At 36.4% G+C, this 288,358-nt stretch overlaps 1 long non-coding RNA gene and 1 pseudogene across 1 annotated transcript, besides 1 other annotated feature; one reads left to right on the forward strand and one right to left on the reverse strand.

Annotated features, from left to right (window-relative positions):
* The first annotated feature begins 27,115 nt into the window (after window positions 1-27,115).
* On the forward strand, window positions 27,116-127,877 carry LOC101928832 (uncharacterized). Its single transcript, XR_001755969.2, has 4 exons — window positions 27,116-27,234; window positions 88,956-89,044; window positions 126,244-126,762; window positions 127,635-127,877. It is a non-coding gene; the product is annotated as an uncharacterized LOC101928832 (long non-coding RNA).
* On the reverse strand, window positions 136,504-137,060 carry LOC100419907 (kinesin family member 23 pseudogene; annotated as a pseudogene).
* Window positions 192,565-193,362: an enhancer, noted in NCBI's record as "OCT4-NANOG hESC enhancer chrX:146101517-146102314 (GRCh37/hg19 assembly coordinates)". NCBI's record gives its function as "activates a minimal SCP1, AML or CMV promoter by ChIP-STARR-seq in naive and primed H9 embryonic stem cells {active_cell/tissue: H9 hESC(naive and primed)}" and the evidence as "EXISTENCE:reporter gene assay evidence [ECO:0000049][PMID:30033119]".

Genomic DNA, 288,358 nt, shown 5'->3' on the forward strand with positions numbered 1-288,358 from the left:
TTGTATAGCTCAATATATTGTTACTACTTTTACTTTAGAAAGTCAGTTGTTTTTAGTAAAATTAAACATAAGAAATAATGTTTTGTATAATGATATTTATTTTTATCTTCTCTGGAGGTTTTCAATTATTTCTTTCCTTTTTTTTTTTTTTTTTTTTTTGAGATGGAGTCTCAGTCTGCCACTTAGGCTGGAATACGGTGGCATGATCTCGGCTCATTGCAACCTCTGCCTCCTGGGTTCATGCAATTCTCCTGCCTCAGACTCCTGAATAGCTGGGACTACAGATGTGTTCCACCATGTCCAGCTAATTTTTGTATTTTCAGTAGAGATGGGATTTCACTATGTTGGCCAGGCTGGTCTCGAACTCCTGACCTCAAGTGATCCACGTGCCTTGGCCTCCCAAAGTCCTGGGATTACAGGTGTGAGCCACAGCGCCTGGCCTGGAGCTTTTTATTTCTTTGTGTAGATTCAAATTCCTGCTTGATATCATGCTTCTTCTGCTTTAAGAACTTCCTTTATCATTGCTTGTAGTGCATCTCTCCTAGAAGAACATCTCTCAGCTATTTTTGTCTAAAAGTATATTTGATTTCATGTTCCATATTTAAAAATGTTCAATAAGCATAGAATTCTGGATTGACAGCTTTATTGTATTAATACATCAAAAATGACAATTTACTTTTTTCTTATTTTCATTGTTTCTGGGGAGACGTCTGTAATAATGCTCATTTGTTACTCTTAATGTAATTTGATTTTTCTCTCTGTTTTGTAGCAGAGAGAGAGAAAGATATGGGGAAATAAGAGAAAAAGAAACAGAGAGATGTAGTTATGTATCTTGCTTGCATTTGTGGATTGAATGTCTTCCTTTATTTCTGGAAAATTCTTGACCGTTGTCTCTTCAAATATTTTATTTGCATTTTTCCTTTTTTCTTTTCCTGGAATTACAACTACACTGATAACGTATATGTTAGATTTTTTGATATTGCCTCAGAGCTCTTGAATATTCTGTTCTCCTCCGTTTTTACATACTCCTTTTATTTTATTTTATTTTATTTATTTATTTTGAGATGGAGTTTCACTCTCGTCGCCCAGGCTGGAGTACAATGGTGTGATCTCGGCTCACTGCAATCTCTGTCTCTTGGGTTCAAGTGATTCTCCTGTCTCAGCATCCCGAGGGGCTGGGATTACAGGCGCCCACCACCACGCCCAGCTAATTTTTGTATATTTAATAGAGACGGGCTTTCACCATGTTGGTCAGGATAGTCTCGAACTCCTGACCTCAGGTGATCTTCGTGCCTTGGCCTCCCAAAGTGCTAGGATTACAGGCATGAGCCACCACGCCTGGCCAAAATTCAGTATGGATCTTAAATGTTTGCATGCTCATGGTAAAAAGTAAAATCACCATCACGTGATTAAAATTAACTTTTGAAGTGAAAGATCTGTAGAGAAGATTATTAAATATTTCTTTATAAATTAATAGTTTTACTGAGAATTTACTACATTTGATATGAAAATTAAATAGAACACTTTAAGTAACTTGCTATGAGATGTTAGGCAAATCATTTAGGGTAGGAAGATTTCTACCATTTTCACAGATAATTAAAGGATTTACTGATTGAGTAACGCAGGTAGTATTAAGAGCAATATTAGTCGTAATAGTCTTAATGGGGATTAGGATAATAAAATTATAAAAAGAATAAACACTAAATGGCTCCTTTGCTTGCGTGTAATATGCTAAGAAACTTTAGGCAAAATAGCTCATTTCAACATCACAACAAACATGTGGCATAAAACTACTATAAATTAATGCTACAGATTCGTGATGCAAATCAAATGAGGTGACATATTAAAATACCTTTGGGGCCGGGTGCAGTGGCTCATGTCTGTAATCCCAGCAGTTTGGGAGGCCAAGGCAGGTAGATCACCTGAGGTCATGAGTTCGAGTACAGCCTGGCTGGCCAACATGGTGAAATGCTGTCTCTAGTAAAAATACAAAAAAAAAAATTGGCTGGATGTTCACCTGTAGTCACAGCTACTCGAGAGGCTGAGGCAGGAGAATCGCTTGAACCCAGGAGGTGGAGGTTGCAGTGAGCCGAGATTGCTCCACTGCACTCCAGCCTGGTTGACAGAGCAAGACTCTGTCTCAATGAAAAAAAAAAAAATAACTTTGGAACCTGAAAAGAAAAAGAGCAGCAGGAGCCATTATATTATTACTACATAGGAAAACAAAACAGATATAGTATGGCATGTTGATTTTCTGCTTACAACCTACTATCTAAAAGTAAGTAGGTTCTATGAGTAATTCTTATTAGATAAAATTAACTACCACTATGAAATTACCTTTTTCTAACCACAGTCACACACACACAAATGCAAGCACATACTAACTTATTTACACACAAAAATATTTAGCCTCTTCTATTGAGATTTGATATGTGTTTGTTGAACTATGTGGAAGGTTTTAATATTAGGGTACAATGCAGTTAATTTTGTCACTAGGGAGCTATGGAAAATAGGTTGGTTTCCATATATTTACACAGAATAACACATATATATTTCCTATAATTTTTCTGTATAGTTCTGTTTTCTAGAAACAACTATAGAATTTTCACTAGCAATTGATAGTAAAACAATATTTAAAAATATAGAAACAAATTTATTATATTCGCATTGTGCATAATGTAAAAGTTGAAGACAATTATTCTACATTTGCCAAAATTTCCCTTCAGTTAAATAATGATTAGAAATATACGATATCATAATAATATTAGTCATTATTGATATTTATTTAATGCTTATTAACCTGTCAGTTTTATAGTTTAGTAGCCAATGGTGGATTATTTTATCTAATCTCCACAAATCTCTAACAATATTGATTTTATATTATGTTGTTTGAATACTGAATTAGGTATAATATTTAAAATACTCTTATAAACTTAGAAGTGAGAGATATACTCATGCTGCTAAATTACAATGTTTGCACACCTACTAAATCAAAATAGTGGAAATCAAATTGTGATTTCCTTTTCAAAGACTCTTAACCAATGCCCCAAATATTAGATTTTCAATACTCTTTCCTATTAATTAAGGTAAATTTCCACTATTCAGTTGTCTCAGGTTGATGCCCAGTGGTTGACTGGAATTCAAGTGGCTGCCAAGATCCAGCTCTATCAACTAGAGGCAGTTGCTCCAGTCCATGGGTAATTTTTAGTTAGCCTCCACATAAAGTCTGAATGAAAACCTCATAGATTTACCATTAAAATATACTGGTAAGAGGTTTGGCAACAGACAGAAGTAAAGTATATGATGGATCTGTAATATACACATTTTAAAATATGTCATTAGATAAAATTGTGATAAAGAGTTATAACAAAACAGAATGAGCAGATAAAATGCTATTGAATAAATATGAATTTCACATTGAAAAATCAAGATTCCATTTAGCAACAATTAACTCTTCCCATAAGAAATTGCTTATGGTTTCCAGAGGTTAATTTTAAAATCTACTTTGAATAAAATTCATGAGGTAGATACTTGGAATCAAAATGGGATGTGAAGAGAAAACTATGTATGTAATGAGAGATTATTAAGTATTGCTTTATAAACCACTATTGCATTTCAATGCTTTGACTATGAAATATTAATTTTTATATAAAAATATAAATAAAAATGTATTTTTTCTGAATCACTTTCTGTGAGATATTAGCAACTCTTTCAGGCTCTAGAAATCCTAAAATTCTCCACCCATGAATATTCCATAAGTGGAACCTAGTCTTTTATCTTTGGTTATATTAATGTCAGTGATAGCAGCAGGAGGCAGACAAATCCTGGGAAGACAGGGCCAGGTCCCAGGTGAAACCTGACCTTCAAGCTGAAGGCAGTTTAAAGCTTAGCTACAAGTCCCAGATAAATCCATGGACTGGATTTAGAATCTCTCTTCCCATTTGGCATGCTTTCCTCTGATTGATCCCCACCCTTTACCTATTTTACATATACGTATCCTTCCCTAATTGATTTTTTACAGTCATGGCCATCTTTAAGTGGTGCCTTTGTTTCAGACGCTTTTGCATACTCACAAACCAATCAGCACACACTCCCCCATTCTGAGCCCATAAAAGCCCTGGACCCAGCCACACTGGGAGAGAGACTTCCCGACTTTCGGTGGGGTACCACAATCACATTCCCCCTCTGCTGAGAGCTGTTTCATCACTCAATAAAACTCTTCTCCACCCTTCTCATTCTCCAGTTGTCACCATAATCTCATTCTTCTTGGACAAGGGACAGGAACTCAGGACCCTGCCAAACTTGGGCACAAAGAAGGCAGTAACACCATAGACCACCCCCCTGTTTGCACACAACAGCCGCCCCATGTGACAGGAAGCAGCAGCAAGGCAGAGCCAACCCCAGAGCTGTGGGCTGGAATGGGGCAACAGGATTGACAGAGCTGTTAACATGCCCCTGTTCAATGGGCTGCAGACAGCAAGACTAAAAGAGCTGTTAGCACACTGTAACACCCCCGCTGGGGCTTTAGGGTCACAGACATTCCTGTTTGGGTGCCACCATGTTCCCTTTGTTGAGACACTGGAGTCCACCATGAGAATCACTTGCAACATGCCTGGTTCAGCCACAAGCCCCACACAGAGCCCACTCCTGTGCCACTCTTGGAGCAGCCATCTGGACCCTGCACTCACTCACTTACATACCCCCTCCTGCTGCAGGCTGAGCGCACAGTTGTGGTGACCATGGAATCCACACAGAAGTGCAAGCCAGGTGCGGCCCAGTGGGTCAGGTGGGCAGGGTGCCTCCTGTGCTGAGACCATGCCTGACAGTGGCCCAGGCAGGGGTGTTGCCAGCCACGAACATCTCTGGCTGGCAAAGTGGCACTGAAGAAAAATCCGGCATCATTAGCATATTTCAAAATGTTCTTTCCCTTCTTTAGTCTCTGTTTCTTCTAATAATTTTCAAAAATTTAACTTAGTTTAATTAGGCCCCATTTGTCAATTTTTGTTCTTGTGATTGCTTTTGAGGACTTAGTCATAAATTCTTTGCCAAAGCTGAAGTCAAGAAGGGTAATTCCTAGGTTTTCTTCTGGGATTTATATGGTTTGAGGTCTTACATTTAATTCTTTAATTCATCTTGAATTAATTTTTATATATGATAAGAGATAGGGGTCCAGGTTCATTCTTGTGCATATGGCTAGCCAGTTATCCCAGCACCAATTATTGGATAGGGAGACCTTTCCCCACTGCTTATTTTTGTTCAATTGTTGAAGATCAGATGCTTGAAATTGTAAAAATAAAGAAGTCAATAAGTAAAATAAAATTATTCCATTTTAAATTGACAGATAATAGCTTTGTATATTTATAGGGAGCACAATGTGATGTTTTGATCTATGTACTGTATACATTGTAGAAAAATACAATCAAGCTAATTAACATATCCATCACTTCACCAAGTTATCATTTCTTTGTGATGAGAACATTAAAAATCTATTCTTTTGGCAAGTCAATACATTATTACTAACTGTGATCACCATGCTGTGCAATAGATTACTAGAACTTATTCCTCTAGTCTAACTGAAATTTTGTACCCTTTGACCAACGTTTTCCTTCCTCCATTTCTCCTTTGACAAGCAATTTCTACTCGCTGTTTCTATGAGGTGGACTTTTTAGAGTCAACATATATGTGAGATCATACAGTGTGTATATATATGTATAAATATATAATGTATTCTATATGTATAAATGTATATATGCATATAAATATTATACATGTATATATGTAAGTGAATATATACATGTATATGAGTATTATAAATATATAATGTATTCCATATGTATATATGTATATATGTATATAAATATACATGTATATATGTATATAAATATACATGTATATATGTAAGTATATATACGTATATATATACACACTCATATGTATATAAATATATTATCATGTATATATATTATTTCTTGTGTCCTCTGGTCTCCATTTTCCTTGGTGGAAGTTCTTCCCAGATGTCTAGTGATCCTTGATTGTCTGCTCATGATTAAAATTTAAGGATTGGGGAATAAAATAATGTTTGAAAGTTCTGAGTTTGCAGCCTGATTGGTCAAACTTTAATTTTACTGTAAAATTATCGGGATTTTTTTTATTGAAAAATGCTATATTTTAATATCTTCACATCATTATTTTCCATCTGAGCGCATTGCACTAAGAAGAGTTTTCTAATCTTCTGTTTGAATGATAAAGATCTAGCTGGCTGCTAGAGATATGGAAGCAGGACTGGGTGAGGACTGAAAAATAAGAGAGCCAGAGATTCTTAGCATTCAGCATTCAGTGTGCACATGGCCCATAGTCATTTAACATTCTCTCAACTATGCCTGGCAGTTCCCACTTCCGAGACTTTCTAATTTACTTTACCCAAAGAAAAAAACCTCTAGGTTATCTTCTCTGGTTGGGGGAGACGGACTCCTAGGGATATATACTGGATAAGGGGATCTGGAGGTCTGAAGGTTTTTCAACAGTTTTTTTTCTTTTCCCTACTCCTTATTTCAGCCTCTTTCTTTTATACCTGATTCTACAGGTACCTGGGGCTAACATTTCCTCACTCCTTGGGGATTCTGTAATATAAATCTGGTTGTTTCTCAGCTTTTCCCAAGGCCTGCCTGAGAGTCAGTTTTTAGTCCTGCTAAGTTAATTATCACTGGTTCATTTGCTTTCCAGCTTCTGAAATGTTGTTGCTGTTTTATTCTCTCCTGTTCTCTCTGTCCTTGTGGATCCTAGTGGAGTTTTCAGATGAAGTGAAGTTAGATGTGTATATTCAATCTACTATCTTATTATTTTCTGCCTCTGGAGTAAAGTACTAGGAATTTATAGATTTAGGGAACCTGGAGTAGTTGTCTTCATGGCACAAATTCAAAATACATAGACCACAGTTAATTTGGAAATGATATACATCTGCATTCTTCAAACTGAATCAAAATTGAATCAAAATATAGACACAATGAAAGAAAATAAATCATTTTTTATTTCTCTCAGTTTCTCATTTATTCTTTAATAAAAATTGTGAAGGCCTGAAACTTTTATTTTCTATATAGTCTATACTTCTGATGTTCAAAAAATAACTAAAAAACCTTTAGTTCCTGTTATGGTTAATACTGAGTGTCAACTTGATTGGATTGAAGGATGCAAAGTATTCATCCTTGGCGTGTCTGCGAGGGTGTTGCCAAAGGAGATAAACATTTGAGTCTGTGGGCTGGGAAAGGCAAACCCACCCTTAACCTGGGTGGGCACCATCTAATCAACTGCCAGCGAACATAAAGCAGGCAGAAAAACGTGAAAAGGCTAGACTGACTTAGCCTCCCATCCTACATCTTTCTTCAGTGCTGGATGCTTCCTGCCATTGAACATAGGACTCCAAGTTCTTCAGCGTTGGGAATAGGACTGGCTTCCTTGCTCCTCAGCTTGCAGATGGCCTATTGTGGGACCTTGTTATCATGTGAGATGCTACTACTTAATAAACTCCCTTTTCTATATGTATATCCTATTAGTTCTGTCCCCCTAGAGAACCCTGACTAATACAGTCCCCCTTCTGGCAATAGGCTTGTCACTCCAAATAATTCCAAGTAAGGCAGCTTTGAAGATTGCTAGGTATCAATGGCACATTTTGGCATAAATTGTGGCATAAATTGAGATTATTGGCTTTATTTGAAACCAAGAGAACAGAGCTAAAGGAGCCTGACTCTCAAGTGTGACTGAACAGGCCAAGAAGCCCAAAGTATGGTATCCAAAGGAATGAAGTAAGATAGAAGTACATTATGAATTCTAAAAGAGTAATGAGAAAGTTTTTGCCACCCATGTGCTTGTTTTCTCTAGTACCCTATTGCTTTTTGAATGTTGCTAGTATGTAGGGTATGAAAATAGTGTTTCAACCTTATATGCTCTAAATGAATTACACTTAACACAACATTAAACATAAGTAAAAGTACTTGCCAGCATGGATAGCTCACTTCTTTCCTTTTTTTTTTTTTTTTTTTTTTTTGAGATGAAGTCTTGCTCTGTTGCTCAGGCTGGAGTGCAGTGGCGTGATCTCGGCTCACTGCAACTTCTGCCTCCCAGGTTCACGCCATTCTCCTGCCTCAGCCTCCTGAGTAGCTGGGACTACAGGTGCCCACCACCACACCCAGCTAATTGGATAGCTCATTTCTAAAGTCCAGAAAATATGTTTTGTGCACATTGTGTAAACAAGTCCTTTAGAATAAATAGAGATAAAAATGGGAGCTAAAATTACAATTTCAGATCTGGAAAAGCTTAAAATATAGGTTAGGTCTGGGGGCATAGCCAGAGGAGATATATATATATATATATATATATATATATATATATATGTATATGTATATGTATATATATATGTGTGTTTGTGTGTGTATATATATGTGTATATATATGTATATATCTTGAATATAAGAGGAGGTTCTGAGGAAGAGTATAGGAAAATTAAAGTAACTAGAATGATAGTGGGTCAATTTAAGAATGACTGAGGTCAAAATTGACCTTATTTTCTGCAGTTTCACTCATTTATTTAATCAATATTTAGAGAGTGCTTGTTCATGCTACACTCTGTGCTTGGTGTCTGGCATTCAGAGGTGAAAATAATCAGTACTATTTTCTACTGAATGTATCTTATGTAATAGGAGTTGTGGTAGACATGTTATTAATGTGCCCCTTCTCATTTATTCCTCATAAGAACTTTTGAGTGGGAGTCCTTATTATCCCCAATGACTTCTCCAATGTTGATCAGCTGGAGTCCCCATAAAAAAACAGAACCCATTACAATTAGGATAATTCATGGAGGAGAGTGAGTGTTTAAAATGGAACCATTTATAAAATTATATAATTAATTATATAACTAATTCTAAATTATAAAAGAAGCCACACGGAACACTGCAGGAATACTGGTGTTATTAGTGGCAAAACTGTCACCATCTCAAGTATATGAAGACCTTGGAGAGGAATTGTATAAAGTTAAACTCATTGAAAGGAGCACTATTAGACTGTTGAGTGACACAGCAAGCCTGGTGTTTCCTACCTTACAGAAAGATAGCCAAGGGAATACATATTTTGATCTCACTTTCCTCCCTCCTCCAAATCTCATGCTTGGGATTTGGCATTAACCGACCTCAACCAAAAACCAGATGTGCCTGTTGATGTAATTCATACCAGTCAGTCAATCTGAACAGAGAGAGTGATGGGGAGAGGTGTAGAATAGAGATTGAGAGACCTACGAAAGATATCCAGCACACGAGGTTATGCAGTAAGGGGCAGAAGAGAACTTCAGTGCAGATATAAATGGTTCCAATGCTTATGTGTTTTTCATTGAGCATTTCAATCTTATACATTTCTTCCTTGATAATTTGGTGGGATAGACAACAGTTTTAACAACTACAATATTACACAAAATGAGCAAGATTAAGAAAATTAATTGATAATTTTGCGACCTGCCTATCGATAGCTTATAAACTTCCAGTTTTCGTTCTTGCTGTGGCTTTACATCTTACCAGGATCCTGGAGTCCCCTTTAGTCTGAAGCTTCTATGTCACAATGGCCCAAAGATGAATCAAACAACTCAAGGAGCTCACAACTGAGTGTGAGAGGTATAGATGAAAACAACTAACTACAATACAAGTGCCTTGTGATATCATAGAAGAGCAAACAATTCAAGTGACTGAAGGTTGGTGGAATAAGGAAAGGTTTCATAGAAGTGACATTAAAATAAGCCTAGGCTAATCAACAAGTGCTCAAGGCTTAATGGACCTGAAATTCTAGAAACTTTGTTAGGAAGATGTCAACTCTCAGTTCATTCCTAATACCAATCAAATCTACCTTGTACATTTCAAATCTCAGGCTAAAATCTGATCTCCAAGCAGCTGGTCTATGGGGGACATAGATGAAAGAATTCTGAGAATTTCCAGTGCATTCGGCTTCATCTAAATTAAAACGAAATTATAGTAGCAGCTTTTATTGCTTTTGGCAACACATTTTCATCTTTTATTAAAAACATTAATATGTTTTTCTCCTGACAAAGACCACGTGTCACCAAGATAAAATTTTTGTTTCACAAAACGCATTTTAGTGTTTTGGAACTTTGTGGAACTAAAATGAAAGCAGGAGTGGAAATGTAATCCTCATTCAAGAAAGAGTACAATCTGTATCATCAAATTTCATTATTTACATGGAACCACACATTAATTGTTCCTCAATAAGTTCTTGGAATTTGTCCAAAAAGCAAGACTTTAATACAGATATTAGCAGAAACCCTACTTATGAAACAAGTGGAAAAGGAATTCTTTTTTTTTTTTTGAGATGGAGTCTTGCTCTTGTTGCCCAGGCTGGAGTGCAATGGCTTGATCTCGGCTCACTGCAACCTCCACCCCCAGGTTCAAGTGATTCTCCTGCCTCAGCCTCCCGAGTAGCTGGGATTACAGGTGCACACCACTGTGCCAGGCTAATTTTTCTATGTTTAGTAGAGACGGGGTTTCACCATGTTGGCCAATCTGGTCTCAAACTCCTGACCTCAGGTGATCCCCCCGCCTCAGCCTCCCAAAGTGCTGGGATTACAGGAGTGAGTCACCACGTCCGGCCAGGAATTCTATTTTTGACTCCCTTCTAAGACTTTGGCATACTAGTTAGCATATCTTAATTATGGCAGAGTAAGTCTAAAAGCATATAAGCATCACTCATGCTAAAACCTGGAAGATCTATCACTTAGTGAATATTTCATTAAATTGTTCTTTGAGAATAGGTTTTTCAACAATGAGAACATTTTTCTCTCATTCCTTTCCAATGACTACTATAGTTTACATTAGCGGAAACCAATCCACAGTTTTGGTAAAAGCATTTAAAGAAATATGAAAATTCCTGTTTAATGAAAATATTTTTTAAATAAAGTCAAATTATTTTCCATATACCTTTAGAGTTGAGCAGGTTCTTTCGTATGACTGGTTCAATACTTAACCAGTTATTGCTGAGTAAATTGAATTCCTATGAAGGGAAATGACTTTAATAAGATCATCTTTCTTAGTTTGTTGCTTTTACTTCCTAACTTTAATATAGAGTTCTATCTGGCCATCCCTGTTTATAATTATGCAGCCAGCTTCTAGTTCTCCTTCTCTATAATATCTACTCTGTCACCTCCATATCAAAATATGTTGACTCCACATCAGAAATACACTTTAAATTTGGCACCTTATTGCCTTTCCCTCTGTTCCTACTATAGTTCAAGCTGCTATCATGTATTAAACAGTTTTGATGGATCCCTTTCAGCCACAAGGAAGAGTCAAAATTTTAAAAAGAACATACAAAACCTTCTTAACCCAGCTTGAACTATCCAAGCTTCTTTTTAGCCATTCACTTACCAACCACCCATTCCAAGTAAATGTCCAACTTTTTAGCAACATGGGATCCTTTCTTTTCCCCAAAAGTGTTAGTCTTACACACTTTCAGGACATAGCATTCTTCCTGCCTAGAAGGAAATGTAATCCTCATTCAAGAAAGAGTATATTCTGTATTACATTTCATTATTCAAACAAAACCTCACATTAAATGTTCCTTAATACATTATTGGAATTTCTCCAGAAAGGAAGGCTTTAATACAGATATTAGTAGAATCACTACTTATGAATCAAGTGGAAACAGAATTCTATTTTTGACACATTTCAGAGACTTTGGCAAACTGATTAGCATATCTTATGACAGAGCAAATCTTGTTTGCCTACTGAATATCTTTTCCATCTTTTGAGATCCTAGTCAAATGTCAGTTCTTTTTTTTTTTTTTTTTTGAGACAGAGTCTTGCTCTGTTGCCCAGGCTGGAGTGCAGTGGCGTAATCTTGGCTCACGGCAAGCTCCACCTCCCGGGTTCACGCCATTCTCCTGCCTCAGCCTCCCGAGTAGCTGGGACTACAGGCGCCCACCACCATACCCGGCTAATTTTTGTATTTTTAGTAGAGATGGGGTTTCACCTTGTTAGCCAAGATGGTCTCGATCTCCTGACCTCGTGATCTGCGGCCTCAGCCTCCCAGAGTGCTGGGATTACAGGCGTGAGCCACTGCGTCCGGCCCAAATGTCATTTCTTGTGTAAAATCTTCTCTACCCTCCAGGACAATGAAGCCCTGACTACTCTGTGCTCTCACAGCATTATGCGCAAAGTTGTGCCACAAACTTTTTCTTTTGTTGCAATATCCTTGAAGTCAGGGGACAAGTGTTATTCAACGTTGTGCGTTTCTCATATTTACTACCATGGCTGGAACATAATAGAAGGTTTTATGTTTGCAAAATAAGTTGTTTAATGCATTAGTTGCCATCAGAGTCTGGTTTTAAAGGTCGACGTACATGGATATATTAATAAATGGTAAGTACTTCCACAGAGAGATGGCTCTCTGTTCTCATTCCCCTTGGTATTGTAGGGTATAACACAAATGAATTAACTGGGACTAGTAGGATGGGAGTTGGTATTTAGGTTATAGCTTTGGAGGGCATCCCTACATTCGACACTGTTTTTCATAGAGAGTTGCCAATTGACATTTGCCAACGGAGTAATGGAACAAATGTTTCTCTATTAAGATGAGTTTTGGTGTGGAAAGCACACAAATAGCTAACTACATTATTCCAAACTTCACCTTTGAGCAATGTAAGAAATAACAAAGAGTTCAGGAATTTCTTCTGGACCCATTTGAGCCTTCATATTTCAGTCTTTTAATCCCAGGACCATTAAGAGATATTAAGGTTAAAAAGTACTTAAAGTTGAACTGTAAATGGACTTGAAAAAGTTGAAATAAATCACCTGTAAATTAGTGAGGTTCTGACAATAAGCAATCCAATTAGGGTACACATCTGTCAACTTACTCAGTTTTCTTTTGAAAGGTATTAATGAGAATGGTGTATTCGAAATTTGCAGCAGTTCTGATTTATAGCACAGGCCCATTTGCATAGCTTGTACCATATTGTCACTCTAGAGACAATAGCTAGATCCTCTTTATGTGAAGAGTTCACCTCTGTCAATAAATTTGTCCAGGTGATAGTGCCAAGAATCTACAAAGGGAAATCACTGGGGTCTATGTGTTTAACTAGAACTGCTGTGTTTATCTATTTGCTGCAGTTCTCCTATGCTAGGAAACAACATTTACCTCTTTCTGCTCTCCAAAGCCTTTGGTTCTAATTAGCTTTTGACCCAGAGATGTTCTAGAAAGCCAGGTTTCTCTTTTTGGTCTGTGGTGGCCTGGGCCCTACTATGTGCCTGTCTCTCTTACAGTCCTCTGGCCCTTAACTATTTGTCTATGTAACCTTGAACATGACAGATTCATTGGAATAAAAAAAGAGGATCTTGATAGCTTCCAAATCATTTTGTGGTTGACTTTATGATATATCAGTTTCCACTAAATGGAAAATTGTGATGTTGTCAGTCTGACAAAGAAAACTAAATTTTGCTTCAGTCTGGATAATGTCGGTGAATAACAAATTTCTTTCTTTTGCCTTTCAACTGTCTTATACAAAGAGAAAAAGCAATTTGTTTTTGTAACATTTAGAGCCTAAGTAGAATGGCAATGCCTCCTTTAGTGTGTAAATACGACATTATTAAATTGAAGTGCTTAATGAACGTCTTTTCGTTAATTCATTTATCAAAAAGGTTTTATATGTATGTTCACTTCTATTTTAATAATTAATTTGGGGTTAGAGATTGGAAAACAAGATTTTGTCACAGATTTTGTTAACTTCCTGAGCACACATCAAAAATGGTATTAGTCAAAATTCATAGATACATAGCCTATGAAACGTTTGCAAAGAAAAGAAAGATTTTCTTAAGTAAAATAGAGCACTCAAATTTTGAGGGATATACATTGATTTTGATAACAGAAAAATACTGATGTTCAATTGAAAATATTAGCACATTTTTATCTTCAGCTTTGTTGCAAAACATTTTCATCTGGCAATTAAGGCTGAAGGCAACAAAGAAAGTCTTTAAAAGGTTAAGTTAAATAATACACAGTTATAACCATACTGGAGACTATGAAATTTCTCCAATAAATGACCATAAGTACAATTCTGCAAATATTGAGTCCCTCATTGCACCAGTTGTTTCTTTTTACTTAGTTTGTTTTATTAATTAAACAATGAATTTATTCATAAATATATAGCTATCCAAAAATAATTATTACCAATTATGTGTAAAAGAGCAACACAAACTGTTTCTCATCTTATAACATTTAGTAATATAAGAAACACTTCTTATATTAGAGATAAATGAAATCATGTCTAGATCCTGTAAGGTGAACAGGAATGAACTGAGGCATGCTAATATCATCACTAATATTATACTTGTACAAAGATTGCATGCAACTTGAAAGGTAAAAAAAATGAGCAATTTGGTTTCAAATATGACCAAGAAAAAGCAAAGAGACTAAGAACTAGAGAGTTTTCTAAAAAGTTAAAAATGCAGCATATATCTTTCAAAACAGAAAGCTGAATAACCCTGAAAATGTCATATTTTGCCACTTTATTTTTATTCCTGGAATTGTACTTGAGAAATGACGAGTGTATTCCCACAGTTAATTAGCAGACATGGAATAGGGTTACAAGGAGCACTCAGACCACAGTCATGACATCCTGAAGATTCTTTCACATTCTAGAATGAGCAAATGCCAAGCCTTATCACACAGAGGAACCAACTAATGATGTGTACATACATGTGACAGAATTTAGAAATGTCTAAATAATGTGAAAGTCATCTGGTCTACCTCACTTTGAACATGAGGAAACTGCTCAAGGAATCGAAGATGATTTGCCCATGGTTACCCAGTAAGTTAGTGTCAAATCGGGGGCTCATTTAAACTTAGTGGCTCCCAATAGTGAGGTCTTTCAAAGAGCATTTGTGCTTCTTCAGGTGACTTTTTATAGTCAGTATTCCCCATCCGTTTGCAGCGATGCTGTCTCTTTTCTATTCAGCTTTTAGTCATTCATCTCGATAAGGTGCCTAACATTTTTCACCATGCAATTAGCAAACAGTGGTCCAGAGAGGCTTTAAATATTGACATCAAGATACAATATTTCTATAATCATGCATACAGCTCTTTTCCTAGTCCTATTTCCCACGGCCTTCACTTATCCACACTCCAGAGATACCAGTCAAACTTGACAGTTCTTGGGTTTGCCATGCACTTTCATACCACTTTGGCTGTGTTTCAGCAGTTCTTAGCCTGGAATTCCTTCTACTTGATTATTTTTCTGTCTTCTAAAGTCCTTCTCACTGAAAATAAAAACAATACAAATGAACCAGCAACAAAATGCACAGAGAATATAGGCAGTCGACATATAGAAATAGAGATACATGTAGTCAATAATTATATAAAAAGTGCTCAGCCTCACTAATACAAAAGTGGAAATTCAAATGAAGTGACGTTTTTTATCTTGGAGGTTACCAAAAAAGTTTGCTAATAAGCACTATTAGTGGAAATATATGGAAATAAGAAAACCTCATAAGCTTTATGGCTAAATGTGTGGTAGGTTTTTCCATTTGTTTGTGTCGTCTCTGATTTCTTTAGCAGTGCTTTGTAATTCTCATTGTAGAGCTCTTTCATCTCCATGGTTAGCTTGGTTCTTAGGCATTTGATTATTTTTGTGGCTATTGTGAATGGGATTGCCTTTGTTATTCCACTCTCACCTCGAACGTTATTTGTGTACAGAAATGTTACTGAGTTTTGAATATTGATTTTGTATCCTGAAACTTTGCTGAAGTTGTTTATCAGACCTAGGAGCCTTTGGACAGAGACTAAGGGGTTTTTTTTTCAAGGTATTGAATCATATTCACTGTGAAGAGACAAAGTTTGACTTTCTCTCTTTCTATTGGGGTGCCTTTTATTTCTTTTTCTTGCCTGATTGCTCTGGCTAAGAGTTCCAGTACAATTTTGAATAGGAGTAATGAGAGTGGGCATTCTTGTCTTGTTCTGGTTCTCAAAGGGAATGCTTCCAGCTTTTGCCCATTCAGTATAATTTTGGGTGTGGGTCTGTCATAGATGGTTGGTATTATTTTGAGGTATGTACCTTTGATTCTTGGTTTGTTGAGGGTTTTTAACATAAAGGGATATTGAATTTTATCAAAAACATTTTCTGCGTCTATTGAGATGACTATTTGGTTTTTGGCTTTAGTCCTGTTTATGTGATGAATCACATATATTATTTTGTGTATGTTGAGCCAACTTTATAGCCCAGGAATAAAGCATACTTGCTCATGATGGATTATGTTTTTTATGTACTAATGGATTCAATTTGCTGTATTTTGTTGAGGATTTTTGCATCTATGTTAATCAGAAAATTGGTCTGAAGTTTTCTTCTTTCATTGTGTCTCTGCCAAGATTTGGTATCAGAATGATGCTGAACTCATAGAATGAATTAGGGTGAAGTCCCTCCTCTGTTATGTTTTGAAACAGTATCAGTAGGATTGGTACCAGCTCTTCTTTATACATCTCATAGAATTTGGCTGTGACTCCATCTGATGCAGGGCATTTTCTGAGTGGTAAGATTTTTATTTCTGATTCAATTTCAGAACTCATTATTGATATGTTCAGGCTTTCTATTTCTTCTTGGTTCAATCTTAGGAAGTTGTATGTTTCCAGGAATTTATCCATTTATTCTAGGTTGTCTATCTTGTGTGCATAGAGGGGTTCATAATAGTCTCTGAGAGTTTTTATATTTCTGTGGGGTCGGTGGTAAGGTCTATGTTATCATTCCTGATTGGGTTTATTTGGATCCTCTTCCTTTTTTTCTTTATTAGTCTAGCTAGTGGTCTATCTTATGTCTTCTGTCAAAGAACCAACTTTTGGTTTCATTGATTTTTTGTGTGATTTTTCTCATCTCCATTTTGTTCAGTTCAGCTCTGATTTTGATTATTTCTTGTCTTCTGCTACATTTGGGGTTGGTTTACTTTTGCTTTTCAAGTTTTTCTAGGTTTGATTGTTAATGTGAGGTCTTTTTAACTTTTTGATGTGGATGTTTAGTACTATAAACACCTCTCTTAACACTGTGTTAGTTGTGTCCCAGAGATCTAGTACATAGTATCTTTGTTTTTATTAGTTTCACAGAATTTCTTGATTTCTGTCTTAATTTCATTGTTTACCAAAAAGTCATTCAGGAGCATGTTGTTTGATTTCCATATAATTGTATGGTTTTGAGAGATGTTCTTGGTATTGATTTCCACTTTTATTTTGCTGTGGTCCAAGAGCGTGGTTGGTATGATTTCAGTATTATTTTATTGTTTACTCCAAATCATTTAGGAGCATTTTAATTTCCATGTAATTCTATGTTTTGAGAGATATTCTTGGTACTGATTTTTATTTTTATTGCACTGTGATCCAAGAGTGTGGTTGGTAATTCAGTTTTTCAAAAACATTTGCTGAGAATTCCTTTATGGCGTAGTGTGTGGATAGGAAGAATCAATATTGTTAATATGGCCATAATGTCCAAAGCTGTTTACAAATTAAATTTTATTCCTATCAAAATACCAATGACATTTTTCACAGAATTAGAAAAAAAAATCTAAAATTTATTTGGAACCCCTCCAAAAAACCCATACAGCCAAAGCAATTCTAAACAAAAAAAACAAAGCTGGAGTCATCTCACCACCTGACTTCAAACTATAGTACAAGGCAACAGTATCTAAAACAGCATGGCAATGGCACAAAAACAGACACATAGATCCATGGGAATGATCAGAGAACTCAGGAATAAAGCCATATACCTATAACCATCTGATATTTGACAAAGCTCATAAAAGCAAGCAATGGGGAAAATACTCACCACTCAGTAAATGCTGCTGGGCTAACTGACTATCCATATGCCAAATATTAAAACTGGACCCCTACCTTTCACCATATACAAAAATCAACTCAAGATGGAATAAAGATTTTAATGTAAAACCTAAAACTATAAAAATTCTAGAAGAAAATCCAGAAAATATCATTCTGAACATCATCCCAGGTAAAGACTTCATGATGAAGACTCCAGAAGCATTTGCAACAAAACCAAAACACTGACAAGTGAGACCTAATTAAACTAAAGAACTTCCATACAGTATAAGAAATTATCAACAGAGTAAACAGACAACCTAGAGTATGGGAGAAAATGTTTGCAAATTATGCGTCTGACAAAGGCCTAATATCCAGAATCTATAAGGAACTCAAACAAATAATAAAAAAATGCAATTTAAAAATTGGCAAAGGACATAAACAGACACTTTTCAAAAGAAGACATTCACTCAGTCAACAAGCATATGAAAAAATGTTCAATGTTACTAATCATTAGGGAAATCCAAATCAAGACTAAAATGAGATACCATCTCACACCAGTCAGAATGGCTATTATTAAAAATCCAATAAATAATATATACTGATGAGGTTGTGGAGAAAGGGAATTACTTATCTACTGCTGGTTGGAATGTAAATTTGTTCAGCCACTGCGGAAAGCATGCCCAGGTAACAAATCTGAATGTGTACTTCTTGAACCTAAAATAGAAGTTGGAATAAACAAAAGAAATCTCATAAACCTTTGCTAAGTATGTGTAACTATATATTCATGTGTACATTAAAAGGCTGGGCAAGAACCTGTATATTATACATATATACATTTATGCAAATATGTATATATGTATATGGATGTGGCTTAGGTCTGTATGTGTTAACTACACACTGGACAAGTTCAACTTCTGTATGGCAATAACAATTACTTACATTTATGTGGCGCTTTATAGTATCCCAAACACATTTATATTTGTTTTTTCATTGGAAACTTAGGAATTGGTACTAAGAATTTTTTAAACAAAGTAAGTTTATATTCCACAACATTCATATGAAGTTATTTGTTTAAGGAAATAGAACTGGTTAGGAGAACTCAAAGAAATTTTACATTTACTACCCTGTTTGTAACTCTTCACACAAGTGGGGTGAGGGAGGATGGTGGAGGATGCAAGACAGAGATGGGCTGGAGAAAAAAGCTATGAATAAACAAGACAGAAAATGGCCAAAAATAGTAAGCACCTTGGAATCACCACCTTCTTTGCCAGGCATTTTCTTTTATTCCAAAAGAAATCTTTCATCTGACTAATTAGTGTTTAAAAATTATTGCCTCCCTTGTACCCCTCCTAAAACCCAAGGAGCTAAATATCTACAGTGAACCTTAGAATCAGTACCCATTCCAAAGACAGGATGACCTGTATATATTCTGAATAATTCTGCACATTAAATGTGGAATTGTGTCATTTTGTTTCATTTCAATTCACTTCTTTTTATTTCGTTTTTTAATCTGTCTCTACCTGATCAAAATAAATCAATATCCAGGCAATGGGTTAAATTTAGAAGTTTATGCTTGAAAAAATATTCAATATGTCAGTAGGTGAGTTTTCTTGCCTGAGCTTGAAACAATGCTGTGAACTCATCCTTCCATCTTTTCTAAATATCTTATTGCAAAGGAACTCTTGCCAAAACACACAACCACCAACTTTCCTCTAATTAGCCCTTAAGGAATTGTTTTTAAAGTCTTAATTTTCAGGAAACAGATGTAAACCTAACTTCTAATTATGAAAGACATAGGCTTCTTTTTCCATTTTTTTTTCTTTTTATTTCATTTGCTGACAAGTGAGACAACCCACTGTGTTTTCTTCAAGGATAATTTTCCAAAGGCAAAGGAGGGGTTGGAAAGCAATTGAGCTCTTTCATGAATGGAGATTGTAAAAAACGCAAATACAGAGCATTTAGTCTTGCCTCAGGAAATAATTCCATACTTATACCTCAAATTATGCATGTGCTCAGAGCAGTCAGAAACATATGCATGCGTGTACATGTGTGTGTGGACACATGAGCACACATTAACATTAGTGGTAAATAGAAGAGAGGATTAATGAAAACCAACCGTGATAAAGAGAGTAAAATAGCTCATTAATATAATGCTGTTATATCAAACACATGGGATGAACTGTAGAATTGGATTATGATACAGCACTTGCATTTTTAGAGGCAGAAAGAGAAAGACTCTAGAGATCTGGGTACCTGCTTGAGGACAGATCTCAGATACAGAAGTGATTCTTAATAGTATTTACAATATACATTCTCTCCTTATATTTCTCCTAACTATTCCACATTATATATTCTTTCCTTTTCCTTACTATAGCAATATTTTATTTCAGATAGCAACATGCCCAAATGAAAATATCTATTTCCCATTCTCTTTTGCAAGTAGGCTGTCATGTGGCAGGCAGTTCTGGCCAATGAGTTGTAAGCAAAAGTCACCTGGTGAGATTTCTGAACAAAATTTTCAGAGGGGTCTGAGTCTACTGATACACGGGTTTTGGCCCTTCCCTGTTGTCGTTCCTTCTTCTTTTTAGTGGGAAAAAAACAAGATGGTCAGCACCATAGTAACCATCCTGAGATAACTGATGATGACCTTGAGGATAGAAGGCACAGACTACGGGAAGCAGAACAGAGAGAAAGAAGCTTGGAGAACTGATGGCTTCACAAAGCTTCTGTACATGCTTCAGACTTCCTACTTTGCAGGTTGTGGTAAAAGAAATATAACATCACACTGGTTTAATCCATTGTTTTCCAGTTTTCTATTAGTAGCAACTGACTATAAGAGGGAATATTTTAACCAAATAAACTTTGTACATTGAAGGCTCTTCTAAACCAGATAATGAAGGGCTCTGAAATGATCCTTCTACTTTTACAAAAACTGTTAAGTGATACCTATCAGAATTGAGGGAGGCAGGCAAGTTTTCTACATGTACCAGGAGAGAGTCAACAGCAGCCATATCTAACAGCAAAACTTCCCAGAAAGAAATGGCGATGTGGACATGCCAGCAGCCGTCATCTCTCAAAATTGCCCAGGACAACATCATTTATTTCCATCTATATTTACAAGACTAGTTTCCAAATGAAGTGATGTGGAGTGAAGTGTTCCAGGATTGCTCTGAACAGTAGCACAAAGAAAATGATGGCAAAGCAAAAAACAAAATTAACTCAGAGTTGTTTAGTCCTCAAATGAACTTTCCCCCCAGCCTCAGTTGGTTCTTGGTCCTGCACATCTCTGCAGCATAAATTTCATCTTACCCTCCTTCTCCTCCCCTAACACCACACATTTGTCTCTAGCCACATGTAACTCCATGTAATTGATAAACACATCATGCTATTTCTCACCTCTAGCTTTTGACTCATGCTAGTTTCTCTGCTTGCATGCCCTTTTTGTCCTTGCCCCTTCTTCTAAATAACTGATATTTGTTCTGCAGAACTCAGCTTTTAATTCTGCCCTTCCGGAAAGGCTTCTGTTCCTATTCTTTCCATCTTACCGTCACATATAATGTGGACTAAGTACCTCCCAACATTTGCTACCTGGGCTTACCACCCAGAGCTTATGCAGAGTATGCTGTCACCACACTGATTTTTTATTTCTTCTAGAGTTCTGGGTTGGGAGCAGGAACTACGTATGACCCATTTCTGATTTCCAAGCCCTAGCACAATACCTAGTACTTAGTATTCATTAAATATTTGTTGAATGAATGGATGTCATAAATTATTTAAAAATGCTTTTGGTATTTTTCCACATTTGCAATGCCTCTGTAAAATTGATGTTAAGTAAAATATGTCCTTAGACCGATTTGCTGACATAAAACCCAAAACGAACCAAGCTTCACTATAATGCTGAATAAACTCTAAGATGATTTTAGGTAGAACACACAGAGAAAAATAACTTAATATAGAACTTTCTTCTACATTTTAATATCCATGGCAAATTAGTCTAGTGGTTTATCAAATCTTCCTGTTTATTTTTCATGTGTTTTGGCTGTAAATATTACAGGCCAAGTGGGCACTATGCATGAAGGAATTTGTGACTGGGGTTCGAGGAAGACGCCAAAGTTAACGTGAAGGGGTGATCATACATATTTTTATCTATGTGAAGTACATTGAGAAGGCTGGGCTTGTCTCCCTGCAGGAAATTGGCCAATCTGGTGTAACACCCTGGAGGGATGAGGAAGGAGTGTCCGACATGGTGGACCTGATGAATCACAGTATCATTTCACACAACCCCTCAATGTTTCTCCAGAATCTTTTCTCACATCCGTCTCCAACCAGGCATTAACAATTAACCAGAGGCTAGATATATGGTAGACAGGCTTATCTATGTCAGCTGAAGACATCTATTTTCAGAGTTGAATGTGTATCAGAATCACTGGGAGAGCTTGTTAAACCACAGATTGCTGTTAAATTCCCAGAGTTTTTAACTTTGCAGGTCTGGGGTGGAGCCAAAAATTAGCATTTCTGATAAGTTCCCAGGAGATGTTGATTCTGCTCCTACAAACAACAGGCTTTTACAATTACTACCATAGTTAGTCAAGGTGATTACATTCCATAATTAGAAAAATATAAAAAATAAAAGGCATTCCCTTTTCCCTCAAAGGATGAAGAGTGTCCTTGGTCATCTAAGAGACTGGAATTCTGAAGCTAGGACTAAAAGTAGAAAAGAAAGAAAAAAGACAAAAACACTAATTAATTTGCTTGTCAGGAGCATAGGAGCAACTGGTATTGCCATCTGGATAGGAAACTGTAAACTTCTAGACCAAACCATCTCCTCCTCCTCTTTAGCTGCCATTCCTGAAAATTCTGTCAAGGTAGGGTAAGGTATGTTTTGTTTCCTTTAGAGCTAGAACCACAGCAAGTATGCCCCTGGACAAATGAATTCACTCTTAAATATAATTACTTAATGTGAACCACCTTGCTTTAGAATTTCTTGCTCCACTCTCCCAGTACTGCTTCTTTTTTGTGCAAAGTATCTGCTCTCTCTCTCTGCCTCTCTTTCTCTGGATTATGTCAATAGGATATTGATGAGCCTTTTGTGGTAAATTCTGAGTATCAGCTTTGGATACCTCTTCACAGTTGTGCCTTCTAATTGACATCTACCTGTTTGAGTTATTTCTGCAAACCCATGATTTTCTTTTCTATTAAGCCCTGAATTGTACTGAGTATAGTCTTCTCTGGTAATGGTACCAGTCACCTAACCAGGAAACTTTACTCCTCCTTCTCTTTAGCCCTTTCATCTAATCAGATCACAAGATTGAGTAATATTTATGACCCCTCTTCTTTCCTCTAGTTCTACTATAATTATTGTAACTCTGACTTTCTTAGTCTTTCTTGGCTGCAGTCTCTTTCTCCAAATCAAAAATTGTGCTGATCAAACCCTCCAGCTTGTTTAAAACTCTTCAGTAACTCTTCATTACCCACAGCACTGTTCTTCAAATTCTCTTTTTGAAGGGCCTATAGTTACACGGAGGAGATGACATTTATTCTGGTTCATAATGCGTGAGTTCCTTAAGGCATGGAAGATAAAACATTTTATTCCAAGGCAAGCAAAATTGATGGGGTTGGGTGGGGGAAAATAGTCAAACTTCTAATAAAGTGCTGCTACGGTGCCCATGTCTTCACTTCAGCCAGACTTGCTTCTTTGATATATTTTATATATTCAGCCCTGTATAAGTTTTCCCTTGGAAAATAGGTTTTTAAGAAAAAATCTGAACACCTTTGGGATGTAGGATAAAATCTCTAAATATGTTGGATAGTCAAAGCTCTCAATGATCTAGTCTGCACCTATCTTTCCAGCCTCTTATCTTACTACATTATCTCATGTCCCCTTGAAAATAAATACAGATTCTCCCCCAAACACTCTTTCCCGTGTCTTTGCCTCTGCACATGGTTTCCTCTGTACTTGGGAAACCATTTTTCATCTCTCTGTACCAGTGAACTCACTCATTATGGCCCACTATGACTCAAAGCAAATCTCAGTTTCTTTCCAGAGTCACAATTACTACCACAATTATCTGTGCTCCCACAGTACTCTGAAAGTACTTTGCAAACACCTCCTTAATTCAGTCACTTTAATTTCCTGGGTGAGGTATCATCTTTGATTGTCCCAAGTCCCACTGCCTTGCCAGACCCAAAGTAGCTATCGCTAAGTACTTGTGTTAAAATGAACGACATAAAGGTAAAATTTTCCCAAACATGTAATAAATAACAGTAATTTACATTTATATAATTTGATGTTTGATGCATTAAATTTCTGTGCCATGCAGTGGTACACTACAGAGATAGTACCATACTAACTGAATTTAAATCCTGGTTGTACACTTTACTGGCTTTGTGGCTTTAGGCATATTACCTAACCTATTTACGTTGCAGTTTCTTCATGAGTAGCAGATAGATGTAACTACATCAAAGGACTGAATTAGTTGACATATGTAAATCACTTAGCATAGCACTCAGCTCATCATTACATTTATTCTGGCTCATAATGCGTGAGTTCCTTAAGGCATGGAAGATAAAATATTTTATTCCAAGGCAAGCAAAATCGATAGGGTTGGGTGAGGGATATATTCAAACTTTTAATGAAGTGGTGCTACAGGTGCCCATGTTTTCACTTCAACCAGACTTGCTTCTTTGATATCTTTTGTATATTTAGCCCTGTTTAAGTTTTCCCTTAGAAAATAGGTTTTTAAGAAAACCTATTTTCTTAAAGAAAAATACCTATTTTCTCATCATAAGCACTCAGTGTATGTTAACAACTACTATTCTGTTGTTTCATACATTGACTTACTACTCATTAAGTGTATTTTAGTCCACATTTCAATAACTGAGAATCTTCAGGATTTATCCAACATTCTCAGCTTTAAAGTTACATAATTCTATGTTGATCAAGAAAATAGACAATGAAATTAATTAATGTGTAGGCAATATGTAGAACTTTTTAAGCAATGAAGATATTTGCCAAAATAAACCAAGTTTTTAAGGCTTCTTTCGTAGTATATTCTATACTTCAACTCGTAGGACAATTTTAAAAAATCTAGTATGAACAAAAAGGCATTATACCTAATTATTAATTTTATTTTTTGAATAGCCTCAACTAATACAATGCATAAATCTTAAGTGTTCAGTACAATGACTTTTGATAATTTTTTGATCCCCTGTAACTACCATCAAAAGGAAGATATAGAGCATTTCCATTACCGCAAGAAGTTTCCTCCTGCCTCCACCAAGCTGATCTTAACAGCCACTTTTTAGAGCTAATCATTGACTGGCTTATTTCAACAAAGATTACTTTTGACTGTTTTGCATTTGATATAAATTGAATCATGCAGTCACAATTGTTTCTAGCTTCTTCCATACAAGATTGGGCTTTTGAGATGCATCTATATTGTTGCATTCATCTCTCTTTCATTTCTTTTGATGGCTGAGGAGTATTTCATTGGAATACTCAATATTATTACTCATGCTTCTGTTGATGAGCCTGTAGGTGGCTTTCAGTCTGGGGCTATCATAGACAGGACTGTTACGAATAAATAGTCTTTTAGTTGTCATTTGTAGACATTAGTTTTTATGTATTTTCAAATAAATACCTAGAAATGCAATTGGAAGATAACATGGTTTGGATGTATGACCCCTCTAAACCTCATGTTGAAATTTGATCCCTAATGTTGGAGAAGGTGCCTAGTGGGAGGTCTCTGGGTCATGAGGACAGATCCCTCATGAATGGCTTGGTGCCATTCTCATGGTAGTGAGTGAGTTCTTGCTTCATTAGGTCCTATGAGAGATGGTCGTAAAAAAGAGCCTGGCACCTCTTCTCTCTCTCTCTTGCTTCCTCTTTTGCTATGTGATCTCTGCACACACCAGCTCCTCTTCCCCTTCCCCCACGAGTGGAAGCAACCTGATGTGCTCACCAGATGCAGATGCCCAATCTTGAACTTTTCAGCCATCAGAATTCTGAGACAAATAAACATTTTGTCTTTGTCAATTACCCAGCCTCAGCTATTTCTTTATAGCAATACAAAATGGACTAAGACAGTTGGTTATAGATAAATTATGGTTAACTTCATAAGCAACTGCCAAATTGTTTTCCAAAGCAGGTGTATCATTTTTACACTCCTACTGGCAATGCATATCCTTTTCAAAATTTGGTACAGTCAAATGGTTTTTATTATAGCCAACATATTGAATGTGAAATTTTATCACATTAGGGTTTTGTTTTGCATTTCTCTGATGACTAGTGATATTGAGCACCTTGTCAAGTGCTTTTTAGCCATATATTTATATATACATAGACGTATACATATACAGACATGAAATACATATATATATATTATTGTTTGCAAATGTTTCATGTACCAGGATATCAAACATTTTTTCAGATATATGTACTAAAAATATTTCATCCCAGTCTATGACTTGTGTCAAAGATAAACAAAGCATGGCATTAGAGTGGTCAGTAACTATGACAGTCGGGAAAAAAGCAGAGCTCCACTGTGATTCGTACAAGGGTGACTGGGCATTTTAAAGGGAGAATGAAAAAGCAGAGAGAAAGAAAATGGGAGATGGGGGTGGATGCTTCTTTATATGTCTCATAATTTTGGCTTAATGCTGTACATTTTTTTAGGACAGTGGTAACTAAGGCATGCTTTTAGTTGGCCTGGTCTTCAATGTGGGTGCCTGAGACGTTGGGCTGAGTAGGGTTTTATTGTTGAAATTATTACCTTCAGTGTACTATGGTCTTTAAATTCCTCTAGTGTTACTGTGTATTTAGGCTGAAAACTCATTTTCCAGAAGATTATTTTCTTAATGTCTGGTCCACCTTCAGCTGGAGGTCTTCTCTTTTGCCCGTGTCTCAAAGTAGGCTGCAGCCTTCTCTTTTGACCCTCTCCCAGCGGGAGGTTGCTGTTACTTGTTACATGAAGCTGGCTAGGCTGGTGATAGAGGGTGGAGAGTATTCTCTGGTGTTCTGGTTCAGTCTGAGTTTTAGGCAGGCTCGGTGTCTCCCTTGATCTTACAGTAGGGCATTATTGATCCTGTTCCTTCCACAGCAGTAGACTCTATTTTTCTTGGCCATGAATGTGTTTCTGCCCTTTCCCTAGGTATAGAGGGATTTCTCTGTTCCCTTTACCCAGCTGCAATTTGTCTTCATCTGTGCCTGAGGGTGACAGTGCTTGTTGTCATTCCTCTAGTGAATTAAGGCTTTTGTTCCCTAGGGGGAAGAGGGGAAGATAATTCATATGGAGCATCACACCAGCTATCTCCTGCTCCCTGTCCTGCACTGCAAAGGAGGCCTTTTCATCCTCTCTACTGCCTCCAATTTTTCTCACGAGGAATGTGAGAGGAAAACCTGTAAGTAGATGTGAACTTCCCTTGTTTGTAAGGCTCCAGAGGTTTCTATACTCTCATGCTAGGTCTCCTACGGTAGAATTACAAGTCATAAATATTATATTTTTTTCAAATATACTCATTTAAAGTGATTTAAATTTCTCTCTAAACCCAGCTTTAGCTGTATCCCAAAATTTGATATACTTTATTTCCATTCACTTCAGACTAATTTCTTTTGTATATTTTTTTTGACCCAGGTTTGTTTAGAAGTATACTTGTAATTTCCAAATATGCTGGATTTTCTAGATATCTTATTATAATTTTTACTTTAACTCTGTTGTTGTCATACAGTACACTGTATATGATATCAAACCTTCTAACTTATTAATTCAATATCATGTTGGTCATAGATTATATTCTACATAATGTTGATGCTTTGAAATTTATTAAAATTTGTTTTGGGTCTCAGAATATGCTCCATCTTGACGAATGTTGCATGTCTCCACAAGAAGAATATGTATTCTGCTTTTCTGTGGTATACTGTCCTATAATGTAAAGTAGGTAAATTTATGGTTTCACTCTATCCCCACCCCAATCTCATCTTGATTTATAGTTCCCATAAATCCCATGTGTTGTGAATCATGGGGGTCGTTTCCCTCATAATGTTCTCATGGTAGTGAATAAGTCTCACGAGATAGGATGTTCTTATAAGGGGTTTCCCCTTTCACTTAGCTCTCATTATCTCTTTGCCTGCCACCACGTAAGATGTGCCTTTCACCTTCCACCATGATTATGAGCCCTCCCCAGCCATGTGGAACTGTGAGTCCATTAAACCTCTTTTCCTTTATAAATTACCCAGTCTTGGGTATGTCTTTATCAGCAGTGTAAAAATGGACTGATACTGTTGATAATGTTGTTATAGTCTTATATGATTTCATGGCTCTTATACTTGATGATTTTGTTCTCTATTTGTAATAAATTACTGAGAGGTAGGTGGTTAAATTTCCAACCATGATTGTAAACTTGTCTATGTCTTTCTTTGTTCCTCATTTTTTTTTTGTTTCATGTATTTTGAAACTCTGTTTTTAGTTTAATAATGATTTAATATTGTTATATGTTCTTGATGAATTGATCCTTTTTATATCACTTCTACTTGTTCTTCTCTATATTTAGTAACAATTTTTATCTTTAATTTTACTTTTTAATTAATATAGCCATAGAATCTTTATTATGCTTAGGATTTCATAGCATAATCTTTACACCCACTTACTTGCAACTTATAGTATATTTATATTTAAAGAGCATTTTTGTAATACAGTGATCTGTTTCTTTTCTATCAAGTCTGATAATCTGTGCATTTTTATTAGCTTGCTCAGCCAATTTATATTTAATCACATTATTAAAGTCCCTTAATTTAAATTATGTCATTTATTGCTATTTGTTTTTTATTTATATAATTTCTTTTGATTTTTCTGTTCCTTTTTTCCTATCTACTTTTGGACAAATCAATAATTTTTTAGTATTTCATTTTAGTTGCTCTGAGAATGTTTTAGGTGTCGCTCTTTGTGTTCTTTTATTGGTCATTCCATAAGTTTCAATGCATATTTTAATATTATGATAATTTATTTTTAAAAATTACTTTAAGAACAATACAGCAAACTTAAAATAGTACAATTCCATTTATCTCTCCTCCTCTCCTTTGTGATTTTGCTGCTTTATATTTTTCTACAGTGCTATGAAATTCACAGGACATTGTTTTTGTTCTTGTTTAAATAATTAACAATTAAAATATATGTCATATTTTTAAAAGGTATTTTATATTTACTGACATATATACGGTTTATATTGCTGCTGCTTCTTATCCCAGAACTAGAATTCCATGTAAAATTATTTTCTTTAACTTGGGAATTATAATTTAGCATTTATTAAGGTGCTGGTCTGCTGAAGACAAATTATCTGAGAATTTGAAATTCTGAAAATATCTTCCCTTTACCTTCAGTTATTAAGCATGTTTTTACTGGAGATAGATTCTAGGTTCATTTCCCCCCATACTTCAAATATAGCTTCCCGTATTGGAGGCCTCTGCCCTCCATTATTTACATTGAAAAGGCAACTGTTATTTGTAGCCCTGCTTCCATGTTTATATTGTACCTGTATTCTCTTGCTGTTTTTAACAGTTGCTGTTTGCTGCTCATTTTCAGTCCTCTCTCCTTTGAAGAAAGTTTTGCCCATATCAATAAGGATAAGAAAGGAAAGATAAGATTGAATTAACTATCATTCTCTAAGTGATAATTAACTACCACAGCAGTAAACGATCATACTCTAAACTCTCCCAATTATAGTGGGGACTTTGCACCTATGTAATGACAGGGTCTTTTGGGAGTGATTATTCTTTCCCCTTATACAAGGTCCCTTCTTTATGACACTAAGATGCAGTAACTGAGAGTAATTGTTTTGTCCCCACCCTACCTGGTAGATTTTGCTCCCCCTAACCCTTATACACATGCCTGTTTTCATTCTGGCTACAGAAGAGGTTCCTTTTTGCCTTCTTTAATCAGAGTCCTGCATTAAGAAGGCAAATGTTTAAGCACCAATCTGTAGCATATGCCATCATAGGATTATTCCTATTAGAACACCAAGTAGAGATCACACTCAGAAACCACTACAGGAAAAGTTGATGCAGTAAAATTTTTAAATGATTTTTGCAAATACCAACTTGATGTATTGGTATTGCACTCTTTCCAACTTAACATTTATTTTGAAACAGCGTAGACAATAACTTCACTCCTACAGTAAACTCATGCTTATCTTAGCACTAAGTCCATGACCTGGTACCCCTCTGGAACAGCTCCAATTAACATCAAGCTCATGGCTACTTTTCAACACTGTTTCAACCACCTTCCGGTTGGTCTCAGGGGGAGCACCCACTCCAGGGTATGTAGAGACCCATGATTGAAATTTCAGAACTAAACTTTTGTTTTGCTTTTCATCTTCCTTTGTGAAAGTTGCAGAGTACCACATGTTGACCTCTGATAAAAAGCAAGTTAAAAATAGAATTTTCTCAGTGAAAGGCATCTGAGGACAAAAAATAACTCCCTAATAACTAGGAATAAAAAATATACAAGAGCAGATTAATATCTTGATTCCCAGGGCCAGAGGGCTTACCAAATTCTAATGGACCTATTCTCAAATTAGATGTCTTTGCTGGATTATGTAACTGCATTAATTCGCCACTTCATCTTAAAATGAGTTCATTTTTGGTGAAAGATTCGTGAAGGGATTAAATGGAAGTGACAATAATAAACTGAATAAAGCTCACAGTGCCAATTGCAAAGCTCAAAACTTGGCCAAAGGGAGAAATATGACGTGGTTAATACCACCTAAAGGCTACCTTAATTGACAAGTTTTTTGAAAAAAAAAAGTAACTTTCTGCACTTGGCTAGATGTTTTTATTTCTCTGTGTCCTCCTAGGAGATTTAGGAGGAAGTAGACAAGAATTAGGGTCCTTAGCACATTTTAAATATGTCAGCAGCCATCCCCTACCTATGGTTCAGCCTGGGAAAGAAAGAAACCAAGACATTTAAAAAGAGTTTATGAGAAATCTTTTCATCATCCCTCTTGGAGATTGTCTTCAAATGGGTCTTCTTTAAATCTGTGATAAGACAAGATGCTTTTTTGTACTTAATGTAGGCATGACTGAAATTAAGAGCAGGAGAAGTACGTCCAGTTTCAAGTATACAGGAAGGCAACAGGATCAGGCTTTTAGTACATGCTTAAAAGCGTTGTCTTTCTATGAGAGTTTTCATGTAAGTAGAACTTGAGATTGAGTGATAACTTTCTGATCTTCCTTTGTTGCGGAGCTAGTAGAGGCTGTTAAATGGTGTTCTCATATAGCTCTGAAAACAAAACAAAACAAAACAAAAAAGCTCTGAAGGACCGGCAACAGTATCATTTGCTGCCATAAACTTCAGTGTGCATTCCAATGAACAGCAACAAGGCAGTAAATAGTCAAGATATTTTGATTCTTGTCACTCTTATTTGAGATACATGTGACTTAAGGTACCTGCAGTTTTCATCAACGTTTGCAGCCTTTATATCACTGACTGCTAACAGAGTACTATCAGAAACCTATTACAGAGATGAGAATGGTTTTATGTTCAGTTGCAGCATTCTAAAAGATGTAACACCACTTGTACATTTCATCATCTCAATTCAAAATACTCTAGTGACAAAGTGTCAGTAGTACACACTTCCCATTGAAAAAAATGGCTTGAAACTAGATTTTTGGTAAAAACAGCAGAAATGGAAAAGTGTACTGTACATGTGTAAATTTAAAATTGTCCAGGTGCTGGTGATTATCAATTAATTTTTGCTTAGATATGCAATTATAGTCCTTCCAATTAGAGTTAACATTAAAATATTATAATCCTGCCTTCTATGTATATTATAGAAGCTGGTTTTATAAACCTATATAAATGGGAAATTATTACTAAAACAAAAGTAAATAAAACGAAGATAAAATAATTTTGGGAAATTCTTTTGAGTTTAGAATTTCAAGTATATAGAAAACGGACAGCAAAAGCTGGAAAAATATTTCAGAAAAAGATAAAGGTACTTTTAGCTGACCTTTATCTTAATTAAATATGATTCATTGCTATAAAGAGAGAATTGAACATTTTTAAGTCTCCTTCAAAGTAGAAATTTGTAAATCAATATTTAGTAAGGTTATTTTAAAAGTTTAAAAATTCTGATCTGTATTATGAACCTCAAATACCTGAGACAGGTCCCAGTCAATTTAGAAAGTTTATTTTGCTGAGGTTAAAGTTGCACACCCATGATACAGCCTCAGGAGGTCCTGACAACATGTGCCCAAGGTGGTCGGGCACACCTTGGTTTTATACATTTAGGGAGACATGAAACGTCAATCAATACATGTAAGATGTACATTGGTTCACTCCAGAAAAGTGAGACAATGCGAAACAGGGAGGGGGCTTCCTAGTAAGACAAAGAGTTGCATTCTTTTGATTTTCTTTCCAAAGGAAACAATCAGATATGCATTTATCTCAGTGAGCAGAAGGATGCCTTTGAATAGAATGGGAGGCAGGTTTGCCCTAAGCAGTTCCCAGCTGGACATTTCCCTTTAGCTTAATGATTTGGGGGTCCCAAAATTTATTTTCCTTTCGTATTTCCCTGTTTTTCCTTTTAAAATCATTCAAAGAAAGCATTTTAGAAGAAAATAAGTCTCTGTTCTCAGGCTTCATCTGATCTCTCATGGCTAGGATAGTTTATTCCTAGACAGGTAGGTCCCACATATTTAGAAAAGCTCATTTTTAGCAGGTTGTGAAGTCTCACATCCTACAAAGATAAAATAGGGGGAGGAAGAAAGAAAAACAACAACAAACAAAAAAAGAACAATCCTGGAAAATCATTATAGGCCATGTTACCCTGAAGTCCATACATCAGTAGACAGAGATGAAAGTGTCTTATGTATGTAAATAGGTTGCTGTTATTTTCTTCTATGGTTTAAGTTGTCTAGCTTCAGTTCATAGAGCTTTAAGAAAGCACAGCTTAATTTTCAGTGATTTCAAATTAGGAAAAATGAGGGGTGCGGAAAAGGAAAAGAAAGAAGGAAAAAAAATAAGAACGTTATTTTGGAGACTTGTAGCCAGGAAAAATTTTAGAATTCATTCCAACTGTAGAAAATAATACAAATTGAATACATTAGACAAGACTAGACTCTGACAACAGTTGTACTATAGTTTTTGAAACATAATTTTTCTCTCTCCAGTTTCCTGTTTTTACTAAAGACAAACCTGGGTAAGACCAATTTCCTTTATTATACTTGCCCTGATTATTTGTCTAAAGTGCAGCAAGAATAATTATTTTTTAAGATGGCTTTGATGGAACTTTGTTCCACAGAAGGACTCTCAGATAAGACTTTTGTAAAGCTGAGCACAGCCATGGCTTTGTACCACCGCATACCTATGAGTTAGGCAAATTCCTCTTCTCTTGAGGTCTCAAGATAACTTGGGGTTCTTGGGCTTGTCAGAAAATGACATTCTTTACTTACCAGAGGCCAGTAATCCTGGACAGGGACTGTGTAGACAACACAGAAGGCCAGTTTTCCCAAGGGGCTTTTATTGGCTCTGTAAGTCAATTTTGATTCCTTAAAGGAAAGCACACCATTCCAGTCAAAGCCTTGGTAAAATAACCAGTTTCTCCAATGCTGTCCTGTTGCAAAAAGAAATCATTCTTATTGAACTTATGCAAATAACTATATTGCCATAAGTTAAGAATACTCACAAACAGTTTCCAAATTCTGGAGAAATCATGTAGAGAGAAACAAATATGCTCCAAATTTTGTTCACAAAAGTACACTTTACTCAATTGTTAAAAGCTGCCAATAGCTCAAAAAAAAGTGTCCTTGACTCTGAAAAACTAAACAAAGGATCAGCAATGTTTTAAGCAAAAAAGTCAAAAAGATTACTTCAGTCCTTTATTAGTTCAGTCCATGCAGTTAACTCCTGTTCTGTTTGATATTCATAAACATTCCGGCTCTCCATGAGTACTGAAAGCTTTTCCTCTATTCTAATATCACAATCTCCAAAGTTATCACAACCCTACATTCAAGAACACCTCCTAGAGTTTCATAGCTGATTATAAAACCACCTTGTAAAGAGGACCAAATTAAGACAATTGTCCATGGATGGCAAAAAGTTTTAGGGCAGCCATAGTCAAAGATACAATTGACAAGGAAATTTGTTACTTCTGTTGCACACAATAATTTAACATAACAATTATAATTATTAATAACATATACTAACTCATATCAGAATTATAGGAGTTTCCCATAATTTTGGAACACATACCAATAACATTTATGTAAATACAGCCTAAAGAAAGCCAAACACCATTTCATATTTGACAATACTTCCAGTATGATTTTTACACAAAATAAGCTGAATATGTCTCTTTTGGACTTCAGGGGACTAATATCAAAACACATGAAAAAATGCTCATCATCACTGGCCATCAGAGAAATGCAAATCAAAACCACTATGAGATATCATCTCACACCAGTTAGAATGGCAATCATTAAAAAGTCAGGAAACAACAGGTGCTGGAGAGGATGTGGAGAAATAGGAACACTTTTACACTGTTGGTGGGACTGTCAACTAGTTCAACCATTGTGGAAGTCAGTGTGGCGATTCCTCAGGGATCTAGAACTAGAAATACCATTTGACCCAGCCATCCCATTACTGGGTATATACCCAAAGGACTATAAATCATGCTGCTATAAAGACACATGCACACGTATGTTTATTGCGGCATTATTCACAATAGCAAAGACTTGGAACCAACCCAAATGTCCAACAATGATAGACTGGATTAAGAAAATGTGGCACATAGACACCATGGAATACTATGCAGCCATAAAAAATGATGAGTTCATGTCCTTTGTAGGGACATGGATGAAATTGGAAACCATCATTCTCAGTAAACTATCGCAAGAACAAAAAACCAAACACCGCATATTCTCACGCATAGGTGGGAATTGAACAATGAGATCACATGGACACAGGAAGGGGAATATCACACTCTGGGGACTGTGGTGGGGTCGGGGGAGGGGGGAGGGATAGCGCTGGGAGATATACCTAATGCTAGATGACACGTTAGTGGGTGCAGCGCACCAGCATGGCACATGTATACATATGTAACTAACCTGCACAATGTGCACATGTACCCTAAAACTTAAAGTATAATAAAAAAAAAAAAAAATTAAAAAAAAAAAATTAATGAGAACCCAATTTAGAATTTGACTTTGGAAAGTTTGTCAAATATGAAAAGTTTAAAAGGCTTGATATCATAAAATAGGATCACAGATCATTGTGAAATAAAGTATTCATTTAACCAAAATGATCATTCAAATTTTTTTTTAAATAAAAAAACCTTTATTCTTTGAGAGAGGAGACTTAATTTCCAAAACAATAAGCCTTAATAAAAACAGCATGAGACCAATTAAATTTGTTTTCAAAATTTTATAAGCAATCTATACAATTTTAGTCATTTTGACCTAAGATATACTTTTCATAAGCCTTTTTATAACCTTTATAACCTTTATTAAGGAATGGGTTAATGCTCCAAGAAAACCTTGTTAATCTGACACAGGGGCCTATATACTGGACTTTCATCAGTGTGCCTTTGACATTAATGGTTAATTTATAGAGAAACAGAGCTTATTTTATCTCTCAAAATTGGCTCTCACACTCTCACATGCCCACTTCTTCCATGATAGTCCTAGGTCTTGAGGAGTTTTAATTTCTGGCCCTGTGTCTCATAAACACAGTTTATTGTGATTGGTATCTTCTACCAGGTCTGAAAATGAGGCTGTAACTGTGGTCAGTGTTTAAGATTTAGCAGGATTTAGTGTCCTTTTGAGACCCAGGGGTCAAAGCCCTGTAACTTAATGACACAAAAACTTTAAAAGCACATATAGGAAGTTATCCAGAGATAATAACCTTAATTTATTATTTTTTTAATCTACAGTTTTTTTAAGCAAACCAAACTTACTAATAATAACACAGGAATTTTTTCAATAAATAATAAGATTTGTTTATTAGGTCAATTACTCAAAGGAAAACAAAAGACCTACTGCAGTGCAACCGCTCTTCCCTATGGGGAATATTATGTTGGAAAGAAATATGTCCTTTGGACCTCTAAGATAAATGTTTTTCTTTTTGTTTTTTAATCAGTTAGAACCCAAAGGAAGAAAAAAAAGAAAAGAAAAAAATTTTTACAGGAGCTGAAAATGATCTGAAGGATACAGTTATTTTTTCAGGCCTTTGAAAAAGGGAGAGAAAGCTGAAAACAGCAAGATGCGATAAAAGTTAAACTTTGATTAAAAAAATTATAATGTCTTGTAATTTATTAAGAGTAAAGCAATGCCTTAAGAAAATTTTATAGTTCAAACCAATTTTTTAGTGTATAAGTGTTTTTTAAATTAAAACCCAATCTCTAGAAAGACCATTATAACATCCCTTTAATTGTAGACTACTTGACAATATAAAAGTTTTGGATTTTCAAAATAAATTCTCTTATTATGACTTACACAGACCGTTCATGACATGCTTGGACTTCCTGGTTTGTCCTAAACATTGCTTTCTTAAACAACCAGTCATTGTATTCTAGGAAAAAATTTACCAAACAAGATTCTTTCTCATATAAAATTATTTCTCTTTAAGCTTTCTTACCAAACAATAACTCTTTATTTCTATAACTTTCTTTACATCTCTCTTATTTTCTGTTTCCTCTTACCTTGTTTTTTACATAATCTTTAAATAAGCTGTGAATTAGACAAAAAAATTCACCTGTTTTAAAAGGACACACATTTTTTAGAAATAATGTTTTCCTGTGATATTTATTATTTGGAAATACCCAAATAATGAAATATATGTTATTTAATTTACTATAACTTTAGATTCTAAATTATGACAAGTTTGTCTACAAGTATTTATCCCATCACATTTACCTAATTATTTTATTTTATAGTTTATCTATATTCTTTATGAAAACTGTGATAGTTATCATTTAAAGTTATGAAACCACCATTGCAAAATTGTAACTGAGAAAGTGAAAAAGATATGACCAATTGACGCCATCTTGCTTCTAACCTCCAAGCTGACCTTGTTCATTCCTGGGCATAGGTCTAACTAACTTTGTGAGGAAGTTAGTTTAAAGTTTAGCTTTGAAACTAAGATGACAACAGTCTTTCCCTGAAACAAATCCCATTTTGGCTGGGAGACTAGACATTTTAAAGCCACAAAATTAGAAGTTATGGTTATTTTACTAAATAGTTTAAGGTTTAGCTATTTTCATTAAACCTTTATTCATGTCTTATTTGTCAAAAATTACACAAGCAAAGATCATTCTGTTTTGGGCTGGGTTTATAGTTTTGTAACACTTACGCAAAATTTTGACACCTAATAGTATTTGGCAGGGATAAGTGTGAAATCACTTGATCAATAAATTCAAACAAAAATGTATGCTGGCAATTCTTAAGACATTTCTAATACTACTTTACCAATAATTTTAAAGCTAGCTTATTTATTAAAGATTTTACTTAAGTCACATAAACTTGAAAAAGCATATGACTGGTCTTTCTTTGATTTAAGCTCTTGTATTTTTCTTAAGCCAATTAATTAGAGCTCTTTTGTATATATTTAGCAGTGAAACATTGTGTACAGAACACATAGATACATAGATGTATTAGACATGCCTATAGAAGTACATCTTATAGATTTATAAGACCTCTTTTTTTATTTTCAAATTTTAAATTCTTGATAACCTGTTTCATTACCCTTGGCAATTGTTACCCTACATCACTTTAAATTTGCATATTGAAGGAAATAACTCGTAGGTGAAAAATCAGATAGTAAAATTTACATCACAAAGTAGAGAGAGAAAAAGTCTAGTGTACTAGAGGGTAATTAAAACTGATTTAATTGAAATTTAAACATAAAAGTATAGAAATCTATCATAAAGGCCTTTTAAATATATATATACCCACACGTACACACCCTCACACACAAAGGTCCCATAACTTATGCTTCAGAACCCTAGCCATAAGATAATACAAATTTGGAAAACAAAACAAAAACAAAAACAAAAAACATTTGGATCCAAACAGTGTTTTTATCTCAGTGGAAAAGTAACATTAGCTTTAAAGCAGGCAGAAAATAAAATAAAGGAAAAAGGTAACTTAGGAACTCTATAGTTTGCAGGTTGACCTTAGGGCTCTTTTTGCTTGATGTAAATGTACACAAAGACCATAATATTTCCATTTTACACAAACTCTAGGAAGTAGAGGCACCATAAAACTAGCAGAGTGCCCCAAAGGGGGACATTCTCCTTGTTTTCTCCTCATTCTTAGATTGTTTCCCACTTTTGTTTCTTTCTTAAAAGAATAAACTGAACTGTGGTCTAGGGTTTTCGTGGAGTGGGTCCAAGTGTGTGCTGGTTGCAAGCAGGACTTCACAGTGTCACCAGTGAGTTATTACCACCCTCTTGCATGTCCCAGTTTCTCTCTCCAGAGGTCTAAGCACCTCCAGGAGGGCTCAAAGCGCTGAGTGAACAGCTCCTATATGTGCTTCCTGGACAAGCCTTTTTTAAACTAAATGTATTGGGAATTTCCTGTAGGGCCACTGCGTGTCATGGTGTGTCCGGAATTGGTGGGTTCTTGGTCTCACTGACTTCACGAATGAAGCCGCGGACCCTGGCAGTGACTGTTACAGCTCTTAAGATGGCACATCTGGAGTTTGTTCCTTCTGATGTTCGGATGTGTTTGGAGTTTCTTCCTTCTGGTTAGTTCGTGGTCTCGCTGGCTCAGGAGTGAAGCTGCAGACCTTCGTGGTGAGTGTTACAGCTCTTAAGGCGGAGCATCTGGAGTTGTTCGTTCCTCCCAGTGGGCTCGTGGGCTCGCTGGCTTCAGGAATGAAGCTGCAGACTTTTGCAGTGAGTGTTACAGCTCATAAAAGCAGTGCGGACCCAAAGAGTGAGCAGTAGCAAGATTTATTGCAAAGAGCTAAAAAACAAAGCTTCCACAGTGTGGAAGGGGACCGGAGCGGGTTGCCACTGCTGGCTCCCGCAGCCTGCTTTTATTCTCTTATCTGGCCCCACCCACATCCTGCTGATTGGTAGAGCCCAGTGGTCTGTTTTGACAGGGGCTGATTGGTGCCTTTACAATCCCTGAGCTAGACACAAAGGTTCTCCACCTCCCCACCAGATTAGCTAGATACAGAGTTTCAACACACAGGTTCTCCAAGGCCCCACCAGAGTAGCTAGATACAGAGTGTCGATTGGTGCATTCACAAACGCAGAGCTAGACACAGGGTGCTGATTGGTGTGTTTACAAACCTTGAGCTAGATACAGAGTGCCGATTGTTGTGTTTACAATCCCTGAGCTAGACATAAAGGTTCTCCAAGGCCCCACCAGAGTAGCTAGATACAGAGTGTCCATTGGTGCATTCACAAACCCTGAGCTAGACACAGGGTGCTGATTGGTGTGGTTACAAATCTTGAGCTAGATACAGAGTGCCCATTGGTATAATTACAATCCCTGAGCTAGTCATAAAGGTTCTCCACATCCCCACCAGACTCAGGAGCCCAGCTGGCTTCACCCAGTGGATCCCGCACAGGGGCTGCAGGTGGAGCTGCCTGCCAGTCCCGCGCCGTGCACCCACACTCCTCAGCCCTTGGGTGGTCGATGGGACTGGGCGCTGTGGAGCAGGGGGCGGCGCTCATCGGGGAGGCTGGGGCCGCACAGGAACCCACAGAGCGGGTGGGAGGCTCAGGCATGGCAGGCTGCAGGTCCCGAGCCCTGCCCCGCGGGAAGGCAGCTAAGGCCCAGTGACAAATCGAGCGCAGCCCCGGTGGGCTGGCACTGCTGGGGGACCCAGTACACCCTCTGCAGCCGCTGGCCCGGGTGCTAAGCCCCTCACTGCCCGGGGCCGGCAGGGCCAGCCGGCTGCTCCGAGTGTGGGCCTGCCAAGCCCACGCCCACCTGGAACTCCAGCTGGCCCGCAAGCGCGCGCAGCCCTGGTTACCACTCACGCCTCTCCCTCCACACCTCCCTGCAAGCTGAGGGAGCCGGCTCTGGCCTTGGCCAGCCCAGAAAGGTGCTCCCACAGTGCAGCAGTGGGCTTAAGGGCTCCTCAAGTGCCGCCAAAGTGGGAGCCCAGACAGAGGAGGCGCTGAGAGCGAGCCAGGGCTGTGAGGACTGCCAGCATGCTGTCACCTCTCAGTGGGAAGGTCAAACCCCTGACACTCTCATGAGGCCCCTGTTCACCAAGAAGCACCTTTCGGCTGGGAGGAGCAAAATGCCCTTTCTCTTTGGAGCTGAGGAAACTCAGTCTCTTATTTACGTGTGAAAACAACAGTTCAATTCTTCACACAAATGTTCACAGACAAGCCAAATCGAGATTAATTTGGGGAGAAAAAGCAATGGAGAAGTCCCTTTGGAAAGCATCTCTGAACCAGAAGGAGGATTCTTAAACAACAACTTCCTAAGAAAAAAAAGAAAAAAAAAAAAACAGCCAAGACCACTTCCTGTATTTTGTAGCCCTTGTCTGCCATTACATACACCAAGGTCAAATCCTCTCACAGTACAAGGTAATCTCTAGTACCCCCAAAGCCAAATAGGTCAGGTAATGCAATACAGGAAAGCAGAGCTTTAGACCTAAGAAGAATCTGCTCATGACTCTTGAAACTCCACAAAGAAAACAGAACACCCCAAAAGGGGTGAGTGGTACTTTGTTCTGAGTTCTTTAAGGGATTTGAGTCACTAGAAGCCTTCTCTATATTTTTCTTGGTACTGAAGACAGCAAAGGAGATATAGGGTGGAAGAAAAGTAAACAAAGTAACAATTTTTTTAAGACAAGAAGGAAACACAGAAACCAAGCACATGGTTTTATCTCCCTCTTTTTGCAGCTGAGAGGAATTTTAGCTAATTCAGAGAGGCCTTGTTACCCATAATTTGGAATTCTCATTTGGATTTTGTCAAGTCAGGTAGAGTTAGTCAAATCTGACTGCAGAAAGACCAGAAGAAACAACAAAAAATCCCCTACAATATGATCACTGAGCACTTTAATGGTTAGGAGAAATTAAAATCAGCTGGTTGTTAATCTTAACTTTAGCCAAGACATAAATAAACCCCAATTCAGTTACTTACCTAGGGATGGGTCTCAGGCTGAAGACTGCTCTCTACCACACTAGAAGCGGGAGAAAACTTAAACCTGCCTTCCCCATTGGAAGTGAGCTCAAACTCCAGAAAGGAGTTACCTGCCTTCCATTATCATGAAAGCAGGAAAACTTGCCTTTCTGTTGGAGGCAAGTAAAACTCCAAAAAAAAAAAGGTGTTGTATAGTAAAATAAACTTTAGATCTCAACTAAATTTGAGGAGATCAGGGATTTTCTGGAGGTGGGGGCTTCCAGGCCTCAGCAAATTGTCCTATTGGTTTGAGCCATAAAGATAGCTAAAACTGGTACCAAACACCAATAAAAGGTTTGTCAAAGTTCAGGGGCACCTCCACTCAGAATCCCTCCATGGTTAACAAATGTGAACCCCAAATATCTGAGACAGGTCTCAGTCAATTTAGAAAATTAATTTTGCCAAGGTTAAGGACACAGGCCCATGGCACAGCCTCAGGAGGTCCTGATGATGTGTTCCCAAGGTCGTCAGGGCATAGCTCGGTTTCATACATTTTAGGGAGACATGATATTAACAGTGGAAGGTATCTGAGTTACCAGCAGCAAGTCTATATGGGTCTGCAACAACCTCAATTCTTGCCTCCTCAGAAGAAGGAATTTGCCTGAGGGGCATAAAGCAGAAAAAGAGACCAAGCCGAGATTCAGAGCAAGATTGGAAGTTTATTTTAAAAAGGCTTTAGAACAGAAAAGAAAGAAAGAAAAGTATGCTTGGAAGAGATCCAAGTAAGCACTGAGGTCAAGTGCAGTGTTTAACCTTGATTCTAGGACTTTATAGGCTGGCCCCTTTCCCATGATTGTTCCCTTAGGGTGGGCTCCCTTCATGCCCAGTGCCCTCTTTACCCTTGGAAGGTGAGCACGTGCAATGTGTTTAGGTAGTTGTATGCATGCCCTTCTGAGCCTTTCTTCCCTTCTCCAGTGGTGTGCCCCTGGAAGGTCATACTCTGCTATTTTGTCACTTAATGCACATGCCGGGGAAGTTGTGTCTTGCTGGTGCCTGCATTCAGTTAACTCTTTAGTGCAAGACCATCAGGAAATGACCTCTCCCTGACACCGGCTGCCAATTATTCACTTTTAGAGAGGCAGTGTGATCATTGTCAAACCATCACCTGGCATTCCTAGTGGCTGGGAGAAGAGACCTCTCCTGCCCCGCCCGTGCATGCCTGTCTAACTACCTGTAACAACTAGATAACAATCAATATATGTAAGATGTACATTGGTTTGGTCTGGAAAGATGGGACAACTCGAAGCAGGGAGGGGGCTTCCAAGTAAGCGACAAAGGGTTGCATTCTTTTGAGTTTCTGATTAGCCCTTCCAAAGGAAACAATCAGATATGCGTTTATCTCAGTGAGCAGAGGGATGACTTTGAATGGAATGGGAGGCAGGTTTTCCCTAAGCAGTTCCCAGCTTGACTTTTCCCTTTAGTTTACTGATTTGGGGAGTCCCAAGATTTATTTTCCTTTCATAGTATTATCCCTCCATGTATGTTGCAAATGCATTAAAAATTCCCTAAAAGGGTTTATACCTGAATGGGGAAAAATAGCTTTAACTCCAATTTAAATAAAAAAGCAGGATTAAATACAGAATATTCAATAGGAGCATTTTCTAAATTGAAAACTGTAAGTCTTTCTGAAATATAAACCCTAAATTGTAATATTTCTTGGTCTAATCCTTATTCTGTACTATAAATCAAAGCTTTATCCAGGGAACACAAATGCAAATAGAAATGAGTTTATGATTCTGAGATGGTTTAAAGATGAGTAAAATCCAGGATGAGGTTAAAAAATCTGAGTATATATTTAGATTCTAAAATGCTGAAGTCAAGTAGCAGTTTTCTGCGTTAAATTCAAATTTCATTCAGGGGCCCTATCAAGTTGCATCCCTTTCTCCTGTTTCTCACATTCCAGTTACAGTCAACTCCTTGCTTTCTGTCCTGTGAAGCAATGCCTCCAGGTACCTTTCCAGGACAGAACATTCTTTCAGTGTAGGAAGATTTTGTCAGGAAGCATTCTTAGTTAACCCCATTCTGCCCATTCATGTTCTTATTGTGAGTTGACTTAATTTGCTGCTATAGGGGAAGAAAAATATTTTTTCAACCCTCATAAATTCTTATTTGGAATTAACCCCTGTAACAAAAGACACATTAACAAGAGAAAAAAAATAGTTTACTAATATGAACATTTCATATATGCATGGGAGATATCAGAGGAATGAGTAGTTCTCAAAGAGTGGCTTTGAGTTCCAGCTTATGTAGAATCTTCAACAAAGAACAGTAAATTTTCAGACAAGTGACAAGACACAGGGAAAGGACTTTGCCTCTCCATGGGTGTCAACCTGTGGAAAGGCAAATAACTGGCAGATAAAGGCTAGTTAGTAAAGCTGCTTCTTCTTTTTTTTTTTTTTTGAGATGGAGTCTTGCTCTGTCGCCCAGGCTGGAGTACAGTGGCGCAATCTCGGCTCACTGCAAGCTCCGCCTCCCGGGTTCATGTCATTCTCCTGCCTCAGTCTCCTGGGTAGCTGGGACTACAGGTGCCCGCTACCACACCCAGCTAATTTTTTGTATTTTTAGTAGAGATGGGGTTTCACCATGTTAGCCAGGATGGTCTCGATCTCCTGACCTTGTGATCCGCCCGCCTCGGCCTCCCAAAGTGCTGGGATTACAGGCTTGAGCCACCGCGCCCTGGGCAGTAAAGCTTCTTAATATAAATTCCTCTGGCACCATCTCCAGGCAAATAAAGGTCTTATGTTTCCTTCAGTGGTTTACCATTGTTCTCTCTAGGGTGTGTGGAGTTGGGAGGGTGAACCTTTTGTCTTTGTAATTCTATGTCTTGCTTTTAGGCAAATGGAGGGTAGAAAGCTCTTCTGCATGGGCTTCTTGTTAATTGCTGTCAGCTCAAAAATCCTTCATATTTGGGGGTGACATATTCTGGTCTCCCACACTCCAAAATGGCTTCCTGTAACACCAATTTATTTGGTGCTGATTATGTGCAATTTTTAAAAATAAGTAGCCTACTGGAACATAAGAAATAATCATCTTTATCCACAATATCCAAATGCCACATTCTCCATAGAGCTTTCTCTGTTCACCTACTTGGAATTACATTCCACATTTTTTCATCTTTATAATTACTTTGCAACTTTTGCTAATTTATATTTATTATGCTATGTGTTGTGGTTACTTGTTTGTGTGTGTGAGACATATTTCTGGGTTTATATTTAAATAGAATTAAAATAATAAGAGTAATCTATATTTTGCTTGCTTGCTCTTTTCTTCTACCTGGTAATTCAAATCCCAGACTTCTACAAAGATCTCATTCTCACTTATATCTGAGAAAACCAATGGAGTAGGTCATGGATGCTTATGAATGAAATCTGTGTTACTATATGATAGTGACCATGTGACTTCTTATTCTCTGAATTTTCTCCCATTAATCACCACTGATGCTGACAAATTAGAGGTTGGTCTAAGATTTCTAAGAGTCCTTAATATTCTTGTATTCTTGTGTTAATAGCTTTTTCAGTTTCTTCTTGCAGCCTTCTCTAACCTAGAGCTCAGAAATCAGTTTACTGAAAAAGGACAGAGAATAAAAATTGAGACAAGCACTCTACTGTTCTCCACGTTCATTCAAGCACTCACAGGCTTAACATAATTGTGTATATATATTTCTGCCTTTCTGCTCCAACCAGGCCAAAATTTAAACCCAGCCATTTCTAAATTTAGGGAGTGAATGTGGCTGATATGGAAGCCACGGCCTCTGGTATACAACTGTACCCTAAAGAGCCTTTGAACTCTGTAGACTCTGAGGATACTGTCTTCTGCATCTGCATGTCCAACAGCAACCAGCACAGTGCTTGGCATATACAATGTGCTCAATATATCTAGGTTGAATAAATGCGTTATCTCCAATGACTTGTAATGTAAATTCTATGAGTAATAGAGTCTTACTACAGTTCTTTAATTTACCCACATATATAGTGCCATAATCTATAAAAAGCTGCCTTTGAGTTAAGAGATTTCAATTTTAAAACAGAAAATTGTAATTGTGTAATAAATGCTAGAGATATAGTCTTCATACTGATTTTAAAACCCACATTACTCTCATGTGATTATATTTACTCTACTTTTCTTCCTAGTTCAAACTCTTGAAATGTGGCCTATGTTTTTCTTCTTTACATCCTCAAATCCTATCCTCTGCAAAACCTACTGCAATTTGGCTTTTGCTTTAACCGCACACTAAAATTGTGCTTACCAAGGTCACCAAAATCATCCTAATTGCTTAATCCAATAAACAGCCTTCATTCCATGCCTTAGTTGAGCACTTTACACAAGTTGATTAAGTGAACAATAATTCTATCTTTAAAATATTTATTTCTTGGTTTACATGAGACTGTATTACATGATATACTTACACGATACAGAAAGGTGGCTCAAATAATGGCAGAGATTAAATTTCCTGATAGCCAAGATAGGTGTTTGAAGCACCTTTAATATGATTTAGAGAAATTTTAAAATGTAATTTATCATTTCTCCAAAAGGTTAGTATAATTTATACTAAATATATTATACTTTATATATATTACAAGGCCCATAAGCAAGAGAGAGTATGGCATATGTTATATACTTAAAGTAATTCAGAACCTTAGCAGTGTAGTGTAGTCTAATCTAAGAGCTGGCAAATAATTAGGTAGCAAATTATGGAAGAAAGGAGGTGGAAGGTTTTCTGAGTGCATCTCAGTCCTAAGAGACATCGTGTGAAAGAGTAGTTGGAGAAAAAATATGACATGTCTGAGTAACTTCAAGAAATGTGTTGTTCATGAACTATTTCCAGTAGCATTTTGATAACAAAATTTGAAACATAAAAGAGAGAACTGGGTTGGAGATGTGAAAGGAAAATAAATCTTTGGACCCCGAAATCACTAAGTTAAAGGGAAAAGTCAAGCTGGGAACTGCTTAGGGCAAACCTACCTCCTTCACAATTTGCCTAAAGGAAATTACTTGTGGACAAAGGACAGATAGAACTCAAAGTCATCCCTCTGAGGCTCACCTGAGACAAATATATATCTGATTGCTTCCTCTGCCATATTGTTTATGTAAAAATGCAGATTCATGGAGATAGACTAAATTGTATATTCAGTAGAAAGCTGATCAAGGATTCAAAAGAATGCATCCTTTTGTCTCTTACCTACTTCTAACCTGGAAGCTCCCACTTCCAGTTGTCCCACCTTACTGGACTGAACTAATGAACACATTACACATATTGAATGATGTCTTATGTCACTCTAAAATGTATAAAAGCAAGTTGTACCCCGACCACCATGAGCACATGTCATCAGGACTTCCAGAGGCTGTGTCACAGCTGTGTCCTTACTTTGGCAAAATAATATTCCCAAATTAACTGAGACTTGTGTCCGATATTTGGGGTTCACAGAGAGTTGGTATTTATCAGCTTATATTAATAGAAAATATGAGAATATTTACAGAGAAGAGAAAAGGTCTTAGGACAAATTTATCAATACTTAAAGATGGAGAAAGAGCTGAAGGCTGCAAAATGATAAAGAAAGAGACACTAGAGGAATGAGAAAGAATCAGGAGAATATCCTATCAAGTAAGCCAAGAAATGAATATTTTAAAGACAGAGTTGTTGTTAACTTAATCAACATCTGTAAAGGGCTCAACCAAGGCATGTAATGAAGACTGTTTATTACATTTAGCAATTAGGATGACTTTGGTGACCCTAGCAAGCACAATTATAATGTGTAGTTAAAGCAAAAGCCAAATTGCAGTAGGTTTTGGAGAGGATAAGATTTAAGGATATAGAGAAGAAAAACATAGGACACATTTCAAGAGTTCGAACTAGAAAGGAAAGTAAATACAATCACATGAGAGTGATGTGGGTTTCAAGATTACTGTATGGAGACCATATCTCCATATTCCCTCTGCTTACATGGGTTTAAAATAATTTCAGGTTTACATTTTGCTACCAAAAAAGGGGGAGGGGACCCTGTTCTTAGTTATAATTGTTGTCCTAGAAATACTTATTATCCAAGTTCATGTAGTCCATTTAACATGGAAATTACCAATGTTTTTGTGCCAAGCATGTGAACAGGGATCTTCTCTTTAGCTCCCAAGGATATGGGACTTGGTATTAATTCTTGACCACCTGCTACTTGATATAGTTTGGCTGTGTCCCCACCCAAATCTCATCTTGAATTGTAGCTTCCATAATCCCCACATGTCCTAGGAGGGACCTGATGGGAGGTAATTGAAATATGGGGTCAGGTCTTTCCCATGCTGTTCTCCTGATAGTGAATAAGTCTCACGAGATCTGATGCTTTTATAAAGGGCAGTTCCCTTGCTCACACTCTCTTGCCTGCCACCATGTAAGAAGTGCCTTTGCTTCTCTTTTGCCTTCCGCCATGATTGTGAGGCCTCCTCAGCGATGTGAAACTGTGATTCCATTAAACTTCTTCCCTTTATAAATAACCCAGTCTTGGGTATGTGATTATTAGCAGCATGAGAACAGATTAATACAGTAAATTGGTACCAGGTAGTGGGGCACTGCTGTAAAGATATCCAAAAATGTGGAAGCAACTTTGGAACTGGGTAACAGACAGAAGTTGGAACAGTCTGGGGGGATCAGAACAATACAGGAATATGTGGGAAAGTTTGAAACTTCTTAGAGACTTGAAGGGCTCAGAAGACAGAAAGATGTGGGAAAGTTGGGAACTTCCTAGAGACTTGTTGAATGGCTTTGAGCAAAATGCTGATAGTGATATGGACAATAAAATCCAGGCTGAGGTGGTCTCAGATGGAGATGAGGAACTTCTTGGGAACTGGGACAAAGGTGATTCTTGTTATGCCTTAGCAAAGAGACTGGTGGTATTTTACCCCTCCCTGCCCTAGAGATCTGTGGGACTTTGAACTTGAGAGAGATGATTTAGGGCATCTGGTGGAAGAAATTTCTAAGGAGCAAAGTGTTCAAGAGGAAGCAGAGCATAAAAGTTTGAAAGATTTGCAATCTGAGGATGTGATACAAAAGAAAAACCCATTTTCTAGGGAGAAATTCATGCTGGCAGCAGAAATTTGCATAAGTAACCAGGCACCAGATGCTAATCACCAAGACAATGAGAAAAATATCTCCAGGGCATGTCAGATACCTTTGCATCAACCCTTCCCCTCAGAGGCCTGGAGGCCTAGGAGAGAAAAATTGTTTCCTGGGCTGGGTCCAGGGACCCCCTGCTGTGTGCAGACTCTGGACTTGATGCCCTGCATCACCACCACTCCAGGCTCAAGCCATGGCTAAAAGGGGCCAAGGTACAGCTTGGGCTGTGCCTTCTGAGGATGCAAGCCCAAGGTATTGGCAGCTTTCATGTAGTGTTGAGCCTGTGGGTGCACAGAAATCAAGTATTGATGTTTGGGAACCTCTGCCTAGATTTCATAGAATATATGGAAATGCCTGGATGTCCAGGCAGAGGTGTGATGCAGGGGCAGAGCCCTCATGGAGAACCTCTGCTAGGGTAGTGCAGAGTGGAAATGTGGGGTGGGAGCCCTCACACAGAGTTCCCACTAGGGCACTGCCTAGTGGAGCTGTGAGAAAAGGGCCACCATCCTTCAGACCATAGAATGGTAGATCCACCTGCAGCTTGCACCATGTGCCTGGAAAAGCTGCAGACACTCAATGCAAGCCCATGAAAGCAGCTGGGAGTGGGGCTGTACCCTGCAAAGCCGCAGGGGTGGAGCTGCCCAAGACCATGGGAACCCAGCTCTTGCATCAGCGTGACCTGGATGTAAGACATGAAGTCAAAGGAGATTATTTTGGAGCTTTAAGATTTGACTGCCCTGCTGGATTTTGGGCTGGCATGAAGCCAGTAGCCCCTTCATTTTGGCCATTTTTTTCCATTTGGAATGGGTGTATTTACCCATTGCCTGTACCCCCATTGTATCTAGGCAGTAACTAACTTGCTTTTGATTTTACAGGCTCATATGCCTGTAAAAGGAACTTGCCTTTTCTCAGATGAGACTTTGGACTGTGGAGTTTTGAGTTAAGACTTTGGTGGACTGTTGGGAAGGCATAATTGGTTTTGAAATGTGAGGCCATGAGATTTGGGAGGAGGCCAGGGCTGGAATGATATGGTTTGGCTCTGTGTTTCCACCCAAATTGTATCTGTAATTGTAGCTCCCAAATCCCCACATGTCATGGGAAGGACCTGGTAGCAGGTAATTGAATCTTGGGGGCAGGTTTTTCCTGTGCTTTTCTCCTGACAGTGAATACATCCTATGAGATCTAATGGTTTTATAAGGGGGAGTTCCCCGTACATGCTGTCTTGCCTGCCACCATGTAAGACATGCCTTTGCTTCTGCTTTGCCTTCCACCATGATTGTGAGGCCTCTTGAGCCAGTGGAACTATGTGTCCATTAAACCTCTTTTTTTTATAAATTACCCAGGCTCAGGTATGTATTTATTAGCAGTGTGAGAACAGACTAATACACTATCCCTCCCACTCCATATGCATATATGGTTATACCACTTATTCAGAGGTTCCCTCACCACTTAGGATGCTGTGCTGGAGTTAAACCTAAGTTCCCTAGCATTCTTATAAACCCCAATCTCTAGTTCCACCCAATCTTTCTAGGAAAATCACCATCTCCTCACAATATTCAGACCATTTACCTTTGCTTTATTCAGAGAATTAGCATCCATACGTTTTTATCTTGAAAATATTCACCACAATCTTCTTTAAAGGATTTGACACATAAAGAATCGTAACTTTCCTGCAAACGTGTTACTGGAGATATGAGTATAGATGTAGTGAACTCACTCCTGTATAAACGAACATGGGCCCTTCTCTTCCATGGTTGGGGGAAAGAAGTGCCTTAGTTTTTATTTATTAAGAAACCAAATGCTTACATACTATGGGTAGAAATGTAGATTACCTCAGCCACTGTGGAAAGCAGTTTGTAGATTTCTCAAAGAACTTAGAACTATCATTCCAGCCAGCAATCCTGTTACTGGGTATATATCCAAAGGAATATAAATTGTTCTACCATAAAGACTCATGCACACATATGTTGATTGCAGCACTATTCACAATAGCAAAGACATGGAATTAACTTAGAAGCCCATCAAGGGTGGACTGGACGAAGACAATGTGGTACATATAGCCATGGAATACTACGCAGCTATACAAAATGAGATGATGGCCTTTGCTGCTACATGGATGCAGTCAGAGTCCATTACCCTAAGCAAATTAATGTAGGAACAGAAAGCCAAATATTGGGAGTTTTCACTTATCCATGGGAGCTAAACATTGAGTACTCATGAACATAAAGATGGGAATAATAGACTCTAGGGACTACTGAAGTGGGGAGACAGAGAGAAGAGCAAGGGCTGAAAAACTACCTAACAGGTACTATGCTCACAACCTGTTCAGTTGCCATGCAGAGGTGTTTTTCACTTGGCATTTTTCTAGGTCCCAGACTCCATAATCTACCAATTACATGACCTTATCTAACTTGTTTCTTCGAGAGATGAACCCTTCAATGTCTTTCACAGTCTTTCAAAGAATCTGAAGAACTGATATGAATCAAATCAAACCACTAAAAGCCTGGTGCTTAACCATTGCCCTGAGATCTAATCTGGGAGTGGACAAATATTTGTTATATTTCTGATAAGGTACACACTAGCTGTGACTTTTAGCAAAGTCAACTTCAATATTTGATACTCATTTTTCTCCTTCATAAGATAAATATAATAGTATACATTTCAAAGCATTGTTATGATGATTAAATGAGATTATAAATAAAATTGAGCATTTACCATAAACCTGGTACATAGTAAAGGGCCAATAAAATGTAGCTATATAATTATTTACTAAAACTTTATTTTGATGATATAGTCCATAATTTCCTCTGCAAAATTCTCATAGTTAGAACTCCATGACTAGAACTTTTAAAACAATTCTGTACTATATCCTCAGAGGAGTGACAGCGAATTCTTCAAAATGTTTTTCCAAAACCTAGGCTCTCAGAAGGAGGAAGCTCATGTTATTTTTTCCGGCCCAATCGCGAGTTGGTTGCATAAATTATCTTCAAGGCAATAATGTCTTTTTACTCTGCGTATTTTTACGTTAAATTAATGCAAATGAACAATAACATGAAGATATAATTAAGCACAGTATCTAAGAAATAAGGAGATGTAGCCAGGCACAGTGGCACATGCCTGTAATCCTAAAGCTTTGGGAGGTCTAGGGAGGAGGATTGCTTTAGGCCAGGAGTTTGAGACTAGCCTGGGCAACATAGACAGCCCCTTTCTCTACAGGAAGAAAAAAAAAATAGCTGGGCATTGTAACTAGTCCCAACTTCTTGGGAGGCTGAGACAGGAGGATTGCTTCAGCCCGGGAGTGCAAGGCTGCAGTAATTTAGGATTTGTCACTGAACTCCAGCCTGGGTAACAAAGCGACATGTTGTCTCTAAAAAAATAATTAATTAAAAGAAAACAATAAACAAATCCAGTGAGTAATTCCAATTGGACTGGTTTTACAACCTCATGATAGTGAGATTTAGGAGAAAATAATAAATTCCTTTATGAAGAACAAATATTTAGGCCCTACAGTCAATTCTCTCAATTCTATGTTCCAATGTTTGCAAATATACCCTCACTGTAGCTTATTAGAGTGTGACCATCTGTGATACTTTTGCAGATTCTTAAACAATTGCCACATTTCAAAGGTCATACATGGAAAGTGATTAAGAATTCTTAGACAAAAATCAGCATTGATTTTAATAATATTATTTACAAAGGCTATTTTCGTAGGGTGACTTTTATGAGACAAGTATATTACAGTTGGCCCTCCATAGTTGTATGTTCCACATCTGCAGATTCAAACTGTCACACATGGAAAATATTTTGAAATAAACAATAAAAAGTAGCAATACAACAATAAAGATAGAAAATGTAAAATACATTATACCAACTGTTTATATAGACTTTACATTGTATTAGGTATCAGTAATCTAGGCAGCATGTGCATAGGTGATATACAAATACTATGCCATTTTATATCAGGGACTTGAGCATCCACAGATCTTGGTATCCGAGGGGGTCCTGGAACCAATCCCCTGGGGATATCAAGGGACGACTACAAGTGGTCTTTTATAGACATTACTTTTAATTCTTGTGATAACTCCATGGTGTATACATAATCACCACCATCTTCAGATGAGGAAGTAGAAGCTCAAAAAGGTTCATAAAGTTACCAAAGTCACATAAGACAGAAGTTACTAAGCTATAACTCAGGTCTGTCACACTGCCATGTTTTTTCTAACAAGCCACACTGCTTCTTCCAGAAATCTCCCTGTTTTGGGACCATGTAGGCCTTATATGATGATGGCTGAAACTGATTCTTCCAATGCAATTAAACCCTTGACGTTTAAAAAATAAGTAAAAATCTAAAAATCAGTAGAAACAAAAGGATTCAAAAATTACATATGTTTATACCAGAATTTTCTTTTTGGTTTTCTTGAGCTATGTATTATTCAACAATGCCACTTCTTTCAGGGTTTCTTATGCATTCTCCTCAGTAATGTTTAAGAGATTTTTAAACAAGAGCCCCATTCAAGTTGTCATCATTGAATTTTAATCCCCTCAAGCAAATGGTCACACTAAAAGGGTGCAGCAGATGATGAAGGGTGCCCTGCAGCAAATTGCTTCAGGGGCCTGACCAAAAGGATTCAGTCAAGCTTCTAATCTTTCTACACATCAACAGCAGAAATCGTCAGGCAATCTTGATAATCAAGTGTTATCTCAATACTTGTTTCAAACATTTAAAGGAGACCTTGATGGGAACTTAAAACATAACCATGGCTTGTGCTTTGATTGTATCTACTCTTTCATTTTAACAAGAACACTTAATAGTTGGGGGAACTAGAGTCCTTACCCCAGGTATTCTCAGCTTCAATGTCAGTGGCTCAGAGGATGTCTCTGAAGTGCAAACCTCTACTTCATTAAAATAGTCTTCTAATCTGAAATCTATTTTTGGTTTCCCTGAGTTTATTTTAATTTTACTTTGCTTTTATGTTGCCTGTCCATTCCCTAGAAAAACACGAACTCCATCAGAACAGTATGTTATTAGTATAATTATTCACTGTATTCCTAGTTCCTAAGGAGTTTTCTGGAACATCATAGGAGCTCAGTAAACAAGCCATGAAGGAGCTGATGGCTGTAGAATTTACAGAGTATGTGCTATACATGGAGAGTAGAAACAAGGCAGGATAATAGGGTCTGGAGGCAGGGAACGTAAGGCCGATTCACACTGACTTCTTAGAACTAAATCTAAAGGAAAACCCCAACTCTCCACACCCAAGTAACAAAAGGGCCAGAGGCTACTCCCTTTGCAACCCCTGCCCCCTATTTTCTGCGTGGTGGATGAAAAACTGAAAGTACTTATGGTTGGTCCCCTCCCATAACTCAATCAGGCTGGCCATGGGCCAAGTCTTTATTTGCATAGGAGTATAACTTTGTAACTTCACTTCAGCCTCTGGTTGGTCACTTTCTGCAACCAATGAGACTGATCGTGGGCCGCTACCTCATTTACACAGGGTGTACATCAGGTAACCAACGGGAAACTTCTAGAGCGTATTTAAACCCCAAAAAATTCTGTAACCAGGCTCTTGAGCCCCTATGCTCAGGCCCATTCCCACCCAGTGGAGTGTACTTTCGTTTTCAGTAAATCTCTGCTTCTGTTGCTTCATGCTTTCCATGATTTGTTTGTGTGTTTTCTCCGATTCTTTGTTCAAGATGCCAAGAACCTGGACACCCTCCACCAGTAACAGAAGAGCTGAGTATAGCATTTCCAGGTTGATCAGTTTTCAAGGTCTTCATTTTGAAAGGGCTTGTTGAAGTAAAACCATCCAAAGTGTTTCCTCTGGAGCCACCTGGAATTGATTTTTCACACATCTAAAGTCTGCTTATGGCCACTGTATTAGCCCATTTTCACACTGCTGATATAGACATACCTGAGACTGGGTAATTTATAAAGAAGAAGAGGTTTAATGGACTCTCAGTTCCATGTGGATGGGGAGGCCTCACAATCATGGTGGAAGGTGAAAGTCATGTCTTACATGGGAGCAGACAGGAGAGAGAATAAGGGCCAAGGGGTAAACCCCTTATAAAACCATTAGATCTCGTGGGATTTATTCACTACCATGAGAACAGTATGGGGGAAGACCTGCCTCCATGATTCAGTTACCTCCTACTTGGTCCCTCCCATGACACGTGGGAATTGTAGGAGCTACAATTTAAGATGAGAGTTGGATGGGAACACAGCCAAGCCACATCAGCCACCAAGTGAAGAAAGTTCTCTGTGGCCACCACAGCTGTTGAGGAAGAAGCCATGGAATTTGTACTTTCACTTTTAGAATACAAAAGAAGGCTTGTAGAAGGTGTAAAAGAAACTGTTAGCTAAAAAGGATAAAATTCTGCATTTCTCAAGAGGCATAATACATTAATTAAATTAATATTTATTCAAAAATACTGTTTATCATATGTCAGGCATCATGTTATGAGCATAAGTTTCTAGGTTTGTGTCCGTGGTGAGCAAAACCAGACAATTTTCAAAGTTCTGTTGACCAAAACAATCAAACTCTGTAAAACATTTGAAGAGATTTATTCTGAGCCAAATATGAGTGACCTTGACCCATGACACAGCCCTCAGGAGGTCCAGAGAACATGTGTCCAAGGTGGTCAGGGTGCAGCTTGGTTTTATACATTTTAGGGAGGCATAAGACATCAATCAAACACAGTTAAGAAATACATTGGTTTCTTTGGGAGGCCAAGGCAGGTGGATCAAAAGGTCAAGAGATGGAGACCATCCTGGCCAACATGGTGAAACCCCATCTCTACTAAAACTACAAAAAATAAGCTGGGTGTGGTGGCGTGCCCCTATAGTCTCAGCTACTTGGGAGATCAAGGCAGGAAGATCACTTGAACCCAGGAGGCAGAGGTTGCAGTGAGCTGAGATGGCACCACTGCACTCCAGCCTGGCGACAGAGCAAGACTCAGTCTCAAAAGAAAAAAGAAAAAGAAAAAAGAAAAAAAAATACATTGGTTTGGTCCAGAAAGGCAGAACAACTTAAAGCCACAGGTGAATCAGGAGATGGGCTTCAATTGGTTGAGTTTGTCTGAAGACCTAGGATCAACAGAAAGGAATGTCTGGGTTAAGATAAGAAGTTGTGGAGATCAAAAGTGTTATCATGCAGATGAAGCTTTTAGCTAGCAGGCTTCAGAGAGAATAGATTATAAAATATTTCCTACCAGACTTAAAGTCTGTGTTGATGTTAGTGTCTGCCAGAGAGGTATAATGAGGCATGTTTGACCCCCACTCCCTATCATGGCCTGAAACGTTCTCTCAGGTTAAATTTTAAAACAGCCCTGGCTAAGGAGGAAGTCCATCCAGATGGTTGGAGGCCCTTAGAATTTTATTTTATTTTATTTTATTTTTTTTTTTTTTTTGAGACGGAGTCTCGCTCTGTCGCCCAGGCTGGAGTGCAGTGGCGGGATCTCGGCTCACTGCAAGCTCCGCCTCCCGGGTTCACGCCATTCTCCTGCCTCAGCCTCCCAAGTAGCTGGGACTACAGGCGCCCGCCACCACGCCCGGCTAATTTTTTGTATTTTTAGTAGAGACGGGGTTTCACCGTTTTAGCCGGGATGGTCTCGATCTCCTGACCTCGTGATCCGCCCGCCTCGGCCTCCCAAAGTGCTGGGATTACAGGCGTGAGCCACCGCGCCCGGCCTGGAGGCCCTTAGAATTTTATTTTTGGTTTACAACGGAAAGCTCTCCAATGACTCTCCACATATACCTCTTATCCTGCCCTTCAAAGCCCTACTATGATCTGTCTTATTTTCTCTCTGACCCGATCTCCTAGGATACATTCTCACTTACACTATTCCGTACACACTGATTTCCTTGTTAATCATTGAGAACACCAGGGTCTATTCTAATCTAAGAAAGTTGTATTTTTCCCTATGCCTGGAATGTACTTCCCTCACCTTCACTCTCCTCTATGCACATCATTCCATAGCTGACTTCTCAATAATTGAGATCTGGAAAGTGGCATAGTTTAATAACTCAATGTTAAATAGCCAGATGACTATACTCTATCATATTACCTGTTCTATTTATCTGAAAAACACATTGCTATTTAAATTTTTATAGTTTTTTTTAATATATTTGCCTGTTTATTTTCATCCCTCCCTACTAGAATATGAGCTTTGTGAGACATGGGAACTTTTCTTTCTGCCAGGGATTCCTTTTGGTTTGGTTCCTGCTTCATATACTCTATCTAGAATAGGGTTTGATACATAATAGATTCTCTCTATGTATTTGTTAAATGAAAAATGAATAGACATTTATCAAATAAAACCAATAAATGTATAATTGCAAGAGTGCTGAGTACTGTAAAGAAGTTCATCAAAATCCCTTTACAGGGATTTTGATGAAGAAAAGTACTGGTAGGATGTAGGGAAGCTACTTTAGGTAAACACATTTACCAAGTGCTTTCTATGGGGGTGGTAATTTGAGACCTGATAGAAGAGAAGGAGCTGGCAATGGAAAATGTGATAGAAAGAGTTCTCACTATTTTTTCTTCCACTTATTTTTTACACATTTATTTTAACTTTTTATTTTAAAATAGTTATGGATTCACAGAAAGTTCCTAAGATAGTACAGAGATGTTCTGTGGACCAGTCATCCAACTTTCCTCATGAAAACTATAGTATAATAGCAATTCCAGGAAGTTGACAGTGGTACAATGTTTGTGTATAGTCCTATGCCATTTTATCACGTGTAGGTTTGTGTAAACACTATTACACTCATACTGCAGAACTACTTCATCATCACAAAACATCACCCTCAGGCTGCTGCTTTATATTTTTCTCAGTCCCTTTGATTTTCTGCAGTTATGGGCTGTGGTGATTTAGGGTGAGGTCAGTACAAAATTGTTTCTATTCCATAAAGAAATGTATGCATCCATTCCTTGTTTAACTACTTCCGATAAGGCAGGATTTGTCGGGAGATTTTGAAAGCAAGTTATACATTTGCGTCAAATAGTGCCCTGAGTCATTTACAAGATGTTCAAAATAGCATGTGTTAGAGTAATAATTTTATGGTTCACATTCAATTATTGCTGTCCTAAAATCAGCAGGGTCTTTCTCTACTACAAGGTCAGATGCAAACTGTTTCCCCACTGTGGGAAAAAAAAAAAAAAAGAGATTTTCATAAAACCTAACCTGAAGTGTGCAAAGGGAATTAATTCCATTAGAGTACTAGCTTGTGCCTTCAAACTACCTGGGTATTCTGAAGATCTGTTTTGTAGTATTTTCTCTTTTCTACTCTACTCTCATTTGGAGATTAAAATTTTAAAAATACTTTGGTCAAATCTTACTCTTCTTTCTTGATCTTTTCTCATTACCTCATTATACAGTCATGTCTCACTAACAATGCTTGAAATTCTCCTAAGCATTGGGACTGAGACTAGCAAAGAAACATTGTTTTCATGAGATGGTTATTAACCTGACAGTGCTCATAGATTGTCACCCCACACAGCCTTCTTGTCCCTAAAGAAAATTTGAGCAAAGTTCCCCATGCACAATGCTTCTGAAGCTCTGGGCAGCTGCTCTCTTTCAGAGACTCTAAAAACATGATGAAATTATGTCACCAGAAGCAGTTCATTTGCCAGTGGACCAGCTGCCGTTTTGTGTAGACAGATTTATCAGAGGGTTGAATGCTGAGAATAACCTCAAGTATGGGGACATTGTAATTATGAATTCCAAATGGAAGAATTCACAACCAAAGATATCATCACAACATAATGCATCTGAATCTGTGTCCTCTGCTCCCCTAGGATTAAATATCACTATAGCACAAATAGGCAATTTATCTGCAGTGTCAGCCTTTAAAAAATTGTATTGAGCATCCTTGATTTTTCCTAAGTTTAAGTTAAGGGGAACACACACACACACACACACACACATACACACTCACTTTTAGGACTTGAGGACAGATGCAAAATGCATATAGGCAAAAAATTTCTCACCATAAATATTCCAAAATCACTGTATTGATCATTTTATTTAATCTATTACACATTATTAGGAAGTGTCCTAAAATTCTATGTGTTAGTGAGATTACTAGTTGTCATTTGAAAGGCTATATTAAATGGGGATTAGAACACAAATCAGATGAGAGGGAGAAGCAAGGTGGCAAAATAAAAAGCTCCACAAATTATTTTCCCCACAAGGACACCAAGGTACCAACCGTCTACAAGGAAAAAAAAAAACATCTTCATAAGAATCAAAAATTACATGAGCACTCATAGTACCTGGTTTTAACTTCATATTGCTGAAAGAGGCACGTAAGTGACAGAAAAAACAGTCCTGAACCAATGAGGCCACCCCTCCCCGACCCCCAGCAGCAGCAGTGTGGTGCTGAGACCATCCCTGGACATTGGGGGAGGGAGAACACAGCAATTGTCAAGCATTTAACTCAGTGCTGTCCTGTTAAAGCACAAAGAAAAACTGGACCAAATTCAGCTGACACTCACCAGCGGAGGGAACATTTAAGCCAGCCCCAGCCAGAGGGGAATCACCAATCCCACTGGTTGGAAACGCCAGTCGGAAATTGAGCGCCTGCAAACCTCACCACCAAGGGCTACAACACTCTGTGTCTCCAAGTAAACTTGAAAGGCAGTCTAGGCCATAAGGACTGCAACTCTTAGGTGAGGTCTAGTGTTGAACTAGGCCAAGAGACAGTGGACTGGATGGGCACACGACATACTGAGACACCAGCTGGGGCAGCAAAAGGAGTGCCGGCATCAACCCTCCCCAAATCCCACACGGCACAGCTCACACTTCTGAAAGCGACCCCATCCTTCTACTTGAGGACAGGAGAGGAAAGAGTGGGGAGGATTTGGTCTTGTATCTTAGATACCAGCTCAGTCACAGCAAGATAGGGCACCGGTCAGAGTCATGAGGCCTGAAAGACAAAAAAAAAAAAAAAAAAAAGTTCCAGCCCTTGGTGTCCAGAAGACATTTCTAGACACATTCTGGGCAAGAAAAGAAACTTCTCTCTTGAAGGAAAGGACCCAGTCCTTCCAGCATAAATCACCTGCTAACTAAAGAGCCCTTGGGCGCTGAATAACCAGCAACAATACCCAGGTACTGCGTCGAGGGGTTTGGGAGAGCCTCTGAGACTTGCTGGCTTCAAGTGAGACTCAACACATTACCAGCTGGGGTGACTATGGGGTGAAACTCTTTGTGCTTGAGAAAAGCAGAGAGAAAAGTAAAGGGGACTTTATCTTGCACCTTAGGTACCAGCAAGGCCACAAATGGGCTGTTGAGGTCCCTGTATTTACAAGTTGACACTTAAACAGTATTTCTGGACCTACCCTGGGCCAGCAGGGAGCCCACTGCGCTGAAGGGTGAGTCTCAGGCCAGGCAGCATTCACCACAAGCTGACTTAAGAGACCTTGGGCTTTAAGGAAACATTGGTGGTTCTCTGGCAATACAGCTCCTGGGCTGCAGTGGTGGTGGCTACGGTGTGAGGCTCCTCTACCTTGGGAGAAGGGAGAGAAGAGTGGGAAGGACTGCATCTTGTGGTTTGAGTGCCAGCTCAGCTGCAACACAATAGAACACTACATAGACTTCTAAGGTTTTTGATTGCAGTCCCTGACTCTTAGACAACACTTTTGGACCAACTAGAGGACTGGGAAACCTTGCCACCCTGAGGCAAAGGACACAGGAATAGCTGGCACTGCCACCTGCTGATTGCAGAGCCCAAGGGCATTGAACAAACATAAACAGTAGCCAGGGAGTGGTTACAGCAGGCCTTGGGCAAGAGCCAGCACTGTGATGGATTCAGGTATGACCCAGAGCAGTCATAGTGGTGGTGGCCACAGGGGTGTTTCTGTCACTGCATACCCAGTTTTAAGAGGCTTAGAGGAGTGAGAGAAACTCTGTAAGTTTTGGACAAAATAAGAAAAGAGAACAAGAGTCTATGCCTGGTAATCCAGAGGATTCTCGCGGATCTTGTCTAAGACCATCAAAGTGGTACTTCTATGAGACTGCAAGATCCACAGCATTACTGGGCTTGGGGTGCCCCAAAAGCAGATACAGCTTAGATCACAAGACCCAAGTCCTTTTAAATATCTGGAAAGGCTTCCCAAGTAGAATGGCTGCAAATAAGCCCAGAAAGTAAAGACTACAATAAGTACCTAACTCTTCAATACCTGGACACCAAAGAACATCTACTAGCATTAACACCATCCAGGAAAACTTGACCTCATCAAATGAACTAAATAAGGCATCAGGGACCAATCTTGGAGAAAGAGAGATATGTGACCTTTCAGAAAGACAATTCAAAATAGCTATGTTGAGGAAACTCAAAGAAGTTCAAGATAACACAGAGAAAGGAAATTAGAATTCTATCAGATAAATTTAACAAAGAGATTGAAATAATTAAAATAAGTCAAGCAGAAATTCTGAAGCTGAAAAATACAATTGGCATATTGAAGAAGGCATGAGAGTCTCTTAATAGAATGAACCCAGCAGAAGAAAGAATTAGTGAGCATGAAGACAGTCTATTTGAAAATACACAGTCAGAGGAGACAAAAGAAAGAAAAATAAAAAACAAGCAAGCACTCCTATAGGATCTAGAAAATAGCCTCAGAGAGACAAAGTAAAGAGTTATTGGCCTTAAAGAGGAGGTAGAGATATAGTGGTAGAAAGCTTATTCAAATGGATAATAACAGAGAACTTCCCAAACTTAGAAAAAGATATCAATATCCAAATACAAGATAGTTATAGAACACCAAGCAGAATTAAACCAAAGAAGACTACCTTTAGGTATTTAATAATCAAACTTCAAAAGATGAAAGATAAAGAAAGGATTTTAACAGTAACAAGATAAAAGAATCAAATAACATACAATGGAGTTCCAATATGTTTGGCAACAGACTTTCAGCAGAAACCTCACAGGCCAGGAAAGTATATATAAGGTGCTAAAGGAAAGATACTTGTACCTTAGACTAGTATATCCCTCAAAAATATCCTTCAAATATGACGGAGAAATAAAGACTTTCCCAGAAAAACAAAAGCTGAGGACTTCATCAGTACCAGACCTGTTGCACAGGTATTTATATATATAGATGTGTGTGTGTATACATATATATATACACACATATATATACACACATATGTATATACATATATGTACACACATATGTATATACATATATACACATATATACACATATATATACGTATATACACATATATACTCATATACACACATATATACATATATACACACATATATATTTATGATCCAAGTGGGTCTAATAAATATTTACAGAACATTTTATCCAAGAGCTGCAGAATACACATTCTTCTCCTCAGCACACGGATTATTCTCAAGGACAGACGAAATGTTAGGTCACAAAACAAGTCTTAACGCATTCCACAAAATTTTAATAATATCAAGCATCTCCTCTGACCACAATGGAAGAAAACTGAAAATTAATAACAAGAAAATTTTGGAAACTATACAAATACATGGTAATTCAACAATATGATTTGGAATGAACAGTGGGTCATTAAGAATCTAAGAAGAAAATAGAAAAATTTCTTGAAACAAATGATAATGGAAACACCACGTGCCAAAACCTATGAGATACAGTAAAAGCAGTACTAAGGGTGAAGTTTATAGCTATAAGTGCCTATATCAAAAAAGAGGAAAACCTCAAATGAGCACTCTGATGATGTATCTTAAAGAACTAAAAAAGCAAAAGCAAAGCAAACTCACAATTAGTAGAAGGAAAGAAACAATAATAATCACAAAAGAAATAAATGAAACCAAAATAAAAAAATACAAAAGATCAATGAAACAAAATGTTGTTTTTTGAAAAGTTAAAGAAAATTGACCAAACTTTAGTAATATTAACTAAGAAAAAAAGAGACAAGATACAAATAAATAAAATCAGATATGAAAAAGGAGACATTACAACTGATGCTGCAGAAATTCAAAGGATCATTAGTAGCAATTATGAACAACTATATGACAATAAATTGGAACATCTAGAAGAAGTGTACCAATTCCTAAATATATGCAACCTACCAAGATTGAACCAGGAAGAAATCCAAAACCTGAACAGACCAACAACAAGTAATGAGTTTGAAGCCATCACAAAAAATCTTCCAGTAATGAAAAACCCAGGACTCGATGGCTTTGGTGATAAATTCTACCAAACATTTAAAGAAGATCTAATTACCAATTCTAGTCAAACTATTCTGAAAAATAGAGGAGGAAGGAATACTTCCAAACTTATTCTGTGAGTCCCGTATCACCCTGATACCAGCATCAGGCAAAGACACATTAAAAAAAAACCTACAGGCCGATAACTTTGATGAATATTGATGCAAAACCCTCCACAAAAGACTAGCAAATGGAATTCAACAATTAGGAAGATCATTCATCATGATGAAGTGGAATTTGTCCCTGGGATGCCGGGATGGTTCAACATAAGCAAATCAATCAATATAATACATCATATCAACAGAATGAAGGATAAAAACCATAAGATTATTTCAATTGATGCCGAAGAAGCATTTGATGAAATTCAACATCCCTTCATGATTAAAAAAGAACCCTACAAAAACTGGAGATAGAAGGAACATCCCTAAACATAATAAAAGCCATATATGACAAACTCACAGCTAGTATCATAGTGAATGGGGAAAAACTGAAAGCCTTTCCTCTAAGACCTGAAACACAACTAGGATGCTCACTGTCATCATTGTTATTCAACATACTACTGGATGTCCTACTTAGAGCAATCAGACAAGAGAAAGACTTCAAGGGCATCCAAATTGGAAAGGAAGAAGTCAAATTATCCTTCTTTGCAAATGATAGAGTTTAATATTTGGAAAAACCTAAAGACTCCCAGGAAAACTGTTAGAACTAATAAAATTCAGTAAAGTTGCAGGATACAATATCAGCACACAAAAACAGTATCATTTCTATATGCCAACAGTGAAAAATGTGAGAAAGATATTTAAAAACAATCCCATTTACAATAGCCACACATAAAATTAAATACCTAGAAATTAAACAAAGAAGTGAAATATGTCTACAATGAAAACTATAAAACATTGATGAAAGAAATTAAAGAGGACACCAAAAAAAATTCCGCATTCAATAATTGGAAAAATAAATATTGTTAAATCTCCATACTACCCAAAGCAATCTATAGATTCAATGCAATCCTTATCAAAATACCAATGACATTCTTCACAGAAATAAAAAAAAATTCTAAAATTTATACAAAACCACCAAAGACCCAGAATAATCAAAGCTGTCCTAAGCAAAAGGAACAAAAATGAAGGAATTACATTACCTGACTTCACATTATACAACAGAGCTATAGTAACCATAAAAAAATAGACATATAGACCAAGGAAACAGAATACGGCACCCAGGAACACATCTACACAAGTACAGTAAACTCATTTTTGATGAAGATGCCAAGAACATACACTGGGAAATAGACAGTCTCTTTGATAAATGTTGCTGGGAAAACTGGATATTCATATGCAGATAAATGAAACACCACTATCTCTAGCTGTTTGCAAAAACCAAATCAAAATGGATTAAATACTTAAATCTAAGAGCTCAAACTATAAAACTACTGCAAGAAAACATTGGGTAAAATATCCAAGACATTGATCTGAGCAAAGATTTCTCGAGCAATTTCCCGCAAGCACAGACAACTAAAACAAAAATGGATAAATGGGATCACATCAAGCTAAAAAGCTTCTCAACAGCAAAGGATACAGTCAACAAAGGGAAGAGAAAATCCATAGAATGGGAGAAAATATTTGCCATCTACCCATCTGACAAGGGATTAAAAACCAGAATATAGAAGGAGTGCAAACAACTGTAGGAAAAAAATCTAATAATCTGATCAAAATTGGGCAAAATATTTGAATAGACGTCTCTCAAAAGAAGACATACAAATGGCAAACAGGCATATGAAAAGGTGATCACATCATTGATCATCAGAGAAGTGCAAATCAAAACTACAATGAGATATCATATCGCCCCAGTTAAAATGGCTTATATCCAAAAGACAGGCAATAACAAATAGTGAGGATGTGGAGAAAAGGAATCTTTGTACACTGTTGGTAGGAATGTACATTAGTACAACCACTGTGGTGAACAGTTTGGAAGTTCCTTAAAAACTAATAATGGAGCTGCTCTATGATCCAGCAATCCCACTGCTAGTTATATACCCAAAAGAAACAAAATGCGTATATTGAAGAGATACCTGCTTTCCCATGTTTGTTGCAGTACTGTCACAATAGCTAAGATTTGGAAGCAACATTAAGTTTCCATCAACGGATGGATAAAGAAAATGTAGTACATATATATGATGAAGTACGATTCAGCCATAAAAAAGAATGAAATCCAACCATTTGCAACGACATGGTTGGAACTAGAGATCATTATGTTAAGTGAAATAAGCCAGGCACAGAAAAACAAACGTCGCATGTTCTCACTTATTGGTGGAATCTAAACATCAAGGCAATTGAACTCCAGGATGATTACCAGAGGCTGAGAAGGGTAGTGGAGAGACTTGAGGAGAAGTGGGGATGGTTAATGGGTACAAAAAAGCAGAAGAATGAATAAGACCTACTATTCGATAGCATAATAGGGTGAGTATAGTCAATAATAATTGTACATTTTAAAATAACTTAAAGTGTGTAATTGGATTGTTTGTAACTCAATATAAATGCTTGAGGGAATGGATACGCCATTCTTCATGATGTGCTTATTTCACATTGCATGCTTGTATCAAAGCCTCTCTCATGTACCCTATAAGTATATACACCTACTATGTACCCACAAAAATTATAAAAATAAAAAGGCTAGGCATGGTGGCTCACACCTGTAATCCCAGCACTTTGGAAGGCCGAGGCAGGTGGATCATCTGAGGCCAGGAGTTCGAGACCAACCTGGCCAACGTGGCAAAACCCCGTCTCTACTAAAAATACAAAAATAGGCTGGGCGTGGTGGCGCATGCCTGTAATTCCAATTACTCGAGAGGTTGAGGCATGAGAATTGCTTGAACCCAGGAGGTGGAGGATGCAGTGAGCCGAGATCATGCCACTGCACTCCAGGCTGGGTGACAAAGTGAGACTCTGTCCCCTCTTACCCCCCAAAAATATAATAATGATAAAAAGAAAAAAAATGTAAAAACAATAAAAAAAATCAACAGTGATATGTTATTGAAAGTCCCCTGGAAATGTTCAGTATTCTATGGTATTTTGGGCAGAATTAACAAACTTTATATCTAACATTAAAAATTCAAAATTTTTCACATTTCAATAGGGATAATTTCATCACTTAAGGCTGTCTGCACCATATGACACTGCCTTTTATAGTCATCTTTCTAAGAATAGTAAGAGTTTTTTTATTGAAACACATGATATATATTTCAGCTAAATTTTGCTTTTTTCTCTTTCATAGTTGATAGATTATCTCAAAGAGCTCTTTCTTTTCTAGTTTATTTAACACAGATTTCCACCAACATTCCATTAGTAGCTATATTCTCTCTTAGCATCACTGGGCAATTCCATCCGTTGCCATGTTTTAAGTACCATATATATACTGATGATTCTCAAATATTAATCTCTAGCCCAGCCTATTCCTCTTAATTCTAGACTGAAACACTCAACTACCAGCTGTACCTTTTACTCATTTATCCAGTGATCATAAAATCTATTCTTCAAACCTGAATACACTTCTCCAACACCCGAATTTCTTTTTTTTTTTTTTTTTTGCCTACTCAGTTTCATAGTACCATGAATAATGTCACTATCGAAGCAGAATGTAAACTTTTCATCCTCCCCTCAACATGTACATGCAGTTAGCAAACAAATCTTTCTGGTTTCTTTTGATCTCCCCCTCTTGTCTTTCTTTAAGGCCACTTCTCAAACTCAGACTCTATTCCCCTTGTGACATATTGCTATAGTCTCCTAACTGGCTTTTCTACTTCCGGTCTCTTTTTTATGCTGTCATTTTCACACTGCTCTTTGATTTACCTTCCAAAACCATAGATCTGATGATGCTGCTGATCTGTTCCTTTTAAAAAATGCTTTCTAGTGCACATATTCTGATGTAAAACCTCATATAATATAATCTCAATGTATCTTTTCAGCTTTATTTTTCTGCTAGCCATACTGACCTATTTGCCATGCATGATGGAAGAAGACTCAATTCTTCCAGTTTTGGCTTTAGCTTGAGCTTTTCCCACAGCGGAAAATTCTACACTTGCATATCCATGTTCTGAATTTGTTGTCCTATTTATCTTAGAAGATAAAATTCAAATATTTCCTCCTCCATAAAATATTTCTGTGTCTCCTAGTAGCACGTAATCTCTCATTCTCTTTCATGGAATGTTTTTATAACTGGGTTAAATAACCTTTTATTATTTTTACAAAATTCACTTATTGAGTTTCTTGAGTTATTATTTGTGAGGTACAAAGGTTGTACTGGTGACCAATGTAGACCAGCTCCCTATTATTAGGAGGCTTATATTCTACTGGTGAGATAAATAAACAGTAAACCCAGTTCAGAAGGCACAATAGTGTTGCAATGTGCTATGACTTTGGTAAGAGTAGGGAGCATCTTTAGATCAGATCATCATGAAGGGCCTTGTTGAGGAAATGACATTTGAAATGTGGCCTGAATGACGAGCAGAAGCTGCCCATGTGAATTTAGAAATAAAAAACATTCCATATAGAATCAACGATAAGTAAAAATTTCCGAAGGGGAGAAAAGGTATTCGAGGACCAGAAAAGAACTGCATACCTGAAATGCAATGAGCTGATATTTGGATATTTACTAAGCATTTACTATGTGCAAGATGGTGAACAAAACAGAGACATTCCTTGATCTCAAGTGGTGTCAGTATAATGAACAAGATGAATATTGACCCGCAATAACACAAACATATACTGATATTGTGATTAGGGCAATTAAGGAAATGTAAGGGCAGGCACTCTTATATGCTTTCCAGGTAGCAAAATGGAGATTTTCAGAAAATTGTCACATCTGCGGAGGTCAGAGAAGAGGTTCGGACTGAAGATGTTAATTAGTTAGTCCTCAACATATAGATGAGTAATTGAAGTCTTGGTTTTAAAACAAGGCTCCAGGCTACAACATTAAGAAACTATTTGAGGATAAGCCTATGAAAGTGCCTAGAAGGAGAAGCCAGAGAACTAAGAGGAAAACCAGAATACCAGAAGCTAAGAGAAATAATAGCCTCAAAAGAGAGGGAGTTAAAACTTTGGCCAATACTGTTGAGAAATTAATGGGCATGAAATCTGAAAAGCATGTTCTGGATTGTCCAACAAGAAAATCATTGGTAAAGCTGAGAGAAATTAATATTGGTGAAGTGGTGGGGACAGAGAAGGAACTAGAATGAGTTGGGGAGAAATGGGAAGTAATGCAATGGAGACATGATTTATAGACACTTCTTTCCAGGGACTTGGCTATAAGCAGTAGTAGAGAATTGGCAATTAGAATAACCTCAATTAAAGTGATCCCAACATCATTTGGGTACTACCAAATGATTTAAATCTCTTCATTGATTTAAACTTCTTTTTCCTTCTCTTAATTATGTGTTGTTAGATCACCACCATTATTTTCATTTTCTATTACTGAAGAACAAGTGGGTTAGACTCAATGAATTTTTAAAGGCCATAAGTATCTATTCAAAGGTTACACAGCTTAGAAGTAGCAGAGCTGAAGCCAAAAGCTATGTCTTCTAATTTCAACTTGATCATGCTACGTGCTACCTCCAGTCAAAACCTATATTCTAAGTCATTCTGTCTTTAAACATAAAGAGGTTGAGTTATTCTGAAGGAAATTGTTCACCAACCTCTTAAGGTTAATTTTGGCTTTAGGGGAAATTTCCTTATTCTGTAATGATTTAGAATGTGATCTTCTAAGCAGATATCTAAAGGCAATCACCTGAAGATGACTGCTCCTAAGCATAGATCCTCACTGATAACCCTACACCTTGGGCTTTTATTATCATTAATTATATAAAAAAACATAATTTGTTGGGGATGGGATGTAAATAATTATATTTTTCTCAGGAATTGATGTTGGGACACACATATTTACCTAACAAATATTCACTTTTTAAAAATTATAACAATGATAAGTTGTCCATAATCACATTTGTAATTGTTTCTGGTGCTCCAAATCCATTACAGAGAAACATCTGTGTATCATTTTCAACTCAAAGAATAGAAGAGCTGGAATGGGCAACAGAGGTCTTGCTACCCAATACTGTCCTGGTTCCATGATTGAAGGCATATTACTGTAAAATACTTTTAAACATCCTATTTGTTGGAAGAGAAGACTACTGTGCCTCTTTGCTTTTTATAAATAATATCCAGAAGTTTTCTCTCCATTTCTCAGTTCTTGGACATTATATCACAGAATGCATACCATTGTATGTACCCTTACTATATTTGCTATTTATGGGAATTCACCCAAGTTATTAATTTTATAATATTTTTCTGGAAACATTTCCCTTTCTAAGTATTTTTAGGGAATTGTAGGAAAAAAACTCTTTAATCACAAAGTTATACTAAAAACCTAAACAGAAACTATGACATAATACAGGTTAACCTTTAAACTTTAGATAGCTTGTATATAGACACCAAGAAATAAAATGGTAATCTTAGTCCAAGGTACCCATTTAATTTGTCACTATCTTTACCATTTTATTCCTTATTTAAGTGTGGGGATGAAGCCACTTCCTGAGACTTTCAAGCCATATTGATCACCTCTTTGTTATGCTCACATTCTGAATATTGCCTGGACTCTCATACATGTGCCAAGCCTCGGCCAAACATGTTCTCTCTCAGCTCAACTTCAGTGAATCCATCATCCAGCATATTTATCACCACCCGTAAAACTAGCACAGTACTTTTTGTGGCTAGTCAACCAGAAGGGTATACATCAGCTCTCCTGAGTTCTGAAAAAGTAGATTCTGACAAATAAACAGACAATTCACTGTAAAACAAAATAAAACAAAACAGCAGTGCTAATCGTGAGCATTTTCATTGTGTTGGAAAAGGCATAAGGCAAAGAGCACAGCAGCTCCTTCCCCACTGTCATGTATAGATTTATAGTTTAAGATATACAGTACAAGTATATATACTTGGGAGAATATACTGGAGAGTAACAGAGTAAAACCTGATACCAGTCAAGGGAAAAAGCAAAAGGGCCATATAGTTTCAAATTGAAACAAACAGTGAGCAGAGAGTTATTTTATAAACGAGAAAGAATGCTGCTTTATAAATATAATGCACATTTTACTCCTCTTTTAATCAATAGAGTTTATGTTTTTAAAACAGTTTTAGATTTACAGAAATCTACAATTCCCCCTATTGTTAACATGATGCATTGGTATGGTACATTTGTTGCAATTAATTAATCATAACAATTGATACATTATTACTAACAAAAGTTCACACTTTAGATTAGGGTTCATTCTTTGTGTTATATAGTTTTATGGGTTTTGATAAAAACATAATGTCATGTATCCACCATCACAATGGGAGGCAATTGTTTCGTCATCATAGAAATTTCTTATACTTCACCTATTTATCTCTATTTTACTCTTTTTTAAATGTATCATGAGTATATTTATTATGGTATCAAGTTCAAATGAGATCAAATGTTTAAATCTATTGAATTTGTCAATACAAAGCAAAATTGTAACATATACGCATTTTCTTCTATATTTTTAAAATTTTATTTAAAAGACTATCAAAATAAGTTGTTTTTTTTTTTTTAGATGGAGTTTTGCTCTTGTTGCCCAGGCTGGAGTGCAATGGTGTGATCTCGGCTCACTGCAACCTCCGTCTCCTGGGTTCTAGTGATTCTCCTGCGTCCGCCTCCCAAGTAGCTGGGATTTCAGGCCCCTGCCACCACACCTGGATAATTTTTGCATTTTTGGTAGAGATGGGGTTTTACCATGTTGGCCAGGCTGGTCTCGAACTCCTGACCTCAGGTGATCAGCCTGCGTCGGCCTCCTAAAGTGCTGGGATTACAGGCATCAGCCACCATGCCCGGCCCCAAAATGAGTTTTGTTTTGTTTTTGTTTTTGTTTTGGTTTTTTTTTGAGACAGAGTATCACTCTGTTGCCCGTCCTGGAGTGCAGTGGTGTGGTCTTGGTTCACTGCAACCTCCGCCTCCCAGGTTCAAGTGATTCTCCTGCCTCAGCCTCCCGAGTAGCTGGGATTACAGGCATGCACTACCACACCCTGCTAAATTTTTGTATTTTTAGTAGAGACAGGGTTTCACCATGTTGGCCAGGCTGGTTTTGAACTTCTGACCTCAAGTGATCCACCTGCTTCGGCCTCCCAAAGTGCTAGGATTACAGGCATGAGCCACTGTGCCTGGCCTCCAGATAAGTTTATAATATCAAAATAATCTCTTACAAATATGTGAGGTCATGGATATGTTAATTAGCTTGATTGTGGTAATGATTTCACAAAGTAAATCAAAACATTACAATGTACACTTTAAATATATACAAGCCTACCCCGAGGTGTAATGTGTTTCACTTTATTGCTCTTTTCAGGTATTGTGTTTTTTACAAATTGAAGGTTTGTGGCAACCCTGCGCACAGCAAGTCTATTGCCACCATTTTTCCAGTATCATGTGCTCACTTTGCGTCTCTGTCGAATTTTGGTAATTCTCACAGTATTCTAAATATTATTATTATTATTTTTATATCTGTTATGGTAATCTGTGATCAGCTATCTTGGATGTTTTACTATTGTCATTACTTGGGGCCCCCACAAACCACGCCTATGTAAGATGGCAAAGTTAATCTATAAACACTGTGTTCTGACTACTCCACTGACCAGCCATTCCCCTGTCTCTCTCCCTCTTGTTGGGCCTTCCTATTTTCTCGGACACAACAATCTTAAAATTAGGACAATTGATAACCCTACAATGGCCTCTAAGTATTCAAGTGAAATAAAGATCTGCGTATCTATCACTTTAAATCAAAAGCTAGAAATGATAAAGCTTAGTGAAGGAGGCATGTTGAAAACTGAGATAGATAGCAAGCTAGACCTCTTGTGCCAAACAGCCAGGCTGTGAATGCAAAGGAAAAGTTTTTGGAGAAATTCAAAAAGTACTACTCCAGTGAACACATGAATGATAAGAAAGCAAAACAGCCATATTGCTGATATGGAGAAAGTTTTAGTGCTCTTTATAGAAGATAAAACTATCCACAACATTCCCTTAAGCCAAAGCTTAATCCAGAGCAAAGTTCTAACTTTTTTCAATTCTGTGAAGGTCAAGAGAGGTGAGGAAGCTGTAGAAGAAGAGTTGGAAGCTCATAGAGGTTGGTTCGTGAGGTTAAAGGAAGGAAGCCGTCTCTTTGGTGAAGAAACAAGTGCTGATGTGGAAGCTGCAGCAAGTTCTCCAGAAGATCTAGCTAAGATAATTGATGAAGGTGGCTATTCTCAAAAATAGATTTTTAATGTAGACAAAACAGCTTTATATTGGAAGAATATGCCATCTAGGACTTTCATAGCTAGAAAGAAGTTAATTCCTGGCTTCAAAGCTTCAAAGCACAGGCTGACTCTCTTGTTAGGGGCTAACGCAGCTGGTGACTTTACACTGAAGCCAATGCTTATTGACTATTCCAAAAATCCTAGTGTTATTAAAAATTATGCTAAATTACTCTTTTTCTTTTCCCTATAAATGGAACAACAAAACTTGGAAGTCAGCACATCTGTTTGCTGCATGGTTTACTGAATATTTTAAGCCCACTGATGGCACCTACTGCTCAGAAAAAACAGATTCCTTTCAAAATAGTACATGTTTACTGAAAATGCACCTGGTCACCTAAGAGCTCAGATGAAGACGTGTAAGGAGATTAATGTTGTTTTCACACCTGTTAACACAATATCCATTCTGCAGCCCATGGATCAAGAAGTAACTTTGAATTTCAAGCTTTATTATTTAAGAAAGACATTCTGGAAGGTGATAGCTGCCATAGATAGTGATTCCTCTGACAGATCTGGGCAAAATTGATTGAAAGCCTCCTTGAAAGTATTTGCCATTCTAGATGCCATTAAGAACATTCAAGATTCATGGGAAGAGGTCAAAATATCAACATTAAGAGAGTTTGGAAGAAGTTGATTCCAACCCACATGGATGACTCTGAGGGGTTTAAGACTTCAGTAGAGGAAGTAACAGCAAATGTAGTAAAAAAAAAAAAAAAATAGCAAAAGAACCAGAATTAGAAGTGGAGCCTGAAGATGTGAGTGATATGCTGAGTTCTCATGATGAAACTTCAATGGATGAGAACTTGCTGCTTATAGATGAGCAAAGAAAGTGGTTTGTTGAGATGGGATATATTTCTGGTTAAGATACTGTGAACATTGTTGAAACGACAACAAAGGATTTAGAGTGTTACATAAACTTAGTTAATAAAGAGGTGGTAGGGTTTGAGAGGATTGATTTTAATTCTAACAGAATTTCCACTCTGTGTAAGATGCTATCAAACAGCATAGCATGCTACAGAAAAATCTTTTGTGAAAAGAAGAAGCAATGGATGCAACAAACTTCACTCTTATCTTATTGTAAGAAATTGCCACAGCCACCCCAAACTTCAGCAGCCACCACCATAATCAGCCAGCAGCCACCAACATGGAGGCAAGATTCGCCACCAGCAAAAAGACTATGACTTGCTGAAGGCTCAGATGAGTGGTAGCACTTTTTGGTGATAACGTATTTTTAATTAGATATGTACATTTTTTAGACATAATGTTGCACACTTAATAGACTACTATGGTATAAACATAGCTTTCATATTCACTGGGGAAAAAAGCATTTTACTCACTTTATTGTGATATTTGTGTTATTATTGTGGTCTGGAACTGAACCCACAATATGTCTCAAAGGTATGCCTTTACAATTTCAATCATACCCCAATAAAGCTAGAAAGAAGAACACATAGAAGACACATAAAAATGAGATAAAATTTGAAATAATAACTAGAAATGTGTAAAACAAATTTATTTTTCTTAGTGGCTCTGTCCAACAACCTTCAGAAACATTTCTTTTTTTAAATATTTTCTTCAGATTATCTCTAAGGTCTCTTGACAATATATCTGCTTTATTTTCAAAAGGTAGTAGCATTATCACTGTAGTATCACTCTAGTAGATGATTAATGCATACCACAAATGTGCAATATATTTTAAATTACAGTGTTTACCAACTGTCATTTTTTTTTAGTTGACGGTTTAGGCTCAATTTATTTGTGGATTTTTTCAGCAAGTTCTCTAGCTACATACTCTCTCTTTTCCAGGCTAAAAGATCATAGCAATAGGTTTAACTAAAAGTCCACAAAAAAACAACTTTAGTATTAAATTCATATCAAAAAACTTTGTGTTGTATTAAGCATAATTCAAATCAGAGTAGCATATTTTGCATCTTTGACATGACTGTGGATCTTTGATTTATATGAAATGTGAAGCAGAAATAGCCATTTAGTAGCAGCTGTTGATGAAAACTTAGAGGATACATTTCCTTTTCTTCCAATGAGAATATTATTTTGTAGTCATTATTAGAATTTCTCCAGTGGATGAGTCGTGGTTAATTCAATAACTGTACTCATCCCCATGCTGTGCATGAAAAAATTGGAGTCAAGAAGAATAAAATGACTCAGAGAATCTTCTTTGTAACCTACCTGTAGGTATTGCCAAATGTATCCTGAGAACAGCTTGATAATATTTTCAATTTGACCAGATACACAGGCAGATCAATTTAAAATATTCAATTTGACCAGTTCAATTGATCATTATGTACTCAATGTAATTCTTATGCCTACAGAGACAATGGTTAAAAAATGACAATATACAGTTTAAGACTTAAGATTTTCTTATGCTTTTTTTAATGACACTAAGAGATAAATATCAAATTGTAATGTCTTACGAGGGGTAAATTACACATACATTTTGTAGTTTCAAGTTGTTTACTTCTTATGTTCATAAAGTATGAGAACAGGAATTATCATTCATACAAATAAGAAGATAGATTGTTTTATCCATGGGCAACATCATGCTAAGTTTTCTTAGATATGCAAAATTCTCTCAGAGTTCTGAGTGGGGCAGAGTTTTTGGGTCAATTTTGATTTCAAATTGCTCCTTTTTTTCTAGACTATTAATATTTAAGGAAGGCCTAACTACTACATTGGCAAAGCTAGGAAACACCTCTCTTCATTATTGGTACTCCTGCTGGTGCCACAAAGGAAGCAACAGTTTGTTAATCAATTCAACAAATCTTTATCAAATACCAACAATGAACAAAACAAAGAGAGAGGTAGTTATGTCAATATAGATCATAGAGGACTTGAAAGCAGAGGGACAAACAGAAAATAAAAAATAATAATGTATATCCAACACAACACAACAATAAGCATATTACATTTTAATGGAATACTCCCATAAATTTAAAGACAGAGATTTTCAGAATTATTCAAATAGTAGAAAGCACCTTTAATCTGTCTACAAGGGACATACTTTAAATAGAAAGTTATGGGAAAGTTGAAAAATTGGATGTAAAGGACCAGATGGATTCACAGCTGAATTCTACCAGAGGTACAAGGAGGAACTGGTACCATTCCTTCTGAAACTATTCCAATCAGTAGAAAGAGAGGGAATCCTCCCTAACTCATTTTATGAGGCCAGCATCATTCTGATACCAAAGCCGGGCAGAGACACAACCAAAAAAGAGAATTTTAGACCAATATCCTTGATGAACACTGATGCAAAAATCCTCAATAAAATACTGGCAAAACGAATCCAGCAGCACATCAAAAAGCTTATCCACCATGATCAAGTGGGCTTCATCCCTGGGATGCAAGGCTGGTTCAATATACGCAAATCAATAAATGTAATCCAGCATATAAACAGAGCCAAAGACAAAAACTACATGATTATCTCAATAGATGCAGAAAAAGCCTTTGACAAAATTCAACAACCCTTCATGCTAAAAACTCTCAAAAAATTAGGTATTGATGGGACGTATTTCAAAATAATAAGAGCTATCTATGACAAACCCACAGCCAATATCATACTGAATGGGCAAAAACTGGAAGCATTCCCTTTGAAAACTGGTACAAGACATTGATGCCCTCTCTCACCACTCCTATTCAACATAGTGTTGGAAGTTCTGTCCAGGGCAATTAGGCAGGAGAAGGAAACAAAAGGGTATTCAATTAGGAAAAGAGGAAGTCAAATTGTCCCTGTTTGCAGATGACATGATTGTATATCTAGAAAACCCCATTGTCTCAGCCCAAAATCTCCTTAAGCTGATAAGCAACTTCAGCAAAGTCTCAGGATACAAAATCAATGTACAAAAATCACAAGCATTCTTATACACCAACAACAGACAAACAGAGAGCCAAATCATGAGTGAACTCCCATTCACAATTGCTTCAAAGAGAATAAAAATAAAATACCTAGGAATCCAACTTACAAGGCATGTGAAGGACCTCTTCAAGGACAACTACAAACCACTGCTCAAGGAAATAAAAGAGGATACAAACAAATGGAAGAACATTCCATGCTCATGGGTAGGAAGAATCAATATTGTGAAAATGGCCATACTGCCCAAGGTAATTTACAGATTCAATGCCATCCCCATCAAGCTACCAATGACTTTCTTCACAGAATTGGAAAAAACTACTTTAAAGTTCATATGGAACCAAAAAAGAGCCCGCATCGCCAAGTCAATCCTAAGCCAAAAGAACAAAGCTGGAGGCTTCACACTACCTGACTTCAAACTATACTACAAGGCTACAGTAACCAAAACAGCATGGTACTGGTACCAAAACAGAGATATAGATCAATGGAACAGAACAGAGCCCTCAGAAATAACGCCGCATATCTACAACTATCTGATCTTTGACAAACCTGAGAAAAACAAGCAATGGGGAAAGGATTCCCCATTTAATAAATGGTGCTGGGAAAACTGGCTAGCCATATGTAGAAAGCTGAAACTGGATCCCTTCCTTACACCTTATACAAAAATCAATTCAAGATGGATTAAAGATTTAAACGTTAGACCTAAAACCATAAAAACCCTAGAAGAAAACCTAGGCATTACCATTCAGGACACAGGCATGGGCAAGGACTTCATGTCCAAAACACCAAAAGCAATGGCAACAAAAGCCAAAATTGACAAATGGGATCTAATTCAACTAAAGAGCTTCTGCACAGCAAAAGAAACTACCATCAGAGTGAACAGGCAACCTACAAAATGGGAGAAAATTTTCGCAACCTACTCATCTGACAATGGGCTAATATCCAGAATCTACAATGAACTCAAACAAATTTACAAGAAAAAAACAAACAAACAACCCCATCAAAAAGTGGGCGAAGGACATGAACAGACACTTCTCAAAAGAAGACATTTATGCAGCCAAAAAACACATGAAAAAATGCTCATCATCACTGGCCATCAGAGAAATGCAAATCAAAACCACAATGAGATACCATCTCACACCAGTTAGAATGGCAATCATTAAAAAGTCAGGAAACAACAGGTGCTGGAGAGGATGTGGAGAAATAGGAACACTTTTACACTGTTGGTGGGACTGTAAACTAGTTCAACCATTGTGGAAGTCAGTGTGGCGATTCCTCAGGGATCTAGAACTAGAAATACCATTTGACCCAGCCATCCCATTACTGGGTATATACCCAAAGGACTATAAATCATGCTGCTATAAAGACACATGCACACGTATGTTTATTGCGGCATTATTCACAGTAGCAAAGACTTGGAACCAACCCAAATGTCCAACAATGATAGACTGGATTAAGAAAATGTGGCACATATACACCATGGAATACTATGCAGCCATAAAAAATGATGAGTTCATGTCCTTTGTAGGGACATGGATGAAATTGGAAATCATCATTCTCAGTAAACTATCGCAAAAACAAAAAACCAAACACCGCATATTCTCACTCATAGGTGGGAATTGAACAATGAGATCACATGGACACAGGAAGGGGAATATCACACTCTGGGGACTGTGGTGGGGTGGGGGGAGGGGGGAGGGATAGCACTGGGAGATATACCTAATGCTAGATGACGAGTTAGTGGGTGCAGCGTACCAGCATGGCGCATGTATACATATGTAACTAACCTGCACAATGTGCACATGTACCCTAAAACTTAAAGTATAATAAAAAAAAATAAAAAAATAAAAAAATAAATTGGATGTAAACATATATGCCATACAAATAGCAACCCAATTAAGGTCGTAATGGCTATGTTTGTATCGGACAGATTTCAAGGAAAAAAGTATTTCCAGGACAAAAAGAAGCAACAAGCCATAATGACACCAACTTAACCATCATATGTTCCTGTCTAGACAGAACTAGCATTTCCCAAGGTATATTCTGAGGAACACTAGCCCAATGAAACAATCAGCAGAAAAAGGTTTGTTGTCCAACAAATATTTGAGACACAGTTCTTTTTTTAACTCTACTTCAATACTTCTTGGACATTCATGATAAGACTTGAAGGGATAGTGGTTTAAAGACCTTAGGGTATTCTGTACACAAGAAAATTAATTGCCTCTGTTTAACCTGCCTTTTTCCAAGTCCATGTAACCATGAAGCCTCTTTTTATTTTATTTGTTTTCACATAACACTTTTAGCGTCCTATAGAATACAATGTTTGGTCAAAATTAAGTTTATCGAGAGAGCTCCATCCCAAGCATTAGGAAAGTGCCTGAAATATTATGGACTATTAGTCAATGTTTGGTGAACAAATGTACTGATATAAACAGAGACAGAGGCAGTATATTAGAATTGTGGTGACAATTGCATCCAAAAGTTAAAATGCCTTGTGAGTGTCCTTATATTTTTATAATGTGTACAACTCATTAACAAGATTGATGGAAAAGAGCACTGCTATATTAAATTCCCCTCCTGGCTAGGGGCAGTGGCTCACTCTTATAATCCTAGCACTTTGGGAGGCCAAGGTGGGTGGATTGCTTGAGTTCAGGAGTTCAAGACCAGTCTGAGCAATGTGGTGAAACCCCATATCTAAAAAAAATACGAAAATTAGCTAGGCATGGTGGTGTGCTCATGTAGTCCCAGTATACTCAGGAGGCTGAGGTGGGAGGATTGCTTGAACCTGGGAGGCCGAGGTTGCAATGAGCCAAGATTGCCCCACTGCATTCCAGCCTGGGTGACAGAGTGAGACCCTGCCTCAAAAAAAAAAAAAAAAAAAAAAAATCCCCTCCATGCTAAGAAGTACTGGTCATTCTAGCTTGCAAGGCCAAGATAAAACTTGTGATTAGAGGATTTTCTCTCTTCGACATATCCTAGAAAGTCAAGCTAGATTATAAACCAAAGAAATTGAAAAAGTAGAAGCCTATTTTACCAATTGCTATGATAATTTGGGCCAGAAGGAGACTACTAAATATGGGTCCGGGTGAAAGTGTCAAATGATAAGCAAGAGAAATTTGACCAAATGATTCATAAGAGCAAATGTCGCAAAAAAAAAAAAAAAAAAAAAAAAAAAAAAAAAAAAAAAAGAAGAGCAATAGAGTCCAGTTGTTACGGGATTCTTGCGGTATCACTTCTCTGGCCTGAAACCTCTGACTGGTGGCACCTTTGCTCGAGTTTTGCTTGGGCCCCTGGGCTTGTTCTGTCCACTTGGCCTGACAGGTTGCACTCAGCTCGCACTACTGGCCTGGATCCCACTCCTGCCAAGGGCAAGTCAGGCCTGGAGTGGAGAGGGGTTGGTGAGCGAGTGTGGGGTCTGGCCACTGCTCAGACATGCCAGCTTCTGCAGTGGGTGGACAGCTCCAGGTTTCAACATGGGTGCCAGGTCTCTGCAAGGCTGTGGCTGTACCGGGTGCACCACAAGCAGCTTCCCCGGCTGGCACCAGGGAACACAGTAGTGCCCTCAAGCTTGGAGACACCAGTCACTGCAGGACCCCAAAGAGGAAGTCACAGATCTGGCTTGGGGAGCTCTCAGGTCTGTACTCCCTGAGGGGCTGCAGCTATCCTCTCCTTCTCTTTGCCCACAAGGTGGTAAGCAAGGGACATGTTTCAGCCCATGTGTTACAGCTCTTTTAGCTCCACCATTCAGCAGGTCCCAAGTTCTTGTCCTGTGACCACCAATAATGAGGTACACAGAAAAGTGGAGGGTTAGCAAGATGAAGAGGAGCTTTACTGAGCAATAGAACAGCTCACACGACCTGCAGTGTGTAGCTCCTTTCCACATTCAGGTTGTCTCAACAAGTGTTCAGCTCCTAGCAGAGAGGAGACCCTGGAATAGGAAGCTCCTCTCCTCAAGCAGATCATCCCATTATCTTCCCAGCTCTCAGCAGAGAGGAGGCCCTGGAGTGATTTGATCCTCTCTGCAGCTGGTAGTCCTGACATCTCTGCAGGCCTCTGAAGCTCTCAGCAGAGAGGAGGCCCTAGAGTGTGTAGCTCCTCTCTGCTGCTGGTCATCCTGACATCTGCTGCTCTCAGCAGCGAAGACAGGTTCCCTTTGCAGCTGGCAGGTCCTGTCATCTGCTCAGATCTGGCTGAGCCTAGGAGTTTTATGGGCCTCAGAGGGGAGGAAGTACATGCAGGATGGTCCATGGGTGGCCATGGGAAGCCCAGAAAAGCCACCACAAGTTCCCACTCCAGTCTGCGGGACTGGCAGCCTGGCCCCCAGCCATCAGGAGCTCCCTGGCCTGAAGATGGTACCTCACTGGGGACTTGCCCCCTTCTGCCCAGAAATCTCTCTGCCACCCACTGCCATTTGTGGCACTGGGGCTCAGCCCTGACTTTGCTTCAAGGTTGAAGTGGGTGCCAACAGCAGGCAGATGCCAGGCAGTGGGAGCAGGCATTTCTGAGCCTGCAAGGGCAGGGGGACATTCCCAGGTCCCCAAGAGTGCAGAGATGCCTGAGTCTTCTGCAGCAGTGGTTCGGGCTGCTGCCCCTGAGCCACAGGGTAGGGCTCCTGCCTGCTCCATGGAGTGAGGGGCCCGGGTCTGAAGCCATGGTTTGGGCAGCTGCAGCTGTGACTGGGAGGTCAGGGCTCCTGCCTGTTCCCAGCCCCCAAAGAGCACAGGGAGGCTCGGATCTGCAGCCACAACTTGGGCAGCTGCCAGCCTGCCAAGGAGGGTGGGGCTCCTGCCTTCTCTGTGGAGCAGGAGGCCTGGGTCTGCAGCTGTGGTTTCAATGACTGCAGCGCTCCCAGGGAGCTCCTTCCCCAACTCAGAAGGGACAGGGCTCCCACTTGTCCCATTTCCACTGGCTCCATGGAGGATGCAGCCTCAGCCACACCTCCCTGCTGCTGTCAGCGTGATGGCAGTGGCAGGCCATCTGGAGCGCCCACTGCCATCACTGTGAGATTGATCAGTCAGAAAAGAGAGCAAGAGAAGTAGAACGAGGATTGAAAGTGGAACTGAACAAATTCCAGCAGCACAGGATCAAAGCCTGTTTATGTCTGAATTCCATTGCCTGCATGTGGGCACACATAAGATGAGTCATTTAAATGCACCAGCGTGGAATGTGGGATAATCACAAGGCATCTTACACAATAACAAATTAGGTTATAATCATATATTTTGAAGAAAGTTTTCAACAACAAAGAATGCATGGAACCTCAGTTCCAAAGCTTACATGTATACTGGAGAAAATTGGCAGCATGAAATCAAAGGACATCTAAAAAAATACTACTAGATTATGCCTAACGGAGGAACTTCTATCAGAGAGGGTTGTGTGCTTTAATTGTCTTTTTAAGATGGCATCTCAACTACAAAGAAAATAAATCTCTGGTTAGGAATTATGGACCTTGTTTCCTATTATCTTAGTGTTTAAAGGAAGGAATTATAGACTAAAAGTTATACTTAATAAGCTTGTCTTTCCTGGTCACAGTAGAGATGGTTAATAATAGGCTGAGGACATCAACAACTAAATTACTGTCAGTGATATAAAAAAAGTTTCATCATTAAAAAATGTAGCAAGGGCAAAGAATAGAACTGGATTTCTAGCTTACGAGAGAGAGAATGAAAGAGAGAGAGAGAATTTAAATGCAATTAGGTCTGGGATTGGGTAGAAGATGCAGTGATTGGCAGTGAATGATCTTGTCAAGCCACTGTGTAAGTGAATAATAGGATTGTTAGGCAAGGGAGGAAGAATCTCTTGTCAATTTTTGCTGTATGTCAAAGAGAAACAACTTTCTAGCGCAAGTTTAGCAGTGCCTGAGAGCATAAGTGAAGATGAAGGAACTTTTTTTTTGTATTTCCCTTACTTCCTTGAAATCAGCTATGCAATAACGAATTGATTTGTTCAAGACTGTCCTTACTGCGCTTTACAACCAAGAAATAATTATAAGTATTTACTGAGCACCTACTACGTGACTGATACTATTTGGGAGTAGACTTACAGCATTATTTTATAAAATTCCCTACTGTTCTGCAAGAGCTATACATGGTAATTGTTTCCCTTCAAGAGAATGGGCAGATGAATCTCTGAACAAGACAGCTCATGACACGGTTTATTGGAGCCTTCCTCAAAACCCATCCAAGGTAAGTAACCGTGGATACATCAAATTATCCACAATGTGAGTATTCACTTTTGTTATAATTATGTTCAAAGCAAGGCAGTGCAGGTATTACAAGATCTTTACTTTTGGTATTAGAAATCAACTCTTAAAATAACAACAACAACAAAATCAATATGCAGCCAGTATGTTTTATTTTAATTGTTTGCTGAGGTAGTAAAAATGTGTTTGCTAACAGCTAAATCCTAACTAATGTAATCAATAAAAGTTTTAGAAGAGACTAATAGTGAGTTTAGGAGGAAACAAAATTCTGTTAACCTTTAATTAATGATGGAATTACTTTACACAGAACTCCCCATTCAGGCAAAAACTATGGCTTAATGAAGTTCCATGACCTCTAACGAATAAAGATAAGATAGCAGACACTCTAGTATGGACATATACAAGGCATTGCAATGCTGATATAAATTTTAGTTTGCCTCGGGAAAGAATGAGAAAGATATTTTTGGAAGACTATTTTGGAGCTGTGTGGATGAATCACACATACGTCACATCTACCAGAAAAAGTCAAGCTGCAGAAGAACTCATACAATTGGATACTGTTTATATGATGTTTAATCAATATATTGATTACAAATACCCAAATATGTAGTAAGTGTATAAAAAGTAACAAGAGAATAATAAACACCAAAATTAGTATAATAGTCACTTCTATAAAAGGTGGAGGTAATTGGTGCAAGGAACTTAATTGAATTAAGTTTTTTTTTTTTTCCCCCTGAACTGGTTTTGGATACACAGGTATTTGTTGTGTTCATAGCTATATTTCATTAAACGTACTATTATAATTTTTTTTCAAATATACACACAAGTAGTGGTTTTAGTAAAATAAACTCTCCTATACTCATCTTTTGTATTCAACAATTATTAAAATGTTATATTTACTTCATCTATCTTTGTTCTTCTTTATATTTCTAAAGCATATTTTTTAATCCGAAACAATGTGTTATCTTATTTCTACATACATACATTCTACATTCTTTATATATTTACTACATATTTATGTATTTTAATCAATATATTGTTTTTCATGTTTTTAAACTTCATATCAACAGTACGCAATTGTATGTGTTTGTATTAGCCCATTCTTACACTGCTATAGAGAACTACTTGAGACTAGGTAATTTATAAAGAAAATAGGTTTAATTGGCTCATGATTCTGCAGACAGTACAGGTAGCATGGCTAGTGAGGCCTCAGGAAACTTTCCATCATGGTAACTTTCCATCATGGCGGAAGGTGAAGGGTAAGCAGGCACTCCTTACATGGCCAGAGTAGGAAGAAGAGAGAGAAGGGGGAGGTGCTATACACTTTTAAACAACCACATCTCCTGAGAACTCGCTTACTATACAGTACCAAGGGGAGATGGTGCTAAACTATTAGCAACCGCCCCAAGATCCAATCACTTCCAACTCGGCCCCACTTCCAGCATTGAGGATTACGATGCAACATGAGCTTTGTGTAGGAACACAAATCCAAACCGTATCAGTGTTCCTCTGCAGCTTAACTTTTTCTGGTCAATGTGACATATGTACGATTCATCCATATAGTTCCGCAACTGTTTTACAATATGGGTTTTTAAAAAACATAACAGCAATCCATCATCACTATTAACTAAGAAAATAGTAATTCCTTAGTATCATGTATACCAGAAGCCTATAAAAACAAAATCTTCCTCTAGTTGTCTCAAAAATCCCTTTTATTCAGTTGATTTGTTCAAATCCGGTCCACACTTGATATTTAGTTATTAGATCTCTAGCCCCTTTTAATCTAGGGTGTTCCTCCCTCCCATTTATCTTTTCATGCTATTGGCTTACTTCAGTAACTGGGTCAGTTCCCATAGGCTGTTTATTCATTCTTTCTTTTTGTATGTCTTGAATATTGCATATGTTTTAAAATATTTAAGATGCTATTATGTTGAAAAGGTTATGTATGACATTCACACAGTTGTTGGCCTTTTGAAGCATGATGAGATGATAGAAATGGAGAAAAGTCAATTGTCTGGCACTACGAATTGTATCTTTTTCAGAAGATGTGCCCGGATAATTTTTGACCAAGAAAAGCACTGTGTTATGAGTGGGCATGTATTTAGACATTAGTAGATAATAAATGTCTTACCCAAGAAGCACCAAGAAATGGCACTTTGTGAATTGCAGATCCTCTACCTATTCTTTTTCTAATGATAAATAATCTTTATTCCAGATAAGATTTATTTAATTTAAATTCAGCAAACATTATTTAACACCTAGTATATGCAAGTCATTGTTATATACTGCACCTAGGGTTGGAGACCAAGAGGAAGATTATTATTTATTAATAATAATAACTGATATTTATATAAAAATAAATATATGTCATTAATATCCCCCAAACAATTCCATAAGGTACCATTGCATTGGCTATTATACAAATGATGCTCAGAGAAATTAAGCAAACTGCTCGGGGTCTCATAGCCAGTATAAACTGTTAAAAAATAACTATAGCTGAAATTTGTTTTGTTTGAACTTGATTTGTCTGACTCCAAGACAGAGACTTGTAACACTGTCCTACAGTATACTGCCTCAAAGATAAGTGTAACTAACATGTTGATCACAACAGCTAGGACATTCCACTTCACAGCAATCTGCTTAATTTGGCCCAAACTTCAATTTAATGCCCAGTGCGAGTAAGAAGCCCATTCCCTCCTTCCTATAATTTCAAGTGGCTTATTTTCACACGCCTTCCTCCCTGCAGGATAGCTTTATTTTTGTCACTAAACTATGAATACAACTCATGTTTTCATCAGTTTCCCCATGAAATCTACCAACACCCAGCATGTTTTTGTTTGCTTGTTTATTTGCCTGAGGATGTGAGGTTACAGTCACATGGAGCATTTCCTGGTGGTGGAGCTGGGTCCTACTGCCTGTCTCACAACACCATCCTTACATTATATTTGTACCCAGGTCTTTGGATATCTGGGCTCCTGCCATTAAGTAGCATGAATTTTTTTCCCCCAATGAGTACATGTACTATCCTAAGAAGAATTTTGCTGGCAGCTGTTAGAATAAATATATTTTTCCACCATAAGAGAAGCCTTTCCCAGGTTTCTAATCTATGGGAGTGACATATGCTTTGCTGAGTGACTCCACCACACAGCAGACAGTATTAGACAAGGACAATATTAGACAGATTCCCTGAAGTCTGTTTTTTCACAGACCTTCACAACAGCCTTGGTGGGAATTCTAATTTTCCTACTTTATTTATAAGGAAATTAAGTAAAATTAGGAGAGCCTAATCACTCTAATCAAACCTCCAGAAACTCTTCATTCACCTGTCTCAATTGGATCCCCTGAGGCTCACTTCTTGTTCATGTCAGTTGGCAGCAGTAAATCAGTACCATTGCTTACTCCTTTGATGGGGAACAGAGATTTCTGCTTTAAGAGAGCTAGAAATAGAATTATGTAAATACCGTTAGCTTACAGCACTTCTCATTATCCTCCATACTAGGATTGGCATACATCTCAAATTCTACATTAATTTCCCCCCACAATTTATCTATATATCTATATTTCCTTGAAAAGTTTTTGCAAACATAGGAGATATATATATATGTACATATATGTGTGTGTATATATATATGTGTGTGTGTGTATATATGAATCAGAAACATTTAGAAAATGTCAAATTAGAAAATAATATGCTAAAGGAGAGCTTTAGTTGTGGCATTTACAAGGCTTTTCTTTTAAATCAATATTAGTACCTCAATCATAGGCAATAGAAGGTGCTATTATTTTTATCTTAAATTGCCCATAAACGAAGGACTTTCAAATCTTAGAACAGTATTGCACGAATGTGTTTTTTCTTTATTAATTTTATTGGGGGTGTAATTGGAATAAAATGCAGTACAAACATTTTGAGTGTGCATTACGATAAAATTTGTCAATACAAATGTGTAACCACCATCACAATCGTGACATAGAACATTTCCATCAGCCTAAAAAAAGTTCCCTCTTGAGCCTTTGCTTTCTGTCACAATGGAATAATTTGGGTTTTTTTAGGATTTCATACAAATGCAGTCATGCAATATGTCATACTCCGTGACTAGCTTTTTTCCCTCAGTGTAAAGTTTTGAGATTCATTCACGTTATTGTGTATCAATAGTTTATTTATTTCTACTACTGTATTCCATTATTTGTGTTGTTTGAATATTTAACAGGTTTTTTTTCTACTCATCTGTTGGTACTACTTTGGTCGTTTCCAGTGGTCAAATATTACAAAGAAAGCTGACATTAACATTTATGTACAATGCTCCGTATAGACTTAAATTTCTTGTCTCTTGGATAAATACTTAGGAGTGAAATTGCTGGTTCATGGGGAAGCATGTGTAATCTTTTTTTTTTGTTATCTTTTTTTTTCTTTTTTGTATTATACTTTAAGTTTTAGGGTACATGTGCACAACGTGCAGGTTAGTTACATATGTATACATGTGCCATGTTGGTGTGCTGCACCCATTAACTCGTCATTTAACATTAGGTATATCTCTTAATGCTATCCCTCCCCCCTCCCCCCACCCCACAACAGGCCCCGGTGTGTGATGTTCCCCTTCCTGTGTCCATGTGTTCTCATTGTTCAATTCCCACCTATGAGTGAGAACATGTGGTGTTTGGTTTTTTGTCCTTACGATAGTTCTTTTAAGAAAATGATAGATCTTTTAAAATTGGTTATACCATTTTATGCTACCCCAACAGTGTATGAGAATTCTCATCACTGTACGTCTTCATCAATATCTAGTTCTGTTAGTGTTTTAATTTTAGTGAGGGTGTACTGGTAGCCCATGGTGGCATTTAATTGCATTTTCTTAATTACAAATGAAGTTGTTCCAGCAACAGTTATTGAAAAGCCCAGCATTTTCCATTGGTACTTTAGTTGAATTTATCTATTGAACACATATGTGTAGGATTATTTTTAAACTTTCTATTCCGTTCATTTAAACTACTTATTTATCCTTACATCACTAATACACCATCTTGGTGCCCATGATAATGCTTGAAATCAGGCAGAGTAGCCCTTCAATTTGCCCTCCCTTTAAAATTTTATTTAGGCTGCTCTAGACCCTTCACATTTTCATATGAATTTAAGAATCAGCTTGTATATTTCCACAAAAATATTCTGTTCTGGACATTGTAAAATCTATGTAAAGTAACGAATAAGCCTCCAGCCTCTTCTGGAATGACAGAGGCTGCTGAGTACTTTTCTAAGTTAGCATAGATTAAAGCTATTTTAAGTGTTTCTAAGTATTTTGCAAGCACTTTGCAATGATAAATGGGAGACTGGGTATGAAAGTGACTTTTGAACATCCAAGAATTGTGTAGGATTGTGTATACGTGTGTATGTATGTATATAGTGTATGTGTGTATGTGTATCTACACATATACAGATACAGATAAGAAGAGACAGAGAGACAGAGAGAGATGAGAAAGAGAGAATATTTATTATTTTAAAAGAGTACATTTGAATATATTATTGAAAGACCAGTCTTGTGTCTTGTAGAATTTGCACCAGTTCACAAAAAGCCCATAGAAAATCCACTGAAATGTTGGACATTCGAGATTAGTAACACTTGACAGTAAAGGAAACTGTTATGCCTTTGGGCCAAATTTGTATTTCTAGGTATGACATCGAGTTAATTTTTTTTGTGCTTCATCCTTCAGGAAAACCAACCTTAGCTTGCTTATTAATTCTTGAAGGAACACTACAATAAAAATAAATCCTATAATATTAACTTAATACATTGTTTTTCATGTTCTAATTTTGTTAAATTTGCATAAGTTGTGGATCACTAGTATTTCTCAATATTTAGGTTCAAATATGCATGGTCGTGTGTCTTTATTCTCTCTTCAACATGCCCCTCCAGTGACAAATTAGCAAAGAAAAGTGCAATTTGTATTTTGTATAGTTCAAGTTCTCTCAGGATGTGTCATAATATCCTATTAGACAGTAGTAGTGTAGTGACAGGGAAGATAAAGAGGTTCTGGTCTGTGCTTTGAATGCTGAACTTATTTGTATTAAGAATGTGACAGTTGGATGGACTTCTGAAACCTGTGAAGCTGCTTCTAAAATCTCTCATTGACCTAATCTCTACAGTACAGGATATGTGTACAGTGTTTTTGCTCTAAGCAAAAGGATGTAACACTATATTACAGAGTAAAGTTAAATTCCCATAACCATCGCCCTTTTGAAATGTATTCATGTGCAACTTTAAGTGAGGCTTCTAAGACCCTACCGATATCGGAGGAACCCACCCCTGATAATTCAATGTGGGTTCTTTTCTATTTCCCCAAGTGTCAGCCGGTCTGAGAAATAAAGGGACAGAGTACAAAAGAGAGAAATTTTAAAGCTGGGTGTCCGGGGGGAGACATCACATGTCGGCAGGTTCTGTGATGCCCCCTGAGCTGTAAAGCCAGCAAGTTTTTATTAGCAATTTTCAGAGGTGAGGGAGTGTACGAATAGGGTGTGGATCACAGAGATCACATGCTTCAAGGGTGACAAAAAAATCACAAGGCAGAAGGTCAGGGCGAAACTAGAATCACTATTGAACTTCCATGTCCCTCTGTGCACGCGTTGTCGGGGTTCAAGAGCAGAGAACCAGTCTGACTAGAATTCGCCAGGCTGGAATTTCCTAATCCTGGCAAGCCTGGGGGTGCTGCAGGAGACTAGGGCCTGTTTCATTCCTATCTACATCTGCATAAGGCAGACATTCCCAGGGTGGCCATTTTAGAGGCCCTGCCCTGATAATGCATTCTTTTCCCAGGGCTGTTAATTATTAATATTCCTTATTGGGGAAAGAATTCAGCGATATTTCTCTTACCCATTTTCGGTAATAAGAGAAATATGGCTCTGTCCTGCTTGGCCCACAGGCAGCCAGACTTTAAGGTTATCTCCCTTGTTCCCTGAAAATCACTGTTATCCTGCTCTTAAGGTGCCCAGATTTCATATTGTTCAAACACACGTGCTCTACAAACAATTTGTGCAGTTAATGCAATCATCACAGGGTCCTGAGGCGACATACATCCTCAGTTTATGAAGATGACAGGATTAAGAGATTAAAGCAAAGACAGACACAGGAAATCACAAGAGTATTGATTGCGGAAGTGTTAAATGTCCGTGAAATCTTCACAATTGATGTTCTTCTGCCATGGCTTCAGCTGGTCCCTCCGTTCAGGGTCCCTGACTTCTTTCAACACCTATCCTGTCATTCTCTAGAGAGCTTGTTCCTGAAGCATGGTGCTAAGTCCATATGCAGCAGATGGAGCTCATGAGAAAAGAGTTGCTCTTGTGAAGACCAAAGCTTGGTAAGTGACCGCTTTGTTATTTGAATTTGGTCATTCACAAATTAGAGTTTATGCAGAGGCCATCAAAATGCTCAAAGCCTGTGTACTGTTAGGTGAAGACCTGTAAAAGTAACTGAGGACGATCAACATGAAGACTTGTAGATGACATGACGATGCTCTTTAGAAATGTTATGTTTCCATCTGGATGAATATTTTGTAAATAAAAGGTGTTAATTTTCAGATAAAATTAGAAACTTAAAAAAATAATAATTAGCATTATCTCATGAAGTTGTGAGTTAAAATGTCAGAATGCTGAGCTTTTTTTTCTTTTTTAATTAGACAAAATATGGGATTTGAAGTCAGGTAGAAAGCTGCTATTACATCTGGGCCCCATCACTTACTAACTTTGTGAATTTAGACAAGTTGTTTAGAATTTCTGTTTCTCAGTTTCCTTATCTGTAAAATAACCTAACTCCTAGAGTCATACTGTGAAACTATGTGACATAGTGTGTGCAGCACCTAGCACAGTGCTCAGCTCATAGGACATTATTTTGTCTCTGTCAATGAAGTATTTCCAGCTGAGCTGAATGCTTATGTGTGGGACTGAGGTAAGAAGGCTGTATTAGTCTGTTTTCATACTGCTATCAGGAACTGCCCGAGACTGGGTAATTTTTAAAAGAAAGGGGCTTAATTGACTGACAGTTCAGCATGGCTGGGGAGGCCTCAGGAAACTTACAATCATGGTGGAAGGTGAAGGGGAAGCAAGGCAAAGTTTTCACAAAGCATCAGGAAGGAGAAGTGCTGAGTGAAGGGGGAAGAGACCCTTATGAAACCATCCGATCTTGTGAGAACTCACTCAGTATCACTAGAACAGCATGGTGGAAACCACTCCCTTGATTCTATTACCTCCATCTGGTCTCTCCTTTGACACGTGGGGATTATGGGGATTATGGGAATTACAATTCAATATGAGATTTGGGTGGGGACACAAAGCCTAACCATATCAAAGGCTTTCCCAGTTTTAGTAAAAAAAAAAAAAAAACAAAAAACAAAAAACAAAAAACTCAATTATCTTTAAAGTCTCTTCCAACTCTGCAATTCTGTGTATCATCTTCTAACTTGTAATTATTTTTGTTTCAAATCAGACAGTGTGACATAATACAATAAACATTTTTTGTGCAAAAATACTCCACTACTCAAATACTTAATACTCATTAAATGAGTAAGTATAGAAAATCCTTACAATCTACTCCGAAGCGCAGATGATTATAAACAGTAAAATCTGATCACATTTCCTCTGTATATCTATTTTAATAACTTATGCTTGACCTATGAGTTTATAGTGAATGTCAGATTCTATCTATTCAGCACTGCTGCCAATTTTCAGCTTCAGGAAGTCAGAAAGTATAAGGCATGAAGTGTTAGTTCTGCTCAATTGTCCAGCTGACTCTTCTGACAGCATGAAAAGATTTTGTCTGTGAAGAAGTTGCCAGTTGTCCTTATAAGGTTAGGAGCTGAGTTTGAATCTCTTTATTTAGCTATTTTACATCTTACATGAGTGAAATGATGTAAATCTTTGCAAAACATTTTTTTACATTTTTAGCTTGTGAAAATTCTTTACTCCCGACACCTCCAGTGCAAAATAGCACTTTCCTGTTTTATCTACAAAATGGCCTCCTTTCAGAATATCCCTGGTGCTAATATTAGATTAATATGTGGATTTTCATGAAAAAGATGTCTCCAACTTTTTTTTTATTTAAATTGTCATTCCTTTATAGATTTCTCTTTGACTTTTCAGACTGAGGACCCTAAACCATTTCCAGTCACCCTATGCTTTCTGTATCTTCACACTATATGTACTGTGGAGATTGTCTATGATTTTTACAACATTTAATTTCTCTGCTTTTGTATGCCTCTTTGGATTTCCTGGCACTATTCAGAACTTTTCTGGCTTCTTTGGCTTCTCTCATTTCTAATCACTTAGTGAACATCTCTGCTGGGTTGTTCTATATAAACCTCAAATATCAAATTCAGCGTATACAAACTGTGCTCATCCCTCCAATCTGCCCTAACTTGCTTCTTTCCCCATATTCCCTTTCTGGCATCCTCATAAAAGAATCCTGGAAGTCATCTTAGACTACTTTCCATACATACCCACATATTTATCACTTGTGGCACTCTTCATTTCCTTCTGTGTATTCACGTTACCATCCAGTGCCATTTGATAGTTCGCATCAATCAGTGTTATAACAATAAACTGATTTTTTTCTTCTGCCATCTCAATTTGGCTGTTGAGACGATATATATAGTGGATTTTTCATTTCTGTCATTTTACCTTTCAAATCCACAATTTGTATCTGGTTCTTTTCTTAATACTTACCAGTATTTATTGTATTTATATATTTTATATATATATGTGTGTGTGTGTATATATATACACATATATATATATATAAAATATATATTTTCTCGTAGTTAAAGCAGGCATATGGGAGTACTTGAAACCACCTCTCAGAGAGGTGGCTTTCTGAAACTGTCTCAAAAGCCAGAAAGTCTCTTTCCCAGAACTGTCTTGCAAAATGTTTTCACCTCTCATTGGCTCTAATCATCATAGGCCAACCCCCCTGAATGCAATCATTGGTAAGGGGATGGGATTACCATGATAAGCTTTAATTAAACAGTACTCATTCTTAGAGATGAAGACAATTCCCCAAACTAAATAGCTGCTGATTAATGCTGTATTTGTGTGTGTTTGTGTGTGTGTGCTGGGAGAAATGGATTGAATTCTGGTAATTCTAATATAATGTTCAATAATGTATTTTTGAAGAAAATAATTGTGAGTGCTGATCCAGTTTTTGAAATGGTGGCTAGTTTATAGACCTTTCTACTTCTTCCTGAGTTAATTTTGGTGGTTTAGACATCTTTAGAAAAATATTCATTTTTTTCTGATTTTTTCAAATGTGTTTACAATTTGCTATTCATTAACATCTTTGTTTCCTTCCTTCCCCTTTTGGGGAGGCTGTTCTCTTGTTCCTGATTTGAATGTTAACTTCTATTTTTAAGATGTTATTTAAAAATGAATTAATATTTTTGTACCCATTAACCATCCCCACCTCTCCACTAACCCCCACTACCCTGCCCAGCCTCTGGTAGCCATCCTTCTACTCTCTATGCCCATGAGTTCAAGTGTTCTGATTTTTAGATTTCACAAATATATGAGAACATGTGATGTTTTGTCTTTCTGTGCCTGGCTTATTTCACTTAACATAATAATCTCCAGTTCCATTCATGTGGTTGCAAATGACTGGATTTCATTCTTTTTTTACGGCTGACTAGTACTCCATTGTGTATATGTACCACATTTTCTTTATCCATTCATCTGTTGATGAGCACTTACATTGTTTTCAAATCTTGGCTATTGTGAACAGTGTTGCAACAAACATGGGAGTGCAGATATTTCTTTGATATACTGATTTTGTTTCTTGTGGGTATATACCTAGCAGTGGGATTGCTGGATCATATTGTAGCTCTATGTTTTGTTTTTAAGGAGCCTCCATACTGTTCTCCATAGTGATTTTACTAATTTACATTCCCACCGACAGCCTACGATGATTCCCATTTTTTCCCACATCCTCACCAACATTTGTTATTGTCTTTCTTTCGGATATAAAGTATTTTAATTGGGGTGACATGATATCTTGTAGTTTTTATTTGCATTTATTTGATTATTAATGATACTGAGCACCTTTTAACTGAGCACCATTTGGCAAATGGCAAAAATGCCTGTTTGCCATTGTATGTCTTCATTGGAGAATGTCTATTCAGATCTTTTGCCTATTTTAAATATGAGATTATTAGATTTTTTTCTATAGAATTGTTTGAGTTCCTTATAAATTCTGGTTATTAATTCCTTGTCAGATGGGTAGTTTTTGAATCTATGGGAGGGCAAAGGAAGGAGTACTTCATTTGAAGAAAATTAGGGGAAATGAAGGAGAAGTGAAAAACGTGTCTCCTTGGAACCATGTATAAAGGTTTTTCCAAGACTAAAAGAATTCCATTAGAATTTCAGGCAGAAGACAAAGACTGAGCAAAAGCTTATGGAAAATGACAGTATGTCTAACACCAAGGACTGTAGCCCTGGCTCATGGAATTGTTGCTTGTTTGTATTTGCTGGGCATTCCATACTTGCATTGAATTTGGTGCCTGAAAGATGCCCATCCTCCTGAGTCATTGGATCTGAACACTGCCTTGGATCATGATTCCATCATTTCTATGTTTAATGCCCAGACCTGAACCTATTTCCTTTATGTAAATCTTTCCATCCATCCATCTATCCATCCATTCATCTGCCCATCCATCTTCTACCTAGCTACAATTTAGTTAATGCTTACTAATGCAATCATATACAGAGGAACTCAGTCAGGTTAAGACACAAATATATAGAAAGCTATTACCTAGGTCTTCCCCCAAATAAATGAGGCATAGAATTGCTTAACAAAATAGATGCAATTCTTACATTTAAGGAACTCACAGCTAATGGAGAAAGCAGGCAAATAAGCAATTACAGTTCAGTGTGGCAAGTACTGATATAAGTAAACTTAGCATGCTATGAGAACCTGGAGACTGGTCACCTCACCCTGCCTGGAGTTACAGCAAAGGCTTTTCAGAAAAAAGGATAGCTATAAGTTTGAAGTTAGCCAGGGTGAGGATAAATATTTCAAGAAGTAGAAGAAATTTATGAAGACCTAGAGTTAAGAGAGAATGACATATTTAGGAAATAAAAGTAATCCACTGGAAAGAATGCTGACACCTCCTTTGTTATGGGTTAGGAATTTGTCAAAAAACCAAAAGCATGGGCAAAAGAATAAGAATTAAAAAGGCTAACTAGACAGGTACTGTGAGTGAACTTCTACTTCAATGACTTTGGAAGCCACTTCCTGTGCTCAATTATTCAGCTTTGTTTCAGAAGTTTCATATGTACTATTTTTAAATGAGTTTATATTTTGGGTTTATTAAACATCTGAGGTCATGCTAACATTCTGTCCTTAGGTCAAGGTAAAAAGTAGGTAGAGAGGAACTCACCATTTAAATTTGAAGTTGATAAATAATAAAAGAAACCCAATCCATATTTATCATATGTTTATTCCTAGTCAGAATGTTGTTTAATAAAAACTGTCTAATGTTTCCAGAAGATTTATTAGCTGCTGCTAAGCTCTTTAGGGAAATGTCACTGATTTTGTGAGGTCATGCAAAATTGAATCAGGTATTTGGAGTTTTGTTCCTGATTCTACCACTGACTCACTTCGGGCCTACCTTTGAGGCCTTTTTATGTGAGGCCAAAACATTTTTTCTTACAAGGAGAACAAACTTTGGAGCTTCTTGAAGGGACTGCTTTGTTTATACAGGTATAAATTATTTATTAGGAAGGTCGAACTTTCAGATTCTTTCATGAATAGCAGAAGTTCCTTATAGGGTAAGAGCTAAGCCCTTACCTGGGAAATCGAGCCAGCAACAAAAGGAGTTTCCAAGAAATAAACTAGGCCTAGGAAACACATATATGAAAATCTGACAAACAGATAAATATTTAGATAGTAGTTGGCACTGGAATTTCCAATTGTTTGGGAAGTTTGACATTCAGGGGATTAAACCATGGTCAAAAGTTGACAGGTGCTAAGTTGGGCACAGGACAAGGGCCATTCTCGGAATCACAACAAAGGAGTTAAGACCAAACAAAATTCCATCATAAGGAATGACACGAAATTGGAAATGGGAAAAAGGTTGGTGAGACCAGTGAAGAATAGTTATTTGGTAACAATGGGCATTCACTAATGGTCTCTATGGAAATCAGATCCAAGGTTTACTTATCAAGTGAGGAAGATCTGGAGAAAAAATCAGAAATTACTCATTACAACTGGGCAACTAGTTCCCAGGTCTGCTGGTCTGCTCATTTCTGAGTCTGTGGCAGTGTATTTGTCAGGAGTTCTCTAGAAAATCAGAACCAACAGTATACACACACACACACACACACACACACACACACACACACACACCCATGAGAGAGAGAGAGACAGAGACAGAGAGAGAGAGATTGTTTCATTTTAAGAAATTAGTTTTCATTATTGTGGAGGCTTGGGAAGTCCAAAATCTGCAGGGTGGGTCAGGAGGCTGGAGACCCAGTGAAGATTTACAGTCTTAAGTCCTTCTTCTTCCAGAAAGATCAGTCTTTTTTTATCAAGGCCTTCAGCTGATTGAATGAGCCTTTATCCACATTATGGAGGGCAGTCTGCCCTACCCAGGGTATACTAACTTAAATGTTAATTTCATCCAAAAACCACCATCACAGAAATATTCAAAATAATGTTTGATCAAATATCTGGGTACCATAGCCCAGCCGAGTTGACATACAATATTTGCCGTCATAGCCAGTGACTTAGACTTTAAGACCATGGTAAATAAATAGTTAACTGGGACCAGGATTAACACTAGAATCCCTAAACACTGAAAGGATTATGATGCTTTCACCATACCTAATTCAAAAAAAACATAACATTAAATTATCCTTTTTTTGAAATAATATCTTACATGAATGCTGACTTTCCTAGTTATGTGTGTGTATGTTTGTGTGTATTCTCTATTTTTCTGGTTCCCTAAGCATACTTTTAGTCTATTATATAATACAAGATCTCTTACCTTATTTGCTTCAAAAATTGAGGAAGTTTCCGAGGCTACAAGACACAGACATTAATGGACACGGTTTTCATGAGCTGGGGCCAAGACAATCTGAGAAATGCATGAAGCAAAGGAGATGCACGCACGCACGTGTGTGTGTATGTGCGCGCGCGGTCATGTGTACTCACTAGTGATTTGAAAAATTGGTGAAAGAGTCTGAAATCAGAGATACCCAATTGGTATTGAGAAATATGAGGGCCTGACGTAGGATACTGATATTCGGTGGCTCAGAAAAGAGTGGTAATTTTCTATCCCATTATCTGTTCTATCAGTTTTCTTTTTAGTAATAAACCACCTCATTTTTAACTAGACTAATGGCTGCCCATAATAAGGCCATGTTTCTCAGTCATTCTTGCTTTGTGATGACTCAGTTTTTGCCAGTGAGATTAAGGCAGAAGTGCTATGCAGCAGTTTCTTGGCAAACAAATTAGAAGATTGCTCGTACGTTCATTTGCCCCTGTATTTCCTGTGTTTTTCTTTTTCCTTCTGGCTTCGATGTAGACATGATAGTTTCATATGATGTAGCTATCCTGGATCCCAGCCACCTTTTTTCTCCATGATTTGATGGACCTATGATAATAGCTGTTGCCTGAGATCTCAGGATTCTATTTAAGAATAAAATCAATTTCTGTTTTTAAAAATTATTTTTGTTATTTTTATTGTTATATAAAATCTCATTCAACTGAAACAGATGATGCTGTCATTTTACACTATAAAGAACCAAAGTGTAACATGTTTGGGGAGCCAGATGTTACATTGTGTTTTATAATTCTGAATCTAGTATGTGTGCTGGCCTAATATTACCAATAAGGTTACTATTTCAGTTACTACTAAGCTACTATACAAATGTAACGATGGTGATTATACCAAAACACAGTGAAATAGCCTCAGAAATAAGTGATAGCTTTTGGCTTCTCATGAGAGATGGCAATTATGTTATTTCTTTGTCAAAAATGTAATTGTATGATTTCCTGAGTCAACCTAGTACCATTTGTTGATAAATTTATCCTAGTAGTTTATAGTTCCTAATTGTAATTTTTATCTAATTGTTCGCAACCTCAATTTTATAACTTTCCATTTTATATTTATTTATTTTAGATTCAAGAGATACATGTGCAGGTGTGTTACATGGATATATTTTGCAATGCTGAAGTTTGGGCTTCTATTGACTCCATTACCCAAAATAGTGAGTGTAGTGCCCAATAGGTAGTTTTCAACCCTTGGTCCCTCCATCCCTCCTCCTTCTGAAGTCCCCAATGTCTATTGTTCTCAACTTTATGTCCATGTGTACACGTTATTTACCTCCTACTTATAAGTGAGAATATGTGGTGTTTGATTTTCTGTTTCTGAGTTATTTCACTTAGGATAATGCCTCTAGCTCCATTCATATTGCCGCGAAGGACATAATTTTATTCTTTTTTATGGCTATGTAGTATTCCATGATGTATACGCAGCACATTTTCTTTATCCAGTCCAACATTGAGGTGTACTTAGGTTGATTCTATGAATTTGCTATTGTGAGTAGAGCTGTGATAAACATACAAATGTACATGTCTTTTTGCTGGAACATTTTCTTTTCCTTTGGATGAATACCCAACATTGGGATTGCTGGGTCAAATGATAGTTCTACTTTTAGTTCTTTGAGAAATCTCCATAGTGTTTTCCACAGAGGTTGTACTAATTTACATTCCCACCAACAGTCTATAAGTGTTCCCTCTTCACCACATCCTTGCCAACATCTGATAATTTTTGACTTTTTAGTAATAGCCAGTCGACTGGTGTGAGATCGTATCTCACTGTGGTTTCAATTCGCATTTCTCAGATGATTTGTGATATTGAGCATTTTTTCATATTGTTTATTTTTTGCTTGTGTATTCTGTCTTGAGAATTCTTTGTTCATATTCTTTGTCTACTTTTTGATTGTGTTATTTGCTTTTATCTTGTTGTTTTGCCCAAATTTCTTACAGATTCTGGATATTAGTTCTTTGATGGATGCATAGTTTGCAAATATTTTCTCGCATTCTGTAGGTCGTCTGTTTACCCTGTACATTATTGTTATTTTTTCCTGTGGAGAAACTCTTTGGTTTAATTAAGTCTCAATTGTCAGTTTTTGTTTTTATTGCATTTACTTTTGAGCTCTTAGTAATAAATTCTTTGCCTAAACCAATGTCCAGAAGAGTTTTTCCTAGTTTTTCTTCTAGAGTTTTGATAGTTTGAGGTCTTATATTTAAGTTTTCAATCCATTTTGAGTGAATTTTTGTATATGGTGAGAGGTAGAGGTCCAGTTTCATTGTTTTTCACATGGCTAGTTATTTTTCCCAGCACCATTCATTGAATAGGATGCCCTTCCCTCACTGTTTTTTGTGTGGCCATATTGCCCAAAGCAATCTACAGATTCAATGCAATTCCTATCAAAATATCAACATCATTTTTCACAGAATTAGAATAAAAGCAAATCTAAAATTCATATGGAACCAAAAAAAAATGCTGAATAGCCAAGGTAATCCTAAGCAAAAATAACAGAGCTGGAGGCATACATTATCTGACTTCAAACTATACTACCCGCTATGGCATTCAAAACAGCATGGTACTGGTACAAAAAGAGACACGTAGACTCATGGAGCAGAATAGATAGCTGTCAAGCGAGCTTCAGCTGTCAATTTTGAAAATCAAGCTAGTTCTACTTGTTGATAAATTTAGTTCCATGATTTATATTATACTAAGAATATAGATTTGCATTTATAAGGATGCCATTGAGTCTCTTGATAGTATACCAAGGTGTCTTGTATATTGCATATTCTTTCATTTTAAAAGGTAAACAGAACAGAAGTTGCCTCAAACCAGGCAAGGTAGTGGGATCTGGAGTAATAAAAAAAAAATGAGCCTTTACTTCTCAGTTTCACACATCTGAGACTTAGCCTCAGCAACAGGCATATGCGGGCAGGATGCAAAATGCTGAAGTCTTATTTCTTTTGGGAAGAAAGCCATCTGGCTGGGAGTTTGGGAGAAAAGTTTCGGCCTATAGAATTTTGGAATGGAATTTCTATCTTGATGATTTGAGAGGAGAGAGGGAAGAAGCAGTTTTGGTTTAAATACCACATATTCTCACATTTCTTGCCCAATTTTTATATATTTTCTTGAATAGGTATTTCTTCATTTGCAGTTTTCTCCTAGGACCATTTCCAGTGGCTTTAAATTATTGTTTTGGAAAATGTTTTTCATGATTTCACTGGTCAGCGGAGTCCCTCAATTTCTTACGCTGGAAATTAATTTTTGTGTGTGTGTGTGTGTGTGTGTGTGTGTGTGTGTGTGTGTGTGTGCATGTTTTTTCTTGAGATTTACTACTCACTCAATGATCAGTTCATTGATTGGAATTTCACCTGCTTCTATTGTGCTTGTTTTAGTAAAGGTTTTTCTCAGGTGTATTTTGTATTGTGTAAGTTGAGCTTGATTCCTCTCCCACATGCTGTTGATTGTCTTCACATATTTGGTAATTCTTCATTATTTGACATATTTTTTGGTGGGGGAGGGTCTCTGCTATATCTGCTTTTGCAGTCTTCTTGTGAGAGGTTTGTGGAATACTTTAGGAAATGGTACTCGGAAAGAACAGCAAAAGGCCAGGATAGACTTCTTGGATTTGTGTAGAATATTGGGATGGGTGTTACATAGCTAAGCATCCCCTAATGTATTGTTTTCAAGTAATCACCTTGTCATTTTCCCGTGGGCCTCTTGCATTACCTGGTTCTCCTGTCTTAGAGCAGATGTTCAATTTTTGCAGCAGCCGTCTCTTGTGATTTTGTGTGCCATTTCTTTCATTAATATGATCTTAGTTCTTTTCTGACTTTTAAAGATTTATTATATTTAATGCTTTTCCTAGAGCTACCATTCTTGTTTCTCAGCATGATAATAGATTTATATCCCAAATATATTTTCTGACATTTCTAGATATTTGTGTTGGGAATTTAAGCCTCCAAAGTGTACTCAGCCCATATGAACCAGAATAAAATGTTCCTTTTAAATAGAATTTCTGTCTAGGGTATACTTGATTCTGGGCTCTGATAATACTTTACTTACGAAAAAATGCAATGGCAGTATATGGTAGGAAATATGCAGAATTTGGAGTCAAGCATACCTGGGTTTTGATCCTAACTCTAGTGCTTATAAATCATGTTACTTTAAAGCTATTTAATATCTCTGAATGTTAATTTATGCTTTTGTAAAAATAAAGCCTGGCATAAAGGTTGGCTGTGAGAGTAAAAACAAGTAGCAAATTTAAAGTGCCTAGAATTTATTCAATGATCAATAGATAAAAGTTATTGTTTTCATATAGATTAAAACCTTGCCATTTATGCATTAATTTTCTTTAAATGTCTGTAACTTACACATCAATAAAAATCATGTTAAAATACTAGATGTTTAAATCTAAATTTATGATGAAATATGAACAAATATTTAAAGTATACAATTATGATATATATTGCTATGTAATTCTAGGTGCCTGCTTTCTCATTTATAAATAGGAATAAAGCCCTCCTGAGTGTTATTTTCATTCATCTACCCTCTCATTTCTAGAAAATGTTTGAAAAGGACAATGAAGAGAAAGGAAGGAATAATACAGATTTATAAATTAGTAGAAATGGCCAAATTTTAACTAAGAAATTAATTTCAATTTATCTTTCTTAATTTCTAGCTATTCTGTTGTAAACTGGTTAATTCCATTTTTTTAATTGATTCATACCTTCCTGTAACCTGTAAGCATCACTTAACCTGAAAACTGGGTTATAAACAAATATAGCTTTTAAAATACTAGAGAAGAAAATTGCAACATGTTTTACTCAAATTGAATCAAGAGAAAAGCCCGCTGGTAAAATAAGTTAGACAAAATATTAGAAAGAAATCACCAGATTTTAAATCATAAAGCGTGGAGGGTAATTGCTACTGGAGTTTTCTTAAAGATTCTTAAATTACATGCATAATTATCTAGCTTTGTTTCAAATTATTTGTGAATTGCCTTAAACCCCACATTAACATTTGGGATGGGTCATCTTAAACAATGGAAATCAAATAGGAAAATTTTTGTACAATAAGATAACATGGAACAAGTAGAATCTTTACTAGAGGGTATTTGCCATCCTATTTGTTCTTTTTAACTTTTTCATTAGTAAGACATTTGTGAATTCAGAAATTGCTCTGCACTTTTATCTTTGTTGATTACAAAAACTTTATGACATTAATCATCACCAAGTAGGTTTCAATTTCTGAAGGAATTTTAAATAAAATGATTAAATGGGTTTATATTTCTTTTTTTTTGTTTTTTTTTTTGAGACGGAGTCTCGCTCTGTCACCCAGGCTGGAGTGCAGTGGCACGATCTCGGCTCACTGCAAGCTCCGCCTCTCTGGTTCATGCCATCCTCCTGCCTCAGCCTCCCGAGTGGCTGGGACTACAGGCGCCCGCCACCATGCCTGGCTACTTTTTTTATTTTTAGTAGAGATGGGGTTTCACCATGTTAGCCAGGATGGTCTCAATCTCCTGACCTCATGATCCTCCCGCCTCGGCCTCCCAAAGTGCTGGGATTACAGGCGTGAGCCACCACACCCGGCCAAATGGGTTTATATTTCTAAAGGAAGCTCTCAGTAAAATTCCTTCCAGATATTTATGAAAAAAATAATGAAGTATCTTTCCTGAATAAGCCAAGTTGCCTGAGCTGATAACTTCAGATGATCAAGCCCTGCTTTATATTCAACCATTACATCCCCACTGGAGATGTCTGTTTTTATCTTTGAACCACTCTATGGACCTTGGTATTCCATATTAATATGCCTTCCAATTAAAGACATAGAAGGAAAACAACAAAAAAGAACCCTCTGTTTTATATTTATCCAAATTGTTATGCAAAATTTCTAGACCCCAACCATCCTGGCACCCTGATCTTGAACTCAGTCTCCAGAATTGTGAGAAAGAAGGTCCTGTTGTTTATAAGCTACCTAGTTTATGACATCTTGTTATAGCAGCCCAAATTAATTAAGATAAAAATTGGTACCGAGGAGTGGGTGTACTGCTGCAATAAATACCTAAAATGTGGAAGTGGCATTGGAACTGGGTAACAGATAGAGGCTTGGGAGTGTTTCGAGGTGCATGCTAGAAAAAGCCTACATTTCTCAATAGGTCATTAAAGGTGATTCTGGTGAGTACTCAGAAGAGGAGAGATGTATAGAAAGCCTCAATCTTCTTAAAGAATATGTAAGTGGTTTTGAACCGAATGTTGGTAAAAATATCGATGGTAAATGCTATTACGATGAGATCTCCTATAGGAATAAGGGACGTATAATGGAGGAAACGTAATGCTTATTATTAAGTGGCGAAGAATTTGGCTGACTTATGTTTATGTCCTAGTGTTTTGTGGAAGTTAAAACTTAATGAGTGATGAAACAGGATGGTTAGCTAAAGAAATGTCTAAGCAAAGTGCTGAAGGAGTACCATGGCTTCTCTTGGTTGCTTATACTGAACTGCAGAAGACAGAAATGATTTATATAAGCTATTTTTAATCAAAAGGGAAACAAAGCTTCAAGCATTCACAACACCAAATTTTCATAAGGTTTTGGAGCACAAGGAACTCTCACTCTTTGCTGGTGGTAGTGCAAAATGGTAGAGACAGTTTAGCAGTCTCTTTCAAAACTAAATATACTCTTATCATATGATCCAGCAATCACATTTCTTGTTTTTAACTCAGATAAATCGAAAACGTATGCACACAAAAACCTGCCTACAGATGTTGAAAGTAGCTTAATGGATAAATAACCTGGGGTATACTCAGTCAGTGGGGTACTATTCAGTGCCAAAAATAAATAGCTATAAAGTCATGAAAGGACATAGAGGAACCTGAAATGGATATTACTAAGTTAAAGAAACCAATTAGAAAAGGCTATCTATTGTGTAAGTCCAATGATATGATATTCTGGAAAAGGCAAAACTAGGGAAACAGTTGAAACAGTAATTGCCAGCATTTGTGGAAGAAGGAGGGATAAATAGGCAGAAAATAGGATTTTTAGGGGAGTGAAACTATTCTGTCTAATACTACGATTGTAGATACAGGCCATGATACATTTTTCAAACCTATCACGTATGTAACACTAAGAATGAACCTTAATGTGATCTATGGCCTTGGGATGATAATGATGTATTGATGTAGGTTCGTCGGTTATAAGAAATATAGTATAATTATAACCACTGTGGTGTGAGATGTTAAGAGTGGAGCATTTGAGGACAGCAAGGTATATAGAAATTCTTTGTACTCTCCACTCAATTTTGCTGTGAAACTAAAACTACTCTAAAATAAGGTTGATTAATTAAAATATGTATAACTAATGGATGGAAACTTTTCAAATTGGGTAGAATACTATACATTATAGAAGACCAGTAAACCTCAAATACAGTAAATACAATGAAAGCTATAACTAGATACATCAGAGCCCAGCTGTTGAAAACCATAGTAAATGAGAAACTATTGAAAGCATCCACAGAAAAATAAGACTTTAAAAGATTAAATGGTCCTGTAAAAGATTAAGGATAACTAGAACGTAGTGAAAACTTCTTTAAAGTGCTGGGATGGGAGGAGGAGAAAATATATCAATCCATCATTCTATATCAAGTGTAAATATCCTTCAATGATAAAGATGTAATAAAATATTTTCAGATAAAGGAAAACAAAAAGAATTATTTTCTTAAAGATCTGCACTATAAGAAGTGCTAAAGAAAGTTCTTCAGAGTAAAGGAAAATAATCCCAAAGAAAAAAATAAGCAATATCAAGAATAGAAAATGTTTGAGTAAATATAAAATATTTTCTCTTAATTTATTTAAATCTATAGGACTCTTTAAACCATGATTATAACATTATTTCGTTGAGTTTTAAATTGATGTAGAAGTAAAACATATAACAATTTTAACAGGAGGGATGGTAAGGGAATGTATAAAAGCTACCTATACAGTTGCTATTTTTCTTCATTTGCTGTGAAGTGGTAGAATAGTATCTCCAAATAGACTGTAAAAGATTAAGGATGTGCACTGCTATCCTTACAATAACCACTGAGTATCTCATATAAAGAGATAGAAAAAAAAGAACTTATTTTTAAGATAAAATCACAAATAGTTTGAAAATAAATGGATGGGAAATTATATACTATGAAAACAGTAAGCATAGGAAGAATAACACAGACATCACCAAAACTAGCCATCAAGACAAACAGAATTTTAAAAGATAAATAAGGTCATTTTATTATGATAAAGGGGCCAGTTTTTCAGGAAGACATCAATATTATAAATGTATGTGTGACTGATATCAGGGCTATAAAACCCATGACCGAAAAAAAATCTTTTAGAATTTTGGAAGTCAGAAGTCTGGAGTCAGTTTGGCTGTGCCAAATATATATATATATATATCATGCCTCCTTTCTGGTGGCTCTAAGGGAAAATTCTTTTCCTTGCCTTTTCCCACTTCCAAGGAATACACAGCAGAGGCCATGCATATTCCTTGGTTTGTAACCCCATTGCTGGACCTTTAAAGTTTATCACTCCAATCTCTACTTCATTTGTCACGTCTTTCTCATTGAAACTGACTCCTCCTACATCCCTCTTATAAGAATCTTTGTTACTGCCTTAGGCCTACCTCAACAATCAAGGATAAATTTACCATCTCAAGATCCTTATCTTGCTTTTCTCTACAAAGCTCCATTTGCCCATAAGATAACATTCACAGGTTCTGAGGATCAGAACATGGACATCTATTGGGGAGGGGCGTTATTTAGTCTACTATAGCATAGTAGGTATTACAATTTTGAATTCATTATGAAAACCTTTTCTACAGTTTCTGGAATTCCAAAATTCCAAAGGATGTGTCTTTTTCTGCTAAACTATATCAAATATTCAAGAAGGAAAAAACCCCATCAACCTTACACAAACTTCTTAGAGAAAATAGAGGAAAGGAATCTCTGCTCAACAAATTTCATGAGACCAGCATAATCCCATTGTCAAAGCCTGATAAAGGCATAAAAAATAATATTACAGACCAATATCACTAATTAATACAGGTATATATTTATATTTACACAGGTATATATTTTTATACATGTATATGTACAGGTATATATTTATATACCTGTATATGTACATGTATATTATTTTAGACATGTATATACAAGAATATATTCTATACATATATTGTACATATTATATGCATATTTTAATATAAATTTATTTATATTTATAAATATGCATTTATGTAAATATGTATTTATATTAAAATATCAACAATATTTTTGTTTAAATATACTATATTTATGGTATACTGATTTAAATATTTAAATATAATAAATATACACTTGTTTATATTTTGTATTATATATATATACACACACATATTTTTTTTTAATTTCAGCCATTCTAGAACATAGGTAGTGGTATCTTATTGTTATTTTAATTTCCAATTGCCTCATGAAAAATGATGTTGAGCATATTTTTAAATGTTTGTTTGCAACATGTCTGTCTTCTGTGTTTAGGTGTCTGTTCAGATCTTTTGTCCATTGTTTAATTGTGTTGCTCATTTACTTATTGAGTTTTAGGAGTTCATTTTGAAACCATCATTGCAAAAGTGTAACAGAGTGAAAGAGATTTTACCTAGCCAACTCCATCCTGCTTCTAACCTCCAAGCTGTCCTTGTTCATTCCTGGGCGTAGGCTGAACTTAACTTTGGGAATAACTTAGTTTTTAGTTTCAAACGAAGACAATAACAGCCCTTTCCTAAAGCAGACCTCCTTCTTGCCTGAGGACGAGGTTGCCTTTGTAGGGCTAACATTAGCCACAAGATTAGAAATTATGGTTTAGGAGTCATGCAGCTGGAGGCTACAAGATTCTGACCCTCCCTAAACTGCTTCTAAGATCAGTGCTTAAGATATTTTACAGACTCTGCACTTGATGGATCAGCTGACACCATCCAGATGGATAAACTGGCTCATATGATCTTGTGGCCACCACCCAGGAACTGACTCAGCACAAGAGGACAGCTTCAATTCCCTATGATTCCGTCTCCAACCCAACTAATCAGTACTCTCAACTCACAGAACTTGCCCCACCCACCAAATTATCCTTAAAAACTCTGATTTTTCAAATGAGACTGATTTGAGTAATAATAAAACTCTGGTCTCCTGCACAGCTGGCTCTGTGTGAATTACTCTTTCTCTATTGCAATTCCCCTCTCTTGATAAATAGGCTCTGTCTAGGCAACGGGCAAGGTGAGCCCATTGGGTAGTTACAATTTTATATTTTGGATGTGTCTAAAATATATGTGTTTTGTAAATATTTCATCCCAGTCTGTGGCTCATGATTTTTTTTTTTCTTAAGAAGTCTTTCACAGTGTAGAAGGATTTAATTATAATAAAGTCAAATTATTACTTTTTTCTTTCTCAAATAATGCTTTTGGTTTTATGTGTGTAGAAACTCATCATCAAAGACAAGGTCACCTATATTTCCTGATATTTTATTTTAGAAGATTTGTAGTTTTGCATTTTACATTTATGCATATGACTCACTTTTTGAGCCAAAATACACATAACATAAAATCTCATAAACAGTGCCATTTAGTGCATTCAAAATGTTGTGCAAACTTTGCCACTCTCTACTTCTAGAACGTTGCCATCACCCGCAAAACAAATGCAATATTCATTCAGCATTTGATCCCCGTTCCTCCTGCCCTTCCTACCCCTCAGTATCTGAAAATCATTATGTCTTTATGGATTTAACTATTATGGATATAAGATTTTTATAGGAATTACATTGAATCTGTAGATCTCAGCGGGGAGTACTGCCATCTTAAAAATATTAACCCTTCCAAGCTATGAACATGAGATGACTTTATATTTATTTTTGTCTTTCTAAATTGTTTTCAGCCATGTTATGTGTTATTAGTATACACATTTTTTTTCTTACTCCCTCAGTTAAAGTTATTGCTAAGCAATATATTCCTTTGGATGCTGTAGTAAATTGAATTATCTTGATTTCCTATTTGTATTTTCATTGCAAATCTGTAGAAAATACTACAGATTTTGAGTGCTGAGTTTGGAATCTTCAACTTTGTTGATTTTGTTTATTAACTCTTAGATTAGAAGAATTTAGTGCTAAAATTTATGACTTTAAATAAATTTTTGGTAACTACTTAAGACTATATTTAGAACCATGTCATCTGTGAATAGAGATAGTTTTACTTCCTCTTTTCTAATTTTAATGTCCTTTGTTTATTTGTGTGCTGAATTGGTCTAAAACTTTCGGGACAATGTTAAAATTAGTAGCAAAAGCAGGTATTCTTTCCTTGATCCTAACCTTAGGGAAAAGATTATGCCTTTCACCTTTGAATATAATGTTAGTGGTAGATTTTTTAAAAATGGACTTTGCATGTTGAGGAAGTACCTTTCTATTTCTGGTTTGTGGAGTGTTTTCATTATGGGAGAGTGTTAGATTTTGTCTGTTTCTTTCAGTGTCAATTTAAATGAGCTTGTACTTTCTTTTTTATTCTATTAATGTTGTTCACTACATTGATTTATTGTCATATGTTGAGCAACTCTTACATTCCTTCAACAAATCCAACTTGGTTATTACGTAGTCCATTTAATATGCTATTGGATTTCATTTGCTAGTAATTGGCTGAAGATTATTTCATTTTTTTTAATTTTTATTTTTTGTGGGTACATAGTAAGTGTATATATTTATGGAGTAGATGAGATATTTTGATACAGGCATACAATGCATGATTTATCACATCAGCATGAACAGGATATGCAACACCTCATGAATTTATACTTTATTTGTCTTACAAACTATCCAATTATACTCTTTTAGTTATTTTAAAATGTACAACGAATTGTTGACTACAGTTATCCTGTTCTGCTATCAAATAGTAGATCATATACATTCCAGTTAACTATATTTTAAAATTTCCCTTCTTTAAGAATTCTTAATTTTTATGTGTATATAGTAAGTATATATATTTATGGATTACATGAGATATTTTGATACGGGCATGCAATGCATAATAATCACATCAGGGTAAATGAGATATCCATCACCTCCTGCATTTATTCTTTGTGTTACAAACAATCAAATTAAACCTCTTTAGTTATTTTACAATGTACAATTAATATAGTCACCCTCTTGTGCTAGTAAATACTAAGTGTTATTTATTCTTCCTATTTTTTTGTACCAATTGACCATCCCCACTTGCCCTCCAACACCCTGTCCAATACCCTTCACATTCTCTTGTAAGCCACCCTGTCCAATACCCTTCAAATCCAGTTGTAAGCATCCTACTCTCTATGTCCATGAATTCAATTATTTTAATTTTTAGCTCCTACAAATAAATCAGAATACATGAAGTTTGTCTTTCTGTGCCTGGTTATTTCATTTAACATAATGACCTCCATTTCCATATTTCCATCCATGTTGTTGGAAATGACAGGATCCCATTTTTTTGTGGCTGAATAGTACTCCATTGTGTGTATGTACCACATTTTCCTTATTCTTTCATTTGTTGATTAACATTTAGGTTGCTTCCAAATCTTGGCTGTTGTGAATAGTGCTGCAACAAACATGGGAGTGCAGGTATCTCTTCAATATACTGATTTCCCTAGTTTTGTGTATATGTCCAGCAGTGGGATTCGTGGATCACATGGAGACTCTATTTTTAGATTCTTAAGGAACCTCCAAAGTGTTCTCCATAATGGTTGTACTAACTTACAGTCCTGTCAACAGTGTACAAGGGTTCCCTTTTCTCCACTTCCTCACCAGCATTGGTTATTGCTTGTTCTTTTGATATAAGCCATGTTAACTGAGGTAAAATGATATGTCATTGTAGCTTTGATTTTCGTTTCTCTGATGGTCAATGATGTTGAGCACTTTTTCATATACTGGTTTGTCATTTGTATGTCTTTTGAGAAATGCCTTTTCAGGTCTTTTCCTCATGTTTTAGTTAGATTATTAGATATTTCCTATAGTCATTTGAACTCCTTACATATTGTGGTTATTAATCCCTTTTCCGATGGGCAGTTTGCAAATATGTTCTTCTGTTCTGTGGGTTGTCACTTCACCTTTTTTATTGCTTCCTTTGCTGTGCAGAAGCTTTTTCACTTGATGTGATCCCATGTGTCCATTTTTACTTTGGTTGCTTATACTTGTGAGAGATCTCTCAAGAAAACTTTGCCCACTCCAATGTCCTGGAGAGTTTCCACAAAGTTTTCCTTTATTAGTTTCATAGTTTGAGGACTTAGATTTAAGTCTTTAATTCATTTAGATTTGATTTTTCTATATGGTGAGAGATATGGGTAAGTTTCATTCTTCTGCATATGGATATTCAGTTTTCCCAGCACCACTTATTGAAGAGACTGTCCTTTCTCCAATTTATGCCCTTAGCACCTTTATTGAAACTGACTTCACCGTAGAAATGTAAAGTTGTTTCTGGGTTTTCTATTCTTTTTCATTGGTTTGTGTGTCTGTTTTTATGCCAATACCATGCTGTTTTTGTTACTATACCTCTGTAGTATAATTTGAAGTCAGGTAATATGATTCTTCCAGTTTTGTTCCTTTTCTTAGGATACCTTTGGCTATTCTGGGTCTTTTGTAGATCAATATAAATTTTAGGATGTTTTTTCTATTTCTGTGAAAAATGTCATTGGTATTTTGATAGAGATAGCATTTTGTCTGTAGATTGCTTTTGGTAGTATGGACATTTCAGCAATATTGTTTCTTCCAATCCATGAATGTGGAATTTCTTTCTTTTTTTTTTTTTTTTTTTTTGGTGTCCTCTTCAAATTCTTTCATCAGTGGTTTATAATTTTCATTGTAGAAATATTTCACTTCTTTGGTTAATTCCTAGGTGTTTCATTTCATTTGTGTCTATTCTAAATGGAATTACATTTTTATTTCTTTTTCACATTGTTCACTGTTGGCATATAGAAATGCTACTGGTTTTTGTGTGTTGGTTTTGTATCTGCAAATTTACTGAACTTGTTCACAAGTTCTAATAACTTTTGGTAGAGGCTGAGGTTTTTTTTACGTATGAGATTATATTATCTGCAAACAAAGATACTTTGACTTTTTCCTTTCCAGTATGGATGCCCTTAATTTCTTTCTCTTGTGTGCTTTGTCTTCCTAGGATTTCTAATACTATGTTGAATAACAGTGGTAAAAGTGGCCATTCTTGCTGAGTTCCTCATCTTAGAGGAAAGGCTTTTATTTTCTCTCCTTTCAGTATGATATTAGCTATGGATCTGTTATATACGGATTTCATTGTGTTGAGGTATGCTCCTTCTATATCTAGGTTTCTGAAGTTTTTTTTTTTAATCATGAAAGGATTTTTGTTGTTGTTGTATGTTTTTTCTTTATTTTGCTTTTTTTTTTTTTTTTTTTTTTTTTTGAGGCAGGATCTGTTTATGTCTCCTGGCTGGAGTGCAGCAGCATGATCAAAACTCACTGCAACTTTCACCTCCCAGGCTCAAGCGATCGTCCCACGTAAGCCTCCTGAGTAGCTGGGACTACAGGTGCTCACCATAATGCCTGGCTAATTTTTTGTATTTTTTTGTAGAGATGGGGTTTTGCCATGTTGCCCAGGCTGGTCTTGAACTCTTGGGCTCAAGTTATCTGCCTAACTTGGCCTCTCAAAGTGATGGGATTATAGGCATGAGCCACTGTACCCAGTCAGGATGCTGAATTCTATTAAATGCTTTTTCAGCATCAATTGAAATGATCATATGGTGTTTGTCCTTCATTCTGTTATTATCATGTATCACATTAATTGATTGATTTGTGTATTTGAGTTATTGAACCATCCTTGCACCCTTGAAATAAATTCCACTTGATCATGATGAGTGATCTTTTTAATGTAGTTTTGAATTTGGTATGCTATTATTTTGTTAAGTATTTCTACATCAATATTCATCAGAGAAATTGGCATGTAATTTTTTTTTGATGTGTCTTTGTCTGGTTTTGGTATCAGGGTAATACCAGCTTTATAGAATGAGTTTGGATGTATTCCCTCCTTCTCTGTTTTTCAGAATAGATTGAGTAGGATTGGTATTAGTTCTTCAAATGTTTGGTACAATTCAGCATTGAAGCCATCAGGTCATGGGCTTTTCCTTTCTGGGACACATTTTCTTACTACTCTAATCTCATTACTTGTTTGGTTCTGTTTGGGTTTTGAATTTCTTCACAGTTTGATCTTGGTAAAGTGTCTGTATGTAAACATTTATTCATTTATTCTAGGTTTTCCAATTAATTTGCATAGAAATAGTCATAGTTCCCTCTAATTATCCTTTGCATGTCTGCAGTAACAGTTGTAATGTCTCCTTTCTCATTATGTTATGTTATTTATTTGAGTCTTGTCTCCTTTTTTCTTAGTCTGGCTAAAGGTTTTTTGGTTTTGTTTATCTTTTAAATAAACCAAATTTTTGCTTCATTGATTCTATTTTTAATTTTTATTTATTTATTTCTGCTCTGATTTTTATTATTTTCTTCTACTTATTTTGGCAGTGGTTTACTCTTACTTTTCTATTTCTTTAACATGCTTCATAAAGTTGTTTGTTTGAAATGTTTTTTACAATTTTGATGTAGGAGCTTATTTCTATAAAATTTAGTCTTTGTACTGCTTTCACTGTCTCCCATAGGTATTGGTATGTTGTGTTTCTCTTTTCGTTGGTTATGAAATAATTTTTAATTTTTTTCTTAATTTAGTATTTATTATTCTTTTAATTGATGCTCTGTTCCTTAAGGAGTATATTGTTTAATTTCCATGTTAGTCCCACAGTTCCTCTTATTATTGATTTCTAGTTTTATTCCATTGAGGTCAGAAAAGATGCTTGATTCAATTTTAATTTTTTAAATTTTTTAAGACTTGTTTTGTCACCTAATATATGGTCTATCCTTGAGTATGATTCACATGCTGAGGAGAAAAATGTGTATTCTGTAGCCATTGGATGAATTGTTCTGTAAATATCTATTAGGTCCATGTGGTCTATATTGAATATTAAATCTGATGTTTCTCTGTTGACTTTCTGTCTGGAAGATCTCCCCAATGCTAAGAGTGAGGTGTTGAAGTCTCCAGCTGTTATTGTATTGGATTCTGTTTCTTTCTGTAGCTCTAACAATGTTTGCTTTACATACCTGGTTGCTCCAGTGTTAGGTGTATATATCTATACAATCATTATATTATCTTGCTGAATTGACCTTTTTATTATCATATAATGAATTTCTTTATCCCTTCTTATAGTTTTTGTCTTACAACCTATTTTGTCTGATGTAAGTATAGCTAATCCTGTTTTTTTTTTTGGTTTTCATTTGCATATAATAGCTTTCTTTATTTATTTATATTTATTTTTAGTCTGTGTGTGTCCTTATAGGTAAAATGTATTTCTTGTAGGCAATAGATCATTGGGTCTTAATTATTTTTTAAATTCATTTGGCCACTCTATGTATTCTCTATGTATTTTGATTGGAGAGTTTAGTCCATTGTCATTCAACATTATTATTATTGATAAGTAAAGACTTACTCTTGCTATCTATTTTGCTTGTTTTCTGGTTTAGTTGTGGACTTCCTTCCCTCCTTCCTTCCTTCCTTCCTCCCTCCCTCCCTCTCTTCCTTCCTTCCTTCCTTCCTCCTGTCTTCCTTTTTGTGATGGTAATTTTCTCAGGCAGTAAGTTTTAATTTCTCACTTTTTATATTTTATGTATCTTTTGTGTCTTTTGTATCTTTTTTGATTTGAGGTTACCATGAGGTTTGCAAGTACTATCATATAATACTTCATTTTAAACTTATGACAACTTAACACTGATTGCATAAACAAACATATAAACTACCAAAGAAGCTGAAAGAAGCAAAAAGAAGACTAATAAAAACTGTACACTTTAACTTCATCCCCCTAATTTTCTGACTTTTCGTGCTTCCTATCTATATCTTCTTGTACGGTCTATGTCTTGAAAAGTTGTTCTAGTTATTATTTTTGATCAGTTCATATTTTAATCTTTCTTCTGAAGATATGAGTGGTTTACACAATATAATTACTGTGTTGTAATATTCTGTGCTTTTCTGTGTACTTAACTAGTACCAGTAAGTTTTGTGCCTTCAGATTATTTATTTTTGCTCAATAATGTCCTTTCCTTTCACATTGAAAAAATCTCCTTAGCATTTCTTCTAGGACAGGTCTGGTGTGGATAAAATCCTTAAACTTTTGTTTGTCTGGGAAAGTCTTTATTTCTTCTTCACCTTTGAAGGATATTTTCACTGGATATATTTCACTGAATATATTATTTCACTGGGTAATTTTTTTTTCAGCACTTTAAGTATGTCATGCTACTCTCTCGACCTGTAAAGTTTCCACTAAGAAGTTTTCTGACATACGTATTGTAGCTCCATTGCATGTTAGTTGTTTATTTTCTCTTGCTGCTTTTAGAAACATTTCTTCATCCTTGACCTTTGAGAGTTGGATTATTAAGTGTCTTTAGGTGGTCTTTTTTTTTTTGGTTCAACCTGCTTTGTGTTCTATATCTTTTCTTCACTTGAATATGAATATCTTTCTCTATCTTTGGTAAGGTCTCTGTTATTATCCCTTAAACTTTCTATCCCGATTTACCACTCTACCTCCTCTTTAAGGGCAATGACTTGTAGATTTGCCCTTTTGTGGCTACTTTCTAGATCTCGTAGGAATGCTTCTTCTTTTTGTTTTTTACTTTTTATTATCTTTTCTCCTCTGACTGTATATTTTCAAATAGCCTGTCTTCAAGCTTCATCCTTTCTGCTGTTAAGAGACTCTGATGCATTCTGCAGTATGTCAATTAAATATTTAAACTCTAGAATTTCTGCTCAATTGTTTTTCATTTAATCCCTTTGCTAAATTTATCTGATAGGATTCTGAATTCATTTTCCACACTATGTTAGATTTTTGTTTAGGTTCCTCAAAACAGTTATTTTGAATTCCCTGTCTGAAAGTTTACGTATCTCAAATATCTCTGTCTGATATGGTTTACCTGTGTCCCCACCCAAATCTCATCTTGAATTGTAGTTCCCATAATTCCCACATCTTGTGGGAGGGACATCATGGGATGTAATTGAATTATGGGGGTAGTTACCCTCATGTTCTTCTCATCATAGTGAGTGAGTTCTCATGAGATATGATGGTTTTATAAGGGACCTTTTCCCCTTTTCCTCAGCACATATCCTTCCTGCCATCACGTGAAGAAGGACACGTTTCGTTCCCCTCCTTCCATGATTGTAAGTTTCCTGAGGCCTTCCCAGCCATGCAGAACTGTGAGTCAATTACAACTCTTTTCTTCATAAATTACCCAATCTTGGACAGTTCTTTATAGTAGCATGAGAATGGACTAATACACTACACTGTCTTTCCAGGACTGGTAACTGGCATATTATTTAGGTCTTTTGGTGAGGTAATGTTTTCCTAAATAGTCTTGATGCTTGTAGATGTTTGTTGGTGTCTGGGCATTGAAGATTTATATGTTTATTGTATTCTTTGCCAGGTGAGGTGTCAGATCCCCGGCGATGGAAAGCAGTCAACTCATGGGTAGTAAAAAGAATGTATTGACAACACTATAGGTTTGAAAAGGAAAGTTTTATTAGATGGAAAGAACAGTGCAGAAGACCGCAGCAGAGGACCTCAGCAAGAGAGAACTAAGTATATCATGGTGGATTTTTCCTAAGGGGTATTTATTAATTTTAAAGTAGGAGCTTAATGAAAATTTGAACTATATTAGCCATATAGATTATGATAAATGACTATATTTGTAGGCATTTTGGTGCCTTAATATCAGCAAGAGCTACACAATGAGTTTTGACATGCACGCATCCTAAAGATGTATACAAATTCCAGTTATTTATAAATGTTTTGGGAAAGAAGCCTGGAACCAGATGCTTGCTTTAGATAATAAGGAAGTCTAGTTACATTCAAATTTTTTAGATAAGAAGTTTTGCCTCTGGATGGCCTGCTAGATGGTCACAAAGTGATTTTTGCTCTCCTCATTTTCCCCCTGAAAAATATTTTGTTTAAAGTTTCTACCCTTTATATTCCTCCATGCTCATGTCTACCTGCTGCCTACTAGGGTCTCAAGAAATGGAAAACAGCACAGTGAAGAGGGGCATTGTATTAGTTCATTTTATGCTACTGATAAAGACATACCCGAAACTGGGAACAAAAAGAGGTTTAGCTGGACTTACAGTTCAATATGGCTGAGGAGGCCTCAGAAACATGGGGGGAGGTGAAAGGCACTTCTTACATGATAGCAGCAAGAGAAAAAAATGAGGAAGAAGCAAAAAAAAGCAGAAACCCCTGAAAAAACCATCAGATCTTGTGAAACTTATTCACTATCATGAAAATAGCATGGGAAAGACTGGTCCCATGATTGAATTATTTTCCCCTGGGTCCCTCCCACAACATGTGGGAATTCTGGGAGATACAATTCAAGTTGAGATTTGGGTGGGGACACAGTCAAACCGTATCATTCAACCCCTGGCCCCTCCAAATCTCATGTCCTCACATTTCCAAACCAATCATGCCTTCCAAACAGTGCCCCAAATTCTTAACTCATTTCAGCATTAACCCAAAAGTCCACAGTTCTAAGTCTCTTCTGAGACAAGCCAAGTCCCTTCTATCTATGAGCCTGCCAAATCAAAAGCAAGCAAGTTACTTCCTAGATACAATGAGGGTACTGGTATGGGGTAAATACAGCCATTCCAAATGGGAGAAATTGGCCAAAACAAAGGGATTACAGAGCCCATGCAAGTCTGAAATCCAGTAGGGCAGTCAACTTTTAAAGCTCCAAAATGATGTCCTTTGACTCCAGGTCACACTGATGCAAAAGCTGGGTTTCCATGGTCTTGGCCAGCTCCAATCTTATGGCTTTGCAGGGTACAGCCTCCTTCCTGGCTGCTTTCATGGGCTGGCATTGTCTGTGACTTTTCCAGGTGCATGGTGCAAGCAGCTGGTGGATCTACCATTCTGCATTCTGGAGGATAATAGCCCTCTTCTCACAGCTCCACTAGGCAGTGCCCCCGTAGGGACTCTGTGTGGGTGCTCTGACCCCACATTTCCCTTCCGCACTGCCCTAGCAGGGGTTCTTCATGAAGTCCATGCCCCTGCAGCAAACTTTTGCCTGGGTATCCAGGCATTTCCATACATCTTCTGAAATCTAGGCACAGGTTCCCAAACCTCAATTCTTGACTTCTGTGCACCTGCAGGCTCAACACCATGTGGAAACTGCCAAGGCTTGTGGCTTCCACCCTCTGAAGGCACAGCCTGAGCTCTATTTTGGCTCCTTTCAGACACAGCTGGAGTGGCTGAGACACAGGACACCAAGTCCCTAGGCTGCATACAGCACGGGAACCCTGGGCTTGGCCCATGAAACCACTTTTTCCTCCTGGGTCTCCGGGCCTGTTGATGTGAGGGGCTGCTGTGATGGTCTCTGACATGATCTGGATGCATTTTCCCCATGGTCTTGGGGATTAACATTAGGCTCCTTGCTACTCAGACAAATTTCTGCAGCCAGCTTGAATTTCTCCTCAAAAAATAGGTTTTTCTTTTCTACTGCATCATCAGGCTGCAAATTTTCTGAACTTTTATGCTCTGTTTCCCTTTTAAAATGGAATGCTTTTAACAGCACCCATGTCATCATTTGAATGCCTTGCTACTTAGAAATTTCTTCCACCAGATACCCTAAATCATCTCTCTCAAGTTCAAAGTTCCACAAATCTCTAGGGCAGGGGCAAAATGCCACCAGTCTCTTTGCTAAAACATAACAAGAGTCACCTTTGCTCCAATTCCCAACAAGTTCCTCATCTCCATCTGAGACCACCTCAGCCTGGACCTTTTTGTTCATATCACTATCAGCAATTTTCTTCAAAGCCATTCAACAAGTCTCTGGGAGTTTCCAAACTTTCCCACGTTTTCCCGTCTTCTTCTGAGCCCTTCAAACTGTTTCAACCTCTGCCTGATACCCAGATCCAAAGTCATTTCCACATTTTTGGGTATCTTTTCAGCAATGCCCCACTGTACTGGTACCAATTTACTGTATTAGTTTTTATGCTGCTGATAAAGACCTACCCGAAACTTGGAACAAAAACAGTTTTAATTGGATTTAGAGTTCCACATAGCTGAGGGGGCCTCAGAATCATGGTGGGAGGCAAAAGGCACTTCTTACTTGACAGCGGCAAGAGAAAGATGAGACAGAAGCAAAAGCGGAAACTCCTGCTAAACCCATCTGATCTCATAAGACTTATTCACTATCACGAGAATAGCATGGGAAAGACCAGAGCCCATGATTCAATTACCTCCCCCTGGCTCCCTCCCACAACATGTGGGGATTCTGGGCAGTACAATTCAAGTTGAGTTTTGGGTGAGGACATAGCCAAACCATATTGGGCATCAAGTCTGGCTATTTTTGCTGAATGTGGGTGTGGAGGGGATAAGTTGCATTTTTCCCCTTCTTACTCTGTCATGAAGGCAATGGAAGGTCATGAAAAACTTGCTCATGAGAGTAAGACCGGATTCCATCAAGAGGCCTCATATAAATGGAAGTTGCTGTTGCAGGCTGGTATTGTGATTGCATAATCACTTGTGGTAGAATTTTTGTAATCTGAAAGATATAAAGTTAATGAGAGCATTAAAAATGCAGGGACCAAACATTAAAAGAAGAATGAAGAGGAATAAAGGTCCAAGGAATGGGAGAAGCCGAGTGATTTTTAGAAACCAATCGATAAAGGCTTTGGTCCAGTCTTGGTTACTTTGAAAAAGTGTGTGTAGCTATTTGGCTTGTTTGAAAATTTCTCAGACATTGGTTTCTACTTCTCCAGACACATTAACATAGGTGCAATAGGTTTTATTGATGACAGCACAGACTCCTTGTTCAGCTAGGAGATAATTTAGTGCTCATCTATAATCAAAAACTATTCCTGCAAGTGAGTCTAAAGATTTCTTTAGCTTTGATACACTTGAGCCAGTTTTTGCTAAGGTTATTTCAAGGGAGGTGGTAATTTCTCATAGTGTGATTTCATGGTATGTAAAGGGTTTAGATAAGGAGCTACAAGATCCCTGAGGCATTTTGGACCTCTCTTTTCCCTTTGGCTCACTCTATTTGGGGGGACTCCACCACAGATAGAGGGTCTGCCTTTGCCTGGATGACCATTCCAGGAATGCCCTTGCTCGAGGGGTCAATTCAAACCTAATGTAAAGGAGAACTCACTTGTAACTTGGGATGTGGTGTTTGTGACAAAGTTGAATCCAAAATTGGGTTCGCAACCAGTAGAGTGTGTCTGTGCACACAGGTTTATTGAGTGTTAAAGTGAAAATAGACTTGCCACCCTGATGGGCAATAATGAATTAACCCTTTTGTCTTAGGCTTCGGGTAACACCAAGAAACAGTCCTTGACAGAAACTGTCAATTGCCAAAGAGGACTTAAATTGGTTCACTGGCAGTACAAGAAATAGAAAGGAATCCTGGCCATTCCCTCACCCCTAAGGGAAATGACAGACAGCTATCTCTTCTCTAGGGCTTCAGAATCCCACTGAAGAGCTGCTTCAGCCAGGGACCTTGAGTTCCCAGGGGTAAGGAAGCAGAGCATTGAGGGAAGCAGGGAGAAAAAGGAAGGGAGAAATTCCAGTAAAGTACCCATGCAAGCCACCAAGATGCCGGGCGAGGTGTCAGAGCCCTAGTAATGAAAAGTGGTTGACTTATGGGTAGTGAGAAGAATTTACTGACAACAGCATCGGTTTGAAAAGGAAAGTTTTGTTGGAAAGAACGCTGCAGAAGAGTGCAGTGGGGCACCTCAGCAAGGGAGGACTGAATGCACCATGGTCAGTTTTTCCTTAGGGGCATTTATGAATCTTAAAGCAAGAGCTTAAGGATAGTTTGGACCATATTAGCCATGTAGGTCATGATAAATGATTACATTTGTAGACATTTTTGTGCCTTAATGTCCCTGTTCTAGAAATGGTCAATTACAAAGCACAACATAAGACTGGAACATTGGAGTTAAGTAGCAGAGATCAAAAGTAAGTACTAGTACAATTCATGTAATTCAGCATTGCTTTGATTTATACATTATTTTTCCTTCTTCTACAATTCCTCTTTAAAAAAAAAAAAATCTTGCTCTCATTACATTTCCTCAGCCAGACACAAGATTCTTATGCTATTCTATCATTTCTTGTAAGCAACCAATACATATTAATTTTCTTCTTTTGTTGCTTAAATATTTATTAAGCATTCTGCATGCCATATTTAGTGTACTAGATGCTGTTGGTATAAATAGCGGTTGCAATATATTCATTACATTACTTCCAACGTAGGCTTAACCTTTTTTCCTCTCCCCACTGCATCATCAATTTTTCTCTTCACTCGAACATTTTCACCAGCACACAAATATGATGTAAAATCGTCAATCTAAAAAAAAAAATCTAGAAATCACATATCCCCCTAGCCGTCCTTCTTTTTTTTTTGTTCCTTTTAGATAAAAGCTCTTTAAAATTGTTAACTATACTTGTTGTCTCCATTTCTCTCCTTTTGTCACCATTGGCCCATTTCCAATCAGGTTTTCCCTATGAAGATTTCACTGCACACTTCAGTAATAAGGACCAGTTTTTTGTTTTGTTTGTTTGTTTGTTTGTTTTTGAGACGGAGTCTTTCTCCGTCGTCAGGCTAGAGTGCAGTGGCGTGATCTCGGCTCACTGCAACCTCCCCCTCCCGGGTTCAAGCGATTCTGTCGCCTCAGCCTCCTGAGTAGCTGGGATTACAGATGCCTGCCACTACGCAATAAGGACCAGTTTTTTAAATTCATCTTATAAACACGGTCACTCTGTTTTTGAAAGTTTTACGTCATTTGGCTTTCAGGAGCCCACATCCTGGCTTGCCTTCTGTCTCATTAGTCACTCCTCAGTCTCCTGTGTGGAATTGTTTGAAACCATTTTCCTAGGTGATCATATTTAGTTTTATGTTTATGTTTGCTGGTTTTTTTTTTTTCTTTTTTTGAGACGGAGTCTCACTCTGTCACCAGGGTGGAGTGCAGTGGTGCGGTCTCGGCTCACTGCAACCTCTGCCTCCCGGGTTCAAGTCATTCTCCTGCCTCAGCTTCCCGAGTAGGGGGACTACAGGCATGTGCCACCATGCCCAGATAATTTTTGTATTTTTAGTAGAGATGGTATTTCACCATGTTGGCCAGGAGGGTCTCAATCTCTTGACCTCGTGATCCACCCTCCTCGGCCTCGCAAAGTGCTGGGATTACAGGCGTGAGCCACCGCGCCCAGCCACTGGGTTTTATTTTTTTAGTTTTTGTATCAGTTGGTTGTGGTATGGTATAATTTTCATACAATAAAATACATAGACTGTAAGAGCACAGTTTGATGAACTTTGAGAAACATAGAAATACCTGTAACCACTACCCCAATAAAGTTACAGAATATTCCCATCACCACAAAAGTTCTTTCATGCCACTTCACAGTCTAATACACTTATCCTTCTGAAACAATCTCATGTGACTTCTACCATACGTTAGTTCTGAACATTCTAAAAATTCATATAAATTGAACGACGTACATGAACTTTTTTTTTGCTTGTCTCGCCTCTCTAAAGATAACAGTTCTGTTTGTATGCCTCAGCAGTTCATTCCTTTGGTTAAATACGTAGGATGGGAATTGTTGCACCATATGGTGAGTGCATGTTTAAAGTGTATAAGAAACTGTCTTTTTCCCCCAAAGTCACAAACCATTTTACATTACCACCAGCAAAGCAGGAGAGTTCCACTTGTTCCACATTCTCTCCAACACTTGGTATTGTTGTTGTTGTTGTTTTTAATCTTAGGCATTCTACTGGGTTTGAGGTTATCACATTGCAGTTTTTATTTTCATTTTGCTAATGATTAATAACACTGAACATATTTTCATGTTTTATTTGCTATTTTTATATACACTTTCATGAGGAGTGTGCTCACATTATTTGACCTTTTTTTAAGTTAGTTATTTTTCTTCTTATGTCTGTATTTCAGTAACTATCTATCTGGGTGTATGTATGTATACATATAAGTATACATACTATATATTGATATTATATATGGGTTTATATTATATTATATCAATTATAATATAATTGATATTATATATGGGTTACCCTTACGTATATATATATATACACACACATACACACTAACATATATTATTATATAATTAGTGTTACACTTATATATACACTAATACTTATGGCATATACTTATATATTTTTGTGTACTATGTGTATGTTACTACATGTAGTGGGTTTGTAATATACATACATATATGTGTGTGTGTGTATATATATATGTTGGGACCAATGATCAGAAAATATGTGCACTCTCTTGTCCTCTCATTTCTATTTCTGTCTACAAGTCTGTTGAATATGTCTTTATCTTTACTTCTTTGTCATTATAGTAGGCTGAATATGGCTATGCTTTAGCTCTTAACATTAAAGTATACCTTTTTTTCCCCAAATTGTTACCTATTAACCAAAAAGCATTTATTGACTGACTAATCTTCCTTTCCCTATTTGAAGTGCAAACAATATCAACTCCTATATTGTAATGTTTGCCTGGCTAAATATATGGACCCTCTATTCCAATCTACTTACTTGTTGATAATGCTATACTACCTCATTGCTTTAATTTCTGTAGTGCTAATAATATGTAGCAGATAAATATCTCTCAATTATTTTAATTTTAATATGTAGCAGATAAATATCCTCTCAATTATTTTATTTTAAAGGTATATTCTGGATAGTCTTACAAACTTGTTTTTTTTTTAATTAGTTTTGGAATTATTTTATCAAACACTCCTAGTGCGAACACTCTAAAATGAACAGACATGAAAGAAAGAAGCAAGTTTGTATTGTGATTGAGTATGATCTACAAAATAATCGAGGGAGAATTCAAATCTTTACAATATTGAGTGTATCAAAGAACAATCTATGATTGACAAAAATGTGTGTAGCGCTCTTTAAACCCTCCAAATTCTGCATTTAAAACACAAGAAGTTATGGACAAATAGATTACAGCCAAAATTACACAAATTTCTGTCCTCTGCTAAAACAAAAACCCAAAAAACAAAACAAAATGAAAACACTCATAAACCTACTTAATGTACGATTAGTAGGTAACAGCTAGCTGTTCTCCTTCATCCCGGGGTTAACAACTACTTTTCTCCACTCCTTCATTCACTGCTACTATTCTTCATAACCAACCAACATCACTTCTTGTTGTATCACATCCCAGCTCACTTTCCTGGTATTTTAAATTAGAAAGTGGAAAACACCATATAGGTAATTTTTTACTCAAGAGAACACCATGGCCATTTTATTGTAGAGTGCATTATTAAGTGTATAGCTTGAAGGAATGGTCATGGGAATCCACCTTTCATATTCACAATACTCCCAAACAAAAAAGAATATTTTACCAGGGAAATATTAGTTAATTCCAGAATTGCTCCCATTGCAGGAGGAGATTGCAGATGGAGGTGTTGTATGTGACTGTTTTACATGGATTCTTCGCTCTGGTAGCAGATGTTGAAGAAGCTCTATGAATGTCCTGTCTCTATGTCCCAGGTGGATCTTCAGTTTCTTCCATCTCTCTGTCAACTAAATGCAGTTTGCTCAATCTTACAGTCTTTAGTTACTGCCCCATTGCTTCCTATTGTCTTCTTTACTTCATTGTTTGAATTAGCTGGCCCTCCATGCCTGCTTTGCCATGGCATGTTGTCCTTCAGATTTTTTTAGCTTCATGTTAATAGTGTCAAGCCTCTGATAATGGTAGTAAGTGCAAGTAACATTTATTAAGCTCTTAGCTTATATAACTGAATTCTGATTTTGACATCCCGTGGTAGGTGCTACCATGACCTCATTTTCACAAAAAGAAATAGAGGTTTACATAGATTAAAGCACTGCTCCATTTTGACAGATCATCAATTGACAGAGTGGGAGTTTGTAAACAGGTCTATTTGACTTGAGACCTTCATTATCTTAACCACAACTGATTGACATCTAATATAGACTTATCCCATTCTCTTACCTGCTCTTGCTTTTAGCTCTGAAAGCTTCAGCCCAGTTTGCAGTTCTGTGCCTTTCACTATTCCCTATTTCCACTTATTTAAGATGGGCATTCAAAATAGTACTTTTCAAAACAATTTGACAATGAGACAAAGAAGGGAATATGGTGGTGGCTGGAGGAGGAAGTGGAGTTTAGGTTAATTTTCTTTAAATGTTGGAGATTTGAATATGTTTCCAAGTTGCAGAAAAGATGCCAGGATTGAGCAAGAGAGATTGAACATACAAGAAAAATGCTCTTCTGACTTTGTTTTCCTGTTTATGTTGACAGTCAAAAGTGAGGAAACAGAGGGAAAAAAAGGCAATTAACAAAGATACAAGAAAGTATTTCATATAGCCAAAGGATATAAGTTTCTACATTGAAAAGGGAGGGCTATCAAATGCATAGCAAAAGGAAGGGTCATGACTGACACTATGAGACATCATCAAAAGATTTTAGGATACTAAGGATAAAGAGAAAATCTTAAAAGCTTTCTTTAGCAGTCAGGATGCTTCAGGCTGAAAACAAAAAAAAAAAAAAAAAGAAAAGAAAATTCTCACTCAAACTTGCTTAAGTAATAATCAAATGTATTACCTTACTAAGTAAACGACATTATAGAAGTAGGTTAGGTTCCAGTAATTGAATGATTAGTAGCTCGGTTGAGGTCATCAAGGACCCTGATTCTATCTGCCCGTTACTTCTTCCTGTGAATCTCCCTAAGTCTGCTTTCCTTAATGTTCACAAGATAGCTGATGGTGACAATGAGGGCTACAATATTTCTAGTTCACATACAGAAGAAGATTGAGAGCCCCCTCCTTCATCAATATGCACGTGTACTTTCCTTCAGTATGAGAGGGTAATTTATGCCACACACTCTCTTATGCTGTTTGGCTTAAACTAATCAGGATACCCCTATAAAATGTGGATGGAATAAATATTCAAACAAATTTGGGATGAGTGACTGTTGGATAGGTAATAAAAATGTCTCACAATTTCAGGTGATAAAAACCAGATCATCTGAAAAAAAAAAATAGGATCTGAAGGGTGTTGTATTTCTTAACAGCAGCAGTGGAAGATAAAACAGACTTGAATAAAACTTTCAAAATGCTTAAGAAAAATAATGTCTCATGTAAAATTCTATCCTTATTCTATTCTGATATATTAAACATGAGATAACATTAAATTCTCAGTATTTGAAGTCTCAAAAAGTTACCTTCTAAGTATAATTTTTATAAATTTATCTGAGAATATGCTCCACCAAAGTCACTGATACACCAAGAACAAAGGAGAAATGAGATCCAAGACACAGTGAATCCACATTGAACTAACAGAAAATAAAAATGAAAATCCAGGATAACCGCTGTACAATAGGTCTAGAGGGTAACCAGTCCAAATTGGAAGAGGAGACTATGAGGCTCTAGAAAGGAGGGCTCTATAAAAATAAAAAGGACAAAAATTTGCTACATGAAGTTTATCTTTTTGAAGATAAATCAAGGGATTTTTAAATTATATAAAAGACTAGTTAAAATGCACATGGATGACTAAAAAAATGAAGACATAAATTAGGAAAAACGGAAAGTTGTATAAAAGAGAAAATATGGTCATAGTCTAGTACCTGGTTCTTCAGTGAAGAAATTTTATGGAATGATAATAACTAAGTAAAAAATATATTGGGGTCTCCGAAGGGTCCAATAAAGAGCTCCTTTTTTCTACCTGGAATTCTGACAAATTGAGAAATAAAGAATATTGGATTGGAAGGCAGATACCACTGTTTTTACTTGCAAAAGCAGGGGACATAGACTAGGGCAAGAGGAAGAGCAAAATGGACCTCTAACCAAATGACAGGCAGGCTCCCTCACCCAGTCATAACAACATTGGATAAGGAAGTCCTCCTATAGGAGAGCAAAGCAAACCCTGAAGGAGCACTGGGGAGCAATTCTTCCTGTGGAAGTCTCATTCTGAAGTAAGGCAGAGATGAGTAAAACGTGCTGCTTTATTTATTTTTCTGAATTTATCTTCCAAATGTCATGTACCTCTCCTAGTGTGGTGTGAGTAAAGCAGCAGGATAAAAGGCCAAGAGTAATCGTAATAGGTCTCCGTTCACTTAGAAGCAACAGGGATGAGAAATAGGCAGTCTATAAGCTATCTAATCAGAAATTTGGGCTCGTCTTGGGAGGATGGCAGGGTGTGGGTGACAAATGAGAGTGAAGAGTATTAAGGGAGCTAAATGTTGTCTTTCATAATGATAAAACAATAGAAAATGTGCAAACGTATTGTTTAGAGCTGTAGTGAGTTGAATACCAGATAACATAGCAAAATGGGTTGAATGTAGAAATGTGTGAGATTGTACAGTGGGAAGTGATGGGATAGAGAGCTAGTAATTTTTGTTATGCACCTTCCAGTAGTGTGTATTTATTTTGGATAATTCAAAACATATGTATGTATTATGTTAATAAAACATTAAAGATATTTTAAAAGACTTGTCAAAAACATGACCTTGATATAATGAAAATATTGCCCAAGTATAGCTCTACTTTAAAATCTGAGAGGTAAAATTCAAATATTGTTCTGAAAATGTAAGAGCATCATTACTTCTGGACAAGCAAGAGAAGTCCAAGCTTAATTCAAACCTATGGTTATTGTTACCTAGACTTGCAACCTGCTATGCTTTGTTTGGATTTCACCTAAATATAAAACTGTGGAATTAACATATGCTCTCATTTCTTCATAAATGTTTGTTTACCGTTATATCCAACATGACCAATATATTTTATTTTTAAATTCTTTATTATGAAACTTAACAGATATATAAAAGTATTTGGTTAGTTCATTAAATTAGTTTGTTAGTTTATTAAACTAGTTTAATAAAATCCCATGAACTCTTCTTGCATCTTCTTGACCAATTTTATGTCATGTGTGCCCCCTCACTGGCTTAGTTAAAGCAAATACATGTTTAATTCATCCTTAAATTAAAACCTTAATGTTTTCTGTCCATGGTGTCCAAAGAGAGTAGCCAATTTTTAAAATATGATTATTGCTATATAGGTAGAATTGTATCTTATAGCATCGTAATTAAAATTTGTTTATGAAATGATTTTACACTGTGACAAACTAAATTTAGTACTTCATTGATCTATTTGGTTGATTTGTTTAAATGAAAAATGCCAATATCAGTGACCAAGACATTAATTAGGTATTTTTCTTTTGGATATAACTGTATATAAATATAATTTAAGGTTTTTATATTTTTATTTTTATTTTAGTTTGTCAGTTTCAAATACTCATGTATCTGATTGTCAATGCTGGAGAGCTGGGGCCAGGGCAGTAGTTGATGAATATCACCTGACTGTCTCCTGCAGAAAAAGCATTCCCAGAAGCACGGAGAAGTGAGGAGAAAAGGCAATGCACCTGGAGCTGGAGACCAAGGCCCTGTTCTTACTGATGGCCCTTGGAGCAGATATTTGAATTGGAGAGATAAAACCGTGGTTTTTGGGGTGTTAATTTTGGTGGCTGATGCATTCTGTGATTGATTTGGCTATTACAACTGGTATTGATTTTAAACACATTAATTGCAAAATCTCAATTGTGATTTGATTTCTGTATTTACAATACTAAAAACGAGGCTTTCGCCAGGAGAAGACAATTGGCAGTACTCAGTTGGAAGTGCTTAATTGTTAATATATATCAGCCGTGGTTCTTCAGCGTCGTCAGTGTTGCTCAGTCTTGCTCTTTGTGGCGACTACTGAATGCTTGAAAAATTCTCTCCTATACTCCCACTCTGCACTGTAGAAGAGAAAGAGAGGAGAGTGGAAGAAAAAAGAGAGGGAGAGGAGAAAGAAAGAGAGGAGAGAGAAACATGGGCATGGATGATACATAAGGTAGTTGTAAACTGTGATCAGCTTTGATAATAACTAGATAAATTCTTTTAATACAAAAATATATAAGGCATTTTGCCTTTTTTTCAAATTTCAAATAAATGGATTTGTATAGAATGTAGTCTGTTGCCCAGAGTTTTCATTTAGCATAATGCATTTGAGATTTATCCATGTTGTTGTATATTCTTTTTATTGCTGAGTAGTATTCCATTGTGTGGATATACCAGTTTGTTTATCCATTAACCTTTGATGGATATTTGGGTTTTTTTCAATATGAGGCTCTTATAAATAAACCTTCTGTAATCAGGTCTTTGTGTAGTCACACAGTTTGTTTGTTTGTTTGTTTTTTAAAAAGATGTTAGTATTGTAATTGTGTTTAATAAGAAACTGTTCAGTATTTCTGCATGTCTACCAAAAATACATGAAATGTTAGTTGCTTCTTTTAAAATACTTGGTATGTTTTTGCTTTTTTATTTTAGCAACTTAATATGTGTGTATTATAACCTCATTGTGGTTTTAAATTACATTTTCCTCAGTAACTAATAATGCTGAGCATCTTTTAATGTATTTAATGGTCATTCATATATCTCCTCATGAAATGTCTGTTAAAATTGTATGCTCATTTAGAAAAATCAGGATGATTGTCTTGTTGAGCTTTGAAAGCTCTTTGCATATTATGAATACAAGTTCTTTATTAGACATACATTTTACAAACATTTTTTCCAGTCTTTTTCATTAACTTAGCTTTTGGAGAGCAAAAAAATTTTAATGTGATGAAGTATAACTTATTTCTTGTTTGATAGCTTATAAGTTTCAGTTTTAGGGGTTTTCTTTAAATACATGCCATTCATTTATTCTGAATCTTATATTGATAGATAATTCCAGAAGATTTCAGCATAGCAGATAAAATACAGCAAATCCTAACCAGCACAGGTTTGAGTGACAAACGGGCCGGTTCCATGGACACAGGTGACTTCATCAGGTATTTTCATAAGTGTTTACATGTCTTTACTGTGACACCTTCAGATTAGAGATTTTAAAGGCTTTTAAGCGGTATAAGGTGCTTCCTGGGAGAGTTATTGCATAGCACTTCCATGGCATGGAATAGTATTTGGTGTAGAAGATGAAGGCTAGTTAGCTGCAGCAGAATGAACATTTCTTTAAGAACAGTAGTAAAGAACAGTCCAAGCCAGAATATTGCCTCTGTGTTAATGTGGTGTGCATGTTCCTCGCTCCCTGCTCCCTCCCCAACTCTCCTTCACAGTCTTAGTATTAATAGCGTATCCCTCCAAAATAGTCCGTAAGGTAGAAAAATCATAATACATGTAGCTGGATCTGATTTTTAAAATTTGCTTACTGGGAATAGCTGTTGTTAAGTCGATCTTAAGCATAGAATAATGTCAGTTAGAATCCTACCTGGCTATCCATTTCATAATGATATAGTTAGTTTTGTAACCTGAGGCAAGTTCTATACTTCTCAAGTAAAAAGATGTCATAATTATCTAGGTAATTTAGACCAAAATTTGTTTTGCTTGAATGGAGCAAGTAAGTCTTATGAAAATAGAATAAGACTTCAATTAATTACCCAGGTAATTATAACCTGTAGTTACTGTTTTTAATCATCAACATGTTAACTTTCAGAAGTTCTTGCCTATTTAGCCGATTCACTCTTAAAGCTTCCATGTTCTAGAGGCTGAATAAAATATGAGGGTAGATTGTTGTAAAAGTCATTGGTTTGACCTTTTGTATGCTGGAAACACAGTTGTATATGGAGTTATATTTTATTGACTGGCTAGCAGTACTACTGAGTCTTTTTAGATGTTAATCCTAGACTTTGAATACTATTCATAAGTACCTACTTTGCTTTCTCAGACAATTTATCTGGATCTGTTTCTATGGGCCAGTCTAAAAATAACCTCAGGTCTAAATAGAAACATTTTATCTTTTCGTTCATTTTCACTAAATTTCCTCAAAGTTATTGAGCATGTGCAGTTTATTAACTAGAATCTAATAAGTACATAGGTATCTACAGAGAGGAATGATGTGTATTTAATTTGAATATAAATAACAGCTCAAGAGAGGAAGAATGGGCATGTAAGATTGGTCATTCATCTGACTTCTGCCAATTCCAAACAACTTCCTGTTCAGTTACCATGTTGCAATGAAACAAGTGCCAATGAGTTTTAGGTTTTCAATTGAGTCTGTATAATCCATGTCAAATTAATTTTGAACATGGTATGAGGTAAGAATTTCAATCAGGTTATTTGCATTTCCATATACATTTTAGAAATAGTTTATTAATATCTAAATTAAACTCAAGGTGAAGCAAGATGGCAGAATAGAACGCTCCATCAATCATCCCCATGCCCACAAGGAAACCAAGTTAACAACTATCTACACAGGAGAGAAAAAAAAAAAAAAAACACCTTCATTAGAACCAAAAATATGGTGAACACTCATAGTATCTGGTTTTAACTTTATATCACTGAAGAGATAGAAAAAGCAGTCCAGAATCCCAGATGTCACCTCTCCCCAACATGCAGGAGTGGCGGAATGGTGCAAAGAGTGTCTCTGGGTACTGGGGAAGGGAAAACACAGCAATTGTGAGGCATTGAACTTAGTGCTGTTCTGTTAGAGCAGAAAGAAAAACCAAACCAAACAGCTGATCCACCCACAGAGGAAGTATTTAAACCAGCTCTAGTCAGAGAGGAATCACCTACCCTGGGGATCTGAACCTGAGTGCTTACAAGCCTCACCACAGAAAGCTACAGCACTCTGTGTCTCCAAGTAAATTCGAAAGTCGGTCTAGGCCATGAAGGCTGCAACACTTAGGAAAGTAATAGTGCTGAACTAGGCCCAGAGAGAGTGAACTGGGAGGGTACAAGACATACTAAGACACAAGCAGGGACACCAAAGGTAGTGCTGCCATTACCCCTCCCCTAACTGCAGGCTGCACAATGTTTCTACAAAACATTTATACACTTGCATAACAAGTAAATATACAAGGATGTTTCTTACTGTTACGGGAAGTCAGGGGCTCCGAATGGAGGGACCGGCTGGAGCCGCGGCAGAGGAAACATAAATTGTGAAGATTTCATGGATGTTTATCATTTCCCTAATAATACTCTTATAATTTCTTATGCCTGTCTTAATCTCTTAATCCTGTTATCTTCGTAAGCTGAGGATGTACATCACCTCAGGTCCACTGTGATGATTGCGTTAACTGTACAAATTGATTATAAAATGTGTGTTTGAACAATATGAAATCAGTGCACCTTGAAAAAGAACAGAATAACAGTGATTTTAGGGAACAAGGGAAGACAACGATGAGGTCTGACTGCCTGTGGGGTTGGGCAAAAAGAGCCATATTTTTCTTGTTGCAGAGAGCCTATAAACAGACGTGCAAGTAGGAGAGATATCGCTAAATTTTTTTCCTAGCAAGGAATATAATATTAAGACCCTAGGAAAAGAATTGCATTCCTGGGGGTAGGTCGATAAATGGCCGCTCTGGGAGTGTCTGTCTTCTGTGGTTGAGATAAGGACTGAAATACTCCCTGGTCTCCTGCAGTACCCTCAGGCTTATTAGGGTGGGGAAAAAACTGCTCCCCGGTAAATTTGAGGTCAGACAGGTTCTCTGCTCTCTGACCCTGTTTTCTGTTGTTTAAGATGTTTATCAAGACAATACGCGCGCAGCTGAACATAGACCCTTATCAGGAGTTTTTGATTTTGCCCTTTGCCTTGTGATCTTTGCTTTGCCCTTTGTCTTGTGATCTTTGCTTTGCCCTTTGCCTTGTGATCTTTATTGGCCTCAGAAGCATGTGGTCTTTGTTCTCTTTTTTGCCCTTTGAAGCATATGATCTTTGTGACCTACTCCCTGTTCATACTTCATACACCCCCTCCCCTTTTGAAATCCTTAATAAAACTTGCTGGTTTTGCGGCTCAGGTGAGCATCACGGACCTACCCATATGTGATGTCACCCCCGGCGGCACAGCTGTAAAATTCCTCTCTTTGTACTCTTTCTCTTTATTTCTCAGACTGGCTGACACTTAGGGGAAATAGAACCTATGTTGAAATATTGGGGGTGGGTTCCCCTGATACCTTGCAGCATTGTTTATGATAATATTGGAAACAACCCAAATAGCCAGCAACTAGTGACTAACGTGTTATATCCATAGAATGCAAGAATATATAGTACCTACAACATTTATTGTGTCAAGAAAATATTTGCCTTTCGTTCCAGCTTATTCAATTGTGACAGTTTATTTTATAATAAATTGTCAATACTTTAGGCAAAATTTTAAGATTTGTTGACAGTGCTATGTGAATGTCAGATTTGTTGACATTGCTACATGAATTATTTCAATCAATGAGAGAGTAAAGAAAACAGGCAGGAGTATTTAAAACTTGTTTGAGCATCTTTATAAACTTCTGTTGCTATCTTGAAAAATTTCAGTTTGTCCAACTCAAGTAAGCCCTCCTTTTAAAAGGTCCCTAGATGCAAAAAAAGATAAAAGTGTTAAATCTTTAAGAAAACTGATTTGTTTGAATAAGTAAATTTAACTTGAATTCTCAGTACTCCAAAGCTTCTACTGTTGGAATTTTCTTTTGTGACACCAGAAATTCTCTCATATAATGCTGCCTGCTAAAGTCAGAAGAGGTTTATTTTAAATGTCCTTGTAGTATTAGAAATGTGTGCTATTAATCATGAAAGTCAAGAAAAACATCAGAAAAAATATGAAAGTATTTGAGAAACTGGAAAGACTCAAAGTTTAAGTCCTGTGGTAGGTTACTGGTGTCTGAAAATTAAAGTACCCAATCCTTAGTAAGGTAAATTATTTTTTGGTACACATAAAAGTCTATAGTCAAAATTCAATTTCTTTATGCTAAGTTAATTTTTTGATAGAAGAATATGTTGATCAGAAGGAGCTAGTATGATAGAAAAAAATCAATGAACTTGGGATCAGAAGACTTACAACTAAGTGTCAACTATACCTCTTACTCTGTGACCTTGTACAATTTAATCTCTCTGAGCCTTATTTTTGTCATTTACAAAGCAAAGATACTTCTACCTTCTAAGTTTGACAGCATATAGTACAGGAACTCATGTATTATTGTACCTAAATATAATCCAAGGAGGAATTAAAAAACAACATTAAAAATAGGTCTACTGGGAATTTCTCAGTTCAACCTCAACAGAAAGCATTCAGTCATTTTTCTTAGAGTTATTTCTTAATTATAACTGTAGAATTAGATGGAATAAAGTTTGGCTAGTGTTACTCTGGATGTAATGGTGCTGAGGTGGCTCTGAAATGCTTAAAACAGTGTGTTTCTCAGAAAGCACACAACAGTTTGTGTTTTTGTTTTTCCCCAAACCTGAACAATATATGGATCACACTGAAAGAAAAATATTTCCAGGTGTTGACTTATTTTTATTTTAATGGCTAGTTAAGTACTCACAATCATAAAGCTAAGAATAAACTCATCCCCATAGCTCTTACACACCTATAAAATTGAAACATTTTTAGAAATAAAAACACATTTATGTAAGCAATGAAATTCAAATTCACAATATTAATTTCATATGAAAGATGTTTTTCAACAAATCTCTCCTCACAATACGAGCATGGTAATGACTATTGCTATTGTGCAAATTCTTTCAAGAATTCAACATACCTATACCACCTTGTGTCTTGGGGTAACTCAATTTAAGAGATACTGCTTTAAATTGTTGCTACATTTTTGGAACCCAACTGTTGTGTTACACACTAGCACAGGTGACTGGTTCCCTGGAATCGTCCATGATCTTTTCTAGGAAATTTTCTAAATGGACAGATGTAATAGGGATGCTTTTAAGAATTCCTCACCACACTGATATTCCTGAAGCATCTATAAGCTACGGCTTCCTGTGCACAAAAGCCTGTGATTTTGGGCCTTGCATGCAGTATGTTAGACATATCATATATAATCAGTGTTTCCTCTAATCCATCCTGTTAAAGCGAACTGAATATATCCTGAGGAATACTCTGTATTTCTATATTTGAGTCCTTGAGGACGAACTACAACCTAACTTAATAGGTAGACAAAATTGAAAAGCTAACGTAGGAGTATGCACCTGTAACAATAGCTAAGTTTTGGCCAATCCCAGCGGCCATAATTCAAATATTCATACCTTGCTGAGTGTTCAAATTGTGTTCAAATAAGGCAAATGCTGAGCTGTAACCAATCCATCCATTCTGTACCTCACTACGGATTTCTGTAGGTCATTTCCCTTCTTTTCCTGTATAAATCTTCTTCCACCACATGGCTGCACTGGAGTTTCTGTGAATCTGCTGTGATTCTGGGGGCTGCCTGATTGGAGAATCATTCATTGCTTAAACTCCTTTGAATTTAATTCAGCTGACGTTTTTTCTTTTATCAATCCTCACGTTCTGCTGGGTAACTCCTCCTTTAGACCATATCTGATTCATGTTTATGCCTTAAACACAAACTAGAAAAACTTACTAGCTATTCTTTAATAAATCCCATGACATTCTGATTTTCCAGGTTTGCTTACTCTTCTCTATCTGAAACACTTATCATACCACATCATCTTCCAAGACTTCATTTGAGTCTTATGACATGCCTTGTCATCATGTTCCACACCACAGATATTTCCTGAAATGCTGATTATATAATAATTATGAATCTATCACACTCTTAATACTTCTCTTCCCCTACTCCTTCACTTCATCTCTCTGTCAATAACTTGAAGAAAAACAATACAAATACTCATCTTTCAACCCTGTATTGCTCCAGTTAATAAAGTAATTACTCAAATTAAGCAACTTTTCATATTTATACATAAAAAGACTTTGTTTTAGAATGATTTAACATTCTTTAAATAAAATGAACTTTTCCTTAAGAATTTAAACTGAGATAAATATAAAGCAGGCAAGTTGCTCTATAAGACACTTGGAAATGTGTTGTGTTGTACTACACTGGAAAAAGAATTGTGATTCTCAAGCCAAATTTGTCAAGGATGAGGAAAGGTCTCCCTACATAGGTACAATATAAAATCTCTTTCTTCCAGTAGAGGCTGTAGATCAGTTGGTTTTTTTTATTTTATTTTTTTCTGTTTTCTGTTGGCCATCACAAAAAAGAAATAGTTTTGCTTGCTGCCTAATGACACTGCAATTTTATAGATATGTGGGCAACCGAAGTCTACACAGTAGGATACAAAATTGTGAGAATCAAGCTGATAAATTGTGAAGATCAAAAGCCAGAAAAATCAAGTGGGATCTACAAGAGACATCTGATGGGTCTCAGATGATGTAGTTATGAAATATTATCTGTTTCTTTTTAAAAACAAAGAGTGAATACACAGTTTAACATTTATATTTCAAAACATTTTTGTTCTTTGTGTTTCCATTTTACTATTTTAACTATTTGTTGGTTGTAATGAGGAAGGGAAATGTCACTGAGGGAATATTGTTTTCTTAACACATTTTAGTCTAAATGCTTCTGTTCTGAAGCTAGATATTTGTGATAAAATATTGCCAGAATATTTCTTAAAGAGTCATCCAAGCATAGAAATTATGGATGACACTATTGTTAGCTTTGCATTCAGAATTTCTTTTCAGAACAGAGTCTCAGAAATGTGGATATACTAAAATTCCCTCCTAAAAGGGTAAATACTATTTCTTTTATTGACTAATTATCTTGATGGCAAACAATTTGTCTAATTGAAACATACATAAAATAGGTTTTAAGTGCCCAAAGCTGAAAAAGTCTTTAAAAAACTGTATATGATTATTCAATCATAATATCTAACTTAGTGAGCAATCAATTTTTGGAATTTAGGGGATCAGTGGGCACTATATATAAAAAGTATTGCTACTGTAAATGCTTATTAGTATTAGCTTAAGTGAAAGCCTGTGTCTGAGGTACAGGACCCTTTATAAAATAGTAGAGACTTAGTTTGAGTCTCTGATGAGAAATATAAATATTCTTGTACCATCAAAGTCATTTTATGTTGTAAATAATAGAAGCTTGTTGGCACTGACTTAGTTGAAGGAGACTGAATATGAGGATACTGGCTGAATCATGAATCTCAAGGTGCAATAATACGGCTAAGCTTCAAGTCCTAGAAAGAGAAATTGAAATGCCCACTAAACTTTCCACGTTGTCCTCCTACTCTTATTTCTATGCTTGGTTCATATATTATTTTAATTCTAGCTGTATACAGATCATTTCTGCTTTTTAAGACACAACATAAAATATGGTCACAGGCTACCCCCAAATATACCGGTGACTGGTCCATCTACCTAAAATGAGACTACAATTTAGACTGAATTCCAAATACACAAAAATCTGTTTAGCTACCTACTTATTCTTGGCCAGGGGGACAGCTCATGTCGTGTGGATCTACTTGTAGCTCACCCCTTGGAAAGACAATGAGAAAAGGCTTCAAACAGAGGGAAGTTGTTGAGAGTTGTAAAGAAATGTAATGGTTGCTGAATATAATATGCCACTTTGGTGAAAATTCTGGTTGCTGAGAGAGGTGGAATGAGTACTGCGCTATGGCATATAACAGTTTCACCATCCCAGAGGAAGCAACTAAGCATGCCATTGTACAAATCCATAAAACTGTGTGCAGTGTTGGGAATTACCATTCATTGACCTCCTTATAGCTTCATTTTACTCTTACAGCAGTGCTATGAAGTCAGTATTAGTAAGTTTATAAGTAAAGAAAATAAAGTTCAAAATTTTGAGTTCTTTACCACTGCTAGTAAGTAAAAATAAAAAAAGAATGTACCCCTTTGTGTCTGATGCCAATACCTGTTCTTTATACTCTGCTGCTTAGCAGATATCAAGGTCAGATAGGGTTCAGTGAAGTGCTGGTACGGAAGGTCGATCCAGAAAGTCACAGTGGTGGGAGAGTCCGTAAAAAACGGTTGAGAAAGAGGAAGGAACCGAATTTTTTTCTGTGTTTCCAGATCTGTATATTCTTGTATACCATTTAGCTAATGCTTATGAATAGAGAAAATGGAATCCAGACTCATGGACTAGACAGAATGTCAATCATAATCACAATGCTAATTAAAGGCAGAATCTGCCATTTGGTAAGCATCATTACTGGCCATTATATATGTCAAGTACCTGTTATAAGTCAAGCCAGGGACTTCTCCTAGAGTGAGATTGTAGAATAAGGTAGGATACCTACAGAATCTTGATTACTTAGTTTGATTTACAAGGGTCTACACAGACCAGTTCCAAACAATATTTCTCACTGCATCTATCCATATTCTTCAAATAAACCATACTTGTATTTCAACCGCAACAGATATCTCACCATTTTCTGAACGTATCATGTTCTTTTAATGGTTTAAACACAACCACGTCTTTAATTATCCCTCCCCACATCCACACTCAGAGCACCGTCCTATCCATTTCTGCTTTGAAAGTGTTTACTATCCTTTAAGATTCACGCCACTTCCTCTGTCAAGAGTTATCTGAAATTGCTTTCCCACCATTAGAGGTGAGTGTGACTCACAATACAATGTAATAATCTGTATAAATCTGTCAGTCCCTCTAAACTGTGAGCTCCTTGAGGAAAGGAAGAAAGCATTTACTTTTTCTCTATCCACTGGCAAGATCCAAATATTTATAAATTACCTAGCCAACACCATCAGAAACTTCTCTCTCTCTCCTTAGTGTCCCATCTATGAATTAAGCTATTTCAATGTGGTCATTTTGAAAGCCAGCATGACCTACAACAGTTCTTCATAATTTCAGTGTTTGATCCACACCCAATCACATGTAGTTTGCCTTTCTCTGAAAAACTTATATCTGACTTATATCTGAAAATACGGTTAGTTTGAGTCATAGTATTCATGGGACTGAAAAACATTTTTCTTAGTATTACTGACCAGTTACTGTTATTTGTTTCATGTCTGTGTTAACTCCTACTTTTATTGTATTAACTATTTTGCTTACAACTAGATCAACCAATGATTCTGGATTTAAGGTACTTGTGTCTGTTTCCTGTAACACATTGTTTTCCAATTTATCCAATGGAGACTCAGTTCACTTGAAAATAGATGCAAGAAAGACTGGAATCACAATTTCAATGGAAATTAACAATTTTTGTTTTCTGACATATCCAAAACACTGTAGCAGCTTCTTCCGAAGGTGACAGTATCGCTGCCTTGGTAGATCTTGCAGCATACATATTGTTGATCTTATCTTCACCAAGCACTTTTAACTGTGGTACGTTGGGCTTTTCTGAATCAAATGGAACTTGTTCTAATAGCATGAGGGCGGCATTCAAAACAATATTAGAAAATCGATATACATAAACATATATTAATTTTATTTAAAGAAAGAACAAAATAAACATCATTTATGTTTAATATATTCATTGACACTGGTCTGAATTGACATGCAAATACCTTCATTTCATCTATTTATAAAAGTCAAAGTATCCTTGATACCATAAATGTCTTGGCATAAAAATATTAAAGGAAATAGCCCACAAATTGTAGTAATAGTAATAATGAAGCACAAATAGGAACAAAATGTCAGAACTGACACTTCTCCTCCCTATCAGAACCATCTTCAGATTTATCTGAGTCTGCAAAGAAATGGGGACCTGTTAATATTTTAATAATTAGTAAAAAGTGAAGGCTTTTTGACAGAATTATGCTATTGAGAGAATATTCCAAAGGTGGATGTTTGAAATGTTTTCATCACCATATGCTTATCTTTTTGCCAAAACAATGTAAATGTGTTGCTTATAAAACTTCTGTTATTTGTGCACATTAAAAACAAATTTTTCTAGACAGTTTTCATATTCCAAGCAAATGGTTTTAATGGTTTTAAAATATATTTGATAAACATAAAAATATGACTTCTAATTAGTATTATTTCCATTTGAGAATATAATCAGCTATTTGTTGATTGTCAATAACAACACAATTGACATAATTGGTATTTGGGATTGAAAAATGTATACCATGATATGCTTCCTCTATATGGATTCATGTATCTCTATGAGATTTTCTTCAGATATATCAGCATTAAAACAAGCCTTTAACATCCTATTCAATAAATGGTACTGAAAAAGTTAGCCATATGCAAAAGAATGAAACTGGATCCCTGCCTCTCACCATATACAAAAATGAACTCAAGACGGATTAGAGACTTAGATTTTTGAGGAACCTCCAAACTCTTCTCTGTAGACCTCAAACTATAAAGATCCTAGAAGAAAACCCAGGAAAAACTTTTCTGGACATTGGCCTAGGTAAAGAATTTATGACTAAGACCTCAAAAGCAAACGCAGTAAAAACAAAAATAGACAAGCGGGACTTCATTAAATTACAAAGCTTTTGCACAGCAAAAGAAATAACAGAGTAAACAGACAACCTACAGAATGGAAGGAAATATTTACCAGCTATGCATCTCACAAAGGACTAATATCCAGAATCTACAAACGGCTCAAAGAACTCAACAAGAAAAGAAGAAATAACCCCATTAAAAGGTAGACGAAGGACATGAACAGACATTTCTCAAAAGGAGACATACAGGCAGCCAACAAACATATGAAAACATGTTCAATATCACTAATCATCAGCAAAATGCACATTAAAACCACAATGAGATATCATCTCACCCCAGTCAGAATGCCTATTATTAAAAAGACAAGAAACAACGGATGTTGGCGAGGATGTGGAGAAAAGGGAATGCTTATGCACTGTTGGCAGGAATGTAAATTAGTATAACCTCTATGGCAAACAGCATGGAGATTTCTCAAATAACTAAAAATAGAACCACCATTTAACCCAGCAATCCCATTACTGGCTATCTACTCAAAAGAAAAAAAAAAAAACGCACCTGCACTCGTATATTTATCATAGCACTGTTCACAATAGCAAAGTCATGAAATCAACATAGATGCCCATCAGTGGTAGACTGGATAAAGAAAATGTGATGTGTATGCACTATGGAATACTATGCAGCCATTAAAATGAATGAAATAATGTTTTTTGCAGCAACATGAACAAAGTTGAATGCCATTATGCTAAGTAAAGTAACTCAGAAACAGAAAATCAAACACCACATGTTGTTCACTTATAAGTTAGAGGTAAACATTGGGTGCACATGGACATACAGAAGGGGACAATAGACACTGAGGACTACAAAAGGGCAGAGGTTAGTTTTGAAAAATTACCTATTTGGTACAATGTTCACTTTTCGGGTGATGGCTACTCTAGGAGCCCACACATCACCACCCAAGCAATATATCCACGTATCAAACTTGCATATTACCCCCTCAATCTATAAAAATAATGAATGAATGAATAAATACAAATCTTTAGATTTGAGCTTTATACTAATCTTTTGAATTGCTGTATTATAGATAATTAAACAATGATTCAAAAAGTAATAATGAAGTCTATTTATTTTCTCAATAATTTGTCTCATTAAGAAAATACAATTTTGATCTACTAATGATTTTTAAAGTGGTTTATTTCCTCTTTAGCTCACAAAGTATATTTTTACATGTTTAATAAGACTGCAACTTATTTGCTGTTAATGTATGCACTTTATCCGTAACTATACACACGTTGGTATTGTGAGTGTATGCAAAATTGTTTTAATTTTTAAGCGTATGTGAGCAAAAGAAAAGAATAAACATGGATACAACTGATATAAAGGCTTCAAATTTGTTCTTGTTGTTGTTGTTATTGTTTTTTCTGAGACAGAGTCTCACTCTCTCACTCAGGCTGGAGTGCAGTGGTGTGATCTTGGCTCACTATTAGTAAGGTGCTTAATCTCTCCATTCTTGAACCACTGCATGCCTATTTAGTTACCCCTCCTTTTCCACCCCTCCAAGCATTCTATGTCCCTTGCATTATCCCATGCTCCCATGCCCACCCAATTCTCTGCTTCAATATTTCTGCATAACATAATTCCATTTGTTTTTGCTGTTCTCTTTACGTTCATTTTCTTTATTATATCAGAATCACGCTCAGCCTTCCAAAGCTAGCTCACTGCATCTCATAATGTCTTGTTAGGCATCCACAGAAATGTTTTTATGCATCTATTATAGCTCTGATCATACTTATAGTTATCCTTGTAAGCTTCCATAAATGGCTCTCTTCTCTTATGAGTTCCTCAGAGGCAAGGATCACATCTTACTCATCGGTTTTCCCAGTGTCTAGCATAGTGACTGTCATGGTATAAGCATCAATAAATGGGTCGTAGTGTCTTTCCTCACAGGAAAAGGGAAATTAAATAAATGATTACACTGTGGTTAGAAGAATGGACTAGTTTGAAATGCCACAAGTAGTTGCCTCCAGCTATCACTGTAATAATGTTTTGCTTACATACCACTTTTAATCTTTAGATTCTACACATATAAGTAAACTTTTACACGGGTTCTGGGAATTTATGTGATGGCAATTGGAAATATTCCAAGGATTTTATTGAAATAAGAGGCAGCACAATAAAGTGACCAGATGTTACACACTATGAACATGTACCGTTGGCATCTCATTTTAGTCTTAGCAAAAAAAAAAAAAGAAATAATTTTTCAAAATTGCATGTGGGGTTCACATCCACAAAGCCCATTATTTTCCCACAGGTATCTGAAATAATAAGAATAGGGACAGCGTTTCTTCTACATTCCTAACATACATCTGAAAAGGAATGAGACCACAGGGACACATGAGAAGTGCTCAATAGCTTTGTAGTTGGTTGTAATTTTTTCCTCAACAAATAATCTCATTGCCAGCATTAAAATGCCTGCAACATATGAAGTGAGGGTTGAGCGTCAGCAATGAGGTTCAAATCTGAAACTTAGTTATATCTGTTGTCTGTTTTTAAATTTAATAAATATGGGATTTAATAAGATATAGTAATTATATTTACTTAAAAAAGAGTACATTAGGAGACACTGGCTTAATGACAACTTATCCTGTTGTGAAAGATCACTGGGCTTGGGAGGAGCCAGATGTGGTTTAGAATGCTATATCAGTGCCTTAATAGCTGTTGCTGTAGAATTTTGGGAAAAGTACATAACCAAATCACCCATAACACGTCTTTTTAATTTATTTTCTTATATAAGGGTAGTAATAAGTTCTCCAAAAGGTTATTGTGTTGATTGAGGTAATGGATACATTATTGAGCACATAGAAGATGTTTAAAATTATAAACACAGTATTAAATATGATACTTTAGCTTGTAAATTATGAAGATAAACTTATCTAATAAAAATAAATTTTAATGATTCAAAATAAATGTCTACATTCTAATAAAAATAAGGCTCATGGTAGATTATATTCCCATCCCCAATTCTTCATTCCTCACTTATCCATTTCCTTAACTATTTGTGAAATTTTGCAATATGCTTTCATAATGGGTAGGACTCCTTTCCCATCTCTTGACTCTAACCATGGCCATGTGACTTTTCTAAGCCAATAGAATAAAGTGAAACTGATGAGATGATGATATGGCTGTTCGGAACCCAGGCTTTATGCACATTTTTATGAACCCTCACACCATGGCAATCACCGTGAGAAAGATATGTCTAGGCTCACGTTTTAGTCTCAGGAGCATAATGAGACATACTTCAAGGAAATTCACCTGTAGCTGAGCTCAGCCTAGACCAAGTGATTTCTTGCCAAACCACAAACTGATAAGATATAATAATGATAGTTGTATAGACACTGAATTTTGGTAGTTTAAATGGCTAAACTGACAAAGTCACAATAGTTGAGAAAGGGTAACCTATATGGTATTTCCAGAGAAGCTTGATAGAAGATTGCATGTAGTCCCACTCTAATAAAACATAGACTTGTCCCTGAAATCCTCACAACTGTAGCTAATTACTTAATTATTATGCATTCTGGACCTTCCTTGCTATAATTTAATTTTGTCACATCGTTAATGTGAATATATTTATCATAATTTATAATAAGTTAACCTTTATTAGGGTTAGGAGTCAGGAACATGGAAAGGCAACAACTCTAACTGAACAGGCGGAGTATATAGACTTAGGGAGTTCAAAAGACAAAAAATAACTGCCAAAAACAGATTTTCCATTTTTCCAAGTTATTATATCAGAATTCTGTCAATGAAAAACACATTTTTATTGATATCTTTCTTTTACTGACCACGAGGGCAATTCCTTTCTATTGCAGAACAACTTGGAAAACACATAAAAGGTATGAATAGCAGTAATGAAGTAATACCATAATACAGGTGACATAATGTGGATAAAATGTTTGATAAAATTTAGATGTGGATCTTTCCACACATTTATCTGTATTTATACTTAGGTTTTAGGATGGGGTCAACAATTTTGTGCCATTTTCTTATAAATGATTTCAAATAATGCATCATGAATGTTTTATAAAAACATTAGCCTAATAATTGTGAAACATGGTTTTATGTGCTGTTTCATTCTATCATACAATATTTTTCTGATTGATTTCTGACTTTTTTAGCATTTTAAATATTTTAAATGTTTTCTAAGTGTTTTCTACTTTCAGATTTACTAAAATATTCCATTTTAAATAGTATTTTCTTTTTCTTGGATTTTGTTTCATAATATTTTTCATTAAGAACATACATGTATTATCACATTTAATCCACTCAAAACCCTCAGAAGGCAGTATTTATTTTTATCATGAATTTACAGATAAAGAATGCACCTTAGAGAAGTTAAATAAGTTGTTTAATGCTATGAACCAAGTCCATAGTCTGATCCTAGCGTTATACTGTAACACGAAAGGATACTTACACGCAAGACTAAAGAGGATCAAACCTGATACTCAACCTATGGCTGCATTCCATCCTGAACCACAGTGCCTGAAAACAGTGATTACAGTTTTCTATGATTCAGTGAGTTCACTGGGAGTTTCTTCTGCTTAGGCTCACCTGGGCTCAAACATGGAACTACAGACAGCTACTCTGGGGTAGTCTAGGATGCCCCCTCACAAGGATGCAGTTCCAACTGGAATGGCAGGAACAGCTAGCATGGCTGGGCCTCTCCCTCCAGCTGGTCTTTCATTCTGGAATTGTTCTCAGCGTGGGGAGCTCAAGACTCCAAAAGGGCAAAGACAGAAACTGTGAAGCATCTTAGGACTCAGCCGAGGAAAGTGAGTAATGTCACATGAGAAACATTTCACTGATCAAAATAACCAAGCCAGCATCACCGCATAAGGAAATGAATTCAAACCCTGAAAGGAGAGAGACAAAAAGTCTCATTGCAAAATGGTGTTTTCACAGGAACACCTGACTCACTGGGAGTCATTGTTACCAAAGCGCACACAAAATCTACACAGTATTTTCATTCTAGTTTACGGGATATGTCTTTGTTGTTATTTGTAAAGTGAAACTTCACAGGGTTACATTGATAAAAGGTGGGGGCTCTCTGACAAATACCAAGAATTATTAAGAATTTTTGTACTTGTGTTAGCCTGGATGGAGCACCTTTAACATCGCTGGCACAAGTGATATGTTTCACTTCTTTAGGCACATTTTTTGCTTAGAGTTGGAAGGAGCCCAGGTGGTTTGCTGACCCAATAGTGCTAGATTGCTGAGATACTTCCGAGCTGACTGCTTGGGAACATGGAATTGTTCATTTATGTGTACCCATTCTGGGTCAAGAGACTGCTGATTGCTTGGGAACACTGAGAGATTCCTTTATGTGTGCCCACTCTGGGTCAAGAGAGACCACTTGTCCTGTGAACCATCTGGTCCAATCTCTCCCTGTTCTCTGTGACCTTCATGGGTAGAGAGGAACAAAGCAACTAAGGCTCCTGTCATTAACCACAGTTGTCAGGTTTCCTTTTATTGACAAATTTGGAGTTGGAATGGTTTTGAGGAGAAGAGACTGAGCTGCCTGACTCAAACCTTGCAGCAACTTCCTGGCTGCTCTGAGACATCTACTCCCTGCAGCCTGCATCAGAGGGTAGGTTTGAGAACAGAGACTTAAGGGAATGGGAAGGAAAAGAACAAAAAGACAATCAGGAATGAGTAGTAAGAATAATAGGCTGCCATGCTGATCATAGGACTGAGGAGAACACAGGACGTGAAGGGTATCACACATGCCTTCGTCCCCCACCCCAGCCTACACCACTGCCAGCCTTGCCCCTGCTCTGTCCCCCTCGGCAGGATGCCAAGAGACAGAGGGTGGCAAAAATCCAATGCGTTATTCTTTTCCGACCCCCTCCCCACTCTCACCAGATGCCTCCGAAAATCAGCTGGACGGTGGGAGGGATCAAGAATGACTGCCGTCACCATGGAAACTCCTTGATGGTGAGATTGCTTTGAGAACCAGGAGGGGATGAGATAAGCACCAGAGGAACACTGGGCAGTCAGGGCCCAGCATCCACCAACCCTTTCTTCCAGATAACTCCTTTGTTCTCTGGGCTGGTCTCCCTTTTGCTCCTATAGGGGCCCTTTCTGACTCTTCACCTGTTTTGATTCTTCAGTGGTGCCCTTCCCGGGTCTGGGAGGGAAGGGCCCGAGGCCCACTCAGGGCTGCCCCAGGATGGCCACTTCTCACTGCAGCCCAGACACCCTGGTCTATAAGACACACTATCCTTGCCACTGAGAAGGAAGGGACGTCAACACTTTTGAGCCAAGCCCTGTGTCCCCTGCATCCAGCAAGGAAGAAGAAAAATAAAGACCTGACTATTTTTCACAGGTGCAACGGGTGACTAAAGACCGAAAGAGAGTGGGGTGGTTTTCACTTCATCTTGTTGAGAAGCCAGGGCCTGAAGTCCAGAGATCCCCATTCACATGCACCCTCTTCGGTGGGAAGGGGAGGAACTCTTACCTCCCTCTCTGCCATGTTCTCCTCTCGTTGCCCATTTGTGTACTATCCTCTCCGTCCCCTACCTGACTGCATGTGCCTTGAATGCAAAGGTCTTACTGCTCATCAGCTTTACATCTGCATCACAGTCACAATTCCTGCACCTTACAGGCCTGGATCAAATTCTTGTGAATGAGCAAAAGCATCTCTAAAGGTCACCAGTGCCCTGCTTGTCTCAATCCTAGCTGGACACTAGGCTATAATGCTCCTTATAAATGTGAAAGAAGCTGTGTGGGCTTTTTGCAGTGTATAAACAGACTGGCCTATTATCCATGGCTTTTCCTAAGAAAGATCTTCAATAGTTACACGAAAAATGCAAATAAAGCCTGTGGGGATTATCAAGCCCTCCAAATATCTGGATTGTCTCTGGAGGAAACTGTTCCTGTAGGCCCAAAGTGAAGGGCTTATGTATTATGCATGGCCCTTCAGAGAAACAGAAATGAAAGAAAGAGAAATATTTATTATAAGGAATTAAATCACATCATTATGGAGGCTGAGAAGTCTCAATATCTGCAGTTTATCAACTGGACAGACAGGAAAGCCTATTTGTAGTTCCAGCTGGAGTATGAAGGCCTGCAAGCAAGGAGAGCCCATGGTGCATGTTCCAGCCCAAAAGGTGGAAGGCAGGAGACCCAAGAAGAACTGATGCTTCAATTGATGTCCAAAGGCCAGAAAAGACTAGTGTCTCAGCTCACAGAAGTCAGGCAGGAAGAGTTCCCATTTTTCAGCCTTTGTGTTCTATTCAGGCCTTCAATTGATTGAGTGAGGCCCACACACATTAGGGAAGGAAATTTGCTTTACTCAGTCCACCTATTCGAATTTTAATCTCATCCAGAAATACCCTCACAGGCATGCCCAACGAATAAGTGTTTTTCCACCCTGTGGCCCAGTTGGCACATAAAATTAACCATCAAATATTGTTAGATATGTTTAGCTTTATTCTGGGAAACTGCCACACAGTCTTTCAAAGCGAATATACTGACTCTTTGCCCCTATTTTCAAAGTATCTGGGTTTCAGTAGCATCACATCCCTATTGTGACTGGTCATTTCAACATTTTCAATTTTACCCACTCTCACTTGTGAGATTGTATCTCTTGAATTAAATGTGTATTTATAACACACAAATGATCTTGACACTATTTCATAATATGATTGGCTGTTTAGGTGTCCATTTTAGGGAATTTCTATTCAAACTTTAATTTTTTTTTTTTTTTTTTGGAGATGAAACCTTGCTCTGTTGCCTAGGCTAGAGTGCAGTGGCATTACCTCAGCTCACTGCAACCTTCACCTCCTAGGTTCAAATGGTTCTCGTGCCTCCTTCACCCAAGTTGCTGGGATTACAGGTGTGCACCCGCATGCCCAGCTAATTTTTTTGTATTCTCAGTGGAGACGGGGTTTCACCATGTTGGCCAGTCTGGCTTTCAACTCCTGGCCTCAAGCAGTCCACCCGCCTCGGCCTCCCAAAGTGCTGGGACGACAGGTGTGATCCACCACACCTGGCCTTTAATCTTAAGTGGATGGACTGTATTGATCTTTTTTGGTAATATTTCTGTGTATATTCATTATATAAATATTTTTAGGATTCATTAATTATAAATGACTGTTTCCATTTGTGGCATGGCTTTTCATTCTCCATGATATCTTTGTTAAATTTTCTCATTTAAAAAATCAAGCTGCTATTTCATATTTGGTTTGTCTGTATTCCAAAGTCATTAAGTATTCTATAAGTTTTATCCTATAAAATGTATTGTTTTACCTTTCAAGTATTAATCTATTATATATATGAGATTGATTTTTTGTGTATTATGTAGGGTTCAGATATATTCTTAAAATACAGATATCCATGTGCTACAGCATCATTTATTAAAAATATCTGTATTTCATAAAAAATGCCAACAACAAACATTTTCAGGCTAGATGGATTCACAGCCAAATTCGATCAGACATTCAAAGAGGAACTGGTACCAACCCTACTGAAACTATTTCAAAAGATTGAGAAAAAGAGAATCGTTACTAGCTCATTCTGTGAAGCCAGTATCACCTTGATACTGAAACAATGAAAGGACATAACAAAAAAAGGAAAAATAAAGACCAATATCCCCAACGAACAAAGATGCAAACATTCTCAGCAAAATACTAGCAAATCAAATCCATCAACACATCCATCAAAAATATAATTCACCATGGTTGAATGGGTTTTATTCCAGGGATGCCTGGATGGTTCAACATATGCAAATCAATAAATGTGACTCATCACATAATTACAAAAAAACATACGATCATCTCAATAGATGCTGCCTGATTCATGAATCATTGTTTGTGCAAATAAACTCTGCTTAATTTAAAATAATGAAGAATGACAAGATCTTCATTTTAAAATTGTTTGCTAGTAATAGAAATAAAATTGATTTTTATATATTGCATTTACATGCACATATTATCTTTTATAAATTCATGTATTCATTCTAGTTTTATTCTGATTCTTTTGAGTTTTAATTGCAAACAATTATGTGTTCTGTGAATTAAGACCATCTTCTTTGTTTTCAATAACTCTCTTTTATTTATTTCTCTTACCTTATTTAATGGCTAGTACCCTGACTAAAATATTGTATGCCAGTTGCAATGAATGGAAATCTTGTCTTCTACCTGGATTCTGAAAGTGTTTAGTATTTTGCCTTAGAGAATTAATGTGGCTGCAGATGTGTTTTTGTAGATATCTGTTATAGGTATAAATAGGTTCCTTTTTATTTCTTGTTTAATGTCAACTTTTCTGCGAAAGGGTTTTGAATGTTATTAAATGTTTTCATTCTTAAAGGGCATCTTGTATGCTTCATAGATTTTCTCTTATGACATTTGTATACACATTTTTGTGTGAAAATAACTTTCCAAAACACTTGTATAAATATCTAATATTAGCATTGTTAATTTGTTTGGTAAGTATATGGTTAATTTGGTAAAAAACAAACAAAAAAACTACCAAACTGTTTTACGAAAAGCTGTACAATTTTGTTTTCTCTTCTGCAATATGTGAAAGTTCTAGTTGTTTCTTTTGCATGTTCAGCAGCACTTGGAATTCTCCAATCTCGATGAAAAGTATAAATTCAGAGATCTAAGAAGCTCAACCAGACTCTAAGCACAAGAATCAGAAAGAAATAGGCTGTCTTCAAACTACACCAACATACATCTTACTCATATTGCCCCAAATCAGTATTAGCAAATTTTAAAGCAGTAGTGGGGTAAGTGGAACACATGTTATGTATGAAGGAACAGAGGAAGGTATGACAAAACTTTTCCCTCCATAAAAATGCCAGTGGGAAGACATTTAATTAATATCAGGAAAGAATTAAAAGGAAAAAAAAATCCTGTCAACCTAGAGTTCAATACTTAGCAAAAACCATATTTCAAGAGTGAAGACATATTCTTTTTTAGTTATACACATTCTGATACAGTTCATTACCAGAAGGTCCACAATGTAAGAAATGTCAAAGGGACAGTAATTACATGAGCAAGAAATATAGATCTACGTGGAGTAAAAATGTGCTTCAAAAATGAAAACATTAGTAAATATAATATTTGTTGTCATTTAAACATTTAAAGATAACTTGCTGTTTGAAGAAAAATAATAATGTATTGGGAGACTTTAGCATAAGTAAAATTAGGTGTGTAATAAAAGTATCATGCAGGCCAAAAGAGAAACTTAGAAATGTATTGTATTTTTTGAAAGATATTGTAAGTTTCTTATAGATGAAATGCTGTAATATCACTTGAAAATAAAAGATAGGTTAAAGAGGTATACTATAAATACTAAAGCAATAAAAAATAACAAAATGAAGATTTATAACTGGAAAACCATCAAAGGAGATACAATGGAAAATTCAAAAATATTTGATGAATCTAATAGGTATCAGAAAGAGAAGAAAAAGAAAGATACCCAAAGGACTATTTAGACAAATTGAAAACAAGATGAAAGTCTTAAACTAAGCCTTATCAAATAATCACAAATTAAATGTAAATTACAATTTACCCCAATTAAGAAACTGTCAGATTTTCCCAATTATATGGCATCACAGAAAACATGTTTAAATATGAAGTCAAAATATGCTGAAGTGAAAGGATCAAAAATGGTACGTTAACACTAAGTTATGCTGAAGTAGTCATATTCAATATTATACTAAGTGAATTTCAGAGCAAGGAATATTACTAGAGATAAAGAATATTAAGTCATAATGATAAAGAGTCTATTCTTCAAGATTACATAATTCTAAATGTTTAAGCACTTATAAAGAAAACATCAAAGTATTTGAAGCATTTTGTTGCAAATTTTCTTCTGCACACTGCTTTAGCTCTATCTCATGGATTTGTATAGGCTGTATGTTTATTTTTACTCAGAACAAATATTTAGAAATGTATTTGACTTACAGGTATTTGGAGATTTTTGAGATATTTGATTATTTATTGCTAGTTTAATTCTACTATGCAACAAGAAAGATTATTTGAAATTTATATTATTTTAAATTTCTTAAGGATTTTTATGGCCCAGAATATCATGTCACTTAGTGAATGCTCTATGAGAACCTGAAAAAAATGTATATTCCATTCTTTCTTTTCCCTGTCTCTTTTTAGGGGCACAGAGTTGGTTGATGAATGGAGGGCTGGAGCTTGAGGCTGGATGTGTACCCCAGAAGGGTCTCTAAGATTCAAAACCTTTTCATACCAATGTCCCTAATTCCTCCATGTTATTGGCATTGGACTTGATCTCTCTTCATACATATTTTTGTATACATAAGGTGTGCAAGGGTGTGTGTGCATGTGTGTGTGTGTGTGTGTGAGGGATAGGGTCTCAGAGTGAATGTATTTGTTTTTTATACTTTGACCTTGTACACAGTGAACTTTCTAAATTTTTATTTTAATTGTTTTTCAATTGTTTATGTAGACAATCATGCTGTCTGAGTAGAGATATTCACATCTTCCTTTAAAGCATTTATTCATTTTATTTACATCTTTCTTTAAAACATTTATTCATTTTATTTATTTCCCTTGCCTTATTGTGCCAGCTAGAATCTGCAGTAAAATTTGGAATTGCACGTGGTGATAATGGACACCCTTGTTTTATCCTTGAGCTCAGGGAGATATGATTCAATATTTCACCAGGAGCATAACATCAGCTATGGTTGTTTTGTAGCTATTCATCATTAGCATGAAATGTTTCTTTGTATTTCTTGCTTACTAAAAATTTTTATCATGAAAAGATAGGGAATTTAGTAAAATGATTTTCTCTGCATTAATGTTGATTATTATATATATTATATATATATATTTATAATTAATAGGATACCATCAGTTGTTTAAGATGTTGAATGTACCTTATATTTCTGCTATAAGCCCTAATTAGTGGTGAACTTAATTCATTTGTTAATGTCTTGTTTAAGATTTCTGTATGTATTTTCATAAGCCCTATTTATTTGCTAAAATTTATTTGTCTGATCTTGTTTTCAAAATTATGTTAGTCTCACATGCTAGCTGGGATATGTTCCCTTTCATTTCTTTAAATAGTAGAGTATGAATAAATTTGGCAATATATTTTCCTTCTTCAAAGTTTTGTGGAATCACTCTTAAAGGTATCTCAGTGTGGAATTCTCTTTATAGGAAAATTTTAAACTATGGCTTTAAATTGTACATAATGGACCTGGGTCATTTAGAATTTGTGTGTTATTGTATCAGTTTTAGTTAGCTGTATAAATTTGAATATTTTATATAATTTGTTAAATGTAATGCAGTATAGTTGTCCAAATAATCCTTCTCCTATCATTTTGATATTCTTAAGTTCTGCAGTAATGTCTCCCATTTTGTTCGTGATACCGGAATTGTGTATTTTTTTCTTGATCAGTATTACATGTAATTATCACATCTCTTAACCTGCAAAATAAAACATTTTACTTGACAAGAAGCATTTTAAACAAAAACACAGTTTGAATGTCAACAACAGAAAAAGTTATATCATGCAACTTATGCATACAAATTTGGAGTGACTGTAATATTAGACAAAGTAGACTCCTAGACAAGGAGTGTTGCTAGAGCTAAAGGACGTTTTCTGTGTGTAAACCTATTTCTTTTTTTAATGTTTGTTTTAAGTTTGGGTGTACATGTGAGGGTTTGTTACATAGATAAACGTGTGTCAGAGGGGGTTGTTGTACATACTATTACATAAACCAGGCATTAAGCTCAGTAGCCAATAGCTATCTTTTCTGCTCCTCCCCATGTCCCAACCCTCTCCCCTGAAGTAGATCCCAGTGCTTCTTGTTTTCTTCTTTGTTTTCATAAGTTCTTGTCATTCAGCTCCAATTTATAAGTGAGAATAGTTTCTTTTGCTGTGCAGAATTGCTTTAGTTTAATTAGATCCCATTTGTCAATTTTTGCTTTTGTTGCCATTGCTTTTGGTTTCTTTGTCATGAAATCTTTGCCCATTCCTATGTCCAGGATGGTATTGCCTAGGTTGTCTTCCAGGGTTTTTATAGTTTTGGGTTTTACATCTAAGTCTTTAATTGGTCTTGAGTTTATCTTTGTATGTGGTATAAGAAAAGAGTCCAGTTTTAATTTTCTGCATATGGCTAGCTAGTTATTCCAGCATCATTTATTGAATAGGATGTCTTTCCCCTACTGCTTGTTTTTGTCAGCTTTGTCAAAGATCAGATGGTCATAGATAAGAAGCCTTATTTCTGGGCCCTCTATTCTGTTCCATTGGCCTATGTGCCTATTTTTGTACCAGCACCATGCTGTTTTGGTCACTTTAGCCTTATAGTATAGTTTGAAGTAGGGTAATGTGACTCTTCCAGCTTTCTTCTTTTTGCTAAGGATAGCGTTGGCTATTCCGGCTCTTTTTAGGTTCCAAATAAAATTATTTTTTTTTCTAGTTCTGTGAAGAATGTCATTGGTAGTGTGATAGGAATACTATTGAATCTGTAAATGGCTTTGAGCAGTGTAACCATTTTAATGTTATGGATTCTTTCTATTCATGAGCATGAGATTTTTTTTCCATTTCTTTGTGTCTTCTCTGATATATTTGAGCAGTGTTTTGTATTCTCATTGTAGAGCTCTTTCACCTCCTTTGTTAGCTGTATTCCTAGGTATTTTATTCTCTTTGTGGCAATTGTGAATGGGATTACCTTTCTGATTTGGCTCTCTGTTTTGTTGTTGGTGATGTATAGGAATGCTAGCAGTTTTTGTACATTAATTTTGTACCCTGAAACCTTGCTGAAGTTGTTTATCAGCTGTAAGAAGCTTTGGGGCCGATACTATGGTGTTTTGTAGACATAGAACCATGTCATCTGCAAACAGAGGTAGTTTGACTTCCTCTCTTCCTGTTTGGATGCCTTTATTTCTCTATCTTGCCTGATTCCTCTGGCTAGGACTTCTAATACCATTTGAATGGAAGTGGTGAGAGTGGGCATCCTTGTCTTGCGCTGGTTTTCAAGGGGAATGCTTCCAGCTTTTTTTCATTCAGTGTGATGTTGGCTGTGGGTTCGTCATAAATGGCTCTTATTATTTTGAGGTATGTTCCTTTAATATCTAGCTTGTTGAGAGTGTTTAATATGAAGAGATGTTAAATTTTATCAAAAGCCTTTTCTACGTTTATTGAGATAATCAGGTAGTTTTCATCTTTAATTCTGTTTATGTGATGAATCACATTTATTGATTTGTGTGTGTAGAGCCAACTTTGCATCCCATGAATGAAGGCTGTTTGATTGTGGTGGATTAGCTTTTTGATGTGCTGCCAGATTCAGTTTTCCAGTATTTTGTTGAGAATTTTTGCACCAATGTCCATCAAGGATATTGGCCTGAAGTTTTCTTCTTTTGTTGTATCTCTGTCAGGTTTTGATATCAGGATGATGCTGGCCTCAGAATGAGTTAGGGAGGAGTCCCTTCTTTTCAGTGTTTTGAAATAGTTTCAGTAGAAATGGTACCTGTTCTTCTTTGCACCTCTTGTAGAATTCAGCTGTGAATCCTTCTGGCCCTGGTTTTTTTCTTTTTTTTTTTTTTTTTTTTTTTTAGGCTATTTATTATGACCTCAATTTCAGAGCTGGTTAGTCTGTGCAGAGTTTCCATTGCTCCCTGGTTCAGTCTTGGGAGGATGTATGTGTCCAGAAATTTATACATGTCTTTTAGATTTTGTTAGTTTATGTGCGTAGAGGTGTTTATAATATTCTCTGATAATTGTTTGTATTACTGTGAGGTCAGCGGTAATATCCCCCTTATTATTTCTGATTGTGCTTATTTAAACCTTCTCTCTTTTCTTTTTTATTAGTCTAGCTTGTGGTCTCTCTATTTTATTAGCTTTTTGAAAAACCAACTCCTGGATTCATTGATCTTTTGAATGTTTTTTTGGATCTCTATCTCCAGGTCAGCTCTGATTTTTGTAATTTTTTGGTCTTCTGCCAGCTTTGGGATTTGTTTGCCTTGGTTCTCTAGTTCTTTTAGTTGTGATGTTAGATTGTTAACTTGACATCTTTCAGGCTTTTTGATGTGGGCATTTAGTGCTATAAATTTCCCACTTAACACTGCCTTAGGTATGTCTCAGAGATTCTGGTATGTTGTATCTTTGTTCTCATTAGTTTTAAATAACCTCTTGATTTCTGCCTTAGTTTTATTATAAACCCACAAGTCATTCAGTCATTATTCAATTTCCATGTAATCGTATGTTTTTGAGTGAATTTCTTAGTCTTAAGTTCTAATTTGATTGTGCTGGGGTCCAAGAGACTGTTAGGATTTCAGTTCTTTTGCATTTTCTGAGTAGTGTTTTACTTCTGATTATGTGACCAATTTTAGAGTAAAAGTGCCATGTGGTGATGAAAAGAATGTATATTCTGATGTTTTGGGGTGGAGAGTTCTGTAGATATCTATCAGGACCATTTAATTTAGAGCTGAGTTCAGGTCCTGAATATCTTTGTTAATTTTATGTCTCAGTGATCTGTCTAATATTGTCAGTGGAGTGTTAAAGTCTCCCACTATTATTGTTTGGGGGTCTCAGTGACTTTGAAAGTCTCTAGAAACTTTCTTTATGAATCCGGGTGCTCCTGTGTGCGGTGCATATATATTTAGGATAGTTAGCTCTTCTTGTTGAATTGATCCCTTTACCATTATGTACTGTCCTCCTTTGTCTTCTTTTTCCTTGTTGGTTTAAAGTCTGTTTTGTGACAAACTAGGATTGCAATCCCTGCTTTTTTCTGTTTTCCCTTTGCTTGGTACATTTTCCTCCATCCCTTTATGTTGAGCCTATGTATGTCATTGCATGTGAGATGGGTCTCGTGCAGAGAGTGTACCAGTGTGTCTTGGTTCTTTATCCAGCTTGTCACTCTGTGTGTCTTTTAATTGGCGCATTCAGCCCAGTTACATTTAAAGTTAGTATTGATATGTGTGGATTTGATCCTGTCGTCATGATGCTAGCTGGTTATTTTGTTGACTTGTTTATGGGATTGCTTCACAGTGTCACTATTCTGTGTAATAAAATGTCTTTTTGTGGTGGCTGGTAGTGTTTTTTTTTCTTTCAATATTTAGTGCTTACTTCAGGAGCTCTTGTAAGGCAAGTCTAGAGGTAACAACTTTTCTCAGCATTTGCTTGTCTGAAAAAGATCTTATTTCTCCTCCCCTTATGAAGCTTAGTTTGGCCAGATATGAAACTCTGGGTTGGAATTGCTTTTTTTTTTTTTTAAAGAATGTTAAATATTAGTCCCCAATCTCTTCTGGCTTGCAGGATTTCTGCTGAGAGGTCTGTTGTTAGTCTGATGCCCTTTGTAGGTTACCTGGCCTTTCCTTATGGCCACCCTTAACATTTTTTCTTTCGTTTCAACCTTGGAGAATCTGTTGATTATGTGTCTTGTGGATGATCTTCTCACAAAGTATCTTATGGGGTTCTCTGCATTTCCTGAATTTGAATGTTGACCTGTCTAACAAGGTTGGGAAGTTCTCATGGATTATTAATTTTTAAGTCATACACTTATACAACATTGTTAATTGCATTGTATTAATTAAAATAACTATAAACACTTATTTAATAACTGTGTATCTTTAAAAATTTAGTGGTTGCCTTAAGCTTTGCAATGTGCATCTCTAATTGATCACCATCTACCTTCAAATAATACAGCATCACTTCATGTAATGTGTAAAAACTTCATTATCATTTCAATTTCTATCTCTTCTCTTTTACTATTGTTGTCACACATTTTGCTCAGATATATGTTATAAACCTACAACATAATTGATACTACTTTGTGCTTTAGAAAGTCAATTTTCTTTTAGAGTCATTATAAATTAGAAGTTAAAAAACCAAAATCTTCTATATCTACTTTTATTTTAGCCATTTTTGGATATCTTCAATTTTTTGTGTGGATTCATGTTTCTGAATAGTATTATATTTTTTCAGCCTGAAACACTTTTTAAAAGGGGTATTCTGGTTCAGCTCTGCTGGCAATGATACCTTTAGCTTTAGTTTGTCAGAAATCATGCGACCACATGTTTGAAAATTATTGTCACTGAATATAGACTTTTGGATTGGCCGTTTATTTTTGTTCAGTACATTAAAGGTATTGCTGCATTGTCTTCTAGCTTACATAATTTCTGAGAAAACTTTGCTGTAATTCTTGTCTCTTTTTTCTTTTGGTACAGTAGAATTATTTTGTGCTTAAAAAAGAGAGCTGTCTTAATGTTCTTACTTCATCCTCAGGTTTCAGTGTTCCCTCTACATCTGCACCATGGAGGAGGTCTCTTTCCATTGTCTTACCCCTTACCCAGCAGTAAACTGTTGTTTCTTGTAATTTTGTGCTTGTAAGTTAGGTAGTGAAGTCCGGGAGAATCTCTTTTAGATGGCAAAGCCCCATTCTTTCACAGGCATTTGTCATTCTCTGTGGTCTTTCTCTTCCACTGTCTTTCCACCTCAAACTATACCTTTTATCTTTGGTGACTCTTGTAGAGCCAAGGGCTTCTTGCCCCATCACTGCAGCAGAACATACTTGTCTAGGCTCATGACTGATTTCTGGTAGTCTTCTAGGGACAGAGAGATTTTTTTAAATCTTTTTTTTAACCTTTCCCAGCTACAGTGATTCTTCACTCCTGCCCTTGGAAGAATTAGACTTACTGCCCCTACCAAGGATATTTACAGATGATATGTTTTTCTGTAGGGCATAAGGATTAGAGAGGAGCTTCATACTTTTTACACAACAATGGCATCTATATTCTTTCAGGCTTGTACCACCAAGAAAAGCTTTCTTCAATCTCCTGCTTTTTTTTCCCAATCTTTAACAACCAGGTGGAAGTTGGTGGAGAAGATCCTGTCTGTGGTAGCAGCCCTTTTGTGTCCGAGGCTCACAGGAGTTCTGTACCTGCACACTAGCCTACACTCTTCTTTTAGCAATGTGTTACAATCTTTAACTGACTTCTTCTTTCCTACTTGTATACACTTGATGTTTCTTTATTCTGCCAGTGGGTGAGCCAGTGTTCATGTCCTATCTCTGATTTCTTTTGTCATTGCTTCATCATTGATGTATTCAATAAATGTTATAATTTCATAGCTTTGTTGTTGTAAGAATTTTGTTTTGTTTTGTTTTGCTTTGCTTGTTATAGTGATTTTCTTTGGGAGAAGTGACACTTTCTTTTCTTTTTAGATTCATGAATTATCAGGAAAGGAGAGGACCTCTAATTACACTTTGAGAAGATGCTTCTATCCCTCATTACGCTTTGAAATTGAAGAATTTAGATATATTTAAGTCTATTTCACTCTTTTTAACTGATAGATGAATAAACTGTTCTCTTTATCAATGATCCCTCTTGGAGACCATTTGGTATTTCTGCTTTTTGGTTATTAATAACAATGCTTCAATAAATGCCTTTGCACATGTCTCCTTGTAAACATATGTAAGGATTTCCCTGATGCAGCTAAAACCTAGAAGTAGTTTTATTGGGGAGAAAGGTTTTACATTTATATTATCAACATTTTAAGGTACTACCCATTTGCTATTCAGACTGGTTTGATTGGTTTACACTTCTGCCTATAATAAATGTTTATTATTTATTATTTATGATTACTGTTTATCCATCTACTGGCTGGCATGTGATGTCATCACACAATTTCTGCAAACACAATGGATGTGAAATTGTATCTGAGTTGCTTAATTTGTGTTTTCCTGACTACTAGTAATGTTGAGCATCTTTTACGTTTTTTATGTACTTTATTTTTTACATTAAATAAATTTTGACAAAGAATTTGTGTCCGAATGCTAAGTGTTAGAAAATGAATTAAGTATTGGGAATAAAAAAAATCAAGAAAATGGATAATATCCCTGTCCTTACAGAGATTACATTGGCCATATATTTTCTTCTTATGGATCTTATCTGCATATTTATGGCCCATTTTTCTACCACATTGTTTATCTTTATAAAAAATGAGCTATAATAATTTTATATCATGGATATTACTTTTGTGCATTATATCTATTATAAATATCTTCTTCCCCCATAACTACTATTTTATTTTAAAATATTTTTTTATCCTGGAAATTATTTATTTAAATGCATTTAATTTTATCAATATTGTCATTCAAGTTTCGTGTCTCTTTCATCTAATTTAAGAAATTATTTACTATTTCATTGTAATAAACATATTCTTTTATTTTTTAATTATAAAGCTTTACATAAAACTGTGATTTACACGTGTGTATGGTATGAGGGAGGTATTTTATTTTGTTACTCTCTATATACATTTTTTTCATTCATTTAGAAAATATTCAACCAGGATTTCTCTCTTCTCTCAGAAATACTTAAGAGAAAAATTATCTACCTTAATTTAGCTTATGGTCTGGAGTAGGAGACAGCCAATAAAAATAATATGTAATAAGATGTAGATAAGTGGTAAGTTCTATGAAAGTGATGCAAGGTAAGGAAGGTATAAAGTGAAGGTGAGTGGGCCCTACTTTATATAGAAGAACTGTCTTTGAAATGATGACTTTTGAGCAATGACACAATAGACCTGAGGGAGTGATCCATGCAGATACTTGGGAAAATGCCTTGCAGGTTGAGATAGCAAAGAGTGCAAAATTCCCAAGGCAGGAGTTCCTAGGAGAATGAGGAATCCACAGTACCAGAATCAGAGTTAACTTGGGGAAGAGAATTAGAAATGTGATACGAATGGGGGACGATATTGTGCAGGGATTTGTAAGCGATCATATGTTTGGCTTTTACTCTATAGTGTATAAAAAGGCATTAGGAGGGGATTGAACAGAAAACTGAAAGGACTTAACATTTTAACAGGATTGTAGGCAATAGGCTTCAGACCGTAAAAAAAAAAAAGACAAAGGTAAAATCAGAGAGATCAGTTAGAATGTAGTTCTCTAGGGAGTAATCTAGAGGAGGGAGAATTATGGTTTGGATCAAGATAGTATCAATAAGAATGAAGAGAATAATTCAGATTGGGTAAAGTCAGCAGTAAGGATAGTGAGAAGTGCCCAGATGCTGGATATATTGTGAAAATAGCACTTAGATAATTTGCTGTTGGATTAGATGTGAGATGAGAGTTAAGAGTCAAGGATGATTCCAAGGTGTTTTCATCTGAGCAATTGGGTGAATGACAGTGCCATATAATGAAATGGGGAAGACTGCAGAGGAGTGAGTATGGTAAGGGAAAAGATCAGGAAATACTTATTAGACATTCCAATGGTGATGACAAGTAAACAGCTATATATATATATATAATCTAGAATTCAGGAAGGAGGCACAGGCCACAGAAAAATGGGAGTGTATGTTGCTTTCATTTTTATTTGTTTTTTTATATTATTGTGCTTTTTCACAATTTGATTTTGTTGGTCTTTTTCAATTAAATCTTATTCATTTTGGAAGCACAATTCAAGTATTCTTCATTCTGTAAATCCTTCCTTGAGTTCCCTTAGCTGAGCTGATTATTATCCTCTGTTTCTCTATCCTTTTATATATTTCTTTATCCTAGTGCTATTATTTTTTTCTATCTCTCCTTTTCTGTCTCACAAGCCAGATAATGCTCTCATTGAAGGCAGGCAGTTTGCCTGATTTGTATTAGTACTTTCAACAACTCACACACACACTCTCTCTCTCTCTCTCTCTCTCTCTCTCTGGATTGACACATAGTAGGTACTTAGTAAATATTTGTTGAAAGAGCTGTATATGCTGTCAGAGGATCAGAAAGAGGAGCCTACTTCTTATCTCTTCTTTGTCCTTTTAGTAACTTTCTTCATGTTTTGTACATGACAGAAACATTCCACTGGCTAGTTGGAAGAACATAATTGTGTTTGTTCTATTTTAATTAAATCTTGTTACAAAATATATGTGACATAAATGGAGTTATCTCTTTTGCAAATGGGTGATATAATGGGTTTGCATCCCATTAAGCTTTATAAAATGTTGTTACGTCATACAGTGTGACAAGCAAGAACAGCTCATAGCTTAAAAACTGGAATCATTTGAATTGCCTTTATTCAGGATTGTGGAATTTTTATCATAAGATCACAGTAGGCTAAGTGCTTTACCTTAGGGTAACTGAAATGTGATCCCCACTGTGGGAATTTGTGCCTCAAAGAATGGCATCTTTCCATTTGTGTACAACTGTGAATGACGATTTTTGTGTCTCTCTCTTTCAAAATACAGTTTTATGCTAAAATTTAAATGCTGCTTTTCAAGATAAATTTGTATAAACTTTCTGCTGGGATTCAGAATTTCTGGTGCTAGTCTCAGTATGGTTTGTGTAACTAAATGTAAACTACTCTTCAATGTGCTAATTTTGAAAAAGGACCATATTCTTAACAACATATGCTGCCTCAATCTTTGATTTAAAGTATCACTAATTTTTTACTCATTAAAGAGTTGAAGAGGAAACTCAACAACCTGGAAAAGTTATTCTGGGCACAAATGGATGTCAAAATATTAATATTCCTACATGACACTATAACAGTTCACATAAGATACTTGATTGTTGATTTTAGTTTAAACAGAAAGATCAATATTGATTTGAATACAATAGAACTTTCTCAATCATGATTGAAATAATCGAAAGATCCTCTGTGCTATATTGCCACTTTCTTACCTGTTTTCTATACCCACTTAAATTTGGCCTTTTTCCATTATTTCAGATGTGCCGCTTGTCTACCACCAACTCATACATTATCTCTAATAAGCAACTCTATCTCAAAGAATACGAACATTCTGAAAAACATTCTTAGTTATAATTCTCATGGTCCAGATATTTGTATGTGTTGTTGCATCCAAAAAAAAACTCATCTAAAAAGAATCTTCACCAAAATATGGCCTAGCAGTGAGGCTGGCACTTTTGGATATTCTAGTTCAATGCCACAGTTTTTCCCTGTAGACAAGTTACACCAACATATGCAAACTGTGTACAGCGGGCATTAAGAAAATGGATAAAGCTAGAAATAAGACTTGGGTGGTTAGTTAACTACACTGTATCTTTTTTTTTTTTTTTTTTTTTTGAGATGGAGTCTCGCTCTGTCGCCCAGGCTGCAGTGCATTGGCGCTACCTCTGCTCACTGCAAGCTCCGCCTCCTGGGTTCATGCCATTCTCCTGCCTCAGCCTCCCGAGTAGCTGGGACTACAGACGCCCGCCACCACGCCCTGCTAATTTTTTGTATCTTTAGTAGAGACGGGGTTTCACTGTGTTAGCCAGAATGGTCTCGATCTCCTGATTTCCTGATCTCATGATCCGCCCACCTCGGCCTCCCAAAGTGCTGGGATTACAGGCGTGAGCCACCGTGCCCGGCCAATCCTTTTAAAGATAAAATGTAGCAACAACTAGATAATTTCTCTGATGATGCAATATTGGCAGTGCCATAGACAATAGAAATTATGACCAAAATTAAGTTCTCTAAAGCTTTCTGACATGCAAAACAAACCACAGTAATTTCATAATTTCCCCCCTTGGCAAACCACAAGGTAATAATTCTCAACTTTTTCCCTAAGAATTACTTGTGCAATTTAGTAAAATGCAGATTCCATGGCCTTTCATGGCCCTGAAAAATTTTCATTTTTAACAAACTACTGGTATATGCACATATATCCACATAAATTGAGAAAAATAATGACTTTCCTTAGAAGTCAACTGAAGAAAAATCACAACTGAAGTTAAATTGCCCTCAAGACCTAGTAGTTATTTGTATTTCTTGCTTTGCATACCTCATAACTTACCTCATAATTAGGTATGAAAGAGGCACACAGAAAACCAATTGAGAGTGTTGATGGAATAGTAATGAAGAGTCTGATAAAGGCTAATCTTCCACAGATTAAGCCAAACCTTTGCAAAATGTATTTCGTAGTTCACAAGAAAGGGTTCTGTGGGCAAACACCTTTGCAAAACACTGCTTCCCTTTCTTCCTATGGGGAATTTCCAATCACACTAAAAACTCTTAGTAGTTCTTCAGTAAAGAGAACTGTTTAGTTTTGGCCCAGCATCCCACATGGTTATTTTATCACAGAACTATTTTTTTCTCCCACAAAAACCTACAAAGATACAACTGAACAAATGTTTCTTGTGTATATGTTAAACTAAATCACTAATTATATTTCACATAGGAACACATAATCAAATATTTGAACCATGGATACACAAAAAATAAAAAGCAAGAAATTAAATCATACCACAACGGAAAATCACCTTTACTAAAAGGAAAACAAGAAGGAAGGAAAGAAGGAAGAGGAGAACACAAAACAAACAAAAAACAAATAAAAAAATGACAGAGGTAAGTATTTACTTGTCAGTAACAACATTGATTGAAAATGAACTAAACTCATCAATCAAAAGACATATAGTGACTGAATGGTTAAAAAACAAAAGAAGATGCAGTGTTCTGTTTACTACAGGATACACATTTCACCTATGAGGACAAACATGGTCTAAAAATAAAGGAATGGAAAAAAGATATTCCGTGGCAAAAGAAACCCAAAAAGAGCAGGAGTAGCTATACTTATATCAGACAAAATAGACTTCAAGACAAAAACTGTAAGAGACAAAGAAGGTCATTATGTAATGAAAAAGGGGTCAACTCAGCAAGAGGATGTAACAATTTTAAATATATATGCACTCAACACTGGAGCACTCTGATATATAAATAAAAGTAGAGCTAAAGAGATAGGCCCCGATATGATAATAGCTGGAGACTCCAAACCCCACTTTCATCATTGAACAGATCTTCCGGGCAGAAAATCAACAAAGAAACATCAAACCTAATGTGCTCTATAAACCAAATGGACCTAATAGATATTTACAGAACACTTCATTCAAGAACTGCAGAATACACATTATTTTCCTTAGCACATAGATTATTCTCAAGGATAAACCACAGGTTAAGTCACAAAACAAGACTTCAAACTTTCAAAAAGTTGAAATAATATTAACTATCTTCTCGACAAAAGGGAATAAAACTAGAAATCAATAAAAAGAGGGATTTGGGAAACTATTTAAACATATGGAAATTAAATATACTCCTGAAGGACCAGGCAGTGAATGAAAAAAAGAAAATTGAAAAAAATTCTTAAAAACGTATAATGTAAGCACAACATACCAGAACCTATGGGATACAGTGAAAACAGTACTAAAAGGGAAATATGTAGCTATAAGGGCCTACATCAATGGATGAAAAAAAAACTTTAAATAATCGAATTAGGCATACTGAAGAACAGGAAAAGGAAGAGCAAACCAAACCCAAAATTAGTAGAAGAAAAGAAATATTAAAGATGGCAGTAGAACAGAAAAACAAAACAAAAGATCGATGAAACAAAAAGTTGTTTTTTAAAAAAGATAAACAAAATTAATAAAATTGTAGGCAGACTAAGAAAAGACCAAAATACAAAAGAGATAAAAAGGTCACATTACAGCTGATACTGCAGAAATTCAAAGGATCATTAGTGGCTACTATGAGCACCTATCTGTCAGTGAATTGGAAAATCTATAAGAAATGGGTAAAGTTCTAGACACATACAGCCTACCATGATTAAATCATGAAGAAATTCCAAATCTGAACAGACCATTTACAAGTAAGAAGATTGAAGTCATAACAAAAAGCCACTCAGTAAAGAAAAGCCTAGGACCCAAAAGTACAAGTGACAAAACAATTAATTGGACTTTATCAAAATTAAATACTTTTGTACTATAAAAGACACCATCAATAAAGTGAAACTTACAGGATGGAAGAAAATATTCAGAAATCATACACCTTATTGTTTTAGATTAGATAAATAATACAACACAATCATATTGTATATAAATAAATGGGCAAAGTATGTGAATAAACATTTCTTCAAAGAAAACGTACAAATGGCCAAGCACATGAAAAAGATGCTGAAATTCATTAGCTATCAAGGAAATACAAATGAAAGCCACAATGAGATACCTACCACTTCACAACTACTAGGATGGCTATATTAAAACAGACATAATAATAAGTATTAGCACATTTGTGTTTGCTGGTGGTCACCTAAAATGGTGCAGCCACTTTGGAAAACAATTCCACAAAAAAAGTTAACCATAAAGTTATACAACTCAGGAATTCCATTCCTAGGCATATACTCAAAATAACTTAGAACATAGGTCCACACAAAAAAACCTGTATGCAAATGTTCATAGCAGTATTGCTCATGGTAACCAGAAGACGGGACAACCCAATTGTCCATCAACAAATAAATACATAAACAACATGCGATATAGCCACACGATGAAATATTATCAAAATAAAAAGAAAGTAAATATGGCCATGCACTACAACATAAATAAACATCAAAAACCTTATGTCCAATCAAGGAAGTCAGGTTCAAAAGGCTGCATATTGTATAATTTAATTTATCTGAAATGCCTATAATTTATATGAAATGTTCGTAAAGACAAAAAGTAGATTAATAGTTGCCTGACTTGGGTATGGAAATGAAAGTTGTCTGCAAATAGGCATAAGGGATCTTATTGGGATGGTGAGAATTTTCTAAAAATTGAGATGATAGTTGAACAACTCAGCAAATTTACTAAAATTTACTGAAATACACTTAAAATGACTTCTACAAGATTTATGATTTCCTTTATAATGCTGTTCATACTGTCAAACGTTCATTCAATTATTTAGTAGGGTTTTTTGGTCTATCTCCTTCTAATAGACTGCAAGCTACATAAAGAATCATGTCTGTCTTATTCACCACGGTATTGTCAACACTTTGCACAGTACCTAGCAAATAGTAGGTACTCAGCTAATATTTAGTGAATAAATTTTTTTCCCTGTGGAATTCTTTGTTATCATAAAAATTGGAAGTGACTTAAGTGACTGACTATATGAAAAGACTAAAGAATTTATGGTAAGTGTCTAATATTAAATATTATGACATGCTTTCAAAATAATGTAGAGCTACATGTACTGCCATTGAAAAAAGCTAAGATTAAAGTTAAGTAAAAAACTGCATCACAAAATAGCATACTTAGTGTCAAGATTAAGATCATGAATTTGAATCCTGACTTTGCCATTTAGTATCTTATGATCTTGGACAAGTTACGTACCTGATTAGCACCCCAAAACAATATGCTGAAATGCAGGCTGCTAACCAAATATTTATTCCTCCTATTTTTATTAATGGTCACTTAATTCTGCTTGAAATATCTTTCTTCTCATCTACTTTTCTTGGTTACATACATTTGCTCTTTTATATCCAGATTAGGGTTCACTTTTTCTAGGAAGCCTTTTGGCCCATTCATATCCAGAATAGGTGAGGTATGCATCTACTATACCCTTGTAATACCCACTGTTGAATTATAACATAGGATTTATTTGAATGAATTAGGGTGGTGACTTTATTTGTAAATTTTCCGCCCTTAAGTATCAGCTCCTTGTGGGAACGAGACTATTTCTAATTCACTTCTATATCAAGAGTGCCTATTAAAATGCCTGGTACAATGTGATTCACTTAATTTTGGTGGATGTAATTCATTCATTCGTCTATACATTAGTCACTTTTTCAAGAGAACATGTCTGGACAGTAAATGGTAGTGTTTGGACCCAAACACATATCTTTTTATTTTATGTTTAAGGTTTTTTCCATTGTAACATTCTATAATATCTTACATTTTCTCTAGGATACCAAATCTCAAAAAGCACTTCTAAATATGAAATTATCTTATTTAATTATCACAAATGCTCTGGTAAATTATCAGTAGTGTTCTCATTTACAGATGTGGTACATAGAGGTAAAATACTTTGCCCAAAGTAACAAAGTTAGAGTGGCAGTAGTGACAGAACTAAACCATGTTTCTCACACTGCCTATTGATTTTCTTTCCACTCAATCATACTGTATGGATGAATTGATTAAGTTTTTTATTGGCTTAGAGATGAATAGCAATAACTTTACACTGATCCTATTTATTTATAGAGAGCTTCTAAGATGTCAATACAAACAACTTTAGGATTGTGGCAACTTTTTCTTCACTCCCATTATGTAAGCAGAGAAATGAGGCATCCCCTTTGAAAGATAAACTTGTCAAAACCCATTATTTTGTTACATTTTGTTAGTATTGTCATTTCTTTAATTACTATTGAAGTGGTATGGTTTTTATGTACTTATTGAACATTTTAAAATTTATTCTTTTGTGACTCACATATTTTTTTTCTTTCCAACTTTTATTGTAGGTTCAAGGGGTACATGTGCAGGTTTGGTACATAGGTAAATTTTATCTTGCAGAGGTATAGTGTACAGATAATTTTGTCACCCTGCTAATCGGCATGATACCCAATAAGCAGTTTTTCCTCCTTCCACCCTCCACCCTTGAAAACCAAATACTGCATGTTCTCACTTCTAGTGAGAGCTAAACACTGAGGATCTGTGGACTCAAAGAAGGAAAAAATAGACACTGAGGCCATTTAAGTGGCTTTCAAGTGACCGTCTTTTGTCATTGAACTTCAAGTTGACAGTGAGATGTCATGTGAAAGTTATGAAATTATGCACTTCATTGATGGAGTGTGTAATTAAAAAAATTTATTTAGGAATCTTTAGTAGTTAACTTGCTGTTCGACCAACATTTTACAAATCAGGAATATTTTATCAAATATTACAGTCAAAGGTTTGAGTCCTACATTCCTCTTTATTTTGTCTTCTCCTCAAACATTTGCTAAGGAACAGATTTACTTTGACATGAAAATGTTTAATCTCAGCTAGTTAGTTTGAACAGTGATTTAATGACAGCTAGCCGGGTAAATAGGCTAGTTATGTATTATGAACATGAAGTCCTGTACTCTACATAATCATCTGGATACATCTTTAAATCATATAAATTGTAGATGATCATAGAAATACTGAGATTATCTGTGCCTGCTGCTTTTCAGAGACAGAGGCTTTAGGTCAACGAAGATACTCAGATATATGAATAAACTTGGTTGAACACCACTGCCATTAGAAATACCCTAGTACTTGAGGAGACAATCTCCATTTCTCTATAATTGTTTCTGGCCTAATTATTTTTTCTTGCTTAATATAAGAAGACTGTTAGATATAGTAGACTGGACATCAACTTAAGCTCAATTTCGAAAGGGCAGTTTTTCATTTTTAAGGCATAATTATCTATGGATAATTAGCTGCAGGTGGCAAAATAATAGACACAGTTCACTACACATGAAATTAGCCAACTGTTGGCTTTCTGGGCTAGTTTACAGAGAAATTGACCACTTGAAAGTTATTTAGTGAGTTCAAGTAGCAAATTACACATAATTATTTGATGATCTAATTATTCCACATGCAGTTAATTTTGAACTGACAATTGTGTGTGATTAATAGAATGGCTGTGTAAGCTCATTTATTATAAAGGTATCTTGTAAGCTTGCCTAGAACACTGAGGGGATAATGTAAGATCATGCAGATGTTACAAATCTTTCCAGACAGCCAGGAAGGTTTGGGAAATTAAAGAATCGGGGAACACATATTAAGCACCTACTCTGTGCCAGGCACCATTCTTGGCACTGGGAATACAAAGAGAAACAAGATACAATCTTTGTTCTTTAGCCACTTTTACACAGATCTGTATAAAATATGTCAACCGTTATGTTGTAATAGTTATGAAATTAAGTGCTATAGGAATTCTGATAAAAGTGACAACTTATTTTAAATCTGTATACATACTCCATTTCTACTTTTAGTCTAAGTTACTGTAATTACATGTCTAAATTTTTGCATGGCCAGCCACTCCTTAGTCATCTGGCTCTCTGCTCATATATTATATTTTCAGAGATACCCTATTCATCACTCATTTAAATGACGTCACCATTCTAATCCTTGGTCATTTGTTCTATTGTTTTATAGCTCACATTATTACCTGACATTATTTTATGTATTTATATTTGTATTAACTATCTCCACAGAAGTCATTTGCAACAAATTGAATGGAACTGGAGATGGTTATATTAAGTAAAATAAGCCAGGCACCAAAAGACAAACATTGCATGGTTTCACTTATTTGTGGGATCTAAGAATCAAAACAATTGAACTCATAGACATAGAGAGTAGAAGGATGGTTACCATAGTCTGGGAAGTGTAGTGTGATGCTGGGGATGGGGAATGGTTAATGTGTACAAAAAAATAGAAAGAATGAATAAAACCTACTATGATAGCACAACAGCATGACTATAATCAATAATAAGTTAAAGAGTGTAATTGGATTGTTTGTAACTCAAAGGGTAAGTGCTTGAAGAGAAGGATACTCCATTTTTCCATGATGTGCTTATTTCACATTGCATACATGTATCAAAACATCTCATGTACCCCATAAACATATATACCTACTGTATACCTACAACAATAAAAATGTTTAAATAATTGAAAAAAATTATTCCAACTGAAGAAGCATATTACAGCTGACTGAATGCAGAAATAGGAAAATGTAGTGTTTTCTATTTAGGCAGGCACCTAAGACTAGAAGTCCTCACTTCTAACTATTTTGAAATGTACAATACATTGTTTTTAAGTATAGTCAACCTACTCTACTCTCGAACATTAGAGCTTATTTCTTTTATCTACCTGTATGTTTCCAGCCATTAACCAGTCAGTCTCTCTTTATCTCCCTCCACACACTCACATTCTCCCCTGCCTCTGGTAATTATCTTTCTAAAGTTTATAAGATAAACTTTTTCCTATTTTTTCTTATTAATGGCTTCACAAGGAACATATTTCAATTAAAACTTTTATTTCCTATTTGTGTAATTTCTTAACAGAAAGGGGCCATATCATGCCTCACTATTATGAATATACAAGATGAAATATGTAAAATTGCATAATGCACAGATGTAGCAGTTAAAGAAGGCCACAGATCTCAGGGAGAATTCCATGATCTGTATCCCTGTATTCCATCCTGTATCAAACAAGATGATGGGCTGGTATTTCATGTAATGATTTTCAGTTTTAATCTTCTTAAGAGTTAAATATTGCTTCTTTCTACTTTACATTTTTTCTACTGTCATCTAATTTTTCTACTGAGTTTTAGCAAATTGAATGTGGGTAGTCCCAGATACTTGGTAGGCTGAGGTGGGAGGATCACTTGAGCCTGGGAGGTCAAGGCTGCAGTGGGCCGTCATCACAACACTGCACTCCAGCCTGGGCAACAGAGTGAGACCCTGTCTCAAAAAAAAAAAGCAAACTACAACTTTTTTTTAGACATGGGGGTACATGGGGGTACCCAGGTTTGTCACATGTGTATATGGTACCCAGGTAGTGAGCACAGTACCCAGTAGCTACTTTTTCAACCCAAGATTCCTGCCCCCTCCCCCTCTAGTAGTCCACAGTGTTTATTATTCCCATGTTTATGTCCATGTGTGATCAATGTTTAGTTCCCACTTATAAGAGAGAACATCACCCAGCTCCATTCGTGTTGCAGCAAAGGACATGATTTTATTATTTTTTATGGCTGCCTAGTCTTCCAGGGTATATATGCACATTTTATTTCTCCAATGTACCATTGATGGGCACCCAGGTTGATTCCATGTCTTTGCTACTGTGAATAGCATAGTGATTAACATATGAATGAATGTATCTTTTTGATATAATAACCTGTTTTCCTTTCGGTATATGCCCAGTGAAACCCATTGTTTGGATCCAATATGTTTGTTTGTTTTTGCAAGCTGATGAATTCGTATTAATATCTCATGGCTAGAGTTCTGAAATAAAAGCTATAAAAGCTATAGGATCTTTGTGTGTGTGTGTGTGTGTGTGTGTGTGTGCGCGTGCATGTGCACGTGTACTAAAAAGGCTTTTATGATTTTTTGTTTTGTTTTCTTTCCTATGACCTTGTTCTTCTTGAGAAAATTGTTCTTTAATTGTTTTTAACAACCTGACATCCCTTAAAGAAAACAGAGAAGGCACCAGACTCATTTTTGGGGAGAATCCTTTTTTGCCTTATGGAACCCCAAGAGCATAAACAGACAAGTTTCCTCTCAGATCTTAAACTGCTTGCTTTTGTGTTACGTTATCTGTTTTTTGTTTTTTTTTTTTTTTCCAACTAAAGTAGTTACTACAACAGAGGCTACTCCTGGATGTTTAAAATAAGAGAGAGTGTAGCTTAGACACTTAGAGAAATGTCTTATAAAAAAAAGAGGGAAGGGAGGGCACTGTGAAAGCATAGACTAGCCTCATCATAATTCTCTTTAAGGAGACCCAGAATACAGTGTGAGTTCTGTCCAGAGCTCAGAAGTCAAGTTAAACGATGGAGACTAAAATTAGAACTACCCATCTAAATAAAATTGATCTTCTTTTACAATCCTATGATAGATTTCTATAATTTTCTGTTTAACTTGGCAATTAAATCCATTTTAATTTCGTTCTAGCACACCAGACTTTCTCTCTGTACTTTGAGATGTAAATTTTGCTGTCTGATTTTTCACCTAAGAGTTGTTTCCTTTAATATGAAAATTTAGGGCTATCTAGCTGACAACTGCCTAGGGTAATGAGGCAGATTATCAAGAATTTGGAAGTTAAAAATAGAAAAAAAAAGGTCTTATGAATGTAATATGTACTTCTATAGGCATGTATTTGTGTCATGTACATAATGTTTCACTGCTAAAATATATACAAAAGAGCTCTAATTAGTTTAAAGAAAAATAAAAGTGTTTAAATCAAATACTTTAACAGAAAAACAAGACTAAGTTAAATGCTTTTTTCAAGTTCACTTGACTTCAGTGAAATCTTTAATAAATAAACTGGCTTTAAATTATTGGTAAAATAATATTAGAAATGTCTTAAGAATTGTTAGCATTTTTGTTTGCATTTATTAAGTGGTTTCATACTTATCCATGCAGATTATGATAAGGTGTCAAAATCTGCCATAAAGGTTATAAGACTATAAACCTAGCCCAAACAGAATGGCCTTTGCTTATGTAATTTTTGATAAACAAAATATTTTATATTGTTGGTTTAATGAAAACAGCTAAGTCCTGGGTTATTGTTAAAAAAAATCCTCATATTTAACCATAAGCTTTCTTACTCAGCGAAACACCTGAAATTCATAGGTTATAAAAAAAGCTTAACTTTAAGATATGACAGTCACAAGTTTTATAAATAATCGAGGTAAATTATTAAATAATTAAGTAAATGTAATTGAATAAATGTTTTTAAACAAACTTGTCATATAATATAGGCTCTAAGGTAATTAATAGATAGTAATTAAATGGGTAATTTTCAATTTAAAAATTATGGAAAAACATTTTCTTAAAATGTGTTCTTATTAAAAGGTAAATATTTTTGTCTAATTCAAAGTTTATTTAAAGATTATGTATAAAACAAGGTAAAAGGAACTAGAAAATAAAAGATAAAAAGAAAGCTGTAGATATAAAGAGGCATTTTTGGTAAGGAAGGTAAAAAGAAAACTAATTCTATGTGAGAAATAATCTTTTATGGTGAATTTTTGCCCTAAAATAAAATGACTGGGTTGTTCAAGAAGGAAAAATATTTAGGACAAGTGAGAAAGTCAAAGCATGTTGTGAACAGTCTAAGTTGTAACAGGGTAGAAAAGAAATTTATGAAAATGTTATGTGATTAATTGGCTTTAATTTTTAAAAATTATAATAGCTTTTCGAAAATTGAACTTTGATATTACAAATACATGAATACAAAACTAAAGAATTAGTTAAAACAATATTTTATTAAAAATATTGACTTATTTTTAATGCAGGAAGTTTTTCAGTTCTAAATTGTATAATCTGTCTCTTTGAGATTCTTCAGATTGATATTTCAGAAGCTCAGCTCTTTCTCTATTGAAAAGGCCTTGGATGATAACTCCTTCACCTTTTTTTGGCTCCTATAACTTTTTAAATTAATTGTCTAAAGTAAGGGAGATAATATTTTCTGAAAGCAGGCAAATGAAAAATCTTTTGAACCTGCCTTTTTACTCTGCATGCCTATTATATCTATGTTTATATGTGTCATGTGGAAGTGATATTTCACTATTATGCTATATGAAAGAGCTAATCAACGGACTTAAAGGAAAAAAGGTAAGGGCTTATCAGACTGTTAGAAGCTAGCTCAGATACCATTTAGTTCACATTACCTTGTTCTTCTTTGGTAAAATTTTAAACTCAAAACTCTCTCTAGTAATTTCAAATCTTAAAGTCATGTTATGTTAAATTAAGTAATCTTTTTTTTCACTGAGAAATTGGGTTACTAAGTAAGTTAAAATAGTAGGAGTGTCAAAAGTGTTTTGGTAAAGTTATAAAACATAAAGATGTCAATTTTGCTTTAAAAATGTAGTTTTCTAGTAAGGAAACTATTTAAGAGTTGCTTTAAAATGAAGGGAAAATTATACAGATAAAACTAAATGGATTTTAAAAATTAGGCCATGGCATCAAGTTAGCTCTGAGAATTGTGGTTACCAAGAAGATAGTCAATATGGGGGAAGGGCAAAACCAAGTAACTATTAAAACCACAGAGTATAATGTAAAAGATTTGTTGCATTTTGTAGATTGGTATCATCAGCTTCTTGAGACATCTTTACTATAATGGACTGTAAAGATAACCTCTTTAAAGACAAAATTCTTAATTTTAAATACTGGAGAATAAAATAGTTTGGGTTGGTACAGAACCTGCAGCTCACTATTAAATAGTCACTGATGAGTATATGCGACCCAAATGCATGGGAGGTTATTCCTGAGAGAACAACTGGCCTAGTGGACCAGATAAACACCACTTTAATATCTGTTTGCCCTGAGAAGGGGACTGCCTGCCTCTTCCTATAAAATGCTAAGTGGAACACCCCAGATGAAGCAACTAATATGCTTCATATGCAAGCCATGTGTAACTGGCTTTATGATGACCATGATATTCTCCCACTGAATATGCCTGTTAACCCAGGTCATGGTAAATTTTGGGGTTAAGGCGGCCCGTTTTACATGGGCACCCCTCCCATAGAATCATAGGACTGTCCGAGAAGACTTATCAAATTTGCCGTCTCTCATGGATCTTACAGATGCAACTTTCTGCTGGGCACCCAAACCCATCTTCACCAGAAAAGGTAAAATGGTCTGGGGAGAGAAAAAAATAAGTTCCTGGGACCAAAACATAAAAACATACAGGTTAATAGAATTATTAAATTTACGATGTTTAAACAGGCTTTATGTAAGGTAGTTTTAACCCCTCTACCTAAATGTCTTGTGAAAATGGGTATTTGACAAGGGGAGGTTTTTCATATCTAGTACTATAAAACTGAAGGCATGTAAATCTTCTCTTTGAGAAATGTTAATTGGACACTCTGTGAACCAGTAAGATTGCCTGAGCTCACAGACTATAGGGTAAAAGCTAGAGGGGTAGTGAGGACGAATCATCCACTTCATAGCCCTTTGTAGAGCATTTATTGGGGCTTATGGCAAAAGACTGCGAGCACTTCCCAGTGACAATTACTATACTAGAGAATTTTCACTTGAGTGGCATTTACTGTCTTGCTATGGATTGTTAACTGAAGCTACCCTATGCTAATGGAAATAATGGTGCCCGTAAGAGTTCCATGATAAAAATGGTTTATATAGGATCTTGCTGCCTGGGGATACAAGGAGGAGATACCCATGACAGGAGGCCTTTTTTTTCCCCGCTAGGACTGACTCTAACTGTGTGAGGAGCTGCTAAATTCTACAACACCTAATAGCTCCTACCTAACAAGAGCTGCTTAACATGTAAACGGCAGTCCCAAGGTGAACAGATGTCTTGTTTGGAAGGCTGCTATTCTGGTTAAAGGGTCAAGAAAATCATTTTCTTTTGAGTTATTTGGGTGAAGTATGTTTTTGTAAACAAATTTACCTTTCTCTCTGAGTTCTCCAAAATTTGGATTGTGATTTTATGAAAATATAGTTGTTACCGGAAAGGGGACCCAATCCAGACCCCCAAGCGAGGGTTCTTGGATCTCACAAGGATTCAGGGCGAGTCCATAGAGCTATAAAGTAAAAGTAAGTTTGTTAAGAAAGGAATAAAAGAATGGCTACTCTATAGGCAGAGCAGCAGCTTGGGCTGCTGGACTAAGGATACTTATAATAATTTCATGATTATATGCTAAACAAGGGGTGGATTATTCATGAGTTTTCTGAGAAACGGGTGGGCAATTCCCGGAACTGAGGGTTCCTCCCATTTTTAGAGCATATAGCGTAACTTCCTGACACTGCCATGGCATTTTGAAACTATCATGATGCTGATGGGAGTGTGTTTTAGCATGCTAATGCAATATAATTAGCATATAATGAGCAGTGAGGACCACCAGAGGTCACTTTCATTACCATCTTGGTTTCGGTGGGATTTGGCCAGCTTCTTTACCACAACCTGTTTTATCAGCAAGGACTTTATGACCTGTATCTTGTGCCAACCTCTTCTCTCATCTTGTGACTTAAAATGGCTAACCTCCTGGGAATGCAGCCCCGTACGTCCCAGCCTTATTTTACCCAGCCCCTATTCAAGATGGAGTCGCTCTGGTTTAAACAACTCTGAAACAGTTATTTGCGTAAGTTTAGTAAGAGTCTTTTAAAACAGAACAATTGGAGACACTGGTTATTTTATCAAGATTTTGACTAAAATAGCATATTTTTAGGTAAAGTTCCAGAAAAGCCAAATAAAAAGGAGTTTATATGGCTAATACATTCTTGCTGCATTTTATACAAATAATCAGGCCAAGTACGATAAGCCTATATTTATTTTGTACACAAATTGTTCTTACTATAATTTCTCTTCAATAGGAATGGAGGGCTCAAAAGAGAGAGAAATTGTTTCAGTGAAAAAGTAAAATACTTGATACTAGATTACAGCCCTACCTTTCGTGTGTGTGTGTGTGTGTGTGTGTGTGTGTGTGTGTGTGTTTTTGAGTGCAGTTTGAATCATGAACTACTTCTTGGCTATATCATCCTCTAAAGAGTACCAGATTATAATTTTTCTTTGTATCTTTAGTTGGTGCCCTGATGGAATGGGTTCCCTTTTCTGTTCTAACATGCAAATATAAAAATACTCTTTTCATTTTCAAAGTATAATGTTATTTATTTCTTCTTGTTTTACTTCCAAGGAAACCAAAGTCACGGTATTCTGAAGCCCAGATATGCAGATATTTCTCATTTAGCATCCCACTGGGACTGACCTGTTTTTTTGCCTCAAAGGCCTTGTTCATAAAACTATACAAACACCCTTCCTCTATGCCCAGGGACTGTTTAAGAAGAGGTGGGCATTTGCGATTGTAAGGGCTGGTTTTGAGGGATAGAGTTAGGTTAAAGTCAGACCGTCTAAATCAAGGAGGGGTACAAAGATGCTTTGCCTTTGAAGCTATTATCTGTCACTTTTGCATCCATCCCAACCATAAATAATTTTCTGCATCCTGTAGAATGAAAATAAAATATTTACTGACAGGATAAAGATAACTTGTATAAAAAAAAAAAAAAACAAAACTCCTGGGTATAATACTTTCAGTTATGAGTTGTAAAGACAGATATATTTTTTAAAAAATTATTTTTTAGAACAACGCTTATGTTTTGTACAGCTAATTGCTATGTAAGTCTGTAACTACAACCAAGCTTAGGCATAGAATTATGCAAGCTCAATGCATAGAATTTATAGATAAGTCACTTTTTGCCTTTGGTTTTTATTTATTGGTTTTTTACTTAAAATAATAATTTTAATGGGTAATGAATGCCTGTCCACATCCATTCTTATCTGACCTAGAGCATTTAATTGGCTGTACGTCTTTTGACTTTTAAGTCCCTCGGCCATACAGAGTCCCACCGAGGGACAGAATGGACATGGGGCAGGCAGCCATGCCACCCCAGCAATGCTATAACACTGTAATACCTAACCTTGTTAGACTCTCCCTTAGCTACCTAACTTTGTTTTAATATGTTAGACTCTCCCTTAGCTGAGAAAACCGGAGGAACTCCATTTGGCTCCTTCATTTGCAAGACATCAAGGACTCCTTACCCACCCCCTTCCTCAAGGAGTTAACTTGTGTAAGCTGACTCTCAGCATATCAAAGAGTCCAATTAACTGATAAGGTACTGAGGCAAGCTGGTGTCCGCAGTTCCCAACAATGTACTCAAAGATGGTACCATAAAGCCCCCGCATTTGTCCAGTAGATAACGCCCAGAGCCCCCTCACCTATGACTTGGTGGTGAATTTGAAGCCCCTGCACCTGGAACTGTTTGTTTTCCTGTAACCATTTGTCTTTTTAACTTTTTTGTCCGTTTCTCTTCTGTAAAGTTGCTACAGCTAGAATCCTCCTCCCCTCTCTAAACCAAAGTATAAAAGAAAATCTGACCCCCTCTTCGGGGCCGAGAATTTCGAGTGCCAGCCGTCTCTCGGTTGCCGGCAAATAAAGGACTCCTAAATTTGTCTCAAAGTGTGGCATTTCTCTCTAACTCGCTCGGGTACAAGACAAAATAGAGATTTGCTGTCTGTGGATGTTGCCTCTGGCAAATCTTGGCCGGAAGGGAGAGATGTAAACCAAAAATAAAATTCTAAGGCCCCCCAACTATCTGAATCAGACCATGACAGGAAGTAGGGGACCAACATGTCTCATTATAACTCTCTGGCATTAACATCAACAGAGACTTAAAGTCTGATAAACATTTACAATCTGTTTCCTCTGAAGCCTGCCACCTGGAGGCTTCATCTGCATGCTAAAACTTTGGTCTCTACAACCTCTCATTGAAACCCAGATGTTTTTTCCTATTGATAATAACTCTTTCAATCAATTGCCATTTGAAAAATTTTTAAATCTACCTGTAACCAGCAGCTCCTGCTTCAAGTTAACCCACCTTTCCAGACCAAACCAACGTGTATCTTAAATGTATTTGATTGGTGTCTCATGCCTCCCTACAAGCCACACACCAACCACCTTGGGCACATGTTCTCAGGATCTCCTGAGGGCTGTGTCGCAGGCCATGGTCACCTATATTTTGGCTCGGAATAAATCTCTTCAAATATTTTACAGTTTGACTCTCTTCATCAACAGCCACTTGTATGTCTTTTTTTTGAGGAGTGTCTGTTCATGTTCTTCACTCATTTTTTAACAGGGTTGTTTCTTACTTGATTTGCTTAAGTTTCTTAGATATTGTGAATAGTAAATCTTTGTCAGATGGCATGGTTTGTGAGTATTCTCTCCCATTCTGTAGGTTATCTGTTCACTTTGTCGATAGTTTCTTTTGCTGTGCAGAAGGTCTTTAGTTTAACTAGGTTCCAGTTGTCCATTTGTTGTTGTTGTTGCAATTGTTTTTAAGGAGATAGCCAAAAATCAGTTGCTAAGGCCAATGCTGGGAAGGTTATTTCCTAGGTTTTCTTCTAGGATTTTTACAGTTTGAGGTGTTACATTTAAAAATTTTAGTCTTTGAGTTAATTTTTGTATATGATGAAAGGTAAGGGTCTAGTTTTATTCCACTGAATATGACTCGCTAGTTATCCCAGCACCATGTATTGCATACAGAGTCCTTTCCCCATTGCTTGATTTTGTCAGCTTTGTCAAAGATCAGATAGTTACAGGTATGTGGCTTCAATTCTGAGGTGTTTTTGTTTGTTTGTTTTTTTAAGATGGAGTCTCCCTCTGTTGCCCAGGCTGGAGTGCAGCGGTGCGATCTCAGCTCACTGCAATCTCCACCTCCCAGGTTCAAGCGATTGTTCTACCTCAGCCTCCAGAGTAGCTGGGACTACAGGCGCATGTAACCACACCTGGCTAATTTTGTATTTTTACTAGAGACAGGGTTTCACCATACTGACCAGGCTTGTCTCAAACTCCTGACCTCATGATCCGCCTGTCTCGGCCTCCCAAAGTGCTGGGATTACAGGGATGAGCCACCGTGCCCAGCCATTTCTGAGTTTTCTATTCTGCTCCATTGGTCTGTGTATCTTTTTTGTATCAGTACCATGCTGTTTTGGTTACTGTAACCTTATAGAATAGTTTGAAGTTAGGTAGTGTGATGCCTCCAGGTTTATTTCTATTTGCTTAGGATTACTTTGGCTATTTGGGCTCTTTTTTGGTTCCAAGTAAATTTTAGAATAGTTTTTATTTTTATATTTCTGTGAAGAATCACGTAGGTAGTTTAATAAGAATAGTGTCAAATCTGTAAATTGCTCTGGGCAGTATGGCCATTTTAACAATATTGATTCTTCCATTCCATAAGAATAGAATGTTTTTTCATTTATTTGTGTTATCTCTGATTTCTTTGAGCAGTATTTTGTAGTTCTCCTTTTAGATGCCTTTAACTTTCTTGGTTAGCTCTATTCCTAGGTATTTAGTTTTCTCTGCAGCTATCATACATGTTATCGTGTTCTTTATTTGACTCTCAGCCTGTATGATGTTGATGTATATAAATGTTACTAGATGTTTTACATTGATTGTGTATCCTGAAAGATTACTAAAGTTATTTATTAATTCTAGGAGCCTTTAGGATTTTCTAGGCATAGAATCATATTGACAGTAAAGAGAGATAGTTTGACTTCTTTTTTTATTTAGATGCATTTTGTTTCTTTCTCTTGCCTCACTGCTCTGGCTAGGACTTCCAGAAGTATGTTGAATAGGAGTGGTGGGAGTGGGCATCTTTGCCTTGTTTCAGTTCTCAATGGAAATGATTCTAGGTTTTACCTGTTCAGTATGATGTTGGCTGTGGGTTTGTCATAGATGGCTCTTATTATTTTGAGGTATGTTTATTTGATGCCTATTCTGTTGAGGGTTTTTATCATGAAGGGCTGCTGGATTTTATCAAGTGTTTTTTTCTGTATCTATTGAGATGATCATATGGTTTTTGCTTTTAATTATGTTTATATGGTTAACCATAGTTATTGATTTATGTATGTTGAGCCAACCTTGCATCCAAGGAATAAAGCCTACTTGATGGTGGTGAATTGAATTTTTGATTTGCTGCTGGATTCTACTTGCTAGTATTTTGTTGATGATTTTTGTGAATATGTTCATTATGGATATTGGCCTGATATTGTATTTTTTTATCATGTCTCTGCCAGATATTGGTATTAGGCTGATGCTGGCTTCATAGAATGTATTAGGGAGGGGTCCCTCCTCTCCATTTTTTGGAATACTTTCAGTAGGATTGGTACCAGTTTTTGTTTATAAGACTGGTAGAATTTGGCTGTGAATTCATCTGACCCAGGGCTTTTTTTGGGTCAATAGGTATTTTATTGCTGATTCAATTTCAGAGTTTGATATTGATCTAGTCAGGGCTTCAATCTCTTCCTGATTCAATCTTGAGAGATTGTGCATTTGCAGGAATTTATCTATTTCCTCTATGCTGTCTAATTTGTGTGCAAAGAGTTGTTTATAGTATTTGCTGCAGATCTTTTGTATTACTGTGGGATCACCTGTAATGTCATCGTCGTCATTTCTGGTTGTCCTTAGTTGGATCTTCTCTTTTTTTTTCTTTGTTAATCGTGGTCTGTTCATCTCGTTTATTTTTTCAAACAGTCAACTTTGCTTTCAGTGATCTTCTGTGTGGATTTTTGTAACTCAAATTTATAAAGTTCTTCTCCAATTTTAGTCATTTATTTTCTTCTGCTAGCTTTGGGGCTGGTTTTGTTGATTTTTTTTCCTAGTTGCTGTTGTCTTCTAGGTGTCATTCTTTTTATTTCATGTTTAGCACTCCTTTAAGGTCATCCTGTAAGGCTGGAATAAAAAATTCAGGTCATGTTTGTGAATAGTTTTGCATGATGTGTAGGTACCAACTCAAAGTGAACAGTTGCAACACTGCAGCCCCTTTCTGGGATATCCCTGAAGGACAGTTGTAAAGGGGAATTCCCACAGTGGGCAGAAATTTGAGCAGCACACATGGTTGATCACTTTTCTTGAAAGGAGGAAGGGCCAGATACATAATTACGTATTAATTCATGGGCTGTGGCCAATGGTTTGGAACAACAATTGACCCATGTTCATGGAATATGCTGGTCTTGCTATGTTTCTCATTATCCTAAAATTTCTGGTTTGATACAATGATAAAATGGCTTTTTGAAGGTTCAGTTACAATGTCAGCTAGATGGCAATACTTTGCAAGATTCTCCAGAAGACTATCTATAATCTGAAGCAGCTTCCAATACATGGTGCTATTTTTTTTAATTGCCAGGATTTATTGGTTCAGGAATCAAGGGGTGAAAGAATGATTGGCACCACTCACCATTACCCCTAGTCGCCCACTAGCAGAAATTGTATTTCCTGTTCCCATGACTTTATGCTTTGCTAGCATAGAGGTCTTAGTGCCAGAGGGAGAAACGCTTCCACCAGGAGACACAGCCAAGATTCCACTGAACTAGAAGACTGACATCCAGCTACATTGGGCTCCTCATGTCTTTGAGTCAATAGGCCAAGAAAGGAGTTATGGTGTTGGCTGAAGTGGTTGATCTTGACTAACAAGGGAAATTATATTACTGTTCCACAACGGAAGTAAGGAAGAATTTGTTTGGAATACAGGAGACCTCTTAAGGCATCTCTTAATATTACCATACCCTGTGATTAAGGCCAATATAAAGCAGAAAAACCCAACCCAGGCAGGACTATGAATGTCCCAGATCCTTTAGGAATAAAGTTGTGGGCCACCCTGCCAGGTAATAAACCATGAACAGCTGATGTGCTTGCTGAAAGCAAAGGGAACACAGAGTGAGTAGTAGAAAAAAGTAGGTATAAATACCAGCCATGGCCGGCTGCAGTGGCTCACGCCTGTAATCCCAGCATTTTGGGAGGCTGATGCAGGTGAATCACAAGGTCAGGAGTTCGAGACCATCCTGGCCAACATGGTGAAACCCTGTCTCTACTGAAAATACAAAAAAAAAAAAAAAATTAGCTGGTCGTGGTGGCAGGTGCCTGTAATCCCAGCTACTCGGGAAGCTGAGGCAAGAGACTTGCTTTAACCCAGGAGGTGGAGGTTGCAGTGAGCCAAGATCGCACCACTGCACTCCAGCTCAGGCAACAGTGCGAGACTCCGTCTCTAAATAAATACATAAATAAATAGCAGCCACAACCATGTGATCAGTTACAGAATTGAGGACTATGATTGTCATGAGTATTTCCTTTCTATTTGGCTAACAACCCGTTCTAATTGTGTGTGTGTGTGTGTGTGTGTGTATAGCTATATATATATGTATATATCGCAAATGTCCTTGTTTTCTTTACTCTCTTATTCCCTTGTCTTATACCATAGCATGTATTGACTTTATATGAATATTAAGGTATTGTTAATTTTGCATCAGAGTATATAAGTTATTGAATATCATGGAGAAAAGTAAATATCATTCAAGTACTTCACCTCCTCTTCTGAGATGGCTTTTATGCATTTTTAGTTGTAGGGAAGATATTTGTTTTACCTTAGGCAGAATAACACCTTTGGAATAAGAAATACACATTGTTATTGTCGTTTTATTTGGATAATTAAATACGGTTTAAGGAGATACGTATGAGTGCCAGTGTGACAAGGGATGGACTTAGGATAGTAGTCCAATTATACTCTTTTAGTTATTTTATAAAGTACAATTACAGTACAATTAAATTATTATTTACTATAGTCATGCTGTTGTGCTATCAAATACTAGGTCTTATTCATTCTTCCCTTTTATTTTGTACCCATTAACCATTCACATTTTCTCCACTCCCTCCCACCCCCCATTATCCTTCCTAGCCTCTGGTAACCATCCTTCTACTCTCTATGAGTTCAGTTGTTTTTATTTCTACCTTCCACAGATAAGTGAAAATATGCAAAACTTGTCTTTCTTTGCCTGGCTTGTTTCACTTAACATAATGACCTCCAGTTCCATCCATGTTGTTCCAAATGATAGATTCTCATTCTTTTTCATTGCTGAATAGTGCCCCAAAGTATATATGGACCATATTTTCTTTATCCATTCATCTGTTTATGAGTATTTAGATTGCTTCCAAACCCTGGCCTTTGTGAATAGTGCCGCAATAAACATGGGAATGCAGATATCTCTTTGATATATTGATTTCGTTTCTTTTGGGTATATACGCAGCAATGGGATTACTGGATCATATGATAGCTCTAATTTTTTTTTTTTTTTTGAGGAACCTCCAAAGTGTTCTTCATAGAGGTTGTACTAATTTACATTCCTACCAACAGGGTGCAAGGATTCCCTTTTCTCCACATCCTTACCAGCAATCGTTATTGCCTGTCTTTTGGATATGAACCATTTTAACTAGGGTGAGATGATATCTCATTGTAGTTTTGATTTGCATTTCTCTGATGTTCAGTGATCTTGAGTGCCTTTTCATATACCTGTTTGCCATTTGTATGTCTTCCTTTCAGAAATGTCTATTCATCTTTTTACTCCATTTTTAAATGAGATTATTAGATTGTTTCCTATAGAGTTATTTGAGCTCTTTACATGTTCTGGTTATTTATCCCATGGGAGATGGGTGGTTTGCAAATGTTTTTTTCTCATTGTCTGGGTTGTCCTGTCACATTATTGATTGTTTCCTTTTCTGTGCAGAAACTTTTCCACTTGATGGGATCCCATTTGTCAATTTTTGTTTTGGTTGCCTGTGCATGTGGGGTATTACACAAGAAATCTTTGCATAGTCCAATTCCACAATGGATTCTTTTTAGTAGTTTCATCGTGTAAGAACTTAGACTTAAGTCTTTACTGCATTTCATTTGATTTTTATGTATGGTGAGAGAGAGAGGTCTAGTTTCATTCTTTTGCATATGAATATTCAGTTCTCTCAGCACCATTTATTGAAGAAACACTCTTTTCCTCAGTGAATGCTTTGGCAACTTTGTTAAAAATGAATTCAGTGCTGATGTATGAATTTATTTCTGAGTTTTCTATTCTTTTCCATTGGACTGTGTTTCTGACTTTATGCAAGTGTCATGCTTTTTTGGTTACTATAGCTCTGCCATTTAATTTGAGGTCAGGTAATGTGATTTTTTTCCAGTTTTGGTTTTTTGCTCAGGAGAATTTGGCTATTCCTGGTGTTTTGTGGTTCTATATCAATTTTAGAATTGTTTTTCTTTTGCTGTGAATAATTTCATTGATGTGTTGATAGGGATTGCAAGGAATCTGTAGATTGAACATTTTAATAATATTGATTCTTCTAATCCAAGAACACAAAATATTTTTCCATTTTTTTGTCCTCTTTAGTTTCTTGCATCAGTGTTTTATAGTTTTCATTTTAGAAATCTTTTACTTATTTGGTTAATTTTTAGATATTTCATTGTATTTTATTTGTTCACTGTTGGCATACAGAAATGCTACTGATTTTTGTATGCTGATTTTGTGTCATGTAACTTTTCTGAATTTCTTTATCAGTTCTTATAGTGTTTTCTAGGTTATTTAGGCTTTTCTAAATATAAGAACATACCATCTGCAAACAATTATAATTTTACTTCTTCCATTCCAATTTGGATGCCCTTTAAATCTTTCTCTTGTCTGATTTGTCTTGCTAGGTCTCACAGTACTATGTTGAATAACACTAGTGACAGTGGGCATCCTTGTTGTGTTCCAGATGTTAGAGGAAGGGCTTTGAGTTTTTCTACATTCAGTATGGTCTGTCATATATGGCTTTTTAAAATATTTATGTACGTTCCCTCTATCACCAATATTTTGATGGCTTTAATCATGAAGTGATGTTTAATTCTATCAAATGCTTTTTCCTAATCAGTTGAAATAATCATAGGGTTTTTACCCTTCACTCTGTTGATATGATGTATCACATTGGTTGATTTGCATATATTGAATCATCCTTGCATCCCTAGGATAAATCTCCCTTGTTCATGAAGGATAATTTTTTAATGTGTTGCTGAATTCAGTGTGCTAGTATTTTGTTGAGAATTTCTGCATCAATGTTCATCAGAGATATTGGCCTGTAGTTTTCTTTTTCTGGTTTGTCTTTGTCTCATTTTGATATCAGGGTAATAATGGCCTCATAGAATGAGTCAAAGTGTTCCTTCCTGCTCTCTTTTCTGGAATAGTTTGAGAAGGATTGGTATTAGGTCTTCTCTAAATAATTGGTAGAAATTAACAGTGAAGTCATCAGGTCCAGCTTTTCTTTGCTGGGAGACTTTTTATTATGGCTTTGATCTCATTACTTGCTGTTGGTCTGTTCATGTTTTAGATTTCTTTATGATTTAATATTGATAGGTTTTAGGTATCTATAATTATATTTCTTTATTGTTGATTTTCTAATTTGTTAGCATATAGCAGCCACTAATGATCCTTTGAATTTTTGTGGTATCAATTATATTGTTTCCTTTTTCATCTCTGATTTTACTTATTTGGGTCTTCTTTCTTTTTTCCTTAGTTTGTCTGGCTAAAGATTCGTGAATTTTGTTTATCTTTTCAAAAATGCCCTACTTTTTTGTCCATTGTTCTTTTCTATTTATTTGTTTCAATTTAATTTATTTCTGCTTTGATACTTTAATTTCTTTTCTTCTACTAACTATGGGTATTTTTTGTGCTTGCTTTCCTAGTTCTGTAAGATGCATTGTTAGGTTATTTCTTTGACATTTTTCTTCTTTTTAATATAGGAATTTATAGCTATAAACTTCCCTTTCTGTATCACTTTCATTGTATCCCATAGATTTTGTTATAATGTGTTTCCATATATCATTTTTTTCAAGAAATTATTCAATTTTCTTCTTAATTCATTGACCAACTAGTCACTCAGGAGCACACTGTTTAAATTTCACATGTTTTTATGGTTTCCAAAGTTCATCTTATTATTGATTTCTACTTTTATGTCATTGTAATCAGATTAGGTGGTTGATATTATTTCAAGTTTTGAATGTTTTAAGACTTTTTTTTTTTTTGTCTACCATGGTCTTTCCTTTAAAGAAATCCATGTGCTGAGAAGCAAAAAAGTGTATTCTGTTGGTGATGAAAAACTGTAGTGTAACTATGTTTTGGGTACATTTGATCTACAGTGCAGATAAAGTGTGATGTTTCTTTGTCAATTTTCTCTCTGGATGATTTGGCTAATGCTAAAAGTAGGGTGCTGAAGTCTACAGTTGTTATTGTATTAGGCTCTATCTCTCACTATAGCTCTAATAATATTTACTATATATTATTTATAACATTATACTATACAAATCTATAGTAAATTAATATTGTATATATTATATAGTATATAAATTTATACATAGTAAATTTATATTATGTATTTATAATATATGAATATTATATAATATATAAATGATATATATAACAATATAGGTACTATATGTAACACATAATACATTAATAATATATTATTTTTAATATATTTACTATATATATGTTACTATATATATAAATATGTACCCAACGCTGGAGAAAATATATATGTATGTTTGCTCTAGTGTTGGGTGCATATATTTAAAACTGATATATCATCTTGTTGAGTTGACCCCTTTATCATTATATAATCACCTTCTTTGTATTTTATTACACTTTTTTTTCTTGAAATCTATTTTTTTCTGATATAAGTATAGCTAATCTTGCTTTTGCTTTGGTTTCCATGTCATGGAATATATTTTTTCCATTCCTTCATTTTCAGTACGTGTGTGTCTTTATAAGTGAAATGTGTTACTTGTAAGCAATCAATCTTTGGATCTTGCTTTTATTATCCCTCAGCCACTCTATGTCTTTTCTTTCAATTTTTTTTTCTTTTTCTTTTTTTTTTTTTTTTTTTTTTTTTTTTTTGACAGAGTCTCGCTCTGTCACCAGGCTGGAGTGCAGTGGGATGATCTCGACTTACTGCAACCTCCGCCTCCTGGGTTCAAGCGATTCTTCTGCCTCAGCCTCCCAACTAGCTAGGACTACAGGCACGAGCTACCACACCTGGCTAATTTTTATATTTTTGGTAGAGACGGGGTTTCACCATGTTGGCCAGGATGGTCTTGATCTCCTGATCTCGTGATCTGCCCTCCTCAGCCTCCCAAAGTGTTGGGATTACAGGCATGAGCCACCGCACCCGGCCACTCTATGTCTTTTCATTGGAGGATTTAGTTTATTTACATTCAATAATATTGATGCTAAGTAAGGACTTACTATTGCTATTTTATTATTTGTTTTCTGGTTGTTTTGCTATATTCTCTTTTTTTTCCTTCCTTCCTGTCTTCCTTTAAGTTAAAGTGATGTTCTTTTGTAGTATGATTTACTGAATTTTTTTTGTATGTTCATCCGTTGTGATTTTGACTTGTGATTACTTTGAGGTTTGCAAATACTAACTTTTAACTCATTGTTCTAAACTGATAACAACTTAACACTGACTGCATAAGCAACTGAATAAACAAAAAGAAAACTAATAAAAACTCTACAGTTTAAGTTCCCCCACCATTTTTAACATTTTGCTCTTTCTGTATACACTTTATTCTGTCTTGAAAAGTTGTCGTAGTTGTCATTATTCTTTGATTTATATTTTTGTCTTTCTACTTAAGAATAGTTTACACTCCCCAACTACACTGTTATAGTTGTCTGTATTTTTTGTGTGTACTTATTATAACTAGTGAATTTTGTACCCTCACATGATTTCTTATTGCTCATTAAAGTTTTTTTTTTTTTCTGATTGAAGAATTCTCTTTAGTGTTATTTTGGGATGTCTGGTGTTGGTGTCTGGGAATGTTTTTATTTTATTTATGTTTGAAGGATATTTTCACTGGATATCCCTCTCTAGGATATAAATTTTTTTCTTCAACACTATAAAGAGGTCATGCTGCTCTCTCCTGGCCTGTAAGCTTTCCACTGAAAAGTCTGATGCTATACATATAGGAGTTCCATTGTGTGTTATTTAAGACTATTCCCTTGCTGTTGAATTATCACTGTTACATGACAACCTAATTGTATACTTAGAAAACCCTAAAGACTCTTCCAGAAGACTCCCAGATCTAGTAAATGAATTCAGTAAAGTCTCAGGATACAAAATCAATGTATAGAAATCAGTGGCTTATACACTGTTGGTGGAAATGTAAATTGGTTCAACCATCGTGGAAGACAGTGTGGTAATTCTTTAAAGATCTAAAACAGAAATCCCATTCAACCCAGAAATCCCATTACTGGATATATACCCAAAGGAATATAAATCATTCTATTAAAAAAAAAAAACATGCCCACATATTTTCACTGAAGTACTATTTACAATAGCAAAGTCAAGAAATCAAAACCTAAATGCCCAGCAATGGTAGACTAGATAAAGAAAATGTGGTACATATACACATGGATTACTATGCAGCCATAAAAAAAAGAATGAGATCGTGTTCTTTGATGGAACATGGATGGAGCTGGAGGCCATTATCCATAGCAAACTAATGCAGGAACAGAAAACCAAATACTGCATATTCTTACTTATAAGTGGGAGCTAAATGATGAGAAAACATAGACATATAGAGGGAAACAACACACACTGGAGCCTGTAAGAGGGTGGAGGATGAGAAAATAGAGAGGATTAGAAAAAATAACTAATAGGTACTAGGCTTAATACCTGGGTGACAAAATAATCTGTACAACAAACCCTCCCCCATGACACAAGTTTACCTATATAACAAACCTGGACATGTACCCCTGAACTTAAAATAAAAGTTAAATTTTAAAAAAAGAAATAGCATTTCTATTTACCAATGACATTCAAACTGGGAACCAAGTTAAGAACTGAGTCTCTTTTACAATAGCCACAAAAATATAAAATACCTAGGAATACATTTAACCAAAAAGATAAAGTATCTTTAAAAAAAGAACTACAAAACACTCATGAAAGAGATTGTAAATGACACAAATAAATGAGAAAACATTCCATGCTCATGGACTGGAAGACTCAGTATCATTTAAATGACCATTTTATCCAAATAAATCTGCACATTTAATACAATTTCTATCATATTATCAGTGTCATTTTCACAGAAATATTATAAAAAATTCTAAAGTTCATATGGAACAAAAAAAGCCTGAATATTCAAAGAAATCCTAAGCAAAAAAAAAAAAAACAATGCATCAGATTGCATGACTTCAAATTATACTATTAGGCTGCAATAACTAAAACAGCATGATACTGGTGCAAAAATAGTCACATAATTCAATGGTACAAATAGAGAACACAGAAATAAAGCCACATACCTACAACAAACTGATCTTCAATAAAGTCAACAAAAATAAACAACTGGGATAAGACGCCCTATGTCATAAATAGTACTGGGAAAACTGGCTAGACATATGCAGAAGAAAGAAATTGGACCTCTGTCCTTCAACATATAAAAAAAAATTATCTCAAGATGAATTAAAGACCTAAATTTAAAACCTGAAACTATAATAATACTAGAAAAAATTATTTTAGGGATCTTGTGGATATTGGGCTAGGCAACAAATTTATGATGAAGAATCAAAATACAAATGCAACAGAAACAAAAATAAATGAGACTTAATAAAACTAAAAAGTTTCTGCTCAGCAAAAGAAGTAATCAATAGGATAAACAGACAGCCTACAGAATGGAAGAAAACATTTATAAATTATGCCTCCAACAAAGAATTATTATATAGTATCTACAAGGAACTCAAAACAACTCAATGACAATGAATGAACACTAATAATCTCATTAAAAAGTGGGTGAAGATTATTAACAGACATTTCTCAAGAGAAGAAATACAGGTAGTCAACAAACACATGAAAAAATGTTCAACATTACTAATAATCAGAGGAATGCAAATTAAAACCACTCTACAATGACATTTCACACCAGTCTAAATGACTTTTATTAAAAAGTTAAAAACACAATAAATGTTAGTGTGGATGTGGAGAAAAGGGTATGTTCATACACTGTTGGTGGAAATGTAAATTAGTCCAACCTCTTTGAAAAACAGTATGGAAGGCCAGGCTCAGTGGCTCACACCTGTAATCCCAGCAATTTGGGAGGCCAAGGCGGGCAGATCATGATGTCAAGAGATCGACACCATCCTAGCCAACATGGTGAAACCCCGTCTCTACTAAAAATACAAACATTAGCTGGGCATGGTGGCACATGCCTGTAGTCCCAGCTACTCAGGAGACTGAGGCAGGAGAATCGCCTGAACCCAGGAGGCGGAGGTTGCAGTCAGCCGAGATCGTGCCACTACAGTCTGGTGACAGAGCGAGATTCCGTCTCAAAAACAAAACAACAACAACAAAAAAAACAGTATGGAGATATCTTAAAGAACTAAAAGTAGGGCTACCATTTGATTAAGAAATCCAACTACTGGGTATCTACCCAAGGGAAAAGAACTTATTAAATAAAAAATAAACCTGCACTTATATGTTTATTGTGGCACTATTTACAATAGCAACATCATGGAACCTACCTAAATGTCCACCAAAAGTTGATTGGATAAAGAAAATATGGCACATGTACACCATGGAATACCATACAGCCATACAAAATAATGAAATCATGTCTCTTGCATCAGCATGGATGGAGTTGGAAGCCATTATAAGAAGTGAACTACCACAGAAGCAGAAAATAAAATATCACTTGTTCTCATTTCTAAGTGGGAGATAAACAAGTGGTACACATGGACCTAAAAATGAAGAAAATAGACTCTGGGGACTCCAAAGTTAGGGGATTGGGATAAGAGTTGAAAAATTACCTACTGTGTATATCTGGGTGATGGATACACTAGAAGCCCAATCCTCATTATTATGTAGGTAATACCTATGTAATAAACAAATGTATTGTTCTCCCTGAATCTACATTTGCAAAAAATTTGGAGTTTTATTATCAAATAAATTAATTGTCAAAACAGTATTCATTGCTAACCAATAAGACTTACTTTTTCAGAAAATGCCTGAGTTCATTTTCTTCCAATTCAAGTAAGTGTATTAATAGCATCTCCATGACTGCTTCTCACCTTTAAAATTTAAGATGGAAAATACACAAGGCATTACCTTGAGTCTGTCACCTATCTGAAATACAGCACCACCACTTTCCACATTTCTTAACAGTGTTCTGTTTGTTTTGCTCTCACAAAATTCCACTGACCAGTGAATTCTTTGAAAATACTTGGGTTGTGAAGGTATAGTTCATTAAATAATATTTTTCTATCCCACCCCATGCCACAGTATATCTGAATTCAGAACATCCCCAGATAAGTCCACACACCAGATTTCTACTGCCATTCTTTGTTTAAAGGAAGTTTTACTGATATTCCAAATTTCCTCTTTGCTTAGCACCTCGGGAGGCTGTCAGTACAACCTAAGGCACTCAAGGAAGAATCTAGGTATGTTAGTTGGATGCCTTTTTTATTTTTGTAAATTGGAAGAAGTATAATTTCAATTTTGAAGTGGACATGTGAAAGCAGAACCTGCATGAGGCCTGGACCAGAGGGGTATTCTGACAGGTGAGTTTTAGAGAGTACATAAGGAAGCAGAGGATCAAATAACTAATGTTCTTAGATGTAGTATCTCTCTGGAACATTTGGAAATTTGTTACCTACAGGGGCATGTACTGCACATTAAAGGCCACTGGTTTAGCAGGCATTCACTGAACACTGCTGTGTTTAAAAACAGTAGGTTAAACATTGAGTTGTGGGAGGTTAGAGAGACTTCTGAGCTATAGTCTTTGTCCTGTCAGCTTAGACTGTATGCTCCAAGGGAGTAAAATCAAGGCACAGTGAATGTTCAGCTTGAGCAAAAAATAAAAACAGACTTCTCTCAGGTTTCAAGAGGCAACACCAATACCATACTGTAAAGCGATTTTGCTCGTTTATTTGTTTTATGGTTTTTCTTTTACTGGCCATATGTATGGTGGCACATCACTGTTTAGGTCTTGTGCTGACTGCAGATATGGCAGTATTTTACGTATTCAAAATTATAAAATCTGACACTTTCCTCTTTCTCTGTGATACTCTGTCCCTTGACATTTTTTATTCCAATATATCCTTTTTATCAATTTGTGAGATATAATTGATATACAAAAAATTGTACATATTTAATGTATATAATTTAATGAGTTTGGAGATGTGCATGTACTGATGAAACTGTCACCACAATCAAGGTAATTGATACATCCATTAGCTCCAAAGGTTTTCTTTTGCCTTTTTGTTTTATGTTTTCTTGTTGTTGTTATTGTAAGAATATGTAATGTAAGATCTACTCTCTTAACAATTGTTTAAGTGTACAACACAGTATTATTAACTATAGGCCCTATGTTGTACAGCAGATCTTTAAAACTTATGTATCTTGTATAACTGAAAGTTTATACTCATTAAACAACTTTGCATTCTCCACTTCCCTTAGTTTCTTTCTTTTTTTTTTTTTTTTTGAGATGGAGTTTCGCTATTTGTTGCCCAGGCTGGAGTGCAATGGCGCGATCTCGGCTCACTGCAACCTCCGCCTCCCAGGTTCAAGTGATTCTCCTGCCTCAGCCTCCCCAGTAGCTGGGATTATAGGCATGCGCCACCACACCCAGCTATTTTTGTGTTTTTAGTGGAGACGGGGTTTCTCCATGTTGGTCAGACTGGTCTTGAACTCCCGACCTCGGGTGATCCACCCACCTCGGCTTCCCAAAGTGCTGGGATTACAGGCGTGAGCCACCATGCCCGGCCCACTTCCCTTAGTTTCTGGTAGCCCCCGCCACTTGCTTCTTATGTCCAATAAATGACTGTTTCACTCTAGAACAATGAGAGACCAGCTGTGTACAGCAGCAAAAGTGTGCTGCACATTTCCTATTTGTAGAGCCCTGTGCTAGGTACTGGGTCAACTGAAGGGTAGAAGGCTTAGACACAAGAACATGATAAATTCAACCCTAGTGGCACACACAATAATTACCATAAACTCTATGAGGTCTGAAGCCTGAGACCATCAAGGAAGCCTATTACAAGGAGGTAAAAATTGAACTGAGGAAACACATAATTTAATTAGGCAGAGAAAACTTAGAAAAACACTCTAGGTAGAAGATCCTTTGTATGCCTGTGAGAGTCAATAGTTTTAAAGTAAAGAAACTCAAAAAGGGGAAGAATAGCCTGTAGATACCCAACGATAATTGGAACAGAGGAATTAGTGCAGGTTTGGATGTTGACTTTACTAAATTTCTCATGACATGACTTGGGACACGATGCTTATTTTATATTTCATTAACTTGGGAGATCCCAAATTTGCAAGTTTATGTTCATTTGCTACAGATGCCAAGGCCATGTGTGCCTTTTGTTTTCTTTGTCTCACTTGAAGGCATTGATAAACATTCCTGTTAAATATTTGGAAAGTCACTAAAAATATGAACTTACATACGAAAACAACACTAATGAATGTTAATGAAAGCAATGAAGAGAATCTCCAGATCTTTCACATTCATCTTTGACATAGGCTGTGAACATATGTCAAGGAGATTGAATTTCCAGGTGATAAAATATTGGTAATGTGGAAACAAATATTTCCTCTCAGTGCCTATAATAAGGAGACATTTCTTGTTCTAAAATGTGTACTACCCACAATAAAGCAGAGGTTACTAATAACATTTTCTCTTCATTTACTATCTCTTTGATTCCAGACAGTATTACACTTGCTTGTTTGTATGTGATTCATTTAATCATCAAAAGACACTCTCTCAGTTAGCTATTATCTCAATTTTATTAATGAAGAAAGTGAAACGTTGACAACATAAATAACTTTGTGCACGGCTACTCAGGAAGTCAGTGGTGATGTAGTTTACAAACGTAATGTTAGGCTCCAAAACCTGTTCTACTTCCATTAGGTTTTGCTTTCCCACAAGTAGACAACCAGCACTGATAGCACATAACGCCTTTGGTAAAACTTGGTTGCTCTTCATGAAAGGCCACTGTGAGAGGTTCCTACTTTCTGTTTTTCAATTAATTAGACTTTCAAAGGACCTCCAGGACAGTGAATGTCTTTTAACAGTTTACATTTTGGTAGAATAGCTAAGAAGCAAAGGTTACTGCTTAGGCAAAACTAGACAAAGGTAGAATCTGATGCTTTCACTAGGTTTGGTTTTGTTTGTTTGTTTGTTTTTTATAAAGCAGAATTACTTCTGTTGAAGAGCCATAACCTGGTCTCAATATGCTCAGGGACACTAGAGGAAGCAAAACAATTTCATTTATGACCTTGCTTTTGGAGACATTCGTTGACTTAAGTGACCTTTTTTTTGGTATATTGAATTTAAGTTCTAAGAGTTAATGGGATGTGGTGTGAGACATACCTTTTTCTTTTTGTATTCAAGTATTTCCCTGAGGATTTAGAAGGCTGAAGGCATGCAGCTTGAGCAAATACGCATTCACATGTGTTTCCTACTGTTACAAATATAAGTACAGAAATGAAGATCAGTTAATAATAAAAAAACTCTTTTTAATAATAAAATATTATAAGTTTTATTATTATGGTTTGTCAACAAAAAGAGACTCTGTAAAATATTTGAAGAGATTTATTCTGAGCCAAATATGAGTGACTGTGGCCCGTGACATAGGTCTCAGGAGGTCCTGAGAACATGTGCCCAAGGTAGTCAGGGCCCAGCTTGGTTTTATACATTTTAGCAGGCATGAGACATCAATCAAATACATTTAAGAAATACATTGGTTTTGTCCAGAAAGGCAGGACAACTCAAAGAGGGGAGGGAGCTGTGGGGGCGGGGGGATCTTCCAGGCCATAGGTAAATTTAAACATTTTCTGGTTGGCAATTGTTGGAATTTGTCTAAAGACCTGGAATCAATAGAAAGGAAATGTTCAGGTTAAGATAAAAGATTGTGGAGATTGAGGTTCTTTTGAATCTTATAGTGGCTGCCCTCAGAGACAATAGATGACAAGTGTTTTCTATTCAAATCTTTAAAAGGTGTTAGATTCTTAGTTAATCTCTTTAGGATTGGAAGGGTCTGGAAGAAAAAGATCTGGCTATGTTAACAGAGATTCTTTACAGATGTAAATTTTCCCACATGAAGGACAGCTTTGCAGGGCCATTTCAAGATAGGGAAAAGAAACAAGATTTGGGGTAAAATATTTTGACTTTCTTCTTTGTCACATAACGTTGAGAGACAGGACTAGCTGGATTTCCTAGGCCGACTAAGAATCCCTAAGCCTAGCTGGGAAGGTGACTGCATCCACCTTTAAACACAGGGCTTGCAACTTAGCTCACACCCAACAAATCAGAGAGCTCACTAAAATGCTAATTAGGCAAAAACAGTAGGTAAAGAAATAGCCAATCATCTATTGCCTGAGACCACAGTGGGAGGGACAAGGATCGGGATATAAACCCAGGCATTTGAGCCAGCAACGGCACCCCCCTTTGGGTCCCCTCCCTTTGTATGGGTGCTCTGTTTTCACTCTGATTCACTCTATTGAATCTTGCAACTGCACTCTTCTGGTCCGTGTTTGTTAAGGCTCAAGCTGAGCTTTCGCTTGCCGTCGACCACTGCTGTTTGCCGCTGTTGCAGACCCGCTGCTGACTCCCATCCCGCCGCTGACTCCCATCCCTCCAGATCCGGCAGGGTGTCCGCTGTGCTCCTGATCCAGTGAGACTCCCATTGCCACTCCCGATCATGCTAAGGGCTTGCCATTGTTCCTGTGCATGGCTAAGTGCCTGGGTTCGTCCTAATCGAGCTGAACACTCATCACTGGGTTCAACAGTTCTCTTCCGTGACCCACGGCTTCTAATAGAGCTATAACACTCACCGCATGGCCCAAGATTCCATTCCTTGGAATCCGTGAGGCCAAGAACCCCAGGTCAGAGAACATGAGGCTTGCCACCATCTTGGAAGCAGCCCGCCATCATCTTGGAAGTGGCTCGCCACCATCTTGGGAGCTCTGTGAGCAAGGAACCCCCCGGTAACAATGTTATGCTAGAGTCAGATTGGAAAGTAAGTCATGATATATAGGGTTAAATAAAACCCATCTGATGAGAATTTATGGTTTGTAGTGCATGGCTCTCCAGACCTCTCAGATAGGAATTTAGGCAAGATAAAAAACATCAGAGCTTAGTTCTCAGGTTGATGTTTAGAAATAAGTACTTTGTGACAACCACAAGGTAAAAGATGGAGAAAATATTTTTCCTGATACTATAGATTCATAGTCCGTAACTAGTAAGTATTGTGGTAGAGTAGAAAGGGGGGATCTATTACTGGTTTTAGGTTTGCTACTGAAAATTATTTACCAATCAAAAAAAAAATATGATTCTTACCAAGCAAAAACTCTGACTGCCACTGAAAACTTCAACTATGGAAAACTTCATAACCTATCCATGTAGTGCATTCCATTTTTTGGGTAACTGTAATCATTAGAGGGCTCTTGGAATAAATTTTCTGTCAGTACAGGGTACAGTGCATCATGACAATGGATTTCCTGTTTTACTGTATGCTTCTAGTAATGGAGTCCACATAGTAGTCCAAAAGACCTAGTGAGCCAAATCTCAACTCATATGTCAGCATTTTATGTGATACATGGAATTCAAAAAGTTTGTGGAATAATGGAATTAAAAGATAAAAATGTAAACTCTATTTCTCAACATAAGCTCCATCACGTTCAACAAGTTCAAGACACTGTTTTTTTGTTTGTTTGTTTGTTTTTTTGAGATGGAGTCTCCCTCTGTCATCCAGCCTGGAGTGCAGTGGCGTGATGTCTGCTCACTGCAACCTCCACCTCCCAGGTTCAAGCGATTCTTTAGTCTCAACCTCCCCAGTAGCTGGGATTACAGGTGCCCACCACCACGCTGGGCTTATTTTTGTATTTTTAGTAGAGATAGAGTTTCACCATGTTGGATGAGGCTGGTCTTGAACTCCTGACCTCAGGTGATCCACCCGCCTCGTCCTTCCAAAATGCTGGGATTACAGGCATGAGCCACCGCGCCCATCAAGACACTTTTGAAAGCAATAATTCTAGCCATCTAGTCCATTCCTAAAGAACTGAAGTCCTGGAAATTTAACCATGCCAATACAATCTTGCTTATAATATTAACTGATGAGAAATGAGTACCATTTAAAGATATATTAAGATTAGGAAACAAAATGAAGTCAGAAGGATCCAAATCAGGATGTTAAGGTGGATGCCTAATGATTTCCCATCAAAACTCTTGCAAAATTGTCCTTGTTTGGGCCAAGCATGGTGGCTCATGCCTATAATCCAAGTATTTTGGGAGGCTGAGGTAGGATGATTACTTGAGCCCAGCAGCTCGATACTACCCTGAGCAACATAGCAAGACCCTGTTCCTTTAAACTGGGAAAAAAACAAAACAAAACAAAAAACAGTTCTTGTTTGGTGACAGGAATGAGTAGGAGCACTGTGGTCGAGAAGGACTCTCTGGTGAAGCTTTCCAGGGTGATTTTCTGCAAAGCTTTAGCTAAGTTTAGCTAAGTTTCTCAAAACCCTTTCATAATATATAGATGTTGTCATTCTTTGGCCTTCCAAAAAGTATTCAAGCAAAATTGCTTGACCATCCCCAAAAAACTTTTGCCATGACCTTTGCTCTTGACTTGTTTCGCTTTGCCTACAACACTTCTACCACTTAGTAGCCATCGCTTTGGGTCTGCTTTGTCTTCATGATTGTACTGGTAAAGCCATATTTCATCTTTTTTACAATTCTTTGAAGAAATGCTTCAGAATCTTGATCCCACTTGTTTAAAATCTCCACTGAAAACTCCACTCTTGTTTGCAACTGATTTGAGTGTGATGGTTTTGGCACCTACTGAGTGGAAAGTTTGTTCAACTTTGATTTTTCAGTCAGAATTGCATAAGCTGAACCAACTGAGATGCTACGGTGTTGGGTATTGTTTCTGCTGTTAATCGTCAGTCCTACTCAGAGCATGAGCAAGATTAACTTTTCCTAGCAAACTTTTGTGGAGGGTCTGCTGCTGTGGGCTTCATCTTCAACAATGCCTTGCCCCATCTTTAAACAAATTATCCATTTGTAAACTGCGAATTTTTTGAGCTATTGCCACATAAACTTTTCATAAAACATCAATAATTTTACCATTCTTTTCCCTAAGCTTCAACATAAGTTTGATGTTTGTTCTTGCTTGAATTTTAGCAAAATTCATGTTGCTTTGATACCTCTTTTCGAGCTAATATCTTACACTTCTTGGTACCTCAAACTGGATCCTTGTCAGACATGAAACAAGTTAGAACAGGTTTATTTTGTTGCAAAAAATTTGAAATCCATGCATAGTTTTTTCATAATATACATCATTGTTCATAAACTTTTTGAAGAGACACTGCCCAGTTAACATTTTGAATATATTTTGTGGCAAAGTACATACAAATTAAGAGGAAATATCAATTTGCATCCTAAAAAAATCAAACTTATGTTTTGAATCTTTACACTTGTCAAAGAAGAATTTCAGCTAGCTAAGAAAATTAGCTTATAATATATGCTATTTCAACAATGTTAAATAAAACATCTAGATTTATTGATATTTTAAAACGAGACTAATGTTTCCACCTCGTTACTTCAAATAGAAGAATAAAAGACAGAAAATTTAACAATCTTATGGTCTTTGCCATTGCTCATTTGTTGAGTTTTGGATGCATTTTTCAAAGATTTACTGTACCATTAACTTTCATTCAAGATTTTCTTAAAACAAAAAAGAATACTTGCCAAATATTTAATAATTTTGTGTTTTACATTTCCTCACTGATATGCCATATCTTGATGAGCTAAAACTGAAGCTTCAAAAAAGAAAAAGCTTCAGACCTAGCTAGAAAGGTGCAAAAATTTATATGAAAATTGAAGCTTTTCATAATGTATATCAGCAATAATGGAATCACACATTTTCCCATTATGAATCAAATGTGGAGGGTATTAATTTTAATTGACATCCCAGAAACTGTGAGCCTGTTTGGCAATGTGGATATCAATATTAAAGGAAAATGGTTTTTGGTGCCTGTTTTAATTATTAGACAATATTTAAGTATGTCTGAGATAATTTGAACATATAAATCTAATTTTTCAATGGTAAATTGTACAAAATCTAAATGAAGATCAAGCATTCCTGAGGAAAATGGGCACCCAATTTGAGTTATGCTATAGGTGTAATATATATACCAGAGTTTGGAGACTTAGTGCAAAAAATGTAAAGCTTGTCATAAATATTTTCTATTGATTACATCTTGAAATAAAAATATGTTAGATATGTTGGGTTAAATTAAATGGTATCTTTAAAAATTGGATTTTTTAAATTTGACTTTTTATTTGAGATAACTGTAGATTTACACAAGCAGTAAGAAATAATAATGAAATATTTCACGTACACTTTACCTAAGTTTCCACAATAGTAACATCTTGCAAAATTATAGTATAATATCACAACTAGAATAGTGATATTGATAAAGTCAGGAAGCAGAACACTTTCATCATCCTTCGTAGAAACATCTACTTCCATCTTGCCCTCACTTCCTTATTAAACCCTGGTAACCACTTATCAGTTCTTCTTGTATATAATTTTCTCATTTGAAGAATGTTATATAAATGAAATCATACAGTATAAAAACTTTTGTTATTGGCATTGGCATTTTTTCACCCAGAATATTTATCTAGATATCAGTAGTTTTTCTTTCTTTTCTTTTCTTTTCCCCTTTCCTTTCCTTTCTCTTTTCCTTTCTCCTTTCCTTTCCTTTCCTTTTTCTTTCTTTTTTCTTTCTTCTTTCTCTCTCTTCTTTCTTTCCCTCCCTCCCTCCCTTCCTTTCTTCCTTCCTTCCTTCCTTCCTTCCTTCCTTCCTTCCTTCCTTCCTTCCTTTTCTTTCCTGCTGAGTAGTGCTCAATGGTATAGTGTATATTTAAATATTCACCTATTAAGGGAAATCTGGGTTGTTTCCAGTTTTTGACTATCATGAATGTATCTGTTATAAACATTTATGTAGAGCTTTTTCAGTGAACATGAATTCATTACTCTGTGATAAGTGCTCAAGAGTACATTACTGAGTTGTATGATTTGTATATCTTTAGTTGTTTTTTTTGTTTTGTTTTGTTTTTTTTAAAAACCTGACAAACTGTTTTCCAGAGTGGTCATACCATTTTACATTTCCACCAGCAATATATGTTTCCCAAGATCCATGCCAATATTTGGTGTTGTTGATAAGAGAGTTGTCACTGGGCCGGGCGTGGTGGCTCACGCCTGTAATTCCAGCACTTTGGGAGGCCGAGGCGGGCGGATCACAAGGTCAGGAGATGGAGACCATCCTGGCTAACACGGTGAAAACCCGTCTCTACTAAAAATACAAAATATTAGCCGGGCATGGCGGCGGGCGCCTGTAGTCCCAGCTACTCTGGAGGCTGAGGCAGGAGAATGGCGTGAACCTGGGAGGCAGAGCTTGCAGTGAGCCGAGATCGCGCCACTGCACTCCAGCCTGGGAGACAGAGCGAGACTCCGTCTCAAAAAAAAAAAAAAAAAAAAAGGGAGTTGTCACTATTTTTTATTCTAGCCATTCTGATAAAGGTGCAGTATGTATCTTATTTTATGGTTTTCATTTGAATTTTCCTTATAATTATATCAAACACCTTTACATGTGCTTATATGCCATTTATATATCTTCTTCTGTGAAATATTTCCACATATCTTTTGCCTTTGTTCTAAGTGTTTCTGCTCCTTTTTTCCTAGTGTTGAATTTTGAAGTTCTTTATACAGCTTATATATAGCTTTATATATAGCTTATACATTTAGTCTTTTGACAGGTCTTTCTCAGAGCACAATTTTTAGATTTTGACAAAGTCAAATTTATCATTTTTAAAAATTTTATAAATTATAATTTTGGTGTCAAATCTAAAAACATTCTGGCTAATCCTAGGTACCAAAGATTTTCTCCTGTTTCTTCTAAAAGTTGTTGCATTTAAGCCTGTTATTCAGTTTGAATTAATTTTGTTGAAGGCCTAAGACTTAGGCCTAGATTGTTTTTCTTTTATTTGCCTGTGGGTGTCCAATTATTTCAACACTATTTGTTGAAAGGCTATATTTCCCTCCAATGAATTACTTTTATACCTTTAAAAAATTAGTTGGACATATTTGTGTACATGTATTTTTGAGTTCTTAATTATTTTCCATTGATCTATGTGCTCATTTCTCCACAGATAACCACACACTCTTGATTACTGTAGCTATATTATGTCTTAAAATCTTCCTTTCTGATTTATATGTTTTATTGCCTTATTGTAGTAACTGGAACTCCTAGTACTGTTTAACTAAAAATACTGGGAGTGAATGTCCTTGCCTTGTTTCCAGTCTTAGTGGGGAAAGTATCAGGTCTTTCACTATGAAGTTTAATGTTAGCTGCATGTTTTTCATAGATGTCCCTTATCATGTTGGAGAAGTTCCCATGTATTTCGATATTTCTGAATGTTTTATTAAAAATATTAAACTGTGCCAAATAAGTTTTCCACATCAAATAATATGATCCAGTGATTTTCTTTTTACTAGACTGCTAATATGGTGGATTACATTGACTGATTTTCAAATATTGATTCATCCTTGAATGCCTGGAACAAATCCCACATGGCATGGTGAATAATTATCATTTTTATTTTGCTAGTATTTTGCTAAGGATTTTTCCATCTATAACCATGAAATATATTGGTATGTAATTTTTTTGGTGCAGTCTTTAGCTTGCTTTTATATCAGAGTAATAATACTTTCATAAAATGAATTAGAACATGTTCTGTCTTCTCTTCTTTGCAACATATTATGTAGAATTGACGTCAGTTTCTTTTAAATGTTTGTTAGAATTCTCAAACAAAAATATCTGAACTTAGAGATATTTCATTTTGGATTTTTTTGAATTTTAAATTTAATTCCCTTAATAGTTTTAGAACAATTTAAATGATCTATTTTATATCAGTGAGTTTGGATAGTTTGCATTTTTTTTTGAGGATGGTGTGCAGTTTTTCTAAGTTGTTAATTGTGTGTATATGGAATTATATGTAGGATTCCCTCATATATTTTAGATGTCTTTAGAGTCTATAGTGCTATTCCCTATTCCATTTTTTACATTGGCAATTTATGTCTTCCTTTTTTCTTTCTTTCTCATTCTTGCTAGAAATTTGTCCACTGTATTGCAGTTTTCAAAGACCAGTTCTTAGTTTCATTGATTTTCACTGCAATTTTTGTTTCAATTTTATTGATTTCCACTGTAATCTTTACCTTCCTTATGTTTGCTTTAGGTTTATTTTGTTCTTCTTTTTTAAGTTTTTTTGCGGGGGAGGGTGGGGGGAGCTTACATTAATGATTTGAGATTTTAATTATTTTTTTAATGCATGCATTTAGTACTGTAAATTTATCATCTGCATTGCTTTCACTACGATCTCATTGTTTTTTCTCTTTTTACATCAATAAAAAGTTCCAATACTCCCTCTCTCACTCTATACACATTTCCCCTATTATTAACATTTTACATTAGTGAAATGCACTTGTCACAGTTGATGAACCGACATTGACACATGATTATAACTCAAAGTTCACAAAGTCCCCATTAAGGTTTGCTCTTGGTGTTGAACAGTCCTAAGATTTTTACAAATAAATGATGTCATGTATTTAGCATTACAGTATTATTCAGAATAGTTTCACTGCCCTAAAAATCCCTTGTTCCCCACCTATTCTTCCCTTCCTTTCCCTACAAGCCTGGAACCCATTGCTATTTTTACAGTCTTCATAGTTTTCCTCTTTCCAGAATGTCAAATTATTGGAATCATCCAGTACATAGTCTTTTCAGATTGGGTTCTTTTACTTAGTAATATGTGTTTATAATATCTCCATGTCTTCTTATGGCTTGATAACCTGTTTATTTTTTGTGCTGAATAATATTTTATTGCATGGACGGTACCAGTTTATTTATTATTTCACTTATTGAAGGACATCTTGATTGTTTTCAATTTTGACAACTGAATAAAACTGCTATAAACATCCAAGTGCTGGTTTTTGTGTGAAGATAAGTTTTAATCATATTTGGGTAAATAACAAGAAGTATGAATGTTGAATCATATGGTAAGATTAAATTTAAAGAGATTATAGATATTGCTGGATTAATATCAACCATTTTTGTATCTGTTTTCTATTTGTTCCTCTTATTCTTTTTTTCCTTGTTGTCTTCCATTTCTTTGCCTTTTCTGGTTTTGAGTATTTCATATGATTCTATTTTTTCTCACATTTTAACATATAAAGTATACTTTTAAAAAACTTTTTAAGAGGTTGCCGTAGTTTGCATTATACAAATCAAAGTCCACTTTCAAATAACTGTATACTGCTTCAAGTGTAGTGTGAGTACCTTATGACAGAATATTATGAATTTCATCCTTCTGTCTTTTGTAACATTACTGTCATTAATTACTCTCAACCATATGGCAAAATTACCCAATATATTCTTGCTATTATGTTGAATATACTGTCATCTATTAGATCAGTAAGACAAAAAAATGAAAAGTTTTATCTCCATTTATTCTTCATCTAATGCTCTACCTTTCTTTATGTGCATCTGAGTTTCTGACCGCTATTATTTCCCTTCTCTCTGAAGAACTTCTTTTGATATTTCTTCCAAGTCAGGTCTACTAGTGGCAAATCCCCTGCTTTTGTTTGATAAAGTCTTCGTTTCATTTTCGTTGTCAAAGGTTCACTGGATACAGAATGCTAGGTTAATCGGGTTTTTCTTTCATGACTTTAAATGTTTCCCTCTTCCCTCTTATTGCTTCGGTGGTTTCTGAAGAGAAGTCTGATATAATTCTTATCATTTTTACTTTATTATGTAGTGTTCCCCCTCTACCTGACTTCTTTCAAAAAACTTTATTAGTATATTTCCTTGGTCTTTTGCGGTTTGAATATAATACGCCTAACTGTATAATTTTTTGGCATTTATTTTGCCTGGTATTATCTGAGCTTACTGACTCTGTGGCTTGGTGTCTGTCAATAATTTTGTAAAATTCTCAGTCATTATTGCTTCAAATATTTAAATATTTCTTCTCTTTCTTTCCTTTTTTTCCTTGTGATATTCACATTATGCGTATGTTACCCTTTCTGTTGGTTTCCAATTTGTTCACCTTTTTTTCATGTATTGTGGATGGAAGTAATGACTTTGAAGTGCCTTACATGCTGGGCCAGAAATCCTGACTTTTAAAAAATGTGCAGACATTAAAGTTTAGTCTTTGTGCTGTAACATTCTATGAGTTTTGACAAGAATGTGTGTCATGAATTCACTACTACAATATCATACAGAATAGTTCCTTTGCCCTAACAAAATCTCTTTTGCTTCACCTACTCAACATTTAAACACCCTCTAAATCCTTGAAAAATCCTGATCTTTTTTATAGTCTTTGTATTTTTACCTTTTCTAAAATGTTATATAATTGGAATAACAAAGCATGTTGCCTTTTCAGTCATGTTTCTTTCACTTAGCACTATGCCTTTGAGATCCATCCATGTCTTTTTTGTTTCAAAGCTATTTTCTTTGTATCACTGAATAACTTTCCATTGTATGGATGTACCATAGTTGGTTTATCCATTCTCTTATTAAAGGACATCTTGGTTGCTTCAAATTTTTTGCCATTATGAATAAAGGTACTATAAACATTCATATACAAATGTTTGTATAAGCATAAGTTTTCAAATTAGTTGGGTAAATACCTAAAATCACAATTGCTCTTTTGCCTGATAAACTATGATTAGCTTTGTAAGAACCTAAAAGTTGTGGTCAGAATGGTTGTACTAGTTTGCATTCTCTCCATAATGAATGAGAGTTCTGGTTGCTTCACATCCTCACCAGCAACTGTTATTGTTCAGGTTTTTATTTTAACGCTTCTAATAATGGTTAGTGGTAACTTGTTTTGTTTTGCAATTTCATAGTGACATATAATGTTGAGTATCTTAATATGCTTATTTACCATCTGTGTACATCTATATATATTTTTTGATAAGCTGTCTGTTCAGGTCATTTACCCTTTTCTTAATTAGGTTTATTTTCTTGTTTCTAAATTTTAAGAGTTTTTTTGTGTGTTTTGCATACAAGTCTTTTTTCAGATATTTGTTTTGTAAACATCTTATTCCAGTTTGGGGCTTGAAAGTTTTATTTTTTTAATTTTGATGAAGCTAAACATCAATTTTTTTCATTTATGGATTGTGTTTTTGTGTTATATCTTAAAAACTCATTGCTAAGCTCAAGGCCATCCAGATTTCTCCTCTGTTTTCTACTAGAACGGTTATACTTTTGAATTTTACATTTACATTTATAATTCAGTTTGAGTTATCTTTGTGAAAACCGTGAGCTGTGTGTATAGGTTTTCTTTCTTTATGTGGACATCCAGTTGTTCCAGAACCCTTTGCTTAAAAAATTATTATTTCTCTATTAAATTGACTTGACTTTGATACTTTGTTCAACAGGATATTAATTATTCCAAAAATGCACTTTGGCAATGATCTGGCATGACTTCTCTGGAATCTTGGCATCATCCTCATGAAGTTCATTCCCACAGAGGTCAAAACTAGAGAACTTGATTAAAATTTGTCAGGCTAGTTCATGGCTGTGATTCATGCTTTACTGAGGACTTTTTCAACAACAAAAAACAAGATCATTGAATTACAATTGACATGAAGTATATTACTTTCCTTGAATTTTTTTCTAAATGTTAATGTTGCCCCGTGAGTGATTTTTGCTATAGGTATGGTTTGAAACTTAGAATTAATCAGCAAAATTGGGCCAGGCATGGTGGCTCACGCCTGTAATCCCAGCAATTTAGGAGGCTGAGGCCGGTGGATCACCTGAGATTGGGAGTTTGAGAACAGTCTGACCAACGTGGAGAAACCCCATCTCTACTAAAAATACAAAATTAGCTGGGCATGGTGGCGCATGCCTGTAATCCCAGCTACTCCAGAAGGTGAGGCAGGAGAATCTCTTGAACCCGGGAGGCGGAGGTTGCGGTGAGCCGAGATCGCACCATTGCATTCTGGCCTGGGCAACAGGAGTGAAACTCCGTCTCAAAATAATAATAATAATAATAATAGTAATTAGCAAAATCAAGTGTTAAATATGTTTTGACTTAACATGTCCTAGAAAGCCAAACTAAATCTTAGCTGGATAAATAGAATGGACATAGAAACCCATTTTTATTATCTTCTAGGTTCATTTTTCCCTCTCAGTTTTGTATTTGTTGTAAAATTTACAGTTGGAAACCCTTAAAACCTTGAAAACATGATATAAATGACAATAACATTGCCATTATTAAATCCGTTTGGATTTTTTTTCTTTTTATATACTGTCTCTTCTTTAACAAGAGTTGTCCTATTAGTGGAATTTACAAATAGATTCAGTATAGGTAATTATGATTTCAGTGAAAATGCTCTTATGTGGAAATTGGTTAGTATTCTTATCAGTTTTACTTTATTATGTAGTGTTCCCCCTCTACCTGACTTCTTTCAAAAAACTTTATTAGTATATTTCCTTGGTCTTTTGCGGTTTGAATATAATACTTTAACTATCTCCTTTTTGAATTCCACCATCCTGCCTTCACAGTGTTTTTATCTAAAATTCTTAAGAGTTTTAAAAAAGATTGCATCAACTTACAGCCCATCATACATATTGAAAAGAAAATTATTTTAAGGAATGTGCTCAAATGATCCTTTTCTTTTTAACTTCTAGATCTTGGTTTATATCTCCAAGAAACCTGGGAAAAGAACAGTAGCAATGTTTCATCCCCACTTCTTAGCAGGTTATCTAATAATTTGCCTATTCATGCAATGGTGACTCATAAAACCACTGCCTTCTACCACTAGATGGTTTTCCATTTCTAAATAAATAATAAATAAATAAATAAATAAATAAAAAACACACAAAAAGCTCTTACTTTTATGGATGCTGTGGGAAACACAAAACAATGCTTAAATAATGAAAAATATAACTTACTTATAGGTTCTCAGTAATATGAGAGAAGAAATGCCATATAACCATAATACAGATGATCCCCATTTAAACAGATTAATGGAAGAGAGAGAAGTGAACTCTTAAAGGATGTAATTAGAATATATCAAATGTTTCTTTGGAACATGATTTTGAATTTAAAATTTCAATTGGTGAATTGAAAAGAAGATAAATATTGAAGACTGAAGTTAATTAGTGGACTAAAAAATCAAGGAAAGTCTCAAAATAGAACAAAAACACACAAATAAATCACTAAAAGAAAAATAGGAAACTTAAAGGACAGATCTAGGGAAATAATTTCAGGAGAAGAAACTCAATCATATGAAAGAAATATATTTAGCAAAAAAGAGAAGACATTTAGCTTCACCTAAAGACTTGAGTCTGGGAACATAAGGGTCTTGCTATGGTCTGAATGTGTCTTCACAAAATTTGTATATTGAAAGTTAATTACCAATATGATAGGATTAGGAGGTAGGGCCCTTAAGAGGTTATTAAGTCATAAAAGCTGAGCCCTTATGAATAGTATTAGTGCCCCTACAAAATAAGTTGCAGGGAGGTGCCTTGTCTTTCTGTTCTCTCTTCTTTGATGAAGCAAGCTACAGTAAGTTATCCAGAAGAAACAGCTAAGATAAATGATAAGGGTGACTACACCAAAAAACAGATTCTCAATGTAGACAAAATAGTATTCTTTAGGAAGAACATGCCATCTAGGTCTTTTATAATTAGAGAGAAGACTTCAATGCTTGGCTTCAAATGAGCAAAGGGCAGGCTGACCCTTTTGTTAGAGGCTAGCACAGCTGGTGACTTTCAGTAGAAGCCAGTGCTCATTTACCATTCCAAAAATCCTAGGGCCCTTAAGAATTATGCTGAATTGTGACGCTGCCTGTGCTCTATAAATAGAAGAGCAAAGCCCGAATGAGAGCACATCTGTTTACAGCATGGTTTACTGAATATTTTAAGCCTACTCTTGAGATCTACTGCTCAGAAAAAAAGATTCCTTTTAAAATATTACTGCTTATTGACAATGCACCTAGTCATCCAAGAACTCTGATGAAGATGTACAAAAACAATGTGGCCCATGAATCAAGGAGTAATTTCAACATTCAATACATATTATTTAAGAGGTACATTTTGGGCCAAGTGTGGTGGCTCACACCTATAATCCCAACACTTTGGGAGGCTGAGGCAGACAGATTGCTTGAGCTCAGGAGTTCGAAGCCAGCCTGTGCAACATGGCAAATCCCCATCTCTATAAAAAACAGAAAAATTAACCAGTCCTGTGGTCTCAACTACTCAAGAGGCTGAAGGGGGGAGGATCACTTTAGCCCTAGAACCAGAGGTTGCAGTGAGCCAAAATCACACCACTGCACTCAGCCTGTGTGACAGAGCAAGACCCTGTCTCAAAAAAAAAAACAAAAAACAAAAAACAAAAACAAAACAGACATTTCATAAGGCTATAGCTGACATAGATAGTGATTCCTCTGATGTATCTGGACAAAGTCAAGTGAAAGCCTCTGGAAAGGATTCACCATTCTAGGTGCCATTAAGAACGTGAGATTCATAGGAGGAGTCAAAATATCAATATTAACAGGAGTTTGGAAGAAGATAATTCCAACCCTCATGGATGAATTTTGAGATTTTTAAGAATTCAGACCCTTGTCTCTACCAAATATACAAAATTTAGGCAGGCGTTGTGGCATGCACCTGGTTATTCTTTATACCACTCTTTATAATTACTTTAGAAATACTTCTTGTGGCTGCTTTGGAACTTACAATATGCATATTTGTTTACAGAATTTCATCACTGAAAAAAATTTTTTTGCTTTATTTTTGTCTGAGTTGATTCAAAGAATCTATTTTGAGCTCTGAGATTCTTTTTTCAGCTTTGTCTATTATGCTGTTAATACTTCTGATTTTATTATATAATTATTGCAGTGAATTTTTCAGCTCCAGAATTTCAGTTTGATTTTTTTCTTAAAATGGCCATTTTGTCTTTCAGCTCTTGGATTCTTTTTCTGGATTCTTTCGATTCCTTGGTTTGAGGTTCAAATTTCTGCTGAATCTTAATGAGCTTTCTTGCCATCTAGACTGAATTCTATGTCTGTCATTTCAATCACTTCAGACTGGTTAAGAAACATTGCTGGGAAGCTAGTGGACTTCTTTCGAGATAAGAGGACACTTTGGCTTTTACATTGCCAGAGTTCTTGTGCTGATTCTTTCTCATCTTTAAGGGTTGGTGTTCCTTTAACTGTGATGTAAGTTTAGTATAGTAAGTTGGCTTTATTTCTGGATTTTTTCAGAGGGCTAAGGCTCTGTGCAGGGTCTTTATTTTTTGGTGTTTTAGTTTGGGCTGCAATCCAGTAGATTGTGCTTAAGAGTAGAGGCCAGTGGGTAGCCTCTTACTCAGCTCTGTCTCCTTTGTATTTCCTTGCATTTATAGCCGTGCTCCATGCTGTGGTAAGGAGAGAGGTGACTGGCTCACCACGTTCACTCCTGGGTCTCAGGAGAGCCCCCTTCCATCATGAGCACTGTGCTTTTATATCTTTTGTTAAGTATCCTGAGCCACAGTTAATCCTCAGGAAGAAGACTCAGTAGGGAGATAGGCCACAGCCTTTCTGGGCTGACCCTGAGGAGGGAGACATGCCTCGTTCCCACATCAGCCCACAAACCCACATGCCTCACCCCTTTCAGTGCTCAGGGAATGTGGGCTCCTCCCCTGCTTAAATGCTGGCCACCAGTCTTGGCTGGGTAGTCCTGAAACTCAGAGTCAAGTTCTGGGTGTGCTGGGAGATCCAAGGTGCTCCCAGTGAAATTGAGTGGAACAAAGCCCCCAAGCTGGGCAGTGGAGGCTGCACTGTGCAAATACTTCTGCAGTGTATCTAAGAAGAGGCCCTGGTAGAGGCTGGTGTACAGGACTGTTTGCAAAACAGACATGCCCCAGGCCCTCTGGGAAGTTCACTCTGGTTTCTCCTGGCCTGATGGTTAGCTGCAGCTACAGCTTCTGAGAGGAAGATGTGGAGTCCCGGGGGACGCGTGTCAATGGCTGTGCTCTGCGAGAGTTGCCTCAGGCACAAAAGCCCCTGGCTGCACACTAGATGAAGCCCTCTCTCTGCCTACTCCCTAGGCAGTCCTCCTGCCAGCTCAAATGTCCATGGAGGATGTGGGGTCCCCTGTAGCTAGGAACCCAAAGGTCCATGAGGAGAGTGGGCAGTCCCACAGTTCCTTCACTCACACCTTTCCCAGGAGCTGTTTGGGGCTGGGAAGTAGCCCTAGCATTCAAATACTCAACACAGGGTTATGTGATTACTCTTTCTTACTCTTTAGCCTCAGTGTCTGCATCATGTCTCTACCCACTCTCAGTATTTTCTTTCCAGTGATTTATGGAAATTATATTGGTTTATTTGAAATTTTTGTCTCAGTGGGAACAGCACTTCCTGGCTATGTTTAGTTGGATACCTTGTCCTGCTCCTTTTTTCATTTTTTACTAAAAAAATGTTTTAGTGTAGAGAACAATGAGCCAGCTGTAGGTGATAGCACTCAAGTTAGGAGGTTTGAATGTTCTTTATAATGTTGGATTACTTGATAGGGATATTATATTTAGTCCCATTCCAGTCTGTAAGACTTTGTTGTTTAGCAACATAATTTAAGCAAATTTTAGGCAAATTTTTATCAGTATTTTTATCAAAATTCTGTAATTTTGTTTTATGAATGTAATTTTTATGCTTTTTTATTTCAAAAATTTTGATTTTTTAACTTTTAATTTTTATAAGTACATAGTATGTGCACATATTAATGGGGTACACAAGATACTCTGAAACAGGCAAGCAATGCATAATAATTACATTAAGGAAAATGGGGTATCCATTTCCTCAATCATTTATCCCTTGTGTTGTAAATAATTTAATTGTACTATCTTAGTTATTTAAAACTGTACACCTAAATAATTATTCACTATAGTTACCTTGTTCTGCTATCATATGGTAGGTCTTATTCTTTCTAATTATTTTTATTTTGTACCCACTAACCACCTCCGCTTCCATGCTAGCCCCTCAAAACCCTTCCAACCTCTGGTAACCACCCTTCTGCTCTCTATCTCCATGACGTAAATGGTTTTGATCTTTAGCTCTCAGAAATAAGTGAGAACATATGATGCTTATCTTTCTGTCCCTGGCTTATTTCACTTAACATAATGACTTGCAGTTCTCTCCATGTTGAAAAATAACAGAATCTCAATCTTTTGAATGGCTGCATGGTACTCCATTGTGTATATGCATCAAATTCTCTTTATCCATTCGTTTATTTTTGGGCACCCAGATTGCTATCAAATCTTGCCTATTGTGAGCAGTGTTGCAACAAACATGGGAGTACTGATATCTTTTCAATATATTAATTTCCATCCTTTTGAGTATATACCCAGCAATGGGATTGCTGGATCATACGGTAGCTCTATGTTTAGTTTTTTGAAGAACCTCCAAACTATTATCCATAGTGGTTGTAGTAATTTACATTTTTCACCAATAGTATATGAGAGTGCCCTTTTCTCCACATCCTCTCCAGTACTGTTACTGCCTGTCTTTTTTTTTTTTTTTTTTTTTTTGAGACAGACTTTCGCTTTTGTTGCCCAGGCTGGAGTGCAATGGCATGGTCTCGGCTCTCTGCAACCACCACCTCCTGGGTTCAAGCGATTCTCTTTCCTCAGCCTCCCAAGTATCTGGGATTACAGGTGCCCACCACCATGCCCAGCTAAATTGTGTATGTTTAGTAGAGATGGGGTTTCACCATGTTGGCCAGGCTGGTCTCGAACTCCTGACCTCAGGTGATCCACCCATCTCAGACTCCCAAAGTGCTGGGATTACAGGCGTGAGCCACTGCGCTTGGCCCTGTCCTTTGCATATAAGCCATTTTAACTGGGCTAGGGTGACATCTCGTTGTAATTTAGTTTACATTTCTCTGATGATCCATGAATTTAAGCACCTTTTCATATGCCTGTTTGCCACAGGAATGTCTTCTTTTGAGAAATGTCTATGAACATCTTTTGCCCATTTTTCATCAGATTATTAGATTTTTTATAGAGTGGTTTGAGCTTGTTATAGATCTTGGTTATTACTCCTTTGTTTGATGGGTACTTTGTAAATATTTTCTCCAGTTCTGTGGATTGTCTCATCACTAGCTGATAGTTCCCTTTGCTGTGGAGAAGTTTTTTAACTTGATGTGATTCTACTTGTTCATTTTTGCTTTAGTTGCCTGTTCGTCTGGGATATCAGTCAAGAAATTTTTGCCCAGACCAATGTCCTGGAGATTTTCCCCAATGTTTTCGTGCAGTAGTTTCATGGTTTTAAGTCTTATATTTAAGCCTTTAATACATTTTGTTTTGATTTTTGTATATGGTGAGAGGTGTGAGTCTAGTTTCATTTCTTCTGCATGTGGATATACAGTTTTCCCAACAGCATTTATTGAAGAAATTGCCTATTTCCCAGTATATGTCTTTGGCATATTTGTTGCAAATTAGTTCTCTGCAGGCATATGAATTTGTTTCAGGGTTGTCTGTTCTGTTCCATTGGCCTATAGTACCATACCGTGTTGTTGTGTTTACAATAGTTCTGTAGTATAATTTGAAATCAAGTAATGTGATTCTGACAGTTTATTTGTTTTCATTTTTGTTTATTATTCCCAGAATAGCTTTGGTTATTTTGGGTCTGCTGTAATTCCATATAAATGTTAGGATTTTTTAATATTTCTGTGAAGAATGTCATACGTATTTTAATAAGGATTGCATTGAATCTGTAGATTACTGGGGGTAGTATGAACATTTCAACAATATAGATTTGGATGCCCTTTATTTATTTTGTCTGATTGCTCTAGCTAGGACTTTCTGTAAAATGTTGAATAACACTGGTGATGGTGGGCATCCTTGTCATGTTCCAAATCTTAGAGAAAAAGGTTTCAGTTTTTCCTCATTCAGTATGATATTAGCTGTGGGTCTATGATGTATGTCTTTTATTATGATGATGTGTGTTTCTTCTATAATCAGTTTTTGAGGGTCTTTATCATGAATGTATGTTGAATTATATCACATGCTATCAATTGAAATGATCATATGATGAGAAGAATGTATATTCTAACGTTTTGGGTGGAGAGTTCTGTAGATATCTATGTTTATTTAACGCAGTGCAGAGTTCAAGTCCCAAATATCTTTGCTTACACAGAATTTAATGGCAAAATATTTCTTGGCAGACAAGAGTAGTCATGCAAGTTAGAATAATCAGGATCAGAAATTTGGAAAAGTTTGACAACAACCTGTTATTAATCATTGCATGTTGAAGGAAATCCAAATAAATTATGAAGAACGTAAGCAACATAGAAGAATTAGTTTCCTACTTCAGTAGTACAAGTTTCTTTAAATAGGTTGCTGCATTCACAATTTCTGTTTTCTGTGGAAAATGTTTAATTGTATATTTTAGGTATGTGACTCACTTTCTGTGTTCCTCAATTGGCTATAAATGACAATATTTAAAATGTATTCATTATTTCAATTAACATTTCTGTTATACGTTTATATTATGAATTATGTTTCTCCAATTTTAAGTATAATGTACATGCATTTAATTTTTTACATGTATTTTAATAACTAAGTAGCTAAAACTGTCTTTTCAATACTTTCGAGTATATACAAAACATAATTACCACCAATATCTCTTTGATTTACAGTAGCCTAATTTTCAGTTATCTCTATTTTCATGATAATAACATCCAGGTCCAAACTTGTTACAATGCCATCTTTAATCTTTGATAGAGTATCTGTGTATAAGAAACAATTATTTTTTAAAAGTATGATTGTATCCACAATCTAAGTGTGCCCTCCCTCCCACACACACACAAAAGCCTAAGGAAGGACTCAAAGCAAAGCTCGTTTCTCCAGCATCACTCTTACATATAAGATTTTTTTTTAATCAATCCAACACTGACATTGGGTTTAGAATACTAAGAATAATGATATTAAAGAAAATTTTCAGTGTTGAAAATGAATTGCAATACATTATTGCTTATATAATTTAATCAGCCTTTCTGGTCTTAGCAACTTTGCTGAAAAAAAAAACTGGTAATGTTGTTGTAATACTAGTTAAAAAGCTGTTATAATTAACCAAGTGATGGGTGATTTTGGTAGCAGTAGCAATAATTGAGAAATGGGAATCTGTAAAAGTTTTGAAATCAGATCCAACAGGATTTGCTGTCAGTTTGAATTTGTGGTGTGAGTTATTCACCTTATTTGACACACTTATGATCATAAATAGGAATAGAACCAATAATAGTTTATCTGTGATAGGGTTATTTTTATGATTATGAGAGCTAGTACACTTAAAATGTTTCATATAATGATTGTAACATAGTGAGTGATCAACTAAAGTTATTGATGTTCTAAAAGACTTTAAAAAGGAAACTTATGGACGCAAAGACGGCAGTTTCATAAAATTCAATTCAATTCAATTATTTAACCATCAAGAAGGCCAGAATTTATTTTGACTTTGTAGCTATGATGCGGGTAAAATAAAATATCTGAACCTTTTCTTCAGTCTTTCCTTTTGCTTTGTCGGTGAGGCTTCATTCATGCTAAAAAAAAAAAAATGCCATTTTACAACAGTGACATTTTGAGGTCAAGATTATTTCTTTGCTTTAGTAATAGTGGCCTGAACTAGGGAGTGAAATTTCAAATATCTGGCTCATCGCTAAGATGTTTTTATTTTATATACTTAAGTGGCAGAACGCCACTAACAAGTTTCCCTTCCTGATTCCATTTAAAGAGACTTGAGGATAATAGAAGTGTGTACATCAGTACTAGTCATAAAAATAAGGTACTTTCTATGCATGATATGTACTTTTATATGCTTACTTTTCCCCATCAGTGCTAATAAAGTATTGCAGTTATGTGTAAACAGCCACATCTTTCTCTATTACTTCAGCCTCATTCATTTGGTGACATTGTAAAGTTTCATAATAGTCTGTCAAATCACTTTTTCTTGCATGCATGTTCTTGTTTAAAAGTTCCCAAAGGCCCATAAAAGCTACATATTCTCAATATGTTTCACAGATACATAAAATATAAAAATTCAGTCCTTGGCAATTGTCTGCAGTTTCACTGCACCATTCTTATTGATGCCTTTGTTAAAAACCTCTTGTGATAAGACACATAAAAACCAAGTGATAAGACACATAATAAAATCCGACTTAGATTGTTCCACAAGAAATGAGCTTGAGTCTCTCATTCAGTAGTCCTTGATTTCCACCTAGCTTTCTGCTATCCTTTACTGACCACAGGCAACATGAGCCTACCTTGAAAACAAATTAATCCTTCGTATACTGGAAGCAATTGCCCAGGATAAGCCTCAGTGCTGCCTGGGCTTGTTGGTAGTGTGCATATGGATATCCATGTGCATTTTGGGTGGGAGAATAATATTATTTCAAGGAAGAAGGGGAGAGGTTACTTTATAATATTCAGTAATGAACAACATAACCTGTTCTTACACTTGAACCCTCTGAAAATTCATAGGCAACATTATGCTTTAGAAGACAATCAATGTTTACTTAGTACAGTTTCCGAAAGCTTCACATAGAAAATAAAGAAGAAATTTAAGGTAGAAATGAAAAGAATGTCTATTGACAATATGAATTATTCTCTTTATCAAAAATAATTTGTACAAGAGTGCAAAAGTATAAAAGTCTCAACAAATATAATGCTGAATAGGCACACACATTTGCAAAACAAAAATCTCAAAAAGCAACATGGGAATGAAGATAATGTAGCACTGAATTATAAATTATGAAGAAAATGCATTTTGAAATTGCTATGGTTTGGCTCTGTGTCCCCACCTAAATCTCATCTCAAATTGTAATCCTCACATGTCGAGGAAGGGAAGTCATTAGACTATGGGGATGTTTTCCCCCCGTGCTGTTCTTATGACAGTGACTGAATCCTCATGAGATCTGATGGTTTTATAAATGCTAGTTTTTCCTGAATGCTCACACTCTCTCCTGCTGCCTTGTGAAGAAGGTGCCTGCTTCCCTTTTGCCTTCCACCATGATTGTTAAGTTTCCTGAGGCCTCTCCAGCAATGCAGAAATGTGAGTCAATTAGACCTCTTTCCTTTATAAATTACCCAGTCTCAGGGAAGCTCTTTATAGCAGTGGGAAACAGACTAATACAGTAAATTGGTACTGGGAGTGGGGCACTGCTATAAAGGTAACCTGAAAATGTGTAAGTAACTTTGGAACTGGGTAACAGGCAGAGGTTGGAACAGTTTGCAGGGCTCAAAAGAAGGCAGGAAGATGTGGGAAAATTTAGAACTTCCTAGAGACTTCTTGAATCGTTTGGACCAAAGTGCTGATAATTATCTGGACAATTAAGTCCAGGCTGAGGTGGTCTCAGATGGAGATGAGGAACTTCTTGGTAACTGGAGCAAAGGTCATTCTTGCTGTGCTTTGGCAAAGACCCTGGCAACATTTAGCCCCTGCCCTAGAGATCTGTGGAACTTTGAACTTGAGAGAGATGTTAGAACTTATGTTTAAAAGGGAAGTATAGGATAAAAGCTTGGAAAATTTGCAGCCTGACAATGTGATAGAAAAGAAAACCTCATTTTCTAGGGATAAATTCAACCTGGATGCAGAAATTTGCATAAGTAACAAGGAGCCAAATGTTAATCACCAAGACAATGGGGAAAATTTCTCCAGAGCATGTCAGAGACCTTGGCAGCAGCCCCTCCCATCACAGACCTGGAAGCCTAGGAGGAAAAGATGGTTTCATGGGCCCAGGGCCTTGCTGCTGTGTGTAGCCTTGGGACTTGCTGCCCTGCATCTCAGCCACTCCAGCTCTAGCTGTGGCGAAAAAGCATCAAGGTACAGTTCAGGCCATTGCCTCAGAGGTGAAAGCCCCAAGTCTTGGTGGCTTCCACATGGTGTTGGGCCTACAGGTGCACAGAAGTCAAGAATTGAAGTTTGGGAACCTCCACCAAGGTTTTGGAAGATGAAAGGAAACGCCTGGAAATCCAGGTAGAAGTCGGCTGCAGGGGCAGAGCCCTTATGAACAAACTTTGCTAGGGCAATGTAAAAGGGAAATGTGGGGTTGGAGCCCCCACACAGTGTTCCCACTGTCACACTGTCTAGTGGAGCTCTGAGAAGAGGGCCACCATCCTCCAGACTCCAGAATGGTAGATCCAGTAACAGCTTGCACTGTGAGGCTGGAAAGGCCACAAGCACTAAACGCTGGCCTGTGAAAGAGGTGCTCAAGGCTGTGGGAGCTCACTCCTTGCATCAGCATGCCCCAGATATGAGACCATGGAGTCAAAGCAGGTAATTACAAAGCTTTAAGATTTAGTGACTGCCCTGTTGGATTTAAGACTTTCATGGGGCCTGTAGACCCTTTGTTTGGGCCAATTTCTCCCATTCGGAATGGGAGCATTTATCCAATGCCAGTACTCGCATTGTATCTTTGAGGGATAACTTATTTTTGATTTTACAGGCTTATAGGTGAAAGGGATTTCCCTTGTCTCAGATGCAACTTTGAACTTGGACTTTTGAGTTAATGCTGAAATGAGTTAAGACTTTGGGGAACTTTTGGGAAGTCATGATTAGCTTGAAATGTAAAAAGGATATTAGATTTTGGAGGGGTCGGGGTGGAATAATATGGTTTGGCTCTGTGTCCCACCTAAATCTCATCTGAAATTGTAATCTCCACATGTCAAGGGAGGGACCTGGTGGGAGGTGATTGGATCACGGGGGCATTTTCCCCCCATGCTGTTCTCATGATAGTGAGTTCTCACAAGATATGATGGTTTTATAAGTGTTTAACAGCGTCTCCTTTGCATGCTCTTTTTCCTGCCACCCTGTGAAGAAGGTGCCTGCTTCCCCTTTCACCATAATTGTAAGTTTCCTGAGGCCTCCCCAGCCACTTGGAACTGTGAGTCAGTTAAACCTCTCTTTTATAAATTACCCAGTCTCAGAAAAGGTATTTATAGCAGTGTGAAAATGGACTAATACGCAAACTGACCATATCTCTGGCAGACATTCAAGGCCTGGTTAAAATTGCGGGTCTGCCAGATGTCTTGACCTTGATGAGCCCTACGCTTTCCAGGGCTCACAGTGACTTTATACACTGACTTTCTCTGCAGGGGTCTTATAAACTCTCAGGGAAACTGAAAACAGACACTTCAGCTTACCTAATTCTTTAAAGTGGCAATGTTACCCTTTTCTTACACAGGTAGATTTCTGCTTTCTACTAATTTATTCAACAAAAAGCAAGTTATTATCTAGCAACACATACTCAAATTGCAGAAATATGGAGGAAATCAAGAGAGAAAGCCACGACCCCACAGCTCTTGCATTCTGTGTGCCTATATCATTAACAACATTAGGTGGTGCCAAGGATCACTGCTTGTGCTCTCTGGAAGGGTGGCCTGTGTCACACCTGGGTCCATCTGTGTCACAGCTGAAGTGGGTGAGAAGTACTGCACAGGAATTCAGGGAGTAGAGACTAGAAGTACCTTGAGCAGCAAGGTCCAAAGTCTCATGGGCACACTGGGGCTCTCTCTGGAAACCTTCTTTTCTCAAGGCCTGTGATGTGCATTGGAGCCTGAAAAATCTCTGAAATACCTTCAGTGTTATTCTCCCAATTTCTTGAAGAATACCACCTGGCTTACTTATATCCATACCAATTTCCTCAGCAAATTGTCTCTTAGCTACACTCGTAGTTTCCTCTCAGAAGCATGATTTTTATTCTTCAAATGGCCAGGTGTAGAATTTTCCAAATCTTTACGTGATGCTTACCTTTTGATTGTAAATTCTGTCTTTCAATCATTTCTCACTCCTTGCATTTTACTATAAGCACTTAGGAGATGCCATGCAGTTCCCTGAACGATTTGCTGCTTAAGAGATTTAGTCCACCGAATATCTTAGTTTATCATTCTTAATTTTTTCCTTCTACAAAGTCCTAGGACACAAGCATAATTCAACCAAATTCAAACAGAAATGGCCTTTTCCCCAGTTTTCAATACCTTGTTCCTGATTTCCCTCTGAGACCTCATCAGAATAGTCTTCACTGTCATGACTACTTAAGTTATCTCTAAAAAAAAAAAAATGAGGCTTTCTCTACAGCTTTTCTCTTGTTAGCTCTCACTAGAATCAGCTTTAACACTCCCTTCACAGCAATCTAATGTTTTTCCAGCATTCATTTCAAAACTCCTCCAGCCTCTACCCATTACCCAGCTCCAACCCAGCTTCCACATTTTTGGGTATCCGTTATAGCAACACTCTACTCTCTTGGCATTACTTTCTGCCTTAGTCTGCGCTGCTGTGAAAAAGTTCTACAGACTTTAAAAGCAATGTAAATATATAAGCAATAGGAATTGATTTTTTCACAGTTTGTGAGGTTGGGAGTCTAGGATCCAGTTGCTAGGCAGGTTCAATTGTTAGGTGAGGGTTGCTCTCTGGTTTCTAGATGGTGCCTTATTGCTGCATCCTCCCATGGTGAGGAAGGCTGTGTCTTCACATGGCAGAAGGCAGAAGGGCAAGTGACCAAATGCAGCATAACTTCTTCTATAAGGACATTAATCCCATTCACAAGCGAGGAACCCTAGTGGCCTAATCATCTCTTAAAGGCCCCACCTTTTAATACAATCATATTAGCAACATCTGAATTTTGAAGGGGACACATTCAAACCATGGCAACAATTTTGTCTTATTGAAAAATTTTCATAAAGACATAATCACTAGGAATGGTTCAATTTAAATTCACAGTGTTCATAGTAAAAATAAACATTCCGAAACTATTTAGCCGAATTGGGATTAAGGAATGACACATTTTCATTATTAAACAACACAAAAAGTGTTCAAGGTTTCCACATCCTAGATTTAACTGCCATAAACCCAGCATATTATAAAATATTATTCAAAACTGAATAAAACTCATTCCTATAAATTATCTACTGTTAGTATAATAAAGGCAAATTCTGATGTTTTCAAGATTCAATATGAAGAAATGCCATTTTGATAATGTGTTCAATATGAAAATGGGGGTTTGCATAATATTCATCGTTTCAGATTCAATTTCCCAACACCTACAACTGAAGAAATGCATTGATCATTACCTTTGTTAGAACTCCAAATAACAAAAAACTTTATTCTGAACATATTCTCCACTTTTCTCTATTATTCTATTATCTTCCATTAAAAATATTTTATCTATTCAACTCAATTGTAACCATAAAGATGTATGAGTACCCATGAACATCTTTCTCAATTGCTTTGAAACATAAAAAATACTAATTTCACTGTCCTCAATACTGCTATGATTAGAATTGCATGATGCTTGATATATGTTGCCTTCGGAAGCATTATTAAATTTTCTTTTTAAATAATCTCATTCATACAAGAATCTTACAACATAATTTGGAAATAAATGGCTCCTTCAGTGGGATCAGCAGGAATATTATTAAATAAATGATTTTCTTTGGTTATAATTAATTGGTCTGGATGACACTCCATGTTCCAGAGAAGTTTTTTTTTTACTATTCTCATTTGTGATGACAGAAATCTCAAACTTAGTCTTATAGACACTGTGGGGAAAAATTAAAGAGGATAAGAAATCTGCTCAGTACATTTTGATATAGACTGAATCGCAAATGAATTAAATGATGGTTCAGAGGTTTGTCAGTCAGCGTGTGGCTTTTGGAGGTTGCTGTTTTCCTGCCACAGTAAACTTTACACCCCTCCAATGCTCCATAGCCTAGGTACAAAGAAGAAATAGAATTCCCAAAAGCTAATGCTATTTTATATTAGTTCTGCTGAACAATTAATCAACACCTTACCAGGACTAAGAACTACATTAGATACTAGGAATACAGAAACCTGGTCATTGTCATGGAGATTGTGAGAGTGCAGTCAGAAAAAGGAAAGTGAGGATAGACCATTGTTATGTACACACTATAATGTACAAGAGATAAGTAAAAGGATTGTTGTCAGAATAAAGTGAAAGATCGGATTTAGTACTACGGTCAATTTTTTATGTGTTTTAAAATTTATTTTATTAATTTTTATGGGTACATAGTTGTATCTATGTGGTACATGATATATTTTTATACACGCATACAATATGTAATAATCACATCCATATAAATGGGATATCCATCACCTCAAGCATTCATTATTTCTTTGTGTTACAAGCATTCCAATTGTACCCCTCGGTTATTCTAAAATGTGCAACAAATTATTGCTGTCTATGGACACTCTATTGTGCTATCAAATACTAGATCTTCTTACACATTGTATCTAACTATATTTTTGTACCCATTAAACATCCCCATTTCCCCCCTTCTCTACCACCCTTCCCAGCCTCTGGTAATCATCTTTCTATTCCGTATCTTTATGAGTTCAATTGTTTTAACTTGTAGCTCCCACAAATGAGTGAGAACATGTGAAGTTTGTCTTTCTGTGACTAGCTTATTTCACTTAAAATAATGTCCTCTAGTTCCATCCATGCTATTGCAAATGACAGGATCTCATTCTGTAGCATTTCTATATGCCAAGAGGGAACAATGTGAAAAAGAAATTAAAAAAAGCAATTCCACTAACAATAACCACACATAAAATTCAATACCTAGGAATAAGCTTAAACAAAGAAGTGAAAGATTTCTGTAATGAAAACTGTAAAACACTGATGAAAAAAAATTAAAGAGAGCACCAAAAAAATGAAATGATATTCCGTGTCCATGGTTTGGAAGAATCAATATTTTTAAAATGACCATACTACCCAAAGGCATCTACCTATTCAATGTAATCCTTATCAAAATACAAATGACATTCTTCACAGAAATAAAAAATAAATCCTAGAATTTGCTTAGAATCACAAAAAGGGTGAGAATAGCCATAGCTACCCTAAGGAAAAAAAAAAAAAGCAAACAAAAAACATACAGGAATCACATTATCTGACTTCAGATTATACTACCAAGCTATGGTAACCAAAAACAACATGGTACTGGCATTAAACAGACACATATACCAATGGAAAAGAATAAAGAACCCAGAAACAAATCCACACACGTACAGCAAACTCATTTTTGACAAAGGTACCAAAAATATACACTGGGTAAAAGACAGTCTCGTCTATCAATGGTGCTGGGAAAACTGGATATCCATATGCACAAGAATGAAACTACACTGCTATCTCTCACCATATATAAAAATAAAATGGATTAAAGACTTAAATCTAAGACAACAAACTGTGAAATTCACACAAGAAGGGCCGGGCACAGTGGCTCACGCCTGTAATCCCAGCACTTTGGGAGGCCGAGGTGGGCGGATCACGAGGTCAGGAGATCGAGACCATCCTGGCTAACACGGTAAAACCCCGTCTCTACTAAAAATACAAAAAAAATAGCCGGGCATGGTGGCGGGTGCCTGTAGTCCCAGCTACTCAGGAGGCTGAGGCAGGAGAATGGCATGAACCTGGGAGACGGAGCTTGTAGTGAGCCAAGATTGCGCCACTGCTCTCCAGCCTGGGCGACAGAGCAAGACTCCGTCTCAGAAAGAAAGAAAGAAAGAGAGAGAGAGAGAGAGAGAGAGAGAGAGAGAGAGAGAGAGAGAGAGAGAGAGAGAGAGAGGGAGAGAGAGGGAGAGAGAAAGAGAGAGAAAGAAAAAGAAAGAAAGAAAGAAAGAAAGAAAGAAAAAGAAATTCACACAAGAAAACATTGGGGAAACTCCAGGACATTGATCTAGGCCAAAAGTTCTTGATTGATAACCCACAAGCATAGGCAACCAAAGAAATAATGGACAGATAAAATCATATCATATTAAAAGCTTCTGCACAGCATTGAAAATAATCAATAAAGCAAAGAGGCCGTCCACATCATGGGAAAAAATATTTTCAAAGTAACCATCTGACAAGACACTAATAACCAGAATATACAAGAAGCTCAAACAGCTCTATAGAAAAAAATCCAATAATTCAATTCAAAAAATGGGCAAAACATTTGAATAGACATTTCTCAAAAGAAGATATACAAATGGCAAGCAGGCATTTGTAAAGGTGATAAATAATGACCATCAGAGAAATGTAAATCAGAACTACAGTGAGATATCATCTCACCCCAGTTAAAATGGTTTTTATCCAAAAAACAGGCAATAGCAAATGCTGGTGATGACGTGGAGAAAAGGAACCCTCATACGGCATAGATAGTAATGTAAATCAGGGCAACTATCTTGCTGTCTGGTAAGTAATACATGAAGTTAAAGGACAGAGAAGGAAAGTATGTACCAGTAAAGGAAACAATAGATCAAGAAGATATAACAATTGGAAACTAAAATATAAGTACAAAATACATCAAGCACAACTGACAGAATTATGGGAAGAAGTAAATATGCCAGTGGTTGTTTTTGCTGACTTTACTGCAGCCTACTAGAAACTGATATATACTTACATATGTTTATACATATGAATCTACACACACACACACACACACACGATTATAATGCAATACTATCAGATCTAAAAAAGAAAGGATAGATTTCCATCTTCTGCTTAGGGTGCAGAAAGCTAGGAAGTGCATTGCTCAGACCTTAAAATGCAAAATAATCTAGAAAGTCACTTCCCTTGAGCCCATCAGAACACGAAAGACACTGGGGAAACAACTAAACCAAATCTAAGTGAGGACAGGCACCTCTAAGAAGAGATGAGCTGTGATCACTACTTACCTGGGGTAGATGCTGGATTAATGAACTGTAAGGAAAAAGCAGCTAATATTTATCATGAAAATATATAACTCCTTTGATCTGCAGATATAATGAAAATTCAGACCCAATTGCAAAGCCTTCTCCATGAACCTCTCTAGGTGATTATAGTTTGAATTAGTGAAGGGCTAGAATTCAGAGAAAGCCTCTGTCTTCTTAGAGGCCTTGGATTGGGGAAAAACAGTCACTTAGGGAAAGGTACATATTCCTGTAGGGGCCCTTTTTTTTTTTCCTATATCCCGTAAAAAATAAAAGTCTTAAACTGCTGGTGGATGTGCAAAAAGCTTGTTGTCCTGAGGGCACAGGTTTCATTACAGCTGAGGCAAGAGAACAGAAAACACAAACTCTCTAGTCCTGAGGAGAAGCAGGATTTCATCCTGCTTAAAACCATTAGGAGGCTTTTACAAGCTCAGCACAACTGAGAAGGCCCCATTTCAGAGGCCAGAGACACAGTGACTACAAAAGACTGAAGTTCAATCAGGCCAAGAAATGTCAATGGATAAATATGTCAAATATTTAAGAAAGAAATAATATCTAGTTTTACATAACCTCATTAAGAGGGAACACAGCACTACTCATTCTATAAGTCCAGAATTACCTGATACAAAAACGGAAAAAAATGACAATGAAAAGAGATATCCCTTATTAACATATTTATAAAATGCCATCAACAAGACCATGGGAAATAAATACATAGATAGAGAGAGAAATATAACACGACTTTGTGGGGTTTGTCTAAGAAATGGAGTTGGTTAAACATTTAAAAATCAATGTAATCCCTTGTATTAAAAAAGAAAAGACATATGAGCATCTTAATAGATGCAGAAAAATCATTAAAATACTTTAACATCTGTTTCTTATAAAAGCTCTCTGCAAATTAGGAATAGAAGGGAACTTCTTCATTTAGATAAATGGCAATCATAAAAATAAAATTTAAAGATCTCCTACAATTATGAGATTTTGCGTAATTGTAAAAGACTGAAAGCTTCCTCAATACTATTGAAAACAAGACAAGAATGTCCACTCTTGACACTTGTATTCAACAGTGTGGTAAAGCTCTGACCATGAAGTCAGATTAGAAAAATATGTAAAACGTATCCAGTTTGGAAAAAAATAAGCGAAATTGCATTTATGTGCAGATTCCATATCACCTATGTAGAAAATCTGATGAAATCCACAAAAATGTTACTAGTACAAGTGAGATGAACAAACTTGTAGAATACAAAATCCGTACACAAAAATTATATTTTCATATACAAGTTCAATCAGATACTGATGATTAAAAAGTACCATTTACAATAACATCTGTCATACAAAATACTTAGGGTTAAATCTGTCAAAATATATGAAAGAAAACAACTCAATTTAAAAAGGGAAATAAAGAGTCGAACAGGCAAAACAACAAGGAGATAAAGGGATGGCTTGTAAGCCCATGGGCTAAAGATGTTTAACTTTACTAGTCATTATGGAAATATCAATTAAAATCATAATGTGAAACCATGATACATTTATGAGAATGCCTAACATTAAAAAAATTGACCGTATCAAGTATGGTGAAGATTTGGTGGAGCTGAAACCTTCACACACTGCTGGTAGAAAATTAAAACACTACAATGACTTTGGAAAACAGTTTGGTATTTTCTAGTAAAGTGAAACATACATCTACCTTATAGTCTAGATACTACACTGTTGGCATTTACCCAATATATATGAATGCATATATCCACTCAAAGACTTGTATAATTTTTTTTAAAACAGCTTTATTTATAGTAGCCAAAAAGTGGAAACAAGTCGTGTGCTCATCAACAGGACAATGAATAAACAAATTTGGCATATCTGCTTAATGTAATACTACTACTAACCAATGAAAAGGAATGAAATATTGATATATGCAACAACATGAATATATATCAAAATGATCATGCTGATCGAAGAAAGTTAGACTTAACAGACTACAGAGATAAAAGAGTATATACAGTATGATGTCAGTCATTTAACATACAAAAAACATAAACTATACTGACAGAAAACATCAATAGTTACTTAGGGATGAGCATAGAGAGGAATGAAAGAGTGATTGCAAAGAGAAAAAGGAAACTTAAGAGCAATGAAAATATTTCCTATTTTGATTGTGGTGATGGTTTAATGGGTACACATATATATCAAAACTAATCAAGTGTAAAATGTCAAGATGTGTGGCTTATGGTAGCCAGTTCTACCTTAGTAATGCTATTTAAAATGAAGAGAAACAAACGAGGAAAGAAAAAAAACCTCCAGCAACTTGGGCCAAATTATGAAGGATGTTAGCCAATAAAATATCCCCCTCCAGTGGCATAATAAGTGTATTTGACCTCCGGAAAGGCACTTTTTAAAACACACTCTCTTCAATATAAAAAATTAGTAATTAGTAATAGGAATTTAAAGAAATAATCAGAAAAAAAATTGTAAATCTTTTATTGAATATTTTATGTGTAACTATGAAAGTAAAAAGAAATTTTTAAGGAAAGCAAACAGTGTACAAGCAGTACAATTTAGGCAATTACTGAATCATAGAACAAATGTAATATTTTAAGTTCTGGATTTAATATAAAGAATAGTAAGTGCGCCTTTAAAGATTTTTCAAATTCAATAGGATAGTCTACATTCAAATACAATAAAATTTGCACTATCCTTCAAAAATTTTACACCTTGCAGTTCATACTTTGTTTCTAATTTAGACATAAAATCAAAATATTTGGTTACGAAAAATGACAGAACTGTGAAAGATTAAATTGCTCTTTGTCAGCATTGACTGTGCTTTCATTATTTTAATAAGCTAATGTTTAAAAGCAGGAGTATTTGTGTCACACATTACTACAGAGATTGTAGAGTGGAAGTGCACTTGAAGCAAGCTCTAACACACCAACAGTTCCACGCCATCAAGAAACTACTTTAGAAAGGAGTAGAGGTAGCTGGATCAGCTTCTATCTTGGCCCAGCAGTCTAACAGAGTTATTCAAATAAAATTCCTTGTACAATATGTTGACTAAAATTAGCATATAAATATGCTAATTTGAACTGTATATATGTATATATGTGTATATATACACATATACAAATATATAAATATATATGTAAAAATATATATGTATAAATATGTATATATAAATATATATATAAATATATATGTGTATATATACACATATACAAATACATATGTGTATACACACACACACATATATATGTGTGTGTGTGTGTGTGTGTGTGTGTTTCAAATGAGCACTTCCTATCTGAGTTCTGGCAAGGTAGACACTGATGTCACCCCCACCCCAAACAAAGGCAGAAACACAACATTCTTGCCTGAGTATTGATAATTAGGAGAAAATTTGTCTTCAGCACTTAGTCCTCAACCAGTACTAATCTCTCATGTCCAGCTCATTGTGGACCTACTGGTTTCATCGCCAACCTGCAGGACTCTACTTCCCTCCCTTCTCATATCCCTGCCTATTCCCTTATTGCCCTCCTTTCCCACCATCAGAGAACTCACAAAGAAACACATATATTCCCTAAAATGAGGGTCTTTTAACAACTTGTTGATTTTAATTTTAATCATTAGCATTTATGCATTCTGTTGTTGTATTATTCAGTCTCTACATTGTTGATCATTTTAGGTTTCTGGAGATAGTGGATATTTTGAGGTCTCCGTTCCTCTCTCTATACTTACTGACTCCATTTGAGGTAGTGGAGTTCTTCAAGGTCTCTTGATCCTGAACTGGCTGATTTTGATTCAGTTTCTCATTCAGCCTTTGTTAACGGCCAAATAGTATTGTATCTCTTGAAATGTTGGCTTTCTTGAAAAAATGGTAGATATTAGAGAAATTTTTTTTCTAGAATCCCTAAAGGGCTATTTTTACCTTCCCGATTATCTCCTGTACCTGCTAGAAAAACAGTGGTCCCAGAGGGCATTGGTTTTATGGAAGAAGATGAGGGCGTATGGGAAGAGGCACTTCATAAGAAGAGGTGCAGGCAGAGGAAGGGATTCCTGTTAGGCAAAGAGAGAGTGGGAATTTTGAGGGAAACTATATGAGGGAGAAAAAGAAGGGCATCAGTAACGTTGTTTGTACTTAATGATAACCTGAGTTATTGACAAGAAACAGAAGGTGTTCCCCCTAAGATTTAGAAAAAGACAAGGATGTCTGTCCTCACTACTTCTATTCAACATTGGTACAGAACATTTTAGCTAGTGTATTGAGGCAAAAATAAAATAAATAAATACAAAGGCATTATGTTTGGGAAAGAAGAAATAACCCTGTCTCCGTCTGCAGATGACATGATTGTCAAAAGCAAGTTCCAAAGAATCTTCAAAAAAGTTTCCAGGACTAATAAGTAGGTTTACTAAGTTTTCAGAATACAATTTTAACATAAAAAGATAACTTCTATTTCTAGATATCAGCAAAAAAGCATTGGAAATTAAAATTATAAAAATAACACCATTTATAGCAGCATCAAAAATAAGAAACAATTAGAAAAAGATCTGACAAAATATACGTGCAAAATTTAAGTTGAAAATTTCAACAAATTACTAATAGAATTTAAGAAAGATCTAGCCAGGCACAGTGGCACATGTCTGCAGTCACAGCTACTCGGGAGGCTGAGGCAAGAGGATCTGCTTGAGGCCAAGATGTCGAGGCTATAGTGCATGATTATTACACCTGTGAGTAACCACGTCACTTCAGCCTGGGCAACATTGGGAGACCCCGTGTCTAAAAAAATAAGAAATACAAGAAATATCTAAATAAAAATGAGTTACATCATGTTCATTGACTAGAATGCTCAACACTTTAAAAATATCCGTGATCTTTAAATATCTTCCCAATCAAAAACCTGGCAGGCATATTTTATATATGCAAACAATTTTTTAAAAATCACATGAAAACAGAACATAGAATAGCCAAATAACTTTGAGAAAGAGCAAAGAAGAAATACACTATGTGATTTCAAGACTTATTATATAGCTATAGTAATCAAGAGAGTTATTAAAAATATATCTTATTTTAAAAAACAGGTCACTAGAATGGAATCAAATTCCAATATAAATTCGGGAATATATGGTATATTATAGTTTTTTAGGGATACAGAAGAAATAGGATATTTCTGTCTGTCCATCTAGATAGATAATTTTTATAAGAAATTGGCTCATGCCATTATGGAGGCTGAAAAATCTCACAATTTGCCATCTGCAAGCTGGAGATCTAGGGAAGCTGGACGTGCAGCTGTGAAAATCAGAGAGCTTGTGATGCAAGTCCCCTTTGAGGGCAGGAGAAGGCTGATGTTTCAGTTCAAGCAATCGAGCAGAGAAAATTAATTTCTCCTTCTTCCACCTTTTAGGACTTCAACAGATTAAATAATGCCCATCCATACTGGGGAGGGCAATGTGCTTTACTCAGTTCACAGATTTAAATGGTCATTTTATCATGAAATACTTTCACAGGGACATCCAGGAATAATGTTTAAGGACTTACTGTCCCAATCAAGTTGACAAAAACTTAACCATCATAAGTTCACCCTGCACCAACTTAAATAATATAACATATTTATAATATATATTATTTAAATATAAGTAATGAATTACAGTTCAGCAATTAAATATAAAAACTATCTTTTGCTATAACATGGAAAAAACTGGAAGCCATTATCTGAAGTAAAGCAATTCAGAAACAAAGACAAATGCCACATGTCCTCACTTATAAGACCTAAATAATATGTATGTATAGACATAGAGTGTAGAATGATAGACATTAGAGACTCAGAAAGATGAAGCAGTCATAGGGAGTTGGATGATTACTAAATGGGTACAATAAATATTATTTGACTAATGGATACACTAAAAGCCCACACTTCACCACTACACAATATATCCATGTAACAGTGTTTCATTTGTACCCCTTAAATTTATACAAATAAAAATTAAAAATTTTTAAAAGAACAAAATGCTGTTCCTTTCATTATGGAAGTAGTCCAATATAATCAACTTGTCACTAGGTAGCAGGCTGATCACCCCAGAAATAAATGTCATATCATGGATTCAGCGTTGGTCTGTCATGCTGGCAGATTGGGCACTCAGCAGTGGCCATAGCCAGGTCAGCCTCAGTGAGTGTAAGTTCATGTTGGTGAGCTCATGCATAGGCTTCATCCCTGCCACTATGGCCATCGTGTTCGTGAACCCATTGGGCAATGACGGCCGTGATTGCAGAACGAGGCTGAGTGCTAACCACAAAACAAGTCATCCTTTCCACCTGACTATTAAAATCTTCTTCTGAGATCACCAGTTTGTGAGAATTCATATGGAAGACAAAGATCTTCAAGATATTTTTGCCCATTCAGAGAGATCTTTTCATATACCTCTTTCCTTATTTTCTTTTTTTCCAATTTTTCAATCATGTTCCTTGGCCACCGTCTGCGAATTGGTAATAATCACACATCTGGCCATTTTCATTCCAAGCAAAGTAAACAACCAGTTACACTTCTCGAGATTCTATCCACTGGAAAGGTTTTTCTTCACTGCTGTCCTTTAGAAATATCCCAGAAAGAGGCTGAAGTGCTACAGCGGTCCACTTTACATGGTGCCTGCATGTCATACAGCACTGTATGTAAAACCATGCCTAAGTCTCTTCTTCCTCTGTCTCAAAAAGAAAAAAAAAAAAAACAAAAACCAGCCAGGCATGGTGGTGTGTGCCTGTAATACCAGCTACAGGAGGCTGAGGTGGGAAGATCACTTAAGCCCGGGGGCAGAGGCTGCGGTGAGCCAAGATCATGCCACTGCACTGCACTGCACTCCAGCGTGGGTGACGGAGCGAGAATCTGTCTCAAAAAAAAAAAAAAAAGGTACAAATACACCACAAAATTACTACATAACCAAAGAAAGAATGAAATCATTTCCTTTGCAGCAATATGGATGCAGTTAGAGGCCATTATCCTAAGTGAATTAACACAGAAACAGAAAACCAAATATCACATGTCCTCACTTATAAGTGGTAGCTAAACACTGAGAATACCCTTCATGAGGCCGTAGGTACAGGCTGGGAGAGAGAAGGCAGGGTAGCAGGAGTGGGGATCATGGGACCAGGAGTTGGGCCATTTCTTCGTGTAACTTACTTGTACCTTTAGAGCTTGCTAAGGCCTGATCATGTATATGCTACTTCCATTTCATGATGCAGTTTTGCTGTGTATACCTGATTTTTTTGCTTAATGTATCAGAATACTCAGTTTATCACGGGGAGCCCAGGTCACACGGTAACTTTTTGGCCCAAAGTTTAGCATTCAGTCTCTACTAAGATGCAGTAGCAGGCCAAGATCTGTTTCTTAAAACAATTAAAGAAGTAATTATTATTACAGCATAATAAGACTTTGCTCCAAAATCCTAAGGGCCTGTGCTATGATCCAAAGGGGCCTGCTGTAGGCTCCAAAGTGCAACCCTATTTGACATTGACACTTCAAGCACCACTGGACATGCTGAATCTTACGACCCAAATGGCAGAGCAGATTGCACAACAGTCTGGATGTTTTGCAGAGCCTTCTCCTTTTCTGGATCCTATTCAAAACCAGCACCATTGGGGTCAGTCTGTATATGGGCTGGAATAACACACCCAAATGAGAAATATGTTGCCTACAAAATCCATAGAAGCCCACTAGGTGTTGTGCCATTGCTTTCGTTGTAGAAGGAGCCAAGTCCAACACAATTACTTATTCTCCATCTTAAGAGAGTTGTCTCAATATGGTCCATGCCATTGGCCTCCTAGAAATTTCACTTGGGTAAGAAGGCCCCTGATTTTTTGTTGGATACATTATTGACCCTCGGCCTTGGAAATACCTGATCATAAGTCCAGAGTAGTTGTTATATCTTGCTCACTAGGTCCAATAAACCTAACGGCATTAGTGTAATTGACAAGTGAGTTTTCCTGTGGAAGGGAAAAGCAATCAAGATTTTTGAGAACTAAATTATGACATAGAGATAGAGAGTTGATATATCCTGAGATAGTACAGTGAAGATGTATTGCTGGTCTGGCCAGCTGAAAACAAAGTGCTTCTGGTGGGCTTTATTAATAGGTATGAAGAAAAAACAATATCATTTGCCAGATCAGTAGCTGAATCTCTGGTACCAGGGAATGTGTCAATTTGCTCAGGCAAAGGAACCACCTTTGTTACAACAGCTACAATTTGAGTCACCTCCTCATTAAGCCTATAATAGTTTATCATCTTTCTTCAAGATCCATCTGTCTTATACAAAATCCAAATAAGCAAGTGGAGTGAGGATATGGTGGAAACTATTACCCTGTGTTCTTCAAATTTTAATGGTGCCACTAATTTCTTTAAACCCTCCAGGAATATGGTATTACTTTTGGTTTATTGTTTTTCTAGGTAGAGTAATTTCTAATGACTTCTACTTGGCCTTTTCTGCCATAATGACCCGCAATCCACTGGTTAGAGAGTCAATGTAGAGATTCTGCCCCTTGCTGAGTATAGCTACTCCAATTATAGTGGGTAGGCTACTTCCACTGGAGGAGGAGAGGCAGATTCCATTGGTGGTTGGGAGACCTCTTCCAGTAACAAAAACTCATCAGAATATAGAGGGTCATTGACCCCACCTCGTCAATTTTATCTCACATGAGGAACCTGAGCTGACTCTTACAATCTTGCTCTCTTACCATGTGATGCATTCTGCCATGTTATGATGCAGGAATAAGGCCCTCAGCAGATGCTGGAGCCATGCTCTTGGACCTCCTAGCTTTGAAAACTATGATCCAGGGGATGAGTTTGCCCAAGGCCTTGGGGGTTCACCCTCTACTCTCGTGTTCCAGAATGGAGCCAAAGGAAGACAATACCCAGCTTTAAGACTTAATGTTGTTTTCCCTGTTGGATTTTGGACTTACCTGTCACAAGTTCCCCTTTTTTTCTTGCTTCTTTTCCTTTTTTTGGAATGGGAATCTCTATCCTATTCCTGTCCCACCATTGTATTTTGAAAGTGGATAACTTATTTAATTACACAGATCACAGCTGGAGAGAAATTTACCTTGAGAGGAATCATGGCTGGATTGTCACCCATGTCTGACTTAGACGAGACTCTGGACTTTGAAATTTTGAGTTGGTGCTCAAGTGGGGCTGGGTGGAATGCTATAGTTTGAATTTTTTCCCCAAATTTCATGTGTTGAAAATGTAATTCCAAATTTCAAATATTGATTGAAAGTGAGGCCTTTGGGAGGTAATTAGAATTAGATAAGGTCATCAAGGTGGGGCTTCAATGAGAGGACCAGTGACCTTATAAGATGAGGAAAGGAGACCTAACTGACATGCACGCTCTTCCTCTCTTGCAATGTGACGTCCTCCTCCATGTGAGGATGCAGCAATAAGGCCCTCACTAGATGCTGGTGCCATACTCTTAGACTTCCCAGCCTTCAAAACTGTAAGCCAAATAAATTCAGTTCTTTATAAATTACCCAGTCTCAGGGATTGAATTATAGCAACAGAAAATGGACTAAAACACAGTCCTGGGTATTTGCCTAAGGAAAATCAAAACATATGGAAGTCAAAGACATACACAAATGTTCATAACTTTATTTTTAACAATCAAAAACCTGAAATAGGCCAGGCATGGTAGCTCATACCTTTAATCTCAGCACTATGGGAGGCTGAGGAGGGAGGATCGCTTGAGCCCAGGAGTTCAAGACCAGCCTGGGGCAACATGGTGAGCCTGGCAAGATCTCATCTCTATAAAAAATAAGATAAAATAAATTTGCTGGGCACGGTGACACACACCTGTGGTCCCAGCTACTTGGGAGGCAGAAGTGGGAGGATTGCTTGAACCCAGGAGGTAAAGGCAGCAGTGATCCATGTTCATGCCATAGCACTCCAGCCTGGCTGACAGAGCAAGTACCCAAGTACCTGTCTCACAAACAAACAAGGAAAAAAAAACTGGAAATAAATAAAATAAGTATTTCTAATTTCTAACTTGGGAAATTGATAAACCAATTTTGACATATAGATAGCATTTGAATCTACTCGGCCATGAAAATGAATGAATTATTGCTTAAAAGAATATGAATGGTCCTGAGTGGCATTATCAAGTCAAACCAGACTCTAAAGGAGACACTTTTAACAAGATAAAACTACAGGGAAAGTAAAGAGATCAGTAGCTTCCGGGGCATGGGGCTGTGGGAAGATGTTTACAAGGAGAATATGGGAATCTTTTGAGTGCCTCATAGTTACACAATGTATAATTATATCTATTTGGGAAAACTCACAAAAATGCACAACAGAACTAAAGTATGCCTTCATAAAAATTCAGATAATATAGAACTGCCTGTACATCCGGGGTTTGAAAAAATACTAGTATATACCCCTTATATCAAAATGTGAGGAATTTAGCTAAAATATTATTTTCCTCTTTCATCAGATTTTTGTTCCTCCAATGGTACTCCTCTGTTTAATTCAATCACTGTCTTTTTCCACTGAAATGGAAATTTTGTTTTGTGAAATTCATACATCTGTTGTGTAAGACATTTTATCAGTGTCATAAAATATTAATATTAATGTTTTCTAGAATAGTAATGCTGAGAAAACAGACTCAAACATTAGACTAAGATACAGGAAATTTGTATTTTATTCCTGTCCCAGTAGCTATTTCACAGGTGATCTTGCCCAATCACCTTCCCTCTCAGAGCCCCATAAAGAAAGAACTTTGTAAAATGAGAAAGGAGGACTAGATGATCTCTAAGACCCCTTCAAATTTCAGTGCTTTGTGGTTCTATCTAGAAATCAGAATCAACATATTGAAAATTAACTAGCAGCTTCATAATTTCTAAAGTCATGTTTTCATCCAAGAATCCTGTTTTCTAATTCATTATTATGGATTACTCATGCAAATTAATTTTTTTCAGACTTTTTTTTGTTTTCATTAAGACTTTATTCAGAACTTTGATCTTTGTGAAAATAACCTTCTTTAGCAGGAAAGCTGTCTAAAGGCAGAGCCAATTAGTTGATGATAACTTCATAACAGCAAGTCATAAAGTTCATCTGAACGTAGAATACTAATTTTTCTCCTAATATTTTCTACATTCAGTTTTCAATTTTGAGTTTAGCAAATGCTTATTAAGCTCACTGTTTGCTCACATCTATATACTGCAATTTTAACGTTATTTTTTGTGCACAGTAAAACTCATATTTCATTCATTAAATGGTTAATGAACTTCTACAATGTGCAAAGCTAGTAATTTACATTTTGGGAGGAAATAGACACATTAAAATCCACTGCAATTTACTTTTTGCAAATTACAGAAATGCCCTCTTGCACAGAGATTCTGCTATGCTCTATAGCAGTATTTCCCAAACCATCTCATATCATGTTCCTCATAGAAAAATAGTATCTGTAAAGCCCACTGGGATCAACAGAAAAGGCAGCTCAGGGTACTGAACCATCCTAGTACATCCAGTTGCTCTAGGTGTCAATCAGCTAACCTGGTTGATATCGCCATACACCTGTAACCCATTTGCAGCATCTCACTCTGCCCTGCACTTTCCTATCACCCACAGCTAACAGGTCACTATTATCTAATTATCATGCCCTGGAGGTATATGAATATGGGTAAAAGATGAATAGCGTACTATAGTTATAAGCAATATGCTGGGTTCTGAATATTACAAAGGTAATTAAATGTAGCAGCTGCTTTAATCATGATTGCGGACTACGGGAGAGAGGGTAAAGATATTATTTTTAGCATATAGTATGATAAGTACCATAAAAGCATGCACACTGTGTAATTGGAGCACACAGAGTGTATTAGTTTAGGTCCTCTGAAAAGCAGACACCAAGAAATCTTTAGATTTGTAGGAGATCTGTTGGGGGACATGATCAAGTATAGGCAAGGAAGTTTCAGATGGCAAAGCAGGTATGACTTCTGTGAAGAAGGGGAAGGAAGAGTTTTATCCTGTGGTACATTTATAAGAAAGGTTTTTCTGGGCCAATGAGGCATTCTCAAGCCAAAATGACCTATTAGAGGTATCCACAGGAATGGGCCAGCATTAATGCCCAGTTATTGGCTAGGAGCCAAAGACCTTAACTGCGTCTGTAAAAATGAGTGTCCAAGTAAGGTGAAATACAAGTTTTCTCATTTTATTTTACTTACCGTGGATCTCTGTTTATTTGTATGGCTCCATAACCAGGAAGAAAACTGCTCATTTCAGTAACTGAACGTAATTATAGAGTATCAGGTTAACAGTAGATTTTTCATATACTCCCTTTATCACGTTTAAGGAAGCTCACTACTATCCCTAGAATGTTGAGGTTTTTTTAATCACAAAACCTTATTGGATTTCTTTAAGTGTTTTTCCTTGAATCAATTAAAATAATCATTTGTGTAGCAAATAGGTTTATTAAAAATGCTTGACATGGCTAATAATCAGGGAAAAATAAATGAAAACCGCGATGAGGTATCACCTCATACTTGTTATAATGGCTGTTATAAAAAAGGTTAAAGATAGTAAGTGTTGTCAAGAATGTAGAGAAAAGGGAATGCTTGCACACTGTGGGTGAAAATGTAAATTAGCAGAGCCATTATAGAAAACAGTATGGAAGATCTTCAGAAAATTAAAAATAAAACTACCATATAAACAGCAATCCCATTTCTGGGTGTGTGTGTGTGTGTGTGTATATATGTGTGTATATATATGTGTGTATATAGATGTGTATATATATGTGTGTATACTGATATATATATACAGACATACTGATTTCAATTTTATATATATAATATATATAATATATATACAAAATATATATAAAAAATTGAAATCAGTATGTGAAAGAGATATCTGCACTTTTATGTTCATTACAGTATTATTTACAATAGCCAAGATATGGACTCAACCTAAGTGTCCATTAATGGATGATTGATGAAGAAAATATATGGTATATATCCATAATAGAATACTACTCAGCCTGAAAAAAGAAAATTCTGTCATTTGTGACAACATGACAACATGGAAGAATATGAAGGACATATAATGCTAAGTGAAGTAAGCCAGGCATAGAAAGACAAATACTACATTATCTCTTACATGTGGAATCTCAAAAAAGTCACACTTATAGAAGTAGAGGGTAGAGGGTAGAATAGTTGTTGACAGAGACTAAAAATCCAGTGGAGAATGGCGAAATGTTTACCAAAGAATAAAAAGTTTCATTTATTCAATGTCTATTGCACATCACTATCATTATTCATTATTAACAATGGTTAATAATAATGAATCATGTATTTCAAAATTACTAAAAAATGTTAAACATTCTCACTATAATAGTAAGTATTGAGGTGATAGATACATTATTTATCTTGATATAATCATTTTACAATTATACATATATTAAAACATCACATTTTACCCCATAAATACATACAATTATTTGTCAAAAATAAAAATTTAAATGGAAATAATTATTTGTGCTTTTTCTTCTTGATTCTATTAACGTGGTGTATTATTTCAATTACTTTTCATATATTGATCCACCACTGCATTGTTGGGATAAATCCCATTTAGCTATGTTGAATAAGCCTTTGAATATACTGCTGAATTTGGCTTGCTAGTATTTTCTTGAGGATTACTTTATATTTATAAGAATTATTGGTCTGTAATTTTTTTGTGTATGCGTGGTACTTTTCCTTGTTATGGAACGAAGGTATTGATGACCTCATGGAATGATTTAGTAGGTATTTCCTCATCTTATAGTCTTTTAAGAGTTTGAGAAAAATCGGTGTTTATTCTTCATTTGTTTGGGAGAATTCACCCAGTGGAGGCATCTGGTCCTGGGCTTTATTTGATGGGAAGTTTTTGATTACTGACTCAATATTTTTACTTGTTATAGGTCTCTTCAGATTTTCTACTTTCTCTTGATTCTGTGTTGGTAGTTTGTGTGCTTTTAGTAATTTGTTTATATCAAATAAATTGTTGATATACAATTGTTCACAGTATTCTCTTATGATCCATGGATTTCTGTAAGGTCTGTAGTAATTTCCTGACTCTCTGAATTTAGTAATTTTGGTCTTCTTTTATTCTGAGTTATTCTAGATCAAAGTTTGTCAATTTTCTTTGTCTTCAAGAAACCAATATTTTAAAAATAATCTCTGTTGTTTTTATATTCTTTACTTTGAATACTGTGCTCTTTACTATGCTCTTTTTGAAATGGGTGTCAATTTAAGGGGTAGAAGTTAAGTTTTGTTACATGGATATATTGCATACAGTCCTTCAAGGTCAGCAGAAGTTAAAAGAATAGGGCCGTCGCAGGTTTTTCTTGTACATGTGCAGAGCTCTCAGCATGTATGTGACCTTGTAGATTCCTAGGAATATATTTGATCTTTTCAAAGCTCTTGGGGATATCTCACTTCACACCCTTTCCTCCCAAGGTTTTTTATTAGTGTAATATTTTACCCAACTGTTATCTGCCACCTCATGCAACAGCAACCTAAGATATTAGCTTATAAATGTGGTTGACAAATACTCCTGGGAAGCAACATCAGCATTAGACCAGTTCCCACTTAAATGAAATAAAGATGTACTTTTTGAACAGCTCTTCCAAGGAGTCACCAGAGAAGTCAGAACAAATAATTACAATTCTTTGTGAATGATGTCTGTTCTGCTCCCTACAGTACTGGGCACTAGTACCTGGAATGCAGGCTGTTATTTTCATGGTTATGGCTGATATGGGGAACAGAGAATGAAACTTGTATAAATTAAAGTGTCACAAATTTTACTGTTCTTATGAATAATGAGCTTTTTTGGAATAAGCATTTCCAAGGTCATGACAAGCCATTTGTCAGTTGCCAGAGCTTGGATGAAGTTGGTTCTGATAGTTTTTGTGTGTTCTTTTTTTCTCTTATGGAAGAGTGGAATTCATAGTTCCTTACTCTGCCAATTTGGCTGATGTCACTCTATAATTTGTGTATGTTTGTGTTGTATTCTGCAATGTTGCAAAGCTCAGGTATTCTAACAATATTTTAGTGGATTCCTTGAATTTTTCTATATACAAATTTATGTAATATTTGAAAACAGATAGTCTTACTTTCTTTACAATCTGAGTGACTTTACCCTTTTTTTTCTTGCATAATTTCCCGGGCAAGAACCTACAGTACAATTGTAACCGCCCGGTGGGTTCATCTTGTCTGCTGCCTAGACACAGCCGATTTATCAAGACGGAGGAATTGCAATGGAGAAATAGTAATTCACGCAGAGCTGGCTGTGCGGGAGACTGGAGTTTTATTGTTACTCAAATCAGTCTCCCTGAGCATTTGTGGATCAGAGTTTTTAAAAATAATTTGGTAGGTAGGGGCTTGGGAAGTGGGGAGTGATGATTGGTCAGTCAGGTTGGAGATGGAATTATAGGAGGTCAAAGTGAGTTTTTCTTGCTGGCTTCCGTTCCTGGGTGGGATGGAAGGACTGGTTGGGCCAGATTACTGGACTGTGTGGTGTCAGATGATCCATCAAGTACAGGGTCTGAAAAATATATCAAGTACTGATATCAGGTTTTGCAACAGTAATGTCATCCACAGGAGCAATCTGGGGAGGTTCAGACCCTTGGAGCCAGAGGCTTCATGATCCCTAAACTGTAATTTCTAATCTTGTAGCTAATTTGTTGGTCCTGCAAAGGCAGACTGGTCCCCAGGCAAGAAGGGAACCTTTTTGGGAAAGAGCTATTATCAGTTCTGTTTCAGAGTCAAACAATGAACTGAATTCCTTCCCAAAGTTTGTTCAGCCTACGCCTAAGTATGAACAGACAGCTTAAAAGTTAGAAGCAAGATGGAGTCGGTTAGGTCTGATCTCTTTCACTGTCATAATTTCCTCAGTAATTTTGCAAAGGCAGTTTCACAATGTAAAGTAGAAGTGTTGAGAGTGGACATCCTTGTTCTGTTCCAAAACTTACGGGGAAAGCATTTAGCCTTCCACCATTTAGAATGATGTCAGATGTGGAATTTTCATAGATGCCATTTAACAGCCTGAAGAATTTTTTTTTTTCTATTCCTGGTTTATTGAGTAATTTTTATCATTAAAATATGTTAGATTTTGTTAAATACTCTTTCTGCAACCATCAGAATAATCATGAGTTTTTTTTTCTCTTTATTGTGTTAATGGGGGTATATTATGGTAATTGATTTCAGTATGTTAAAACAAATTTGCATTTCTAGTCCAGATAGCATTTTATAAACATTTATAATCATTTTTGTATGTTGCTGTATTTTATTTGCCAGTATTTTTGTTGAGGATTTTTGCAGTTATTGTACCGCAATCTTTATTATTTCCTTGCTCATGCTTGCTTTGTCTTTAGTTTGCTTCATTTTCCAGTTTCTTTTGTTGGAAAGTTACAGTAATGATTTGGAATTTTTTTCTTTTTAAAGATAGATTTTAAAACAGTAACTTTTTTTTCTGTAAGCATTACTTTGACTTAATCTCCTATATTTTGGTATGTTATTTTAAAAAATTCATATCAAAGTATTTCTAAATTCTCCTCTTCATTACTTCTCTGATTGGTTATTTAAAAGTATGCTACTTAATTTCCATATTTTTTTTAATTTTACAAATTTCATTATCTTTCTTGTTTCTAATTTAATTTCAGTGTGTTCAGAGAACATTCTATTATCTCAACTCTTTAAATCTATTGATGCTTATTTTATGTTGTAACATGTAGTCTATTTTGAAGAATGTTTCATGTGCATTCGAGATGAATCTGTATCCTCCTGTTGTTGCATGGAATGTTCTATAAATATCTTTTATGTCTAATAGGTTTATGGTTTTATTTGTCTTTTAAACATTTGTCTATCTTCTCCCTATTTGTCTTATACATTATTGAAAGAGGGTTATTCATATTTTTTTGTTTTATTGTTTAATTTTCTATTTTTCATTTCAATTCCCTAATTTTAATATATTTAATTACGACCTTTAAATACCTTCCTTTGCTTCTGGATTTGTGTTTACTTTGGGGAACACATTCCAATTCAGGCAGTTAATAAATCTGTTCTGGCTTTTACTTAGTGTGTGCTCAAAGTCTCTCATTTATTCAAAAATAACTATCTAGTTAGAGTCTTCTCTAGTCTTTCCTGGGCATGTACAATCTTGCACAAGTGTGAAGGCTTCTAGATCCCTGAGTCTATTCTAAAGTTTATCAAGGCCCATCCTACCTGTCTTGATTCATGTAATTCCTATTTAATTTTTGGCTTATTTCCACGTATACTGTGCTTGCCTTAGCCAAGATTTCATCTTCAGTCTTGCCATGGTGTTGGACTTCTTGGATAGTTTGCTATTGTTCCTGGATTGTCCTGCTATTGTTGTCAACAACATGCATCAGCAACAAGCCTCACTTCTACCCCAAGCTCTGGCCCATATTAAACATGTGCCTTCTTACGAGAAAATTAAACATCCTCACAGCCTGTCCCACCCTGGTTGAACTACTATACTATGGAGATGGGCTCCATGATGAAAGCATTTCCAGTCTAAAATGCCACAGTCTTCCACTGTTCCTACTAAGTTTCAGTAGATTTTTTTCCATGAAAAAGCACTTGCCAAATTTTTGTATGACTTTGTTGATTTTCTAGAGTCAGAAGTCTAGAAGTAATTGTCTTTGACATTTTTATTGAGTTGTATTAGTATTTGTTTTGAGGGAGAGCACTTGCCAAGCTCCTCACTTGTGTGTTCTGTGAGATCTGGAGTATTCCAATGCTTTCCTATAGGTTATACTTCCACTCTCAAAGGCAATGTACAAAGGTTCTGTTTTCTCCACCCCTTCATTAAATGTCGAATCTGGACATGTTACTTCCCTGATTTACAAGCCTTCATTGTGCCGCAGCCCACCCTGAGTTTATTTTATAATTCATTTCATGATCAGATCTGGGTTGCCTTGCTACTGCTACCCTCTATCCCACATTTATCCTTTACAATTTCTAAAATGTGACATGTTTCATTATGCCTCCAGGCTTTTGTTCATATTACTCCATCAGCTTGGAGTATTCTTCCACCTGGATAATGTCTCTTAGTCTCTAAAGACCTAACATAAAAATCACCACACCTAGGAAGGCTCACTCTACTAACTTAGGCAGCTTTGGTGACAGTCACCATTGCTCTAATAGCATACCTATTATTGCATATACATTTTGCATTGAAATTACCTGTTTCATATCATTAATTTTCCCAATTGACCATGACTTACTTTGAAACAAGAAGAACTACTCGTTGTTTTAATTCCAATGTCTAGAAGAGTGGTTAGCACATAGTAAGCAATAAATAACTACTGAATTGAAATAAACTTTAAATGAATCAATGTGAAGCAGAGACAGATGATTGCAAATCCAGAAGTCATAGAAATTACTTTCCATTGAGAATAATATATACCTGATTATGTGCAAATAACAATAATGAAGCCATCAGCAATAACAACAGCTTCCTTTTATTGAGTTGCCAAAATGAGTCAGGTGTAGAATAAACGATTTATGTGTATTCTCATTTTATCTGCACAACACTTATAAGAAGTGCCAGCATTTTTATCTCTTTCAGTTTGGGATCAAGGCCATCTGAATATGAGATTTAATCAGCATGCATTTTATACTTACTAATATGATTTTCACTCATTTTTTTCTAATTTCTATTTATGTTATGCTTTGGATAGACTCTCCAAGCACATTTGCTCGCCAATGCCTTCATAATCCTTCTATAGTTCTCATCCTCTACAGGTTTAATGAAGTAGGTAGATTTTTCCCTTAATTAGTAGATGAGAAAATGGGTAAATTGTTTAAATTTACATGTTTTAGGCAGGTAATATGTTTTATCAGAACTGTTTAGAGATAATTGGTAGAAGATTTAATTTCCTTCATTTTGAAGTGCAAGATATTCTTTCTATGAATTCTAATGTTTTAAAAGGGAAAAAACAACCTGCCCTTTCACTTATATATAGAAGACTGTTCTAGCTTTAGTTCTTCACTAATTTACTATATTTTATTAGAAACTGCTTCCATTTTTGGCCTAAGTTTGCTCAGCCTGACAACTAAGTCATTGAACTAAGTATTCTAAGATTGAGGTTCAGTATTCTGTGAGTGTCTAACACACAACAAATATATGTGTTGAAAAAATGAATGTATGACTTTATTACCAAGGCTCCCAAAATTTTATCTTGTAAACATCTTATCTTAGTCCCTTTTGTGTTGCTATAAAGGAATACCTGAGAATGAGTAGTTTATGTAGAAAAGAAGGTTTATGTGGCTTTTGATTCTGATGGCTAGAAAGTTCAAGATTTGGCATCTGCTTCTGGTGAGTGCCTCAAGCTGCTTGCATTTATGACAGAGGGCAAAAGGGAAGGTGCAGTGTGTGGAGATCACATGGAGATATAGGAAGCAAGAGAAAGACGGGAGAGGCCATGTTTTTTTTAACAACAAACTCTTGTGGGAACCAATAGAGTGAGAACTCACTCATCTCCTCCCCCAGGCTGAGCATTTATTTATGAAGGATCTGCCTCCCCCGTGACCCAAACCCTTCCCTCTAGGCCCTAATCGTAACATTGAGGATTAAATTTCAATATGAAGTTTGTAGCAGACAGAAATCCAAATCACAGCACATCTTTTGAACCTCCTTTCTCTTCTTTTTTTAACTACCATTTTTGAAGTAAGACTTGAACAATTGCAATGGTCTTTGAAATAGTTTTTCTGCCTCCAGTCTCACAGTGCTCCAAAGTTTTTCCGTGTACCGGTGTACCACTCCCTTAATAAAAACTCCTCAGAAGAAACCTACATGATTTAGAAAAAGTTGAAAACTACTCATCACGGACTAAAAGACCTTTCATGACCTGGTTTCAAGCAATGCTCAATAGAGCATTATTTAACATTCCATGAAAGTATAAATTTTATATGCTAGAACTTTTGTACACCTTAATTCTAATTTCTGGATCAATCCCCCTCTCTCATTCTCTCTCTCACCCCACTCCTCTAAGCCCAAGGAGACACTGAATATCTCAGTTTGTGTCAACTGTCTACCTCCACAAAAAACACTATGATCATAAGCATAGTGATACACAACAAACATATTGTTGTTAAAAATCATCCTTATTAGTCAAGTAGGCAATCCTCAGAAGAGGAGTGCTATGCAAATAATTCAAATGAGTGTCTATTATAATTATGATTTCAGACTATGAGTGATCATTATGTATGAGAAACAGCTTTAATAATACTGCTCCAAGCCCCTAATTTGGGGAATTTTTATCAAGATTATAAGTAAATAATACCCTCTTCCCTGACCAAGTTATGAGCCAATTGAGAGACAAGACAAATAATTCACAGAAGCTGGCCAAAATATCACCTTCATTATTAGTAAAGCTCTTATTAGATAATGTACCTTATATCTGCAATAAAAAAGTAGACTACTTAATCCTAAATCCCATAACTAGGCAGATTTGTCTACCCTGTCATTGGCAGCAGTAAATTAGGAAAGGTATTCCAATGGGGGGAGCAAATTCCCCATTGTGTTAGTCTGTTCTCACGTGGCTATAAAGTACCCAAGTGTTGGTAATTTATAAAGGAAAGAGGCTTAATTGACTCACAGTTCCACATGGCTGGGGAGGCCTAAGGAAACTTACAATCATGGTGGAAGGGGAAGCAGGCACCTTTTTCACAAGGCGGCAGGAGAGAGAGTGTGCAGGAGAAAAAAAACCACCATTTATAAAACTGTCAGTTCTTGTGAGAATTCACTATCATCAGAACAGCATGGGGAAGAATGTCCACATAATCCAATCCCTTCCCTTCTTCAGCACGTGGGGATTACAATTTGGGATGAGATTTGGGTGAGTACACAGAGCCAAACCTTATCATTCATTAAGATTTACAATATAAAAGGAACACATGAAAATAGACGCTTCCCATAAAATACTCTTCAGAGAGACTGGAGAGGAAGGGGCAGGGCTATTCATGTTCAGTTCCCCATCTGACTCATTCATTAGTAAACAGGAAATACATTTAGAAAGACTGAGTAAGTTTCCTCTACACGAAAACAGCATCAGGAGAAAAAAATAAATCCATAAGTGTTTACCCATAATGCCACCAAAAACTTACTAAATCACTGAGTAATTTACAGGAAACTGTCTTTTCAAAGCCTCAGAAGCATCAGTTGTTCCTAATGCACAGGCAGGTTTGGCAAATTCTATACTGCCTCACGGAATTAAGTTTGTATTGTATTCCGAGAGAACCCTGAAAAACTCTTAAGGGTCTTGATTAATTGAATAACAAAGTTTTATTTTGTAAAGGATCAATGTACATTTGTGTGAAAAACCTGTATCAACGATATTGATTAAGTGCCTATGATCTACTGTCATGTTTTTAAAACTTTTCCACATTCTCAGTAAACATAGAAAATGTTAATAATTAGTGTAAAATAGTAGAGCAAATAGATATAGCTGCCACAGACTAGATGGACCACCTTAAGCACAAAATGTATTACATCGTGTCAGTTATAATGACCTGTTCACACAGAAGTTAAGGGTGTCTTACGTAATGCAAGTTTTGGTAAATTGGGATAAAAGTAAATACTTGCAACAGTGCCGCTCCTGACAGAAAGCATTCAGGTTACTTTAAAGGGTTATGTCATTGTTATTGTAGCATTGATCCATGTAAATCAGAACTTTTTTTTTTAATGGCTATGAGTATGGAATCTAACAGAGATTCTTCAATAATATATGAGGTAACATGACATTCTTTCAAACAGAGATTTGATTATCAGGTTTCTTATAAATCAGAAGATTTATATGGGTCAATGCTTTATATGGGTCAGTGCTGGAATATCAATGACATAAACCCTCATGAAGATTACAGTTAGAAACTACAGACATTAAAATAAATATTGTATAAATAAATAAAATTATTGTAATTACTAAAAAGTAAAGGTCAAGTGCACAAATATGGCATGGTAGATAACCCAATATATATGAATATATACTAGTCAAGCAAAAATGAAAGGAAAGAATGTGCCAGACTCCAATAAACAGCATTTGTAAAAAATCTGAGATAAGAACTTAACCAGTTTGAGCAACTAATAAATGTCTCATGTGATTTAACTGTATCATATCTATCGAGAATGGAGAGGACTGACATAAAATGAAGGTAAGAAAGACAAGGGCCAGGCCATGCAAAGCCTTATAGACAAAGTTAAAAAGTTTGAGTTTTGTCCTAAACCCAGTGGAAAGCCATCAGAGGACGTTAAGAAGATGAGTGGCGTGGTATAATTTACATGTATTAAAGAATCGCTCTTTAGTAGTGTTGACTGGCCAGGCCAAGAGTGCTAGTAGGAATTTCGATTAGAAGGCAGTTGCAGTTATCCAGATGAGACATCATATTAATGGGGCAATAATATTACAGGAGAAGATAGAGCAATAGTGACACTAAATATATATTTTGTTGGTATAGTGTATAGAATTTTACAAGATATTGTTTGTGGTGGTAACAATGAGATAGTCATGTAGTTTACAGGAAAAGCGACAACACAGAAAGTGGTTGTAAATTTCCTTTCATGTCTATGATATGGAAGGTAACGGAGATTCTTCATTAATATATGAGGTAACCTGGCATTCTCTCAGACAGAGATTTGATTATCAGGTTTTTGAAATTTTCTCATAAATGTATACAGTTATAAATCATACCATGTGTATACATATGTATACACACACACAGACACACACACAAAGAATTATCTTATGTGATTCTGGGTGATGGCCTGGCCCCAGGTAGAATTTCTTCTCTCCTAGAGGATCCTCAGCCTGGCTTTTGAGGCCTTCCAAATTATCCAGTTAGGCTCACACAAATCATGCAGAATAATCCTCCTTCCTCATGGGAAACTGATTAGAGGCTTTAATTGCATCAGCAAATTTTTTTCCCAGTATCACCTCGATTTCCATTTGACAGAATAACTGGGGACTATAGCATGGCCAAATTCACCCATCAAAAATACCATTATTGTACCTGCAAAATCATTGTTTCTTGAAACATTTTATGTGTGGCTCTTGTTGGAAATCTACAACCCTACAATTCATGTTACCTTCATTATGTCATGAGAGTGATATAATTGACATTTCAGCCCACAGACTGGGCAATTAAAAGATCTCATTGAATTTTCTGCAGAGTTCTCTGGCTACACATCTATACCTTGTCTTTAGGCACCTGCTTTCTTTTTCTTTTTATATTTTCTCAATTAAATTTTGAAATTTAAACTTTAAGGGAAGGTAATAACCTGAATGGAAGTGGAGGGAGAAGAAAATATGGAGGGATAAGAAGATACACAACATTTATCTCAAGAAATGTAAAAGTAAACTTACAAAAATTGTAAAGCACTCTCTGAGTGGTGATAAGCAACTTTCTGAAGTTACACTAATTCTATTCAGGCTCCAAAGTAGTTGACCTCCATAACTCCATTTTATCTCACTGAAGTCTCACATACCCTAAGGGTGGTCATTTTACCCCATTTTATAGAGGGTCTGAACATTAAAATCATTTCTCCAAAGTCACAGTATTTTCAACTTAAACTCACCTTTGATTCTCCATCCAATTGCTTCAACTCTATAAATTTTCAACTGGGCTTTGTGGAGTGTTAGAAATTCTGTGGAGACGTCTCAGTAGCCACTATGGAGAAGGAATATGGGGAAGGCTGAGCAGTTTTTCTCTCACTTATTTTGCATTTTGGGCTCTCCCCTTTGGTCTGTGGAAGCCCTCTCATGTACTTTTGAAAACTGCCTCCTACTCCATCCGTAGAGTCATTATAGTGCTGTCATGTTAATAGCACATGATTATAGTCACGTGTCACTGTTGCACAACTTCCTCTTTAGTTCAGCTAAAAACAGAGTCCTTGTCAAATGACCAGGAAGGATTAGGCTCGCAGACACATAGAAGGGTTAGAAAAATGGAATTTATTGGGTGAAAAGGAAAAAAACTCAGGAAAGCGAGATAGATTACTATTAACAGTCCCCCATCTCACAGATTGAATTCCAGGTTACTACCCTGGAACGGGAGAGACCAGGCTCCTCCCCGCTGAAAAATGAGGAAAAACATGAAAAAGGTTTTTCCATGGCTACACCCCAGTGTGCATTTCTCCCAGTGCACAGGCCAGTGGGAGGTTCTGCAGGGACTCTTTTATACTTGACTGTCTCCTCCCTTAACAATAAATTTAGCTTCTGACGAATGTGGCTGGGTGTGGTGGCTCACGCCTGTAATCCCAGCACTTTGGGAGGCCAAGGTGGGTGGATCACTTGAAGTCAAGGGTTCGAGATCAGCCTGGCCAACATGGCAAAACCCCGTTTCTACTAAAAACACAAAAATTAGCTGGGCGTGTTGGCACACACCTGCAATCCCAGTTACTTGGCAGGCTGAGGCATGAGAATTGCTTGAACCCAGGAGGTGGAGGTTGCAGTGAGCTGAGGTCACACCACTGCACTCCAGCCTGGGTGACAGAGCGAGACTCTGTCTCAAAAATAAAAAAACAAATTCTGCCAAATGTAGCATTCGGTCTACATTTCGTCATTGTGTGAACATTATGGAGCATATTTACACAAGCCTAGATGGGCTAGCCTACCACACACCTAGGGCATATAGTTAGCCTATTGCTCGTAGGCTACAAACCTGTAGCCTGTTACTGTACTGAATATTGTAGGCAACGATGACACAGTGGTAAGTATCTGTGCATCTAAACAGAAAATATACAGTAAAAGTGTGATATAAAAGAGAAAAATTCATACACCTGTAGAGGGCACTTACCATGAATGGAGCTTGCAGCACTGGGAGTTTGGTTGCACTGGTGAGTAAGTGGTGATGAGTGTGAAAGCCCGGGACATTACTGCACACTACTGCAGACTTTATAAACACTGTACACTTAGGCTACACTAAACTTATAAAAAGTATTTGTCAATAATAAATTAACCTTAGCTTACTGCAACTTTTTTATTTTATAAACTTTTTAATTTTTTTAACTTTTTGCTCCTCACATTTAGTTTAACACGTACATCATATAGCTGTTCAAAATATTTTCTATCTTTATATTTTTATTTTATAAGCTTCGTTCTATTTTCATTTGTTTTTACTTTTTAAACTTTTTTTTTTGTTGTTAAAAACTAAGGCACAAACGCACACATTAGCCCAGGGCTACACGGGGTCAGGGCCATCAATACGAATCTCTTCCACCTTTACATCTTCTTCCACTGGAAGTTCTTTTGGGGTATTAACATACATGGAGCTGTCTTCCCCTGTGATAACAATGCCTTCTTCTGGAATATCTCCTGAAGGACCCATCTGAGGTTCTTTTTCTTTCTTTTTTTTTATTATACTTTAAGTTTTAGGGTACATGTGTACAACGTGCAGGTTACTTACATATGTGTACATGTGCCATGTTGGTGTGCTGCACCCATTAACTCTTCATTTAACATTAGGTATATCTCCAAATGCTATCCCTCCCCGACCCCGCACCCCACAACAGGCCCCAGTGTGTGATGTTCCCCTTCCTGTGTCCATGTGTTCTCATTGTTCAATTCCCACCTATGAGTGGGAACATGCGGTGTTTGTTTTTTTGTCCTTGCTATAGTTTGCTGAGAATGATGGTTTCCAGCTTCACCCATGTCCCTACAAAGGACATGAACTCATCATTTTTATGGCTGCATAGTATTCCATGGTGTATATGTGCCACATTTTCTTAATCCAGTCTATCATTGCTGGACATTTGGGTGGGTTCTTTTTCATCAATGTTTTAAGAACACATAAATGGAAGTTTGCTTCGGTTATCTACTTTTTCATCATTGATTTGCTTGTAAGCAACTAATGCACGATGCATATTCCTCTCTATTAATGAAAGCATTTGGATGTTGGGGTCCATGTTTTCAAACTTTTTAAGAAGGTTGCTGAGGTCTGCAAAATTTCTGTTAAACCTTCACTGTGATTTTTCCTGGGGATTCTTCTTTTTCTTCCTTTGAAGTTTTCTTTTCCCTTGTCTCTTCTTCAGCTATGCATTCCTGTTCCAAGAAATCATTAGTCAACTACTTAGGAACCATCTCTAGGGGCTTCTCATTGTCATTTTCATTCAAACCCAGGTATAAGTTGCTTGCTCTCTCAACTACAGCCTTCTAGGGTTTTGCAAACTCCATCGCATATGTGGTCTGGACTATTGCTGACCAAACTTTGTTATGCAGTGCATGACTGTATACCCGTGGCCACTTTATAGTACCAAAGGTGTGTACCAACCATACCTGGCCAAACACTTTTTTCCTTAGTTCTTCATGCAACTGAAAATAATAGATTTGTTCAGTGGTGCAGTCATTTCACCTATAATGTGCAAGTCAAATGTCTTTATCAGATAATTTTGATTTGAAGTCGATGGAATCAAGTTTTATTTTTTAGACACTGGGACTCTGGAATACGAGGAGCCTGAGTAGCAAAGGGTGGTCATCCACCTCACAAAGTGAAGCAGTCAGAATTAAGCAGGAAAAAAGACTGAACGTTCTGATACCATTTATGCTCTGAGTTACAGCTGTGGCCAGGGGATGATTGCATTATTGTCCTTGGTTTCTATGATACGAGCCCCAGGTTTCCTTTATAAGCTATTCTTTTTTTTTCTTAAGCTACTTCATTGCAAGTTTGTAATAATTACAACTTAAGTTTCTAAGCAAATGTTCTCTGTAATAAAAAGAATCAATTTATCTATCATCTATCCATTTAAAATTTTAAAATCACTGAACTTCATAGAACTCCATATAAAATAATCCAATATTTCTAAAGCTTTATGTATTTGAACACTGTAGCCACTGAATATAAATTCAGATTTCCAGGCCCCACCTGCAGATGGGGGTTAGAGAAAAATAAATTTTAATCAACTACCTAATTCAATGGTGGTAAATGACTCAATTTTGAAATAAACACTGCCATTATTTCTTTCTTGAATTTTGTGCAACATATTCAATATTTTCAACAGCATTTGCCTTGTATTATTTATTTGATCATGATAACAAAATTGGTCAGCATTTCTCAAAGTTTATTCTGTATAACATTAGTTCCCTGCAATGTTCTACAAAATTATAGTAAGATAAAAAGATCTCATGGCCAAATACATTGGGAAATGCTGCACATTTATATTTCTTTAATGGACAGTCACAATACATATCTATACTTTACGAGTATAGGAACCCCTGAGGCAAATAAGCCTATTTATTTTTGCTTAGTTTGGCAGTTTTAAAAATTCAGTTGATCACTTAACACACTTTAGCAAATGCTGGAAGAATATTAACACACAGAGATTTCGTGAGCAGAAATCAATCATAAATCATTATCCTTTGAGCCTCTGCATATAATAGCTGAAGGTACTGTAGTTTCTGATGGTCATTGGGAGCTCATCTAAAAAAAAATGTGTAGATTATAACATTGTGCTAAGAAGCAGAAAATACCTGATTTAGCTCTGGAAATGGAACAGAATTGAGAGCCTACAAACTGCCTTAACATATATGTGAGGACTTGAGATCAAGACCATATTTTTGTGAGTCTAATTTGTACAATTTTTGGAATTAAACTGCACAGAAATAGTGATTTATTATATGTTCAATGGCGTGCCATTGACAATTATGTTTTTGTTTTTCTCTCTTAATAGTACTTCCCTGAAACAAAGTACCTATATCAAAGCTTTTCTGTCATACTCTGTTTTATGTTTTCTTGGATGGGGAGTTGGAGGAGGGACCTAAGCTTAGAAATATCTGAAACAGAAGATAGGGAAAGATTGGAGATGATTTTTAGAATCTGAATGATAGGTATTATGATGATTAATCTTAAGTGTCAACTTGACTAACCTAAGAGCTTCCCAGATAGCTGGTAAAACATTATTCTTGGGTATGTCTTCGAGGTTCTTTCGGAAGAAGATTAGCAATTGAATCAATAGACTGTGTAAAGAAAATCACCCTCACCAAAACAGGTGGCCGTCCAATCCACTGGGATCAGAACAGAGCATAAAAGTGGAAGAAGGGTGAATTCCTTCTCTCTGCTTGAACTGAGACATCCATGTTCTCCTACACTTGGACATCATTGTTCCTGCTTTTCAGGCTTTTGGATTCCATCCAGGACTTACACCATCAGCTTCCCAGGTTCTCAGGCCATGGTACTTAGTCAAGGACTTACACCGTCACTCTCCCTGTTTCTGAGGCCTGGACTCTGACTGAATTATACCACAGGTTTTCCTAGTTTTCTGACTTACTGCCATTAGATCTTGCAGCTTCTATGCTTCAATAATCACATGAGCTAATTCCCATGATAAATGTTATCATATCCATATCTATCAATTTATCTAGATACATAGATACATGCTAGATAGATAGATAGACAGACAGAGAGACAGATATCTCCTGTTGGTTCTGTTTCTCCAGAGAACCTTGTTACAGGTATATCATTTTATTTTGTCTAGTGAGAAAAATGCTCACTTAACCTCTTTGTATTAGTATTCATCCCGCATTTGCTAAAGTGTGTTCAGTGATCAAATACGTTTAAAAATGCCAAGCTAAGCAAAAATAAATAGGTTTATTTGCCTTAGGAGATACTGTACTCTTAGAGTAACAATTATCGATTGTGGAAAATACATGAAAGAAATGTAAGTGTGCAGCATTTCCCAATATATTTTGCCGTGGGATTTTCTTTTCTTATAATTTTACGGATCATTGAAGTAAACCAATGTCCTATGGAACATATTTTAAGAAACTCTGAGTAATACAGTTATCTCTACCATTTTGTATGTTTAAAATATTTCACATATCTCACAAAAAATAAAAATGAACTTAATACTGTATAACTCTGAACCTAATAGTAGAGGTTCTGGAGTCAGGTTGCCTTGGTTTAAGTTAGTTCTGCTGTTTATCAACTATGTAAACTCATAATTAAATTAAACTCTCTGACTCTGTCACATATAAAAATTGAGAGTATAGTAGATAATACTCACATAGCATTTATTATGTGCCAGACCCTGTTTAAGACTTTTATATATGTTGTAACTAATTCAATCCTCATAATTCTACCAGGTAGGTACAATTACAAGCATAGTCCATTGTTTAAAGACAAGGACATTGAAGTTAAAGGAGTTCAGTCACACATCAAGGAAGTAACCCAGAAAAGACTTAACCCAGTCTGGCTCCAGAGTCTATGCTCTTAAGCACCATACACTATGCTACATCTCTAATAAAAAAAAAACAAATACCTAATTCACATAATACTCCATAAAGTATGCAATTATTATTTGCCATTTTTTAAAAGAACCCGAATCAAAGATTCCTTAAATTTACTAAATGAGATAATACTCATTAAAGCACTTAGAAATGTTGGCACATAACACTCACTAAATAAATTTCGCTATTTGTCATTATTACTGTTTGTTTGTTTGTTTTTTGTTTTTTTTTCTTGAGACAGAGTTTCACTCTGTTGCCCAGGCTGGAGTGCAGTGGTGCGATCTCGGCTCACTGCAACCTCTGTCTCCCATGTTCAAGTGATTCTCCTACCTCAGCCTCCCAAGTAGCTGGGACCACAGGCGTGTGCCACCATGTCTGGCTAATTTTTGTATTTTTAGTAGAGACAGGGTTTCACTATGTTGGCCAGGCTGGTCTAAAACTCCTGAACTTGAGAACCGCCTGCCTTGGCCCCACAAAGTGCTGGGATTACGGGCTTGAGCCATCGCGTCCAGCTTTATTACTGTTTCTATTGTTACTATTATTTGTGCTGACCAGAAGCAAGTACACTAACTCAAGAATATAATGAGTTTGGGGAATCAGTTGAAAGTACAAGGAGCAATACATTCGTTTTCCGCTTTAAGCGTAGAGTGCTCCTTTTCAGTAGTTTGGATCAAAATATGATAACAGGACATTGATTTATTGAATATTCTCATAAGCATGTTCATGGAACATTCTTCAAAGTGCACTCTGCACAGTTTTAGCAGTTATCTTACATATTTACTACCAAAGAGTAATCTTGGAGTTAGGCAATTTAAGTGTACCTGGAAGTAGTAAATTGCATTACCGTAGAAATGAATTTTTCTCAAATTTGCAGCCATGGAGTTAGTTGAAATATATGCTATAATTATCAAACTATGTATGATGTTTGGAGATAACTTGAAAGAGAGAGAATTATAATTTCTCACCATAGGAAACAACTTCGGCTTTGATTGCTCACTCGCTCATTTTGATTGCCACATATCTTCTCAGAGCATTATTTTGTACAATAACACGGGCAGCTAAAGTAATTATCCATGATCACTTCTTTTTCCGTTCAACATCACTTTATGCTTTAATCGTTCCTAGTAAGGAGTTGAAAATATTTCAAAGTAATAATCTTGTTTATTGTATCTCTTTCGCTGAGCTACGTGGGATATACATTTTAGTGTGTGTGTGCGTGTGTGTGTGTACGCACAGATGTGTATTACAGTGCACATTCTCCATCCTTAACTCAGTTTTAACTCTCAATATGTATGGTGCACACATTCATGTAAGCATGTCCGTGTGTGTGTGCGTGTGTGCGTGTCAGTGTGTGTGCATGTGTGTGCATGCACGCATGTGTGTGTGTTTTAAGGAGAGAGGTGGCATGCAACAGGGTATTTGTTAGCTAATCTGTTTTCAATTGCTGCCATTTGCAAATAAACTAGGATCCTGAAAGGGCATACATTATTTCTGTGTCAACTACTGTTTTTTGTTGTTGCTGTGTTGTGCTTGTTTTTGTTTTTGTTTGTCCAAAATATGGTTAGACTAAATAGAACAAGGACCATGGGCAGATTGCTGAGTAAATATACCTTTTAATTTTAAGACCATTGTTATTGTCAAAGAAAATCACTCTAGGTTTCTTTAGGGTTAGAATATAAGAACCTCAGTTACCTGCAGAACCAATCTCTTACAAATTCCACTTTGTTATAAATACATGACCAATGCTTCAGTCGTTCATTTGGTTTTATTGTCATTGTTCTAAATGGTTGATATTTAGTCTCTCCAGTATGAAATAAAAATTTCAAAACAAAAAGATGAGTAAGCATTATTTTAAGGTCTTTATATCTGTTATTAATTATAGCATCTAAAGCATATTAATGTCTGGAATCAGAGAACAAGAAGGAAGTTTGGATTTCAGATACAATAATTATTAATGTGGCTGCTCATTAAAATCACCTGTAGGACTCGTTAAAACTATGCAGATCCTAGTTTCAAACCTCCCCAAACCTACTAAATTAGGATCTCTGAGGAGACAAGGCTTGGGAATCTGCATTTAAAATTCAGTTCTCCAGATGATTCTCCCAGTCTCCTTGGTAAAGAACCTCTGATCTAGACAAATCCTTTTATAACATAGGTGAAGAGACTGAGGCTCAGAGCAATTAATTCCCTGGTCTAATGTTATACAGTGAGTTAATGACAGAGATGAACTAAAATTTAGCTCTCTTGTCTCTGGACCTATCTCCTGCAGTTTCTCTACTCTGATATATTCCTATTTTAGCAATGAGAGCTCTGCTTCCTTTACAATGCATATGTAAGCGTGACATTAATATTGATTTTCTAAACTGCTGAAATTTTACAGAACTACTTGTACAGGACAAGTGTTGAAAGATAATTAATTTGTAAATAATTTTATAAACCTAATTTATTTTTAACAGCCCTCAGACTCTTCTTGGAGGATATAGATTATGATTTTTCACTTCTAGAACTATTTTCACAACCAGATCATGTTATTTATACATTATTTTTTATTTAAGTAGGTCGCATTGTACAAATCTTATTGTTCTATTATTTGAAAAGTTTTGCAAACTAAAAAATACTTATAATTGTGGTCTTCTAACCAAAGGAATAATACAGTGCATTTGGGGACATATAAAATATACAAAGATAATGAAAACTAATATAGTGTATACATAGAAGAGGAGAAACAGATCACCCTTAAAGTATTCACTATGCACAATTTTAATACATCACTTAGTATATACAAACAATATGATAGGTGCTGGGGTTACAGAGCTTGCCCAAACAATCTTATCATCTTGGTTGTGGGGGCGGACAAGCATATGTATGAATGCTAATAATATAAAATATGTCTAACGATGTCTTAAAGTAAATCACACTGAGGTAGCACTGTTTTAAGGCAGCACTGTTACCTAGTTGAAAGGGCATGAGCCGTGGGGATGAAACACTAGATTTTATCTCCAGAGAGTTGCAAATGAACAACTTAGATTCTAATCAATAATAGGTTATTTTAAGTCGGTGTATTTTGTATCTTGTTTTAAGAAGCTTTTGCTACCTCAGGGTCTAATATATCTTTACTATATTTTTTTACTAAGAGTTAGAAGTTTTTTGATAATTACGTCCATAATCCATCTGGAATTTTTTTTATATAGTGTGAGCAAATAATCCAATTTAAGGGGGGTCTCCCTATGGAAAATTATTTTGTCCAGTTCAGTTTGTTGAACAATCCATTTTCCCCCCACTGACATGACAAGCCAAATATTAATACCCCATCCCACCACATACCTTAAGCATCTTGGTACTCTTCAGGTCTGAAAAAACAAGACCTTCAAACTAATATTGGTGTACAGCCTCACACACAAAAAAGGTTTTGCATAGATCATTTCATCCTATAATCATACTATAACAATAATAATGACTTATTTTTTGTTTTTGGATATTTCCCAAAATATAGATGGATATAGTCAGAAAAAGATTTAGAAAAGGAGAGCAAGATAAAAGTTAATTTATAACAAGATTTTTAATAAGATTTTGCATTCTCAAAGCAGATTAATAATGATAAGTGAGATGAGTCTGAATCTAAACTCATGAAGGAAAGTTATTCAGAAAATTGGGCTAAAATCCCAAATGAATAGTTCATATGGGAAGTTCTGCAGATATGTTCAATAGAATTCTGTGAAACATGTTTGATAATAAATGGCAAAAGCTTTCATTTCTTCTGATAAGAGATCTGTAATTGCTTTTTTGGGTTCTTTACATTCATGATAAGAATCCTAAGACCTTGCAGTTCACACAAGGAAAGAGAGTGATGGTTATGTAGCAATGATTACTGATATTGTTTGGATATGTGTCCCTTTCCAAATCTCATGTTGAATTGTAATCCCTAGTGTTGGAGGAGGAGACTGGTGGGAGGTGTTTGAATCATGGAGGCAAATTTCTCCTTTGCTGTTCTTGTGATAGTGAATGATTTCTCACTAGATCTGGTTGTTTAAAAGTGTATCACCTCCCACTTCTCTCTCTCTTTCTCTTTCTCCAGCCATGTAAGACGTGCCTTCTTCCTCTTTACCTTTTGCCATGATTGTGTGTTTCCTGAGGCCTCTCCAGCGTGCTTCCTTTATAGCCTGTGGAATCATGAGTCAATTAAACCTCTTTTCTTTATGAATTACTAAGTCTCAGCGAGTTATTTATAGCATTGTGAAAACAGACTAATACATTTGGGAGCAGAGAAGTGGGGCATTGCTATAAAGATAACTAAAAATGTGGAAGCAACTTTGCAACTGGGCAATGGGCAGAGGTTGGAAAGTTTGAAGGTCTCGTAAGGTAGGAAGATGAGGGAAAGTTTGAAACTTCCTAGAGACTCGTTGAATGGTTGTGACCAAAGTGCTGATAGTTATGTGGACAGTGAAGTCCAGGCTGAGGTAGTCTCAGGTGGAGATGGGAAACTTATTGGGAACTGGAGTAAATGTCACTCTTGCTGTGCTTTAGTATCCAGACTGACAACATTGCTCCCCTGCTCTTTGGGATCTTTGAACTTGAGAGAGATAATTGAGGATATGTGGTGGAAGAAATTTCTAAGCAGCAAAGCATTCAAGACATGGCCTGGCTGCTCCTTACAGCATCAGCTCCTATTCGTGAGCAAAGAGATTTTCTGAACCTGGAACTAACATTTAAAAATGAAGCAGAGCATAAAAATTTGGGAAATATCAAGCTTAACCACGTGGTAGAAAAGAAAACCCAATTTTCTGGGAAAGAATTCAAGGCTGCAGAAATTTGCGTAAGTAAAGAGAAGCCGAAGGTTAATAGTTAAGACAATGGAGAAAATGCCTCCAGGGCATTTCAGTGACCTTTGTAGCAACCCCTCCCATCACAGGACTGGAAGCCTAGGAGGGAAAAAAATGATTTTCTGGGCCAGACCCAGGGCCCTGCTGCTCCGTACAGCCTCAGGACATGGCGCTTTGCATCCCAGCTGCTTTAGCTTTAGCTGTGGCTAAAAAGGACCAAGCTACAGTTTGGTCCCTGGCTTCAGAGGCTGCAAGCCCCAGGCCTTGGCTGCTTCCATGTAGATTAAGCCTGCGGGTGTGCAGTGGACAAGAGTTGAGACTTGGGAGCCTCCCCATAGATTTCAGAGGATGTGTGGAAATGCCTGGATGTCCAGACCGAAGTCTGCTTCAGAGGTAGAGCCCTCATGGAGAACCTCTACTTGGGCAGTGCATAGGGGAAATGTGAGAGGTTGGATCCCCCACACAGTTTCCACTGAGACACTGCCTAGTGGAGTTGTGAGAAAAAGACCACTGTCCTCAGAACCTAGAATGGTAGAACCACAGACAGCTTGCACCATGCACCTGGAAGGGCTGCAGACACTCAACACCAGCCTGTGAAAGCAGCTACAGGGTTTGTACCTTGCAGAGCCACAGGGGCTGAGCTGCCCAAGGCCGTGGGGAGCCCTTCCTTCTTCGTATCAGTGTGCCCTGGATATGAGTCCTAGTGTCAAAGAAGGTTATTTGGGAGCCTTAAGATACAATGACTGCCCTGCTGAGTTTCAGACTTGCATGGGGTCTGTAGTCCCTTTGTTTTGGCCAATTTCTCCCTTTTAGAAAGGGACTATTTATCCAACGCCCATATCCTTATTGTATCCTGCAAATAACTAACTTGTTTTTTATTTTACAGGCTTATAGGCATAAGGGACTAGTCTTTTCTCAGATGAGACTTTGGACATTAACTTTTGAATTAATACTGAGATAAATTAAGACTTGGAGGACTGTTGAGAAGGAAGAATTGTATTTTGCAATATGAGAAGAACATGAAGTTTGGCAGGGGCCAGGGGTGGAATAATATGATTTGAATTTGTTTCCCCACCTGAATCTCATGTTGAATTGTCATCCCTAGTGTTGGAGGAGGGGCCTGGTGGGAGGTGATTGGATCATGGGGGTGGATTTTCCTCTTGCTTTTCTTATGACAGTGAGTGATTTCTCATGAGATCTGTTTATTTAAAAGTATACCTCCTTCTTCACTCTCTCTTCCTCCTTATCTGGCCATGTAAGATGTGCCTCCTTCCTTTTTGCCTTCTGCTGTAAGTTTCCCGAGGCCTCCCCAGCCATGCTTCCTGTACAGACTGTGGAACCATGAACCAATTAAACCTTCTTTCTTTATAAAATACCCAGTCTCAAGTGTGAGACTGGACTAATGAAATTACCATAAGCGTAGGAAATGGTGGTAGAGCTGAAATGTTAGGTATTCTGGCTGATGGAAAAAGCATACATATGAAGCTCTTAGTTTATATCTTTAACAATATGAAGAATGACACACCGTATCTTTGATAATCTTTGTTCCATACTTTAGAAATAACACTTCAATTTGTGTTGAACTTAGAACGTATTTCAGGACAATAAGACATCAGAAGCAGGTAACAGAAATAGAGGTCAGGGTAAACTGTGCCTACAATGTTTCCAAAAGTTCTCAAACCAATGAAAACAGCTGGAATGCTAAAATTAGGAATTATAATGCTAATAATTTCTTTAATAATCACTGCTATCACTAGAGATATTACAATTCATAGTGAAGGTAACAGAGTATGGTAGTTAGGAGAGGGTTGATGAAGGCAGAGTGTCTGTGTTCAAATCCTAGTGTTTTAAATGACTGCCTGTGTCACTGTGGGCAAGTTATTTAACACCTCTTCATCTCAGATTTTTTAAATCTGAAAAAATGTGGATGTTGATACCAGACCCTCAAAGTTGTGAGGATTAAATAAGATAACATGAAGAGTAATCAATATCTAGCACTTAGTAAGAATGCTGCTACTACCAGTGTTGTTGTTGTTATTGCTTTTCTTGTAATTATAATTACTATTAGGGAAGGCTGATGCAAAGAAGAAATAAAATGTTAGCTAAACTGGGAGTTAAGAATATGTGTAGTTATAGGGAAGCTAAATTTAAAGTACCAAGTGAATTGTTAATGGTCCATTTAAAACAAAACAGAAAGCAATGTTAGAACCATTTGGCATTGTAAGTTTTCCTGGTATGAGTGATGTGCAAGGAATCAATTACACTAGCACAGTTAGTATTGAGACTAGGAAATAAGTGTCTAGGATTTTGTGGCTAGCATGTAACAGGCACTTAGTAGCTTTTTAAAAATGAATTGATGAACAAGTAAGCAAAAGAAAAAATGAAGTAAGACTACTCAAACATAAACGTCCACTTTGAGGAGTAATGAAAAAATTAGTGAATATGAACTCTATTAGAAACCAGAGCAAGAGAAAGAAATAAAAGGCATCCAGATAGGAAAATAAGAAGTGAAACCATCTTTCTTCACTGATGATGTAATTCTTTACTTAGAAAACTCTAAAGACTCTGCCAGAAGTCTACTAGAACTGATACATGATTTTCACAAGGTTTCAGGATACAAAATCAGTGTACAAAAATCAGTATAATTTCTTATTTAAAATTGATTTTTACTTTTAATTTTTGTGGGTACGTAGTACATGCACACATTTATAGGGTACATGGGATGTTTTTATACAGGCATGCAATGTGAAATAAGTGCATTGTGAAGAATGGGCTATCCATTCATCAACCATTTATCCGTTGAGTTGCAAACAACTTAATTACACATTTTAAGTTATTTTAAAATGTACAATTAAGTAATTATTGTATATAGTCACCATATTGTGCTATAAAATAGTAGACCTCATTTATTTTTTCTATTTTTTGTACCTGTTAACTATCCCCACCTCCTGCATAAGCCCCCCAATACCATTTCTATGCACTAATAACATCCAGGCTGAGAGTCAAGTTAAGAACACAATTTCATTTGCACTAGACACAAAGAAAATAAAATATCTAGGAATATAGCTGATCAAAAAGATAAAAGATCTCCACAAGGAGAACTATAAAACACTGCTAAACCTTAACTCCATGACCTCACTTTTTAAATCTTGTTGTTTTTAATTATATCTTATTGCACTGACTGTGTCTTGGAAAGTTGTAGCTATTATTTTTGATTGGTTCATCTTTTAGTCTTTCTAATTTGGATATCGGCAGTTTACAAACCACTGTTACAGTTACTATATTGTGTTTTTTGGTGTATTTATTATTACCAGTGAGTTTTGTACTTTCAAGTGATTATTTATTGTTCATTAATGTCCTTTTCTTTGTGGTCGAAGTACTCTCTATAGCATTTCTTATAGGACAGGTTTGGTGTTGATGAAATTCCTTCGGTTTTGTTTGTCTGGGAAAGTTTTTATTTTTCCTTCATACTTTAAGGATATTTTCACCAGATACAGTATTCTAGGGTAAAAGCTTTTTATTCTTCCGTATTTTAAGCATGTCATGCCACTCTCTCCTGGCCCGTAAAGTTTCCACTGAAAGTCTGCTGCCAGACATATTGGAGCTCTATTTTATGTTATTTGTTTATTTTCTCTTGCTGCTTTTAGAATATTTTCTTTATCACTGACCTTGGGGAGCTTTATTATTAAATGCCCTGAGGTAGTCTTCTTTCTGTTAAATCTGCTTGGTGTTCTATAACTTTCTTGTACTTGGATATTGACATCTTTCTTTAGGTTTGGGAATTTCTCTGTTATTATCCCATTGAATAAACTTTCTACCCTATCTTTTTCTCTGCTTCCTCTTTAAGGCCAATAACTCGCCCATTTACTTGTTTGAGGCTATTTTTCTAGAGTCTTTAGGTATGCTTTCTTTTTTTTCTTTTCTTTTCTCTGACTGTGTGTTTTCATATAGCCTGTCCTCAAGCTCACTAATTCTTTCTTCCACTTGATCAATTCTACTATTAAAGGGCTGTGATGCATTCTTCAGTATGACTATTCCATTTTTCAGTTCTAGAATTTCTGCTTGATTCTTTTTAAAAATATTTTGATCTCTTTGTTAAATTTATCTGTAGAATGTGGAATTCTTTCTCTGTGTTATCTTCAGTTTCTTTCAATTTTCTCAACACAGCTATTTTGAATTCTCTATCTGAAAAGTCACATATCTGTTTCTCCAGGGTTGGTTTCTGGGGGCTTATTTACTTCATTCTGTGAGGTCGTGTTTTCCTGGATGGCTTTGATCTTAGTAGATGTTATTAGATGTTATTTGGTGTCTGGGCATTGAATAGTTAGGTATTTATTGTGGTCTTCAACATCTGGGCTTATTTGTAGCTGCCCTTTTTGGGAACAATTTTAATATATTTGAAAGGACTTGGGTGTTGTGATATATGCTGTATCTGCTTTAGGGGGCACCTCAAGCCCAGCAATAATGTGGTTCTTGCACACTGGTAAGAGGTACCACCTTGATGGTCTTGGTCAAGATCCAGGAAAATTCTTTGGATTACCAGGAAGAGACTCTTGTTCTCTTCTCTCACATTCTCCCAATCATACAAAGTCTCTCTTTCTATTCTGAACCACCTAAAGCAGAGGGTGGAGCGATACAAGCACCTCTGTTGCCATCACCACTATGACCATGCTGCATCAGACCTGAAGCCAGCACAGTGCTTGATTTTGCCCAAGTACTGCTGTAACCACTCCCTGGCTACTGCCTATGTTTTCTCCAGGCCCTGGCCTTACACAATCAACAGGTGGCAAAGCCAGCCAGGCCTGTGTCCTTCCCTTCAGGGTGACAAGATCCCCCCAGCCCTGGGTGGATCCAGAAGTGCAGTCTGGGAGTCAGGACCTAGAGTCAAAAACTTTAGAAGCGGCACCCAAACCACAGGATGCAGTCCTTCCCACTCTTCCATCTCCTTTCCAAACGCAGAGGAGCCTCACCCCATAGTCACTGCCAACCCCAGCCACAAGGAGTACTGCCAGATTACCACTGATGTTCCTATAAGGCCCGAGGTCTCTTATGTCAGCTTGTGGTGAATGCTGCCTGGCCTGGGACTCACCCTTCAGGGTAGTAGTCTCCCTTCTGGCCCAGGGAATGCCCAGAAGTGCCATCTAAGATTTAAGTTCTAGAATCAGGGACCCCAAGGGCCTGCTTTTTGCTCTAACCGCCCCTACCCCGCCCATCACCACCACCACACACACACACACACACACACACACACACACACCGTGGCCATGCTGGTACCTAAGGTGCAAGACAAAGTCCCATTTACTTTTCCTTTTGCTTTTCTGAAGCAGGAGGAGTTTTGCCCCATAGCTACCACAGCTGGTAATAAGTTGAGTTTCACCTGAAGCCAGCAATTCTCAGAGGCTCACCAAACTCTTTCAGTGTAGGACCTGGGTATCGCTGCTGGTTATTCAGGGCCCAAGAGCTCTTCAGTTAGCAGATGATGAATGCTGCCAGGACTTGGTCTTCTCCTTCAAGGCAGTGCGTTTTCTTCTGGCCCAGGGTGTGTCCGGAAACATTGTCCGGGAGGTAGGGCCTGCAAATTATTGTCTGAGAGCTAGGGCCCCCATGGAGGCCTCGTGACTCTCATAAGTGCCCTATCCTGCTGTGACTGAGCTGGTAACTTATTTGCAAGACAAAGTCCTCCCCACTCTTTCGTCTCCTTCCCTCAAGGTAAAAGAAAGGGGTCTCTTTTGGATTCGCAGACTGTGCATCCTGAGAGTCGTGATGCCAGTACTCCCTTGGCTGCCCCAGCTGGCTAGTGTCTCAGCATGTCCTATGCCCACTCAGTCCACTGTCTCTAGGCCTAGTTTAGCACTAGGAATAGCCTAAGAATTGCAGTCCTTATGGGCTAGACTGCCTTTCAAGTTTAATTGAAGACACATGTTGATGTAGCCCTCAGTGTCAAGGTTTGCAGACACTCAAGTTTAGACTTGATTTAGAAAAAGTTTATCAAAAAATGCAGAGACTCATGATCACCTAGCTAAAGACTGCTGTTATGCCTGGAGAAGAGGAGTTAATGGGCCAGAGAAAATTACACAAGGGTCTCCACTGAATCAGTAACATTTTATTTCTAAATAGTAAAACAAGATCAAATAAAAATTTTAGTCAATTATGGCTAAATGACAATATATATCAAAAGTGTGGGAGGAGTATGAATGTTCATTAAAATATTATCTCTGTCCCCTGTAAGTCTCAAATCGTTTATTACTATGGAAACTAATTTTTTTAATATAAAAAATCTACATTATCATTTTAATTTTAAAAATTAAACATTATTGACTGTGCTATGGACTGAATTGTGTCTCCCTGCTCAAATTCACATGTTGAGGCTTTAGCCTCCCCCTCCATTCCACCCATGAAACTATATTGGAGGTAGGGCCTTTAAGGATGTTAAAGGAAGTTTTAAGGGTAGAGCACAAATCCAGTGGAACCGGTGCCCTTATGAAAAGAGGAAGACACACCAGAGATCTCTCTCCATTATATGAAGACACAGCAAGAAGGTAGTAAGTCAGGAAGAGGATCCTCACCCAAACCCAACATTGCTAATACCCTGGTTTGGGACTTCCAGCCTCCAGAACTGCTCCAGAACTGTGAGGAATCAATTTTTGTTGCTTAAAACATCTGGTATGTGATACTTTGTTATGGCAGCCTGAGCCAACTAAAGCAGACTGTATGGCCACTATATATATATGCATGGCACAGGTATAGATATTTGTGTTGATATGCTTGAACACATACAGGTACTTCTGCATGCTTTTCCGCATCTGTATATGTGCGCATGTGCGTACACACATATGTTCAACTGTAGTACTATATAAAAATACTGTACACACACACACACAGAGATATTGGTTAAATCTGATATAAGAAATTTTCTGAAGTAGAATGTGTTGATATTTCCTTACACCATCATGATTATTTCACATTCTCTCCAGTGAATGCATATTCGTTTTATAAATCAGAATAACTTTTTAAAATTTATCAATTTACTGATATGGATATTTTGCTTATACTAACTAAACATTCAGATAGCAATGGCAAATAAGAAACTGAGCTCACCTAGTTACGGAAGTGACAAAAATTATAAAAGTTCAACTGGATATTAAGTAGCTATGGATTCAGTTTGTGGATAATGATTATACTTATGAACCTTAGTAAGGAGTGAAAATGAGATTTTTTTTTCTCCCTAAGGAAAGAGAGGATAGATTATTATTTGCATGAAAAAAATCCTCTGAAACTTTTTGCATTAAATCATGAAAGCATTATTTCTGGGATTTAGCAAGCAAATTAGAAAGCCTATTACATAAATGCCTTTCTCTGATAAGGCAAATATAATAATCTTCTTTATGAGAATGGCTCATCCTGAGCTTGATTTCCAAAGACAATATCAGAAAGAATTCCCAAGGGCTAGACGCTTTTTATTTTGTAGGTTGACCTTCCTACCTACTCGTGTGTGCTCTGGAATCTCTGCTAAAGTAAGCATCTCTATTAATAAACTTAATTTCCAATTAATATAGCCGACTGAGCTGATGCGGAAAATGATCCTCACCCTGCTACTGAAAGGACAGAAAAATGCAGAATAAATTATTATATTAAATAGTAATCAGCAGATCCTGAAAGCAAAGGACATATCTGTGTGCCAGGAGAAAGGAAAAAAAAAATTAAAGCCAAAGTGTTGATTCCAAAGTGGTGAACCGTAGCTAAGAATGGAAAGTCTGCATCAGATTAGAATGATGTTTTTCAGTACAGGTTTGAGGTTGTGACTCCCCTGTCATGACCAAGGTAGGGAATGCTGTGGAGGCTGTAGGTCCAGGTTGCGGAGATCCGGAATTGTGCTCTTTGCATAAAACCTTGAGCTAGGCAGGGCTGCCCTGTGAAATGTAAAACAAAACCTTAACCAGATGGCCTTTGGATACAGGAAAGCGACTGATTGCCCTTAGTCACTTATGTGGAAAGGGTAATTTATTAGTAGTCAAAATCACAAACCTCTCCCATACACAGGCAATGAGGTCCAAATACTCACTACCCACGAAGTGTGAGAACTCAAAGACTATAAGGTTAAAACCAGTCCATAATAAGTGAAATCTGTTCAGGCCCAGAGAAGCAAATATGGAACTGTCTCATACAGTTGCCTCCCTGGCTAGGGCAGGAAATATTCCAATCGAAAACAACTCCCACTGAAATACAACTCAGAATTTTAAAAATGCAAAGGAAAGCTGGGCATGGTGGCTGGTGCCTGTAATCTCAGTTACTCTGGAGGCTGAGGTGGGAGGTTCCCTTGAGTCCAGGAGTTCCAGACCAGCCTGAGCGACCTAGTAAAACCCCATCTCTCTCTCAAAAAAAATTAAATTTAAATTTAAAAAATACAAAGGGAAAAAAATCGCCATTAGATTTAGTGGAGAAACCCCACAGGAGAGTTCACATGGTGGGAAACAGACATTAGTGTTCCATGAAAGATACTAAAACACTCAAAGAGATAAATAAAAAAAGATTTAGTTTAATTGACTAAAGATTTTTTAATATGAAACACTCTATTAACGCTTGTGTCTGCACCAGGTGATATAAAAGGTTTTGTCTTTTTTATTTTTATTTTTAACCTGAGATATAGTCACAGACAATAAGACACTTAAAATTTACTGAAGGAAAAAATAGCTCATATATTTGAAATGTATTAAAGTTTTCTCTATATATCTTATCTAACTATTCACAACATATGTACAAATATGTGTAAGTAAAAATGTATGCGTGTATAGTGTGAAATTATATGTAATTATATCTGTCTATCTATCTTTATTAACCTCTATGTATCTTTGTGTCTACCTATGAATCTCTTGATCTCTCTGTCTGGGGGATATAGTTATACTGGGGAAGAGAGAGTGTGAGACAGAGAGATAGGAAGACAAAAAGGAGATAGAGATGAGATGCAAAAAATAACAGGAATAAAAATACAGAGAAAGTAAGACATAAGTGTGAAAGGAGGGAGGGAAAGTAAAATATTTAATTTTGTCTAATTAAATCAAGAACAAAATCACAAATCATGAAAGTGTGAAATATTACTCAGCTAGTCTACTCATATGGAAAATAAGAAGCCATTTTCTTTAGATTAGGCAATACACTATGTTTGGCATAAATAAATAGAACTTCATACACAAGAAATATGTGACGTTACTAGCAGTATTCATTCAGCATACCATCTTTCTTCTTTCTCTCATTCAAGATTACTGTCATATCAGATGGACTTCCACCAATGAAATATCAATTTCTCTTTCCCCCTTTTGTATTTCTTGCTCCAGTTCTTGAATTGTAGTTGACAGAATCAGGTCTCCGAGCAATATAGAAAAATTACAATGGAATAAAAATCACATTACATGCTGATAAGATGTTTATACTAATTTTTAAAAAAGAATTCTAAAGCATTTAGAAATGATCACTATTTGTATTTTTTTTTTTTACTAACAGAATGGTTAACTTTGCTTAGACATTTTGCACTTGCATAGTTGCATGTCTATCAACGTAAGGGAATACATTTTAAAAGAAGTTGATAACATTAAACAGTAAATTTTGTTATTTAAAAGCAACTGCAAGTTGGATGTGGTGCTCATACCTGTAATGCCAGCACTTTGGAAGGCTGAGATGAGAGGATTGCTTGAGGCCAGGAGTTAGAGACCAGCTTGGGCAACATAGCAAGCCTATGTCTACACAAAATTAAAATTATTAATTGGGCATGTTGACTTGAACCTGTAGTCCAGGTGCTAGGGAGGCTAAGAAGGGAGGATCACTCAAGACCAGGAGTTCAAGGCTGCTGTGAGCTATGATCAGGCCGCTTCACTTCAATCTGGGTGACAGAGCAAGACTCCGTCTCAAAAAAAAGCAATTTCAAAATGAGACTGTGAGTGATTGATTATATTTTGATAGATTTCCAAATTAAAACATAAGTATCCTATTTTTAAAATAGCACACTACTAGCGTTGGCATCTAAACAAGATAGTAGTTTTATGATACAATTTTTAATTTTTTATAAATTAGTAGATTAATAAATATGTCCAGTAATTATAAAAGATGTAACTAGAAACCATGGTTCAGTAAGCCATCTGGTTAAAAATATTTTGTCATCTTTATTACAATTTTGAATATACCCTATCGTTTTCTGGAAATGGGAAAATGCAATTTCTAGAAGAGGACCACCTATAAAATTAAGTACCATAACTTCCTCGTTTCTCAATGTCTGTTTTCTTAATTCAAGGGCAAAAAGAAATTTTATAAGCAATATGTTTCACCATCCACTTTCAGCCATTTCATTTAAGCTATGAGCTTCTGATTTTTATTCATTAAAGGAAAAGGATATGTCCAGAGGAATACAGCCAAAAAAAAAAAAAATCGGAACTTAATTGTCTATGTTTCCTTTTAAAGCATTGTTTTATCTTTTAAAGTGAAAAGGTGTTTTATATAAGGAATACTCCAGATGTGAGACAAAGAGCAGAGTAAATATCAGGAGAGGAATATACTAATATAGATTTCGCATTTAGGATTGTTTGAAACCCATTCTACAGGCAGAAGGAAAGGCCACTCAGGTACAAGATGCTCCAGCATATTAGGTGTGTACCTTTATAGAATTGGAAGAATATGATGAAGAGTGTGGAATCATTCGGGCAACTTCTCTGTACCCTTAGTTCAAGATTGAGTGTAGAGAAGCAGCTATGTGAGTGGAGAAAACCTGGCCTGCCAATGAGTAAACATTCAATAACTCTTCCCAACTTCACCTTAATCAGGTGCAATGTAGTATTTCATAATAGTCTCTTTCTACACAGTTTCTGTACAGATAAACTTTCCAAGCAAACAAAAGAAGGAGGAATAGAAGAAGGCAGAAATATGCTCAAAAAATACCACCCTGGATTTCTTTTTAAAAAATGTGTGTGTGTGTGTGTGTGTGTGTGTGTGTATTATATTACAGCCTTCCAGTTTTTAGGAAGAAATCCAGGATGGTATTCCAGCGCTAAGAATATCTATATATATCTATCTGTCTATCTATCTGTGTGTGTGTGTGTGTGTGTGTGTGTGTGTGTGTGTGTGTTTTCCTTGGCTTAATATTATGGCACAAAGATTACTCTTGGCTTAATGTACCAGGTCCATATATTATATATAATATATATGTATATGTATATATATATGTATATATGTGCATGTATATATATGTGTGTGTGTGTGTATGTATGTATGTGTGTGTATATATATATATATATATATATATATCAGGTCCATGTATATGGACCCAAGATATATTCCCAAGAAAAGATGGGGTATATTCAAAATGTAATAAAGATGACAAAACATATTTTTTAAGAAGACAGCTTACTGAAACTTTTATATTATGTGTTATATATATATATGGACCTAGTACTATATATATATATATATATATATATATATATATATATATATATATATATATATATATTCTATATTATACTTATTTAGGATCATCCCAGTAAAGTCTACAAGGACGAGGTCAGATAAGGAGACATATTATCAGGTTAGGGTACACACACACACACACACACACACGCAAAGAAAGTGAGTCAATGCTTTGAGATAACATAAAATAACTCAGCACTATTCAATATTTTATCGTCTCTGCTCTTTCCCCCAGTATTTCAGTCCTTGTGACAGAGTACTTGCTTGGTGGGCAGGGGAAAAAGAGGTAATATCTTATTTCTGCCATCTGGTGATTAAGCTATTAAGAAAATTATTCAATTAATAGATTGAACATTAATTATATGTGAATCTTGCAGATTCATTGGTTAGTTCTGTTTTACCAAGCATGTACAAAACAGGAAAACAAAGAACAATAAAGCATCAAGGTAGCCAGTTAATCACATTGCTTATCCATTCAGAAACTATTGAGAATTTCAGCTGTGGTGTTCAAAACATGGTCCTAGGATCTTTGTGGTTGTAAATGGAAAACACTGATAATGTAAGCAGGATATAATGTGTCACGTGTATGTAGGATCATTCTGTGTGCTCTGTGGTGGATGGGTTGATGAGTACCAATGTGTGTGACACAGAAAGAATGGATGTAGGAAACTGATTAAGAGGCAGTCATACTTGTGAAAATAAGAAATAACCCTAACTTGTATTAGAATAGCTTTTCTAACATAAACACTATTGACATATTGAGCCAGGTAATTCTTTGCTGTGGGAGGTTATACTGTCCATTGCAGGATGTTTAGTAGCAACCCTGGCCTTCATTAAAGGGCATTACTTGCCAATAACACCCTCTCCACCTGTGACAACCAAACAATGTTTCCAGATTTTGTTAAATGTTCTCTGAATGGGGGCAAAAACATGTCTTAGGTGACAGCCACTGGATGGAAATAATGACAGTGGGATGGCATTAAAGTGAATGGATTCTGCATGAGATTTGATGATAGGACTGATAGGATTTTCTAATGAATTATATGTAAGAGTAAGGAAAATAAAGAAATTAAATTTAAGACAACTCGGGTTTTTGGCCTGGGCAACTGGACAAAGGAATATTCTATTTAATAAGAGGAAAAAGTGGGGAAATGGTAGACAAGGTTTAGCACTTACCAAGTTATACTGAAATGATATGTCTGCACTTCTCAATGGACTGAGTTTCCTGAGAGAATTTTTATATAGCATTCTAATGATCAAAACAGCACCTGGTGTCAGCATGACTGCCAGATGCATTGCACATGGTAAAAAAAGAAAGATTATTCAATTTTTAACTTGGGATATTGAGTGATGGTTGTGTTTCCTAAGATGGAGCCAACTAGAAGTAAACCATATTTGGGACTACAGATTGATGAGTTCAGTATTACACATGTTGATTTGGAGGTTCCTCTTTTTCATATATTGAAAATGTTTAATATGCAAATAGATGTGTTTGAAGTTCAGAAAAAAAGATGTCAGCTAAGAATAGATCTGAGAGTCATCGGCAATTAAATTCTAATTAAATCTATTTGGATAACTGAGATACCCCTGAGAGAGTATAGAGAAGAGAGTAAAAAAGTAGTCCTAGAGAATACAGACATTTAAAGGATGCACAAATGTTGTCCTTAGAAGGAAGCTAAGAAGAGACAGAGAAGAATAAATGTATATGTGAATGTGTGCATGCATGCATACACACACACTGTAATGAGATACAGTAGAATAATATTATTATCATGTAAAACATTCATTGAGTACATGTTATATGTCAAGAGGGCTCCTTATATGCATTACCTCATTAAATCTTTCCTGATAACCCTAAGAGTTGGATAGGTACTATTTTCTCCATTTAACAGGTAAGGACAATGAAATGCAAAAAGGTTAATTAATTTGCCCAAGGTTATCTTAAGTGAAAGCCTGAATTCAAATGGAGTAACTTAGAAGCCTATTCTCTTAACCACGGTGCTCTACACAAGTTAAAAAGAAAAGAGTGTCTTGGAGGAGGAAGTGTTGAATAGTGTTTAGTGCTAAGAGTGTAAGTTACATGAGAACTAAAAAGTGCTCACAAGACTTAGCGAAAGGAGCTCTGTAGTAAGACTGCTGTTAGACTTACAGAGGTGCTATATAAACAGAGTGAGCTTGGAGTTCATTCAGGTTAAATGAAAGATGAGGAACTTGAGTTAGTGACTGAGGAAAAGTTCTTCAATAGGCTTTACTGAGAAGGTAAGAGAAGAGAAATGGGGTGGGAGACAGATTCCTCAAGACGGAAGGGAATTAAGCATGTTTACTTGTCAATGAGAAAAGTGTCAGGAAAAAGGTAAGAAGTCGAGGAAAAAAAAGTAAATGAAAGATTCAGAAAGTCCTCCAACAGTGAATTTAATCTTCTGTTGCCGGAAGTCAGGGACCCCAAATGGAGGGACCGGCTGAAGCCATGGCAGAAGAACATAAATTATGAAGATTTCATGGACATTTATTAGTTCCCCAAATTAATACTTTTATAATTTCTTACGCCTGTCTTTACTGCAATCTCTGAACATAAGTTGTGAAGATTTCATGGACATTTATCACTTCCCCAATCAATACTCTTGTGTTTTCCTATGCTTGTCTTTACTTTAATCTCTTAATCCCATCATCTTCGTAAGCTGAGCGTGTATGTCACCTCAGGACCCTGTGATGATTGCATTAACTGCACAAATTGTTTAAACAATATGAAATCTGGGCACCTTGAAAAAAGAACAAGATAACAGCAATGTTCAGGGAACAAGGGAGATAACCATTAGGTATGGCTGCCTGAGAGCTGGGCAGAAAGAGCCATATTTCTCTTCTTTCAAAAGCAAATAGGAGAAATATCACTGAATTCTTTTTCTCAGCAAGGAACATCCCTGAGAAAGAGAATGTGTTCCTAGGGGTAGGCCTCTACAATGGCCACTCTGAGGATGTCTGTCTTTTACGGTTGTAGATATGTAGATAAGGGATGAAATAAGCCCTGGTCTCCTGTAGTGCTCCCAGGCTTATTAGGATGAGGAAATTCCCACCCAATAAATTTTGGTCAGACTGGTTTTCTGCTCTCAAACTCTGTCTCCTGATAAGATGTTATCAAGACAATGCGTGCCCCAAACTCATTAGCAATTTTAATTTTGCCCCGGTCCTGTGACCATTTGCCTTGTGATATTTTATTACCTTGTGAAGCATGTGATCTCTGTGACCCACATCCTATTCATACCCTCCCTCCGCTTTTGAAAATCACTAATAAAAACTTGCTGGTTTTGCGGCTTGGGGGGCATCATGGAACCTGCTGACATGTGATGTCTCCCCCAGACACCCAGCTTTACAATTTCTCTCTTTTGTACTCTTTCCCTTTATTTCTCAGACCAGCCGACACCTAGGAAAATAGAAAAGAACTCACGTTGAATCATTGGTGGTGGGTTCCCCCGATAATCTTCAACAGGAGGAACTTTTTCTTATGTTTCTTTGAAAGTGTCAGGTTGATGTTGTTTTTCCTAAACACCACTGCCCTTTTCTAAATCTTTGGTCTTCAGTCTCACCTCCATTTGCCAGATAGAGAGAGACAGAAGGACACATATGTATCCTCTCTCCCACCCACACAAAATCTCTGTTGGAAGATAAAGTATTTCTTTTTTCATTTGGGCACATGGAGGTGGAGATGAATAAACATTTGGGTCTCTAACTCTCTGCTCAACTAAGCATTAAATAATGAGGTGTTGCTACTCTTAAGGGTTGTTATAATCATGGCCTTCACTTCTTTCAGAGGCCCTTAGAAACTTTCAGCTAGTATGTGTTTGCAGTGAGCAAGCAATCCCATTTTTTAGGAAGAACAATAAACAAAGTCATCATTTTCCTGATCATTTTTTCACAAAATATAGTATGAGATAAACTCAGAATGAAATGTGGCATTTATTTAGTAACCAGTGGGATGAGTTTCACCTTTTGTGTAATCCTTGAATAGAGGAAGGGGCAACAGTAGCTACATAGTCCATCAAAGATTCATGATAGTTAGATGTCAAACCTGCTTAGGGGAAGCCATGGAACAACATTGCTGTGGGTCACTAGAACAATGCAGTATCTATCTCAAAAGATAAGCTTTTTCTTTATCATAAAGAGATAGATTTATTTTCATAGAGCATAGGAGAATTTAGATCTCAAAGCAATCCATAGCCGTAGTAGAGTGACTGAAACTTCCAAGTTTAATAGCTGAAGGTCATAAGCTTCAGTCGTGAAAGAAAATGGCCAGGCATTTCTTGCTAAGTGCTCAAAGAAATTACTGCCTCAATCCTGCATGAAAATGGTAAAAAGAATCTAGCAAATTCAATAATTTACATTATCTATTGCTTAGGTCACTTGCGGACATCTTATAATAAAGGCACATTAGCTGAACTGAAGAATACTGAGACATGAAAAAGCATTCCAAAGATCAACAAATCCAGGAGCTGGTTTTCCGAAAAAAAAATTAATAAAGAGATAGACTCCTAGCTAGAATAAAAAAGAAGAGAGAAGATTCAAATAAACACAATTAGAAATTACAAGGTAGATATTACCATTGACCCACGGAAATACAAACAACTATCAGAGAATATTATGAACACCTCTATGCCCATACTAGAAAATCTATGGCCAGGCGCAGTGGCTCACAACTGTAATCCCAGCACTTTGGGAGGCCAAGGTGGGCAGATCACGAGGTCAGGAGATCAAGACCATCCTGGCTAACACAGTGAAACCCCGTCTCTACTAAAAAAAATGCAAAAAAAAATTAGCCGGGCACAGTGGCAGGTGCCTGTAGTCCCAGCTACTCAGGAGGCTGAGGCAGGAGAATGGCGTGAACCTGGGAGGCGGAGCTTGCAGTGAGCCGAGATAGCACCACTGCAGTCTGGCCTGGGTGAAAGGGTGAGACTCCATCTCAAAAAAAAAAAAGAAAAAAAAAAAAGAAAATCTATTAGAAATACATAAATTCCTGAACACATACACTCGTGCAAGACTGAGCCAGGAAAAAATTGAATCCCAAAACAAACCAACAATGAGCTCTGAAATTGAGTCAGTAATAAATAGCTGATATGAGTTCACCAAAATCTCATGTCAAATTGTAATTTCCAGTGCTGGAGGAGGTACCTAGTGGGAGGTGATTGTATCATGGGGGTGGACTTCTTCCTTGCTGTTCTCGTGATAGAGTTCCCATAAGATCTGGTTGTTTGAAAGTGTGCAGTTCCTTTGTGTTCTCTCTCTCTCTCTCTCTCTCTCTCTCTCTCTCTCTCGGCAGATCCACTGACAGCTTGCACTGTGGATCTAGAAAAGCCACAGGCACTAAACACCAGCCCATGAAAGCATGCAGAGCCACAGGGGCAGAGCTTCCCAAGGCCTTGGGAGCTGACCACTTCGATCAGTGTGCCCTGGATGCCAGACAAGGATTCAAAGGAGATAATTTTGGGCCTTTCAAATATAATGACTGCCGTGCTGGGCTTCAGACTTGCATGAGGCCTGTAGCTCCTTTGTTTTGGCCAATTTATTCCTTTTGGAATGGGAGGATTTACCTGATCCCTGAATCCTCATTGTATCTTGGAAGTACCTACCTTGGTTTTATTTTATAGGCTCATAGGCAGAAGGTACTACTTGCATTGTCTCAGATGAGACTTTGGACTTGGAATTTTGAGTTAATGTTGGAATGAGTTAAGACTTTGGGAGACTCTTTGGAAGGCATAATTTTGATTTGAAATGTGAGAAGGACGTGAGACTTGAGAGGGGCCAGGGGAAAAATGATATGTTTTGGTTCCGTGTCCCCATCCAAATCTCATGTCGAATTGTAATTCCCAGTGTTGCAAGAGGGTCTGGTGGGAGATCGTTCTATCATAGGATAGAGTTCACCCAGGCAAAAATCTGTTTGTTTGAAAATGTAGAACCTCTGGCTTCTCTCTCTTCTGCTGGCCATGTGCAGACATGCTTGCTTCACCTTCACCTGCCACCATGATTGTAAGTTTTCTGAGGCCTCCCCAGAAGCAGAAGCCTATACATTTACAGAATTGTGGGCAAATTAAACCTCTTTTCTTTATAAATTACCTAGTCTCAGCTATGTCTTTATTGCATTGTGAGAATGAATGAATACAATAACTTACCAACCAAAAAAAGTTCAGGACCAGATGGAGCCACAGCTGAATTCTACCAGATGTAGAAAGAACTGGTACAGTCCTGCTGAAACTATTTCAAACAATTCAGAAGTAGGGCCTTCTCCCCAACTCATTCTATGAAGCCATCATCATCTTCATATCAAACCCTGGCAAATAACAACAAAAACATTTCAGACCAGTATTCTTGATAAACATCAGTGCAAAAATCCTCAACCAAACACTGACTGGCAAACCAAATGCGACAGCGCATCAAAAAGCTTATCTACGTGATCAGCTAGGCTTTATTCTTGGGATGCAAGGTTGGTTCAAGATACCTAAATTAATAAATGTGGTTGATCACCTAAACAGAACTAAAGACAAAAAAACACAAGATCATCTCAATAGATGCAGAAAAGGCTTTTCATAAAATTCAAGATGCCTTCATATTAAAAACTCAATGAACTATGTATTGAAGGGACACACCTTAAAATAATGAGAGACGTCTATGACAAACCCACAGCCAACATCATACTGAATGGGCAAAAGCTGGAAGCTTTCCTCTTGAAAATCGGCACAACACAAGAATACCCTGTCATATAACTCATATTCAATGTACTACTGGAAGTCCTGGCCAGGGGCAATCAGGGAATAGAAGGAAATAAAGGAATTCAAATAGGAAGTGAGGATTCAAACTATCACTGTTTGCAGACCACATGATCCTATGTCTAGAAAACCCCATACTCTCTTCCCAAAAGATTCTTAAGCTGATAAACAACTTTAGCAAAGTCTCAGAATACAAAATAAGTGTGCAGTAATTACTAGCATTCCTATACACCAATAACACTCAAGATGAGAGCTAAACCAGGAATCCCACTTACAATTGCCACAAAAAGAGTAAAATACCTAGGAATACAGTTAACCAGGGAGGTGAACGATCTCTACCAAAAGAACTGCAAAACAATGCTCAAAGAAATCAGAGATGAAACAAACAAATGGAAAAACCTTCCATGCTCACTGATAGAAATAATCAATATTGTTAAAATGGTCATACTGCCCAAAGCAATTTATAGAGTCAATGCTATTCCTATTAAACTAACATTAACATTCTTCACAGAATTAGAAAAATCTATTTTAAAATTCATATGAAACAAAACAAAATGGCACAAATAGCCAAGGCAAAGGTAAGCAAAAAGAACAATGCTGAAGGCATCACACTACCCAACTTCAAATTATACTACAGGGCTACAGTAACCAAAACAACATGGCACTGGTACAAAAACAGCCACATAGACCAACGGAACAGAATTAAGAACCCAGACATAAGGCCCCACACCTACACCTATCTGATCTTCAACAAAACTGAAAAAAGCAAGCTATGAGAAAAGGGTTCCCCATGCAATAATTGTTGCTGGGAGAACTGGCTAGCCATATGCAGAAGATTGAAACTGGACCCTTTCTTACACCATACAAAAATTAACTCGAGATGGATTAAAACCCTACACATAAATAAAAACCCTGAAAGACAATCTAGGCAATACCATCTTGGACATAGGCACAAGCAAAGATTTCATGACGAAGACACTAAAAGTAATTGGAACAAAAGCAAAAATTGACAAATGGGCTATAACTAAAGAGCTTCTGTACAGCAAAAGAGTGAACAGACAACCTACAGAATCAGAGAAAAGTTTTGCACACTATGCATCTGACCGAGGCCTGATATCTAGAATCTATAAGAAACTTTAACAAATTTACAAGTAAAAAACAACCCTATTAAAAAGTGGGCAAAGGACACGAACAGAATCTTTTCAAAAGAAGACATGCACATGGCCAAAAATCAGATGATGAAATGCTTAACATCACTGATCATTAGAGAAATCCAAATCAAAATTGCAGTGAGATACTGTCACACACTGTTCAGAATGGCTATTTATAAGAAGTAAAATAATAATAGATGCTGGCAAGGTTGTGGAGTAAAAGGAGAACTTATACACTGTTACTGGGAATGTAAATTAGTTCAACCATTGTGTAAGACAGAATGGTGATTTCTCAAAAAGCTAAAAACAGAAACACCATTGAACCCAGCAATCCCATCACAGTGTATATACCCAAATAAATATTATTATAAAGACACATGCATTTGGATGTTCATTGCAGCACGATTCCCAATAGCAAAGACATGGAATCAACCTAAATGTCCATCAATGGTAGGCTGGATAAAGAAAATGTGGTACATACACACCATAGAAAACTATGCAGCCATAAAAAAGAATGAGACTATGTTATCTGCAGGAACATCAGTGGAGCTGCAGGCCATTATCCTTAGCAAACTAATGTAGGAACAGAAAACCAAATACCACATCTCACTTATAAGTGGAAGCTACATGATGAGAATACATGGACCCATAGAGGGAAACAACACACAGTGGGGCTTATTGGAGGGTGGATGTTGGGAAGAGGGAGAGGATCAGGAAAAATATCTAATGTGTACCAGGCTTAATACCTGAGTGACAAAATATTCCGTACAATAAACCCCCATGACACAAGTGTACCTATATAACAAACCTGCACGTGTACCCCTGAACTTAAAAGAAGCACATTATTTTGTGAAGACAATAGACACAACAGTGAAAACAGTAAAATGACATAGGACTCTGGGGGAGAGAAAAGGCATTTTTAGAAATTCATAAAATGTCAGAAGAAAACCAAGTCATAATGTAAGTGGTGCTTTGGAGGTTGTGTGATTAATTTCTTTTGATAGAGTTGTCACAAACATGTGCCTACTGATAAAAAAAAATTTCCATAGGGAAATGTGGAAACTTTGGCATGAAAGTCATTCCAAAACTGAAGCAGTGTGACAATCAACAGGGGTCAGCTATTAAGATACTGAGTTAAAATTTTGAGATAAATAAAAAGGAGGGAAAACAGGCTGATATAAAGAGTTGATTATATGGCAAATAAGAATCTTTGAAGGGACATATGGGTTAGAATTACTAATTTTAGAAAATAAAAGTAACTGATGAAATATAAATGTGTTGCAGATCACCTGATCAAAGACAATGTGATTAAAAAAGTAAAAGCTTGTTAAAAGCAAAGAGTATTTGCCATTAATAATTATAATAATCAAGTGGAAAGAATAAAACAGCAGATTTTTGGTGCTGGTATAGCATTCTTAAAATCACCAAACTCAGAATGTACAGGTTTTCACAAATCATATCAAATACTATGCATGTTACCTTTACAAGCATAAAATAGGTGGACATCTGGATAACTATACAAATTTTTGGCACTGGCTTTGCCAGTCAATGGAAATTTAGACTTTGAATTTTTCATTAAAAAATCTGTCCCTACACCATTACCTAACAAAATTGAAGTATCTTTCCAAATTAGGAATATATATCTAAATGTGAAACTTTACACTGTATTCTACAAGTGATAATGCATATCTCCTGTCTTCAATACCATCTGCCTCTTACACTGAGATTTACTGATGAAGAAAACAGGATCCTACTGGGCATGGTGGCACGTGCCTATAGTTCCAGCTACTCAGGAGTCCGAGGCAAGAGGATTCATTGAGCCCAGAAGATTGAGATTGTAGTGCATTAAAATCGATCATGCCTGTGAATAGCCTCTGCACTACAGATTGGGCAATATAGTTGGTAAAAAACAACAACAACAACCCAGGCTCACTGATAATTGGTAATATATCTGTCATCTGGGTTTCGATGCAACTGTTTCCCCTGACTTCCTATTATCAGGAAAGGAAAATAATATGCCTTTGTCAGTCTTGAATTAATCCAGGCTAATGTCATCATTCTCATAATTTTGCCACAGTTTTTGGTGAAACCTTATTAAAATGTCAAGCTAATTAGTTTTCAGTACTATTACCTAAAGCCTCTTGATTTCCCAATACCCATTATAAAGTCATGATTCATGATGTACTGAGAAAAACTTACAGGCAACCTTTTCTCTGATAGATTTCCCATCATATCCTGAGCAGACACGTCTATCATTCTATCACAAATTCCGCCTGTAGTCATACTTAAGCAAGTTAATTTGTGGCAGCTGGTAAAATGTTGCATGTGATTTTACATTTTTCACAAGTGGCATTGCATTTTACATTGAGCAACCTTCCCTTAATGGTTTGATGGTTTAGATGGTTGTAAAACTAGTGAGTGAACTGTCCATTTTCCCCAAAGCTAGTAATAGAAAATTTATCCTAGTTTGTGGTGTGTGTGTGTGTGTGTGTAAAATTAAATAAGAATGTATATTGCAATCATTCCCAGTCTGGCTAGAGGTTTCTCTAGAACAGGATTTTGGTTTCATTAATTGTCTCTATTGCTTTTCTGTTTTGATCATGACTATTTCCTTTCTTCTGCTAACTTGGGATTTATTTTTTAAAGGTTTTTTTTAAGGTGGAAATTTTGATCACTGATTGAAGGCCCTTCTAGTTTTCTAATACCAAAATTTAGTGCTGTAAATTTTTCTCACTAACTATTGCCTTAGTGGCTGATACGGTTTGGCTGTGTCGCCACCTAAATTTCATCTTGAACGGTAGCTCCCATAATACCTGTGTGTCATGGTGGGATGGACCCAGTGGGAGGTAACTGAATCGTGGGGCGGGTCTTTCCCATGCTGTTCTCATGATAGTGAATAAGTCTCGCAAGATGTGATGGTTTTATAAAGGGAGTTCCTCTACATAAGCTCTCTTGCTTGCCACCATGTAAGATGTGACTTTGCTCCTCATTTGCCTTCAGCCATGATGGTGAGGCCTTCCCAGCCATGTGGAACTGTGAGTCAATGAAACCTCTTTCCTTTAAAAATTACCCAGTCTCAAATATGTCTTTATTAGCAGCATGTGAATAGACTAATACAGTGGCATTCTGCAAATTCAAATAAATTATGTTTTTATTTTTTCATTGCTAAATACATTAGAATTGTAGTTGATTTTATCTTTGACCCATGGATTATTTAGAGTATGTTCTTTATTTTTCAAATATTTAGTGATTTTTCTAGATAAATTTATATTGCTGATTTCTAATTTAATTCTATTGTGGGGATATAACATGAAAAGGATATGCATTCTATTGTTCAGAGTGTTCTGTAAGTATCAATTATGTCAAGTTGGTCAATACTGTTAACCAAATATGCAATTTTTTTATGATTTTCTGACTACTTGCTTTATCAGTTATTAACAGTATTTAGATTTCCAATGTAATTTTGATTTTTGTCTATATCTTTTGGATTTCAGTCACTATTTTCTTCCAGTGTTTAGAAGTTCTGTGTTTAGGGGCAGTGTTGATAAAAATTTAGGATTGTTATGTTCTCTTGATGAATGTACTTCTTAACAATTATACAATGTCCTCTATTATCTGTGGCAGTATTCTATGATGTTAGTATGGCCTCCTATCTTTCTTTTAACTAGATAGCATGGTATCACTTTTACTATGATTTTACTTGTAACCTATCTGTGTCTTTTAAATTTTAACTGCATTTATTGTAGACGTCATATACCTCCTTTATTTGCTTATTTTATCCTTTTTGTTATATTTTTAACTATACTTTTGTTTTCATTGTAATTTTAGTGCTTTCAGTTTATAGCATACATTTTTAACTTTGATCTATTTTCATCATATTACGCAACTTCACGTATAGTATAAAATCTCAAAGTAATATACTTTCATGTCTCCACTCCTGAGGAGAAACGCACACACACACACACAAACACTCACACACATACACACACATGCACATATACTCCTACAGCACATTCCTATTGTTGTTTAATCAAACAAGTATTATTTAAACAGATTGAAATAATGATTAAAAACCTCACATATTTATGTATTCTGTTAGCATTTTATTTGTATAGGTACCACTTCTGATGTTCCTCCTGGCTTCCTACCAGATTTCTAGGGGGTACTGTTTCCTTTCTCCTTGAAAGACTTCTACATCATGTCTTCTAACGTAGCTTGTTGCTGATGCATTCTTTCTACTTTTGTTTTTAAAATTCTTTATTGCAACTTGGAATTTGAAAGATGTTATTGTTGGGTATGATTTTCTAGGTTTACATTGCTTTTTTTTTTTACTTTAAGTATTCTGTAGATGTCACTCCATCATCTTCTGTCTTGCAATATTTCTGCTGGCAAAACTGTTTCAATACTTCTCTCTGTTCCTCTATACATAACAGGTCCTTTGTCCTTTTGCTACATTCAAGATACTCTTTTCAGTTTTTGACAATTTGATTGTGATATGCCTTCGTGTCATTTTCTTCATGATTCTTGTGCTTGTGGTTCTTTGAGGTTCTTGAATGTGTGGTACTATAGTTTTTATCACAGTTTTGGAAAAAAATAGTTATTCTTTCAATATTTTTCTGTCCCCTCCCTTGTTTACAGGACACAAAACACGTTTACATTGAGCCCATTAGAACTGTTCCACAGCTGACTAATATTCTTCATTTTAAAAAATTACATTTTTCCTCTTTCATTTTACGTATTTTTTTGTGTTAGATGTACTCAGTACCGTGGTGACATATATAGTATGCCAACTTGTGTTTCTTTTGAAGTGTTTTGGCTATTATTGGCTCCCTGTTGTTTTAATAGTAACTTGTCAAGTTCTACAAGAATACCTATTGGAAGTTTTGATTATACTCTTACTAAATATTTAGTTTAATGAAGGAATAATTAAAAATTTATAGATTTGATTCTTTCAGCTATTTTACTACATTTTTAATACACTCAGATCTTCCTTCATGATTTTAAATAAAATTTTGTTATATTATCCATAAAAATCTTGCAAATCTTGTTATTTTTTAAAAAGATACCTGTAGTTATTGTTTACCAAAAATAAAATTACTTCATTCTATTTTACCTTGTAATCACTTTGTTTTTGTTTTTGTATCGAAAGAATGTCATATTTCTACATTTTTTGTATCTAGCATCTTTGCTGAATTGCCTTTCTAGTGTTAATAATCATTTTTATATTCTCATGGATTTGCTATGTAGACAATTACATCATCCACAAATAAAGGCTATGTTGTTTATTCTTGCATTTTTAATTTATATTATTGCCTTAATGTATCAGCTAGGGCTTCCATTACATAATTAAATGGAGTAAGAAATAATGAGCTTCTTTGTCTCATGTCTTACTTTAGTAGGATTGGTTCTAAAATCTTCCCAATCATCTCTTTTTCTGGCTGGATTATCATAATGCATTGCAGTCTATTACATGTTCTTTCCCTTGATTCTTTTTGTAGTACAAAATAGAACTGTTTGTCTTTTAAGCTATCAATGCAAAGAAAACCCATATTATTTAATAAGGCAGTAAATATTTAAAATAACTTAATCTTTAAAACCTCCAAAAGTGCCAACTTGCCCAGAAAACCCATTTATATTCTCCTAAAAATCTGTATCTATAGTCTCATCATCCTGTAATTTGACTCATTTATCTTTCTATACCAAGCTAAATGAAATACTGGTTTATTATTTTACAATTTGAATTAAATGCTAGAATTGCAAGCTTTTAAAAAATACTTAAGATAAATATATAAATATATTTCAATGAACACATAGGTTAAATATATTTTCAAAGATAACTGTGTAAGAAACTTATCATTTAGAAGATTATTTCTAAAGGAAAATGCCGTATCTCCAAACAAGTAATGTGCAAGTTAGCATTTAGAGCTCAACCACTTTCTAATTGGGTAATGTGTGTTGTCAGTACTGCGGAGACCTGAAGTCTAGCTAAGTAAGTCATTTAACAAGGTCAAGTGCCATCAGCTGATATATATCCAGATTGCAGAAGAAATTTTTAAATAACCAGGTTTTGAAGGGTGTGTGTACCACAGAGCCACCCAACTATTTCTATAAGTTTTTAAAAGAAAACGTGGGCCCAGTAAAGAAACCAGCATTTTCCTACCACAGTGCAATGACACATACTCTTAGGTACATAGAAGCCTGAAGCATGCTTTGCAGTAAGATTCATTGCTCTCTAAGATATGATAACAAAGAATATATATGTATATATATATATATTTTTTATATATATATGTAAAATATTCTTCTGAGAGCTATATGAGATAAAGAACAGATACAATTTTGACACGTGATTTAAGTTTTCCCATTCTTATTTTTTCTGAAAGCTATATTTACAATATTCTTAGAAAAAAATTTTTTGAAGTTTCCCATTAAAGCTTTCAACAGTCCCCATTTCCACAATAGTTAGACATTCCCTCCTCTGTGCTTCCATAACATCATGTAGATGTCTGATTAGAATAGGATCTGCTATGGCTAGTCCAACCTGAGCACTCGTTGGTCTGTTGGCCTCCCCGGGCCCCAGTCTGACCACGCTTGCTTACAGGGCAGTCTCGGGTACCCTGGGGCCCACAACATAGCTTCTGTTCCTGACTGATGGAGAGCTCCAGCAAGACAGCTCTTACTGCCATTCCCTAGCCTGCACGTTCCCTCCCCATACTGCAGATTCCCATGAGCCCACAACAAGCTCCCACATCACTTTGCTGGTGCAGGTCTGCATGGATGGGTTATGCTTTACTTGCCAATCCAGCACGTGGAAATGCAGTATTCCCCCCAACCCCTGCTGACTGACATTGCAGACAGAGCCTTGGCAGGCACAGAGCCTGAAAGCCCCACCCCCACCAGCACCCCATCCTTATGCTAACCCTACGAAGAGAATAGGGGATCCTCTCACACCCTGAGTTAGCACTCCTTCTTGCAGGACACAGAGAAGGCACCCAGACATGAACCCACCAGAATCCCACCCCAAGCTAACACCAGCTCCAGTGCAACAGCACGCACAATCTCCAGCAGGGACACACCACTCTCCATCCAGCTTCTTTGCCCCCACCACTGTGGTGAATGCCCACAGGGAAGCAGCCACCCCTGTATCCACTAGAGCTCTGTTGTAGCTGTTGTACCTAGGCCCCCCGCAGTGCAGTGGACTCCAAACCCTGAGGGGATGGAGAAAAACACTGGGGCCCAATTCAAGTCCCCCAGAGTTAGAACACAGTCTTGGAGTTGGGAGCTGAGCATTAGTTCCTAAAACCTCCCAGAAACAAAGACAGTTGGCTGAATCCACCTTATACCATAACCAAACCCTCAAGGTCATCAAATACGATAAAAGAAACACCCCACCCCACACACACACACACACACACACACACACACACACACACACACACAGACCAGCAACCTCAAAGTTTGAAGGTAGATAAGCCCACAATGACGAGAAAGACTCAGCACAAGAGCAATGAAAATTCAAAAAGTTGGAGTGTCTTTCCTCCAAATGACCGCATCAAATATCCAGCAAGGGTTCAGAAATGGCTGAGGCTGACATAGCTGAAATGACAGAAACAGAATTCAAACTATGGATAGGAACAAATTTCACTGAGCTACAGGAGTACGTTGTAACCCAATGCAAGAAAGCTAAAAATTATGATAAAATATTGTAGGACCTGACAGAAAAAATAGCCAGTATATAGAAGAATGTAACTGACCTAATAGAGCTGAAAAACACACTACAAGTATTCTACAATGCAATTACAGGTATTAATAACAGAATAGATGAGGCAGAGAAAATCATCTCAGATCTTGAAGGCTGGCTTTCAGAAAAAAAATGATAGGCATTCAAGAAAATGTTCATGAAAATGAACAAACAACCTCTGATAAATATGGGATTACATAAAGAGACAAATACTAGGACTGACTGGTGTCCATGAAAGAGATGAGGAGAGTGGAACCAATGTGGAAAACATATTTCAGGATATCACCCAGGAGAACTTCCCCAGCCTAGCTAGAGAGGCCAATGTTCAAATTCAGGAAATGCAGAGAACCCCAGTAAGATACTTCACAAGAAGATTATCCCCAAGACACAGAATCATCAGATTCTCCAAGGTCAAAATGAAAGAAAAATTTAAAAAAGCCCACCAGACTAACAGTGGACCTCTCAGCTGAAAGCCTATGAGCCAGAAAAGACTGGGGGCAAATATTTAAAATTCTTAAAGAAAAGAAATTCCAACCCAGAATTTCATATCTGGCCAAAGTAAGCTTTATAAGCAAAGGAGAAATAAGATCCTTTTCAGACAAGCAAATGTTGATTGAATTCATTACCAACAGACCTGCCTTACAAGAACTCCTGAAGGAAGTACTAAATATAAAAAGGAAAGACCGTTACCAGCCACTACATAAACACACTGAAGGATACAGACCAGTGACACTATGAAGCAACCACATGAAGAAGTCTGCAAAATAACCAGCTAACTACATGATGACAGGATTATATACACATATATCAATACTCACCTTAAATGTGAATGGGCTGAAAGCCCCAATTAAAAGACACAGAATGGGAAGCTGAATGGAGAACCAAGACCAATTGGTATGCTGTCTTCAAGGCACACATCTCACATGCAGTAGTATATACATAGGCTCAAAATACAGAGATGGAGAAAAATCTACCAAGCAAATGGAAAATAGAAAAAAAGCAGGAATTGCAATCCTACAGTAGTAGTGGGAGACTTTAGCATCCCACTGACAAGACAGATCAGGACAGAAAATTAACAAAGATATTTAGGACCTGAACTCAGCACTGGATCAAATGGACCTGATAGATATCTACAGTACTCTCCACTCAAAAACAACAAAATACATATTCTTCTCACTTCCACGTGGAACATACTCTAAATTTGATCACATAATTGGAAGTGAAACACTCCTCAGAAAATGTAAAAGTACTGAAATTATAACAGTCTTTCAGACCACAGCACACAAAAAAATAGAATTCAACACTCAAAAATTCACTCAAAACCATACAATTACATGGAAATTAAACAACATGCTCTGAAATGACTTCTCGATAAACAATAAAATTAAGGTAGAACTCAAGAAGTTCTTCGAAACTAATGAGAACAAAAATACAGCATACCAGAATCTCTGGGACACAGCTAAGGCATTATTAATAGGAAGATTTATAGCACTAAATGCCCACATCAAAAAGTGACAAAGATTACAAGTTAACAACCTAACATGGCAACCAAAAGAACTAGAGAACCAAGAGCAAACAAATACCTCAGCTAGCAGAGGACAAGAAATAACCAAAATCAGAGCTGAACTGAAGAAGATTCACACACACACACACACACACACACACACACAATGTTCAGAAGATCAACAAATACAGGAGATGGCTTCTTGAAAAAATAAATAATATAGATAGACCACTAACTAGACCAATAAAGTTAAAAAGAGAGAAGATTCAACTAAACACAATCAGAAATGAGAAGGGTATCACCACTGATATCATAGAAATACAAACAACCATCAAAGAATATTACAAACACCTCTATGCACATAAACTAGAAAATAGAGAAGAAATGAACAAATTCCTTGACACATACACCTCCCAAGAATGAACCAGGAAGAGACTGAATCCCTGAACAGACCAATAATAAGCTCTGAAATTGAGTCAGTAATAAATAGCCTACCAACCAAAAGAAGCTCAGACCAGATGGATTCACAGCAGAATTCTACCAGATGTACAAAGAAGAGCTGGTACTTTTCCTTCTGAAACTATTCCAAAATATTGAGTTGAAGAGGAAGAACTCCTCCTTAACTAACTGTGAGGACAGCATCATCTTGATACCAAAACCTGGAAGAGATACAACAAAGAAAGATAATTTCAGTCCAATATCTTTGATGAACAGCAATCCAAAAATCCTCAATGAAATACTGAGAAATCGAATCCAGCAGCACATAAAAAGACTTATCCAACACGATGTAGTGGGCTTTTTCTCTGGGATGCAAAGTTGGTTCAACATATGCAAATCAATAAATGTGATTCATCACATAAACAGAACTAAAGAAAAAAAGCATATGATTATTTCAATAGATGCAGAAAAGACGTTTGATAAAATTCAACATCCATTCATTTTAAAAACTCTCAAGAAACTAGTAATTGAAGGAACATACCACAAAATAATAAGAGCCAACTATGACAACCCCATAGCCAACATCATACTGAATGGGCAAAAGCTGGAAGCATTCTCGTTAAAAACCCGCAAAAGACAAGGATGCCTTCTCTCACCACTGCTATTCAACATAGCATTGGAAGTCCTGGCCAGGGAAATCAGGCAAGAGAAAGAAAAAAATAGGCATCCAAATAGCAAGAGAGGAGCTGAAACTGTCCCTGTTTGCAGATGGCATAATCCTCTAGCTGGAAAACCCTACAGTCTCAGCCCCAAATATTCTTAAGCTTATAAGCAATTTCAGCAAAGTCTTGGGATACAAAAATCAATGTGCAAAAGTCACTGACATTCCTATACACGAACAACAGTCTAGCTGAGAGCCAAATCAGGAAGATAATCCCATTTACAATTTCCACAAAAAGAATAAAATACCTAGAAATACAGCTAACTATGGAGATGAAAGTTCTATACAAGGAAAACTACAAAACACACTGCTCAAAGTCATCAGAGATTACACAAATAAATGGAAAAACCTCCCATGCTCATGCATACGATGAATCAATATCTTTAAAATGGCTATACTTCCCAAAGCAATGAATAGATTCAAGGCTATTCCCATTAAGCTTCCACTGATATTCTTCCCAGAACAAGAAAAAACTATTTAAAAATTCATATGGAACAATATAAAAGCCCAAATAGCCAAGGCAATCCTGAGCAAAAAGAACAAAGCTGGAAGCTTGTTGCCTGACTTTAAAATATATTACAGGGCTACAGTAACCAAAACAGGATGGCACTGGTACAAAAACAGTCACATAGACCAAAGGAACACAATTGAGAACCCAGAAATAAGATCCCACATCTTCAAATATCTGATGTTCCACAAACCTGACAAAAAAACAAACAATGGGGAAAGGATTCCCCATTTAATAAATGGTGCTGGGATAACTGGCTAGCCATATGCAGAAGATTAAATCTAGACTCCTTCCTTACAACATGTACAAAAATGAACTCAAGATGAGTTAAGGACTTAAATGTAAAACCCAAAACTGTAAAAGCCCTGGAAGACAACCTAGGCAATACTATTCAGGACATAGACATGGGCAAACATTTTATGATAAAGATACCTAAAGCAATTATGACAAAAGCAAAAATTGATAAATCAGATCTAATTAAACAAAAGAGACTCTGTACAGGCAAGGACGCTATCAACAAAGTAAACAGACAGTCTACAGAATGGGAGAACAATTTTGAAAACTATGCATTTAACAAAGGTCTAATATCCATCACCTATAAGGAACTTAAATTTACAAGAAGAAAAAAAACAATCCTATTAAAATGTGGGCAAAGAACATGAACAGGCACTTTTCAAAAGAAGACATACATGCAGCCAACAATCAGTTGACAAAATGCTGAACATCACTGATCACTAGAGAAATGCAAATCAAAACTGCAATGAGATACCAGTTCACACCAGTCAGAATGGCTATTAATAAGAAGTCAAAAAGTAACGGATGCTGGCAATGCTGTAGAAAAAAAGATCACTTATACACTGTTAGTGGGAGTGTAAATTAGTTCAACCATTGTGGAAGACAGTATGGAAACTTCTCAAAGAGCTAAGAACAGAAATACCATTCAACCCAGGCATCCCATCACTGGATATATATCCAAAGGGATATAAGTCTTTCTATTATAAAGACATATGCTTGTGTATGTTTATTGCAGCACTATTCCCAATAGCAAAGACATGGTATCAACCTAAATCCTCATCAATGGTAGAATGGATAAAGAAAATGTAGTAAATATACACCACGGAATACTATGCAGCCATAAAAAAACAAAATCATGTTCTTTGCAGGGACATGGATGGAGCTGGAGGCTGTTATTCTTAGCAAATTAATTCAGGAACAGAAAATCGAACGCTGCATGTTCTCACTTATAATTTGGAGCTAAATGATGACAACATATGGAAACAGAAGGGAGCAACACACACTGGGACCTATTGGAGAGTGGGGTGAAGGGTGGGAGGTAGAGGATTAGGAAAGATAACTAGTGGGTACTAGGCTTAATACCTGGGTGATGAAATAATCTGTACAACAAAGCCTCATGACACAAATGTACCTGTGTAACAAACCTGCACATGTACTCCTGAACTTAAAAGTTAAAAAAAAAAAAAAAGAATAAGATCTGCATCCATAATTTGATGACTTCATTTTTAAGGAATAAAAATTGCTTCACCTGACTATTTTTCCTGAAACTTTTACATTTTACCTAATCCCTTAATATTTCCTTTGACTCGATAAATAACTAGGTTGTTAAATAGTAATTAGCCCAAAGAGAGTATATACCAGGATGTCAGAAGCATAAAGAATAATGGTTTTGTTTAATTGTTTATCCACATATATATCTGTGATGTTTGTATTTTGAGATCTAGTCTGTTCACCTAACTGTAGTTGATAGCATGGTTATTGTTATGACTCACGATTGCACAGAATTGATGATGACCTTAACACCTAAGCATTAAATCTTTTCTTCTCCCATGTATCAAACATGGATGTGCCATCTTCACCTCATACAACATTATCAATTATAAAACTCTTTTATCATTATTCCTTAGTTATCGTTTCCGTTCAAGTATTTACAGAATGTTTAAGAGGTTTAATACAATCTCTTCATTTTACAGAAGGAAAAACAAACCTCAAAGTGAATGTGACTTGCTTAGGTTTACATACGTAATTAGTGAGGGAACCAGACAAGAGTCAACTGTTGTTTTTCTCACTATACAATTTCTGTCTATGGCATTTTTATTCATCCTTCATTTCAACCTATTCATTTCTATGGATCTAAAATATTATAAAAGTTGTTCATTAATTGAATACTTTTTGAAGCATAGTTTTTTCTCAGCTACTACTAACATCATCCCAACCTAGGTTCCACATTATCTTACGTCTGAAGAAATGCGATAGTTTTTTAACTGATCACCTTGAAGACAGTTTATTTATGCACCCCCACTGTGACAAACATAAAGATTTAAAGATTGTTTTTGTGGAGTGTCATGCATTATTCTTCA

The sequence above is a fragment of the Homo sapiens genome, chromosome X, assembly GCF_000001405.40.
Source record: "Homo sapiens chromosome X, GRCh38.p14 Primary Assembly".
Classification (NCBI taxonomy): domain Eukaryota; kingdom Metazoa; phylum Chordata; class Mammalia; order Primates; family Hominidae; genus Homo; species Homo sapiens.